This window comes from Odontesthes bonariensis, chromosome 1 (genome assembly GCF_027942865.1).
Source record: "Odontesthes bonariensis isolate fOdoBon6 chromosome 1, fOdoBon6.hap1, whole genome shotgun sequence".
NCBI lineage: Eukaryota > Metazoa > Chordata > Actinopteri > Atheriniformes > Atherinopsidae > Odontesthes > Odontesthes bonariensis.
In genome coordinates, this window is record NC_134506.1 from 23,145,180 (window position 1) to 23,433,537 (window position 288,358).

Genomic DNA, 288,358 nt, shown 5'->3' on the forward strand with positions numbered 1-288,358 from the left:
CTCGCTTCTTATCTTTACCCTGACAATTTTAGCTGAAGGCTTAACCATAACCCTCACCCTAAGCCTAACCATAACCCTAATTCTAACTTTAAGTATAAAAAAAAAGTTTTGACCCTCAAAAATCCCATTTAACGTGTGGGACCCACCATTTGGTTCCCACAAGTACAGCGGGTTCCTCGTTTTTGGCCCTTATGAATACAGAATAACAAGTACGCATGCACACACACACACACACACAATCTGAGTGTTGGTTATTTATCTCTTGTTGATGCAAAGTTCACTAAAATGCAGTCCAAAGATCATGGACATCTGAGGAAAGCATTGGTTCAAACTAATTTTAGCATACCAGGGCTCTATTCAATACATACTAGTAAGAAACTGATATTACCTAATTAGTTGATTGCCTTACGGACATCTGTAGACCAGTGGATTAGTGAAAAACTAGTGGTACAAATGTGTACCATGTCATTCGCATACATGTAAATGTGTAGATGTCTTCAAGACAAACAAATTGTACAGCGGCTAAGTTGGTATCTCTGTAAACAGCACAAACACAAATGTTTAGATTCTAAGAAATGCTGCTTTTTCTACAAGTACAATCAGACAATTTTTTGGTATGAGCAGGTAAGCGTGGAGACAGCCATGCAGAGAGCCATCAAGAGATAAGATATGGGGTCAGCTCACAAGAGTGTTGATTATTGTACTGAGTTTTCAGTGCAATTTGAAAAACATTAGATGTTCAACTCACTCAAAAAATAAAGTATCAAACCATCAAGTGATGCCAACAGGACTATAAGAAAAACTGAATTAGCATTCACAGCATTATGATTCAGCCCCAGGTGCCCCATAGTCCCATATAGTAAGAATATAGTAACCTGTTTGGGGTCATTGTGAAAGCAATATCTCCTTTTAAGGCCACTGAATAGAACGAACAAGGGTTAGTGTTCTACTCAACCTTGTAATTTTCATTATTACCGAAGGAAGATGATTATTAGCCTGGGAATTCCCATGCTGCTATGCGCTCGATTTCATTCTCACTGCAAAGTCAGCCTGGAAACCACCGCCCTTATTTTTGCCAGAGTTTGGGAACCAATCACAGAACGGGGGGGGGGGGGGGGCAGCAGCAGCAAGACGATGACGACGTCTATGCGCTACACCGAAGCTTGTAGAGTGTTAATCCAACATGACAGCGGACACAACGTTACCGTTCGATGCAGCCTTAGAAAGTGTTTCGGAGTAGATTCACCCTAGGGTCATTTGAACCGTGACATCCAGCCAAGTAGCCCACCCGAAGTTTTTCCGATATTGGCTGAACATCAGCGGAGTTACTGAGTTATCCCGAATAGCTTAGTACAAGCGCTGACGGACCCTGGCAGTATCTCCAAAATTACCACACTAAAATCACATGCCATAACACCAAACTTCTACAGTAGCACAAATATGGTCTGTACTCACAAAACGATGCATTTGGAAGTTTGTACATAGTCCAGGAGTTTATTATTATCAACACAAGCCTGATAGCTTTTCTGCTGCTAAAGCTTCGTTGACGTCACTTCTGGGAGCTGGGAGCTTCAAAGTAAGATGAGGGTTGATCTACTACTGTAGACAACAAAGCAAGGCTGCTTAATTTCTCCATCATTAAAATAAATTCACAACTCTACAACATAAAAATTCATGTAGAATATAGCATATAGGCCTACTTTGTTGTCAATTTAAGTAGCTTAGAGCGCAAGTTTACTTTTATTTTACTTTTTTTTCTTCTTCCTCGTCGAATTTCTGTCGTCATCTGGTATAAGTGATACAATTGGCTATGAATCGCGCGCAAAGCAGCATGGGAAGAACCTGACGTCATTTGATAGACATTCGTAGCGCCCAATAAACGGCTCTAGGCATTCGTAAACCACGCCTCAAATACGAGAAAATGCACACCTAGTTCCCAGACCACCATCTCATCGAGATTGTGGACGCGTCAGCCAGGCTAGATGATTATAAGAAAACATCATATTGTAAGAGACTGAAGAGAAAAAAATGAATAAGTAACAAAAGTACTGAGACTAAGAGCATTTATATTGCATGTTTCTACCTTTTATCAGATATGCGCTTGGTTGAATGGACATTTTCCTTACAGCTGAAAATATTTAATGAATCTCTCTCAATAGCAAAAAGCTTTTTGATGTAGCAGTGCTGATTAAGAAAAACCCAACACCGATAAACCTGTCATGCTTTTAAGACACACTATGTATTAGAAACTGTTGTGTTATATTTGTGAAAGATTCTGTGCTTCTTAGTCACAAAACACCAGAAACAGATTAAAAGCTAGCTCAGCAACACGGGGGGGGGGGGGTCTGCAACGAAACACTCACGGCACCATATCTTCCTTTTTGTTTAAGTTAGTCATTTTGACAAAAGAATGTTGTAACAATTTTATCATTTATTATAATTTTTATCAACACATCAGATTGTTTTTTCCACCCAAGTAAAAGGAATAAAGAAATCCTTCAAACCAAATAGAGCCACATGGATAGGTTTTATTCTTCAATTATTCTTTCATTATATTATTAACGTTCATTAGTTTTTTTTATAGTCTTTATAAGACAACAATTTCCCCACTAATCCGGTCAAATTTCTCCTCTCTAATCGACATAGGCAACGTAGACTCTGTGTTTAACAGTATTGTGTACTATGATCTCTGAGCTTACATAAAACTAACAATCACGAGTGATGTGGTGCGAAGATTATCTTCGAGGTATCCATGTGGTCCCTCAGGATATTCTGATAGCTTCTGGTCACCAGTTAATGGCAGGATATCACTGCAGTCCTATCTACAGAAAGACAAAAGTTTCCTCTAAAAACATGTCTGAACAACAACACATAAACAAATCATTAAGACGTCCTTATTCATGTCGATAGCAGCAATTCTATGAAACTCATACAGCAACACAATGCTTAAGAATCTCTCTGCTGAGCTCTTGACCATCTGGTGAGGCTGAATCTTCTGCAATAAATGGCTTTAATAACACACTTGAATCCTCCTCAGCCGTTGCTCAATACAATGGCTGATTGTTTCTATTATAAGTAGGGAAATACGAAAAACAGTGTTCTTTGAGTTGGCTTGGTTGTCTCCTTTTATTGGCAACAGATAATCAAATCAAATCAAACTTTATTTATAAAGCACTTTTCATACATTAAAATGTAGCACAAAGTGCTATACATGTTTAAAAGCAGTAGTGCTGAAAAGATGCCTCACCGTAAGTTTGTGCTCTAGCTTTAGGTATTATTAAAAGGCCAGTGCCAGAGGATCTCAGGGTGCGCGAGGGTTCATATGGTAAAAGCAGTTCTGATAGATAAGAAGGTCCAAGACCCCTAAGACATTTAAAAACCATTAAAAGAACCTTAAAATCAATCCTAAAACACACAGGGAGCCAATGCAGCGATTTTAAAACCGGTGTAATGTGTGCCCGCTTTCTGGTCTTCGTCAGCACACGTACTGCTGAGTTCTGTATAAGTTGTAAACCTAAAATGTTTCTTTTTGGAAGACCAGAAAGCAGGGCGTTACAGTAGTCAATACGACTGGAAATAAAAGCATGCATTAGTGTCTCTGTGTTAGCACGAGAGAGAAAGGGGCGGACTCTCAAAGGTATGACACATTTTTTCCTAAAATGGTCATTAGCCAAACCAATAAAACTACAAACTGAAATTCAGGCAGTTGATTTAGGTCTGCTCATGGACAATTCTGTCTGTGCTGGTCATAGACTGTCCACATACAGTAAGGTAGGCATTCTGATCTGAACTGGACAACAAGCAAATCTCAACATTGCTTCTTTTTTAAATATAAACCATAAATCTAGGCAGAAATGCATTCTTAATGAAAAGTAACTATGCTCTTAAAAGTCTGTGATGTAATAGGTCAAAGTTAAAGAAATTCAAACTTTTCGCAAGGCAAAAACAAACGCTGCCGCTGATTGTGACATATGTAGAAATCATCTTTCTTTACTGTGGATGGCAGATGATAATTCCGAGTGGGGCGTTATGGGCAGGCTATATGTACAAAAATCTGTTTGGCTACATCATATCTCCTTGTGGAGCAGCCTTGACCTGCGGGATGATCTTGATAGAGCTCCCGTCTATTTAATTCATGTGGATACACCAACATCCTCCAGCTTGCCTTATCTCAGTCAGGGCCCAGTAATAGATTTGGGATTGGATTAAGGTGATCAAACTGAGAGAGGGGCACACTGGCAGAAATGATGCTACCAACAAAACATCATCTCCTAACCTTGGAGACTTTAAAACCATTAGGAAGAAGCCTTTAACTTTAGGAAAGTAAAATACAATCAAATGAAATCAAATTAAAATGCAACTGAATGCAGCCTACGCAAAGAAGGCTGTAACACTGTGACACAAATGCACAAATAACACAGAGATATGCCTACACACTGGATGAACGAAATAAAACAGCAACATTCCCGCAATTTGATGTCCTGACTTGATCATCTTGATAAAAAGCTATTTTCAGAGGCAGAAAAAGCACAATTGAAAAATATCCTCACTAATTAATTCAATTTAGATGCCTTGCGTCATGGTCTTGGCAGTTGATACATGAATAAGGCCTGCATGCCGATGGTATGAAAATGTTTTTTTTTTTTTTTAAACACTTACTGAACGCAGAAAGTTTCAGAAGCACGAGAGGGGAGCTGCATCTTATGTTGAAACAAAAACACTATGAAAACTAATTCTCGACATCCAACTTACGCTTGGCACACACACACAGACAGACATTATTGATGAACTTGGCATTTGATATATCAAAGACAATCATTGTTGCGCTCGTTCTTGAAAAAAATAATCAGCGAACGTATAGCGTGGAGCAGCAGCTAGTCTTTCAGGGGAAATCTTTCGCCCCTACACATTTTTTTTCTTTCTTACAGCTAAAATCAAAGCACAAACCTTAACGTGGTCAAACGAGGCTTCCTTTTTCAGTTTGAGAACAACAATTTCCGCACTCACAAAATGGCAGCAGACTGTGACCCAGCACGCACTTGTTGGCCACATGACTGCAGCTGCAGATATGGGGCTCAGCTTCTCATGCAGGAAATGTATGATAGAAGTAAAATACAGGAAAATGCGAAAGTATGCTGGAGAACAGTAATGCCCAACCCAACCTTAATTCAGTTAAGTGTAATTCATAAGTTTTGTGTTGCTCATGTGGATGCGGTCATCGGTTCATTACAGGGTCATGAAATGTGAACTTTTTATCAGTATGTTGATAGTTTACTGTCAAGTAAGTCTGTAGCTCTGACATCAATGTGCATTACTGATTGAATGATAAGTCAGACGAACAATAATATTGTAAATATTATGACACAACTACAGTTTGATATGATTCTATGACTAAATATGTTTCCAAATTTGGCTTTGAGATGTTTTATAGGATTGTTCAGTTGACCATGACCATTGTTCCATCGTTCAATAATCTAAGTGTATGACCTAAGACAACCAGTTAGTGTTGTTCTTGAACGGCGACATTTAAGTCCAAAACAAACGCATCCAAAACACAAATTGAAAAAAAACTGTGAGCCCATCAGGCAGCTCAGATCTTTCTGACCAGGGAAAAACCAGGGCAATGTGGATCCTGGTTTTATATTCCATTTATATTCTTACTGGGAGGATTATTAGTGGAAGAATGTAGTGTATTCAGTCGAGGAACGAGAGAACATATGACACTGCAGCTCAGGTTTTAATTCATACAAATGGAAAGTAATGGCCTCTCAGCCTTTCAGACAGAATGCAATACGAACTGCTCTCAACGCTGGTCAGCAGGTTCATGGAGCATAAAAGAAAATAGACAGAGTGTTTTTTACAACTGCGAGCATGTCAGTTTGTCGTTGGCTAGCTGTTGTATGTATCGTATATGTTGCCAGCATCAAAGATGTATGGTTGTACATGTTGCTGACGGAAAAACGCCCCCTAAAATGCCACCTTGGACGAAAGCCTGTTACCAAGATGCCCTTTCAACGACTGGATACAACTGCCACATTGTGTTACGTGTATAAAGTTCAGGGATTTCAGACTCAATGTTGCATCTGACTGAATGGTGGTTCTCACACAAGCCTCCCGCTGTACCGGGCAGCCATCAGTCATCAGCAGGTAGGCTATCATTATCTGACTGAGATTAGAAGAAGTCCTGTACTCGTGCCTCTCTTAAAGCTCTGACAATTCTGCAATTTTATACTGAATTAAACATGGATTTGTCTGTGAGGGGAAGTCCTCAGACACTATTTGTCCCCCCTCTAGTAGTTATTAGTTCTTTAAAAAACTGTATAGAGGGCTGTACAGTGGTGTGGTGGCTAGCACCGTTGCCTCACACCAAGAGGGTTCCAGGTTCAATTCCCAGCTGGGGCCTCTCTGTGCAATTTGCATGTTCTCCCCATGTATGCGTGGGTTCTCTCCAGGTACTACAGCTTCCTCCCACCATCCAAAAACATGCAAGTTAGGTTAATTGGTGTCACTAAATTGTCCGTGTGTGTGAGACCCTGTGATGGACTGGAAACCTTCCCAGTGTGTACCCTGCCTCTCACCCAATGACTGCTGGGATAAGCTCCAGCACCCCCGCAACCCTAAAATTTAATTAAGTGGGTATAGAAAATGGATGGATATAATAAAAAAGTGACCTTATATTTGGCTTCAATTCACATTCTTGAATTCTTCGACATTTTCCTCCACGATGTCTTCTTTTTTAATCTTTTTTAGTCTTTTCAAAGGAAGAACATGCCACTTTTTCCACTTTATTTTTCTAATAGTAGACTAGATAGTATGTGTGTGTGTGTGTGCGTGCTTTAGCGCAGGACTACGGTCAAAGAGTGCAAATGTGTTTTTAAAAGCTTTTAGTGTTGTAAAATGAATGACCTGCAGGGTTGTTTAATTGCAATGTATACCCCCTCAAATTATAAACACGATTATGTTTACTCGAAACAAACTGTACAGCGCAATTTGTCTCCATCTCAATGTCTGAATGCCTTTCTTGTTTGGTATTTGCTAGAGTTTGTTGCTTCAACACAAGTGAGCAAATTCTGATAAAATATTTATTGCCGTAAAACATCTGATGAAATATTTAGCTTTTTAGGAATTAGATTAGATCTTTGAACTTGTGCTGTTCTTTAGTTCCTGGATGCAGAAATTCCATCCGGAAAATAGTTTTTTTTTTTTTTAAAGCAGCTTAAATTCTGAGCATTTCCCATCTGATCCACAAGATGCTTTACTGTAGCTGGAAGCTGTCCTTTTCTATGGTCAATATTTTAATTGAATGGATTAGACCAAAATGATTTTTTAAATAGTAAAATAATATATTAAACTATCACCTATTCAAGCCCATTAAAAAACGTTTGTAATGATTATGAGAGGAGAATTTCCTTGATTTATTCAATTTTATCTCAGTTTTTTATGTATTCATAACAATAATCTATCTTGTGCTTTTTCAAAATGGCATGATGTGCTCGTTTTTTTTCATCTACAACAGTCTATATGGCTGACATGTCTTATGTTAACCATCGTGTTTCATTTGGAGCCTGCAAGTTATTTCCACCAATTCAGCTCATTCTGTATTACAACACAAAGACATAAGTTGCTGAAGAACCAGTGTTTCTAGTTAAGCATTTGCTAACATTTAATTTACTCTCATAAATGGCTATGTGGAGCATTAAATTGTCATTTTAATGAGCTTTTGTTGCAGGGGGTAGAAAAGTCAAATATTAATGTTTTGTTGTAGAACTTTGGTTGAGCTGACAGTTGGTTTGGAGTAAAGATGGACTGTAATCAAGAGTAAGAGGACACTTTTTGAAACAGATGGCTTTTTGCTTGTGTTCATTTGGCAGCAATCCTTTTTGACCTTTTCTGTGACCTGGCACCACGTAGATTGTAGTAGAATGCAATGTATGTTAAGAGAGCTGGTACGTATCAGGTTTTAGAGGAGCAGATATCATAAAACCATGTTTTTTCAGCAAGATCTGATTTTCACACATTCAGTTTCAACATCACAATGTAAATATGGGAGAATCAGCAGTGAGTGTATAATATGATTTAATGCAGGATAATGTGGCCAGTAAGCTCACCTCCATGGACAATATGCTGCTTATAGCTGAGACAGGAGAAAGCAGCAACTAACTTTAAAGAATCAAATCAAATTGACCATTTCTTTGAACTGGGAGGGAAGAATCTGGTACCTAAATCCTCCTCGCAGTAATGCCACGATGAAAGGTCCTGAACATAAAAGTTTTACAACTGCAATCTGATTTGATGGCAGTCTTAAATAGAGGCTTTAATCTAGAAGAAAAGAAAAACGTGTGATATGAGATAACATTGATGAAAATTTGATCATAGATTTCTCATATTTGTTGATGTTAACTGATAATGATGGGCGAAATGAAATCATCTATTTAGTCAGAGAATTTTGCAGAGAGGAGTGTACTCCTTGGGGCCGGTGTGAATTATCCAGTAAAAGTGGCTACCCAAGGTTTATATTACAACTGTGACTTGGCAACATCTTTGTTACAAAGTAAGATTTTAAAAAGATGTCTCTCAGCAACTCATTATATTATCTGCTCGGGCCATTTTCTCCTCTACCCTTTAATTAAATTTGAATGATTAGAAAAGTACAGAACAGTCAACAGCTCCATGACTTCCAGCTAGAACAGCATTATGCCAGTGGACTGATGACTTATTATAGTTTTAAAGATTTTTTTTATACATGGTAACAGCTCCTTGGCATGCTTGTTGGTCTTTATGATGTTGACATTTATTACTGTCTATGTGTTCCTCTAGTCGTCTGTGTCTTTTAATAAGTCAAATCCCCCCAAAATGCTTTTTTGGTGATATTTATGAGTTAGAAGTCTTTTGAAAACCAAGGTTTGGTAATCCAGTACAGATTAATAAAAGACCATTCCTCACAATAAAGCCAGGCCTGGTTTCAGCTCGTTCATTGCACACGATTATAATGATTTATTAGCATGCAAACTTTTACTGAAAGTCTAATTAGAAGATAAATCATTATCAACTGAACTCTCCTAATAAGGCCAGAGATGTCACTATTTTGTTAATTTATCAGCATTCTTAAACAAATTCAGTAATTGTGGTAAAATTTAAGTAGAAAGTCATGCTTAAAGTAAGTAACATCAATGTGACTTTAATTATTTTTTTTGTTTCAGAGATGGAAATTAAGAATCTTATTAAAACAGTACTATATTCTATTATCTAAAATCTAATTACATAATGCCTTTTTAAGAGAAAAACTCTACAAAAAGTCAGATCAAAATAAACTTTTTGGGTCATGGCTTTCAAGTCAGATCATCAAAAATAATTAGACTATTTGACTTTTCTGGGCCATGGGAGCCTTAGGTCAAGTCGTAATTTATAAATCTGAGAAACAGGGCAACAGGGTCGCTTTTATCCATTCCTGTTTATTATAAGCAGCTGTTTAGCTATAACATATAAAAGTTACCTGTAAATCATATCGTAATATGCGGTATTTTCAGCAAGCATAAAGCAAGGCAAGGCATGCACTGAAGCCCGTAGGTAAAAATCACTCTGCTTTGTTTCCAACCACCAACTTTCTCTTAATGGAACGTTATTCTGGAAATGTATCTAATTGTGGTATTAAATAAGTGGGTAGGCATGCTGAATGCAAACATTGTAAAGGTGACATTTGAATGGTTGTTTTTGAATCCTTCTGTGCTTTGAAGAGTTAGAAAATATAACATAAAGGCATAAACAGCACGCAGTACAATGCAATTATGAAATGTCACTCGAAGGGTAGGAACACATAATTAAAATAGGAACACTAATGGGTAGAAAACAGACAACACAATGTTCATTAGCTTCATTTGAGATGGTACAGTGTACAAACAGACACAAGGTTGACTATCCCTCAAATGTAGCTTTCATATAATGTCAATTATAACAACAATAATACTGAACATGCTAGAAGATGTGGAGCTTAATGTGCAGGATAGAAAAGTGAGAAGCTAGAAGCTATGTTGCTCAAAACCCTCTTACTGTACTAACAACTGTTGGTTAATAAATAAATAGATAGATAGATAGATAGATAGATAGATAGATAGATAGATAGATAGATAGATAGATAGATAGATAGATAGATAGATAGATGAGCTTCACATATTTAAAAAAAAAACTGCCACAAAGGCATACATGGTTGTTGCAGTTAGTATTTCCTGTTTTGATTGCTACGAGGACATGGAAATCAAGTCTGACCATGTGGTCTCCAGGGTTGCAAACATTCATCACAGACCCTTCATTTTCTGCTCACAAATTAATTGTACCCTGTGGCAGGCGCTACAGACCAAAGCAAAATGAAGCAAGCGGTTTGATCTCTCATGTCATCAAAATCTCGAACAGTTACACAGGCAACAGTTTTGTTTCCATCCTTATGTGTCCATGCTGTTGCCATTATTTTGTGTTTTTAACGTGAATGCCCAAGCTACCAAAAGAGTTTCAGAGATAAGTTTAAGATTAGATATCAAGGGTTTGTGTCATGGTTATGAGAAGGAAAAAGGCTTTGGTTCTTCTTTTTTGTCTAGTTTACTCTCACAGCATCTGACAGCCAAAGTATGCATCTGCTCTCTGTTAGTGCACTCTGTTGATACACTTTTTCCACCACTTGTATATGTACACATGGTGACTTATTGTTTTGAGACTGACTTGACCATCTCACCTCTGTTCCAAAATACTTAAATGATTAAACTCAGTATTATAGGAAATACTTACAATATTAAAGCACAGCTGTCTCCCACCTACCTCACTAATCACAAAAGAGATGGATAGGGAAAAAACAGCAAGCACAAACAGGGGTGGCAATATTGTTGCAATAATATTGATCAAGCTTGTGATTTAGCTGTACATCACAAAAGAGTAATGACCATTCAGGATAGGCATTGAAAAAGGTTGAGGTTGTTTTACCTACAGCTTTAAATTTGGCAACATTTTTACTTCAATTCTGTAACAAGAAAATATGACACTACAGATATAGCCCCAGTTAGATACTGTATGCCATCCAAAGTCTGACGTGCCGTATAGATCTTCCTGTCTTGTCAGTTACAGTAACCATGGAAATGTCCCAATTTTGACAGAAAGTTGAAAGTTGACAGATCGTTAATAGAGCTGAGCTAAACTACAGCTGATGGATGTAATGGGGGTGAGAAACATCTGCAAACACAGCCCTAAACAGCGCTGTTAAGTCCCACACATTGCCACAATAACGCACTGACTCCCAGATTTCCAAGTGACACACACAACAAATGGAGTCAATTCAAGTTTCAAGAGTCTAACCCCTTGGAAAATCCAGATATTCTTGTTTAACAATGATGTTTGAAGTTTTTATAGTCACTGATTTTGGAGCCAGTTAGGCTGCCAATGGAGAAACTGTATCCTAAGGTACTTTAGCGCTGGCTTTAGTTCTCAGCTGTGGCGATCACAGCTTTGACTGAACATATAGCTATAACAAGCAGGATGATTGCTGCTCATATGAAAGCTCAAGCTGTGCTGAGTGGAGTTGGGCATGACAGAAGTCACAGCTGAAGTGTGCAACATGAGCGGCAGCTGTGGTGGATGTGGCTCCAGTTGTCACAAGTCTGAACCTGGATGCAGCTGTTGTTTCAATGGAGCTGTGTGTTTGGAATGGGGTGAACTGTGTACTTTGTATAGATTGATTTAGAAATGTGTAAAACTATAAAAATGACTAATTTGAGTATGCATTCTTAAATGCATTGTATACATAAGACTGGTCACTCCAAATATTGATTTGCTTTAGTTTTTTTTTTCTGTTTATCAGAGCTGGCATGAACTCCCAGCATAATCTTGTTCAGTGGATTTAGGTCAGGAGGAGTTTCAATGACAGTCAGTTTCCTTTGGTTTTCTTAGGTCTTCAGTTGTTAATGCCACATTGTTAATCTGTCAACCTTATTAATATCTACTTGCAGTCTGCACATTGCATCTACTGTTTATTGCGATAATCTCTCTTATTTGAATGTGGAGAATTATCTGACACAACCAAGAGACTCACAGAATGTGAAGAATGTGATCGAAACACTAATTTGTCGAGCAAGCCTTCTGTCAATAAGCATAACATTAAACAGCCTCATTACATGCCCCCCTAGTACCCCCTAGCCCCTGCCTAGTACCTAGAACAAAAGGAATAATATTTATCTATTCTTTTTTTAACTAAATAATTCATTTTTGTCTGTCTGTCTGTCTGTCTGTGTACTTATTTTGTTCCAGTTGACATTTTGACATAAAGCTCAGAGTTGATGGGCTTAATTCAGGCGATCTAAAAACGATGGATTTAGCTGAAGTACCTGAAAGTCCAATACCACAGTTCAAAGTTCAAAATCTGTATTTCTTTTTACAGGCTTTGAGTGAGTTGAGAGATAGTCTCAATGGGTCACAATTACTCACGGGTTTCGCTGTCTGACAAAAACAAAACAAAACAGAAACATTCGCATAGGTGCTGCTTTGCTGGGAATGTGGCTGTAGTAATATACAATAATGCTTTACTGTTTTTACAAAAATATGCAAAAAGAAGAGAATATGTAGTTTATACATGCAGGAGTGATTCGATGCATGTGCAATCCTGACTTTTAGAGCTTCAGTTTCCTTCAGACTAGCATGTTTACTTGTGATTTAAATGTCTGTTCTTGGTCTAACTAACTCAACAATTAGATTGAAGAGTTATTGTTTTATTGTCATGTAAACATGATTACATTATCACATGATTATGTGAAATACCTGCATGCAAATTAAATCAGAAGATATGCAAAGATGAGCATGAGTGTCCTGTATAGTTTGTGGTTTTCATTGTTTTGTGATACCCTGCATTTTGGTCCTGTTTTTTAAAATTCCTGTTTTATTCTGAGATTTTTTTGGGTATTTCACTTAGTTTCACTTCCAGTGTCCTATTGGTTCAATGCTCCTCACCTCTTTGTGGTTGGTCATTACCTTCTAACACATAAGCTTTCCAGACATTTCCCTTGTATTTTTGGTTTGTATCCCAACCTGTTCCTGGTTTCTGTCTTTTTACCCGCTATGAGATATTCCTGTTCGCTGAGTTACTTGAACATTTGAAATATTCAATTTGTATTAAATTGTGAACATAATTCGATTTAAAGATATTATGAATATTTTCCACCTTTTGGTCTAGCTGATCATGTTTTTGAATCAAGTGATCAAGCTCCCTCAAATCCATTTCTTCCTTACGTTACAATAAAATGTGACTTCAGATACTTGGATGCTATTTTTTCCTCTTTTCTAGTGCCACTTTGTGAATATGTCATACACATACATGTCAGCATTCCTTTTGAACTCTTTGAATTTCCTTAAGGGGCCATCCACACATTATGATATGAATGTCATATGCCAAATATATGGATCATGACTCGTGCAGACTTCCATCCCCATCTGCTTACAGTTAGTTCAAATGTACAAATTGTGGGACAGTGTATGCTTGAAATAAGGGTAGATTGGCAATCTGCATTATATTTAAAAGTAATTAGAATTATTTCCTTTTGAAGCCACGGAGAAAGGCAGTGCTAGGCAGGAACAACAGGTTAATTGAGGAATAATACCCCTCAGAATGATGGATTTTGGTGATTGGAGATGTCAGAATTCATTATAGGAAATTTAAATTTGCAATTAAAGTGGGAGGTTGGGTTCAGAATTCTTTCATTTAAATTCACCCTCGCCTCGTCCTCTGTTATTATTAATGTTCTGCATGTCCAGAATCTCTGTTCTCTCCTTTGGCAGTTGTCAACTCTGCAACACAGTTTGCTTAAATGAGGCTTAATTAATGAACTGATATATACAGTTGATCAAACAGTTTTCTGCAGAATAGAGGTAGTGGGCTACATATATGCATATTTCCTTGGATAATTGGAAATAACTACATTTCAGTAAGTCAAGAAAAAGAACTGAAGAAGTATATAAGCTCACGCCTATCTGACTTCATATTTATGTTTACTACTCCGAAGGTTGCTTCATCATTTCCTGTGCTGAAAATTTGAAATATGATGTTTAATCTTCAAGCCCAATCAAGTATTGTTTGGCTTCATGAACTCATTTCTAAAAGACTTGATTTACTGGTGAAGGACAGTCACTGCAATATAATACCAAGAAGCAGTTGACATGGAGGTGATATTTCTTCACCTGTTTTCATAGCACATATCCAAGGAATTTTGAGCTTTAGGTGGCACATGGCAACACTTGTGTCAATGTAATTATACAGTGAGAATTCTACCTGCCTCAGACTAAACGGTGTCTCGGCAGAGTTGTGATCTGAGACATCTAGCTATGCATGGTGTTATTTCCAGACATAGCTGAGAAATCAATGATGATTTAGCAATGCATTTGATTTATACCTCTTTTTTTTTTAAATTGACACAAGAGAGCAAAAGTAGTTTTTATCTTTATAACAAATTTTATAACATGTCATCCATAACCAACAAACTGAAATCAGATTCAAAAAGACATTTAGCTTTGAGCAAAAATGAATATCATGAGCAAATAAATGTACATAGATTTCAGCTTTAGCTGAATTCAAAAACATTTTTTTTTTGTTTTTTTGTTTTTTTTAGAATATTCAGCAAGAAAGAAAATTGAAAGGTTCAAAGTAGATGACGCAGATTTTTTTCCAACAGTGTTTACATGCTTTTTTCTCTGTTCTAAGAACAGAAATAGGTCTGATGAACAATATTTGGCATCTGTTGGCAAAATGGAAGTGCTGGGTGAATAAATTTGGCGTCTCTGTTCCTATGTGAGGAGTATCTTCAGCAGCAGCACATTAATGCCACTATCAGCTACTATATCAGCAGTCAAAGTGACAAATGGCAGACAAGCGCCTCTCAAATATTCAGGGAGGGTGGAGAAGTGCAGGAGCTGGTAATGGGAGACTGTGTTTTTCTCGATTTGGCAGAGAGACTTGCTGAGAAAGATGATTGGGGTAAAACTGAAAAAAAAATGTTTGTATTCTGTATGTTTGCAAGTGTACATGACAGTATTTTTGCGAGAACAAATATTAGTTTTGTGGGTTTTTTTATCCTCACCCTACCCCCATCCACACACACCCTCATTTGCCCCGTCATTCGGACAGCTGGAAACAGAATTCATCCCATTCGTTCTGCTGCTTTTCTCTCCCAACTGCCCCATTCCCCCCACCGCTCCCCAGTCCCCCTCACTGTCGTAATAGGATCTGCAGGAATCATTCAAAGGCTAGATATAATTTACTGCTTGCCGTGCACAATACCCCCTCCCACTCTCCCCCCACTTTCTCAATCGCACAAGGTGCCCTGCGGATGAACTAATCATACTTGAAATATTATTTCTGCTTCTTATTCCTCCATTTTATGAACCGCTCCTTTTTATGGTGCAATGGATTTAACCCCTGCCTGGTCACACTCACGCCACAGTAAAAGAGGGAGGGAAAGTGGTGTTGGTTGAAAGGGAGAGACAGGTACTCTCTTATTTCATTTCATTTCATTTTTTATTTTCACTTAAATTTGCTCAGATTTCAGCCTTGATTTTCATCGCTTTGACAAAAAGAAAAACAAAAAAACTGAAGAATAAAAGCATTCTTCTGTGCGCATGCGTGTAACTCAGCCAGAAGCACCAACCAACAAAACCTTAAAAAATAAATCCACAATGCTGTTTTAACGCATAATCCCCTTGCTCCCTTTATGCAATCCACATATTTAGACAAGTAACTCCTCTTCATTCATATTTTATACACCACATTAAATGCTTTCATGCATGTGAACTAGTATTTCCATATGGGCTGCTCTGTTCCTTAAAAAAGAGATGATAAAAAGGCAATTCAAACCTACTAAATATTTCTTCCTTGCGTGAAATGTGAAGATATACCTTACAGCAAAGTTGTTTTTTTTAACTCCCCACCATCAGCAGCCACGTGTTGAACGTAACAGTTTGTATTAGAGACTCTCGATGATATGAAATCATTAATTTGAAGTAAAATAGAAATCAGTTGCTGGTCCAGTTTGGTGGACTGTCAAAATCTGATTTCAAATATCGTGGCACACTCTTTATTAGTGGGTAGAAGGATACATTATTTGGGTCAGGATCAGTGTCCAATAAACCTGTTTAGGATTTGATATTATGCAAGAATAGGGCTCAAACTTGTCTTAACCCACAACACTGTTTAAAGGCCTAAAACCTGAAGAAATTTAAACTCATAAGCGATCCACTAAATCCTTTTATTTTTTTAGCCTCCAAATAATATAAATATTAAATAAAAACTTTGGATTTATTTTAAATCACCGATTTTGCCCCTTTTTTCATTACTTTATGTTCTAAGAGTTGCATCAGGCTTGAAAGGTAAAATCACATGTTTGGTGAAAACTTACGGACTTAGAAGTCATTGTGAAAACAAAACAGCAAAATGCCAGATATCAAGGTTACATGCATTTCAATTTTTACTTATATGGATTTAAGATGACTCATCCATCGATAAAACCTCAGACTTAGAAACAAGGATAGAAATTTCTATTACGGTATTTTTTTTGTCAGTTAAAAATCCTCCTGGTACATACAGTCCTCTTCATTTGTGTTTTCGTGACTTTTCAGTGACAACCTAAACCCTTAATAAAAAAAAAATTTAAAAATGTAAAAGAACATGAATTAAACTTAGTGCACCACCTGCGGAAATGTTTTCACTTTTTCTTTATTTCTTACAACACTGACCTACCATCTACTCTGAGATAAGAAGTAAAACCGATTCATCATCCACACATTTCCATTTTGATGAACAAACACTTTAAATCGTGAGTTTGAACATATTTGAACTTGAGGTGGAGAAAATGTGATTGAATGAAAGAAGAGCAAGAAGGTAGAAGGAAAACACAAAAAAAGGGAAAGAGAGAAATGCACATAGTGAGGCGGACTGAAAGCAGCAATCAGCTGTTCACTTGTACTTAGGGAGCGCATTTACTTCCAATTGATTTCCAATGCTTTAGTCAATTTCCAGTCACTTTTCATTGCAAGTACTTGTGATCTCAGTTAAGCTGCTTGCAGGAAAATGGAGAAAGTTCAAAACAGATGTTTTCGAAAGTGTGACAAAGCTGTTTCTTGGGTCCAAAATCAAATATTGCTCTTAGAAGTTAAAGAGCAATAAAAAAAACAGACTCAAGCAGCAAGTTAGTATCTCTCTTTAATGAAATCCTACATTGTTCAAAAGTGAGAGGAGTAAAAGAAAAGAGACTCCAAAAAGCCACTGATCTTACCAGATGAAACTCGTATTTCAGTAAGCTGACCAGTCAAAAGACAGCTCACTAACAGATGTGTAGTCCAGCAGTTCCCATTAATCATTGATCGTAGCATAACTTGAACAGAAATCATATTTTCAGTTTTCTTCTTCACCTTGGTTTCTGTCCTTTTTTCTGAGTTAGTATACAGCTTCTTTTGTGACTTTTTTTCTGTGCACACAGCCTACAGGTTTGGTCTTTATTAAACTTGTTTTTCTCAATCTCCTCTGTCTGTCAGCGTATTTCTTTAATGACAAAACTCTTTCATTTAGTTTGTATTTTAGTCTTTTTTGAAGATGTCTTCCATCTGCGATTACTGCCACTGACTATCCAGTTTGGTATAGCACAACTCCAAACAAAGCCCCCCCCCACCCCCCATCACATCTGCTTGCAAGGGAAACTGGACCTTAACACCTGGAAGTAATAAAAGACCAACACTGAGAGAGAAAATAAGGAAGGATTATTGTTCTGTATGAGGAAGAGATTATGTTCACAGAAAAGACAGGGAGGCATGCGGGTACACTTTCACCTCGAACAACGGGACTAGAAAGCGGCCACTGATTAGAACTGAAATAAGGGGAAAAAGGGGCATCTGAAAATGAAGCACACTTTCATGCCGAGACAACAAGCAGAAAGCTTTATCTTAACTGGAAATAAAATGGGATGCAATATACCAAAGTTGCTACAGTTTTATTACTCAGTCCCAATTCCATTATCATAGCACAGTTTAAAATTATGCTAACAGGGAGAGAGCTGCCTAACATCGGCTCAGTTGTAATGAAACTCATTTGTTTCCTTTCCTTTTTCTCAGTTTTCCTTTTTTCTTGTTTGCAAACCAAGATATAGATCAAGCAGGAGGAATATTGGAGACAGGTGATTACTCTTTGACATCCACACACCTATTTCCATTTGCTGGCCAACATCAAAGTACGTGGATCTGTGAAACACACAAAGACGACAGTGAATGAGCTTCTGCAGGTGTAGGACCGAACAATGATCCGGCGCAGAGTACTACTGGCCAAAAACATCCAGCCGAATCCAAATAATCCACATAAAAACTAATTCAAACTGAGGACAGGGACTAAGGGATCCAACACTCTCTCCCTTTCTCATCGCTCTCCCTCATGTTGACTGGAATGACATTAGATGCCTGCGCTTGTTTGTGCTCTAATGACAAGTGAGCGGGGACTGCTGTCTCCATGGCAACAGCTAAAGCTCAATACATCATACCTCATTACAGCAGTCAAGCGGGGACGTTTGGTCAAAAATTAATATATCAAGGGAAGGGGAGAAGGAAAGAGTGCGTTGTGGGAAGATTGCCCAGCATTTATTATATGAGTTTGATAAGTGTAACATTTAAATGGTGGCCTTATTACTTTCAGCAGTAGGCAGCAGTTTGAAATGGCTGTTCAGTGACCTTGGCTTGATACATTGAGAGTGTCATGTCTCTCTCAAGGAAGATGGTGAGATGGATAAAAAGGCAAACCAAAGGATAGGCTTGCGTTTGCGTTGAGTTTGTGTTGGGGGTAGGGATGGGCTTCAGGCAGTATTCTGCAGATTAATTGGCTATGATTCACAATTTTGAGTACTGTAGTGCAACAAGCTGCTCAGATAGTTTAACTGTCTCCTGTTACTGTGTAGGCGGTGTTATATGAACTAACCAGCATGAAACAGAGAAGGAGGAAGAGAGACATAGAAGAAAGTGTTGAATGTACTGCTCATCTTTAGCTAAGACTGGTCTCAGACAATCAATGCCTCTTCTGTCTAGTTATCTAGTCTAATTGCTTATCGAGACACGGTTTCCTTGTGTTCCTGGTGCTTCCTTAGTGGAGCAAAAGATGATACTAAAAACATTACAACCTAAATTTCTTCAATCTAACTATGAGATATTTTCTGTTTGGAACAGATGACAACAATATTCTTTTGTCTAATTCAAAATTGTTGAAATGTAGGCAGTGACACAGTATTCCAGATTTAGGTTGAACACAGTGTACAAAATTAAAATTACACACAGAATTAAACTATTTAAACAACAATTATATAATTGATTCACACCAAGAGATTTGGCCTTATTGTTCAAGCAAACAAATGCCTTTTGTGGTGTTCAAAACTCTTTGTGTTAGAGGTGATGTTAACTCATGGCTAAGCTAACCTTTCTAAACATTAAACATTGCCAAGCATGAAGAGAAAAATGGTGAAATAACTGTTGTACAAAACAAGTCACGAATCCAGTGCAAAACTCTCCTCTTCTCTTTGCAGCATGGCTGTGCACATGATCCAATTGTCCTCAAAATGCAATGCCATTCACAATCATTCAGTTCACTGTTTTCTTGAAAAACAACCAGCTTATTGTAAAATCAGGATGTGATGCATCTGCCCTTTTGTGCCATTTTCTGGATTCTTGAAAAACAAACACACAAACTTTAAACGCCTCTTTATATTGCATTTGAATTTTCCAAAACTATTTAGACCAGTGCCCCTACCCTAAAGGTCTAAGGTAAAAAAACCAAAACAACTGTTGATTTTACACTGTGAAAAGCTGAATTTCAAAACATTAAATCACATTTTAGCCCACAAGACAAGATAAGCCATCCTGAGTGACAGCCATTTTAATAGCCAAACAGGGTATCTAATAGAAATCTGCCTTTCTGCAATATCCTCAAGTTCTAATGGACTGACTTTGCATGCTTGTTCATATAGGAACAGCCGCTGCCCCTTAGTCATGTGTGAATAATGAGTGATTCACTCATTTGAAAATGAGTCTCTGTAGGGCCCTGTGAGATTTAATTATGGGGTAATCTCGGGAAGACAATGCACAGTGATGATAAAGAGAGTCATTCCGATTTGTATGTAATGTTGTAATGTGGAATGTTTAATATTTATCATTCAGCAAGCTCTTATGTGGAAGGCGTTAATAAGGACTTATCTTAACTTGAGTCCCTCTTCAGCATTTTCAGCTATCTTGCCAATTGACATTTACTGACCTCCTATAGAGGACAGATGTGCAGTGGACTGCTTCTCCCACAAGATCCACCATAATCTTTGAAATATGTTCTTAGGGGGCTCTTGTGAAGGGTTAAATTGTTTATGTTAAATGGGACGTTGGATTCTGCAAGCTGCCTGCTAATTAGATTGTAATTACATTAGAGCTTTGCAAGCCTGTCTGCTTCAATTAGAAACACTTTTGTGGCCAGTCCGCCTGACCTTTCGTTTAGAACTTCAATACTTTAAATTAACGACAGATACAAGGGGTTAAAGCTCAAAAGTAATTGCATTGAATAGTCAAATGATCGTGTTTATGGAAATAACACAGACAGATATATACATAAAAATTCACGCAAAAATATTGATATTCAACCAACTTTCTTGGTTTCTAAATAAAAGCCACTGTGTAGATATTTAAGAGATGCGGAAATGTATCAGAGCATGTACGTGGTGATTTCATTCCCACTAACTAAAGTATGCTGTTTCACATCTGTAATATCCTACACAATCAGTATATTTGTGTAGGAGGAGAGGTAAAGAGCTGGGTTGTGCTCGAATGACTTTTCCGCAGTGGTAGTGTGCCCTCCATCTCACTGAGAAGAGCTCTCAGACTGACTGAGGAGTGTCTCAGGCATCTACAGCACACCTGGTCTCCATTATCTCTCCATTTCACAGGCTTGCACCCCCTAACAGGGCAGCCTGGGAATGGGCCTGGCTCTTTCATCTTCCCATCATTATAGCAGCCGGCCCAGGGTCAGGGCCCAGTCTGTCAGGCATTCCAGCAGCAATGCACGACAACTGATTTTGGTTAACGTTTGAAAAAAACAAAACCAAAGGCAGAGAATTATTAAAAAAGAGCAACTCTCAAAGCAATTATTGTATTAAGAATCCTTCTCAGAGTCGACATTCTCCCCAGAGCTACGCGAAATATGAAGCTGCATCTCAAAGCTGTGCCCCACGCTTCCTCTGCAACGTCACCCTCCCTCAACCATGCCTTAAACACAAGCTTCCTTTGTGACACATCTCCCTTGTGTCTCACTGGAACATGCATAGATCCACAGTTGTTCCACTGTTTGCTGACAAACACACAAGAGAAACTACAAGATTTTTGCAGCTTTTTTTTCCTTTCTTTTTTTTTAACCAAACATTTTAAATGTGGAAATGGTGTTTACAAGTGTGTGGTGATATCATGCTGAGTGTTACGTTTATCCTGTCGGTTTATTACCCTTAAATCTTGTCCACGGAGAGCCATTTGAAGACAGATCAAGGAGGAGCCAAATTCTTTCCCTTCAGCTTTTTAACTGTTCAAGGGATTTTACAGACCCCCTCAGACAATCTGTGAAACACATTTATGGAGAGACGATACACCACCTGATGGTTCAGGACTGACATGGTCAACCCATTATCATTTTGCATACGAGAACAAAATGAGGTGTGATAATTGATCTCTCATGTACGCCAACTCACTCTCTCACGATACTATCAGCACAGCTTTGTTTCAAGGCAAAAACACTCTCAGACAGAGCTCTCTAGAAGCCTTTTTTATGCATCATCACTTTGAGGTTACAGAAATGACACTATGAGAAGCGCTTTGAAGTGAAGTAAAATTATCCCTTATATCTGCCCACCCAAATGATTTATTAAAGGGTAAAAAAAAAAAAGAAAGAAAGAAGGGGGGTGGGTGGGTGGGTGAGGAAAAGCAAAGGGCAGATGAAGGATAGAAAGGACAAACACATTCCCAGCACATATTCTCTTCATTACAAGTAAGGGGGGGAGCCGATCATTCAATTACTGACTGCCGTCACAGGCTGATATTCCTGCCTGTCAGGGCCCATTCTGGCTCAGTTTTGGTCAGAATTCTTCTGATGGACTTCATTTCCTATTAAACAAAACCAGAAGGTGCTGTGAAAATTGTGACACCTGATCCTGTGTTCAGGAGATGAGAAAACTTTGGCGAGCCCCACGGTGTGCCAGGACACCTTCGACACCTTCCTCAGCATGAATCCCATGTTGCTGGGAAGCTCAGAAAGAGGAGTTTATATGCTACTGACTTCACCATCACAGTTGCTGTGCACCAATTTGTATACTGTCTGTTTCCTTTTCTGAGTATATAGGGAAATGTGAAGGTGAGCTATATCAACGCCTTTAGAACTTTAGGCCACAATTCAAACCAAACTGATTTACTTTTTAATTTTTCAATTTCACTTTTTGAAATTTCTCTTTGATCCTCTCTCACCCAGCATTTTATCTGCTAGATTATATTCAATTAGTTTGACCTATCCTCAAGGCTGTATCATCATTTCCCTTTGACATTGATAGGGGAAGAAGACAATGTGGCATAAATTCCTGTTCTTCACGGTCAACTTTGTTATTTCACCAGACTGCCTGTCAGGGGTTAACCCTTGACAGTGGCAGTGCAAGCTGCTCATGTGCAAAGCATCTCAGCTTAGCTTGGTCTTTTACTGGCTTAGTTGCGAGTACAGCCAGTATAACCACAGTATCTGCTGTTGACACAGTGCAGTGTGCTGCCTCAATGCTTGCAGAGCATTTTGCACATAATTCAACATCGAAAAAAATTCATTTGAAAAAAAGACAAATGGAATTCTGCAGCAGTGGCCTATTAGTAACAACATTTTGCAGTTTCTCATTTTGTATGATGGCAATGAGCAATTCAACAGCACCAGCAGTGCATATTTTGGGTGTATTTTTTTGAGAACTTTAAATTTAACTGACAGCTGTGACTCCCTTCTCTTGGTTATGATGGATATAGGATGTTCTGCATAGCAGTTTGGATTTGGATGCTAAAATATGCATGGGGGTGTACCTCTGCTTCCCATTTTCCACCTTTGTTATGTCAAAGTGGTAAGACCAACCTTGGAAAGATTTTCTTTCTTTTTTGAAATTTAGGACAAGATCCAAACTGACAGAGCACAATCGTAGTTATTATAAAGCCCATTGTGATAAGAGTCCCCCAACATTTCAACCATTTATATACTGCATAGGCTGAAAGCTGATACCAAGGAGCTCTGGAAACCCCTACAAGCCTTTATTCCAACAAGCAATAACTTCATCATGGCAGCACAACCCAACAAGTCTGAGTATACAATTAGAGTCTGTGATATTCTATCCAATGGAATTGTGCTTGTCCCTTATGCTTCAAAAGAGAACATTCTGTGGTATATCAAAGGCTATCTGGGCTATTCGGAGAATAGTTTAACCCTATCACTGTTTCATCTTCTGTTATGTTGTAACCAAATGCTGAAACAATTAAAATTTATTTGAATCCCCTCATCAGTCTAGATTCACACTGACAGAACAGCTAAACAAAAGCAAATTTCCAGAAAATTTTGCAGGTGTGATACAAATGAAAAATTGAAGTATCACCATGACATAGGTAGTCAAACACCTTACTTGGCTGTTGATTAATACACCCCTGGCAAGGACTACAACCCTGAGTCTCCCTGGGAATGGTACAATAAGGTTGTCACCATTTCTTTAGACATTTCTGCCATTCTTCGATGCCGATCGAGACCAATGCTCGGCAGCCATTTTATGATCTCTCCAGAGATGCTCAATGTTATGTGTGGTTTGGTACGTTGTTCTGCTGGAGGGTGAAGTCTTAGCACAGTCTGGGGTCCAGGGAAAAGATGTTGCTGTAATTTGCAATGCCCTCAATCCTGACTGGTGTCTCTACACCTCAGCTTGATTTCCACAGGTCATAATAATTTGAATTGAGAATTGAGACCAAACATGTAAGATCACAATTTATAAGGTCCAGATTGGCGGACGGCCACTGAGGTAGGAGGCCAGCTCTATTAAAAGCAATAATTAAGTAATTGCATCTGTAATGTAGTTTGCTTTAGGATTTGTCTGTGGCATATCACAGTGACATGTATTGTAAGATATCAGAGAACATTTTGAGAGGCTGCAAACTTCCAAGACTTCATTGTGAAATTTGCAAAAACTGACCAAAACTTTTAAGGAGAAGAAGAAGAATAACTGATATCCATGTTAGTCTGAAACAGAACTGAGGTATCTAAATGAGGCATTATTTGTGAGGCAGAGATGGTAATGATAAGGTTACAACTTACATTTCAAATTCTGATGAATTACATAACACGGATGAACACACTGCTGTTGTAATGTTGTGTTTTTCCTGTTAGTCATGATACAGGGCACTACAGTACATGTCTGGAGTATATAAACATGTTTCATTAGTTTGATTACAGGAACCAACCACAGCTTCAATCTCCCCTAATTTACAGCCTAGTCAGAGGAAGAAATGATCGTGATCATATTATTTTTTCATGAATTTAAATGCGCACATCAGCAACTTCGTTGACAGAGCCAAGCCTATGAAAAGAAACAGAGCAAGAGAGCAAATCAGTTTTCAGTGTCTTTTTTCTTTCTTTTTTACTTGTGTATGTATCATGGTGAATGTGCATTGCTATCTAGTTACTGGTGTGTGACATGGCACTATAAAGCAAAACTTTGTCTTGCCAGGAAAGAGACCACAGATTTGAAATATGCTATTTCAGCTTCTGGGGCACTCCAGCACAATTCAAGGTCTGGGAAAGCACACAACAAAAGGATGGTGTACTTCAAAAGGAGTAGGAAGCACATTGTTTTAGGGTTGACAAACTACTCGTGCTATAAATTTGCTTTATTATTATGCAATACTGAGTATAGGTTGCTGAGTTGACTAAGTTTGTTTGATGAAGTTTACCATCAGCTTTCTATATATTAAAAAAATATATATAAATAAAAAATAAATGAAGAAGGAGTCAAAATAAAGTATTTTAAGAAAAAGCTGTAAAAGGATGAGTGGGTTAATGAGACATATGAGTATGAGAAGCTGTCAGCTGCATCTCTAACTGAAATGACTAAGTTAGTGATGTGCATTGAGAATGATAATTAAATATGGGGCCAAAGATTGGCAAGGTGGCCCCTGTACCTTTAGGCCAGGGGAAGAATGGGTTTCGGAGCTCACATAGCCCAGGGCCCATTTTAGACTCAGGCGCTAACCCAATTTCACACTATGTGACTGGGCCTGGCCTGTTTCAATGCAGCCTCTGAGTGTGAGTGCCATCTGGTCCAGGCCTGTAAAGGAAATGGCCTTGCTTTTCACACTGATCGGATTAGGGTGTTTTTAATTCATTCGGGATGTGTCCTTGCGTGTTAATTGGCTCAACATGGCCAGTGAATCTTTCCTGTTGCTTGTTACAGGCTGCTCTCTTCTTCAAACTCTCTTTGGAGGGTCGGTGTTCTTTAGACATTAGGTGTTTTAAAATGTTTGTTCTAAAGTTGAGAGATTTTGACAAAAATTTAGGGGATTCAATTTAATGTAAAAATGAGCAATTCTGTCATATTTTCTGAGCAATAAGGTCATTGCTTCTGCAAAAATTACAGAAATGTATGCTCATGTCAGTTTGTCAAGTTAAACTTTGGGGCTTTCATTTTAGGAGAGAGACACATTTATCCTCTGATAAACACTTTGATTTGCATTTGGAGTGATTTTCTCTTTGATATGACAGTTACAGTGTGTTATTCAAGACAACAACAAATCCGCGTGGTATTGTCAAGACAAGGAATAAAGCAATCCTCAGTACATAGTTTACACAGTTTAACTGTATTTGCAGATTTGTTGCAGAAAATGTGCAAAGATTCGGAAACAACACACCATAAGTTTTAATGATCAACATACTTAAATGACGTTTAAGTGTGGTGTCTTGAAGATTAAAATTTCACACGTGAAGTCATTTACAAAGCATCTCATTTTAGAATATTATTTAAAGCTCGGCTGTCAGTACCTCTGATCACATTATCCACACACAGCTTCCTCTAATTAAACAGAAGTTCACAGTTGTTCCTTAAGATGTACTAATTAGGCTGCGGCACTAACAATCCCCACTCACACATAGGCTGAAGGAATTTCAGGTGTAGAAAGGATCTGATAAGATCCTTCTCCATCATAATCAAAATAGCTTAAACATATAATAAGCTTAACAAAGCAGACAGTTTGAATGTACAGCATTGTTTTGTAGCTGTTGGTAGATGTCGATAACATATTAGTTGAGGCTCACAAGTGTTGCTGATCAGTACCAGTTTGTTCGATTCTGTACTTACATGTTTGCTGAGAATTCAGTTTTGCTAAACAGGCACAAGGGTTGTTTTTGTTTTTGTTTTCTTTTGGGAATGGTTAAAAGTCCCAGGCTCTTAAACTATACACTGAACTACACATAGCTTTCTGTGCATTTTGCATTATCTTTCAAGAGTAAACAATGTATAATTTGAATGATTGTGGGAAATCTGACTGTTTGAAATGAGATTGTCACTGTTTTTATTAGGTTTACAATTTATAGAGAACGTCAGCCACCTTGCAGAATTTTTTTTTCTTTTTGGGACATATGAAATGTCAGCTCATGCATTGCTAAGTACATGTAGTAGAAAATCCACCAGTACTCATTGAGCCCTAAATGCCATGGCTTATTAAAAAGCGACAGATCGGACAGCAGGATAAACAATTCGGTTGAGTGAATGTTAAAGTAACACTTGAGAATTTGGCAAATTATTTCCCCTTTGGTTCACCCACAGTTGCAGGATATAACACCAACGCCATAAAAACAAATCTCAGTGTGAGCCCTGCACATGTACAGCCATACATGCAAATTTGTTGTAATGTCAAAGAGGCCTCAAAGACAGCATCAAAACTCCACAAAAATTTCAAGTAACCATAAAAGCAAAATTTTTTGGTGTGAGGCAGGAAATCAAAGTCTTGAATTGCTGTATCCAAGATCCCAAGTGTTCTAGGGCAGTTTCAGGCCCAAAGATTATGATGCTATAGCATAACAAAGGTCAGTGAGTACTTCAAAATGACTATCACTAACTTTTCTAGTCTTGCTTTAAAGTTGACCAAAAGATATCAATACATCCTGCCTTCATCTAAGAGAGGAGGTAGATTAGGAGAAGCCCTGAGATCCCAGCATATACCGTAACAAGAGAAAAGACATACAAGCACAAACACACACACACACAAAGAGAAAAAAACACAGATGCAACATTTATAAGTGCAGTCACCACAATCTAATAAATAAAAGAACTGCAAAAAGAAATAGTTTGAAATGTAGTCACAAAAATACAACCAAATACAGAAATTAACTGCAAACAGCACAGACTACATTAGAATTGCTAGAGGAGAGACGCTCCCAATTCAAATAATCCAGGAAAGTACACATAATTGTGTGAGCACAAGGCAAATAGTCCACTTCTCCGGATAAGCAGAAAAAGCACAGTGAGCCATTATAATTCTTATAATAGGATTGGGGAATGTCAAGGTTTTTCAGGGAAGGGAGTAACCATCTAGATTTCCAATATTTGGCCAGTTCAACTAAATAATTCCTGTTTTAAAGTCTGCTCTGATATTTTTTTTAGGTTTATCCACTCAGGTGTCTCAGCAGCTCACTGTCTGGTTCTTAAGATGACTAGCTGACCAATGTCCTCTGGGAGGAGCTTTCAGAATTGTTCTTTGTTCTTCTTTCAGTGAAGAATTAGTTATAATACGATTAAAGAAAAAAAACAATATTGCAGTTATTCCTGTTTATTTGGTCCACAAGCCTGTTGTGTTCTGTACAAGATAGAAACATGATTTAAACACCAGAAACAACTGTCAAGTTTGTATAGCGCCTGCTACTTTTACAGAGGTTCTTCCATTTCCAAGGTTGTAAAACCTTATCAGAAAAAAAGCTCCCATTGAAAAGAATGGACAGAATGCTAAGAGATAGAAAGCAAATCAAACAGAGATGGGGAGGATTTTTATGCAGCTAGTTTTCATCATCTACACTATTTTTTCATCAAAATACAAGGTAGTTTTTTGTGCTTTAAGGGAATATACCCATCTCCCCCACAGATTTCAAAACAAAATAAGAGCAGAATTTTCCTAGAAAAATACAAGGGACTCTTTTTTTTTTTAATGACTTATATGTTCACGTTTTGTACAGCAGAAACACAAATGTGACACTGATGTGTGGGGGAAAGCCTGGCAGTGTCCAGTGAAACTGCAAACTGGGTGATTAAGCAAGCGGCAGTTTTAGACCAAAGACCAAAAATTTCAGTCTGACTAAGAATGTTGCACTTAACATCACCGTGGCAACTGAGGTTGCCACCTCGGACACAGCTGATGGACATTTGATAATCAACGGTTGGTCTCGTCTCTGTTCCACTTGCAAACATTTTGATTGATTTAGCATAAACTTTTAAGCAGTTAGCAAGACACGAGAGATGGGCAGTCTCAGTAATCCCACCACAATTTCTCCAGAAATGACATACTGTAGTCTACGTGTTCTTCAAGTGATGCCAAAAGCATCTACATTAACATCTATAGAATTCACCGTTGTTGACTGTCATAAAACCTAAAGTCCCACCTGTGGTGTCCAGTGTAAAACATTTACGACGATAACTTTTGATAACTTGTGACAGTCATAGAGATAGAGCCTGAAGTTTGACAGGTTAAAATCTCATGTCTTTCAAATATTGAATCAACTGCCTCAAAAGATAATTCAATGACAACGCTAATAAAAAAAAAAAGCAATTTACTATTATTGCTTTTATTATTATCATTATCAACATACATAACTGATTAAATAATTTGATTATTCTTTCCAACCAACGTTGTTCTGTGTTTCCGCTTGAGTGCTCATCAGACACATATCTTGGTTTCTTGGTAGTTAAACTGAACCTTAGCCTTGATGTGAAATCAAACCCATATCTACTCTTGGAGACTCAGAGAACTACCAATTTAACATATTCATTTAAAAAACAAAGAAACAACAACTTAACTTTTTTTTTTTGTCCTGTTTGTATACATTTGAATAATTGTTGATTTTTTTAATACTTCGTGTTGCCTTTGATGTTTGTTGCTCTCCTTGTTCGTGTGCTTACTTACTTGTGTTTTCACATTCTCTCCTGTATGTTCTTTGTCCTTTTGGATCACCCTATCTGCCTATCACAAGGGCTGTGTTTAAATATGTAGTCCATATGCGGTGAGTCAGCCATTTTCTAATGTTGTACTCCAATCCAACTGTGACTTTTCATCTTATATTTGATCCACTACAAACTTGTCGTGTTGCTTAGTAAGAGCAGAGTTTTTTTTTTTTTTAATTGAAAAACATAAAAAAGTTTAAGCGTAGACACTGTGGGAAATTTGCGCCAAGACATCCATCCATTTTCGATACCCGCTTACCCATTCAGGGTCAAAAGGGTACTGGAGCTTATCCCAGCTGCCATTAGGCAAGCGGCAGGGTACACCTTGGACAGGTCGCCAGTACATCACAGGGCCACCAAAAGTAACTTGTCAGTCTAAAATGATGTCCTACAGATGTCCTAGAGTGTGTCAACTGACAAAGGGACAAAAAAACTATTTTCGGTCAACAAGGGAAATGGGAGTTGTTGCAATGTATATAATTCTTCAAATCCCAGAGTTTTGCCAAATAATAGTCCACTCACAGCAAATGATCAAATCTTTTCACATTCAAAAATGAGTCCAAACCAGTGCAGTTTATGCTCATACTTTTTTAATGTATCACAATGAGCAAGAAACATACTTGATGAAATATTTTCAAAGGAGTATATTCAATTACCATCTACAATCAACTTAACTAGGACAACAAGGTTTTGTGACAAAAGTTTCTTTAAAAGTCTGAAGTTCCATGTGGTTGTATGTATGTTAGTTTCCATGTAATTTGGTACAGTTTGGAAATCTTCATATAATTACAGTAACAAAAAAGCTAACAAGACTACAGTATAGAAAAGACATCAAGAACAACATTTTTGGTTTAACTTGCTCTTTTTTGTACATTGCAAGGCTGTTTTTTTCTACCCTCAGATGGGCTGCCTGGAGCCACAGAGCCATGCTTATGAGGCTCAAAGGAGGAATAATTCAAGGAAACTAAAAGAAAAAAAAACAAAAACTAAAAGCATAAAAAAAACATTGTGGCACCAGAAGTCACAAAAGGAACAGAGCGCTCCAAGTAACAGTTCATCTTTGAAGTTGGAGCAAATGGTTGTTTGGTTGTTAGTTTGGTTGGTAATTTTGGTTAATATGCTTTTCTTAGTGTGACTGCCTCTTGAAGAATGACAGCTTTAAGAACCCATCCCCTCTCTATGTTATCAATTTCTCTATTTAGATTATGTAACAAACACAGAGAGGGGTGGGCCGCCATTTAACTGGAGAGCTTTACTTGTCAACCAGAGACAAGCACAAGGAAATGAAAAGGGTAGCAATGTGAAGAGGAAGAAATGAAGCAAGCATCTCTGTCCATCCAGTCCTGAAATTTGGAAAATGTCCATCAAAGAGCAGAAGCGGAGGCAGAGCTGGAGAAAGAAAGAACAGGCAGAAAGGAGAAAGAGGCAGCTGGAGCCACTTAAGTTCAGTTTCATCTAACAACTTTCCTCTGTGTGTCACACATGTCCATTGGTTCCAGAGTCCATTCCCATTACAGAGTTGTCAGTAATCAAATAAGGAGGTGGTTTTTAAAGCTGTTTTGAGCCTGCCTATGGCTCCCATATGCCCAGTTTTGGTGTGCCCACAGCCTCTCGCGTCCTCTTAATGAGATCCCCTAAGCTTCCCAGAGTCCTTTTTATTTATTTTCATTCCTTCTTCAAGACAAAAAAAAAAAAGTAAAAAGAAAGAAAAAAAGCTGATGTCTTGTTTTAAATATATCTATATCTGTTTACAGGTACACGTTAGTTTTCACAGTGGGCAAAAGATGACCTCTACAGCAAAACCTTGTCTGTATCTCTCTATTGTAGTTGTCCATTAAAATCAAGTATCCCAATGAAAGCCAGTGGATCCAAGTATCCACGCTAGCGTTTTGTGCCACAATAGAATATACACTTATTTGGGGCACAAATTATTGTTTATTTTTGTGTCAGCTGCATAAAGCTTTGGCCACATTTATATATTCAATCAAAGTAAAAACTGCTCAGTGCTTCGGTATCATCATTCTCATTTCTGATCATTAATGCTTTCTTTTAATTGGATTTTCTAATTTAAGTTAATCATAATCCAGCTTTGTGGTTCTGTTTATTTGGTGTGTAACATATAACAAAAAGAGAAAGCAAAAAAGAAAAAAAAATGAATTGATGCTGGCTCTTATGAAACACACACACACACGAACACAACATACAAACCCTCACACAGTCCATGCTGGCTTCTCCTAATGTGGAGACCTCAACTCTGTCATCCACAATAGAGCTCAAATGATTACACTTTGGAAATCAGGGAACAAACAATATCATTGAGACAATGAATATTAACAACATTATCACACCATCAAGTGGCCAGGTCATGCTTTTTTTGTTTGTTTCTTAATTTCAGCAATTCGAATTAAAGCTAGTGTTAATTTATGATCAAAAGTAATATACAGAAACTAAAATAAAATACAAGTACTTAAAAGAAAATAACAATAAATGTCTGACATTATCTGAAAATGAAAATAAAGCAAACATATTTGAGAACTGTACAACTTAAGAATTTTTCAAAACAAGAAAGTACACATGAACAGTATTCCAGAAAACTGGACTTGAAAATGATCAAGCTTGCAGACCAGATCTACTGACGTTCAACAGCATCTTGTGGTATTAACACCGAATCACATTTCTCAGCCAGAAGTGAAAACTTTTTAACACTTCTGAGATTGTTTGTGCCTTGAATAAAGATGTATACATTGGCTCTACAAAAGAGGCCAAAAAAGACGTCTTGGTTTTGGTTTAGAAAATAAACATTTTAGTTTATCACATCATCAATGAGAAGGTCGGGGTACCTATGCACATCCATTTCCATTGCGACAAAATGAAGTAGATGACTTCTTTGGATATGAAAGCATCCTAACTATTTGAAAGCAAGGGGACATCTTCAAAAAACCTCCTACTTTTTCCAGAAATAATGCTTTGGAATGAAGATGCCCCTTAAAAACCTGTAATCTACGTGTGGAAGTGGCACCCTGCAGACACATGCGACAAGTCACTGGCGGACCCCCCTTGACAGGGGGCAACAACACCTCAGCGAAACAGCCATTAAATCCCTCTGAGACTAGTTGTAGGTTGACTGGCATAAATATCACTAAACCTATGAGACGCATCAGTACCAGATGTATTATATACATTTTTTGGTAACCACTGTTACTTGCTTTAACAAGTGAGCAACAGCCTTGACTGAATGGAGGGATTCTCAGCAATGTTCCATGCCAGCACAAAATGACATAGAGAGGTCACTTTGTTCAGCAACCAATGATGCAAAAAATTTACACAACAGTTTACAGTCACTTTAAAAATGAGAAAAAAATAGATTGTGACAATTAAAAGCAATCAAATGAGATAGGATCAGTCCTTACTTAAGAAAAATCCATAGTGATATTTGGAATGCACTGTTCTTTACAAACGTTATAGATCATTGGCTTTAAACATTGGTCTGTTCAAAAAGAAAATCGGCAAAATGTCCTTTGGAACATATATTCACAGTCTTCAAAGTTCCGTTTTTGCAACAAGAAAAAAAAGAAAAAGGTGTTGCAGAGGCAAGAAATTGGTTTTATTGTTTGTTTTAGTTAAAGCTTAGCCAAAAGCAAAATGAGCATGCATCTAGGTATTCTTTTTCTTTTTTTTTTCTTTTTTTTCAAAATTCTACATTAGCAGCAAAACATATGTCCTTGAAGACCAGACCTTATACATTTTCTTAAAAAAAAAAATGGACATTTGAATGTGACAAAAGTCAAACAAAGATCAATAACCTCTATCTTACAAACTGCAATGGCTCTGTAACGGTGCTACTCCACAATGCAAGGACAAGGGCCCTTTTTTGGTTTTTGGTATTTACGTAAAAAAGCCACCTGTTTGCCTGCAAAGAAGCAGAAACGGCAACTCTGATGCGTACTCCTTTATCCTTTAAAACTTTGTTTCTTTCCTCTAAAAACAGCAACAAATTCTCAAGTATAAAGAAGCCTCTTTTCTCATCTTTATGCACCAATGGTGAAAGTGTTTAGTCTTTGGATTTTCTTTTTGTCTTAAAGCGTGAGAATTATTATTAGTATTCTTTTTTTCATTTTCATTTGTGACAACAAAAAAAAAAGTCAAAATGAAAAGAAAGACTGTAGCCACACTACATGAAGAACAAAAGACCTGCTTTGTAGTACACACATCTACAAAACACAGGGGAGCAGAGAAAAATAAGTGCGAAGAGAGGAACAAGAAGAGTGACAAATAGGAGTCAGACAGTGATAAGTGCACAAAGGTAACACAAAAATTAAATTAAATAAAAATCTCATTATTTCACCCAGGATCTTTTTGTTTTGGTTTGAGCAACACCAACCAAACCATAAAATTTAAATAATTCTGAAAGAGGATCCTGCCTTGTCAGGAGGGGCATTTGGGTGAATGTTTCCCAAGAGGTTGAGAATAAGACAGAAATAAGGTTTAGATAAATTACCTGTCCATAATCTAGACTATCGGAATGACCAAGACAACATCAAATGAAGTGTCATAAAATTGGACAATACAAAAGCTAAATGTACACAAAGTTTTTTTTTTTCAACCTACCATACTGTTTAAATTCATTTCCAATGCAACAATCTACTTAACACCAAAAATGTTCATATCTATCATAAATACAGAAGGTTGATTTTGTTTTCATATCAAAATTCTTTTTTTTTTTTATCGCCAGTTATTATGTCTGCAATGCTCTTCTTGCCAGGGTATGATGGGATTGTGATTTCCCCCACAATAAAAGGATTTCAAATAATAAAACCAACAAATCATTTACCCTTTCCAAATGCCCAGTAACAATGCCTTATTAAAATTTCATTCAACTTAAAACTTTCTGTCTAGAATCAAGTTCAGAAAGGAAAGGAAAAATAATGCTCATCTTCTGTTTGAAACAAAAGGTGTAAAACATGGACTTCTGTAACAGAAAAAAACATCTGTGAGCTGTTGACCTGAGAATAAAATAGATATTACATTATTCTTTTACTTTTGCAAGCCATTGGTATCTGAATGCTTAAATAGCACGACAACTGATAGACTATTCTCCCATACAGTACATACTGGCTTTTAGTGACTGTGCTATTATGTAAAAATTATTAAGAAACGAAGGGACAGCTTGTTGACTCACATTTCTTTAAAAGGGTTCTTGGGCCATTTGTCAACTTTGAGGCAGTCCATTGCCATACAGTACAGCATTCCTCCACCATTTCCCAAAACGTAAGTGCAGTGACCTTTGATCTTTTTTGTTCTCACATATTAGTATGCATGTATTTCAATTGAGTAGAAATGAAAACAAAACAAAACAAAATCAAAAGAACTCAAAATGAAAACCAGCATGTTGATATGGGAAAACAATCCACTAACATTTAAATTTTTGGTTACAAGCTTTGGAATTGCAGTTAGTCTTTACACATCTTTTTCTGAAATTGGTTTGTATACTTTTAATGTATTTTTAACATTGCTGCTTTTTATGTATTTTTTTTCATTTGTGATTTTTTTTGTCATTTTCTTAGTGTTTTTTACATATTGTCCATCACCGAAAGCTCTTTTACAATCTGATGGAGTCTGTTCCTACACTAGCAAGGTTACTACTACAACTATTACTGTCTTTAACAAAGCCAGGCTGCTGTGGCTCCTCTCCCGTCCTGCCCAGCCTGTCTGCTGACTTCTGACTGCTGTCAGAGTCAGACTCGTCGGTAAAGACGTCTGTTGGTATCGAGGTCTGAACTCCTGAGGTGCTCAATGAACTTGAGGTAACCGTTGAAGGTGAGGACACTGGGGGGAAAGAGGAGGAGGAGGGACTAGCATTGGGCTTCCCAGCTAAAGCTCTCGAGAAAGGGGCCTGGGGCCAGGGTTTGCCGGCAGCTGTGGTGTTGAGTGGAGCCACAGACGAGGAGCACAGGGAAGAGGAGACAGCAGAGGATGGCATGGTGGCAGATGTTGTTGGCAGGGGAGGGGGGCTGCTGATGGGATGAGTGGCAGACTGCGAGGTAGATGCGGTGTTAGGATTGGGGAAGCAGGCTGAAGAGTGAGGTAATAAACTAGTAGCGTGCTCTTTGGCATTTCTTACTGATCGCTTGATTGTTCTGTGTTTGTGCAATGCCGATTCCAGGTGTTGACTGAGTGCTTTCTCCCCATCCAACGTAGTGTCACAAGCCAGGCAGTCATAGAGACTTCCAGCACCTACACCTACGCCACCGGGGACACGCAGCAACATCTCTTGCAGGTTTGCCACAGACTGACCAAAAAAACAGTTAGATTTAAGGTGGGTAATAGCCGCTTCTTCCTTGGTGAAAACAGCCTGACACTTGCGGCATGCCAGTTTATACTGCACTTTGGGGACGATATACTGGTCTAGGTGGGGGTCCACAGCTTTTCCATCTGTCTCGTTCTGCTCTTGGGGTACTTTATTATGAGGGGAAGAGGAGGACGTGAAGGAGGAGGTGGAAGTGGGGGGGTCGTTATGGGAGTTGCCCTTTTGCTCCTCTGTTTTAACTGAATCTTTGGCAGAGTCTTTGCGAACCCCCAAAGTTTGAGTGGGAACTGGAGTTTGGCTCGCTTTGGGTTGCTGGATCTGCTGAAGCTGCCGCTGCTGCTGCTGTAGTGCCTCCTGCAAGCTCTGCTGATATTGCTGGTAATGCTGCAGTAGGGACCCTGGGGACAGGCCCATTAGTGCTTGTGACAATGCTGGGTTGTAAGGGAAGAGACTTTCCATACCATACATTGGTTGAAGGTAGCCCCCTTGGAGGGCCCCAGGGATCTGTGGGGTATAATAAGGTGAAAATCCAGGCATGAAGTAGGGTAAGAATTGGTTTGTGAGGAGAGCTGTGGGGTCTGATGCCAGAGCAGCCTGCAGTGCTTGAAGCTGAGCAGGATCTATCACATACTCCATGCCAGGTGTGGGCATAGAGGTGGCAGGGACAGCTGTGTCTGGCTTCTCCTTCTTGGCGCTGGCAGCCGAAGTGGAAGGGGCAGGAGTACCTCCAGTTGAAGATGGGGTTGAGGGCTTCTCTATCTTTTCCTTGGCTGTCTCCCTCTCCTTCTCTTTTACCCTCTCAGAATCACGTTCTTTTGGGGGTTCAGATCGTGAGCCAGACTGGGTAGTTGAGGAAGTGGAGGATGAAGTGGGGGTGGGACTTGAGTGGGAAGTAGACGTGTTGGTCTGGGCTGGGCTGGATGCGGCAAGAGATGATGAGGAGGGAGGCTTGTTGGGCAATCCAGACGTGGGCAGGCTTGGTGAGGGTACACTGGCACCAGGCATGTTCAGGAGGTTTGAAGGTTTTGGAGGAGTTAAAGCTGGAAATGTATCAAATAGAGACAGAAATAAGACTCATTTAGTATATTTCTTTGACAGATGTACAATTATGGTTTTTGAAAGATTTTTTAACGTAAATCTGGTATGCTATTACATGATAAACATAGACAAAATGATAAAATGATCATCACAAGAGGAATGATAAGAAGCACCAGTCATTTTCAAAAGTCAAAGTTAGTTAGAAAAAGCCAATTGTACATATCTCTTCTGCTATTTTTTTTCTGCTTCTGCTAAATTATCCTAGATTTTACTGTTTCGTTCAATGTATGATTCATATTTTTATCATGAATAGGTGCTGTTTTAATTTGTTCAGTTGAAAAACAAATCTGCAAATGCACATTTAAAATTTTAGCAACTTATCAGTGAATGAATGTCAAATGATGATGTACCTGAATTAGACGAGTTAAAGCTGGAAAGAGAAGGGCTTCCAACTCCTGGCAAAAGCACAGGTGGGATGCCTTGTAGATTTGGATAGGCTGACTGGAGATTCAGAGCCTGCATTGCAGGGTTATCAAACATTCCTTGCTGCTGCATGGCCTGCTGCTGTGCCAGTCCCAAAACTTCATTGGCCTTTTTAATGCGGTCCATCTCTTGCTGGGCCATGAGTTGGCGAACTGTAGCTGGGTCGAAGTATTCTTTTTCCTTATCGATCTGGCTACCAATGGTATCCTTCACCTTAGAGATGTGTTGCTGGGAGAAAATGTGATCGCGAACCGAGAGGCGAGCACTGTACTTGACCCCACACAATGTACATTCAGTCTTCGGCCCCTCGTAAGATGTCTGATTTATTCCGAAGTGCTTTGCCATGTTGAGCTTTGCCTTTTTCTCCTTGGCACGGGCATTTTGAAACCACACCTGAACCACTCTTTTTGGAAGTCCAATGTCATTGCCAAGTACCTCACATTCCAGCATAGTGGGCGTCCTGTAGTCATTAAAACAAGATTTCAACACTTTCAGCTGGAGGTTAGTCATTTGGGTTCGGAAGCGCTTTTGGCCAGGCCTGTCTCCACTGTCAATGCTTCTGGTACCTGAGGCTCCAGGGCTTGGTGAGCAGGGGTCAGCCATGCTAGATGTCTCACTGTGGTCAATTATATGTTCATTTTCATAGTCCTTAGCATAAAAGCTTGTTGCAGGGCTTACCAGCCCTGAGGACATCTGGTCATCATTTTCGAGGGGAGGAGCTGTGCCTCCAGACTTAGACAGGTAATCACCACTATGTTGGCCGTGCTTTGCATCAGCACTGTCATTATCAGCATTGGCCTCATCACCTGTTGTTGTATCTGTGATGGCTGTATTCACAGAGGAGCAGTCGTCATTATCCATCTTGTTCTGATCATAGCTGAGGTTCACAGAGGACATTGTTGCACCCTCAAAATCTTCCATTCCTTCAACTTTGATAGATGAAGGACTCAGTAGACCCCTGGGAGACAAATCCATGCTTTTGTTCACTGGTGACATGGATGAGCTTTGTCCATCACTGTTTGTACAGGGGGCAAGTTGGGAGTAAACTGATGTCTCTAGAACATCCATTTTCATGTGCATGGTCTCCTGCTCAGGTAACATACCAGTGAGAGCTAAATTATATCCAGCACGTTTGGCTTCATGCCAGTGACGAGATCTAATGTGAGCCTCAAGGGCAGTTTTTGCTTTAAAAAGAGCTCGACAAAAAGGGCACCTACGATGAGCTTGAGCTGGCCCTACTGCTCTAAACTGTCCTTTTCTCTCTCTCGCTCTAGTATTCTGAAACCACACTTGCACTACTCTCTTTTTTAATCCCACCTCATGAGCAATGTGGTCTAGCATTTTACGAGTGGGATTTGAATCTAACAAATACTTCTGATAAAGGATCTCTAGCTGCTCAGGTGTGATGGTGGTTCTGAGCCGCTTGTCTCTCTGTGGCTCCTCTCCGCTATTCGTGCTGTCATTCTCCCCTGGGCTAGTGCTAGCTTTTTCCTCAAGCTTCCTCTTCAGGGAGTTCATGGTGGAGGTTGGGGTGGATGGAGAGGTGGCAGAACTACTTGGAATCTGTGGCATTGCCCCAGAGAGAAGCTGGCTTGCCAAGAGAGGATTACTGGGATCAAACAGCATGAAAGGCATGTCAATTGGACGGTCAAGGAATTGTGGGTGGATGAACTGATTCTGCACGGAGAGGAAGTGTAATTGCTGGTGTTCCTGCCAGTGCTCAAAAGAGGGGAATGCAATCTTGCACTGCTCACACTGGTATGGGATCATTTGTTGTGCTAGTTGTTGTGTGGCAGAGGTCAGGTGTGGGTTTAGGCCCATGTGAGAGCTTTGTGATGAGGCTTGGCTTGTCTGAGAGGCTGAAGGACCACACTGCTGTTGTTGCTGAGAGAAGGAGGGAGATGAATGCTTGATGGTCTTCGAGACATTTTGGATCTTCTCTTCTCTCTGCGATCTATGATGTTGGGCCTCAGACTGGGGTTGATGCACAATTTCCTGCTTAATAGAAGTTTGGTTTTCTCGTGGGTCAGTAGACATCTCTGGTAACTGCTTTGGCTTCTCATCATAGAGGGTTGAGGTGCTTGCTGGTGAGGCTTCCTCTTTCTCACTTGATGAGAGATGTGCAAATGCTGAAGTTGAGGGCGGGAGTGGGCAGAGACTTGAAGAGGAGGGCATTGGTGTGTGACAGGAAGACCCAGAGGGAGTGTAACAATCATGAGAAAGATCCAACGAATCTTCATTTTGGCTGTCATACTGCCCATCCTCATCTTCATCTTTGTAACACAGCTTCTTTTGGTGTTTTATTAGATCAAATATCCGCTGAAATACCAGACTGCATTTCTTGCACTGGTAGTTCAGATTTGATGTGCGGATATATCGGTCATTTGATAGTTCTCGTCTTTCACCCTCTTTTCCTGCTTCACCTTGGTTTTCATAATTCTTCCTTGCCTTCTGGCGAGCATTTTGGAACCATACAACAATAACCCGCGTGGGGAGGTTCAAAAGGTTGGAGAGCTGTTCAAATTCATCATCTTTAGGATAAGCATTGGCATCAAAGAAGTCTTGTAGGACTCTTAGCTGGTAGTCCGTAAACCTCGTCCTCGAGGATCTCTTACTTCCATAATATTCTTGTTTCTGAGGTTCAGGTGAAGGAGGTTTGGAATCTATTTTTACGTCCTCTAGAGTTGTTGTTGGGGGATTATTGAAATTGTAAGGCGAGTCTTTGTTGCGCTGCCGTTCTTTAAAGAGGGTGTTTCTGAACCAGTGCTTTATCACTTTTTGTGGCAGCCCAGACTTGTCGGCCATTTCTTTGATCTGTTCCTCATTTGGTGAATTGTTGATATCAAAGTACTGTCGCAGGACCCTAAGCTGGTCATCTGTGATGCGTGTCCGTGGCCTCTTGTTCTGCTGCTGCTGTAGCATGGCTGGTGTAAGCTGTTGTTGATAGAGCTGGGCCAGGTCCGATGCTAGACTTGGCTCGACAGATGGTAACTGGGAAGTCAACTGAGAGGGTAAGGACTGTAGAGACATTGACTGCATCATAAGTGGAGAGAAGAGTGGCAAATCCATTTGCATGGGTATTTGTGTCATAGTAACTGGTGTCTGTGAGGGAGGTACAGTTGGGGGTGTAAGTGAGGCAGCAGAGACTGGAATATTTGGTGTTGGAGCTCTTTGGGGTGGTGGAGGAGGTGGAGGTGGGGGAGGAGGTGGGGGAGGAGCTGGTGCAGCCTCTGGTGTCGGAGGTCTCAGTGGATAGAGTTTATCATAATGCTCTCTGTATTCCTTTGCAAATCTCTCAAGGGATCGAAATGGAAAGAAGGCCTGGTGGATATGCTCCTGGTGACTCTTTAGAATCAGTATGTTTGAAAACAGCTTGCCACAGGCTTCACATTCCAGTTTCTCTAATCCCTCAATGGGGTCCACCACCCTTGTTATTCCACCTGGACCACTTGATCCAGTACTTCCAGCTGTCTTTTTCTGAGCTTTCTGTTTATTTTCATTGTACTGAATTACTAACTCAAATCCGAAATTTTCCAGCAAGGCTTTAGTTGCATTTCCTCGAGCATCCGAAGCAATCCTAGGTGGAGGCAAGCCAGTGTCTTGGTTAATGTTTATAGAAATATGCTGAATATCCTTCTTTTCTTTTGGCTTGCTGTCAGTAGAATCTTTGTTTACATAATCCTCATTTTTTTCATTTGCATCCTTCTCCTTTTGTATTTCTCTATCCTTCTCATTCTGAGAGGAGGAAAGTCTCTGCTTTTTTTCAGCTTGCTGAAGGAGAGATGCACTCTGCTGAAGCAGTGCCATTTGGCCTTGAGCATGTGCGTGAGACTGTTGCTGCTGCTGCTGCTGCTGCTGCTGCTGCTGTTGTTGTTGCTGCTGCTGTTGTTGGTGCTGCTGCTGAAAATGGTGGTGCATCAACTGCTGTTGCAAGCAACTCTGCTGGGCTGAGTTTTTTAGGTCTTCCAGCAGGGAGGAGGTTGAGGATCCAACTAGGCCAAGTGCTGAGTTGCTGATGTTGATCTCTGGGTTCAGTTGAAATTCTGCTCCGGGGATGTAGAAAGGGAACAGCAACTGCTGCTGTTGCAGAGGTAAAAGTGCATCAGTTGTCATTGGGAAGTGCTGCAGAAGTGCTGGATTGAATAGCTGTGATTGTAAAAGAGCAGCCTGCTGCTGAAGCTCTTGCTGAAGTTGGGCTTGAGCTTGGGCTTGAGCCTGAGCCAATTGCTGTTGTTGCTGGAGCTGCTGTTGTTGTCCCCTGGCAGTGAGAATCTCTGCAAATTTAGACTTTTTCGCTTCATGGTTCTCAGATGGTGAGGAATGGCAGCTCGCTGAAGAATTCACCAGACTTTCAATGCTAGGAGTCTGATTCATGTGGTTTCCTCCAAGAATATTCTGAGCTGACTGAGAGCCAGAAGAACTGTGGTTGGCAGAGCTAGTAGCTGAGTTGCTGGCTGGGCTTGGACTAGATGTTGAAGTGCTCATGCTTGACCCTACACCACTCACACCAGTAGCACTTGCGGAGCTCGTGATTCCTCCTGCTGCTTCAAGTTTGGCTGCCCTAGCTTTGGTCTGGTGTAGAACAGAGCGCATGTGGATTTCCAGAGTTGAACTCTGGCTATATGCCACATTACAAGTGCTGCACTTGAATGGCTTGTTGTCAGGGCTGCTGGTAGGCTCAGGTTGTCCAGTCGTAGACTCCTGTAGGGCCCTCTTCACCTTGTGCAGGTGGGAGACAGAGTTATAGTGAACCAGAAGAATATTCTTTTGCGTAAAAGACTCTTTGCATACAGTACACTTGAAAGGTCGAGATGGATCCAAGAACTTCTCCATCGTAAAGTTGGGGCCCTTTCTGAATGGCAAAGCACGTTTAGGCTCAGCTCCAGAATCTTCCTGCAGTGAGCCAGAATCGCTGCCTGTTGGACTTTGTTTTTCCTCTGGATCACTGTCATCTCCTTCTTTGTCATCTTCTCCCAGACTGCCATGCTCCTCACCAAGAGTGGGATCACCCATTACCATAATGTCACCATTCATCAATAATCCCCCATATAGTTGCTGGATATCAGCTTCACTCAGCTCCAAGTGGCTCGTTTCTAGATGCTTCTTCAAGGCCTGTAGTGTTCTGAAGCTCCGCTGGCAAAGGCAGCACATGGTGGCTGCCCTAATCACATGGTACTGTGAATGGAGCTGTAATTTTTCCACAGTCTTGAAGGCCAGGCTGCACTGGTTACACCGATACTTGTACACATGACGATCTGAAACAGGCAATTGGGGCCTTTTGTTGTGAACTTCATTGAAGTGCATTTGGAGAGAGTTGGAGGATTTGAACACTTGATTACAGCCTTTCTTCCAGCACAGGAAACCGGTGGCATCATCTTTTTCTGGCTGCTGATCTTCCAGAGGTGACTTGCGAGTTTCAGCTATGTCTGTGGGGAGGGACACCCCCTTCTCTGGATCAGCGTCTGATGCATCTGTGAAAAAAATCAGTAAAAAAGAGAGCTATTCATCAGGTTCACAACATTTTGCTGAGCTAATTTTTTTATTATTTTATTACAGTATCGTCAATGATGGTCATTAAGACACTCATTGTAAGTGCAGTTAGGGACATGTAAGAAACCATCAAGCAATTACTAATTACAAAGTCTGGAAATATTATTCATAGGGCCTTGTTTAGAGTGAGGGCCAAAGCATTTAAAAGCTACCCTCTTTAATAACACTATGTGCAGAAAAGACAAAAAAACAGTCCAGTGCGACCATTAAAGACCACACAAGTGAAACTATTGTGAACACTGTAATGTGGAATAAAACTGAAATTTCTGACACTCAAATACCAACCATCTTGCTTCTTTGTATCTTCAGAGCTAGAGTTTGCCGTAGCATGCAGGGTTTGGGACTCTCTGTCTGGACTAGGCACAGGTATGAACATGCTAGCTGGTAATACCTCAGTAGCTGTCACCTGTGGAAAAAATAGGACAAAGACATCCAAGTGTTAATAACCTCACTGAGTAGCAAGGTATGTTTATAACTAAAATAATTAATTGAAAATTTGTGACAGAAACAAGAGGTTGCATATCATAACCTTAGCAGGGGTTTAGACCACTGAGTACCACTGAGTAATGTACATCACAAGAATAACATTTTTATTTAGTGCCGTCAAGTCAAACTCAGCTTGCAACTTTTCTGATGATGCAGCTGTAAATGCCAGTTAAATGTGAAAAGATTCAGTTTAAGATGAATTGGTAAATTAGTTTTATACTCCCTAATAAAATTAGTTAAACAAGACCATGTAACTGCTTGTGACAGCATTTAGATTTCTAATTTGTGAGGAAATCCCTTAATTTCCTTAATGTCCTTATTGGGATAGTTGCAAGAACAACAGCAACCTTAGCGACATCTGTTTATTCCAGTTGCTCCTTGCCATCTTTCTCATTTCTCTCCCCGGTTTCCTCTTTTCAGACCCAAAACATGACAATGAATCAAAATTGCTCATTACACAGTTAAAAATTTTTGTTTAAAGAACATACCAAAAGTAAGAAATTCAAATCTGTATGTTTCATACTTTGGTTAACTACCATGTTCCATATGCTTTCTAACTGCTCCTTCAATGAACATTGGGCACAGTCGCTGAGAGTATTGAAGTATGTCATGTAGCCTATAAACCGGATCCAAATTGAGAAGAATCACCCTAAAGCAAGAAGCACTTCAAGGTTAACTAGAACAGGTGACAAAGTTGCACACTACGTGGTGAGTCTGTTTATATCAGGCAATTTCTCTCTTTGTTTTTCAAATGAAAATAAATGCAGCCAGTATGGAAACTACATATAACAATAGCCCAAAACAAGAAAAGAATTTACATTCCAAATTGGACTGTTTCTGACCAATTGCTTCATTAGGCGATTAGAGGAACGAGCAGAGTATCCCAAGGTCACTTTTAATTCAAACTGCCTAATTGGCAAACATGGTTAAAAATGGCTATCATCCAGGCAGACTCAGAATTAATGAAGCACAATTATTTTCATTACCCCTATCTTACTCAGACAGAAAATGAGACATGGAATGAGGGAAGGAGAGCAGTGAGAGTTTATATATAATATATTTACACCCTCTGCTACACAGTACACTGCATGCACTGTATGTGAGACGGACATGAGGTGGAAAGGAAAAGAAAGATGGGAGTGCAGAGATGACAGGTGGATGAAGGGATAGATGGTGGAAGAGTGAATGCATCATTATGCACATTTGGCATAAAATAAAAGTCACCTATTTCAGAATTAATTAGGATTGTCTCTGTGGACATGCGAAAAGGATAAAATACCTTTCCATCTGCATTCAGTTGTAAAAAGGTGCCGGCTTTAATGTGTGTTATATTACCTCTGTTCTATCTCCTCTTGGAGTGGTTCAGTACATTACTACCTCTATAAAAGAAATAAATATTGCCATCTCCCATACTAATGTGCTTGCCATTTACTTTCTAGATGGGGGATGAAGATGGTTAGGCAGGAGGAAGAGCAATGTTTTATTCTGTGATTGTCCAGCAAGCTATTTAGCCCCACAGGATAGAACAGAACAAAGATTTGCTCAATGATTTACAAGAAAGAGGGGAAAATAAAATTTTATTTGTCCTTGATGGGCATTAAAGGAAGCAAAAGGAGTTTCTCTCTTGGTAGAAGAAGTTGCACCAGTGCACTGCAGCAGATATAAATCTAACTCAAGAGTCATTGATGACTCTAGCTACAAACAACACAAATGTAGCATCTTATTTCCTTTATTAGCTCTGCTGCACATGTCAATATTAAAAAATTTAAAAAGATTTTATTGAGTGGCACTAGATACAAACATCTTAATTTCTTTTAAAGGAAATTCAATTCAATTAATTTAATTAAGTGTTGTAACTTTCCATTAACTTCTGGTTAATGTGTCACAATTATCATTGTAACAATCATCATAAAAGGCTTTGTTTTGACTGGCATACAGGTGATTATAGACACAATATTTATGCCTACGCATCTTCAAATCCCCCCTCCCAAAAAATAAATTATAAAAAAACAAATTATGAGTTCACTTCCCAAAATCAGTCTAATTAAAAGAGATATTTAAAGCGCACTCTGCTGATGAGCGCATGAAGACAATGAAAAATACGAAGGAAATGTTGATCTAAGGTCTAATCATTTCCATAAAGCCTGCAGCTATTTCACAATTAACATCGTTCTTTGTGTTTTATACAAGGGATGAATGTTGGCAATTTAGAGCGGTGAATGCAGGAGGTGACAATTGCCAGGCAGCTACTGCAGACAGAGGGATTCATTAGGAGTAAGGTACTCATCCTCTTGACATTGCTGAATGCTCACACTGGTCCTTGACCTGACCCAAAACCTGCAATATGATTGGCCATAATGTGCTTGAGTAGCAATGCAGGGCTGATACCACAGAGTTCTGGTTAGCTGGGGTTTCCTTGCCTCCAATACAAAACATAAATAATTATGGAGGTATCTTTATAGGACAGAGGACTATGAGAAACTGGAATCAAAACTTGGATTGATGCTATTTATTATATTGATTATATCTGTGTCTAAATTACTTTTCCACTTCTGCATTTGCTGGCTTATCAATGCATCCTATACTGTTGCTCTATTCAATCAGAAATAAAATAAAATAGAATAAACAACAATAATTACATAAAGAAATAACAATGCAGTACTCTGCAAAGCCAACCACCACCCACCCCCCCTTTCACCACAACCGCAATGTGTGATGAATGATAAAACAGCAAATGTGCACAGAAAGAAAACTGTTGCTTAAGACCACTTAAAAGTATAGCTTTTTGGAAGCAAAATATATTAAAAGGTAGCTTTGGCTCAATACTTCCATAGCACTGTATCCAATTAAAATTTCTAAATAACAGACAATAATAAAGGACTTACGGTGGCAATGAGCTTGTCAACACAGTCAGGTGCCACACTGTGAAGGTGCGTGAGGTGGAACTGCAGGTGGATCTTGTTGTTGAGCATGTCCTGGCACAGAGGGCAGCGTAGCATGGGCTGAACAGAGTGCTGCGTCATCACGTGCATTCTCAAGCGATTCAGGTCCGTGTTAGTGAACTTGCAGTAGGGGCACTGGTACATCTGAGGGTTGGCAGACACAGGACCAGAGAAAGAGAGGGATGGGGGAGAATTCGGGGTCAGCTGGCTGAAATAGGTGCATTGAGCATGGTGGGCTTGCTTAAAGAGAACATGTACATCATGCAGAATAAGTGGGGCCCCCCTCTCAAGAAGCAGATCCCTCTGATCACAGACATGTGTAATACTGAGTACCACTGAGTCCTGGCAGCCACTTCAAAGTGGTCTCATCTGTCAAATGCTATATTGATTTTCCACCTTATACACAATTAGTACTGCTACCAGAGCAGAAAAGCTGAAATAATTTTAAGTAGATTTGAAAAGAAAATATGCATAATGTAAAAAATATTCAGTGAGATAACTAACTAAATTACTGAATATTTATATTGAACTGATGAGAAAGTTTAAGACGTATAACGAGAGCTGGGTAATTGAGGATGGGCAAACTTTTAGTAAGAACCCCCTAATTCAAAGAAAAGCAAGGTTCTCTGAACATCAGAGGGCATCGATGTTCACAAAATTCTGTGGCGTGTAAAACTCACCTGCTCCCCAGCCCTCTTTTCAGCTGGCCTGGGACGCTTCGAGGAGAGCGGGCTCTCTGAGGTCTCTGTGCGCGAAGAGGGCCTTTTGGAAGGAATAGGTGAATCCGACTGGTGCCGTTCCGAGTGGCTGGACAAGGCTGAATACATTCACACAGACACACACACACATGGAAGGATGGAGAAAAGAGTGCAGACATGTTAAGACAAGGTTGGGGCTTGACGGGCTGGTAGCAGGTCAATCAATAACACTGTGGATAAAGGGCTTTGGAATGTCTTTCTTAAATGTGATATAAGTGCATTTAATGAGAATTACGCAGTGAAAGTGTTGTTATCCACCCTGTGCCTCTACATAAAAAAAAAAACATACACAGACTTTTCACTCGTCCTTCCATGGTGCTGAGGGACATGTAACCACAGCACTCTGATGGGTAGTTTTACTGCCGTGTTTGCTTGTCTCAATGTCAGACAACACCATAAACAGCTTACAGAAATACTGGTCTGCCACAAGGTGCAAATTTAGATTTCTCGTCATCACATATTTTCAGTTCAAATGAGTTTCTTTCACTCATATTCAGGGTATACAAACAAGTGACTTTAAATGCAGTTAAAGGAGATCCACAACAATCTCAATCTACTTCAACATTACTTTCCGTGATTAGATTTGAGTTTATATATGTTAATCTGTCACACTCTAAAGTCAGTTCTTGCAAAACATTTTCAAATGCATGTACATTCTACAGGGTCTTCTTCAAATGAACCTGGTATACAAATACTAGCACTGTAAAGGTTTTCAACAGAAAGTTATCGACAATGTTTTTGCAGTGAACCACAGGAAGATCCCAAGAGTTGACGGAGAGGGTAAAAAAAGATGTTTTTGACACTTAACCAGCACTCAGAGTTCTGCTTCAGAAAAATGGAATTAAGAGGCCATCGCGCAGTATCTTTTTTCTTTAAAAGGAGTACCAAAATGCCTTTGTCAAGATGTAGCTAAAACTTGGAAACATTTTTAATTCGTTGTTTTAGTCAGAAAGTGAATGCCATGTAATGCATTAAAAGAAATAGAGCTACAAGCTTACAGCTTTAAAACTACTCCACTTCATGAAGGAAACCACAAGCTATAGGTGGCACACAGAGAGGCATAACAGTAGTCAAGCAGATTAGTATGTTGTCACAGAGGAGCTAAATCCACATAGAGCATGTATGGGGGAGCTGCAGCAAGACCACTCTTTGTCACCAGTGAATAGAACTCGCTGTGAAACTTAAGGAGGTGTCTCGCAAAACCCTAACAAGCCCATAAAGAGTTAAATTTGGCCTGATTTGTACAGTACTGGTGGGGCAAATTGAGAACAGAGGGCACTGGTAGAGGAGGCATGGTATGGCAGGGGGTCAGGTTAAACAGGGTTGACCACGTTCCTGCTCCAGACATTAAAATGTCAGCTTCAATCAGGGCGAGGGCAGTTGAGCCGATTACCCAGTGGGGGACCTGGCTTTGGACAGAGTAGCCTGCAAGATCTCCCAGAGACACCGGGATCAGCCTGGGAGACCCTATTAGGGTCCAGTCACAGTCAATCCTATTAAACACATCCACCAATAAACAAAGGGAATGTTAAACAAAAGGAACCTCCCATTCCATGAAATTAACCTCTCAGTCATGGCACTGTCCTCGCCAATTCAACCTCCTACTCCACTTCAATCCTCTCTTACTTCCCCATGAACTCTGAACTCATCTTTTGGGGAAAACAAGACCAATCATCTGTGGTCACTTCAACACTTAAAAAATTAGGCCTTGCTTCTTAGTTTCTGAGTCTGAATTCCCTTTCCCACGACATGGCTTATCATAGTTAGGAAACATCATCTCAGCACCTGGCCTTTTCCTCTCTCCTTCAGCAGCTCATTATTTCAATAGGCAGCTTCTTGACTATAATTAACATCAACACCCACAAGGTATAGAAGGATAACTTCTCTCTTGGCAATGGTAAAAGGATTGAAAAAGAAACAAATATGCCCTGTATTAAATCATTAATATGTGTAAATGCATTTTTACTAGGGATTACTTCTGTAACCGAGGAAGACGTAAACTGTGGAAAAAGAGCAGTAACCTCTGAGGTATAAAGCATGCAAACACAGCACGGAAAGTAAGCATGGATTACTGTAAGTATCAAGCATTCTCTCAGCCTCATGATTAAGAGAATAAACGAAACGATTATACTTCCACAGCTGCTCAATTAGTGCCAGAGAGGTGGAACAAGTGCCTGTTTATGCTAAAGCGCCGGAAAGCCTCTGTAAACGGGCCCCAAACCTGCTTTCTAGTTCAGGTGCTTTATGTTTCAGTGTGGGTGAGAGAGAAAGTGTGTGAGGTGAGGACAGATGGAGGGCTGTGGAAGCTTACTCTGGCGCAGTCTATCTAGTCACGGCCAATTAGAACTCCATAAATCTGATCAATCGCGTTCTGTTAAGAAAAGTATACCCCAACACCATCACCGACACCATGACTAACATCTAACTGCTATATCCAATGTTTTTTCCTATCAAGGGGGATGAAAAAAATGACAGAAACACTGAAAAGATAGGAATGAAATAGAGATAAAAGGAGTTTTAGTTTTTTTTTTTTCAAAGTTCTTTATGTACAAGCATGTGCACATGTGAACAAACAGTAGGAAGCGATGTTCAGAACCAATGACCGAAGCATTGCGCTCTGATGGAACAGGCTATAAGACTATCACAGAAACCATGTACTGTCAAAAATGAACAGAAAAAAAAAAACTGTCCCTAGTGGGATACGTTTTAAATGTCAACAGCTGACAACATTAGAGATTAAATGTACTTTTTTTTACTTAGATACAGAGATAAAATACATCTATACTTACATTTTGGTCATTTAGCAGACTCTTTTATTCAAAGTGACTTACAATCGAGGAATACCATTCAAACTCCAATGCAGTAAGGGACCCTGGCATAAGCTTTATGTAGCAGAATAGAATCATGTAGAAAGAAATCTCTAAAAGTAGCAACAATTTTTTTAATTCTTTTTTAAAGAATAGGAAGAAATTCTGCAGTTTTTTGGGGGGTGGGGGATATATAATACTGCAGTCACTGCAGAGACTTACTGAAGTTGCAGTTTCATCAAATTGCACTGAATGATTTAGTGCGACTTTTAAGAGCTTTAAAAAGCTTCACAATTACATAAAACTTCAATATGTTTGTGCATTAAACCTTAGTGGCTGGCTGAATCACGGTGGCCTCAACAAAGACGACTGTGGGGTCCACCCTCTGGCAGGGACCTCAATGTCTTTTCAGGAGCCTGTCCATTACCTTAACCCCTTTTGCTGGTCATTAGGCACAGAGCCCCATCCTCACCAAACATCTTCTGACAGATACACAGGGCTGGGTTTTGTGTGAAAGCACAAAAGCCCGAGCAAGAGTGCAGAAAAAAAAACCTACGAGTCAATTAGGTGATTATTTATTCATGCCCCTTTTCCGTAAACCATAGGCTTTTCTGCCGCCGAGTCCCGTAAGTGAATTGGACTTTGGCACCTTGTCTCTGTCTCATAGCTGCACTGTATTATTCAAGCAGCAAAGGGACTGTGAGTGTACTGCTCTGGTCTCTGGAGCAATCCTTGCAGCCTTGCTGTGCTTTCAAGGGGAAAAAAGATGGCTGCTGGACAGAGTGATTGACACAGCACAGGCTGGATTAACCACAAGAGGTCATCTGCCATTGAAATCTTCCAGGAGTGCAAAATCACATCTGCCCTTAATCTATGTCCTTCGGAGAGGTGATCCGTATTCCAGAATTGAGAGTTAACAGTATGCAAGGATATGAAAAATGGAGAGGGATTGGTGGTGTTTTGAAGGGGAATTCCCCTCCTTTTTACTAAGATGAGGTGTTCATCATCGCCAGAGACTCTACCGCCTCATTACAACAGTTTCTGGCGTGCCATGGCAGCTTCAGGCCTCAGTTGCAAAAATCCTAACTTAGTATTCATCCTGTCCATGTCAGTAAGGCTGAAAAACTTTACTGTCACCTTACCCAGAAGTTATGCTGTCTGACAGTCATGTTAAACTTCAGCTCTGCAAGCAATCCCTTTGTGTCGTAAAAAAATCTCCCGTGTTACTTTCTCTAAAAAGTGTGCTCACTGATCCCAAATTCCCCAAAACCTTTCACCTTCACACTGCTGGGACCTTCCACCCTTCTTCTTTTTGCACTGTAGAAAAGCCTTACTTCTACTCCCTTGGCAAACTGGCCATTAATATGGAGATGATTCATCTCCCCCAGCGGTACAAGTCATTTTCTTTCGGTGCTATGCTAACAATACCTGAATATTGTCTTTTCTTTATTCCATTTCTATCCAGGGTTTTTAATCTACAGCCTGTGTCAGAGCCCAGAGCAATAGCGGCGAGTACTCCATTTTATCTTACATTTCTGAGGTAATTATTCTGCATTCATAAAAAGAAAGAACACAGAGATTTTAAACTGAGAACCTGAGACAGATAATACAAATATAACAAAACCAAATCTTCTTTTATAGAACAAAACAGCAAACTCTATGATGCATTAGGGATTGAAAATGGTGAGTTAAGCAGCCTAAATGAAGCAAAGATATTTGTTAGCACAGTTGTTATTAATCAACAGGCTGCAGTGAACAACAGGATGACAAGTTATTCACCTTTGCAGGACACAGCTCCAGCGCTTGGCTGTTAAAAACCCTGTGGTAAAACTCATAAACACCGGGCTTTCAGGGAGGTGCCTCACAAACAAGGACAATTTATGGCCTATTATCTTCAAAGACAAAAGGAATTATAATTTGAGAAATGACAAACCCTCTGAGGACGTGACATGAATATGTAAACATTTTCACTGCTTAAAAGCAACAACAAATCACAGCTGCACTGAATGGCACGCAGTTTAAAGAAACAATAACATAAACTTGAAAAATCTAATTACAGCATGGGCATGCAATTTCAACTTTCAAACGGAACAAAAATTAAATCTGCATATGTGCATCATTGTTTAGAGAACAATTCACAATAATTTGAATGTGTGTTTCTGAAAGGGCAACTGCAAAACATTAACAGTATAAAAAAAGCACAATATAAAAACATGAGCAGGCTGCAATGCCACAATCCTGCGTCTAGGGGATGCTAATCATCTGGTTCATTATACAGATTGCATTCAGCAGCCACAGTGTAAAACACATCTGCTTCTTTTACCCACAGAACAGTGGAATGTGCACATGTGCTCACGAAACCAGCTCAACAAAAAAAACATACGTCTTTATAGCAGGCATATCTACTGAGGTCGCTAAGTCTTTATTAAGACTGTTTCTTAGGTTTAGTTTTAACAGAATTTTTATTCTTTGTGAAAAACCTGCTGTAAACTCAATATAGGAAAAAAACAGGAAGTCCAAGTCTTATATGTGTGTTCAGGTAAAGTCAAGTAAAAAAGCCAATGTGACAAACATCTCTTTGGAAGAGTGAAGTTTGAACCATCTCACTATCTGCTATCAAAACAACAAACACTTTACAGTCTACAATGTGTTTTTAGAATGTTTTGAAAGTAACAGTTATGCTCCTGTAAATACTGTGTGCCACAGCTAATTGAATGCTAAATTTGAACCTGCATGTCACTTTTAATTGGTGCTCAACAAAACTATGTCAAAACACACCTACACACTCAGCCTAACAATGGTAACAGGCAGACTCTGAATTGGGAAGGTAGAAAAAAATAATTAGCGTAGCTATTAAGTACAGATGTGCTAAACTACAATGAACACACGCATGTATATATCATAGAAATATTTCATATATACTAATTCTGTGTTTCCTGTTCACCTTTACTTTACCTGCTTATAAGTCTGTCTGGTCTCTGTGGTACTATGGGTCTCATGATGTGGACGGCCCAGACTGAAACATTGCTTCCAGCATCTCGCTCCAGCTCGCGAAATAATTATTTATCAATTTCCAGCAAACCCCAGAACAGAGACAATACATTTTTTTCTTCCTCTTCTCAATGCCACCCTGCAAACTTACTCTAACCTTCAGTACAACCTTTGCCATTCATTTATGTTAAACACATAAAACCACACTCTGTCCAAGTCTGCAGGTATATCTATATTTCCCATTTTTATTTCCTCCATCTCTTTTTGCTCCCTTCACCTTCTTCTCTAACCTACACTCCCTTCATGCCCATGTCACTCCCTGCTATATTCCCATGCATTCAACTACTGCATAAAAACACCACCTGATTTTATGAAGGTAAGGATCCTGTATACTGAACCTATATATACTGCAACTCTTCCCTTTAACCAGCTGGGTCTCTGCTGGGTAAGGAAAGTGCACGGAAAGAGGAAAGAGGCTTGTGGCTATCCATTTATACATATTTCATACCTAGTATTAAAAATGACCCTTTAAATCACTAATCGTGACGGATGATTTAGTTCACACACGAACATCAATGTCCAAATACACTGAAAGTCTAGAATTCCAATTATAATTACTTACATTTAATTTCCGTTCCTCAGTTTGAGCACAGAATATACTTCATGATAATACAATGTATAATCAAAAAAGTTGCACCTCTTATTGTGGGCAGTGTTTTCTAGCGCATGACATTGACATACGTTTGTATGCGTTTACATGCACATCTATGTATTATCGCTGAAGTAAATAAAAATGACAAGACAATAATAAAGGCGTCTTTCAAGAGATGACAAGCCAAATACATATGCATTTTATAACAGCCTCTGATGTAGCTCTAAATGATTTTAATGAATACTGAGGAGCTGTAAAACAAGAAAGAGAAAACAAGATTGACAGTGCCTTTAAAAAGAAAGGAAGCCTTTTTTTTCTGTTCACTAATGCTGTCTGTCTGACAGTGACTGTCATTTGTAAAGGAACAATGTTGCACTCTGTTCCAACAGCTAAATGACAACGATGAGAAGAAGTACTTCAGTAGTTCTAATGATGGACTTTGGAAACTGCTAAGCCTCAGAGAGTGGGAGGCTGAGCACCTTTCTTAGAAATAACAGGTTGGCCAAGACTCTCATGCGCCATATTTCAACAAACACACAGCATCTGTGTACCTACTGTGCTAAATTTCCAGACTATCACCAACTAAAACAAATGCTCCTCTGTTTACTAGATGCATTGTGAGGTCTTCCTAACATTTATCCAACAAGACAGGCTTTCTACACTAGGACTGAATGGGCATTGCATTCATTAGTCACAGAAAGTTTGAAGCACACAAAGAGACCATTCCATTAAACTACAGCTGTCTACCTTTTGCTGAAAACAGAGCCTTGAACCCCCCCCCCCCCACACACACACACATACACACCATCCTACCCACCCACCTTTGCTCTGACATCAAACAGAACCTCAGACTTGGTTCCCTAATGCAATGCTATTTTTAACTAAGCGTTTCTAATAAGCTGCTGGGAAGCTGTAAATTTTTCATATGCAAGCACATATTTCCATTGTGAAAACACAGAAACACACTTATTTGGTGATTAGCGACTGACAGAGGGGAGGAAAGGAACTGAATATGCTTGTATCAAATTGCATGCCTTTCAAAAAGGAGGAATCCTAATGCGAGGAATCGTCTTCCTGTGCACCACAGGTATGAGTGAATTATTAATCGGCCAGCTCATTTTAATGCTTTTTAAAGTGCTTTATTTTGATGTGCTAAAACATACTTTTAGCCATACTCAGTCAGGCATGCATATCATTATTTCTTCCATCAAAGAGAAGTGTCGCCCTTTCAAAGAGCACAAACAACTCAGCCTCATTTAAAATAGAAGTTCGAATATCAAAGACATCTCACAAAAGCTGGGCTTCAAACACTGTGATGAAGTTTTTTTTTAAATATTTTTTCTGCTGTACTTTATAAAAACTTAGGTGTGCCAAAGGTCTGAATTGTTTTCCAGCTTTTAACCTGACTAGTGTAAATCAAAACATCCTGCAGTAACACAAGAAGTTAGACAAGTGAAAAGCATATATCCAGGCCTGTAACTGTTCACTGTCATCATTATCAAAAATCTTTTCCATTCAATAACAGATGTCTTAACTGCCAGCATTCTTTTTGTTTTTCTTCAAACACTGGCATACAGAGTAAATTGTGCATGAAAAAGAGAAATGCAACTAAGTTTCATTTACACTGCTCAGAAAATCTGAACACAATCAGCAAACAATGCATTACAAATATGATCAGATGCAGTGATGCACACACAGTTTATGGGCCAACATCCAGTTTTAAACTAAACTTGTTTCTCATTCAAAGTTTTATTTGTTTTCAAACCTTGTCGTGTTTTTACAACTTGCTCCATATATTTCATCAATGCACTTATAAATGCACTTTCAGAACATGAAGACCTGATCCATTTTGTGGGTGTAGCAGTTCCTATTTTTAGAAGGCGCCTCAGGTCTTAATGGTTTAATACAATTACAAAAACTACTCTTACTTAATTAGTTCCTCTAGTTAAAGCACTATCAACAATGGAATCACAATTACTCGAGGAGCCCCAACTGGCTGTGTACTTCAGCTATCAGTGTTATCATCTTTATCTGTTATAGAGCCTTCCAGACAGCCCCCATCTGCACCCAAGCTCAGACATCCACAGAAGGTTCAAACCGTCAAACATGCTCACAATGTGATGTAATCATTAACATTATTAGTCCAACAGATCAAAAAAAAAAGAACATGTTTTCACTAAAATATATGTAAAATAAAGGTATAACCTCACTAAAACAAAAAAGGAAAAAAATCAAATGTAAATAAATTGGAGCATTAAAACCTAAACAGTTTCTTAAAATGTTCCAAATCCAATTAAAGAAAAAAAAAAACAGAAAAGAAAAGCAGCCTGCTTGATCAGAGATTAAGGCCTAAAGCTCCTCCCCAACACTGAGCCCAACCCTCTGCTCAGGAGTCACCACCTATACCTTTCATTAGAGAGGAACACAGAGACACCCATCCTGATCTGATCAAATTCAACACAAGAGAGTGTTGTCTGTGTCCCTCTGTGTGTGCACCGTTGCAAAGTTGAGAAGGAGGTGATGCAAACAGATGTGTGTGCACCGGGCAAATTTGAAATTGCACACAGAGGCCCGGCTCACCTTCTGAGTAAAAACAAAACACGGGTCACATGTCACCTGAACATATTACATAAATTGACAGCTTATCCTGAGTGCATTGTACTTGGTAAGGTTTAATACCTGGAAACATGCAGGATGAAAGTGTAGTATTTAAAAACTAGATCAGGGAGTTTTAATAGAGTGTCTTCAATACTTCAAATTTATTTTGTTCGAATATGTTTAATTTAATCGGACAAAAGGCCTGTTGCTCGGCACCATTCAGCTGCATGGCCATAGAAGTCCTGGGAACAGCATCCCCTAAATATGTGTGTAAATATTGGCCTTACCTGTCCCTTTGGTGAGCTCCTTCTCCCCCCCACTTTCTCTGTCTTTGGTTTGGTCCTCCTGGTCTGTGGTGGTCTCACTGGCAGCCTCCACATCCTCGCTCAGCTCTCCTGAAGGGGGAGGGAGAACGGGATATGTAAATCACCATGCCATCAGAATTGGTTGAAGCACTTAAAGGGACGGTAGCATTTTTTTTCTATAGGAGCTTGCAACAATTACATTTGCTGACACACAGTTGCAAGGCTAGCAGACAAAGAGGGCAGAATCTGCTTTCTGTCCTGTGCTGTCTGATCATCGCTGTAAAATCAATTCTGACTTAAATGATAAAAATCAGAGTTGAAATATGAGGGAATAGGGGAGAAATATTATCTTTTTCCTATTATTGCTATTATTTCTCTGCTTAATATGGACATAAACCTGCGGGGGAAGAAAAGCGCAGATGTGGCCTGAAGTGGGCAGATGGAAAAATAATTGTGTGAGCAGCATCCTTCAAGAGAAAGACCTTATATCAGACCCTATTCTCTCACTCACACAACACATGGACACACACACTTTACTGTCCCTTGATACAAACTGCTAGATTACTTACCAATACAAACCCTATTTCACTTCTTCTATCCTACGATGGCAAAAAAAAAAAAAATCATGAATATTTAAAACTTTCAGAGCCACAATTCATTTTATTTTTATGCCAAGTCACAGGCAGAAATCCCCTGTAACCACCTTAAAAGCCTCAGCTCGATATATCAGGCCATTTAGGAGCATCGAAGTCCAAACAATGGATATCCAATAACGCCATTTGTAAGTAACACACAGAGGAAAAGATAGCAAAAACAGATAATAAAAAGAGCATCAATCTTGTTTATATCCCTCTAGTGCCCCCTGAACATCCCCTTTGCCAGTTAAGTTTGTTTAAAAGTAGAGGGACTTGCATGCAATAGCATTGATTTGACAACAGTAAACTAGGCCGCAGTCAATAGGCTCTATCAGTTATTACACAAGTCAGCTAATTCTCAGCAAATGTACTTAAATGCTCTTTTGAAAATGCTTTTATGCTTTGGTCTCTACTCTATGAGCTATTGATATATTGACAAAACTACAACAGCTACTGAAATATCCTGTTCAAGTATTCAGCCCTGCAGTCATCACACATCCAATCTTAGCTTGCCACATGACTAGCCCGAGCCAAAACCACTTTTATGATGTTACATTATCCCTCATCACAAACTGTTTATCCCTTCAGTTGTGAAATGCTGGATACGTTAACATCTATCATCTCAAACTCAACATAAGCGTAATTTACATAGAGATATATACGGTAAAAATCCTACATCGGAGGTATTTGGACATTGTCATGTTGTGATTAAAAATCTTACAAATAAAAAAAAAAATCAGTAGCACCTTTATTCTATAATGAATGTGTTGATGAAAACCTTAGTCATACAAGTTTTCATTTCTATTTTTTATAAATGAAAATTACATTCAAAGTACATATTGTTTAATTATTTAATATAATTTGCTGGAAAGAAAAACAAAAACACGTTTTAGCTATTTTCATCGCATGTTTAAAATGACCCTTTTTTAGGTTACAGTTGACTGAAGTTTAGGATGATGTTGTACATACAACTACATGCCTATGGACAAAAAGGCTATTTTTGTTATAACCAGGCAATACCCTCCATTTCCTGCTCCCAGATACAGCTGCAGTAGGAAACAGCTGTCTGAGCTGAGTGATAGTTTCATGGATTTTTGTTGTTACACATTTTTGCTTAAAGCCACTCAGATTATCCCGTGTTCAAATAAAGATATTTAAAGGAGATGACTGACTGTTTGAGAAAAGTGTATTTTAGTGTTCCTTAGATCCTGCGTGTGAACATATTTTATTCTTTTATTTCTAACCATGTTTCTATTATGTTTCCAAGGCAACCTATGAATTTCATCCAGCGCAGCCCATCCCAGGCTAGTGAGGCGGATCCTAAACATTCCCAGAAAAAAACAGAGAGCTGCTGCAGAGTCTCAAAATCCATCTAACTCCTGCTTGCATAAATCTCCGCAACTGTGTGAGGATTAAGATTCTGTACAGCTGTATAGGTGCTCAGATTACAAAATAATCCGCAGGTAAATTTTTTTTCACCTTTAAAATCAGGCCAAGGTGTCAATTCTTCGCCATGTGACACATGCAGTGAGACTAATTCCCCACGTACACATTAACACACACTTTGCGCTTAAAAAACTGTGATAGGCAGCCAACATTCTAAAGCTATTCAGCTTCCTTGTTCCCACCCCCAAGATCCGGCAAACACACACTTCACATGCACACGTGTGCACTAATATCTTTTTCCTTGTGTTGTGTATACATCTTTATTGAGATGTATAGAAAACATTACTATTCAACATGTATGACACTTTTAGCACACACAACACAGAGCTCCATGCATAATTTATGGAGAAAAGCAGACATATAATTCCAGGAGCACTGTTACATCTTTAAGTGGCAAATTTGCCCATTTCTCCTCTCATCTACAACTGCATTACAGAATGATTAAAGCTAGGCTGACTATAATTAATGAAAGGTCATGAGTGGCCTAAGAGTAGGATGCAAATGGAAGAGACACTAAAACTCTAGCCGTAGATTAACTCAGAAAATAGATTAGGAGAAACACTCAAAGCTATGGCAGCAGGCCATTTCTAACCTAAATCCGAAAGATGTAAAGGACAATAGCCTGAAGGTTGTCTTCTAATTAATTGTCTTCATTAACCATCCTAATACAATGATATGAAACAGTTCCATTAATCTAATCATGCAAGCTGAATAAGCCCATTGCCGACACAGAGATTAAACTCATCTGTTCTGAGCGTATAAATATCAGCTCTCCTCTGCCAGTCACTCAGTGGGGACAGTTCACAGGCTCCCTGTTTCAGATCATCCAGACAGACACGCACACACTCATACACCATCGAGGCGCTGAGCGGTCTTCCCCTTGTGAGTTTTGCCAGTGAGTGCAAAGGCTTAATCAGACCCATAGGTGTCACTCTATACAAGCTAGGAGAGACCAACTTGCTCACAGACATTAATGAAGTGCGGGGGGAAGGGGCTGAGCAGCATCAGACAGAAACACACGGGGAAGGGGAAAAGGAAAGAAATATGTGGAGATGACAAAAGCAGATGCTATGCAAGAGCCGTCCGGTGAAGATGAGATACTGAAAATGGCAAGATTACCTTCAGATGAGAGAGAGCAGTCTTCCTTTCCCCTGAAGAGCAGTGATTACACTAATGCTAATCAGACTGACAAGCACAAACGGCCTAATAAATAATTGATGGTAACCACTGCACTTTCCAGTATTCCTTCCCAGACTGTAGAGATGAGCAGGAGCAAGTAATAATAGTCACTCTAAGATATCTTTCACTGGGTCAGGCTCCTCCTCCGTCCTCAGCCTCAGCTGAATATACTGCTATGATGGTAACTGCCTTTCTTAAAATGCAGTATTCCAGTGGTACCTGAGAATGGCTCCTGTATTCCTCTAACAGTCTGCTCTTTTTTGTTGCATACACACTGTCTGAGTCAAATACACTGCTCTCAAGCTTGCCTTTCGTGCGTCCTGGTGAACCATTGCGGGGGCTGAGCTGGGTTTTTCCCTCTCCATGGCTCTTCAGTTCTGGGAGCAAAGGTTGAGCCCTGCTTCTCTTTGGGCTCTTGTGAAGAGCTCTGTGTCTAAGCTCTCATTACTCTCATTATCATTATTGAGGCTGTTGTTATCATTTTTAACCAGGTGTCATAGGACCGCACTGTAAATCAGAGAGGTGTGCTCCCCCTGCTTTATCCTGCATCGGACAGCTTCCTTTTCTTTAGCGCTGCGCTGTCGGATAAAAAGCAATCTTATTTCACACTTCACAGACTCCATCTTTCTCCCCTACTTCTTCTTTTAAACACCCCCCTATTCCTCCCCCATCATCCTTTGCACCCCTTCCTTATATCAAAGTTGGCCTGACTCTGGACCAGAGGGCGCAAAATGAAAGTGACAGGAGGGTACCATGGGACAATGAGACACAGGACCCATGCTGAGGGCTTTCATGCATTGTCCGCTCCTCATATCAGCACCTCTGCACCCCATACACAAGACCCCCCCCCCTTTAAAAGCACAACACACAGGAAAACACTCCCAGTCCTTGTCAACCCCCCCTTTCCGACACACATGCTCACAGTAGCTCTCTCCTTACGTCCTGACAAGCTACACCTCATAAAACCACAACTGAGCAAAACATGCCCACAACCTGGCCAGAGACAAAATAGCCGATTGCTTATGAACATCCAATAAACCACAGCAGGGTGTTAGCAGAAACAATTACGGCCAATGCTCTACAGTAGAGAATGCTGAATTAAAATCGAACCAGTTTTGTTTAAAAAAAAAAAGGCTAAATGCAAAAACATTAATATTGAAGTACATGAAGATGAAAATCCATTCACTCACACACACTTTATTTAGAAAATATATTTAAAAATCCAAGCAATCAAATTTCAAACAAATTAAATAGTAAAAAAACAGAAACAACGTGCTAAGAAGTCAGAAAATGCAACAAACACCAGACCTAACGTGCACACAAAAGAAAGTCTATTTGTCTCTGTACTCTTCCTTCTCACTCATGCCCTCACTCCTTCCCTCCCACACACTTTCACATTTTGAAAGGAAAGAAGAGTAAGCTACCTCAGCGTTGCTGGTCGGAGTTACATGTTAGATTCCTGACCTGTCTACGGGGGAACTCTCTGGCCTCTCCCTGCTGGCCCTGCTGTGACCTCGGTATCTAAATCTGAATGAATACTTTGTGTCTTCATTGGGGCTGAGGGCAAGAGGAACAGGGGTAGCGGAGGAGGAGGTGCAATGAGCAAAGGAGGGGTACTGGGGTAGGACAGCTAATAACTGAAAAAAAAGAGAAAGAAAAGAAAAAAAAAACCTTTAAACAGCAAGTTAATCAAAAACAGCAGTGATAGCTCATACTGCCTTATAACCAGCAACCCCTCCTCCACGACTCTCCCGGAGGTGACTGCGACATCACACCAGCCCATGGGTCCTGTGCAACACTTAATTTGATCCTCCTTGCATTTCAAAGTCAATGTGGCCATTTTAAAGGATGCTCATTGAAAAAGTGCACTTACAGCGGCTAATTTCACAACTTTTCATGCTCTCGAAACTTGTTAAATTAGAAACCACTATTGAGTACCATGTAATGTATTAAATATTTTCCCTAATGTGTTACCTCGTGGGAAATCATACTAATTAGAAATACTTTTCATGATAATGGCATGTTTAGATACATTACAAATAAAGTGGAATAAAGTGAGTGCTGCTCCAGTTCTTTTCTCTTTGTGTTTTCCTTGAGTGATGAAGGAGAGGAGGATCTAGGTTAATGTGGCTACACAGGGACTGAGCATTCAGGGACTGCTCACTCTTCTGCCCCATCAGACAAACACACACACACAAAACACTGACTTCCTTGAATGCCCAAGACGATGGCTGCTAACTAACACATATTAGGTCCACAATGGAAGATGCAGGCTGTACTTTTCCCTGCTAGGACGGTGGGCTAAAAGCCTGGATAGGGGGCAAAAGCATCACTGGGCAGTGCTCTCCCATCTACCCTGCCTGGGGGATATTGTCCAGGACAAAGAGCCTCTCTGCTTCTCTGCCACTGTCCCCACCCCCCGACCTGCATTTATGCTTATCGTCCTCCACTGCTGCCTCCTCTTAAATAAACCTCTTTTTATTTATGCATCTTTTTCTGTTTCCTCAAGCTCAAACCACAATGCCTTCACCTATTTGCGGCCATTCAGAGGAACCAAACAGAGTTGGGGTGGGAGTGAGGGGACGGCTGAAGGGGTTTATGAAAAAAAAAGCAAAAAAGCATCACTGCTGTCATGAAGGGCAATCACATCAACTCTGAAATATTCACCAGTGGGTTGGAAAATACGATGGTACAGTTATGACAGGCGAACAGGCGACTCTCCACCCTCCACCCCCATCCTCCCTCTCAGCCAACAGTCCCCTGCCCGTCTCCATCAGGGCAGAAGCATGGTGGACACTCTGAATATGTATAACCCGGAAAATGTATTGATTTTTCATTTGGCAAAAAGGGACACAAAAATCACATAACCTGAAACTGTCACAGCTCTTTTGTTCACAGCTCATCTCTCCTGATGTTTGGCTTTTGCGACAAACTCTCTTTAATTACCAGGTACAGCGAGATTCAGAGCCTTTCTCCACAGAGACACAGTCACATACAGCCTGCTGGGCTTAACAAGACAGCCCACATCTATTATATATGACATACACCCAGCAGCTTTTGTTTCATATCTAACTAATAAGTTCACTGAATATGACTATACCCACAGTTTGTTCCTTTTTTTATCATACACAGGATAGAGTGCAAAAAGCTTTCTTGAGGAAAACCTTGAAAATTGAAAATACAGTGTTGCACATTAAAATAGTATTTTCATATTAAAAGCTAATGCTGGATGGTCCCGGCGCTTATTTGATGTTCGTATTTTGAAGTACTTCTGCTTAACTTGAAATTCTCCTATTGATCCGAGTTTTCCCAGGTAACAGGCAGGTGCTTGTGTGTTTGTCTTAGAGCGCACGCTTGTGTATGTCTGTGTCCATTAACAGGTACTTATCTGTTTATCTCTCCTTTTAGGCACTGCAGACCAGTACAGTGAACTGTCTGAAAAAGATCTCTGTCTGTCGATTTATCGAATGTACCATTTGCATATCTTTGTAGTGCTTCCATCTGCCTGTGGACTGTTCTGTGGAGGTATTAGCTTGAAAAATCAATGTTGCCATGGTTGGATGTATGTAGCCTCTACCTCTGCGCGTGCTAGGAGTCCGCTCATAGCTCCCACATGAGTCCTATTTACATGAGTCCTGCCGGCAGAGGCTTTGCACCCAGTTTCTTCAATCTTTGTAAACTTAAAGTACACAAACACATTTCTCAGCATGCCCCTCCGGAGAAGTCTGGTTTGCCATCCTCCTCTATGGTCATACTGCCTCCCTGTTTCCATCCAAAGCCTTGAGCTTGACCGTCTGTTTGTTTATGAAAGCGTACGCAGAGATAAAACAGAATTCAACAAGGTTATGAATACCAATTTTCGCTAATCAATTTTATGAAAAATATAGGGTTGAATTTATGTGTGTTTGCTCTCAAAGGTCGAACGGCCTGCAAAGTTCAGATGTTTTAGTTTAGTTGAGTGGAAAGGTGGAGGATGGTGTGGTAGTGTATCACCTTATTTATGTATTACACTTATTTCTATTTATTACATCATAGAGCTATACATTTATGGATGGAGACTGTGCCTCACCATGGATATATATTTTTACATAAACCTTAGTGAATACGTGGGGCAACTTTTCTTCTAACTACCACCTGGCTGGTCGCTGATAGCTAATTGGTAAAGAAATCCAATGATTATACTGCACAGGCACTTTAAAACATCCATGAGAGTACAAGCACTTATTGGAAAAAAAGATCTCCCTACCTCCATCCATTCGGTTTCTAATACAAATCAAACATAGCGAGCTTTCTTTCACCATTTGTCTTTCTTTCTGTTCCTCTTTGCATAGCCCATCCATTACTTTCACATGAAATATGAAAAGGCAATATCCTCTCTGTGTTTGTACCGAAGCGTAATGCGATTGTGTTGTCATTTATAGGAAATAATCACAAACCTCTCTTTCATTTTCCAGTTCAAATAACCATGAAAAATTAGCCTTCAATGTCAGGGAGGACAACAAAGGGATGCACACAGACTATTGCTTCACCACTGCGCTTGACATTTCTCCTTAATAGGAAAACGGCTGGTTGTTTCTATCTTTCTTTTTCTTTTTCTAACCTCGTTTTTTTCTACCTAATTAAAAAGTTCTGCACTCAGATCTTTGTAAATCTTTGCTGCGTCTTTATTCAGCGTGGCGGGTCTGCGTGTTAGAAAGAGCTGGAAGGTTACAAAAATCTGGACCCATGCACACACTGCACCCCGCTCATTAGCACCCCTACCCCTGTTTGTTAATGGCTGCTGTTGAAGGGAGATGTCGCCAGACAACCACTACGGGGCCTAGGTCGCCGTGACTACCGTCCAGCAGCCTGATAGATAAATAATTCAAGAGCTATCAGACTCCCTGGCAGCAGAGCAGTCCCAAAAACACACACTCAGGACACAGCTTGGAAAGGCCTCCCTAACTGATCAGGATTTAGCCTTTACAAATGACGTACAACTAGATGTCTGTACAAGACCCCAAACAATTAGCCTAAACTGTAGTCTGAGGATCCTTTTAATTCAGGAAATCTTTATTTTCTCTGTGAGCAGCAAAGTAATGGTGATTTCTTTCTGTATTACTTCCATTAAATGCTTAATAAACAGGTTGTTTACCACTGTAACTATGTACAAAATAATCAACTAACTTCATAGTGTGGTTATGGAAGATGCATTTAAACAAGTTTACATTTTGCTTGCAACACTAAATGTATCAGTACTGTCAGATATATTTTTTAAGTATGCCACAAAAATAGTAACAATAATAAGTACTGTATTTTGTGAGCAAAAGTATGATCATAAATTACCTCGATTGCTAGTTTGTAAACCTTTCATGTATTCATATGCACTTTTCAGATATCATGTGTGAATATTCTAATGAGGTTAAGTCCAAACCTAAACTACTTAGAAAGCCATTATTTCTCCATCTTCTAAAAAATACTGATACTAAATGCCACTGAAAAGGCTCAAAGCCATAGAAACTACTGGCAGGCCTTTTTGTTCAAATAAAAACAGATTAAATAAAGAGTATCAACACTCCGTAACAAAAGCAAAACTAGATGTCAATTCAGATTTAGAATTAAGACTCTAATGGTTTTCTAACTCAGTACTTTAGCCTTATTTGCATACTTTTTAAACTAGATTTCATCTGGCAGTATGGCTTGTGATGCATATAATGAAATTTGCTTTCAAAAGTTAATGAAAAGACTCATCTCATGCAATTAGCTGCTTCTTTATTCACTTGTAATGTATTAATTTATTATCACATAATTCTGCCAGCACTATATATTTATTTGATTATGCAAACACCTCACATCCTTAATTACAAAACAGACTCTGGGCCAGATGATGGTTTGGGTGCACTGACACAAGCATCATATTCATCCTGTAATCTTGTGGTGCATTTATGTCCATACATTTATCAAGTATGCTGTTTTACTACAATTTTCAAAAATGTCAAAAATAAATACGTTTATGAAACAACTGGTCCTTCCACTTCTTCAGTTTAGTGCACCCTCTTCAAGGGGTTTGGATAGTTTTCTCTCTGTACCTACATCTTGACTATTTGTAGTTTCATCAATCTAAATAATATCAGCCTATTCAATTTAAATGGGTGTTCTTGTGCATTACATCCATGAAAGCAAACTTTGCTTTGTCTGATTGTTCAGGAACACGCCACAAAACTGAGAAAGTGGGCTGAAAGCTGCTAGAGGGGTGGAACTGTGCTGCCCGCTGTGTTGCTCTCCAGAGAAGGAGACTTGGAGTGATTACAGTCAAACACTGCTACTCAGTTATCTTTGGCTCAGCCACAGGAGAGGGAGAAGACGAGACAGGAAAGAAGAAAAAAAGGGAACTGATGATGTGGCTAAAACACAGGCCAGCTGTTCAAAAATGACCAAAATGACTAGTAGTGTCTGATATGGTTCTTGTAACATGTACCCTGTGCTAAAAAGAGAAAACCCGCATTGCTTCGGTGGTAATCTCTGAGGTCAAAGGATCTTTATGATGTGCACCGGGACTGTCTCATGTCCACATGCTACAAGACATCCTTTTACTAAAAAGTACATTCCTTCTCATACACAGTCAAGAACATCTGGAGGGGAATAGATATTAAAGAAACATTTCACATGTCCTTGGATTCTGAGGTGGAGGCCAATTAAATAGCTTTGCAGCATCCATTTTGTGCTGAGTGAACAGGTATGAATGGTGCGGGGACTTGATGGCAGGGATAAAGAGGAGAGAGCAGAGCACACTGGTAAGAAGGTGTGTTACAGTACCTGATAGGCACATCATCCAACCCTACACTCAATGGGTATTTGATTTATGCACATTTAAGGGACATTATGATGATGCGACACCACATAATTTGAGGTGACTTTAACTTTTAAAGGGAACTATTAATGCTCTATGAATCACAGCTGCAACATTTGTAAAACACTAGTTTTTCCTACCCTCCTCCTCCTCTGTTTAATGCTGACTGTGCATAGAGTTATGGAAATTAGTGGGTCCGAGTTGTGGAGTACCAACCCTCTCTAAGGCATGGTCAGGGATTAACAACCTCTACCCTACAGAGACCTACCCTGCTGCTAAATTGGTACTGTGTGAAACAACATCTTGCATTTCTATCATGCATGTTTGGTTGTTAGTGTTGCTGTTGTTTTTTAATTTTTTTTATATGACGGATGCTGTTATTGTCTTCGCTGCCGAAGACTCTTCTCACTCATTAGCCAGAGGTTGGAGAGTTGAGGATGAGAACCCAATAAGGTACAAAATTAATTATTCATCTTAGTGGTTGGTGTTTGGGTGCAACTATGAGGCCTAAAGCAGGGACTCTAACTAGCAGAGGTCTGCCTCTGGAGGACTGCTGGAATAAACAATTGAAAAAATGTTATGCCAAGGGTGTCAGTTACCAGGAGAAAGCAAACACTAATCACCAAACTAATCATTAAAACACGTTGCCTGCAATAATATGGCTCTCTATGGATTTGCGGTTCTTCCCCTGTGTACTGATCCAACATCCTAAAGCTCCATCATGTCCTCAGTCTTGATTCTGTCTCTGGCTCATGATGCCCGGATGCAGACCCCTCCTCTTCATTCAACCAATGCTTCTGTTGGCTCAAGCAAGAACCGGTGGCCTCCTGAGAAGGATGTGATAGGAATTCATTTCTTCCCATTATGTGCTCTTGTCCACTGCCTCAGTTCATCAGTTCAGTGCAACCAAGTCAATGAAAGGGCCTGTAATGAAGCAATCAGATGCAGTCTGGTTTTTCTGGTCCCCAGCACTCCATTCTTGGCTCCCAGACCCTAGCTCCCGGTGCAGGGTGTGGGGCTGTGGTGGGGGGCTATGACAAGGCGGGAGTGGACATAAACTGCAAAGACCCATTAATTCAAGACCTTGTCTTTTACAGACTGGAGAATAAGCTGCTAACACATGTGCTTCACACCAGGTCTGCCGTCTCCCGCCAGTTCAGAGAATCGGACAGTTTGGGAAAGCTCTATTCATCTAAACAGGCTTCAATATTGCCTCTAAACCAGTCAGTCAGATATAGCTGTAATTAATTTCTTAAGTAACCAGTGAGGTTAGCTTGATAGAGATCACTTTCTTCATCTCCCTTCACTTTTATCTATCTTATACCAGTGCCATCCCTTCTCCTCTACCTCCTCCTTTCAACATCTCTTCAACATGTGGAAATTATTATGAAGAGTTTGGGGGAGGAATGTACGTGTTGAACCTTAATCGGTGCCTGAATATAGGGGATCCTGGGTCTCTTTGTCTTGTAATGTTGTAAAAGTTTCATTTCAAATTAAAAAAACAGCCTTTTTGATCTACGTAATATTGTTTTTAACTTCCCTCAGAGGATGGAAATACTTGGCGTTATCTCTGTTCAGCCTCCTTTTCTTAACCCCTACTGACACACACATACACACAAGCACATAGTGCAAACACATGCATATTTTATGGTCCATTTTATGGAGTGGTCAGGGTTCAGTGATAGGGTGGCAGGGCTAAAAAATACACACAATAGTATACAAAAAAGAGGCCATAAACTTTGGTAGCAACAATGATGCTTCAAAACAACTAACACATTGAATAAAGAGTTAGAGTTGGGTTCTATGTTACTTCATACTTAAGGGGTTGCCCAAATTCCTGACTTCCCTGTCACATGTACCTCCTCCTCCGCAGTTCAACTGCCACCAGCTTTGGCAAAAAAAGACTCTGCAGCTGGATTCTAACTGACAAGAGCTCCTTAACAAGCAGCAGTCATTAACCTCAGGAGCAGGCTTCTGCCATGTGATGTAGTGCACTCGGCCTGCTGCAGAAGGGCCCTATTGATCCCAGACATACTTGGTGCCTTCCTGGATGTTTATAATCAATATGCAAATGGACCACATCATTGATTCAATATTAATTTTCAATTAGGGAATTCTCGGGGGGTCCTGAGGGGTCAATACAGAACCATTCAGAGGAAAGGCTTGAGCAAGTTGCAGGCATTGACGTTCCTCTACCCAAGGCAACTTACTTACTGTTTATTTAGCCTGGTGTGCTGTAAGTCCCGATTAAGGATTTGGATAATAGGCAGAGAGACAGATGGACCTTTCTGCACTTCTGCAACACCCATTAGATAAACTGGATTTTGGTCTAAAGGGCTTGTCCAAACTAATAAGTCATCATCTCACACTTTGTTCTGCTTCTTATACTGTTAGATCTGTTGGGTAACAATGCCTCAGTATTAGAATCATTTTTACATTGTTTATTTCAATATATTCCAAACAGAATTCCTCTGACATTCCTCAATGTCAGAATTAAATCATAAGTACACGAGTGTAGGCATCATTCATATCTATGAGTTGGCACAGTACAGCTCCGCCATCACAACAAGAAACAAAAACACAGATTAGTTTGACACTTGTAAAGATGGTTTTAAAGACTGTAAGTGGGTAATGGAAGAAATGAAAGGGTGAGCTCAAAACAGCATAATCTTCAAAAGTCAGACTTTTAGCGAAGCATATACTGCCATATATGCTTTTCTTTTGTTCCTTAACCACAATCACGCGGTAAAATCTAGAATTTTCTGTTTACTTACATCATATGAATATGAGATTATCAGAGACGTTGATGATAAATTAAGTACTGTATTACAGGTGATAACACAAAAAAACATTGATCAGCTTGCTATCATTCATGAAAAGTTGTGCTTTGTTATTTGATAATCTTTCTTGCTCTTTGTAGTTACTGTCAGATCAGTCAGACTTTTTCAACTATTTACACACACATTTGTATCACACAAACCAACAGGTTTAAAAAGCCCAAATAAATCTTGTCGATCATGTCGAAATCGGGACTGTTGACTAATTTTTTTGCTGCTTGAACAGTGGGGTACATTTGAACCCTTGCGCTAAGTCTGAACATGAACAGAGTTTTAGAGAAGATGAAGGAGAACCTGGAGATTTAGGGAACTGTTAAGTTCCTGGATCTTGAATTCCCATATTTGAAAAAAAACACAAGATGAATTTGATTAGGAGGAAAAATGACATAGATTACTTTATCTGAATCCATAATCTAAACACTCAGCCAACACATAATGTACTATCATTTAAATACATTATCAAATATAAACATTGCTTTAGAATCACATAAAATTTAGTTTCTGTGGGCTGTGAGATAGATAACAGCTTCATAGCCATGTTCACTCAGAGTGCACTAAAGAGGCTGAATGAGAAAATAGAGTGTAACAGAGATAACCTGGTTGGACTATTTACTGTGTTTTCCCTAAGATACATTGCCTGAGGTAATTGGTTTAGGGATAACATTAATTACCACATTGCTCATTAATGGATGAAGCCTTTATTGGTTCCATTGATCAGCTGGACCTGTTAGCCATCGTCCCAAGCAATGGTGGATGTAACAAGCTTACATATCGGCATATCAATTAATGTAATCAATTCAAGTCCAGGAGCTGCCAATCCCCCCTCTATCCTGCCCCCTTATAATTGCCCCTCTTTTTCTTCTATCATGTATCTAGGTGGGTGGGACAAAAAGCCCATTTCAAACTAACTTTAAGAAGAAATTTTTCTTTGCTGCAGTCAGGGCACAGTAGATTGACAGCAAATGTTTTGGTAAAGGGCAAAAATTTCTATGACTGGCCTCTAATCATGAGAGTCATCAGGGGCCCCGTAATTCAAAAGGCACCTGCAAGAACGACTATAAGCGACACACAATTGAGAGGACTTAGGTTTGATTCAAAAGTAGAAAAAAAAAAGCTTTATCAACACATACATGATTGAAAAAAGAAAGAAGTCTTTAGGGCACCTCATGTGATTATAATTGAAAATAAAAGCATCTATGCATTGCAAATTTCAACCTACTTGTCTTGTATGTGCTTGTATTAAAAGGCAATCTAAAAGTGATAGCAAATCAGATCCTGCTTTTTAAAGTGGGCCTACTCTTTACTTTATCTCTCTCAGGAGAAAAAGCTTACTTCCTTTTTTTTTTAATAGATCAATGCGCCTTTTAAGGAGTCATTGATTACAACTTGGAATCCTTGTGTCATACATGACAAAAACAGGGGTGGGGAGCGCTGACTTCAAATACAAGGCAGCTATAACATGTTGAAATGGGTAGAGCATCAGGAAAGAATGAGGGAGTAGGGTGTGATAAGTGAGAGCACACCATGACAAAGTGGAGGGATTTAACGTTGGGCCTACAGCACTTCATTTGCTTAATAACAGATCATTCTATAAGAAAGTGGCTGCTCGGAGGGGGATATCACCCAACAAGGATGTCTCACTTGCAGAAATCCTATTTGAAGACAACACCTTTTGAGCGCTCATCCTCCTCCACGCCTAAGACGATCAGCGCGCATGACAGGCCCCATTAATATGACGCCCCGTGTAACCTTGCTCTTTCTCCGTCTCATCCAACGGGAACAAAACTGATAGCCAAAGAGGAGGGGCATTATGTTCTGACTGAACATGTAACAGGAGGGGTGTTGTTCATTTTGAAAAGAGGTCTTACATATCTTCCTCATAGCCACCTGGAGCCCCCTCTTCGAAGGTAAGAGAGGTGCATGGAATTAGGGTAAGAAGGACATGTGCTATGTTCATCTCTATCACAAAATATTCTCTTTTTTTTCCACAGTGTCTGTCCCCCAAACAGTCGTACATCACACATTACATAGACAACAATAATCAGATGTAGGCCAAAGACAGTGCACCTGAATCCACTGGAAAAATACTGCAGATGGATCCCAAAAGATTTTTTTTGAGTCAACAAGATGAGTGAACATAAATAAAGATAAGATTATGTCACAGAATTACCACAAATTTAAGCTTTATGTAGGCCAAATCCACTGTATTAAACAAATCTTTGGATAGCTTCCTAAATAGATGGCGTTATGGGAGTGACATCAAGGAAACATGTTTGTCGGACAGTGCCATGTGTTGGATGGGACCAGCTGTGCAGGCAGTTAATCGGGCAGCCCTTACTCGCATAGTGTGGGACCTCCTGAAGGCCCCTGTCCCCTGAGCAGCACACAAGTGGGCTGAGCAATTAACAATTTCATGCTGATTGCCTGAAGCATGTTTTGGTATGGCATAAAGATAATAGCATGAAGGGTGCAGCAGCAGCCCCCACTCCCCCTCCTCTGGTGTTACTCTACAGCTTCCATCTCGCAATTCTCTCCTGTGCTATTCACATGTTGGAATGGTGTGCTGCCTGCTTGCTTTATTAAAGACTCTCCCTGCTTAGAGAGCACATTTAAGAAAAAAAAAATATATATATAAAAAGATGACTCCCTGAAGAGTAAGCAGGGATGATTATTAAAGGGAAAGAGAAAACTAGAGTCTTGGTCTCCCACTGGCTTCTTGATTTGAAAGTCTAATTTGGCAACTGCTCACAACAGGCGTGCAGGTAGACAAAACAAACAGGTTTCATTTTGGAGCATGCTCAGAGTGGCTGCTGGTGACAGCCCTCATCTTCCTCATTCTCTTGCCCAACATGGCATGACAGAAATCCACTCTGTCCATGGAGCTCACCGCTGTGCAACAGGAAAATCTGGGAGCCATTCGTGTTCAGACCAGAGCATATCAAAGAATGTCGGAACAGGGAAAAGAACATGAAACACTACATGAGGTTTGTAAAAGTAAATTGGTGGTGTGGACTATGAACCAAAAGATCTAAATTATGAGAATTTCGTGCCACTATTTTAAAAAAATAACAAAAGTACACTATAAATTTCTCTAAAATAATTTGGGGTATTTCATTTGATAAAATGATGTGTTTTTTATTGTCAGTAAAAGTGCCCTGGGCATGAAGGCAAATGGACTGACTTCAACCTGAACACCATAAATATGTTGGACTGTAGTACACATTATCCAAGTATACTACAAAGAAATCACAATAACTCTTCTAGAAGTGATACTTCTAATAATGTTCTTATCTCTAAGAATACAGGATATGTGGATCTAGTACCTTTGGGGATCATACTGGCTATGTAACAATGTGGACAATGTAAGGACTGATATAATCTAGAAAAAGAAAAAATGTATGGAAGTGTCTTGAAATCATTATCGGTTTTAGTTAGCTGTTGAACACGTAGAAGCTTTTTATTGCGCAGTATTTCTTAAGTTCACAGTGTTCAGAGTATTTCAGTAGTTCAGAGAGGCCACTACACACAGTGTGCATTTTCCTTCGTGATAGTGCCATTGAATAAGGATTTTTTTTCCCCCCTTCTTTTTTAATTGAAATATGCTTGTAAGTGACTGCATTAAGTACGGGGGTCTCAGTATTCTCAGGGCCACATTATTGACAATCTACCCCCAGGGTCATTGTTTTTACTATGTGAAAACAAACCATAAAGACATAAGGAGTAGCTGCGGACAATGGGTTGGAGTATAAGCCCCCCTCTGCCCCTCTGTTCCGCCCTCTTTGACCCCACCCCCCCCTTCTCCTCCCAGGCTTCTGGTTGCCATGTCCGAGTGTGAAAGTCCAGCTGGCGCCCTGACAGTCACGATTGAGAAGACGAGAGCCAAATTAAAGGCCTTATATCCCCATATTGTTTGTGATATGGAGCCCCTAATTCTGAAGGAGACAACACAAAATACACATACTGTCTAACCATGCAATAAGGAAAAACATGTTTTCGTGTTAATTCTTAAGATATGATGCCCCCCCCCCCCACCCGAGACACACAACAACACACTTATAAATTGCAGTCACATCCCCCTGCTAGAAGGGGGATGATAATTGCGGACGGCCAATAAATTACTACTGCCTCCACATCAATTATAAGCATCACGTCTGGCAATGAGGAAAATGAGATCTTGTGACAAATTTCATGAGGCTTGGCTGCCCAGCAGCCTTTCTTAACATGCTACAGATAGCAATCCCTTATCTAGCCTCTGTAATGGGGAGCTACGGATAGAGAGATGGAGCTGCAGCCATTTAATTAAAAACCGGGGGGTAGGGGGTGGAGAGGTGTAATTCATTGAAAAGGCACAGGAAGGAGACAAAGCCTTTGTCTCTAATACATATTTTGCTCAGTATTGTCACTCATCAGAAACAAAGTTTGTATCTCCTCTGACAACAACTCTGGAGGTTTTTCCCCATCTTTGTGGCCATTTTTTTTAATATTCACTCCCCTGTTTCAGTCCTTCTGCCTTCCTTGTCTTATTTTCATTTCCCAGGAGTCCGCTGTTTTCCCCATTGGGACAGCTACAGTGTTTTTTTACGAATGACTGCAGTGGACAGACAGTGGCACTGAATGAAATGGCCCCTGAACTTAATTGTATTCCCACCTGGGGAAGGCAGGCAAGGGCGGAGGCTTCAAGAGCACAGCAATGAGGATTTATGGCAGTTGGGGGAGATGGAAAAATAAAACACCAAAAGGGATGGCCCTTAAATCTCATTCCCAGTGCAATATTCATTGTAGTAGCAATTGGGTGTGCTGATAGAGCACTGAAAAAAACGACCGCTGTGTTCAAATTATGGCTGTACTCTCTACTAATATTTAACATCATTAGAAAATCATTAGAAAACCATCATAAAACCTGGGATTATGACCAGAGCATTAAACACAATGATTATTCAGCGTGTTCTTTCCCCGCTTTGCCTTGGAAATGAGATTTGCATCGCTGCGGCTATGTAGGGGAAAAGTGCGAATATATTTCATAATTACTGTTACATTTGAAAAACATTGGCTTGCATGAATTACTATACCATTATGAAGCCATGTTTGTCTGCCCAAAAGCAAAGTTTTCGATGAGGCTTTGCATGGGATATCATTAATGCACTTTCATGGGGTGCCTCAGTGGAATAATGCCAATATTTCACCAAACCTTAACCTTACATGGCTTTCAAGTTACACAGTAGCAAAAACTCAATATTTCTAACCATGTAAAAATTTTTTTTTAGCATATTCTTGTTTATATCACCATCATCACAATAATCGGACTACAATTTCTAAGTATTCAGAAGATGAGAGAGAAGAACGTGTGAAGTTGAGTTTCAAAGTTTCACAGCATTAAACAAACTTCAGTAATGGATGTCATCTTTTAACATCTAAAAGAAAGGTAGTAATCTTGCAAATCTGCTTTTAAGACCAGAAGTAAAGGGCATATACATCTTACACTATACGCTGAAGTACTCCTCCACTTGAAGAAAAGGAGGGCCGATAGTGTCAGAGTTGAGTCTTTACTTTTTGGGATTTCTCGGCAGCCCCATTATCAACAGCAGCCATCAGCACAAAGATAAAAGATCCTAATGGAGCTGGCCCTAGTGGAGATGAAAGGTGCAGAGATGGCACACTGTTATGAATCCCTAATGCAGCCCATGTTTCTAAGGTAATGACTGACTCTCAAGACTCTGACAAGCATCCCTGCTCAGGGCAGAGGCGATAAAGGTCTCCTACAATTCCTTGTCACTACAGTAAACAGCGAGGGATAAACCACATGGCCTCTACCCTCATGGATACTGGGAACTGTGCCGAGCGGGTACACAAAGTTTTTGTGGAGACAGAAATTTCTGTGTCTGCTCTGTCTGCTCTGACTTAGACAATAAATTGACATATTCAGTTGAAAATAATATTCCTTTTCGTCACCAAATTTGACTTAAGGTCTGTTGCTACTCCTCACAATATGATGAAAATACGTCATGTCTCTTTCTTTGAATTCCAGAGCCTTTTTTCAGATGCTAAACCATGCTTACTTTACTGTAGGTGAAAACTACAAACAACATATTCTTTTCTGGGTCAGGGAAGAGCAGGAGGTAATGTAAGAGCAATTCCTTGTCAAGCTTTTCAGAGTAATTGAACTGACACTTATGAGAACCAATGTTCTTTTAAATGCATTACTTCGCAGATATTCTGGCTTTTGTCCCTTAAACTTTGCCAGCAAAAAATCATGCCCTTTGAACAACAAGGAGAGGTGAAAATACATAAAGAAGTCTTTTTTTCCCAGTCCCTTTCACAGAACCTAATGGATTGTGAGCACTTAATGCATTAATCAATCAATATCTCTCACTGTACATCAGCAGTGTGACCAAGTTATGAATGACCTTTGCAACAAAAAAGAACACTTAAATGCACACAAGATTGCTCCTAGGTTAGTAACTTGGGCTCGGCTTTTACCACGCATGATTACACCTTTATGGGTAGAGGGCTGTTAAGAGCGTACTAAATATTCCCAGGTTAGTTCTCAGACAATTTACACACGGATTTGCTGGAGATAGACAATAACTTAGGTTCTTCTATGATAACGTCATATTTATAATTTTTTTTTAAACCAGATTTTGACTGTAGTCTACCCTTCACCACACAATGTCATTAGGGCTTCTATCCACTTTCTACATCATACAGGACCGCAAAAGTATTTTTTGCTTTTGCATTATAATCCACTACAAGTAGCAGGTTTGGTCACCAAGCAACATAAGAATTGCTTTGACTGCCTCTGAGAAGATATGATGAAAGTTAATTGTTCGTCTTTGTAATATGGCTCAAACACTAATTTAAAGATGGTCCCTATCTCTAGAGAAAAGAATTTGAGAAAACATTCTGAGTTGAGAGGAATTGTTGTAAGTAGTGGCTTAGAGTCCACGAGATGCCCATTGAAAGTCGTTTTCAATATCAAAGAAATTTGAAGGTTGACTGAATTATCAGAGTCAGTCAAACTTGCAGCTATTTCATATTGGCTGAAGAGTCATCCATGAAAAAAGAAAAAAGAAAAGCATGAAGAACTAAAGATCTTTGAGCAGTTGATCTTAAGTATTTCTCCGCAATGATCTACATTTGTAAAAATGATGGAAAATATAAAGAAATTCTCTTTCCTGGAAAAAAAAACTTGTTAAAAAGTTGCTTTCTCTTCACAACTTATAAATCTTTTATTAGTGTGGATAAGAAATCAAGACCGGATCAATTGAGGATGCCACATAATTTTGGAATCGAAGACTGAGGTTGGGGTATTCATGATGGGGGCATCTTTCTGAGAATGGAAAAGCAGAGAGAAGACGTTCAAATCTGGCATTCCACTGGACGGAGTGCTGGATCACATCAAAATCAACATGGTAAAAGAACGAATAGAATTTCACACCAAAGAGGTCTCCTATAGCATTTATTTGCTGTTGTAACCTTTTGAGCACCAGAATTGGTGCCTGTACAGAAGCCTACTCAATTTGAAGAAGGGCCTGGTTCTCAAAACGCCACAAATAAAATCCTACGTGGGAGCTCTTTGGTGATTGGGCATGTTTCCGTTCCTTGTTCTGAATACTGGTGAAGCGTGGAGACGGAGTGGAACGGACAGGAGCTGACTGCAGAGTCAGAGAAAAGAAGAGCCCAGAACAAGAGTACAAACTAATACTATTGTGATCAATGAACAATGGTCTTGAAAAGTGACTGCATAGGGCCCTTAAACAAAGAAGCCATTGCCATTCAGTTTCCCTCATCTAATTAGATTCTTTTGCCCAGTTTAACATGAGAAAAAACAGCCCATTTTTCCTAATTCTGGCTGCCATGCTGGCCCCTGTACACCTCAAATCGAGTAAGCCTCAGAGTACAAGCCTGTCCGTTAGACTGACAACGACTTGTGACATGGATTCAGACACATCCACAGTGTTCTATGCCCCACATCTCACACACAAATATGTGCCCCGTCTCAGCTTTCCCAAGTGCTTGAAATATTTGCCATGTACATGAGAGGGGCTCATTTCCCAAGAAACCCCCACTCGCCAGACACTGCTTTAAAGATTTGATTAAAAAGTACCTGTACCTCTTTTTAGACGGACCTTCAAATAGATTTTATTACCCCACTCGACCAAAAAGTTGATATGTTGCACGCAGCATTGTTCTCATCTGATTATAGTAAACATGGTCCTTTAGAGGCACACATCTCAGCATATGCTTTTGGTAATAAAAAGTGAAAAGAAAAAATGAGGTAAAACACAAATGAGCTGCTAATCATGTAACCCTCAAAGCAATTTCATAACCAGTTACAATGAAGTGCTATTACAGCAGATGGTATTTTAATTCTATTTTATAGAAGTGTTTGTGTTATTGATTTACGCATCTATCTCATGTTTTTCTTGCATCCTAAAAAACATTCATAAACTATCAATAGTGAGCCCTCACATACAACATACTTACGCTTTACAAATGATCTTTTGTGACAAAGGGTTAAACCGAGCTCAGCTAAATAAGATTTATGGGGTCATTATTCATTGACAAGAAACAACAGATGCCACACTATTATCGATCTGTAATTTTGCATCCACATCGCTGCCTTAAACTAATGGATGTTTGAAATTGTAAAGGTTTAGAACAATGGAGTTTGCAATCGTGCCTCTGTTACATAAAATGAATACATATCTAAGCTCTTAAACTCATCCAACTTAAATGAGAGATCATTTTAGTAACATCTAACATGATTCCATAACAGCCAACTATCCCCATGGTTTGTGTTCTTTTGAAATAATTTTCAGAATACAAAGCTGAATATTGCTGGACAAACATCAATGATTCCTTTTAAACTGAATTTTAAGGTGCACATCATATGAATATTGTAACTACAAAAAAAACTAACCACCTGCCTCTTTAGTAGAAGTTGGAAATGCCCTTATAAAAGCAACAATATTTCATTGCCAAAAAAAAAAGACATCCTCCTTTCCTCGGTCAATTCCGCTTTGCTGCCAAATTGACTTGATGTGTGCTCATGTGTGCTTACTGACCAAGCAGCAAAACCTAGCTGGCTTTCTGAATTATGGATCATTCATCTTAATGCTTTAAATGACCAAATATGCAGAGGATACTTGACAATAATGTGTGAAAGGCAAGATGAAATCCACAAAGCAAATACCTTTTTTCTAAAACTGTTACTGTCTGTTTGCGATGCAGAAATTTGTTTTGCAGTCACCATAAATGAGAATGGGGGGGGGGTGGCTTTCAACCAAAGATACAAGCGTGCAAACCTTTTCCTTTCTTTTCCTTTTTTTTGTTCTTTTTCATGCATCTCTGTATATAAAGGTTAATGTCTTGCTAAACACTGTCATTTCAACAGGGAGAATGCAGTTAAATGACATTTCTCATGTGGAAAAATAAATAAATTTGCAATATTTTTGGGATTTTATTAAGCGTACATGATCAAAATCTTGCTGTTACACTAAAACTCATTTTCCAGCATATCGGTTTACATTAACAGTGTAAAAAGCTTTCTTCTGGCACACTTTCCGTGACTTAAATATTATCCATCTGTTTGCTCATCCAGACTCCTTTGCTCCAAACGGACAGCAGGAAGAACATATCTACAGCCAACTAATAAACTACAGCCGCAGAGCAGCATTTCCAGCCAGACAAAGAGAGACAGTGAGAGAAGGGATATTTTCTGGAGCAGGAGGAACACCATAAATTTGACCGCGTCAAAGAAAAACTATTTGGTTTTGGACTGACACCGGGAAGGTGATCACATCTGCCTAATTATACAGATTACAACACCCCATCTTCAACAAACATTGCTTCACTAAATAATAACACTGTAGTGGGTTATCACCACCCAACAAAAATATATATTTTTCCAGACAATTTTACTGTTCATAACAAGACGTCTCCGGTGTCTTACTTTGTGTCAGATCAGCGGGAATATTACCTGAAAAAAGGCAGACAAAGACCCTCGACCTGAAGGTGCTTTTGTAATCAATAGCATCCTACTGTGGCATCACAAGTGGTATCACACTTGAAGTCGTGTGAGGATTTCTGTTTGCTGCCAATTCCACGCCACGGGAGAAAAAGGGAAATATTTGTGGAAACTTGACAAATCCAGAATAATTTCCATCTGTGGAAAGTTACCTCTAATATCACACACACCATAGAGTAGAACCGTCCTCCCACTCATATTATCCTTTTGTGTTTTCACCAAACTCATCCATTTCTCCTCACACAACCTCCTCTCACCCTCCTCAGGTGGTGTGTAGTGTACTGTCAAGCACAGCATGAATCAATGACAGGTGCTCACGCCCACAGGTAAAGGTTAGAGAGGTTCACTATTGAATTATTTCTGCACTTCTCTCATTGCTGCCATCTGCCTGGCTGCTTTTAGTGGATGTGGTTGAGGCACTGGAGGGGACTCTTTTTGCTAATGCACTGAAACACGAATGCATGTGCAGGTTTAGTGTGTATTCTGTCAGAATATTTTTTGGGTCTCTAATGATGTTTTCTGCACGTGTAACTAGCATAACACAAATTTTCCCATTAAGTAACATACACACATACGCGTACTTGCACACAAACACTCTGTTCACCATTTGTGCCTGTCTATCAGACAGTGGATAATGATTCACAACTTGTGTGTGTGTGTGTGTTCAGGCCGTCTTTGTTTCATCTGCCTTTATTCTAATGGAGCCTTCGGAGCTTGAGGGCAACATGCTTCTGGATAGGGTATCCTTCACTCTCTGGTTTTGTTTTACTATCAGGGAGGCTGGCTGTCTCTGCTGGACCCAGGCTGAACTCATCCATAGCACAGATCATGGCCTTTGATCCACCAGCTCTCTCCAGGGGGCTCAAACAGCCTTATTAAAAATAGCTAAATAAAACTCTCCTGCCTTGACTCAATAGTTCCCAAACTTTACCCTCGTTTCTCCTCTGATGCTGCCTATGGTCAAATTGAGCTGCCTAATCCTGACAGCGAGCAATACTATTCGCCCGATACCAAAACACAGAAACAAATGAAGCAATCCAAGTGTTCAACAATTTATCGGTTCTGTTTCCTAGATTACCTGGCATACACTTGCACTACAATCAATATCACAGACAAGATCATGCTGGATGTAGGATGATTATGTGAGCCTTAGGGGAAAGTTTAAGAAAGGATCAGGCGGAGAACTGACAAAAAAATAAATAAATACATATAACAACTAATACACATAACCAGAAAATAAAATAAAAAGCCAAACAAGGAAAAATGTATTTGTACTCCATTGTAACTACAGGCAACTTCTTTTAAAAAGTGTATACAGTATTGTAGAATACGTGCTGTATAGTTAGTGTTTGACAAAGATGTTTAACCCAACCAAAGTGGGCTTAACAATGAGGGACAGAATCAATTGCCATTTTGTAAATGTTATCACATCAAAAGAGTTATACTAGCAGATATATTTTTGTCCAAGTGAATATTAACAACCTGCATCATATTCTCTAATGGCAAATGCAAGCTATTTATGTTATTTCACATTCATCTCTTGCTACACCATAAATAATATTTATATGAACAGCGGGCAATATATTATTCTCTAATAACCAGATTTCATACGAATCAGTCATAGAAGAGCAGAAACATGTTTCTCCTTCATTTCATCTACCTGTGGCAGTGACATGACTGCTGCTATAATTAAACCCATCACAACCATTATGTCTCTGGCACCTAATCTATTCCCTCCTCTTCTGTCTGTCTGTAACCACAGACTTCCCGCCTCAGCCCTGACTGACAGACCCTGTGGAGGCTGTGGTCACTCTGTGTGAGTGACATGAGGGGCAGCAGGGCTACTGCATTACCTCCTTTCCCTCCCTGTTAGCTCCTCCTGATCATGCAATCCAGAACCTCACACCACCGATCGCCACCTCTGCTCCAATATCCAGCAGCAAAGCCTTCTGGGCCTGAAAATAGAACTCATTAACACGTTCAGTAAGTACAAATGAGATGACTGTCTCTTGATGGACTGTCTATCTTTTGGATCAGTTTTCAAGGAGAGTGTGTGGTAATGACAAGAGAGGGGGAAACCAATATTATAATGTGCTGCCAGCCTTCTCTGAAAATGGGCTTGATGACAGGGAGAGCCTCTTGCACCCACACACGGCCCGATTTTCAGTGCAGACACCTATGTGTGTGCGAGTTTATGGGTGTGCGAGTTTGCAAAATAAAATCTGCTGCATATTTACACCCACATGACATAACTGACAGTGAAATCACACACGGGGCATAAAACATACAGAGCACAGACAAGGTGAACTATAGATACAACATTAATGGGGTTGTGCTGCAGTTTTAAGTAGCTACTGCTTTGTTTTGTTTTTCAATGTGACTTCAACTTGTAATCATTCAGTTAATAACTTTTCATATAATCTTCTTTTTTATTAGTGTCATTCATCTTTGACATGAATGCTGTGTGTTTTCCTCCGAGCCACTTGTTTTAGACAGGGTGGCACATGGGGAGTCAGACTTTCCCCACCTTCAAGTTTGAGGGCAAAGCTAGACAGCATTTATGGAATGAAGGTTCACTGAGGAGTGGTTGTAAAAAAATCTGGACACCAGACATTCTTATTCACAGCCTATCCCAGAATAGAGTGTTGGCTTTTCGGTCAATTTGCTGGAACAGGATGAGCAAGAAGAGGAATTCATACCATGCCTGTGAAAGAGGAGACACACAGAAAGAAAAGACTTGCTTGTGTTACAGTAGTTTGAGCAGCAGGGTCAAATGAATGCCGAAATATGACTGGAAAATCTATAAAGCCATCATTTTGGCTTTTTAATAAATGTCTAGTCTTTTGTAATATTTTCAAAATGAAAAGTAATGTATTTATGAATTTCCTGGCACGTTCTACAGACAGCAAACAATTTCCTTTGCTGACTAGATGCCCTTCGGACAGGGATTAGAAGGCAGGCGACTGACAGAGGCCTGACTGAGCTGCAGGCCCTCTGGGGCCCTGCTCATCCAGGCCTGCACAGCCCTCATCCTCATATCCACTCTGCATCACCAGGGCAATAACAGCCTTTATTAAAAGCGCATTGCAGCAGTGTCTGCCTATACAACTTACTTTCAGATTGCCCATAATGTGGCATGTAGAAAGGGTCTGGTGGTTAGGGGCTACAATATCCTGTATCTGGAAAGGTTTACTTTGCATTTTAACAAGCATGAATAAAGAAGGACATTCCAGAAATGGTCACCGTCTGTTTTGCTCTTGCCTGTGGGAAGCAAAAGCTCAGTCTATGGCCCTTGCATGCCATCAGAGCGTGGCCTGGATCACCTCTGATTTCACCTGGCTTTCACTGCTGTAGCGTAGCCACAGGTCATGCAGATAATATGATAACAGAGGTGAAGAAAGTCATGTTAATGTACTGCATAAAAGACTAGAAGCAGAGAGTCAAACAAAAGTATCATTACTTTGCCTATTAGACATAGTATAAAAATTTGGACAGGCAAGATGTTAGCACATCTCATCCACCGTCACTAAATCTTAATGATCGCTGCAAGGTCTTGTACATCCCTATAATGTGAGCCACTTTGTTTTCTACGGTTTATAAGAGCATTTTTCCATGTCACTGTTTATTCTCCAGCTTTTTTTGTTGTGTCTTAAGAATTATGCATGAGGCACAGAGGGAGGGGAGGGAAGAGAAATGTCTCTGTTGTCAGAACGGGCCTTGCTATTAGGTGTGTGACCCTGAAAGTGCACCCCTTTTAGTGAAACAAGCAATGGATCTCATATTGGATACCACTATTATGCAGTAATTTGTATGCATCCTTTCGTCTCATTTCCATTTAATAATGCACACAGCTCCCCTGCCCAGTTTCTCAAACTGGTCATTAAAAGTAATGCTGATCTAAACTGGAGGTCTAAGTTCCACTTACAAGCAGTAACACAGTGGTAGATGAAACAATGGCAAATGTAGAGAAAGATAACCCCTCCAAAAACAAGTCTTTGCCCTTGAATACACAGGCTTATATGTCCACACAGACAGGAGACAATGACTGGTGGCCGCCCAGGTGGCCCCAGTCTTCTCCTTCCCAGCTTCCTAGGCTCACAGACAGGGATTTCCTTCTGCGATGAGAGCCAAGTCGTCACAGCCCAGCGATCAAGGGTCTGCCATCTGTGACTGAGGCAGATTTACAGCAGGAGCTAATCCACACTGTCAGCCACATTTGTTCTCCATCTCTGCCTGCTTCATACACATAAATAAACTCACACACATACCAGAAAACACTGAAAAATATCCATATTTTCCCCTCCTAAAATGCTTTAAATGCTTCTTGTGTGTAATACAAAAAAACATTTCTCGTAGAAGTGCAGGCACTCTTGAGTGCAATTTCACTTTGCCCTTTTAAAAGTCATGATCTCATTCTGTTCTGTACGCAAAAAAAAAAAAAAACTTTCGTCGATTAGATGCTTAGAAATGAGAAACCTCAATGTGTCACTGAGTTATATGCCCTGGTGAACATCATTCAAATAAAACAGGGTCATCATATGCTCAAGTATCATACTAGCTCTTATACGCCAAACTTTTTCCCAATTGTCGTGCATAGATTTCTGTCTGTGTTCCCCATACATTGTTCTCTATAGTGCAAATACAACCTATAGCTTAACGTATCTGTCAGCAGTCACCAGTAACCCCTGTAACATGACACGTTTTTTTTTAGCTTATCTTCATCAAATCTGAACCCAAAATATATTTTCTCAAGCTCTCAAACCAACTGTCCTCAATAGCGAAGGTTTTCCTTGTGCCATCTCTGTCACATGCATGTCTCTACCTTTCGTGAATACCTGCTAACTAGTAATGAGTAATGCTATTTTTAAAACTAGAAGCTAACACTGGAGCATTGGTTCAAGTCATAGCTGAGCTTTATTCAGTGATCTCTGCACACGGGGCAGATGTGTGGGGCTGGGGTCCCTCTGAGATTTCCTTTGTTTGCCCATAGATAGAAAGGGTTAAAGAAGACAAATGGAGGTGGGGCCACAGAGCAACATGCCTAAGCAGCACATTTATAGTGTGAGTAAGAATTAAAACAATGCAGGCCTTTTGTCCCTGCGTTAGTCTAATTAAAAAGAAACCTAATTTTTGCTGCCTTTGCTCTCCTCGGACCTCGAGCCCAGAGGAGATTCCCGGCTCCAAATCCCAGCAGTCTATATCTGCTGCATCCTCATAAGGAACAGCAATATGCAAAATTGTTAAACATACCAGATCCTGTGTGAGCTAGCTCAGATTTCCTCTCTTGCTCTCATAGTAACACATTGGTCATCTGCATCTAAAGATCATGAGGCAAAAATAATATTGTTTAAAGTTCAAGGGGATTTCAAACCACCTGTCTGTGAAATGCAACATGTGTTTGATCATATTTGTGAGTTTTTCAGGGGGAAAGCAAATTCCATGTGCTTTTGGGAAAACCCATAGCAGAATATAAACCAAGCACCTAAAGCAGCAGAGAAACATTGGCAAGATCACAGGAGCAGGCGAGGGAAATTACTGTCTAGGTGACCCAGAAATCCAGGGGCAACTTTGTTTAACAAACCAGGGAATGTTCCACCACTTTAGCAACTATGCCTCAACCACAAAAGAGCCCTGTGCCACAGAAGAGCAAGGGAGGAGGAAATTAAATATTACACTGAGAGGGGACTGGTTCAGCCCAAGCTGAGGGGGTAGGGCTCTGAGGTGGACAAGAGCTTCTGATGTTTTTGGGGTGTGAAATGGTATGATGTGTTGAGAAAGCAATTCTGGAGACTATAGATTACAATCATGATTGTGGCAATTTGATTATGATGCTTATTCAACTTTTATAAACTTTTTTCATAAATGAATGGAGGCACTGTTTAACAACAAATCACTGGTGTTTTAAGGGATTGGAATACATTTTTATTTTATTAATAAAACTAATTAGTGAAACAATTATTTCCTACTTCAGTAAAGAGGTCCCTAAATTATAAAAATACCAAGAAAAGATGTCAATAGTTAAATAGCATCATTAAAGACACTGAAATCTAAAAAGACTGTTAGATACCAGCGGTCTGTTCAAGTAAGTGAGGGTGAGTGCAATTTGATGAAGCTCTGCACAGCACTAACTGTTGATGTAAACGTGTGTCTCTGTGTAATGATACTACCCACACACACAGCCCCACTGTGAGGGCACATTGCCTAACTCAATTCTCAGATCCCCCATTCTGGCACAAACAAGGGCATCTAACACATGAAAGGTTAAAAGAGAAAAAGAAAAACTCATAAACATGACATTTGCTGAAAATGAGAAAAACTCATTTATGTGCCAACAACGCAACTCTTCCTTTCCTTCCTGATAAAAATAAATTCCCAAACCCCATTCCTTTTAACCTAAATGGCCCTTCCTCTTGCCTTTGCATGTTCAGTTGTCCAATGTACTGTAGTCATTAACATATTTGGAGTGCAGTGAGCAGAAAGCTTAATTGTCCCTAATTGCTCAGCTAAATATGTTCTCTAATGATTTGCTTCAGATCTGTGACTGCCTTTTGCGCAATTTCCCGGCTGCTGGCTTCATTATCCCTGCCTCCTTGGAACAAAGCGTCTTCACAGGCTGGCCTTTTTTTTTCTCCCTCCTACATAACACAGACAGCGAGTGTGTGTGCGAGGGAAGTAATGGTTCCCTCTTGGAGGGACACACAATAGAGGCCCTTTGTCAGGGCACAAGAGTTAAAGTGATTAGAAAACCAAATCTCTACTAGGAAAGAGTGTTAATTGACCACAGCTCAGTCTTCCTAATCAGTCCATAATAAATGGGCAGTAGAGGCACTTTGTTTCAGCTATGCTACTGTTGTGGCTGTGTCTGTTTTGTTGTGTTCTTGTTGTCGCAGCTACTGCTGCTGTTCAGCTCTTCTTTCTCCACCCTTAATGCTTGGTCTCAATAGTGCCTTTAATGGCTAAAAAGGACAACTTCCATTAACGGGGACTTTTGGCTTTGCAGGACAATTTTATATAAATCATATTTGCACTTAGAATTTGATCAAAAATACATTTGGATTTTGTTTATTTTGTCACTGTGTTCAATCAATGTAAAAAGCATACTTAATGTTGTCTAAGAGTAGTAATCTCGGAACAAGAAAGCAAGTAAAGCATCAATGATTGGAGCAACAAAAGCACAAAACACCATTATAAAAATCCTGTGTTTTTGGAGCTAGATGTAAGCCATTAATGCTTGTTCTAATTCTATGGGAAAGTAAATGAAAGTCATGAACGCTAACAGCTCAACTGAGCCACAAAATGTATGTTTATGGAGCTGCATATGTAACAAAAGATCAAGCATGAAAAGGTATGAAAATAGTGTCATACACATATAAAGAGCCAAAGGAACGTGGTCTGACCTGTATCTGATGAAGGGCATTTGCGGATGGTGAAGATGGAGCTAAGGTCCTCATCCTCCTCTGGCAGGCCCTTCTGTAGGCGCTGGAGCTTCCTGAGACTCTCACTGCGTTGGTGCTTCATGGAGCGCACATGCTGGATCAGGTTGAGCTTGGCCTTAGTCGAATAGTTACACAGCACGCAATGGTAGTAGCAGGCATCACCCTCCACCGCGTTTTCGTGCTGCTGCAGGTGCTGTGGGAGGAGGTAGGGAGTGAGATGGGAACAGAGAAAGAGAGAAAAAAAGAAGTTATCGTAGATGGCAGATAGCTGGCTAGGCACCACCGACTCACTTTCACTCACACAGTTGGCAAATGAACAAATCAATTCCCAATCACGGCCCTGTTGTTTAACATCCAGACCTCTTCCACTTCAGGACAACTGTTTGGACTGCACACTTGTCTGCGTGAGTGTCTGTATCAGTGGGCTAACAGGACAGGAGAGGCCAGGGAGGCACGCAAACCTCAGGGGCCCAAGGGTGGGCAGGAATCGCATCAGCCATCCTTCAGAAGCCGTGGGTCTGCTGCCTCACAGACGGAAGGAAGCATTGATCCCCTTCACTCAACAGAAGCTTCCCGTCTCTGAAAAGGAAACTCCAAACATCTGCCTGTTTCACGCATGGGATACTAAATATTGATCATGGTGAGTTAAATCCTTGCTCTCATAGAGAAAAAGAGGCAAAGCCAGCCTGTGGTGAGGCAGGAGGGGGACTGAGTGCATTCTGAGAGAAAATAGAACATTCCACAACAGGAGGACAACCTTCAGAGGACAGAAAATCAGCATTAGTATTGACCCGTCAACTCCGGCGCTTCCTCCAAGACTCAACAGCATGCCTAGTCCAGCCTTTAGCCCACCCTCTGTAGTGTCACAGCATGCGTAACACCCTGTAGTGACACCATGCCACCACAACCTCTACTCACACCACCAACCTCCAGTCTAATTACCTCCTGCATGGCTCAATCAATCAAGCAAGGCAAACACAATATGGCTGGGCCTGGTGTGAGCAACAGTTATTGACCATTATCCTAAAGCATCACACTGATACATGCATACGATAAAATCTCCACACTCGGCATGGCCACTTGCGTCCCGCCTGTCCTTTGCTGCCCTTCTATCAAACTAAGGAGTCTCACTGTGTATTTATGTGGCTACAATCAATGTCAATCACCAAAAGTTTTCCCCTTTTCCCTCTAATCTTCTTGACCCCTTCATCTCATGTGGAGCATGTTGAGCGAGAAAAAAAATAGCTGCAAACTTTAGCATGTCATTAATACATATATATCGGATGAATGTGGATAATTGTAAGAATACTAATTCAAACAAATAAATGCATTATTTATTTACAAAACAAAGAAAAACACTGGAAACATTTAACTGTGAACTGACACTTCAAAAGTGATTTGACCTGGTAGAAATTCACCTTGAGTAAGAATCATCAGCAGTGATGAAAGCTCTGCAATTATTTTACAAAAGACTGCTCAGTGTCTTTATGCAATTTTAAAATTTTAAAGTACAATCCTCTGAGTTCATGCACCTTGGACGTCAGGCTTTCACTTATCAGATCAGAAAACTCTACCATCTATTAAAAGAAACTGAACTATCTTCTCCAGCAGTAGATGGCCCGTTTGGCTGGCTGAAGATATAAAAGCAATGGAAACATTACACGTTTAACCGCATTACATCTAAATCAGGTGTTGACAGCCTGGTGAAAAAAAAGTCATAACAATATTATGCCTCCCTAAAATGCTCTTGTCCCTTTCTCCTAATGTTTAATTTTCTGGCAATATTCTAATATTGCCATGGGCTTTTCTGAGCTATTGTGTTACATTCTCTTTGGTTTCACATTTCTCACTTCTACACCTAAAATGTGCATTAAGACACTGCTTCCAGGAAAAGGAATAGGAAATTTTTTTTTTCCTCTTTGTGAGCCCCACAGCTCAGTGTAATAGAGTTATTAGGTGATTGTAAAAAGCTCTGTGTGCTCTCCTTTCTCGCCTCGTTTTAAGCCATCCATGATGTCATGAATAGGTGTTGCTGGATATTGTGGGGGCCCTCCTCCTTCCCCTCCTTTTCCGCCGTGCACGAATATTGCATCAGAACTAAGGTAGCGAGAAATCTGAGAGACAGATTCAGTTATAGATGACAGCAAATCAATCAAGTAGCTTTTAGTCACGGCAGATGTCTTGAATTAAAAAAAAGAGTTGCCGCAAATGACTCAAGGCTCCAAAAATCTACAAGAAGACAAGTTTAAAAAAAAATGACAGCACCTGACTGAAACTTCAAAGCCAGTCTCACGAGGTCGAAAAAAATCCTGAGAGTTTTATAGTTTCCCATAAAAAGCACTGGGTTTATATAGGAGTGAACTTGAGACTGCCTGCCCCAGAATCGACCATAATTTACTATAAACCTGACTGGCCAGGGAGATGTCCTCAGCAGGGCCAAGACCGGCCTGCCCCAGTGCTTGCAGTTCTGTCTGCTATGTCAAAATGGTTACTCCTGTAAACCAACACTTTCACCATCTCTGAAGTGGCCATGACCCAAAGCAGTCAGGGGTATTTTGGAGTCAGTCAAAGAGGAAAGAGATCAAACTAATGAAGAGCGAGGTGGTCCCTGCTCACTTGGTATTACAGAGGAGAGACTAGGTAGTGGTGCACAAGAGAGCAGCATTGACAACAACAACCCTCTGATCATCCATCACACAAACTTTCTCTAACGCTGATTCTCACTGGATTGCTTGAATTATCCATGTGAGAGATCCCTCAGATCCCATCTAAAAGCACAAACATAGATTGGACACAGTATTCTTGCAGGCCAGCTCCTTCTCTGGTTCTCACACAAGACACACAGACACACGCACTTTGAAAGTGAAACATAATAATGCATGAGACAGGGTTTGTGTCTGTTTCCTATGAACCTGCAATGAAGCCCCAAGTTGATAAATCACCTCCAACTGGAGTGCAGGAATTTGGCGGCTTAATGAAAAAGTCATGTTGGGCTAGGAGGAGTTGGTCCGCCTGGCTTTGGGGTCTCTAACCGCCCTATCAAGGCCCCAACAGGAGGGGAGCTGTAAAGCATAAAGGGGGAGAGCTGACTGGGTCAGTGGCATGGTTTCAATACCACTAAATTATCTGGGAATGCATCTGTGCATTTGAAAACACTGTATGTGTGGTATGATTTAACAGGTAGGTTCAAGTATATGGATTGTGGAAATCCAAGGGTTATGTCAGATAGAGGATATTTCTTAAGAATGCAAAGACACAGAAACATAAAAAACACTCCAGTAAGGTGATATCAAATGGTCAAACAATTCTTATAATCTTCACACTCATTTTTTTATAAATATCATAAATAAAGACATGCTGACAAAAAGCTACAATTCTGAGCTTTATTTTACACTTTGGTGGTTTTCAAAATTTAAAACTGCAGTCACGGTTTGTCAAGCCTCTCTCTTTAATGAAGGACCTCCTCACTTGCTGTGGAGGCTGAAGCGGTGCTCTGTGCTTTTTCAGGTAAAGAGGGGCAGGGGTGGTGTGGGCACCTCCCCATCTTCTCTCTCACAACACTGTACTGCACCTTGCCCTCTGAGTGGGCAAAACATGCCTGTATCAGTTTCACCACCCACCCAGAGCACCGCATACATCTGCATTTCCATCCACTTAAATGTAAAGTAAAAGCGCACCTTTAACACAAAACAGTGTGGCTGCTGTAAGAGTCCAGCTCACACAAGATGGAGGTGGGTATTACTGGAAGGGTAGAATGGAGAAAGAAAGCCGGTAATATCAAAGAATGGCTCCCAAAGGAGCTGTACAACACACTGCGTGCCTGCCACAAAACAGAGAAGTATAGACAAAAAGAGCATCAGAAATGTACACACACAAACACACATTCAGACACACACACAGCCACATGCCATTATGATCATACCCTAATTTTCACCATTAAATTTGGCAGTGCTGTTAATACAAAATTAATGCATTAAAACAGATGACTATCTGTGAGCTAAATAGCTATCAATTCCAAGAGAGCTGCCAAATTCCCTCTGTGAGAGCTAGTGAGTATCTGCTTGGATATTGCTTTGTAATTGTCTCCCTGATTCTCAGCACTAAAAGCTCTTTCCTGTGTGTGCGCACACACTTGCGTGTACTTCATGGGAGGTGAACATGGTTTAGAAAACTGCAATTCACACCTGAAGCCATGCAATGCGCAGCAACAGGGCCGATCGAGGAGAATATCATATCTTCTAAATCACAGAGGAAGGAGTCAGGTTTTGGCTTCCTGGCTTGTGAAGTGTTACAATCAGTCACACAGTACCTTTGTTACTCAACCATAGTGAGGTCATGGCAGCAATTATAACCAATGAGGTAACTGTATTTCACTTTGGAGGGAGACAATGTAGTGTGCCTGTAGGGTTGAAAAACCCACTGTGGCCGGAGGCAGAAGAAATTACCCCTGTTTGGCTTACTGTGTGACAGCTGTGGCCATAATACTTGTATAGTGCTGAGTATCTTGTCCCAAAAAGAATATTCTAGAGGGTGGTTGCCCAATGACTATCCAATTCTAAAGGTTATAAATAAAACGTTAAAGTTTAATTTAAATGTAGATTATCATTATAATAAAGTTTAGGATTGGGGTTAGGGTCTACATAGAATTAAAATATTTCAAGACAATGACCCAAGTCTTCCCAGAAGCAGTATATTTGTCCATGTGGAGAGATTTGTTGGGAACTTGATTCTCATAAATCTGCACTCTGGGATTCCCCTGGAACATAAGCAGGTTATTTAGCAAAGCAAAGCAGAGTGGCTGAACTCAGTGCGTGCTTGCAGTTTTGACCTGTGATGCTCTGTCTGCCAGCAGCACGAACAACAGCTCCAACCGCAGAGGCCCCACTGGGTGCCAAGTGTGGTGGCTGCTTTGAATTACGCACTGCAAGTTACAACATGCCTAAAAGTTAGGTTGTGGCTTAAGGGGACTGTGTATTCCAGGCACAAACAGCGTACCTACCGCTTCCTGAACCTCATCCCCACCCGTGTCCTTTCTTTCACTTTGCTCTTTAATCCTCTCAACCCCTCCACTGTATCCTCTCCCTCCGTCGCAAAGCCTAAAATGTGTTATGTTGCTTCCTTTATTGCCTTGCTGCATAAATGATCCATCACTACCGGTGAATAAAAACAGGTTGCATATTTGTCTCTGGGAGGGAAAGGAGAAACAAAATGGGCCTCTGTGTCTTAAGGAGAGGTAGAGAGGTAAAGATGGATTGCTGTAGGTGTCCTTGGAGAGGATGACTTAACATTGGCCTAAGAAACAAAGTAGCTTGGGAGGGGTTATGGAGACACTTAAAGACAATGCAGCCACTGGTGCTCCACACCCACCACTCTTACTTACTTTTACATTAAAAAAAAGCAATAATTATTGAATTTCGTTTGAATGAGTAAGATGCTAGAAAGTAAACAATAGGAACATAATTGCAGATGGAAGGCAATCAATGCAGGCAGTCATTTGGACCATGTTGATTGTGTAGGTTGCTGTGTGTGCTCTGTGTGCACAAATGTGTGCGCTTTTGTGCAGGCATTGCAAGTCTAAGGTGAGCCAAAGAGAGTGTGTGCTGTGACAAGGAGCTGAGTAATACACTCTCCCACGTGCATGCTCAAAACAAGAGTTGGGTAATCCCTCCTTCAATAATGACCCAGGGCTCTAAACAATAGCTCTCAATCAGCTGATCAATGTGTCCACATAATTCATGTGCGACTCACTGTCTTTGAAAGGGGGAGGAGAAGAAGGATAAGCAAGCAGGCGGTTGAGAGATCAATGCCCTGTGTGGTGATAACGAGCCTGGGCCTATGCCCACAGGAGCCCCACACTGGCGTCCAGGGTCTCTCTCATTAAGAACATTTGGATAAGCATGGCTATACATGCATAATGTGCACTTCTAATCATAGCCAGATAAACACATTTCTGCCCTTTTTAATGAGCTGGGCCCTGCTTTTGTGACACACAGTGATGACTCCAAAACATAGGAAATGATGTCAGTCCCCAAACAAGAAAAGGAGAGAAAAGGAAAAAAGGAAAGCAAATCAACAGCAAGCTGTTGGCCTCCTCTTTCAGTAGCTAATTAACAGCTTAACCTCCTGGAGCTTTTATGAAAGCCATGCTGGGAGGAGCTTGCCAAAACTGCAGTACAATGAGTTTACCTGCAGGAGGCGAGAGCAGGGTGGAGCCATGGGGTACCCAAACAACTGTTACAGCCACTTGATGACATGTGTACTGGCAAGGTACCATCTGGAAAATGAATAGGGCAAATCAGGACCTGCCCTGGCCCTCCTCACTGTTACCCACAGTATAGTGTCAACATAACAACTCTCCATTTTGGACAGCAGTGACAATAACTACTTATCAAGGACTGTGCAGAAATGTTTTTTTTTACATTTTTCTTTTTTTTATTTCAGCAAATCTGGAGGCACACAGGACCTTGTGATGTTCTGAGCATCAACAATAGTTAATTCACCAATTTTATTTTACTGCCACAATTATAAAAATAACAACTTCCTGCCATTCGTGTGAAAAAGCATCTAGTTTTTTGGTTACAACAAGCCATCGACTGTGATACTGCTGCAAGAAACAGATGATATGAAACCAGAATATGTCTATCAATACAAGTAAAGTAAAGCCCAGAAAACAACCAGGTCTCCTGGAAGAACCACATCGGTTCTGCACCAGAAGCACGGTCCGAACTCAACAAAGCTCTGGCACAGTCTTTCTGTATTCTTCACGAACAAAGATGGCATCAACCAGAGGCCCCCAATCTGTAACTAAAAACCCCTCCCTGACTGTGATGTCTGTGAAATGTTCTATTTCTGTGTGCCTAAAGCTTTTTTCACTGTTTCCTGTAAGGAATAATTATTTGCAATACAAACTACAAAAGTAGCTGGTGAGGTTTGGCTATGAACAATTAAAAATATGAATCAGACCAGAATTGTCATTAGAATCTGCACATATGAGTTTCAATCTCGGGAATGTATGAACAGCACAGCATAGATCATCTGAATTCAGAGCTACAGCATATAGATATGGTAATGGTGGCGAGTGTGCATACTACATAACACCAACATGACTGACTTGGCAGTAGTGTTGGTCAGTGATGTGTTAGTGGGATGAAGAGTGAGGCAGTGCTGCATCCACGCCACTTACAGGAGTCTCCTACACCTCACTGTCTCTCATTTGTCACTTGCCAGAAAGACAATGGCAGCAGGGCCTTGTGGATGTGAGAAGCAGAAAGCTTGTTAGATGCAGACGAAGGATGAAAAAGAGTTTGGAGACGGAGGGGAATGAGCCCTGTAAGTATGAGTAAGTGAGATGGTGAGTCGTGGGATGGGAGGGTGTTGGATTAAGATACAAGCAAACACCACTTGTAATGATTAATGCAGTCAGTGAGAATTAAATTCAGAGCAGGAACATTACCCAAACACAATTAGTCCTCGAGAACAAACATCACGCTCTGCAGTGAATGCAGATCCACAGTCGTATCATTCTGAGGGAGTAGCCAACTGAAATCACGAACTACAGTGGTAGACTTGGCCACTTCTGACACTTCATCCAGTGTCACAATTATAGTTTAATGTCCAACCTTGCTGGCTACTGTGACCCAAAAAAAAAGTCTTAGATCATCCAACAGCAGTAGGCGTGAACACAAGCCACGTTTGCTGAACTACAGGTGTTTCATATGTTTCCTCTCATGTCTTTTGTCATTAGCTGATCTCCTGTTCCACCTTTACACTGACATAAGAGCACAGAGGAGACACAGAATCCAGCCTCCTCAGGCTTGTATTATCTCGCTCTCACCCCTGGCGTTCTCAGTTTGGTAGTGTAAATATTTCATTAACACATAATTGGTTGCAGCTTCAGGCTATGCAATAAGGCCGTGATAGCTATTACACTGTATTTTTTTTCTGACTATCATGTATCCTTTTTTATGTAAAATTTATAGAAATGTGTTTTGGGGAGAGGGTGTTTGAGATTTCATAAGGGGAAATGTTTAGTTTTTCATGTACTGCCCTCACACAGCCTCGCTAGAGACACCAGCTAATTAAGAACAGTGATGATGTGCTCAGCCAGTGTCAATATTTAACCCAGTCTTATGCAGCTATCTTTATTAGCAGCACTGTGCTGACAAAAGGAGCAATGTGGCCTTTGAGAGGTCCTCTTCTTAAAATGAAAATTAATGAGTGGGGTTGAGTGCAGGTGAATACACAGAACAGGGCTATATGTGGGCTTATTTGGATGGAACGTGGAGTGCCTTGCTGAAGTGAAACTGCTGTTGTGGGTTCTTCAAGCAATTTATACACCAAACACCCACAAGTTTCACCTATCAACTCTTTTATAACTAGCATCTGAAAGGCTGCAACTTAAATGAGTGAAACACTGATATTTAACTTAAGGTATAAGCTATAAACTCGACACAAAAAAAAGCAATACCAAGCGATACCATTACTTTCATAATTTGGACAACAGAAAAACAGTTAATACACATATTCTAAACTTTCCTTTCCATACTTTAGTGAGAAGTATCTCAGCTATTTCATCTCTGAATTCGAAGCATAGAGTTCGAACACAGACACAGTTTTTTTTGGTAGTTTTTTTACCTATGCCTACAGGGAGGTTTTGCACTCTGTGCTGAAAAATGGTGCTCTGTGCAGTGCCCACCCCCTTCCTACGAGCAAACCAGCACTATCAGTAAAACATATGGCCTTGCTAACACAGATTTCTATACAGGGTCACCCTTGTGCCTGCTCATTAGCCAAAAAAAAAAAAAAAAAAAAGACATAACTGCACTTTACATAAAAACATACAAAAGTGCTCATTGATCAGGTCGATCAATTAAGGATCAATAACCTAAACCGTCATCATTCCCAGCGCAGCCTAATTGCTGCAGAGATATAGCTATCATAACTAAAAATCAAACAAAGAGCAGACTAATTGGAAGAGGCCTATTGCTTTGGTCATGTTGGCAAAGAGCTTTATAAGCCCCAGAAAGACTCAATGATGAACGGTCACTGGAGCTTCCCAAAATAACTTCTCATGCCATTAGCTAGTGTCATCGTGGAGGTCATTCCGCGGGCTTTGGAGACATGAAATACAGGACATAACAAGCTACCAAAAGAGCTATGCATCCCCTCCTGTGAAACTTATTAAATTTAAATTACATCCTCAAATTTAGGGCTAAACTTGATTTAAATGTGTTTTGGAGAAATATCTGATTGAACCTTTCATTCCGACCTATTCGTAAAGCAATGGTCAGCCAGTTATTTTCCACTTCAACAGCAGGGACACATAAAGATGTTTAGAAAGTGGGTAAAGCAAGGGCGCATGGCTGATAAAACAGGCATTTAACAGGCTGGCATCACAGCCAAGCTGCCCTCACTTACTACACCATATACACTCAATCGTGCAAAAAATTTAAAACTATACTTCAAAGAGTACCACTTTTCCCCTTCCTGTTTATTGATTAGGGAGGGCTCTTGTTCAGTAATTGTGCAGTAAATCAAGCATGGTGAGCACTAATCTCAACCCTGGGAGGAAAGTGTTAAAGGTAAAATCTGCTGCAAACTGCATAATTACGGCGCTGCGTTCAACCAGGAGAGCGAATATACTCCTCCCTTTCACATGTCTCGCTTACTGCCTGCCTGCACAACCAGAGGCAGCCGGGAGAGGGGTTGGCAGAGGAGCAACGGGAAGTGTATACAGTTTCTAACCACCTCTCTCTCCCTCGCTTACTCTTTCAATCCTTCTCCCTTTCAATGCATTCCCAACCAAAGCGCCGGGGGCGCCATGCTTGTAAAGAAACCACAGCCTTTTGAGTGCCTCTTGTATTTACAAACGGAGGCATGTTGGAATCAAAGGCATTACCACATGACATAACACATTAAACAGCTGGCAGATTGAGAATTTATATACTGACTAGATAGTGAGTGGGGTAAACAGCAGCAGTGCCCTTGTTGGATATGTTTAGCTAGCTATACGTGGTATGAGAGCCAAACTTACCTAAACCAGAGCACAATAAAGGAGTCAACTGCAGCAGCTCCCTCCTTTCCCTTGCTTTGTCTCCCCTCTTAACACAGAGCTCAGGCTATACTCCAGGTGGAGAAAGCTATCACTTTCCCATCAACTTCCTGTTCCTCTGGTCTCTCCGCCCCTCTTTTCTCTTCGCTCTCTCACTCCCAGCTGCTTAACTTTTCTTTCTGTGCCATTTTTGAAGTAATACAAAGCAGTGTCTCTTCCCCCATCTTCAGAAATACTTAACTCTGGGGTTAGAAGTTTTTTTTTTTCCACTCCTCATGCCTCTGTCTCTTATCCTCCTCCCCGAACAGTTTCCCCTAGTTGCTGTTCTGCTTAATCTCACCTCAGTTTTTATTTCACCGTCATCAGCAGGGATCTAAAAATAAGTGATAAATGGAATATGATATTTTAAAGTCTTATCTCTTATCTGCTCTTACAGGGGAATAATAAGGTAGTTAATCCTGCAGATCCTACTAAAATTGATTAATCATCACATGCGGACAATCAAATAAATGATTAATATTCCCCAGTGCTGTGGTCGGACAGTTGCCCCTGAAACCATCAGTAATAATTCAGTAACCCTTCCCAGACCACAGGCTGCAGCTAGTCAGCCTCACTCAGCATCAGCCCTCTGATGTTCAGCAGGACTTTGAACTCCCCGCATAGAAGCTCAGACACACTAGGGGTAAAACTATCTGCAGTCTACTCTCTCAAAAGCCCTCCTACAATGCCTCCCTACCTGATCAGAATCTTCCACTACATACAGTGTGTATATATAAGAAGATAGCCTGCATTTAGGACAGAATGTACTTTATCTAACAGCTGTTAAAACAGACGCTCACCCTCATATTACAGTGTGATGCAACAGAAACTAATACAGTTTATCTGGTTTCTCAACAAGCTATACGCAGAAAAAGCAATATGAAACCCTGTAGGAGTATTTAAAAAAAGAAAATCATTGAAGAAAAATGCCTACCTGAGATGGTGTGTTATGTAAGCAATAGCAGAAGTCCCTAAAAACTAATGCCGCTGAGTTCCCATTGCAGCAGAACCAGATATTTTCAGGAGCAGACAGACTAACGTACTGAGAGACAGGCTGTTTAGCAGCAATTCTCCCAGGCTTCTCCACACTGAGCAGCTCCCATACTGCTGGTGGACAAAGAAGGGAATCTCCATTGAAAAAGGCCTTCTTTTCTATCTCATTACCCACACTATTCTCCCTCCCACAGAGGTCAGAGGACCACCATCTTCATGACAGTCTTCTGCATCTGCCAGCCATGAGAGTTTTTAATCATAGAGAGGGCTGGAGGCCAGAACTTCTGCTATCTTACATTTGCACAAGTCCAAAACTGAAAGGTGGGGGTTCCGGGCTAAGATGGGGTGCATATGAATATATATGATTGAGGGGTTGGAAGATGGGTTGCATGTCTCTGCTTGTGCTTGTATACATGAAGTTATGGAAAGTCTGTTCTTTACCATAGCAAAGACTCACACTATGTTTATACCATACGTGCACATACTGCCTCAGCCCCACCCTAATCCCTCCTTTCTGTCTTACAAGACACTTGGCTGTTGTGCTGCATCTGACCAGCTGGTTGCCTGAATCACCACATGCAGCTGTCTACTGTGACGAAGGCTACTTTAGCATGTCCAGGACACTGTGACTCTTCACCACATTGCTATGTTTTAATATGGCTGCCTAGCATTACTACAGCCATTTAAAATCCATCTAAGAGGCCTGGGACCTGGGGGGTTATACATGGGTAGGATCAGGTTGACTTTTAGCTATAACAGTTACTGATGGCCTTTCACTTGTATTTGAGATCTTGGCGGGTAAACTAGTCTCTCAAGTAGGTGAGGGTTGAGCCCTTAAGAGTGAGTGGCCATTCAGTTCTTGCCAATATACCTTGTGATATATAGTTTTATCTTTAACAGCTACGACCACGGTGTGTTGGGTAGTGTGTGAAAAAAACCCGGTTTTATATGTAAGCGTTACAGTTCGCTTTGATGTCTTCTCTTGCTCTAATGTTTATAAATCAACCAGACAAATATTTATGAGCAGAAGGAGGAAAATGGCCGGTCTGGTTTGTATCTCTGCCCTCTTTCTCTCCCTCCCCCTGTGGCTGATGTGTGGATGAGGCCACCGCAGACGCAGAGCGACCATATAGGCCTCAGGCCACATCCATCATATCTGTTCTGTCTCTGACTGCTGTGTGGCCTCAGAGAGGGCTGACCTAACAAAAACCAAGTGGCAGAAAAGATTGGACATTCACAACACATAAAAGAGAAAGTAATAGAGAACAACAAATATTATATTCCGATGGCACAAAAAGCTTTGGTTCAACCTGTGAAAAATGATGAATAAGAGTTGAACTGGTACATGATAAGTGATCGGTGTGTATGCAATCGACAACAAAGATGGGTATGTGAAAGTGTGTGGCGTGTGAGCGCACACATTTGTGCCCCCGACTAATGCATTACTAGTTCATCAGTAACAAAGCTCAATAAATTAATACAGCCATGTTCAATACATACACCCTCTGCCTATCTTTTAGCTCACCTATCTGTTTCTGCCAACAACACACACAATGGAACAGGCCCCAAGCTTCTGGATCTATACACTTTAATTGCTCCCCCCTGCCCTGACCTCTGATCCAGATCACTCTGATATACAGCATCTCTATTAAATTGGGAAGTAGGAAAATATTCTTCTAATGACCCTCAGTTCTGGCGACAGGAGTGAAAATAGAAGGGAAAGGAAAAAAAAAAAAATCAATCTTCTTCTTTCCTTTTTGCCCTTCGCCGACTCTATTAGTTCCCTTTTTATCTAAAGGTTGACTCCAAACATGTGGAAGGAGATCGAGCAGAATGAAGTGTCTGCTCTCAATCTGACAGGGAAATGGACTTTCCTGAAATGCATTTCAGTAATGATGAGAGTACAAACCTATGGTCAGAAAAAAATATCTTTTGCACTGCATCTTGACTGTCCTTCAAAGTACGCATTGGGTTTACCGATCCAATATTAGAAAAAGGGACAGGCAGCCTTTATCTAAACTGTGCAGAATGTTGATCCTGAAACCTAGACTTCAGATGATTAAGGAGATAGCATGTTTAAGCAGAAAAGGGACAAATATGACCAAATGTTACCACTACATTGTGCAAGAAAAGGAAGGCTGTGTGCATTGCATCTGTCTGTGCATGTGTCCACTGTACAGTAAAGGCTGATGAACTGTGTGTGTGTGTCTGTGGGCAGGGGTGGGTGGGGGTAGAGAGAGGGTGGTAGTGGTGCACTGGCTTGTCGATCGATGCAGTGATTGGCAGTTAATGGCTTTTCCTGTTCTGCCTTGGTAACCCTGGCCTGATGGCTGTTGCGTCTGATCAGAGATGGCAGATGGTGTTTGATTTTTGTATATAAACCTCTGACTTTGTGGAGATGGCTTCATCATGTTTAATGATTTAAAAGTTAAGTTGAATACTGGGAATACTCCAATGCTGGATCTCTCATTTAAAAAGCCCTAACCTCCCTTCCAGATGGAAGGGCTGATCGCTCTTAACTGCACGCACCACTCGTGGTTAGTATTCTGCTTTAAGCCACTCTGCCCTTCGATGGTAAATTATTACAATAGAATTCACAACACATATGCTTTTCTCCATTCTCTGTTATCCAGACATTTCAGTCACAGGCCTCATTTATGACATACATCCCCACAGGCTGCTCAGTTGCAAACTCCTGACCTGATGTGATGACTCAAAGAGTCAAAAATCCCCAAAGATCAAAGATAATCCTAAATACCAAAAGCTCTATTACCAAATTATTCCAGACCTTTTCACCAAACCAGTAAGTAATGACAGCACAGACTAGAAACTGAGCCTACAAAAAAGGTTGTAAATGGAGGAAAATTGAATGATAAGCTCCATTTGATGTGTAAGAGAAGATGGGAAGAGAGTACAAACAGCAGGTCCTCAAATCTTTGATTCTTCACAGTAATTTCATGTTCTGATAGGTTTGCCTTTATGGAGCTACTCTCTTAACCAGTTTCACCTGTTAAGGAATAAGTCTGCAGCGTAAGTCCATTTAATATCCCATAACTCCAGGCATCTTGATATTTCATCTCCCTACAAGTTTTAAGAAATGAAAAATGAAACTTTCTGGATTATCTATCAAGAATACAAAGACTGTGGGTCTGATCAATGAAATAAATGATTGATGCATTTAAAAACGGTTTGGCTCTGTGTGACAAAGTCCTCACAAGTCACACTGGGACTTAGAAGTGCAAAATTAATACACCCTCACCCCTGAAACATCAACAAGTAATAAAATACTTTGCTTTACAGAACTCATTAAGATGCTCTGTCCCCCACACCTCTCAGTATGCAAATTAAAATCCTGATCATTTGAATAATCATTTGCATTCCAGATCTCACAATTTCATGTCCAAACTTTAACGGCTCCCAGAGTCCTCATTTCAACTGTAGCTGCATTGGCAGTGCTTACGGTTCCAATTATTTTAACATGACTATTCCAACCTAACAAGCATAAATTAAGGAAATTCCTATCTTGTGACAGAGATAGGCCTTCTCAAGGAAGGATCCAAGTTTAAATTATTCAGCAGGTTTTAATTTTAGGGATACTTTTGATTGAATGTGGTGACATTATGAAATAAAGAGTGTGTGGGGCTGGCAGTGAAGGATGATAGTATGTGATCTGGGAGTGAGTCTGAGGGTTCAGTGGCTATGGAGACTTCCTCTACTGTCTGCAGCTCCGAGATCTCGTTGGAAAGAGGCCTCCCTAAATCAACATGAGAACGAGAAGGACTTCATGAAACACAAATGTGTGAGACTGCTTACTTTGAACAAAAGCCTCTACTTCAGTCCCCTGCTTTCACTAGCTTTAGCTAGAAAAAGGACATCTTCAGAGTGAATTACCACGTAAATTAAACAGTGTAAGGTGAAGGTGGGTAAGGAAGAGAGGTGATATGTTGAGGCGGGGCCTACAGGCACTATGTCTATTCTGGGCATCAGTGTGTCAAGAAGGAATGTTAGGGTCATAAAATATTGGTGTCCTTGAGAAGCTGAAGAGCATTCTCGTCCCGTACTTTTAAAGCTGCCTTTCACTCACTATCACTTTCCCTGTCACACAGCCCTCTTATTGCAGCAGTAGGTTTTAAGTACAAAACAAGAGTACGAAATGGAATCTGTAAGATAGATCACATTTGGGGATATTCCTTGACTCAAAATGGAATGTTCTTCTTATGTTCTTCTTCGGTGGAGCTCAGCAGTAGTCTTGGTTCCAAGATAATGCCTTTGTCTCCACCGCACACTCTTCCCTTCCCACTCTTCCCCTTACATCACTACATTGTAATTTCCATATAATAATTCTATTCTGTTCTCTACCCCTTCTTCTGTTTTCATCCTTCCATCTCATCCATTTTTTGCATTCAAGTATAAAAGGCGTAATGAGAAAACAAGGTGCAAAAACGATCTTTCCAGAGCTCCTAATAAAAACCGCATGACACCCTGGGTTGCACCGCTTAATTACAAAAGGATGAAATCTTTTCTTCTACATCTGGAGAAAACATTGTCTGCATAACACAGGGAGATTTACAGCTCCCAGTTCTGGACTCCAGCACACAGCAATTAGGCAAAACATGGATGGACAACCAGAGCCATGAAATTCAGGAAGAGATGGCTATTCTATCTTGACACAAGAGGACCCACACTTTCAAATAAAAATTCTTGACTCGGACAACTGGTGGATGGTTAACTTTTTTCTTTTTTTTTCACTCAAGCTTTGTCAGTGGTCAAAGAGAGGTGAAGAGGACTCTCCGCTGCATGAGGTAACTTTTTATGCTCCATAATTTATTTAAATGAGCCTATTTTAAAGTGCTTATGGACATCAGCACATCCCTGACCCATAATTTATGACAAACTGCCAGTGAAATTCAGGAAGGAATTAGAGAAACGTCTGCAATCCAACAGTCATCAATTCATCAAAAACTGGAAAGAACACAGCTGCAGATCTGTTAAGATGAGGGAAAATCAAGTTGAAAACATAATCAGAACGTGGCTGTGTTCAGGAGTCATAGAGTAATGTACCGCAGTACTCTAAACCAAACAATACACATCTATCACATCACATCCCAGTTTCACATTCAGTTTAAATAAATGTATATCAAAATACATAGTACATCTTTTAATATTGCATCTACTTACTGAAACATCTTTTTTTTTTTACATGCAGGTGGAACATTACAAGGACAGGGAAATGTTACAACAACCAGGGGAACATATCCATCCTTGTTTAAAATTTATCTGTCCCATAACTCTTCCCTACAGGCCAAATCCAAAGAGAATGGGTCCCCGTGTGCTCATCCTGGCAGCCAAAACCCCGGACCTCATCTGTATCCCCAAACTACCTCACTTTCATGTAAAGCTCCAATGAACACAGACCTCAGAAGTGAGTAGTTTTGCGGCCTTGACCACTCAGAGGCCATTAATCTGGTGGCTAAGCCACTGATGTATTGATGGCACAAAGCCTGTAAGCTTGCCTGCCTCCCTTTCTCCATCCCTGCAGCTTAGGAGCTGTATAGATTCACAGAAGCCTCAACCTGGCCTCATCAGGGCAGCATTTACCTGCCAATGGCAACAGTTACCCTCTCAGGTGTGGTGGACACAGCCTGTCAGATGAGAGGCGCCTCACACAAGCTATGATAACAACATAATGTGTTTGCATGCTATCAACATACATCCATTACATGCATATGAACAAGCAGGCATCTGAAGTTTCTGCTGCAAAGTTACCTCACTACAAGTTTATATTAAGGTGCACTGTGGACCAGGAAATAACAGGACCAAGAACTAACAGTAACAAGAACAACAAAAAACAGTATGCAAACATGAGCATTGCTGAAGACTGACTTTTGAATAATAAAAATATCTTTAACGGTCCCGTTAATCTGGGGATTCACAGCAATTTACTTATTTTGAAATGATAGTCAGGTTACATGGCAACTGCTATGTAATCAGGTTACTGAGAAGAAGCTCAGGGATAATTAAGAGTCTGTTGATTGCATGGAGTTCTACAGAGGTCTTATTAAAGACATAATGGACAGCATCTTCCTGGCATCGTTGCAGTGGTGGTTTTAGGGTAGTGGAAAAATAAATGACTGATACTGCATGTACACAATATCATCTTTACAAGACCCAGAAAGGCAAAGTCTGCGTAACACATTCGAAAGAGAAGCCCTCCGGTTGGTGTAAAAGAAGTTTCTCCAAGATGCAATTGACCCCTCAGTAATGTCAAAAACTCCTAAAGGAAAGAACTTAATTTTACTGTTTGTCATTATGACAAAACTGAAGCCTGGGAAAAATTATGGGCTTTCTTTTTTGGGAGGCAGACCTGCTGTTTCAATAAGAGTATCAACATGATGAAAATAATGTTGTGCTGTTCAGTGAGGAGCAAGAAATTTCTGACAAGACCAAACGTAGGTATTTAGAGGCTGTGGCATGAGTACACAACATTTAGCTGAGAAAAATGTTACCTTTCCAGCATGGTGGAGTTAAAGAGATTTGCTCTGTTGATGGCTTCTTTTTTTTTCTTTAAGGCAAAAAGGGGTAAGAGAAGGGAAAACTGGCTAGGTATCACTGAGATATGGATATGTGAAATAATAATAATAATAAAAAAGAAACCTGGTGTGAGGTACAAACTGCATATCTGCATCATACATCATTGCCTATAGTGATAAAGCTGCCCACACAAAGTGGAGCTTATCTCCGCCTTGAACTCTGATAAACCCAGTCACAAAAACTGATATAACCTTGCTTACCATTCTTTTCCTTCCTTAAACACCAATCTGACTTTTTGTGCCGATCAGGCTAGAGATAACAGGATCACCAGCTTTCTTGCACATTAGGAGGAATGTGCTCTGTTGCACTTGTCCAAAAACAATCAAACAGACACAAAAAAAATCTTCAACACAACACAATGGCTGAGGGTTTCAAAGTCCCAGTTCACAATGCAACACATCAAAACATCTCTTTCCTTTCTCTGATCATCTCATGAAACACAGAGAATGAATCTTTATCTCTACCCTACACCCTTAAGCCGAGGAAAGACAACCTAGTATGTAATGCAAGGAGTTCTTTAAACCCTCGCCATTAAAAAAGAATGGCAACTGGGTAAATATCAGACTCCCCTGTCTAAAGAGCTTTTTGCTTCTCCTCTTTCGCTTTCATTTGCTGTCACTTCGTTAGTCCCAGCAACACTCACAGTTAGGCCTTTGCATGTACAATCAACACTAGCAGCAGCAACAGCTGTGCCACGGGTCAAAGCCCGACCCCTTCGCTGGCTTTCTTGAGGGGTGGGAGCTCGAAGCTGTGAAATTCTTGCACACTGCCAAACACTAGTAGCCCTCCTTTACTTGCCTGACAGCTGCTCTCTCCAATCCACCTGTATCTTAAGGTGTACGCCACTCTTTCAGAGGTAGGATGCAAAAGTTCCAAATCCTGCAGATGACCACTGACACCTGACACGAAGAGTTCAGCAACAAAACCGTGATGACTGAGGAGGTGTTACAGGGATATACATTAGAATCCAAATAGATTTCTCTTCAATTCTTTAAGACAGCAAAATGATTCATTTCATGAGCCCTGTGGCATTTTGAATTAGATGACTGCTGTGAGTGTATGCACGTCAGTCTGCTTGCGTGCATTCACACACTTGTGCATGTGAAAGGAGAGAATGGGCTGTATCCCAGGATGTACAGCTCGCGCTTTATTAGAGCGGTACTACCAGTAAATCAGAGCTCAGCTCTTCCTGGAACTGCTGCAACCTTTCCCACTGAGCACTATTACTGAACAATCATAGGCTAGCCATGATAATTAGCAGAGTATCTATCCCCCCCCCCAACAACCCCTTCTCTTGTCTGTCTCTATCCTCTTTCCACCCCTCCTCCTCTTGAAAATGTCTGATGCGTGAGTGGTTAGCCCGTACTAGATATCACTTTGAAGACATCTCACATTACCTGCTGTAATTTTTACTTCGATGGTGGACTGAGTGACAACTTTGCCGTGTTCGTGTCCACACTGTAAGACCACAAAGACAATATCAAGCAGAAAAGTTTAGTTGCTTGGGAAAGGAGTTAACAACGGACATACCAAACAAGTCAAAGTAGCAATAATGCTCCCAAATCGTGTTGATAATGAGCCATACTGTCAACTAGTGAGCGTCAGCACCTCCTGCATGAGCCCAAAATACACCTCTGCTTTATTTGATTGCAAGCAAGCTGGAATATAACCATAACCTATTTGTGGTTGCTTTCCAACCATTTCAACTTTACAGTCCAAAAGAATTGGAGACAATCCTGGTATTTTTTTTTATCATTTATGGAGAGAGGAATTCATTACCTGCATTCCAGAGTCTGAGAAGCCAGCACTTCTGCTGAAAAAGATCATAAGTTAAACACCTTAATGCCTTTTCATGTAACCACTAATCCTTTAATTTTCATTACAGCCTCTTTTATGTTTCAGTGTGATTATTTGGTCTTTGCATAGGATAGACATTTCTTTAAGACTGCACTGAGGGGTAAAATAAGAGTAGTCGCTCTTTCCAAGCCATACATGTTTGGTAATGCGCAGAACATATAATCAAAAGCCCTGTTCTTTAAGGGTAAAGAACAGACAGTGGATGTGTCTGGATGTGTATGACAGAAAAAGGAAGGTGACATTTTTAAAAGTTGTCTGTGCTCAATACAACAGGACCAGGACAGAGGAAAGGATGTCAGGAGTTTCTCGTTTAAAGATTACCCATTTGATAGTGACGGCACTTTCTCCCCGTCTTTCCATGGCCAAGCGGCATCTGGAGTGGATTTTGTGCTAGCAGACACCGAGGAACATGATTACATTCGGCTAACTGCGCTCTAAACTGATTATGCATGTGCCAAGCTAATGGACTACATTTGCAAGAGGAAAAATAACATCCAATCAATCTCAATTACCGCCGATTGCACCGGCCCTCGAGACAAGGAAGGTAGCCAGCTAACCCCCCACCCCAACACTACCACCACCAATGCTCCTCCCCCTTCCTCCCAACCCTTGCCTGGAAGCTGAGGCCTGTGGCTTGGCTTGGTTAGGCCCCACCCATTCCATCTAGTAAGAGCAACTCAGGGCCCAGACCTGGATTAGCCTCCCACGTCCACACCCTGATACTTGCTGCTAGAGGTATTAACAATGACTTCATAGAATTGCAGTATTATGTAAGTGGCAAGTTGTAAATTGTTTTTTTATTCTAGATCAATCTCAGTTCAGAACTCAATATTTAAAAAAAAATATTACACAAACCAAACGGGTTAACTGCACTACAACAGAATCCATCTGATTGTGTTTGGGCCCGACCCTTCGAGGAGCAGGTGGACACCCATCATGCTGTCATCAGAGTCACAAAAAATCCCCATGGACAACAGGAAAACGAGAAGGTAAAAAGTTAGCTTCAGAGCACAAGGGGCAGTTGGCAGAACACACAGTGCTCATAATGGATGTCTCTCAATTGAGAACACAACACACAGGAGCAGGACAGCATCACCCCCCACTGTTTGGTGGTCCAGTGGTCAGGATGACTTGCTGGATCCTTCTGTGGTCTTTTGGAACATTCCAATACATGGGGTGGTGGGGATGATATTTTTAGAAAGCCCTAATATGGGCCGCATACCACAGACTCTCAAATTATCCCATCCAGCTTAGCCCTCAGTTTAAACCTTCCTTTTTAATTCCAGTAATTACAGGCTCCAATTTATATGGAGCTGTGCACACAAAGGGCCTGTTTAATGCAAACCAGTTTGATTTGGGTGAAGTGTCCCGAGCATCTACCACATCTTACAGCCTGTTTATGCTGACTTGATGATTTATTTTCTCCCCAAAAAGGTTAAAAACGGTGCTATTTGCATCAGATTTCTTTGGGGAGGAATAAATGAATGGTGATTTTCCTTTTTTCGTCCGTGCATAATATGCCAAGTGGGGTTTACCGGCTTGTGGGGCACTGTGGGTTTTTGCCTGTCAGTATCTTTAACAGGACCATAAATCCAACATAGTAAGAAAACTGTGACATTGTCAAGAGGGGAATCAGCGCTGCCAAAAAGCCTCACAACCTTGTACTTGTTGTCACATTGGTGAGTCATAAACTACTCTAATGTCTCTTGTCAACTTGAGGATATCTTTGTTTTTGAGTAGTGTCAGGAGTGGATAGAAGCTTAAAAGGACTACAGTCTTCTGTGGTTGAGAAAGCAGGTCATTTCTGGACAAATGCACACACTCTAGTTGGAAGATCAATTGGTTTTAAGAAATATGGAACCATCTTAAGAGGCTTAAGCTATAAAAAATGATCATGCCTGGATGTGTTGTACATATTTAATCCCCCACAGCCTGCACAGCAGTGTGACATATGTCTCCACTCTCTTAAAAATTTGCACAGAAAAAGAGACAGGGAAGAAAAAAATAACAGTTTCTTTTGGCTTTTGGATTCACACTATAAGCAGAGACCACAAAGACAATTCAATATGAATTGTACCCTATCCTGCAAGACAAAACAAGTTAATCTCTCCAAAGAGTATTTCTGAGTTTTTGTCAGATGTGAGGCGCTCATTGGAATTTGACCCATTATGTCCAGCAGCTAAAGACCACAGACCGGGAAAAAAAATGACCCAAAAGATTTACATATCCTGTAGCAATATTGTCATTTGTACATATCTATAAATGACTCATGAAAAACTGAGAAGCCAAGCAACTCCCTGCTCCCCTGGTTCTCTTTAACAGCTGCAGCAGGAGCCCTGCATCACACCTGCCCCTTAAACAATACGCAGAAAATTGATTTTTCTATCTTACTGTAATTTCAATACAAAGACCCTGTGGGCAGGAAACATGCCTGTCATGCCAGAGGCTCCGAGGAACCATTCATGTTGCTGCATAGTTTTCAAATAGATGGGAGTTTTGAGTGGGTATGAAATGACCATTTCACATTAGTTTTTAATTAAAACACTGAATGAAGTAGCATTTTTCAAATGTCTTTTCCGTTGTGTAAGATACCAACACTGCCAGGTTCAAGCATTACAAGTGTTTAAAGACATTTCCTGAAGAAAGAGTCCAACACTGTGTTATGAAGATGACTTATTGATTATAAAAACAAAACAAAACACAAAAATGTTGTTGCATGTGTTACATAAGCTTACAGCAAGTAGGTGCTGTCTGTGTTTGTTTGCGTTTTGCTGTGTGTGTGCATGTGCAACTATGCCAGTTTGGGTTAAGCGCAGACTGGCCAAAGCCGCAGACACACAGGATAGGTACCTAAGTGGAATCAGGCCTGTTAGATTTATGGCCATTTGTTCAGAGAGTGTTCATCCACTGGCTATTATGGAATGATTAGAGGAGAAGGTGAAGCTCCAAGTCCAGCAAAAATCAATACAGCTGTCGAGAACAATTCAGCCTTTCCCGCTCCGAGGAGTATTAGCACCAAACCTCTGTCTCCTAACACTTCTTCATTCGTCTCCAAGTGATTCCGCCCTAAGCTTCCACGCCAGCTTCTCCTGCCATGTTCTTCTCATGGCAGCAGTGTGGCCCTGCTTCTACATGACTACTGGAAAGGCAACAGTTACACAGCAAAGCTATTATTCATGCTTTGGGAGAGCAGCTATTTGTGGTGTGGGCAGCACTAGAACATTTACTGTGACTTGTAAAGGGGTTTTAAGTTAGCCGGCAGATGGTTGAAGATGTGTTTTGTCATTTTCTAAAACTCATTTAAATAAGATTTCTCATCAGGGACGATAAATAATTCCAAATGTGAAACAAGCACATTCATTTTCTTGGTCATTTTACAGTGCCCCCAACCGTGAACTTGACTTGGCGCTCAGAAATTGCAGATTTGTTCTTGGGTTTCACGAAAAAATATAAAATTTTCATTACAAATATCTCTGCTACTCACATCCTATTGATGTATACACATTTTCCTCCAAGTAATGGATATATGGTATTCTGAAATGCCAGGCTGAGTGCTGGGTGTGATAAAGATACTAACCTTGTACAGTTTGAGGCTTGCCTCATGGCGGGAATTGACAGTATGCATCCTCAGCTTCTCCAGGCTGTTGGTGTAGTAGTCGCAGGCATTACACTTCAGGTGCACTGGATTGCCTATGGCCACACATTTCAGGCGCCATTCGTTCCCTTTGCCCCCTTCTTTGATGTGGGCTACAAGCTGGTATTTCTGCACATGCTTGTCTGTTTTGCAGTGAAGCTGGAAGTTAGCCTTAAGCTGGGTGGTGTAGTGGCACAACTTGCATTGATGAGAGTCTCCCACCACAGCACGCCACTCCTCCTCCGGCAGGCTCCGTTCGGCTCCCATATGCATGCCAAGCACATCCAGGTTGTCAGTGGTGAAGCGGTTACACACAGCACACTGAAAGAGCTTGAGGGAGGGATCTGTGGTTTGTGATAGACTTTCTCCAAGGGTCATCAGTTCCTCAGACACCAACTGCCCACCACCGAGGCGCACGTCCATTGGGATATCGCCACCTACTAGAGTACGGACAAAAAGAAGAGGAAATGGGTAGACAAAGATATTTAGAAAAAAGCAAAAATATATGTGAAGAAGTCTGCTTGTGTGTTATTGCATAGATGACAATGTTCATGCTTTGAGCTGGAAAGAGCTGAACTATTCCACAGGGGAAAAAACCTTCACACTACCGTTGAATGTACACATCTTAGTGTTTGGGCTATTGCACATATACATAAATGTGTTTGGTATTGATGGTATTGATGGTATTGATGAATATACTAGCTACCTTAAAAAAATAAATGCTAACAAGATTAGGAAAGAGGCAACGTTTTTGCCTTTCCTTGCTGATCTTTAATCTTTCACTGCCCAGACTCAGCATGCAGGCTTGACCCGGCCTGGCTTTACACTAAATTAATTCCAGCAGTTCCTTTTTATTTATTGCTGCAGTATGCAGCCTGTTCTTGGAATTTTCTCCATTACCTGGGCTTTTATAGCCAGGAGAGGGAGACCTTTGAGGAGTCCTCTGAAATCACTCACAGACCAAGTCTGTGTCATGGCTCCTAAAGCTCACACAAATACACAGATACAACCATGTGCTCGATCGCTCACTATCCTATTCCTGTACTGTTCATCACCTTCCTGCTCACATTCCTCCATGGCTTTTGCACTTCATAGCTATACAGATTCAAGGATTTAACATGGATCTTTGTAAACCATTAGGATAAGGCTCTGATTTGCAGCTTTGCACTTGTTTTAACATAAGTTCTTCAATACTGAAACCAGGACACTGAAAAGTTCTGTATCTATGAAAAAGAGTCCACATTTGTATGATAACAAATTACTTATATTCCACAAACTGACATTTAGTTTTTTATTCTCTTTTCAAAATGAATATTTTTGATAAATAACTGCCTCATTGTACAGATGTACAATTCCACAGTGTACGCTAGGCACAAAACTTCAGTAACTGAACATCACCTCCCCCCTCCCCTTTCTTTAAATCTCATTATCTCATATTGTCATTTTCACTACACTAGCTGAGTCTTGGGAATGAGGATTACTAAGACACTGAAAGCATGTGGGTTCAACATTGGTTATTTGTCTGCAGCAACACACGGAGAAAACAAACATGCATCTTGAACGTTTAGCTGTTTGGTCTGAGACTTCCTTGTGATGATCGATTCTCTCACAAGGTTTCAAGATTCTTATATACCATACTGAACACACAACACTAAAGTGTATGCGTGCGACAGCTTTAAGAGTCCCTTAAAATGTGACCATGATTAACACAACTGCAGTTTACGGGCCCAGCCTGTGTAATTGTTGCCTCCCTTGTAATAAGCTTATTACAACTCACCTCACAAAATGACCCAGATGGAAGAAGAGAGAGAAAGAAATAGTCACAGCAATCAATTCTTGTTTTCGTCTTCCAACTGGTGACAGTTGGAAGACAAGTCTGAGCAAACTGTGTGGTTGTAACTGGTCTTCAAGACATTAGGGTATGCTTCTGAATTACCCTTTCTGAGCCTTTAACCTCCCTTCTTTGACCAAAATAAAATTTATAGCTGCAATTACTATGTTTGAAAAAAATAAAATGCAGATGCTCAGGAGCAGAATGGGAAAAATTACATTAAAAAGTTGAGGGTGACTGCTTGTGGGAAGGGAGAAGGATGGGGAACAAGATCAAGATTTGGCCCTCAAACCCTAGAAATGAATCATTTCTTGGGTTCTGCACACCACTTGAAACACTTCTTGTTGTAAATGAGTGAATTACATCATTTGGCAGACTGGCCATGTGTACTAGAACGTTTCACGACTAGTGGTAGTATAAAAATTGAAGGGATGGAGAAAAAAACAGGAAACTAAAATACGGTGATAAATCTAGTTTGCCTGGCAGTGAACACGGTAAATTTGGACATTGCTACTCAACATTTTGTGAGGTAATAATTGATAAAAAAAAAAGTTGCATAGATACCATGTTTTATTGTTAATTGATAAATAAGGATTCAAGATCTAATCCAACTGATACTACTTCCACATGTTATAAATTGCTCTGAGCTTCATGTGTTGGTTTTGTGGGTAATGAGGGAGATTTCTTTTATATCAAGAAAGGCAAAATGGAGCTCACCAAGTGCAGGGCCCAAGGCAGCTATGCTGGGATCCAGGTGAAAGCTCCCCATCAAGAACTGGGCCTCAGCTCCAGCTGGGTCTATCTTGAGGCCTGGTGGAAGGCTCATATTCTGGGTCAAGTAATACTGGTAGAGCTCAGCCTCAGAGGGTGAAGGCATGGCTCCCAAGCCAAGTCGTCCATGCTGCATCTGAGTCACATTCTGCTGGAGGAGCATCATGTTGTGCATGTGCTTCTCGCTGGTCATGTGGATGCGCAGGTTCCTTGCCACGTTGGTCTCGTAGTCACATACCTCACACCGCCAAGTAGGTTTGCTCTTCGGCTTGGTTGGCGAGGGGGCTCCACACGGTACAGACATATGTGTGGAGGACTGTATAGGATGGTGGTGGGGAGGGTGATGGCTACTGGCCTGGGTCACTGAGGGGACAGTCGCCACTCCTCCTGGGTTATGTCCAAACACTTGTTCCTGTGCAGAACAAATGGAGCCTCCATTCTGCAGTGTCTGCATGTTATTCAGGTGCTTATCCGATTGCATGTGGATGCTTAGGTTGCCCTTTGTGGTGGTGGAGTAGTTACACACCTAGGGAAAATAGCACATTTTCCCTTGAAATACAGTTACATCTATTTTGACCTTATATTCACCTTAATTAACCATACAAAATAAAATTATTTGCAAACCTTAACATTTCTGGTCAACATACCTCACACCGAAAGGGCTTGTATCCGCAGGTATAGCTTTCTCCACGAGCCAGACGAGGGTGACTCTGACCACTGCTGCAATAGACACAGGAGCCTCCAGAGTCTGGATGCTTCTCTTTCATGTGGGCTTCCAACGTCTGCTGGTACTTATAATGCCAGTTGCATTTGGGACACTTAAGCGTCTTGCATGAGTTCCGTGAATGCATCATGGTCATATGACCACCCAAGGAGCGCGAGGAACCTAGAACAGTGTCACACTTAGGGCATTCTACCCCACTTCCTCCGCTCCCACTCGGGCCATGGTTCTGCAAACACTCACTCATTCCTATCATGTCACAGGAGCCGCCTGGGATAGATAGGGAGTGACCATGAGATGAAGGGTGGAGGTGATGATGATGGTGGTGCATGTGGTGATGAAGCAGAAGGGCTCCGTTTTCCTCTTCTCCTTCTGCTGGGAAATCATTTGGTTCTGGAGCTGTGGCACTATCTCGATTGGCACTTTCATCAACAGCAGCGTTGGAGGACAGAGGAGAGGAGGAAGTGCCAGTAGTGTCATCCTCACTCCTTCTGACGGCAGCTGCCGCCATTGCCATGGGAACAGTGGATCCCTGGCAGTTAAAGCTCAGAGGGAGCTCTGAGGTCCTCCCTCCTCCGTCTGCAGCTGAACCCTCTTCCTTGACAGAGGAGGAAATGGAAGCAAGGGCTTTGCTGTTGAGTGTGGAACTAACTGCAGAGGTGCAGGCAGAAGGCTGGAGAGTGCTACTAGGCATTAATAAAGGAGATTTGGAAATGCTTTGGTTTGAGACAGCTGGTTCCCCCACCTCACCCCCACCACTGCTACTGTTACCACTACAGGCCACTGCAGTGCTTTCTGCCTCCACGTCATCTTCCTCCTCACCTAATAACAGTTCCTCCTCTTCTTCTGAGCTCCCCATCTGGTTGGATAGGTGTGCCTTGCTTTCATGTCCCTCAGTGTTGCCATCTTCTCCCTTACATGCCAACTCTTTCCCCGCAGTCTCCTCTGTTCTCCCTCCCTGTTTGGGCAGGGAACTGGAGTCTTTGGCAGAGCCTGGGGATGAGGTAAGAGTGGATGCTTTGGGAAGGCTCAGCCCACCAAGGGAAAAGACTGAGTCAAGTGGGTTTTGTTGCTGCTGCTGTTGTTGGAGGCCAGAGTCAGAGTCTTTGTTCTGGAGGGTCTCATTGCCCCCAGTGCTGCTTCCAGGCTCCAGATGGACACCACTAAATGTGCCATAGAAGCTCTGTCCAGAGTTCATAGGGGGCAGGGTTGGTGGCAGAGGAGTGCTCTTATTTTTTGGTTCCAGGAAACTAATGAGGGGCTCTTTGTCCTTCCCAATGCCCTGGATGATGGCAGAAGCATGCTTGTCCCCTAACAGCCGCCGTTCTTCCTCACACAGTGTCATGCGGTGATCATGGACAGCATGAGTCGCAAAGGAACGGGCATACCCAAAGGACAGCTTGCAAAGAAAACACATGAAAATGGGTTTACCCTTGCCATAAAGGGCTAGCCCATCAAATTTGGAGAAATCCACGTTGTTGGGAACATCTTTGGATACACAGGACTTCTTGGCAGACCCATCGCTGTTCAGGTAATCCTTGTTGCTTTTGTGCCGCACATCAAAGACACGGTAACTGTGCAGGACAGGGCTGAGGCCTGCCATTGTTGAGGTATTGGGAAAACCTTGGTCTGAATTGCTAAACCACTTCCCAAAAGACGAGGCTATGTGGAAAGTGTTGATGATCTGTGGGTAGACTGAGGATGAAGTTCCAGCAGGTTCCCCTGGTTTTCCCCCACTCGTGAGGGAGTTTGTGGGAAGGAGGCCTGGTGCCATGCCTCCACTACTTTGGATCAACTGACTGAGGCTCTCCACAATGTAGGCCGAGCCATCTGGCTGGTATACTATCTCTCCAGCTAGGTTTTCCACATCGCTGCTCTCCTCTTCTTCCTCCTCTTCTCCTTCTTCACTCTCACTCTCAGGTGGTCCCTGCAGTTGTGTAGGCTGATGTCGCAAAAGAGTGGGCATGCCCCCTCCCCCTGATGCTATTGGCACCCCAGGGAAGGGTTGAAGACTTGGGAAACAGCTATCAATCTCCATTTCATCTAAGTCCTCAGATTCTTCCTCTTCTCCACAGCTTACACCCTCCTGTTCCACTTCCTCGAGACCCTCTCTCCTGGAATGCAGCTGGCCTATGGCAGAGCTATCCCGGTGGGCCTGCGGTGATGTCCGTTTTGGCTGCTGCTGTTGGGACTGCAGTTCTCTCACCCCGTCATGAGGTGTGATCGAGTTTTGGGGTTGAGAAGGGTAAGGAGCAGAGAGAGATAGGGCGTCCAGGGAAGGGGCCTGGTTGGCGCAAGTGACCTGTGAGCTTGACTGATCGTTCCAGGGCTGTGGTGGTTGCTGCTGCTGGGAGGAGCCGAGCCCATCGTCTGTCCCAGAAACCACGGGAGACTCACAGCTGTCCATGCTGATGCCTACATGAGGCGTTCATCGCATCCAGGCCTGCAGAGACACAGATAAGTTCTTTTTTATTGAAAACTCTATGGATGCACACACAACTCATCATTTATCATGCCAAAGTTAGAAACGAGTCCCTATATCTTCAAAAATAATTCTATACCCATTATGGAAAGATCAGACACAGAAAATATGAAAGAAAACCTAGAGGAACCTTGAAAGAAGAAAATCAAATGTATGGCACCCTGGAAGAGGGACCAAAGTCTGAGATATAATTGGAAAACTGACACCATGCTCATTACACTAGATTAGGCACTTAAACACAATACCAGAGACAAGCACTAATAAGCCGTCCATGATTCATCTTCCTGCCATATCGCAAAGGTACCATCTTTTATCTTCACCTTCCAAACAACACCCCTAATCTTACATTCTGCAAATCCTACATCCGTTTTTAATTAACTTGCAGTCAGACTAACTTAATGGATCAAATAGATTCCTTGTGAGATAATTAGACACTGAGAAGCCACCCATCAGCACATTTCACATTTACATAACTGGAGGAAAAAGTGAAAATGTGTTGGTAAAAATTTTTTTCACAGTATCAGTGTTATTATTTCAACTTAAGCTGTGCACATATGAGAATATGACACATTCATTACTGATATAGAACTGTATTAACTCTAATGTGTGCAACGAAAGGCAGTATTTTCTATGAGCTCAAAATATATTAGCTGAGTTGGAACTTCATTGCAGCTGTGTTTAGATCTTGCATTCAATAACCTGCACGCTTAGCCTTGTTTCAAACACTACAGCCATCATCCGCCTCTGAAATAATAAATGGGAGCTGAGCTTTCGGGAGCTGGCCATGCCCCGAGCATCTGAGAGGCCCAACACAGGCTGCAATTTAGAGCACAGAAGAGATAAAATGATAGCGCAAGATACTGCTGAGCTAATAATTTTATTAAAGGGATGCAGCCAACATTGATTAAAGGGGGCAATCGGGCTGAAACCAATAACTCTGGGCTGCCCTTTAACCCACCAGTACTGAATATTACATGAGCAAAGTTTCCCGGCACCAAGCTCACTGCCATGTCCCGGTTGATTAGCACATTCACTGCTCGCACTTGATTTATTTACTTATTTACTTAGGGATGCAAATTTTCAGAATGGAGTCTACCCCCACAGCCCAACATATTAACCAGTGAGAGAGAGGAAAGATTGATAATGTCTGTCTGACTCTTCATGAATGTCTGATGAAGCTTACTTCCAATACAACATACCTAACCTCTCCGGCCTTTATGCTCTCCAACTGGAAAAAAAATAATGTACAGCTTTTTTTTATATACTTTTATAGGTCAGACGAACAAACTGAGAGAAAAGCAAAAATTTAAAAAAGAAATATGATGACAGTAAAATATATTAAATCCAAAAGAAAAAAGAAATATGACAAAGACATTGTAGTTCTCATTGTTATAAATGCACACACATTTCTAGTAGTACAGCCCCTGACCTGATTGTTTTGTTTAGCAAAAACCTTGATGACCTTTGAGGTACTTTGCATGTAAAATGATGAGATACTCGACTGTCTGGCTTATTAACAAGATTGCTTTATACAACCAGACATGATTTAAAGATGGCTGCCATATTGAGTGAGGGGATACAAGTCCTACTGGTCTGTATTTATTATCTGCTCCATTAATAAGAGGCTATGAGCTCAACAGTCATTTCACAAAAATGGACTGAGGGCAGTGAGAGAGGAGCGAGAAAAAAAAAGCCACATGTCAAACACAATGTATCTTTAGACTAACAGCAAGTGGATAAACTATACAAAATGAAGAGGGAAAAAAAGGCAGAAAATTACACTTCTCATAGGAAAACATGTCCAAGTCTGAACATGGAGTGTTTCACACTTTGTTCCTATAATCTATCAGCCCCTCCTCCAGATTCCGCTACTTCTCTCGACCAGGCCTGGGTACACAGGGCCCACATGCATGACTAGCAGCTAAGACTGCTAGTTAACAATGACCTCTTCTTTGCCTAAATGAGTGTGAACAAGCTGAGTACAGTGTGTTGTACTGAGGGTATGCAGCCATCAATTCCCATTACAGCTCTAAAATACCACAAGCAATTAGCAGTAGACTGGATAACACGATGACTCTTGATCAGACCTGGAGTACTGAGCCAGCCCGGTGTGTCCACTGCTTACAGAAAACAGGATTGCCCTTTAAAATCAAGATGGTGTAATTCAATAACCTGCAATGGCTACTGATGAGCAATGGGATTGTCTGGAGTCGGAGAGTCGCAGATGGGCCAACTGATATAACGCTGTTTGTCTCTTGGAGGTTTGCCTGGCTCAGTGACACCTGTTTAAAGCAGGAAAAGCTTTAATCTCTGGGAGGCACTAAACAAGTATGGGAGACAGACAAAGAGACGCGGTCCAAGTAGAGGGGAAGTGGAGGAGGCCGGTGCCTCTGAGTGCTGACTGTGTTAATAACCACAAATCAAAATGAAGGATCAGCCTGCTAAAGGTGACTACCACTGAGTAACAATATGAGCAGTTACATATTGCAATATGCAGAAAAGAAAATATTCTGTTTCATACTAGTTCCACAAAAAGGGATTGTGCCATGGCCCATGCCCCTGTGTTGCATTGTAATTCTGAATGTGGGCCCACTGAGTTGACAATAAGCAGGCTGTGTGCAGCCAAAACAAGCCTTAGCTAACAATATGAGATAATCACAGGGAAGAAAAGGCTGGATTCCTGAGCTGATCTAAGGGAGAGCATGCCTATGCACAGATCCTGAATGTGGGACTCACCCTCTGCTGCCACCTGCGTTCGATAACTCTATGACAGGGTTACTTTGCTCTTTCTTTTTCTAGACTCTGACAAAAGAAAAAAAAAAGTCATATTCTACTCCCTCCCTCCACAGTTAGGTTAAACCTTGTGCAAAGGCCTTGGTTCTAATGAACAATTTCAGAGCGTGGGTCTGTTTGTCATTTAGAAGGGATGCAAAATGAGTTTTAAGTTATGGGTCTTTTCATTAGGTGGGATTTACTTGTCAAGCGAGGGAGGAATTAAAGGCTAAGGAACCATCTGATTATAAGCATGCCTGATCACCTGCCTTGAAGGCTTGGCCTTGCCTCCAGAGGACCCTGCTCTCCAGGGTGTCCTGAGGGAATAAGCTCTGACTCAATTTGTGAAAACTATATGCAAGATAATGCCCTGACTCTTATTCCTATACACTTCCACGTCAGCAGCAAGGGACTTCCTCTTTAAAATGGAAAAACTGTTTCTAAACATGCCTTGAGGACCACTAACAACACACCAGATCTGATTTTCAATTGTTCCTCAGTAATGTTGCTGGTCTGTGTCTTGTCTCTGAGCCATCACAGAGCCTGGCTAGCCATCGCGGGGTAAGGGGCGCTTATTGGAAAATCAATGGCGTGAACGCTAAGCAAGTTACAGGAAGATGTGGGAAGGAAGGATTCTTATTGATAAAGCAGGGGAAGGCTTTTGATGTTGCACTAGGGACATGCTCATTGACGGGGGAACTATTGTAGTCCTCAGGCACAGTGAAGCCTGGGTTTATCTCCTAGGTTTGTTCTATTTAATCACCAATAAAGACATACATGCATTGAACTCTTTAACATAAGCACACTTTAATGCTTAACATGGCTTTGTGAATTGTGCTTTCACAGTGCACTCACAGTGAATGATATTACAGTATATCTGTAACACTACACTGCATGCGCCCTTTTCTGTCTTTTTTTCCCATTTTTTGTTCCCTTCCTAAATTATCTTTTTTCTACAGTTAATATAAAGATGGGATACTGAACTGAGGAATAGGAACTTGGGTACAGGTGAGTCCCAGACAGTCAGACAGATAACACAGGATGACTTACAATAAAAAAATAAATGCTTGCATGACATCCTAAATTGTATAGTTTTACATTCATAAAAACATACTAAGAAGCTGTTTTTTTAATCTATCAACACTCTGAAAATTTGAGTAATCTGAAAGGGTAAATTCCATAGATTTTGGTATTTTACAGTCACAAGTGTCAATCAAAGCCGTGAGCCAATGAATAGATAAATAAATACAATCTGTTATAAACAGTTACCATAACTATGGTAATTATATTCATTACATGGAGTTCTTGTTCTCTTTTATCCCCTATGCTGTATCTCTGTCAATTAACCATCTACAACATAGTTGTTTATTGTGTGCTGTAAATATTCAGTCTTCTATTCTACTAATGCAGACATAAGGATGCTCCAACTGCAGGAGGCAAAAAGTCACCTCAGGTCGATGGCACTCAGCCTGTAAACAGGGCTTCCCGTAAAATCAATGATCTTCAGTGGGAGCTATCAGTCTGTGGAACAGAAATAGCCATGGCTGTGTTGAGTCTAAGGGATGGAGGAACAGTGCTGCATGTTTACAAGAGTGTGTGCGAGCACAGAAGGCTGGTCACTGGCGTGTCTGGGAGTATTTCTCAAACACAGCAAAACGGAGGCATGTAGCCTCTGTCATGCATGTAGCCTCTGTCATGCATGTAGGTAGGTGCTGTAGAGACATACCGCTTTAACACATACAGCAAAAACAATCCTTGCTGATAAAAATATGAGCATGTTAAAATACCACGGAGGCAACATGTCGATTGTTTTAGTTTCACAGCACTCAATTTCAGTAAGCATTTTGCACTAGTAACACTGGCTAGAGAAGGCAAAATTGATTTGTTTGTAGTATCAATTGCCTCCTTTGTTAATACATCTGAAATAGAACCTTGAAAATGATTTTACCCTTTACACAACAGCATCACATTGTACTAATCCATTCTATGTTACAGAGGGGAACTAAAGTTACATAAGAAGACAAAGAAGCAGTGAAGTCACAGCACAGAACAGCATGTTACTCATACACACAGGTTAGTCTGATTAAATGATCAAGACTGGAGGACATTTAACCTCCAAAACCCTGCAGAAAGGATTGATACTGCACTAAGGTGTTCCCCCAATATTGGAAGGTGTGATAGAAACTGTATGCTGGTGTAATTAGAAGTAGTTAATTAGCTGAGGGTTAATTACTGGGTTCTGCAGAGCGATGTGGTGAAAGACCTGGTGGGGTGGCAAAGCAGAGGGAAGCGGCGAACACACAGCAGGAAGCTCCCAGTCTCCCACCAATTAGCAAACAGCGTGGGAGGTGGGAAGGGGGGCTCTCTGCTGCACTCCAAGAACAAATGTGAGAAGCCTCATGTAATATCATTTAAACTTCAGTGCAGGATAAGAGATACACTGAGAGCACGCAAAATACACATGCTGGAAGAGACTTTTTATGACTTTTGTAAACAAAACAACCAAAAAGTCAAAGTGAGATTTTGTATTTTAAAAGCAATAGCACCCAGGCATCTGAATAATTAAGAACACAAAAAGTGGGCAGGAAATATTAGAACTGCTATAAAAACATCTTATTACAGCGCTTCTTTCTGAAAGAGTGCACTGTGTTATTTTCTCCTATGTCCCTTGTGGTTAGTTTAGAGAGCTTTGTAATTTATAAGCGCATAAATTATCGTTGGAATTAAGGTATTGATGTATAATCAGAGAAAGGCTATTGGGCACAAACTAACATTCACCCCCAGGCAACTCAGTGCACAGAGCATGGTATACATTCACACACCGTAGGGTGTCCGTAAAATTGCAAGACAGAGCGAGAGAGACTTTCAAATACTTATCAGATTGGTTAGATACACATCCTCCATTTCTGCTCCATTTTAGACCAACAGACATGGATGTTGAATGATTTGGAACGGTTTGACAAGGAGCCTCACATCCTTTAGCATGCAGTGCTGACTTTCTCACAGTGTGGAATGCAGAAAGGCTGAGAGGATAGTCGATACTTTGTACATTCATCTGTCAGGGACTAATCTTGATTCTTGAGAAGACTTCTGAAATTAAAAAGTAGAAATCCCAAAAAGATTTTTGTAAATATGTTATGTGTACAACTGTGCTTTTGTGGCGTTTTCAAATTAGAAGAAAAAAGAGATGGAGAATTGAGAGATAGAGAATGGGAGATTGAGATATGGGGCAATACACAATGCCAGAGAGCCAAAGACACGTGTCCGATGAAAGGTCAGGGACAAGGGGGAAATGTGCTGATCAAAGTCTTTGAGCCCAAGGTCCTTCATTTCTACTAATTATCAAATCTGCCACTATTTATATCTGCAGGAAGCAGACATTCTCTCTGGAGAGGATGGAAGTGGAATCTGCCAACGACAGTGCTTTCAGAGCTGCTGTTTGCACTCAGTCCATTTCATTTATTCTATTGGAACAGGATGAGGGTTGTAGAGAGAGGGGTGGGGTGGGGGGGTTAAGATAACCAGTGACCACAACTTATTTGGGAATGTTGCTATGAAAGTAAAGGACAGAGCACTGACTTCAGAGGACTGCAAGACTGAGCGAAATGTCAAAATATTGCATCACCTTATTTTCAGAAGTGGGAACTCATTTGAGTTTTTTAAAAAACTAGAGTCAGACTATAAAGATATACAGTATACTACACACAAATGCACACACACATACGTGCATGTGTAAACGTTCCTGCAGCATTTCAACTAAGGCAAGGCAACCACAAACACAGTTGTTAAGATGATCGATACCATTGAAATATTAAACCTTAAGAAGCCGCATTATTGATTGGGAGCCCAATGATAAAACGGTTTATTATCACAATTGTGGGGCTTTATGTAAATGTTTTGAAGAGACTATCAGCTCCCCATCCAGCATGGGTTGTGACTACATTTGAATCCCAAACCACACACACACACTCCACACAGCTTTGCTCCATTACCCTACCACGCAAACACCTGAGGAATTGGGCTGGACAGGGACATGTCACTACCACTACTTCTACATCCATAATGAATAGCTAACACTGATTAGCATACTGAGCCCCTGTTGACCATGAGAAGAGAACAGGAACCCCTCCAAGCTCTGGGATATGTTCTGAAGGATCTCAAGCTGGCATTACATCAAATTGTAGTATACAAGTATGCATGCAAGGATCATGCCCTGACAGACAGATTGGGGACATGGATGACATGTCTATAATGCTGCTGAGCCTTCTGGAAAACAAATACCTAAGTAATGACCCAGTCATGCACCTGGTAAAACACAGGCTTTACAGCCACCTGGAAACAGACAAATGCTGAGGATTCTTAAAGGGACAGACTCAAAAAATGCAACAAATAATTTAGGAGGAGAAACGTGTGGTAATTATGCATTTTCTGTGAGAAAACAGTAAAGAACGAGAAAGCTAATCTACGGTATAATGTATAGAAACTGCATAAAAACTGTAACTAAGAGGCACAGCTGGGACAAAAAAACTATACACTATGAGAAGTGAGTTAGGTCACACAGAGACTCAGACAGTTCGGGGCAGTGTTCAGTTAAGTGTCTAAACCTGAGCAGGGTGATAAGATCCCTTTTAGAAGGCATGTGAAGGCCAAATGACCAAGAAACTCGAGTAATGTGGGTGAAAGCATCTCGGGTGAGAGCGGAGAGAAGGGAAGTCATGCACTGTTATGTGTGGAAAATGGAAAGTCACTATCTCTTTTACGCACCTCAAACTGAGGAGTAGTGAAGTCCCATCCACATAAGCTTGTGTGGGCATGAGTGTGAGCACATATCCAGCCACACACACACACACACACACACACACATGCACATAAAGCAGGGATTAGAGAGTGTCCCAGTGAAACCATTCTGTGGAAATTATTTCTTTGCAAAAAAAAAAAAGCATGAAAGCCAATGGTGACCTGGCCTCTAATTCTAGAGTAGGATATCCTGGATAAATAATTAGAGGGTTGCTTTGAAGACCTTGCACAGCTGAACCATTCACTCCCCACTTCACATTTGCTAAAGTCATTAATGACAAAGATTTAAAAAGGAGAAGCGAAAATCTTGCGGGTACACAAATACTTTTTTTATGAGGCCTGGCCCAAATTCCCTTCTGCTAAGCTGAAGCCCTTATCCTGGGAAAGAACTGCACCCGTTTCAAACGATAAACATCAGGGGGGAAAAGTGTTTTTTCGAATGCCTTTTTCTTGCTGAATTAAGTTAATCGAGTTTTTAGTTTAGTTCCTTGTCTTAGAAAAAAAGTAGAAAAAGAAATATCTCAACCCAAAATGTAAAAACAGAGAGGAAAAACTAAAGGCATAAAGAGACAATGCTATCAAACTCTTCAAGCCAAGGATCTTATATATGTAAGAATAAAAAAGCGAGGTGAACAAGGCACCTCTCCTTAATGGACATCACCAACAATTATACATGGCTATTTCTGTGTCGCAGTGACATACATCTCCAGTTAGTGCTTACATGAAGTCACTGCCTCTTCTTCAATTAGCTGTGTAGCTATGTTGATAACTTACAAGCAGGAATATCACAAGTGAAATTCCCAACAAAGGAAAATAAACCCAACAATGTGTACCTCTGATCAGACAAAACATCTTTAAATATTTCAGAGGCAAAAAAAAAAGAAAGAAATTCAAGCAAGAAAAGACCACTAAGTGTTAGTCTGCATGTCAATGAGGTGCCTAATCTTTACACTAGCAGTTTACAAACACAGCACTCATAAATCCGGTCTTGATGCAATCGTCATCTTAAAAGGAGCGCAGAGCTTGCCCCACAGTTTACAAGGACAGATTCCAAGGCAAACCTTGGAAGGTGATGCGCATTCCTTCTGAGTAAAGCTGTGATGAGGAACTGTCAACAGAGGAAAGGGGTAAGGAAAACAAAAGAAAAACAACTTGTTAAGTGTATAACAAGGTGGCCTGGAGGGCAATGCTGAAAGACACCTCAACACTTGACTCTGAAGTGTTCGAGGAACATCAAACAACATTTCTGTAGCTACGCTGAGCACTGACAAGAGCCGACCACGGTGCACAGAGACCCATGTGTGGAGAGAACCGCTACTGTTTGGCAGGAAATAAACAGGAAAAATGTGACTAAAAGACTAAAGCCCTCACTGCATTACTCATAATAAGTGTTCATTTGCACTAAATCTGAGCCACAGACCTCCAAGGAGATCTGACAATGAGGGAAAACTGCTGCCATCAGAATAGTATTCCTAAAATGGGTTGCATTTAAGCAATTCCCAGCAGATTATCTCTGAGTTGTATAGCTAGAAGATGTGTGACTGTGAGGTACAAACAGACATTAGGCATGTGTGGTGAGGATGACCCAGCGACAAGCTGTGCAGACCAAAGCAAATTCACTGCACAGGAGCTGAAAGAAAATTAACATATATCTGACCATTAGGACTCTTGGCAGCTCAATGGTTGAAGCGCAACTTGGCACAAGAGCATCTACAAGTGCCTTTGAGCTGGGTAGGCACGTAAGTGGGGGGGAAAAGACATGAGACAGACAAATGAGAGCTATAGGGAGAAGCAAAAACTGGAGTGATATTTTGAGAAATGTGGAGTGTGTTAATAAGTTTTTCTTCTTCTTCCCCTCTCCTGGCAGAGTCTCAGTGTTATGACAGCTACAGTGTGGTGTAGCTATATTTGAGAAAGACCAGCCCTCTGCCCCTCATCTCCAAACACACACACTGCAGCCCTTGTTCATCTGCCTTAATGAAATGGCCACATGCCTCCTCTCATCCCAGAGTTGCTTACACGCTGTAGCACCTGGTAGATATAAATCAGCCCTACTGAGCTGTATTTGGGAAGTGAGGCATTAAGCATGACACGGGCTGTCAAAGTTCACATCGCACCGACCGCAACATCTAGTTGAACCGCTGTGGAACAGACCCGAAACCAAGAAGCAGGCTTACCATCGGCCTCTTATCTTCTGCCTCCCAGCTCTGCATGACATGGCTGCCACATCTGGGCCCCAGCTGGGCAGCCTGCTGAGCACAGCACAGTCCAACTAAGGCTAGGTAGTAGAACTCTGGAGCACCCATGCTCAGGGGTTTCTTGGTAAGATCCTGTTTTATAAGAGTTTACCAGCCTCAAAAACAGTCATTATTCAAATGGGTGTTGTTTGCTGGTATCTATCGCTAAGCTTTCTTATCAGTGAGCAGTTAGGGGGCTTGTGGGTATTATTACAGTTTTTAAGTGGTGTGGGCTCTATTTCTGAGCAAGGAGATAAAAGCAGCTGAGCGCCTGTGTGTTGTGCCAATGTAGTCAGTGTGTGTGTGTGGAATTTCAGTCACGTGAGCCCGGGGTCTGAGGGTCAATCGCTGCAAGAGAACCCACACATTCCTCAGAGGACAGGCACACATCTCTTACTACAATCGGTATTTGTAGGTTTGCATCAGCTTGAATGCACACAATGTTTAAGCATGTCAAAGTTGCCAAAGCTCCAGTTTTCTACCACAACACAGATTTTTACACTCGAATATTAAACAGATTCTCCGGAATATGCATTAGATTTATGGAATTACTCCTCACAGAGAAAGAAACAAAGGCAGGTGGAGGACTGCAAGTGGCTTGGTCTACTGTGTCATTACGCTGACATTACAACGAACAACATTATAATTTACACTGCTGAGGAATTAGCTTAAGGTACACCCAGCTCAAGCCAATGACAGATGCTTCCAGTAGTAGAAAAAACAAGCATTGAGAAGAGCAGCAACAACACTAGTGTGTTCATACACAGGGATAAGACCTGATTACTACACAGGTCAAACAGTTTAGTAGAGGTGAGTTGAAAAATCTGAAGATATTATTCAAAATGCGGGACGTACAGTCCTATACCTGACATCTTCAAGGTTGTTATATTAAGTGTACTTCATATGGCAAATGTCCACATTCCCTCCGTGCACACATGTACACACGTGTATATGCGTGCACATATATTACATCATGGGTTAGGACTTTCATCGGAGACAGATGAAAGGAGTGATCACAGAACGCAAAACAGGACTGGCCACACAGAAACACGGGTAAAACTCATGAGATTTACTTTTAACGTGGCAGCAAATATTGAAATCAATTAGATTAGAATTAGGAAAATAACCCAGGTTCACCAGGGAAGATTCTGTGTTGCCTTATGGTCCTTGAGAACTTCAAAAATAAAACGTATCTAATTAATAATGACATTGTTTAGACTTTGAAAGAGCATGCCGGCAGACAAGATAAAAAAAAAGTGGGATGAGAGCTACAAGAATACCAAAGTATAGAGAAAGAGATCACATCCTGAGCATTTTCAATCTTAACCCTGGCTCCTTACACTGCTTCAGTGAATACAAAGATACTCGTGTATATGATTATATGTGTGTGTTACACTAAACAGAAGTCATTTATAGCACTTTATTGTCAATGGAATCTTGCTATGAAGCAGTGAGTTTCCACTCAAGCAGTTATGCCAGCGTACCGAACATAGCTGAGCGTATTCACACATGCCAACTAGAACTGGGAATGTAGCCATGAGGCTAAAAGAGGGGGACATGTGCTTGTATGAGCAAAATACACAAAAACACAAAACACACCATGCACCACTATAGAAACAAAAAATTTAAAAGACGGGACGACAATAAGAAAATACCCATTCATTCATGTGTGCATGAAAAAACTTGCTCATCCGGATTTGTGCTCACCTCCTTCTACACACACACACACACACACACACACACACACGGGGGGGGGGGGGGGGGGTGTCAGCAAGGAGGTGAGAATTAGAGCAGGGCCAAGTGGCTCACCCTGAAAGTTCAAGTTGAGTGCTACTACAAATTACAAGTTGACAGCTTTAACTGTCCCTGGAATGTGTTTCTTACAATGTATGTACATGTTGGAGTTTGCTAAGTCAACTGCTTCCAGACAGCTGTTCTGGAGGACTTTTTTACATGTCACAATTATATCTTATACACTCGCACACAAAATAAAGAGCAGTATTTGACAAAACTATGTATTTCCCTTGAACTGCACTGAACATAAGAGTGCTCCAGATCAACAACACCCCCCATGATAGCATTCCCTGCCCCATGTCTAACAGATGCCCCCATATTTGAGCTGTGAGTATAGAGAGTGATGGGGACAGTGTAAAACGATAGGGTGACTAATTGGTTCATAACCTGTAATTGGGGAAAAGTAATTGGAGTGGACTCGTAGATGCCAGGTGCGTCTTTGTGAGGTGGGGCAGTGGTTTGCCCTTTGGCTGGCAATAAGGGAGTGTGTTTGTGTTTGTACATTCATGCAAGGGTGGCACACAAGGACTGGCTGTTAGTGGAAGACAACAATTTTACAGCAAGTGTCCCCACAGGATAGAGTTTTGGTCTGACGTGTGCCAATTAGCTCCTTAAAACCACATGAAAGCCCATGAACTGAAACCAGAACACAGCAACACCACACCCAATGTAAATAGACAGACATGTACACACGTACACGATGTACACAAGAACCTCATGTCCAGTAGCAATGCTTGCAGTCTGCTGTTGGTTGTAAGAAATCTGCAGCTCAACATTTTCTCATGGTTCACATGATGGGTCAATAGGATCAATGTGCTCACGGTCCACCTAGCCAATACCACACCTCTTCCAATCAATGTAATGGGGGCTGAGTGTTAATTGGGACGGAGTAAAAGGAGGGTGGGTGATGGAGCACGATGCGCTTTTTGCAGAAGCATCAGAAATGCTGTATGGGGTCGTGATAAAAGCTGCTTAATGTTGACAGCATGACCGCTTGTTTAATTGATTGGTTAAGATGGTTTTACACAACAAACAGAAACAGCGAAACAGAGGTGTGATACACAGTGCGGAGAAGAAGGTATTTGAAGGAACATCTGTTTGTCCTCCCCATCACCATATTATTAGTATCAGTAATTATCCTGCAGTTGTGTCAGTGCGGTCATGCATTCCACTCTTCAGGCAGGTAGACTCATAAAACACACAACCTCCTCTGTAAAATCACAACGTTTGAAAACACACACTATCAAAGAGTCATTACGGAGTCTATTTTAAAGTTGTTTTTTAGGCTGCATTAATTGTAGAACATGTTAAAATAATGAAAAGCAGCACTCAGGGCAAATGTTTACCCTCCACAAAGTACTGCAAGTGATGCAACAAGAGGCTTCCCTTGACTCTGAGATCAGTCTTGAGGAGATACTTGCGCTACAGAAAAGTGGCCTTGACATTATACTTTAGAAAGAACTTTAGCTCCCCCTCCCCTCCTCTCAATAGCCAAGCCTTCAATTTATGTGAAGAAAACCAGCTAACAATGCCAATGAAAGATATATCAATTTTAATGAAGAAAGCTGTTCTTAAGGTAGAGTCTCTCAGATCCGATGGATCATACTTTGCATGATGCAACAAACAAGCCTACCATATTCAAACATTTAAACATCCCTTTTTGCACCGTGCATCATTTGATGGTAATCTTGGGAAACTTCAGCTGAAAAAGTGAACAAATTCAACAAGAGCAATGCAAGAGGATAGGCAAGGAGGTAGACAGAAAGGCTTACAGAGTCAACTGTTTACCCAATGTGTTTAGTGCATGGTTGTTTATTTCAGATTAGAAGCTGCAGCTGACAACTAAAAAGTATGTAGAGCACAGGAAAAACCTGCCTGATAGATATTCTGCCTGTCAGCTAAATGGAAGTAGGAAGTGATGGTAGGGGAAACAGCCTCCACCAGAGTAAAAGCTGCTTCCCCTGTGTTGCCTGTTGTCTAACTCAGGGCACAAGAATAGTCAACATGGCATCCAGCCCAGAGAACTGCTGCACCGCACAAGACACCCTGACGTCCTGTGGCTATGTGAAAGTTCTCTACGCTGATAATCAAAAATAGAGTTCAGTATACTCATTAACTTTCTGATTATTATTAATAATATACAGAAAACAAATCATCCCCTTAACCATGAGGCATTCATCTGAGCCATGAGGTGAAAGTGAGAACATCTAATAGAGAAATATTGATTTTCCACCATTTTGGTGTGATTTGGTGAAGATTAATTAACATTTTTCGCCCGATTTGCCCAGCTCGCTGACACAATTAACACAGTTGGGTCAGAGGAAGGTCTAGAGTCAAGATACGATCAGTCCAAAAACAAGGTGGCCCCCTGTAAGACCCTGGCCTACTCCCAGCCTCTAAATTACCTACGCTGACATCAGGACAGAGAGGAATAGGTGCACTTCAGCTCTGTACTCTGTCTAGTCCCTGAACAGGTCAAGACCTCACCATTAGGGAGCAGGTCAAAGCCACATAACTCTTTAGCTAAGGTGAGGGTCACTGCGATGCTCTGTCCAGCCAGGGTCAACCAGAGGTCTCTGGCCACTGGGGTTCATGGCAATACAATAAAGTAATCAATCTGGCCGCTGGACCCTGGTCAATAATATACTCCCAGGCTGTACAGGGTCACCACCTGTTCCCCGGCCTCTCCTTGGACTGTCCTGGCCTCCTGAACTGCCTAGGTCTTGAATTTCACTGCTCTGAAGAGAAAGTAGAAGTCCACCTTTTTCTTTTCCACGAAAATGAGGTTATCTATAAAATCTAATCAGAGACCTGGCTGGGTTGTGAAAGTGATGCTGTTCACCAACTTCAGCTGTATCCTTTTTTTTTTTAGAAGATGCAGACATACTTTTTTATTTCAAAGACTAAAGACTAAAGTCTTCATAGTGCCCACAGACTACCCTTCTTTCTAATTGCTCTCAGTTATATTTTGTGACAAACACTATCAACTCTGTCTTTCCACCTCCTTTCTGTTCTTCCCTCTTTGCCCTCTCACGCTCACCATGAATGGAGTCAGACAGCATCCTTGGCGGCTGCCAGGATGAGGCAGCATTTAATTCTTGGCTGCCCTCCCTCTCTGCTTAAAGGCAGGTATAGAGTTTCCAACAGCTCCAGCTGGTTTGATACAATGGCGATCTCAGTGCAGGTGAACTAACCTCTCCTCCTTCCCTTATAGCCCTTATCAGTCTCCCAACAGTGCCACTAACACCCCTACATCGTCACCTAAGTTTACCCTATCTTGCTTGATATCCCCTCAACCCTACCCTCAGCGCTCACACTGTTTCCTGGCTCACAGACACTGCACTTTCTTTCACAACGAAACAAAAAACTATCGTGATAAGATCTGAAATTGAATCTAACAAGCTAAAGAGTGCAGGATTGTAGCCAAATCCCAGTCTACTGCTGTAAAAAGAAGTAAAATAGTTCACAATTTTTTATGTCTGAACACATGCATGTTTTTAACATGAGATGTGACTGGCACTTTGACTCATTCTGATTTCCATCTCCTTCCTTCCTTCGTTTTTTCCCCTCGACTCAACAACATGACATGTCATTAGGCAGTATAATCAGCATCCTATTTGCATACATCTGTTTTATTTTATTGATTGCTACTCATTCGTTAAGATTCAAAGTATATAATTAATGACCACCCCCTGGTGCCACACCCTGGGGACTACTAATTCCACTGCATGCCAAGGGGATTTCAGCAGAGGGCACAAGTGGGCTTGTCACAACGGGCACTGGGCCAGTATCAGTCCCAGTCCCCTCCCTGCCTCCGGCTGTCCTTGGTCCCAGCCAACTCCTCTAACAAGGAGAGCCTTCCTGGGTAGCGTTAACTAAAAGGACAATTATCTTGAGAACAATGATGCTTTTCACAGGGGCTGTTGTCATTAATGCAGTGGATCTGGTTATAGCAGTCAGCTTTAGTTAATTAATATATGCTGTCTGTGGACTCTCATTGCTTCTTAATTAAGTAAGATTGATTTCAAAATGGGACAACGAGTCATTATTTTGGAAGGAGAGTTTACCATGTATTTTCTTTGAACTTTGTTTTTTTTTTCCATGTGACCAAACAGCAACCACTTGCATGAATTCCTGTAACGATACACCTCACTTTTCCTGTCTGGCTGTAGTCATCAAAGGAAAATATATATTTCATTCTGTAAAGCTGCAGTTATTACAACCACAGAGCTTCTCCTGTCACAAAGACTATTCAGACCCCATTGTCTTGCCATCCTTCTCCACCATTAAGAACATATGATGATTAGAAATCGCTGACTGACTAACTGAGTGAATTACTGATGCGCTGAATACTTTGAGAACAGTTGCTTTCCAAAAAGACAGCTGACTGTTTCTTTCCAAGGAGCCTGCTGACCTTTTACAAGGGAGAGGGGCTGTTAGTCACCAGTCACTCAGCACTGACAACTTGGGGAAAACTGAATGAGAAAGATGTGTGTGTGTGTGTGTGTGTGTGTGTGTGTGTGTGTGTGTGTGTGTGTGTGTGTGTGTGTGTGTGTGTGGCAGAAAGAGAGGTCATAAAGATCTGGCTGTGTGAGATCCCCCTGAATTCTCGACATCCTTAGCTGCTCCCTAAAGACAGACAAACATGTGCAGAAGTTTAGGTGGAACGTAAACCCATTCAAATATACTTAAAATGACACATAATTACTGCTGTCTTAAGACTCCAAGACGATCACCCTGGCTAACAGATGATAGGCAGTTTGTAACCCAGTCATTTGCAAACTAATATTATAAAGCACTAGTTTCTAAGACTGTGCACTTCTGTATCTAAAGGGTGTGCAGTGGCTCTGCGGGAGAGAGCAAATGTGTAAACAAAGACACACATGAGTGCATGGATCTGGTTTGGCAACTATATATGCCCATACTTGCTGGGTATTGTGAAGGTGGTTACAGCTGATGATTGTGATTTAAATGTAAACAAAGACAGAGTTCACAAAAAGGGTGAATATATAAGTTTGAAGGTTGATCAACTCCCACAGTTCCCCACACCCTCTGAAAAGCTCTTGTTCTCCACACTGCACTCGTAGCTGGACAACATCAGAAACATACTGTAAACATCAAAGTCATAGCGGTGCACAAAATCATTTCATCACCTTCCAGACTTTAATGAAAAAATAACTTCTCCCCAAACAAAATCTAAAAATGTTGATTAAAAAAAAGGTTTTATCTGCTTCATGCGTTGCCCATGTCTAGGTCTGAACACTTTACATCAACAGCAGCACGGCCTCTACCATTTACCCTGCTTTTAGCCTCTCAACATGAAAAATGTACTGTTTTAAGTAATCCTTGTTTATACTGACCATAATTGATTGGGTAATCCTGGTTTAACATGCACTAAAGCCAGTGCTTAAGAAACTATTAGAAGGGCTAGCAGCTCAAAGAGGCAGGATCTATCTAATGTTGACTGCTAGCTCTGCATTTATGTACCTAGAGGTTAGAGGCATTTGATGACCCTTGTATTGTGACCCACTTTAAGCCCCACCTTCTGCTGTTTCAGTATTGGATCCAACAGTCATCTGCCAAGATATAGCCACCTTCATTCATGACCTTCATTGTCAAATCTCTTGGCTTTCTTCCAACTCAGTTTTGGAGGTGCAAGCTTCACCAAGAGCCACAACCCATCTTCAAAGACGCAATGCCAAAAGTCCCTGTCAACTCGACGTGACACACGCCATGCCGCACACTCATCAGTGTGACAACCCTGTCATAATCAACACAAATCTCTCTGCGTCAGCATGGGGAGCAAAGATATTATGGAGCTGGAGAAAGCAAGAGAGAGGAGGGAGATGGAGAGGCACACACACTAAGTACAGGTCATAACACAATCACAGTGGCTCTGGGATCAAGAAGCAAGTGTAAATGTTAGTGTGCACACAGGACACTCAGACAAGGGGAAGGCTAATTCCTGCTCCTCCTCCTGCCCTGGCTGTGCGGTTTGTGCATGACGCATTAGGAGGTGGGGAGATCTCACATACACACACACATGCACACCCACGCACACACACAAACATAGACACACATACAGTGGAAAGAGGAGAAGAAGAATAATCCCCACCAAGACCTCTGCCCTAATGGGGCCCACTACTGTAATTACAAGGCACAGATTTCAGATCAGGCACTTAAGTAGCCAGCGAAGAGTGCCCAGAAAACAAAAAGCTCTGTAATTATCGTCTGCCTCGTCTCTCCCCAGCGTAACTTCAGTTACCTGTCATGCTGCTGTTTTGTCAGGAGTTCGTTGTTTCCTGGATTCTCCCTAATCCATGGCTGGAAGCAGCCCTGGCAGTGCGCCTGTCTGTGCAAGATGCACATTTCAGCTCGCGGGGGTGAGTGACGACATGGCACACAAAGATAGCAGAAACCTGAGTCCTCACAGCCCCACAAGCACATGAATGCATTTTTTTTTTTTTTTACAAGAGAAGAGAGTAAAAGAAGGAGGGGGAGTGTTCAGTTTGCTTGAGACAAAAGATCCATTGTGCAATGAAACTTTATATACATATTAGAAACTCGAAACCCATAGCCTCTGCAAGCAGGATTCTTGTAACTGTGAACAAGATAACATTACCTACCATTCTTCCCTTGTGTCCACAAAAAAAAAGAAGAAAAAAAAAAGAGAAAGCCTTCAATCCTACTTTTCTGCCAGGATCTTATTCTTCATGATGGATTCCTGTTTTTGCAGGGTCATCTAATATCTGAGATAAGAGACCTGTAGTCTCCAGGCAGTTTTGTGGCCCATTAAGTAACACATTCCCCAGGTGGAGCAGAGCAGGAGGCACAAGTTGTTGACAGAGATTTGGACTCTGCATTCTCTCAGCTTGCAGCCACCATCTGCGTAACCTCTCAGGTGTTCCAGAAGGAATGTTATGCCCATTCCTGTACTTAGTCATTCACCTGCTTCAGGCTGAAATTCATTGTATCTGTATCTCTTCTGCTTTAACAATACAACCCAAACAGTTTCCAAACAAAAGAAACTTATATCTTCAAATTTCCCCATCATCTAATGAAACTATCTGTTCCATTTCATCTGTGGGCATTCACAAAAAGTCATGTGGAAGATTTCTGGTTATCATTGGTCCCGTAACACAATAACAGCTATTTCTGCTGACATATTTTGCACAGTTACAAAACTCCTTGTCATTTTTAAGCAGGAGAATCAACCAACAATTTGCGCAAGACAAATTAATTAAATCTGTGGCTTAACATTGGGAGAACAAGGACAGTACATGACAAGAACACTCAGAAAATAAAAGCCTTTCTTTAACGCATTTCTGTGAAATGAGCATGACGCAGAAGAAAAGGGAATAAAAACCTGCATCACATCTTTCGGAGCACCAAGACCCAGTCGTGCTCAGCTCAGTTTAAGAGAGTCTGTGTCCACAAGTCTCGGAAAAGTTGCCCACATGGTGACATCATCAACATCAGACATGTAATTAACCTATCACAGCCACGCAGTCAGGGGGAAGGCCGGACAGCAAGCATCATAATGACAACCCCTATAACGTGTAATTATTTTTCTCAAAGGACAAACATGTACGCACAAAACTAGCACGCACAAAAAGAAGTGCCTACAAACACTAATACCTGTAAACACATGTACCACCACACAGAGTGAGGAGTAACTAATATGCAACGAGGGTGATATACAAATGTCATAACAACTAGCTTACAACATCTAATTTAGGCTGAAGAGCAATGAGTGTGACTCACTGCAGAGAAAAATTACTGCATAATTAAATCAAGCATTGCTCAGTATTTTAAACATAAGATTAATGTTTACTCCGATAGCATGGTCATTTCATTACTTTAACTTCAAGCAGTGTTTTACACAAACTATATGTGTAAGCGCACATCACACAAATTAACTGAACATCCCTGATGGTGATGTTTAATTGCTTATTTTATATTCTGTTTGTGCTTTAAGTAAATAACAGGCTTCCGTAGGCACATTAACCCAGCAAATGGGTAGCAAGCTCAATAGGAAAACTTGGCATTTTACAGAAGAAGGATGAGGTTAGGGAAGCTAAATTTCAAATTACATAGCTTAGCTTAGAGGTTTAGGTCAAATGATGAAAGCCATCCGTGCAGATAGCAAATCACAAAATCCCTTCTGTGATAGCCATGAGACAACAATCGTAGCTATTACAGTGCTGGCTCAGTTTTTATATCATATACACATTAACAGTGTTTGGATAAATGTCAACTTCCATTTTTACAAGTTCTATTAATACAGGCTTGACGTGGATGATTCACTGTAAACCAGACCTGGGTTTTGTCAGACAAACATGTTCCAGTAACTTTTTCCATCAAGAAAGATGTATTGAACAACTATGATGAACACACATTTATTTGTTTAAAAGTGAACCCTGGGGAGCTTGCCTGTTACTTACGCCTTTTCAGTGTTTAGTTGTTGTTTAGTCGCGGTCTAGCCAGGAAAAAAAAGTACTGTAGATGCACTGTGGAAGTGTTGAACAGAGAACTAGTCTACCATTTGGGAGCCTCCTGGTTTTGCATGAGGTTAGATTAGATGATGTTCAGTCAAATTATGTAACTGGCACCAAATGCAAGGAAGTGTTAGGTGACCCTTTGTTTTTTCCTTCCACCACAGAAAGATTGCATCAAAGTGTGGAAACCACAGTTACTGGGAGCTCAAATTGAACACCCCCTCTGCCATATTTCAGTCTCTACGAGACTTGGGCAGAGCTGGCTACGAAAAGACTGAACTGAAGCAAGTGGCAAGCCTGGTTTGGTGTGGTTATCTTATAGACCCAGGGAGCCTTATAAGTAAAGAGGGCTCTAAGTTAGTTTTAATAGGTACATTATTTCTACCCCTAACACCCGCACAGGCTCCACTCCGAGCCACTGGCTGTTTGAAGTTGGTAACAGCTGTAGTGTTCCAGCCTTTATTTAGAGGTCAGCACACTAACTTCACTTAAAAGAAGAGTGGGACTAAAGGAGAGACAGAGAAAGAAAGGAAGAAAGAAAAGAAGGCAGTGGGAGGAGAAATAAAGAACAGAGAGCAAGTGAGAGGTGAAAGAAGGAGTTAAAAAAAGAAAGAGTTACTAGTGTGGCGAGGGATTAGCTGAGGGAGAGGTTAAAAGTTTGTGGAGTTGCATCTGGCCCTCTGCCTGCTCTGTTGTTTATTGCCGTCGGCGTGAAGATCTGGTGCCAACATTAACCGCACCTGAACCACTCTAAAGCACACGCAGACACACACGCACACATACACACACAGAGGGACAAAACAGTAAGAGGCATGTGCACAGCAAGCACTTTACTCCAATGCCTTGGCAAGATAGTACAGTGTACCAGCCTTTTCTCCTCTGTATATCAATGTGTGTTCATGCATTTGAGCATGCATATTTGTGTGTACTACACAAGCAGATGCCAAGTCATGACTTCTCATTTGTTAATCCACCGTTGCTCCTATTACCTTCATCTTTCCCTTTCCATTTTTGTGCTCTGTCATTTTGGATGGCTGCCTGGCTGTAAAGCCTTATCCTGCTTTAGCCAAATATTTTTAACTTAGTTGCCCAAAGCCTGGCTAGACAACAGTTTGAAATCTGCTCGAACCTCCACAATATGTTTAGTGAGTACAAGACAGATGAGACTTTTCATGTTCCTGTGCCATCAGCCAGTAATATAACACTGACTGGCCACAGACATACACAGGGTCACTGTGGGCAGAAATCACACACAAAGAAGAATGCTAGGATGCCACCCACGACAAAACCATGGGACAGTCTTTCCTCTGTTCAACTTCTCTCTTTCACTGGAATTCCCCATAATAATGTGCTAGCTTGCACAGTGTAGCATGTGCACACAGAAGCACGTACACATACTAACTTTTGGGGGAAAATATGAAGAAAAAGTTTGGAAGAGGATGAGTTGGGAGACTTTAGGGATTGATGACAGGGTATTCTTTTACCCCAGGCAGTAAATACAAGCCTGGCAGCCAATTAGTGCAAGACACCACCACCATCCAAACTCCCCTCATCATCTCCCGTATGCTCAGCCCAGCCATGGTCTTCTGAACTTGGTATGGTCAAGGCAGGAATGTTGAAGCAGTTCATGTTCACATGCACATCAAAAGCGATTAAGTACAAGCCTCTTGGATTAAAATGAGTCTGCAGACCTTCACATCTTAGACTAACCTCTAGAAAGTACTTGGCTTCCTCTTGCCACAACAGTATCCAAGTTCATTTTGGCCTGACACAGGCCCCTCCTTTGCTTGTGGAAGTAATACCAGATTACAGAGCAACTGTTGTTAAATGTTGATATAATGTGTTTTTCTTGTTCTTTTTCCTCCTCGCTCTGTTTGTACAGCTGTTCTTTAGCAGCAGGTCATCTCACTGTTCTGCTCTCATATGGCTCACTTTGTGCAGAACTGATGTATCATTTCAGTTTAATACGGATGAAAAACATTATCGCAATGACCGTGGGGGAACTTATCTGAAAAAATTTGTTTAATTGAATTTATATATGAATCCGGCACACAATAGCTTAAAAGGCTAACTTCTTTACTAATTTTCCCTAAATAGTGCTGTGAGAGTTAGCATATCCCTCTGTGACTCATTCATACACGACAAGTCCAGACAGGTGACCAAGAACTCAAACATGCCATACAGGGATCTGCAAGGCCCACAAAAATGGTGATTCTCACTAAAGCAAGAAGGTCTAAGAAAACAAAATGAGAAGAGGAAAGATGAACACCTCTTTGACAACATTCTTTTTTTAGCTGCATCAAAGCGGGAACGAATAAAAGAAACACCTATCAAAACACCATTCATAAAGCATACCACCTTTAGGTGCTTGTGGTGAAGGGGGAGGGGGACAGACTGAGAAATGGGCGCATCGGTTGGTCAATGAGCACAGGAAAACTTTTTTCGTTTTTTTAGAGGGTATTAATTGAAAACCGTGCTCTACCTCTCTTACTCCCCTTCCCTCCCTCTGTATGTGTACATGTGAGGACCCAGCAGGCTGGAAGCTCTCCCAGGACCCAGATGCTCTCTGTCAACACCAAGATTCCAGAGAGGAAGCAGGGCTTTACAGCAGCAAGCTGCACACACAGCCAGGACCTGCAAAGACCAGGAGCCAGGAGAGAACAACCTGCTTCATATAAACACAGACCTCCCTGTCTCCTGTCTGAGCCACTGGTTCTGCTTCCTCCCGCAGCATGGCCATTTCTCAGAGTAAGCTAGTGGCAATGAAGTCCTGGGAGTAGGGAATGAGCCATAGAGTTCCTCTTGCCTGGCTGGGGCCCCTCTCTGCCTGCCACCATCAAGAGGTAAATAGCTATTGGCTGCTCAATAAGTGGCTTCAGTGCGTTGGAGTGAGGGGCCTTTTTTTCTCCACACTCTCCCAGCCTTGACAAGCATGTATTGACAGAGCAGTTACACACTAACCCATTGGGGGAAATCCTCCACATTGTGCCCCAGGCAGCTGATAAATGGAACTCATAGAGTACCTGTAAGCATGATCTCCTCGGCATGGACACAGAAAGGTGCATTTCTGTGTACACACAGCTCAATCCTACCATAGAAATGCAGCAATCAATGAGGAGATTAGGGGTTTTCTGAAATATTATGTGATAGACCAATAAAGGGAAGTTGAAAGCTAAAAGAATAAGAACATAGGGCTACAAGGCAGTATGCAGTTAATCGTCTCTGTGTTTCTGTCTCAGTGCTAACACTGTGTCTTTCTGAACTAACATAACAGTAAAAATCTACAAGCCTGCTGTGCCTCAAGTGGCTGCCGATTACAGACAAAAAATAGGAATAGGGAGCAATGTCCAATATCCGCTATATCGAAATGTAATGTCTCTATTAACGTTAAAACACTGAATTTGAATCAACTGATTATAAAGGATTTATAGTTGTATTGTATGCAACTAAATACAGACCTTGAAAGTAAATAGGTCAGAGACAAACACAAGATAGCTGATATTTCAGGATGAACAACAGTCAGTTGTTCGACCGAGATATCCGCCAAAGCCACTGTTAGGTGTAAGAAGTCCACCACTTTTATAAACTGTTCAAGCCATATGCAGCACACGCCATATGAGAGCCACCACTGCCCAGGAAACGAGTCAGTGTTGGGGTAAGAAAAGAGGAGTCAGTGCTTCAGCCTACAACATTGGGGGGGGGTTGTCCGGTTCTCTGCTTCCCCTCCACCTCTTTCATGTCCAACCCATTGCTGATAAATAGCTAGAGGTGCAGCACTTGCTTTCACTTTGTGATATGATGTCAGTAACCTTCATTGATCTGTTGGCGGGTAGGCAGGCCTTATCACTGCCTCTCCCTTGTGATATACTGTGATCCAGGGCCCTGACTGCTTTTTAATACACTGCACTTTAGGTAACGGTGTCGTAGGCTAACCACCCCAGCTACTAACACCTGAGGCCGTATTTTACAGCAGTGCTGTGATGGCCAGACAGATTACAGAGAAACCAACTCTGAGAGAGCCTGCCAGCAAAATGATAACACTGGCTAAAGTGGAACAGTAGAGTTGTGATGTGTGATGAATTCAGCATTCTGATCAGGTATTATGGCACAAGTTCACATGCCGGCAAGGTGCATGGAGAAGAGAGGCAATCTTGAAAATTGAAGCTCTGAGAACTATTCTTTTTAGAAACTTGTCTGTTATCTCTTATCTGGACCGTCAACTCATTGCAATTCCCATCCTAAACTTTGACAGTCCTCTCTTGCGACTTGTTGAAACCTTTCAATCCTTTGGGCTTGTCAGAGGCGCTACCTGTGCTGTATTTTTAAGTCTAATCAAGCACCTCTGTCAGACCGTAGAGCTTTTGTTGATAGAGCACAAAGCTCCCTGCAGGGTTGACTTAGAGCTGACAGTCACTTCCTCCCATCAGATTTATCCATACACTTACTCTGAGACAATACCTAAGCTGATTGGTGGGAGCTGGGTCCATATGATGTAAATCCCTACACTAATATAATGACAAAACAAGGTGGAATGTATGAAACTGGCAGTTGGATGGTGAACAACAAAGAAAACAATCTCTAAGGTGCACATTCAGCAGCAGTGCCCAAACCTTTGGACCACAACAAAATGGTGGCATAGAATATTCTAGTAATAACATAAGTAAAAATTCAACCAACTCTCATCAAAAGCAAAGTTATATTTAAGTTTAACTACTATACTTAACTAATACAAACAGAGGAGCACTCCAGCTAACCACCAACCCTTTGTACAGGGATTGAAGAAGGCTGCAGATAAAGCAGACTGGACGACTAGCAGGAGAATTATCCCAACTATTGATTTTAGCTGTTGGGTATTACAGAAGGAAACAGCCAGTTTATCAGGCCAGGATCCCTCTGCACTTTTGCTAACTAAACGAGTATTTTCTGGGCTTATCAGGCAAAAAGCCTATTACTGATGTTCTCAGCCTCCCCCACAACTAAACAAAGAGAGAGCTTGGCCACTATTACGCAGCCACTGGACAGGTTGGTTTGAATCATACTTTTGAGGATCTCTCACAGTAATCCAGTTTTTTACAAACCCAAAGCAACGTCCATATATTCCCCACCGGCATGATAGTCCTCAGGGGTATTTGCACATTTTATTATATTTATGTGTATTAACAGTTATCTGCTAATGGACTTGTGATCTCAACTATCTGCTTTCCATCTTCCTCTTTCACTATCTGCCCGTCTCTCCGGGTCAATGTCATTTCTATAGCTTCTGTATATGAGGACTATAACCAGAGATAATGAGAAGTGCTATAATCCCTGAGAGGAGCCTAATTCCAGCCTTAATCACAAAGACAAACGTATATGTTTTAATTACACACTAAAAGATCCACACAGATACCTGTGAAGGGATCTATCCCATGATCCTCCATCAGAATGTCCTCTTAGAAAGCTGTGTTCTTGCTGCTCTGGATCAGCTGGCATGAATTAAAAGTGCTCTCGTTATCATATCTCGATGAAATTATACTCAGAGACATTTGGAATGTACTGTATACCCATTTCCCAATACTAATAATGAACAAGAGCAGAGACAGAGAAAATTTCCCTCAGCAATTACTGTGGAAATCCATAAACTGATCAATGTGCAATCCCAAGGATTGTCTTAATACATATAAAATATAGACAACATCACATGCGCGTATGAATGTGCATGAATTTATTGCGGCGTAAAATGACCTCAACTAGATGAGAATATTATTGAAGAAATAAAAGCTGGGTGTAATGATTTACATATTTCATCACAGGCCGCAATGAAAGGAAGTGATTAACATCCAGTAAGAAAGAGAAAGACAAAGAGTGGGAAGAAAAAGAATATTGACACGACTGAACAAGACAAACTGCTAAACAGAACAAAGGAAATAAAATGACTTCCCACTTGGGTCAACCATACTAAAAGTAGATCATGGAATAATAAGACATTTTGGATAAATATGTCCACCAGATGCTTTCGATCATGTTGGCCAAGGCCAATCTTTTTCTAGCAACAAGAAAAGCCTTTATCCACTTTGTCAAGACAAAGACTGCTTGGTCTATTCTACAAGGCCTCTAATGAAGGAAACCACCAAGCCAAGTGGTGAGGAATGGCACCAGCAGCGACAGAGCAAGAGGACAGAGCTGTGGCCAAAGTTGGCACCCATGAAGGGGCAGTGCTCATCTGCCCACCAACGTGCCTTTATGTCTCCAAGTCAGCCCTGTAATTTGCTTGGAGCGGAGATAAATCTTATCTCAGAGACCTGATTAAGTTTTTAATTTACACTCCAATCAATAGCCCAGGTCTATTGGCAATGTGTCTAAAACTCTATTTACCAAAGGATTCCCTGCTATCAATTGATCAAGGACCCGGCAGCCATAAATTATGGGAACACGTGTGTTAGAGAGAGAGAGAGAGAGAGAGAAAGAGGGAGGGAGACACAGGGAAATAGTGCGAAAGTGAGAAATTGGAAGAACTGCTATTTATTTGCATGATTTTAGCTAAGCGCAAAGAAATAAGTTGCAACATATACAGACAGTCACGAGAGGCTGGCGTACATGCCCTGAGAGCCACATAAGCACATGTGGAGCTCTGCTTTATGTGCACTGGAAACACTGGACTCAAGATACACTCTGTCTGAGGCCGGTGCCAGAGAGAAGTGGAATGCGAATGATGCCGAGCTCACCAACTCCCACATGACTTTCCAAAGATTTGCACCCAGAGTGACCATGCTAAATGTCTGGACAAGTGAGACCCCCTCCCACTTCCGGCCCTTTCTGCATGAGTGCCATTATCTGTTTACAGTACCTACTTTCCCAACAGAATTGTTAAAAAGGAATCTGCTGGGGTTTGGATTCCCCAAACAGAATGACTACATATAGCTCCTAAGCTGTACTCTAAAGTGTACTGCCTGGGAAACTGAGTGGGATTTTTTCAATTTCCCGTTTACACAGCTATGACATCCAGGAAACAACAATTTTTATGTTGGTTATCTTCAACTGTTCAGATGTTTGTGTAGGATTAGAAGAGACGGAGAGCTGCGGCTCTGAATGATCAGAGTATAAAGGTGCAATTCTGTAAAAAGACACAGGCAGCATTATTCTAGTCCAGAGGGGAAGATACTTTTCAGAATCTTCTCAGCTGTTCCGATGCAGAGGAAATCAAGGGAAGGGAAAGGAGGGCAGCATTATCACTGTGGAGAAAGTGTCGTCATGGCGGTTCTGCCCTGACCCTGCTGACTCGCCGATTCCTTAACATGAGATCATTTTGGACAGTTGACCTCAATATCACTGTGCTCTGAGGATGAAACAGATCCAGTGGAGCTTCTTATGCCCTACACCCTGCCTGCAAAACATAAGCAGGATGTAAAATGAAAAGCCATATACAAAAACCGTAGCTTTGTCTCGAGCCACCTTCAACAGGAATTAAAAGAATTCACAGAAAGAAAGAGGACAAATCAGCTTCCTCCCTTCAAACTATTCCCAGCCAGATATAAATAAACAGGGGAATAGACAAATTGGGCTTCCCAGGACTACAACATTCTTCATTTGGCTATTTATCTCACACTTTAACACTCTTGATAGCTTGAGAGAGCAGATAATAAAGCACTTTTTATGTAACAAGTAAAAACCTATTTTCTCAATTTGTCAACAGGTCAGCCAAACTGGCACTGTATGTTTTCCAGCTTGTACTCAAAATTACAACATGCAATAATAAGGTAGAAAAATATTGTTGTAACAAATGTTTGGGCGGATGTTATGCGCTACTTTGTCATTAGTGGAGAAGCTGTCTGGTAAAATCAGGCATAAACATGTGTCAGAATTACATGTAATTATAGTTAGAAAAACTTCCGCATGAGAGTATGAATCACCTCTGCAGCTGGCTGGCGTGGCAGGAGAGAAAACAGTACCCTGCTATCCTCACCTTCATAACTGCAGTGGGGGAGGGGCGCAAACCACAGGAGACATGCAGTCTAAAGAAGACAGACAGGCTCGTACTGAGTCAGAGAGCCCGACTTGCTGGTCCTCTGCTGGATTATCTAAAGAGCCACCGACGGATATGTGTAATCAGCCCCATCCCCATGTTTCTCTCTCACTCTCTGCCTCTCTGGCTAATGTCTCCGCCTGATTCGATTGAGGCAATTAGGCAGTAATCTATAGAGCTAGGGAGTGATGGAAACATTTCCCACTGTCCTCCTCATGTTTCTCAGAGCTGCTATAATTAGCTAACTTTGTTTCTCATTAAACATCAGAGGAGTATTTACATACCCAGATCCAATTTGGCTCAGTAGAGCCCATTCCTTTTAAACCATCATGAAACCCCTGAAACATGTGTCTAAACAAAGGAATGAAGGAGCTGTAATCTGCAATTGTTCGAACCAAACATTTATATTCTATATTGGTGGGACACAGTGGATCTAGAATGTACAGGGTCCAAAAAAATGAGTGTGTGAACAAAACAGAATGACTGATCAATCTAAAACAGTGTGTTGTTGTAGATGTAAATGAAGCTTAGACTTCTGTCAAGTTAGGTTTCCCAAACAGAGGACATCATTCAGCCAATTTGTTTCAATGAGCCATCAAGGGAAGTAGAATGATAGGCACTCTTATATTCCACCCAAGGCTCATATTTAGTCAAAGTCATTTTTGCAGGGATCAAAACAGTGAAGAATATTGACCTAAAATGACTCACAATTTCTTATTGAAGTATAGTGTCTTATGTGAAGTAAAGTTAAACATTCAACATCCCCAGTTTGAGCACCCTCATAATATTAATAAATTCAATGTAAATCTGAAAAACAAAAAGATTGTGTTCTTCTTTTTGTGGGTGGCCTTTCCAAACCAAGACAGGCGCACTGTTAAGTAAGAACAAACAGAATATTCAGGAGCATTCAGACAGTTATGGTTTGACGAAGAGTCAGTTACGCCAGTCAGAAACCAGGAACTTTTCATACCTTTATAAAAACAGTGGGAGAAATCTATAATGACATTCAAAACCAAAGTAATGCAGAAAAATCGTGAGAGCCTTCATTCAAGCAGAATCGCTCAATAATCTGTTTCATTGCCATGCAAATACCCTGTTGAGCTGATCTATAGAGTTTAGAGGAGGAGACACGGGATCTCAACAGATTGCCTTTCTTCAAAGCTACAAGCAGCTCTACACACCATCCAGGGTTGTACAGCAAATGTAAACTTTTTAGCTGATATGCAAAGCAGCATGCATCAGTTTATGTCTCCATGGTAACATGGGTCCTGCTTTGTAAAAAAATTTAACCACGGTTAATCCTGGTTTAAATAGTGATGGACAAAATCGTCTCGACATAAACCAAATGTGTGTTTCTATGTGTGTGTGTGGGGGTGTGTTTTCCACAGAATGCGAATATGGCCACTAAATATGAATTCCTAGTAGTTACCACGGAAATTAAAGAAAGGTAAAAAGCTGATTAAGTTATTTTACGTGCATTTATTTTACCTATGTTAAAGTTTAATCGTAACTGCATGTCTACATCTGACATAGACATACGCAACTTTCTGGACATTCAACATGCATTCAGTGCAGCTGTCGGCCTGTTTATTTCGGCTCCATAAAGCTTAATATTCAGAAGTTCCGCCAACAAAATAAATTGCCTTAAAATCGCTGCAACTTTAAACCTTTGCCTTGTTTAATATGTGCAGATATATCATGTGCCACCTCAAACATTCGCAACACATTACTTAATAATGTTCTAGTAATGTTGTATACAGCTCTGACATGTCCCAAGACTCCCACCCAGCAAGTCGATTCAGGTTCTTTAGATCTGATATGTATGAAATCCTGACTGTGTGACCCTGTGTGTTTGAGACACAGTCCCTGCAGTTTCAAGGTGGTGTGCTCATCCAAGACATCGACTGTTCATTTTGCTGATAATATATCCTCTAGCATAAAAAAAAACTATGCAAACATGTTTACAAGTTTGAAACTTGATTTCCTATTAGTTTTATCAATTAACTTTCAGTTAAAAGAAAAGTGTTTCCACTAAAATTTCAGTGTTTTCATATTTAAACCACCTACTGCCAAAGAGAAATTCCTGGTATCAACAAGAGATTTCAGCAGTGAATGCACTGAAACTGAAAACTCCTATTTCTTTAATATCTTTACGTTTGGATGTGAATGAAGCACACAGGAATCCCATCTAGTCCTTTACTTGTCTATAGTATGGGGTAGTTTGAATACATATGCAGAAGTACAGAAGAAAGGTAATTCAATCAGCAGCATTCCAGCGTGACACAGATTCACTTTGTCAGTTGTGCTTTACCAGTAATTCATCTTTCTGAAAACAGACACTATCTCAACAATAATTTCTTTCAACTCTGATACCAGCAAAGAGGTTCATGAAAATTTAATAAAAGGTTTTTATTGGCTAACACCACAGTCCCTTCTGATCTAACCTGAACAAGAACATGTTTCCTTTTTCTGATGCCCTTGAGAAAGCTAAAGCTACTCATGTCATGCCTAGTGGGACACAAATGGTAATTTGCAATTATTGCTCAACTCACAAGTGACTACACATTAAAACAGACTATATGAACACACACTTGCACATTGATTATTAGTTGAAGGCATAAGTAAACAATGTGAGGGGTAGGGCTCTATGTGGAAGTCCAGATGGGCTGGCTGGGAGGCTTGTCTGGGAAAAAGCTGTCCCAAGCCCATGCACCCCTCCTCTGATCCCCTCTGGCCCTGTGTGCAGGACTGCAGTTAGCCCGGACTGAGCAGCAGAGGGTTAACTGCACTGCCCAGTCACAGGCGTGAAGTGAAACAATGAAATAATGGCAGAGAGTGAATGCTCAAAGGCAGGGGGCACAGTGGGTGTGGGAGGGCGGGGGCTCGCCATAGTCTCCTGCAGATGTTGCTGGGCTTCTGCGGGTCACACAATCACACGTATTAGCATTCCTGATAGAGGGAGCCTGGATTAGGGAGCTGAATGCCTTTCTCAACTCTGACAGAGTTTGAACACACGAGAGAAGTAAAGCAGAAAGAAAGAAATCCAGGAAATGTGGGGGGAAAGGTGGGGAAAAAAAAGGTCGTAGTAGAAAGGAACCTACAAACAGTTTCGGAAGTGCCAGCTCACAGAGAGAACGGGCATACCGCTCAAGTTAGAAGGAAAAAGGGAGAGAAAAAAAATAAATGCAAAGTAAGATTGACAGACAAATTGTGCCAAATTGGCTAAAATAGCCGATGAAGCTGTTTAACAAACAGACAACAAGAAATGAAGCGTGTGATAATTAAATGGCTTTGTGAGTATGGTTGAGGGGGTACATATATGAAACGTAGATTTCTATTTGCAGTTGAATCAGTGAATGAGCAAAGACAAACGGCTTTCTTTCTTCTTTGTATGTCTGTGTGAGTCAGGGAGAGTGAGAGAGAGCAGAAACAAAAGCTTTTCAGAGTGTATGTGTGCTGTCCTGTCCTTTTTTCCCAGGACAGAGGTCTAGAGAGGCCTCATATTTCTAGCTGCTGTCAAGTCAGGGTGAGAGGCAGAGACATCGAGGGGCAGCTGTTTTCTATGAGGAAACCCGGCTCCCTCACACATGGCCTTTGATCCAGTTTAGCTTCATTGGCCAACCAATCTGCCATCCCCCCACCCCCTATGTATGCATGGGTATGTGTTTGGGTAAGTGTATATCAGACTAAAGTGGGGGTGTACTTGTGTGCTGTAATTAGCGTAGTAAGGGGCACAAGTGGTGGCAAAACATGGAACCAACTCTGAAACTTAAGTACTAAAACGAAGTGAGAAGCAACATAAAACCAGGGCTTTTGCTCTCTTCCTCTGTCTTTGTTTTTGTACAAGACAAATAATTTCACAGGAATGCAGCAGGTCTGGTCTGATACTGTTGTGTATTCAGCAAAGATATAAAGGAGGCACTGAACAATAAACCACTGTGACACATCATTTTTGAAAAACACTAGTTGTTCTACAAGAAGACTTTTTATATATAGTAAAGTGTGTAACACTGCAGCTGATTTTTGGTGGATGAGGGGTCGAAGCAGAATTCTATAAAATCATCTGCAGAGGCAAAAAGGAGGATAGTAACTGCAGCTAATGTGTGTGCCTGGACAGGCAAATCATTTAAAACCTGGCATGTCTTTGTCCAAACAGCTTGACCAACTTTTTATTTGTGACTTTTGAAACTCATCCTTACTTAGAATATGGAGTGTATGTACTCCAACAGACTTCGAAAGAGATCTCTTCATTCGGAGAATTACTGCAATGAGATCCACAAGTTCTCTGCAGTTGATATAAGGATGTAAGGTTATGAAGGGTGCAAACCGAACAAAACAGTTTTTGCTGAACATAGTCATTTGTGGGCTTCTTCTTTTTCCTGGCTAAAAGTCCAGTGAGTTAATCCTCTAATACCCCTCAAACCACTAATTGTGAACTCTGTTGGTCTTAAAGGTCGACACCTGGCGAGAAGCGTATGTGCATTGACAAAATAAATCTTAAGGCTACATGTTGAATCAAAATGTGATATGCAGAGGCTCCGGACTAAGCATTAGGGTGTGGTGGGTTGAGAGTATGCATGTTTTTTTTTCCCATTTGTAACACAAAAAATATCATCCTTTGATGATAAAACACTGTGTGTACAACTCAAGAATTTTTAGTTTCCTTACAACTTACTCACTGGCTCAATATAAAAAAATATATAGGTACCCTTGTAAGTGGGCTCCACTGCACCAAGATGTTGTATGCAGAAATATCATTAGTTCACACTAGTTCTAGCAAGAGACTGTACAGCTGGAAAATGATCAGTGCTTCCTGCTGTCATTATCCTCAGATCCTTGACAACAAAGGGGGGGGGGGGGGGGGGGGCAGGGGGGGCAGGGGGGGCAGTGACAATGAGAGCACACAAACCTTTACATTTGGCAGTTAAGGGAGGTGTACCTTTGTCCCCAACCAATGACTATCAGTCATTCTACAAGTTTAATATTTGCTTCTGCCTGCTCATAAATTTGCATTGCATTAGAACCTGACCTAAATGCATTTTTATCACCCAAAGTAATTAGCTGAGCATTAGTTGTACGAGAGAGCGAGAGTACTATGAGACTGAATCCTTCCTGAATGGGTGGTGGCTGAACGAAAGCTACAGGCGGGATGGCTGAAGAGTAAAGCAGAGCTGGGCCACCAGATGAAAGAGGAAGTAAACATGACCAGAGTGCTGCCTCTTTAATCTGCTACATTAACTCTAGCACCACAAGGGGAGGAGCATGCAAGCAGGCAAACAGGCAAACGGCACAGCCTAACAAAAGGGGAGTGTCAATGAGGGGGTAATAAGGAAAGACAATGAGTAAACAAGCAGGGGAAGTCCAGGCCTGGTGTGCCAGAAACTCCCTGCTTCTCACTGCCTGGCACACACAAAGACCCTGCTGTAATTAGCCACCCCAATAGGTTGTTTAGCATTTGCATATAAATGCCCTCACAGGCAAATGCTAAACACACTGACACAAGCCATGCCCAAAACAGACGTTCGCCACACCTCTACCCCTCCAGGAGGTCTCAGGGGTCCACTTATGCTGGGGTGCCCCCTCCCTCCGCCTTGTGCTTGTACCTACTACAGGCAGGCTGGCATCCATTACAAAAAAAAGGCGGACAGCACACCATAGTGCGGGTGCTCAGTTCTTGTTTCTAGAGGGATTGTGAAACACTGTAGCCAGGCTTCCTGTTGAAGGCCTACATACCCATCTGTCATGAGAAAATACACTGTGCCCTGACCACAGGACTCAACGAGACAGCAGGTGTAGGTCTGTTGTTTGGCTATATAAAAACCTAACATGTAGGGTAGAAAAGAACTCACACAGAAATAGGCATATAGAATTAAACATCCATGTGCCCGACACATGTGCAAGAGCACACTGTGAGACACAAATGTTTGGTCAGGGTTAAAACATACAAACCTGGTTGATTTACCCTGTCTTGCAGAAAAAGAGAAGTGTCGTAGCTGTGGACAGGAAGAGCAAGAGGAAGATTACAAACCAAACCAGACAACATTTACCCGAGGTTTATCTGATTTTCCATGTTTTCTGTAGTTTTGAGTTTTATGTATTGATGTTGCAATCTCATAATCCAAGCTGCACTTCAGTTCTATAATTCTTTCTTTGTCTACTGTTGTTTTGACAAAGGCAATTCATGAGAAAAACTGAAAACCATAGAAAGGAAGGAAGTGATGAGACTGGTGTCTGCACTCCGCCTGCCCTGACCACCTCCTCTCTCTTTTTTTTCCTCTTTCCTCCAAACCTATACTCAACAGTGTAAACAAAGGCTGTGTCATCCACACACTTGTCCTGCTCCTGGTACCGCTCGGAGGGAGAGAGTTCAGAGCTCCTGCACCACACAAGGGATACTTCCTGTTTTAAGACTCAGCACAGAGTGCAGTTTTACCAGGCTACTCTGCTTATTAGCAATAGGTTTCTGAGCTCTGCTCGTGGCACAGGAAGACCATTGAACGAAAAGCTATCTGCTGAACACTTGGTTCTCGCTTGCCATGTGGCCTGTTGTTCCCCATCAGGGCATGATCTGACATGAGGAAACACCTGGCTGTAACAAAAAGCAGACAGTAAGAGGAGCTTATTTCGCAGTGCTCCTCTTACCAAAACCTTGCCTGACTTACAGGAACAAGTGGCTGTAAAGAAGAGGCACAGTCTAAATTACACAAATTATTATTTTTTTTTTTCATCTCTAACGAATGTGCGTGATCTAGAGAGAATCTGGGTGAAAATGCCCTTTGGAGTTGCTCTAGGCAGGGAGAGAATATTGGTAGCAGAGGAGAGGGAAAAAGCAGGATATCTTGTCAAAGGACTGGCACAGCATGTGAAGAGATGAAAAACTGTTGTAACAGTCAGTATCTGTTTTGGGCCCAGCTCTTACCTCAGGCTGACTTCCTATATGTGGTCAGGGTGTGTATTGTTTTACTGTTTCACACGGCAATGCATACACAATATTTGTTACCACCTGGGTAAAGCCAAAATGTCAAACGCTCAGCTCTGCTAGGAAAAGAGTAGAAAATGTCACTTTTAATTTTGCTTAAACTGATGCGTAACAGACTTGCAAACATACAGCAGATGACGAGGTGATAGAGGAGACGTTTTAAACTCAAACCGCGTTAATAAATGTGCATAATTCTTTCTTAGGCTTGCATGAGCCTCCACATTCAGCAGAACAACTAATAGCTGCATAAACCAGCCCCGGGACCCAATCTTCATTCATTAAACAGGAGGGGAAAATGAACGCCATGGTCACCAGACGAGGACAGATGACGTCACAAAGCCGGGGTCACCAGCCTGTTACGGCCGTCTACCCCTGTGTCAGCCCCATGGGACCTCCCCCACCTCATTCAGCCTATTGGCCAAATGTAAGCTCTGCGGTGCTGAACATTAGAATGAAAACAGTCTAGGAGGGTTTCGTGTCAAATATATAAATGCCAAGGTGCTTTCATTGTGATGAGACATCAGCCACTGGCTACAATACAGCAGCTAAAGCAAAACCTAAATGAGAGAAGGAAGTGTGAGGACTAAAAGGCAAGAAGTGCCATTTAATTGGATAAATATGTATTAAATTTTTATTCACTGTATTTGTGGTAAGGAGAGGAACAGTATGTCTCATCCTCCTCAGGCAACACACACACACACACACACACACACACACACACACGACTCCAGTTTTCGGTGTTTCTGTGTGGGTGTCTGCCTCTCTCTAATCAATTTATTATGAGGCACCGAAGTCCTCATGTTTGTTCATTTAACACGGGGAAAATGAGAAACAGCATTTATTTTTGGTACGGTGAGACCCGGACTAAAAACCACATGTGTGTCGCGAGGGATAGGAGAAGTGAGAGGCAAAGGCACATAGGACAGACACTCCTCAGAATAATATGAAGGTGTAATAATGTGACTTTGAAGAAATGTTGCTTTAACTGCAGTTTTGTGCAGCATTTATTGCGGTCTGTATGACACCTGGCATAAATGGTTTACTCTCAGGACAGTGCCAATTATAATTCAGCCAATCAGAAATCTTTCATAAATCCACCGACATGCTCACTGCAATAGCTAGATGCTTATTTGACGAGATAGGATGGGGTGGGATGGCGACATACGCACATGCAGTATATCTTCTTTTTAATTACAATGTCTGCAGCGGTGGGACTCTGCTATAAACAATCATCTGTGCAATCAAACACAATAACACCAACACTATGCCTTATAACAGTACGTTCTCAAATTGAAAAACAGAATTATTGTGCAGACTCCTTGTATCATTGTTCCTGGTAATGTAGTGGAAAAATGTAACAAAAAAAAAAACAGAGTCGTGAGTAGCTTACGAGCTGAGGGGTCAAATTCTGCAGGCTATCATTCATCGGGCAGCTATAACAGCAGTTCTTCCTCATCTGATTTTAAAACACCAGTCCGGTGGTGGTTTCAGTAAGATCAGCACAGACATTTACTGATTTTAGAAAATAAACAAATAAATTAAACACAGAATTCTATTACCATTCTGCTGAATGCAAAGCTCCAACATCTCACCATTTCAATAGATTATACATTTGTTTTTACATAAAAATAGAAAATGCGTGCATTTTTGCATGTGCTTTTTTTAGAAGTCAACACTTTCTCTCTGATTTCTTAAAGAGCTGCTGCTAAATACTTGTCCGGAGCTCGTGATTTCCCATAAAAAGAATTTGTACGTGAGCTCGTTCTCACAAAGACTAGCATGAGTTGCTACAACAAATAAAAATGTACAGTATATGTGGGAACACAGTACACTGCATGTTGCATGCTGACACAAAGGGGGAAAAAAAGGAAAATATAGCGACAGAAGCTGAAAGAGAGCTCACATCAGAAAACTACAGCACTTAGAGGCCATTTTATTGCTTTGCTGTGGTCAAGTGAGGTGCACCGAGCTCAATTCCACCACAACAATGGCAAAGAGGGCCACAGAGACAAAAGAGGGCTATCCTTGCTTCTTAACCCCTTCACTACTGGCGGATCAGTCGCCTGGGGCAGCGAGCGAAAAGCATCAGGCCACCTCAGGAGAAGCGAGGAGAGTGACAGTCCCAACTTACAACATAAACCTACATCATGAAGACGGTTCAGAATGGACACGCGCACCATTTGTTAATTTTACACAGCGAAAACTATGTTTACACAACCCCCAAAAGAATCAGGGGTCGGATGGAGTCAGAGTCTCTTTTTCTCTGATCAGGAAGAAACAGTCGGTTGCCTCACCTCAGCCCTGCCTCACACTGAAACATACTGCAGCTTTCTCTCTACGTCTTTCCATCTCTGCCCCTCCCTCTGCTCTTCTCTCTCCTCAACTGGGAACACGGACAGGCTACTACGCATTTGCAAGTGAATTACTCTTTTTTGTTAAGATTTGTGTGTCCGTGTGTAAAAATGGGAAAGAGGGTGTGAGAGGGAAAGGGTGCTCCTGCCATCGCTCTTTTCTTTTCTGTATAATCCTGAGGAGGATAAGCTGTGAGATACACAGAGAGGAAGTGCCATAGACCTGCTGGGGTCCAGAGCATTCCAGCAGTGCATTCCTGCAGGCTGGCTATCAGACACACATATAGATAGAGACTGACTAAACCTATCTCAAGCACACGGGTCTACCGTTTGTCACAACCAAAGAAATGATTGGGCCGAGTGCTTACAAAGAAAGCGGATCAAAATTAGACAGGCCTAAATGTAAAAATCAAGCTAGCCTGTAGCTACGATTTCAAAACAGAAATTAAAGATCAATGGAGGCAACAACAAAAAAAAATTATTCTATAAAACCTCCTCCCACACCTTAAGAAAAACAAACAACCAAGCATCTAGATATCTGCCTCTTTGGAGGCAAATTTATCGAGTAGTGGAGGAGTCTGATTAATGCAGCAAACACAATATTAATACCACATTCGCAAAGCTTTGTATTACTCTTTCAAACAAGTACCGACCTACTGACCAACAGATAGAAACTGACAGACTGACTGTACACATGCGCGCGCACACACACGCACACAGAATTGCACTAATGCAAGCCATGATGTTGCGTCACTGGGTGACCCAGCTGTAAATTAGAGACAAAAATATCATACTAATGCTTTGAAACACAAATCATATGACTGCATTAAGGCACGTCTTCTTTTGAACAAAATCAAATTTCTTTGTAGGAACAAAATTGTTTATTTTTAGCCTCGGTGTAACTGAGCAGGCACGCCGTGTTTTAAATGTTAATGGTATGAAATTGCATTTTCAAAATACACAATGCCATAGATAATATGGAATATGAAAGCAGGAGCTGTGCAGCTGATGCACTGTCAATATGTTAAACCTGTCACTCTCACTCCCTAAAACACCCACTTGCATACACACACACACACACACACACACACGCACACACTTACATTTTGGTTACACAATGTAGATTTCACAGACACAGATAAACAATGCGAGGGCAGTTATCACTCCACAGAGCACAGTAACATAGAGGAAGAGGAAGAGCATGACAAAGAAATAGGGGAGGACAAAAAAGACGGCGTGTGTGTCGTCAGAGTCACAGGCCAGAGGGGCCCATGTATTGTTCCAGGGCTCAGCGTAGGGAGAAAAAGGCGACCTGGGCTGCCTCTGTCTAAGCGTCCTCCATGTTTTATGCATTCTGTCCTTTGTGATGATAAGCGCCAGAGCGGAGGGTGGAATGCTGGCCTCCAGGGTCCAAGAGAAGGGTGGGCTTATGAGGAGTACGGGGGGGCTGGGGTGCAGCTCAGTTCAATTTTGCAGCACTTGAAGTGCTCCCTGTCATCCCCGCCTTGCCCGCATGTAGGGGCATATGTAGCTTATAGAGACACAAAACCGTGGTTTCAACCATCCCCGAAAACAAGAGCTAACTGACTCTCCTGCTGCCTCAAATAGGATCAAGTCAGTCATAGCCCCCCCCCCCCCCCCCCCCCCAAACGCACACATACAGACGCACTTTTACAATACTGTCAGTCCTGGACAAGCATACATCACACAGGTCTTCTTACTCACATTTGAAACAACCCAGAAATAAAACAGCGTTTATCACTGTTGTAACACTGTTATCTAACAAACAGCCTTGTTTGCTGCAGAAGTGATATTGTAAATTTATTCCAAAAGCAACATAGAGATTGTAGTCAAGGATGCAGAAGCACATTATAACCTTTTTCCACAACAACAACTTTAATTCATCGTTGGAAAATCAGATACAAATTTGTGTAACTAAGTCTCACACGTTATGGAGCTCAATTCTATAACAACTTGACAATATCCATCACTGATGGAGAGAAAATCAAAACAGAACCCATCTTTTTCCTTTCAAACAAATTACTGAAGAGAAAGGACCCCCCCTTCCCAACCCTCCTGATCTTTCTACTATCTGTGCGACTTGTTTTTTTGGGAACAGTTCAAACTGCATAATGCCAAGACCTTGACGTGACACATTAAAAAGAAATTTGATTGTGCCGGTAATCTGAATGCTTCTGCGCGCACACACATGCAGCGACACATGCGCATCTCTCGTAGTCATAAATCTCGTCTACCACAATGATTTAACCAAGATTGTTAACACGATAACATATTGTGAAAGAGCAAACCGCAAAATACCCCGCCAACTTCACTTCAAAAAGATTAAAGGATGACAGTGAGGAGGAAAAAGAAGCAAAATCAAAAGAAGACAGGGAAGGGAATTTCAAAAAAAGGGGGTGCTCTCTGTGGATAAAGAGGAGCCCTTTTAGACACTCAGGTACAGGATTCATGCACAGAGTAAGCATACCTACATACACACACACACACACACCAGGGCACCACATCGCTTCCACCCTCCCTTCCTACTTTCTTGTGAGTTGAACCAGGACTCCCCTGCTCCCCCACCTGCCTTTACACCGGCCTGCTCATCTGTGATAGCATGACACGAGTACTGGCCTCTGCTGTGGGACAACTGGAAGAATTAGGCTTCGCTGTAGAATCATATTGAGGAGCAAACATCAGATTCAAAGCCGCCTGACGACTGCACTCGTCTAAACGTCCATACAACTAACCGCAGAGACAAACTTCTTAGTATTAAATCCTGATTTCACAGAATACACATCGACACAATGGTAGACCTATTTATAATGCGTTCCCTCTCATATGCACAGAAAAAGGAATTGGTTCAGAATGAGCAGTGGTAATTCACAAATACAGAAAATAAAAATAAAGAAACAAAAAAATATTCATGATTTGAAAAATGACTTTATCGTTTGTGATTTTCCAAAAAGCCCTCTACATTTTACTCTTAAGAGCATGAAGAGGCGGATGCATGTTCTCTGTGTGCATAAATGCGTACTTTTTGTCTAGCACGCCACTGAACCTGTGCTGAGTCTCGCACATGTGGTCCTAGTCAATTGTTCACCCAAAGAGGGCTCCCTCCGACCGAGGACATGGCAGCGAGCTCCCCCGCTATGCCAGTGCCCAAGCATGGAGAGGTGGGAGTTAAGAGGAGAGATATGCGTAGACGCAGAGAATGAGACAGAAAGAAGGAGAGGCACAGCGAGAGGAGGAGAAGGGGTTATGACAGCCAGAGGCGCTGTCTCCTTTTTCTCTGCGTTGCCCCCCAAACCATAAAACAAGCCTAACCGTGACGACTGCGACTCCCTTTATCTCGCTTCCCAGACTGGACACGCTATTCCCACTCATACAGTCGAATGGCATCTGAATTTCTCTAAACGTACCTGTCATCAAATGTTGTGACAGATGAGGATGAAGTGAAAACAGTGGACAGGCACTCTCGTTACCGTCCAGGATCAATGGCAACTGCACATAACCGCAGTAAAAACAGCAAACATATAACAGTATTACAAGACCAAATATTGCCTTTGTGTCATAAATAACAATCACAAGGGCAACGCAGCCACAGCACTTCCAGCATGCACAATTCTACCACAGATGTGTCACTAAATTCACAGCACTGCAGTCACAAACAAAGCACTTCGAATCACTCTCTTCACACAAAGAATTGTGTTACATGCCCAACATAATCATATAAAACGTTTACAATTTTGTCGATTTTCAATAACCATGTGGGTGATGTCTGAAAACAGCTGTTTAGGGTCATAAACACAAGCCCAATCGAGTCCAAATAATCAAAGAAATTGTGATAAAAAAAAAAAAATTGTTTAAAAAAAAAAAAAAGACATGCTGGGGATGCTTTCATTCATTTTTTTTTTGTCAACACAATTTACCTTTTTTACTCAAGCTACTAAATAACCTGCCTGCACCCAAATGTTTCTTATTCACGGAAATTTAGAAATGTCGTGCATAAACAATCTGAAAAAAAAAAAATAAGGAAAATCTAGTCTTTGTATGACAATTTTAAAAAAGTGACCATATGAAACTGAAAATTGCCTATTTTAAACTAATCTCCAAAAATGCTGTCTGTGGTAGAGGAAAAAAAAAACATCACCTTGGTAGCCTTTCAGTAGGATGGAATGAGTCAGAGATGAGCTGGAGATAGTGCAGCGAGCGACACTAAACACAACACCTGACAATATTTTGAAATGGAATTCGTAGAAATAAAGCCAGTGACACTCATATACCTTTTCCTGGGACTGTTATAATTAAACATAAATATGACAATGAGGCAAGACAAGAAAACCAGACAGGTGAGATGACAGAGAACATTTCTGCTGTCTTTGTTTTGTAACAGAAGAGGAGAGGGAGGAGGACAAGGAGGAGGAGGAGAAGAAGAGGAGTGTTGCTGTCAGACAGGGGAGGAAGGGAGCTCACTGGTGTTTCGGCACAGCAGCCAACCTGTCCTACAGAACATCTATAAGTTTCTAATCACTGGAATGTGAACACACTTCAGTTACTTCTGAGTTACTTTTAAAGCTTTGGAATAAAAACGACAGCACAAAATTAAACAAAATAGGAAGAAAAAAAATAACTATAAATGATCAGTGATTAAATCCGAAGTATAAAATCATTTTAAAGATTTCAGTGCCAGTTTCTCCCTCCTCTCAAACCGCTGATCTCTCTGTGTCTGCTCCTCTCCAGTAAGAAAAGTAGGGATCTGTTTACCTGACCTCTCCCTCAATGGCCCATGGCTATCTGACCTCTCTGCACTCCCTCCCCACCCTCCCCCCTTTTGGAGGGGGTTCTCTCCCTGCTTGGCAGTCTAAATGTTTAATTTCATCAAAAGCCGTTACCGGTCTATATTTGTGTCTCCCGTCTTTAAATAAAGCCATAATATTAATCCTGCAGATGCTGACAGCGTAGGAGCTTTGTGTAGCTCCCAAAACAAACCAACAACTGCCTTCACCCTTTTCTCCCATGCAGCCAGACCCACTCTCTCCCCATTATCCCTCGGCTGTTTGCGAGGGGGTTTCCTCTCTTTCTTTTTTATCTCTGCACTCACTCCATGACCCTTGTTCCCCCTGTTTCTTGCTGTCTGACCCCCCCCCCCCCACCCCCCCTCCCACCCAACCCACACCCTCACAGCCTCTCACCCCCCTCTCTGTTTTCCCCCAACGGTGCACATATCCTATCACTGCCTCTGCTCGCTCGCAAAGCCTTTTTTCCTCTTTCTTTTCCCGTCTATGTCGCAAAAAAAAAAATGATCCAACACAATATCCGACTCAAAATTCTAGCCGCTTTTCTGTCCCCCCCCCCCGACTGTGCTGAGATCCAGCCCATCCGAAAACACCATTTTTGATCAAATCTGTGGAGATCTGAAATACATCTAAACGCCGAGGTACCAGCTGCGTTTACTTCTTTTTCTGACATTTTTGTTGAGATTAGTGCTCGTGGTGTCACAGGGAGTAATAACGGATTTTTTTCTCTTTTTTTTTTTTTTTTTTAAAAGGGGCCCTTTCAGTTCAGACTGGCTCCCTCACTACGAACCCTTTTGCATTTTAGCGCAAACTATTCCAAAATTGCGTCTGTGAATGATTTCTTGCGTAGTTCGACTTTAAAGAGGAATAAAAATCCTAAATGTTCATGGTCGACTCACTGCACGTAGTGACCCGCAGACCATACTTAAAGTTTCCAGTCGTAACTTTGGAATGATTATATCAGCTTAGGGTCAGACTTTTAGGACAGTGTTTTGTTTTCTTTCCGGTCAGCATTTCTCCGGGCAAAAAACTGTTCTCTTGAAAGTCTGATACGGTAGCCAAGTAGTTCGAGGCAAGAGATCCAGCCTCCCTGTCTTCCCTAAACCACATGTCTGATCTCTGTTACGCAGCTCACATTCTCAGGCTGTCCGTCTGCAAGGTCCTGCCGATCCGCTTCTGACACGAAGGAGAACCGGGGCTCCGTTTTTTCCCTCAACACACACGCTCGCAAACACTTACCCCCTCAAGCACGCACGCACGCACGCATACACACACACACTTGTCGATCGATTTGCATGTGACTTCGTCAGTGAATGAGCGAGAATCGACTCAAAAACAACGCTCGAAAGAGGCAAAGAGCTATGAAAAATAAAAAAGAAAACATGGACAAAGTGGGGGGAAAGAGGGAAAGTGTAGCTGGAGGAACTAAGACAGGGCGGAGGGATCGCACGTTTCAGACAGAGACGTGTCGGAGAACAACAAAAATGTCCCTATCCAGAAGAGGATTTTAGAAGCATACGACGGTGCTGAAGCCCTTTGGATGTGGCAAGTGTCAAATCTGTCAAAAAAAAAAAATAGAAAGCGAGAGATGTCCCCCTTTTCCCGGACGCACACGGACCCATAGGCTGGACTTGGAGCTCTTTTTCTGGGCTGCGCTCATGTGGAGCTGCCGCTACCCGTCGTCCGCTCAACACAGCCCTTTTTCTTGTTGCATTTGTGCCTCAAAACACGTTTCTCGACATCCACAAGCCCTCTATACCTTTCCCCGATCCCACCGACAAGCACATATCTGTTTTAAAACCGTGCTTTTCCACGTTCAACTGCTTGGAGTGGATCGCTGTCTTGCCCGTTTCTTATCTTCCATTCATGAGGAGAGGAGAGGACGAACGCTCATGTAAACACAGGTAACGATATGAATAAAAATCGAGAATAAAACCAAACTATCTTGCATGAAATGAACTTGTGATCGCCGGTCATCTCTCGCGGGGTGAGAAAAGCCAGCTCCGCTACACGTAAAGCACGAACAGATAGAGGAGATTCAGATAAGTCACACAGCGAAAAGAATAGGATCGTGGAAACAGAGAGGAAAAGAGACAAACGCAAAGTTGAAACTTACAATTTCTCGCTGCCGCTTTGTGATCCTCGCTTTTTAATCCAGTATTGAGATGATTTAGCTAAAGATCCCATCAAGGCAGTCTCCTTTTGGTCAGTTTGCGCTTAGGGTGGCAAAAGAAAGATCATTGTTGTTGCGGAGTGTAAAAAACCGAAGTAGGTACTATTAGTTGTTAAAGGCAATATAAAAATAATTTGGATGCAAAGCAGGCGATGAGTCTTGTGTTAGAGGGAGCGAGGAAGAGGTGAAAGTGAGATCTGATGATTGAAAAGAAAAAACTCTTTGGATCTTTATTCCTGCTAATTAGTTTCCTGCAAAAAATGGCTGTGATTAATTCAGTGCGCATGTGCTTCATTACACAGGCACGAAGGGAAGGGCTAATTAGCCGCCTTCTGGATCAATAAGATTCAGCAAAGGAGAGAGCTCGGGAGAGAGAGGGAGGGAGGGAGGGAGAAAGAGGAGGGAGGGAGGAATGGATGGATAGATAGATAGATACAAGTAGAAAAAAGAGGAAAGTAATGATCAGGAATTGAAAATATGGAATTAAGAACAGCGGAAAGTAAGAGTTTGATTAGACGGAAGACTGTGAAAGTTAATACCGGAGCAGGCAGCCGCAGCAGGCAAAGCCCGACGGTACAGCCGAAGCTTTGCCTCCGCTCTTTTTTTTTCACTTTCTAAAACCTTTTTTCGTCCCGGTTTTTTGTGCTTTTTTTGAAAAAAAAATTAAAACGTATGCAAATTCCGTAGCCCCTGAAAGCACACAAGCGATCACGCTTTATTCGACTCGCTCTTTTCCAGTTTCTGTCTGATGTTTTCCTCGCGTCGAAGCCACACACCGGGCTGCGTTTTCTGACGAGTTTACGGTCCACGTTTTTAACAACTTATTGAAAATCATAACCGAGTTTCGGCGGGCGGATGAAATGGCTGAAAGTGAGAAAGAAAAAAAAGAAAGGAAAAAATAAGTGCTACTTCTCGGCAGTCTGGACTGCAACCATGCGAGCGACTGTGTGTGTGTGTGTGTGTGTGTGTGTGTGTGTGTTTTATATATATAAAAAAGCCAATAAAGCAAACAATCCCCGAAATTCAATGCACTTTTAGAAGGATTTCTGCACGCAAAATTGCACAGTACACCAGCAGCATATGAGCTGCTACGGTGCAGGATACTGTTGTAATCTGCAAAGTCCAGAGCTTGTCGTAAGTACAGTGGCACCTGCATATTATCAAACTTACCTGTATTTGTTCCGGTAAATATATGTACTTTCAGCATTAAGAGTAATGCCACTTGCCCAGATCCAAAAGTTGACATAAAATAGCCCCGATGCGTGGCTTCAGCGTTTTAACTTTGTTATACTTCAACGTTGTTCGACCTGTGCGTCACAAGAAATTCCCGAATATTTCTATGTTCAGATTCTTTAAAAATGTAAATCTAACGATGACAGGTGAGGGAAGGTGAAAGTCTAACACAACTTAAGAGGACTGTAAAGCAATAGGTGTCCCCTTAATTCTTTACACATGGCGTGCACTCCTTGTTCCATTCTGAATAAAATGTGAAAATCCAAACTCTTCATTACATTGAAAATAGTGAAATTCAGCTTGATAAAATATCACAAATATGGATAAACGTGTCAGTTTCACAGTTACTGTCAGAACTGAATATCAGTTTGAATTCAATCCGGCATGTTGCTCTGTAACACCTAACGTGAAAGAAAGGAATTGTTTCACAGAAGTGAAGGAAGACACAGCTCTCAGGTTTACATATTTTTCCAGTGAATTTGGGGAAACTCCCAGAGAGTTGCTCTGTTTTACTTCAATTTGCAAAGCGAGGTCAGCATCTCTCAGCATGAGGTTTTATTCAAATCTACGTCTGTAATAATATTCCTATAGCTACACAGGTATTTAGAAAATATGAATAAGTTTGTTCTTACCAAGCACACCAGTGAAAGACTTGTGAGTGTAGGTGTAACACTGAGGGGTGATGAACAAGCAGGCTATCGTGACATCTATTACCAAACTGGTGGGAACACGTTGTCAATACTTGTAGGTTCACTGAAATAATAACAGCACTATAAATGTTTGACACAGTTGTATCAAGGCGTGTTTTCCCCAGCTCTTGCTTTTATTTAAAAAAAAAAAAAAAGGGGGGGAGAAAAAACGCTATATGATAGTTATTATAGCCTACATATGGCCAGATGGTCAATGTGGCATTTTTTTCTCAGTTGCTTCGTGATTAGTAATTTCTAAATGCCTCGTCTTTATATAGCCTACCAACAGATATTTGCAGATGTTGCGCGTTTGTTTTTGTTTTTTTGGTCATCTTTACATAGTGCACTTTTCGCCCTTTCTAACTGGTGTTTCATCATTTTCTTCCGAGAGAAAAGACTGTATTACAAAAATCAACCTTTGAGTCTCTCAGTGCTCTTTGTTATGATAATTTTATTGCTGATTCTCCCGAGGAAATGGACAATCCCGTACCCTCAGTACGCACACTTTCTGTGCAAACAGCCCCATATAGACTGCTGGTCCGGTGAATACAAGCAGCAGCTTTCACTGATCACATAACGTGCCATGCTGATTGAAACAATACGGATTTGTTAGACTGCGTCTACGTGGTGAATTCCGATGCAGGGTTAATAGTTAAATGCCATATATGCTGGAATACAAACATTTCCTGAGTATTGAACAGAACTTGAAGTGGTCATTATACCATGCGGCTATTTAAGAAATAAGCCATAACTGGGTTAATAAAACTGCCTGGTATTTATTTCTCCAGACGTGTGGTGAATAGAAATGCATAGCGCAGAGAAATCCAATGTGTTTTTATTTTAAGATTGCACATAGCCCCCTCGTGATGTCGTGGTCGAGAATATGGCTGATGAAATAAATAGAATATATTTTATATTTTCCAGGGGCCTTTGACTTAAAGGTTAGGGAGGTTATGAAACCCCCATGGGACGCGGCGTTTCTACAGATCCAATAGCACATATTCCTTTGAAGAGCCTATGAAAATCAAACTTCTTACATTGTAGCCTATATGGCCAGGACCCAACTCCCCCCTTCCATCCCACTCTCCCTCCTTCTCTCCCCCTCCCTCGGTGCTACTCTCCCTCTCCCTGCTGGTAAAATATATGGTGTGCTGTAACACGGCATTTCCTCAGCGCTCGCCTTCCACAAGCCGCGACAGGCACTGATACCTGTTTTTAAGCGTCGCAGCATCTGCTGTGTGCCCCTCTCCGACAAAAAAAAAAATCAAAATCAAAAGACAAGAAAACTGCATCGTCCCGTAGAACAGCTCGCATTTTTGTAGTGCGAGAGGCAGACTGCAGGAATCTCGAGGATTTGCTACGTGTCTGCTCTCTCGGGAAGGGGAGATTGTAAAAATGAATAGGTTGAAAATAGCGTGCGAGAGGAGTTAAAGGGGCTACGAGATAATAAAAGAGTCTGGTGTAATTTGAGGCTTGTAGGAGACAGCTTTCAGCCAGTCAGTCGCCCAAAGCCTGTGACAATGCAAACTTCACTTGACAAATTTATGCAAAGGCCTGATTGACATTGCTCCATCAGTGACCATATTGAGTGTGGTGTGGGCTAAAGCAAAAGAGGACCTGCCAGACGGAGGCCTTGATGTTTTTAGGGCCTATGCATCAGTGAAAAGAGAAAAGGGGGGGACTGACAGGGTCTGAGGCTTTTGTGTTACCAGCATTCAATTGCGCCTCTCAGTGGGAAGGATAACTGTCCACGTGCCAGCTTCAATAGGCATACATCGATGACTGGCATTGCAAATTCAACACAACCTGTGGCTATGACAGCCCGTGGGTGTGACAAAGAAAGGGAGATCAGCTTAAAATGCAAAATGCTCCATGGATGTGGGGTGCATGGAAGTGCTTGACCATCACCAGAGCTGGAAGGAAGAAAACGTTGCATTCAGACGGAGGGCCAAGCGCCAAAAATCGTCTCTGACGTGCTCTGACCGCAGCTATGTGACGGCGTTGTCTTTGAACCACGTGCACTTCTTAACTCTTAGAGACATTTACTTCAATGCATTCAGATTAAATTACATGTTATTTTATTTAGCGGGTACTGCTCGTTTCCGCGCACGCGCAATCCCAGTCAAAGCACAATGGGAAACAAGAAGAGAAGAGCATATAAAAGCTGCTATCGGAAAATATAAAAAGTCCTATAACTTTATAAAGAGATAACAACCTTTATATTCCACGGGATTCAGATTTGAGACGTTCATAGGCTGCCATATTAACTAGGGTGTCAGTCATGCGTTCAGGCTGTGGTAAACAGACTTTCTTTGAAAAACAATCTGACTGATATGAAAATATTTAAATTAGGTGGAGTCGAAGCTCAAGGTGGAACACACAACAATACAATACAATAACATCTGACTGTGATTTTATAAAATGAAAATCAAATTAGTAGCCTATTTTTCTTTCATTAAATGATGTTCAAGAAAATATTTCTTCAACACATGTCACTTGCAGGGACTGTTAGGTCCCCCACTCAGTGGCCACATGGGCTGATAATGGAGGATAGGAAAACTGCAGCCAAACAAGCCTTTTTAATTCACTTTATTATTATTACTATTATTATTATTTTGCGCTTCTTTCTTTTTCTATGAGAATCCGAGGCGCTGAAAAACTTACTGTCGTCATTGATGTTAATTTTTCAAAAATCTACCCTTTATGTGGGAGGAAGTTAAATTCTAACTAAAACAACACAAGCTATACTAGCATGTTCTTTGTATTCCTTTTTTTCTTCTTTTTTTTTATAACAATTTATTCCACGAAGCAGTTGAGGCTGCGCTGTTTACTACTACAGCACACACGAGGGGCTGGTATCCGGCTCTCCCTGTGTGTAGGGTGGATAGGGCAGCACAGCCAGGTGCAATGGGAGCGCCCTCTTATGTTCAGCCTGACCACTGAGTTCAAGCAGCGCATCAAGTCGTGCGCCTGCGAACCAGCTGGTCTTTGCATGAGCGAACCTTTGCCTTTCCAGCTATCATAAAGCTATATTTTAAACTACCTCGCAGGCAAAGGATGCCGACCAACTGTCGGGTTATTCGGTGGACGGAACAGATTGGGTGTGGAGGGTGTCCACAGCGGAAATCACTTCAGATACACAGTGCATCAAAATAGTTTACCAGTTAATTATGGTGCGTACACTGTCCGAGATTTGGGGATGATCTGTGGAAGTCTCAGGACGCCAACGCCCAGAACATGACAAACCAAAACTTGGCCTTGTTAGCAGAACGTCCTGCAGAAATCAGTGCAGCTGCAAATTCCTGCCATAAAGACGGCATTTTTACTGGAAATGCAGCTTATATATGTTTTCCTAAAACAACTTTTTAGAGTAGTGATATTTTTTCCTCTGTAGGTGCAACGTGTTCACGCACACTATGATGTACCATCATCGTGGCTTAAGCACGTCCCTTGTTGACAGGGGGTATCGCTTTGAAATCCTTTTTAATAATCTCTTTTCTCAGCTTTATTTTTTCTAAGGCAGAATGGGCAAATATTTCAATACACGTGGCCACGTATTTTCCTTTTTTTTCTCTCCCAAAAACCCTAATTTAGTTAATAGCAAATGGGAAATATTCTTGAATGTACACAACTCAGAGTGGTGAATGTATATTTTGTCTGGCGAAGTGAGATGCAACGATTGCAGTTGATATTGCCGCTGTTTAACTGATTGACATGTCATGTTTTATACTGCAGGTTATACCGACCTTTTATCTATCATTCAACTGGTTTAGAGTTTATTAGAGATATGCATACTGTTTTACACGATTTACTGTTTATATTACTGGACCTTTTGTTGAAATGCTTTAAACGTATGTTGATGGCGTGTGCACCCCCCCCCCCCCCCTCTCTTTTGAGTTACAGATTTTCTTTTGTTATCTTGGAAATGCCCTCTGTTTTCTCCTGTTTGTTTTTTCGTCTACATTTATTTGTGTTTTGTTTATCTGTTGTGATCAGTTCTGCTATTAAAATTTTCATGGAAAAAATGGGAAAGCATATTCTGAGCATATTCTTTTTTTTCATCTGTTTTGACATCAAATGAACATATTATAAAGCAATACATTGTTTTATAAATGTTAATGACAGATCGTGTGCAAACAAGCAACTCAGGGGAAAACCTGACACCATCTTTGTAAATAGGCAGCTTGAGGTGAGATTTTTATTTTTTTTTCAAAAAGCCCCCCCCCCCCCCCCCAACAAAAGAAGAAAAAAAAAGCAGGATCTTCTCTCTGTGGCTGGTGTTGTGATTTTTAAGTTTGGATAAGAATAAGTGACGAGCGGCCGTCTGGTCAGTCTGCCTCATTTACATGAGAAACAAGAAGGCATATCAATTCCCCTCTCTCATCCATTTACTCGCCCTGCCAGTACTACCTTATTAATGATCCTATGCATTATTCAGAAACAGTTTTGACGTATGAATTTTAGAAGAACAGTCGTGTTAGCCCCTAATTATTTTGTCAATATTTGAAAAAAAATGTCGTAAAACATTCGGAAATCCCCGATGTTTTGCAGCCTTTACTTGATTGTGCAGATGATTTCACCCTGACCACTGAGAGTAAGAATCAAAGAACACACACGTAAAGATTCCCCAAAATCAGCGAGCGTGACTTTCTCACTGTCTGACTGTCTCTGTCTGTATCCCTCTCTTATATATATGTGTGTGTGTGTGTGTGTGTGTGTGTGTGTGTGTGTGTGGTGGGATGGTGAGTGCAGTCCAGATATTATTCATGTGTGAGTGTATGATGAGGGGATATATAACGGTGTCACATTTCCATTCTTCTTACTATTATTATTATTATTTAATGTTGTTGTTGTTATTATTACTATTACCATTATTATATTGTTGTTGTTGAAGTGCACAGATACAAGTATTTACCACAATCAAATGTAAAACCAGGCAAACAACAACACCAAACTGTATGTCAACTCTGCTGATCCTCAGCATCCAGCCTCATCACACCTCCCCTCCCAGAACACACATTTTGCTCGAAAATCATTTGGAAATACGTTTTCTTTTCTAAAACAGCTAATCAATATGACAGTTAACTACATGCCATAAGAAACTACAGAGAATGTTATTAAAAGGTCATGTTAGTTGTGTCGGGTTTTTTTTTTTTTTTTTTTTGCCTAGTAGGCCTATGTTTCAAAAGAAGAGGCTTTAACAACCTTTCTATGCCTGCTGGTAACCGTCAGATCTCAAAATCTCACAAGTGTACCCGAGAATAAAATCCAAACTCACAGGCAGCAAAGACACTAAGACCCCCCCCCCCCCCCCCCCCCCCCCAAAAAAAAAAAAAATAAAATAAATAAATAAATAAAAAGAGATAAATCAAAAAGATAAACGCAAGAGTTCTGTGTCATCTCGAATTTAACAGTATAGCATTAAAATGACATAAAAGCAAACACTGGGTGTATCGGCTGAAGGAAAGAAAAAAAAAGGAGCGGAGATCAGGCCTTCAAATAACATGCACATTTCAGGTCGGAGACATGGTGAATAATGGAGAAATCTTGAAAGCTGCTGTCACAGTCTCCGGGTGAGAGACAGGAGGGAGTCGTGGGGTTTTACTCTTCAGAGAGCCTCACTGAAACAGAGGGATCCCAAAATCAGAGCCGTATGACCACTCCAGGCAAAAGCCACACGAACTGCTGGTAAACCTATCCAAACAGTACGAGGAGGGGAGAATCGCAGATCTCTCCAACGCCAAGGCTATTTAAATGCCACCGCGTGCTCGCTGCAGATGCACTTAAAACTTCAACTTACAGAGAGACATGTTCCTTGATGTCACGAAGAGTCGCCAAGCGACTCGACGGGATTAAAGATGACAGGTGGAAGCGACACAAAAGGCAAGTAGCCTACAGACCTAGCATTTTGCCCAGAGGTCAAATTCAAGCCCTGCGTCACTCGTAGCCTCGGGATGACGTCATCTGTTTCGTTTGGGTCAAATAGGACGGCAAATGTTTCAAATTTGTCCTCTGATAATTCCCTTTAATAAAATCCCTCATTGTGCAGACGGGACATGCTATTTTTGGAGAGGACTTTCATTAATTTGGTACACAGAGTATCAAATGACTTATTATCCAAGTTTATAAGACTGTAAATGTGCCCAATGGAAGAACACCCATTTGCTGACCACTAAAGAAATAACTATAAACAGTGAGTTTTTACAGTTCAAATCAAAGTCATTAGATTGATGAAAATTGATTAATAATGATGCTCATAATGACATAAAATGAACAAGTGAAGCATGTCAATATTAAATAAAAGAAGAGCCTTTTTCTGTTATTCAGTGTAGCAGTCACATGGACCCTGTGCACATTCATGTACTAACTACAGCTCACTGAGTCGGCTTCTATTCCGGCAAGAGAGAGAGAGGAGAATACACAACCCTGGTGGGAACCAGCTCCTCATATGCACCACACAGCAGCATCTCTACAAGTAGTCAAGAAACAAACCCAACAAGCTAATCTGAAGCGTTCTGTGATCAAACCTCCAAAACCGAGGAGTTCTCCGACTCCAAATTTTGTTTGGGTGCCCCACAACCTCACCCATATTTACTGTGTGTGGTGACCTCCACATCCCCCTTTATGGCCCTGAGTGTTCCCGGAGCCAATAAAACCAAGTGATTCTATTTTAAAGTGTTAGCTTGTTAAGGAAGTTAATAGCAAAGGTGTTTACTTTTGAAAGGCAAGTTCGCTACTGAAGGTTTAGCTAAAAGGTCCATAAAGGACCCTTTTTGTGGTAGCTACTGGACAAAAAAAAAAAATCACAAATGAACAGAAATTGAAGTCAAAGATGCCTTTTAAAACCAGCCCTTAAGTAGAAACAAACCATAATGAGTTGAGCTTTTCAAGCCACGTCAGAGGCCTTGTATATGAAGCATGTGGAAGGTGCTTATTAATAGCATTAGTATAGGTGCAACCAGCTCGTACAGCTCACATCACCTGCTTTACTGCCGAATATGTTCATGCGATGCATTTCAACACACACAACAGACAGCTGACCTTGCTTCTGGGTCAGTAAAAACTACCCTAATTCACTTCTTTGTGTCTATTTTGCATGACAAACAGGATTTTTGGTGCAACAGAGTGGTGGCGAAGGAAGCAAAGGAAGGGTTTTCTCTTTGCTATGTTAAAATGGACATGATAAACTCAGTATGAATGACACTAACGTAAAAGAAATCAAGCAAAATGTAATTCTCCTACCTCAACAATTTGGCGTATCAACTAAATCTCAACCAGCATTTTGCTGCTTAATAGGATAAAAAGAAATCAACATGAAAAACTTTCTTTCAATTCCAAAAGGTCGCACCTTCCCCGTGGTCAAATGACCAGCAGTGATGTGATATTTCCTTTCATAGCGGACAGGACAAAATGTGTGCATCGAATCACAGGTGCACATTAATTCACTTCACGCCAGCTTGATTCCTGCACATCTTGAACTTTTCGTTCAGTAAAAATTCCAATGATTTCATGCATCATTCTGAAAGCCTTAATATTTTCTACTCTTTTGCCGATACAAAACTCTTTGTGTCCATCTTAAGTCAGAAGTAATTTCTTCCAACAGGTAGCTTAGCAGACTCAGGCTCCTCAAACTCCTAACAAGGACTCACAACTGATTTCTGTGCAGTGTGACAGAGCTTTGCAAAGATGATAGTTAGGGGCGTTATAGCTAACTTTTTAGCGACATGTTAAAAATGAAAACACAATGCATTATTATTTTCATTTGTTGAGTGTCTCAAGAGTCTAGTTTCAGTTAAAAATACACAACTGACAACACTACCAGCATTATCCTAGCCTTGAAACTACAGTGCACATTCTTAAAACTTTGTTTTGTATTTTTGTGCATTCATTGATTTCTTTGGCTTGCATTTAAAGGTCAAAACTGAATATGATGACTGTTTTTGTGCCTTTTTTTTTCTCGGCTGAATTTTACTTGAAGGGGTGTAAAATAAGGACTAAAAAAGCTATTCACTGTAAATGAATCTATCATATTCTGATATGAGTACTATATTAAGCTCGAAGTTTTTATTGTCAGTGAAACATTAAAGTATCTTCGGATTTATTATTCCAAGTGCCTCAGTACACATTCATTTACAAGTGCACCATGCAATACACATTCAAATCCACTGCCTGAGACAAATGCCGATAATGTGGAGTTATGAGATATAAGTTGGCAGTACTGAAGTATTTTGTATGGTATGCAACAACAATGCTAACCTGTGTTTCATCTACCTTTTGATCTTATGTTTCTGAATTTGTGCAAATACATCTCCTTGGGAAAAAAGAGCGAGAGAAACTGGAAACTGGTTTTAATGTGTTCTGTTTAGAATTGTAAATGCATTGCATGGGCCCTGCTGTCCAATTACATATATTTTTTCATGTATGAAATCATGCATGTCTTTTCCTCAAAACGGGGAGGGCTGGGACAAAGGGAGCAGCCCTGACTGTAGAAGAACAGTGTGCAGCCCACATGAAAAATAAGGTCTAGTGTCGGAGCCCCGGAGCCCTGGGCAAGGAGCACATCTCCATCAGCACACAGTCCAGGGAGGGGAGCTGCTTTCCCCCAGACTGGAGCCCTTTTTCACCCCTGACTCTTGCCGTATTATTGTTGCCCTATTTGTGAATGCAGCTGACCCTTTGGGTCTTAAATCATACTTCATAGAAAATACTTTCCAGATCACGTCCTTAATTAGCTCCACTATGATAAATATTGTTTCTTGGGCTTTCAAGTGGTTTATTCTAACTCACACTAAAACTAATCTTTAGAGATGAAGGAGAAAGAAAAAAAGGTGTTCTTAATTTATTTATCTTCTGGTGCTCATTCTCATTATCAAAACAATGGCTTCTCAAACAAATCTCTTTAGATCCTTAAAGCCGTAACTATCTCATTTAGGGCGTCCCGCTGCTTTCGCCTTCATTTTTTTTCTACTTTTGTCAGTGTATATTCTCTTGATTTCATAAACTAATTGTATCATGAATCAGACCTATTTTCAGGGTAAAAAAAAATAATGCATTCCTTTGTAGTTCACAAACAAATTTACCTCCCTCTCAAAAGCTAAAACCACAAATATCAGATCCTCCAGGAGTCTAAGTCACTCCAAGAAAAATGAAAACTTGCATATTCATTTGCCTTTTCTTTTCCATTAAACAAGCAAAATGATTTAATAATAGTCCAGATAACATGGGTTCAAGTGTTGATCATTTACTGGAGTGTCATCAGTCTTCTGCAAAACAACTGGCAAACTGAGCCTGAACTTGCACACTACATGTCTGGTATGTCTATCTGTGGCACAAGATTCACTTACACTGCATAGCTTATATATCTGTGTGTTTTCTATAAACGTCTATTGTTTTACACACACACAAAATACACACTATACAATATACACTCATCAATTAACACAAATAAACTGCTGACATTTTACCAGCAAAAAAAAAATGATTTTCATCCCTCTAAACTTAAAACCATACACGTTAGAACATTCACACATACCATTAATGACAGCAATATGGATCGAGGTAAAGAAAACACAAATGAGAGTGCTCGTGTCAATGTGTTATTGAGTTAAACTGTAAATAAAATCTATTTCATCTGCACGTGTTGTTGCACAATTACATTTGTGCATGTACTGTTTCTGCCTGAATGTCCGCATAATGCGTCACATGAAGCTTCTTTGGATATGTTCTCCTTTTACATTAATCACACAGAAACTGAATGGGCACCTTGAACGCTTTTCAGTAACAGTGGTGATGGTAATTTGGCTAGGTTTGACTGAGTGATTTTTACGAGTCACTTGCAACACGGCACGAAGCTCAACGGCACATAGTCATGTCGATGGGAGAAGCACACACAAGTGTCAGAGTTCTAATTTGGAATAGGATCTCCTTTACAGAGGAAGATACAGATTGAAGGCCTATAAGTAAACAAGGGCACTTAGAGAGGCAATCCTCCGCCAAGACCTACGTTGAATTTTGCACTTTTAACAAAAGTGATCCTGATCGGCAACAAAATTTAGCGGATTCCTCCTTCCCCATTCACAAACTCTCCACTAAGTTCCATCAAATTTGGCTTTGTGTGATTTTTCTTGCAAACAGACGCGCGAAAAACAACAATCACACACTTCCACACTGGCCTTAATGAAGGGATAAAAGCACTGTCCACAACAATTAATTCACAGTTAACCTTCTGCCAAAGCATTTTTCACAGCACATGAGCCAAATAAACGTGAATAAAGAAAGAAACCTATTCTTAAAGTTCTGTAGCGTGTTTGCAGCTCTCCTCTCTTGCCTGACACACACAGGGCAGACAACAGAAAGGTTGCCGCAGAGACAGTGAATGCAGGCGAAAGTAAATTTAACGATTTTACCCCAATTTTGCTCATCATTTACTCATCATGATAGTCCCGTATCACACCAGCTGTTCAATAAGAAGGTGGGTTCAATGTGTCAAAGTGAGACTTAATTTCAGACAACAACAGCATGCTTGTGAGGCGAATATGATTGCAACAAGACATGCAGTAGTTGACCAGACCCAAGTCTGTCGTGGTTCTCTCCTAACAGCCATAGGATATGTGTGAATGAAGGTGTGTGGACCCTCAGGCTTGGGCTGGTGACAAGGCGAATCCGAAATCTGAAGAACCCAGGACGAGCATCTAACGACCTTGAAGCACTAACATATTAAGAGCATCTGATCTGTGAGGAACAAACAGGAGAGCAGAGCATATAAGCGATGCATTTGTCAGCCAGGCTTTCCTCTACACCACCTCTGAAGGTAAGCTAACCATGTGGGGGACAAGTTAGCTTCAAAGCCCTGAAAAAGTTAAAGAGCTTAGGGCTTGGACAGCAGGAGCAAGAAGGACTTCACAGCCTTACCTGATGGGGGTTTTTGGTCTGAGTTTCCAACACACGGAAGCCTCTCTGACTGTGTTTCCTTTTCAAGTGTCTGTTTGAAGTCAGCAGGCAGAAAGGTCACACCCTTCTGGTCACAGCAGGTCTGTTGAAGCAATGGCGGATGGCCAGCGGCTATTGCTAATAGTCAGTCTTTCTTTTTTGTGCACACAAAAACAATAAAGAATAATGTAAAGCTATCGATCCAGTGCCTGGGCACCTGAAGACGTTTTGGTGATGTACTCCTAGAATTCCAGGTATTTCCAGGGTTTTCCAAAGCTATATGTTTTGGGATTTAGGGACTCCCGGGTCACAAGAAGAACAAGTCAGGATGACACCATCGCCTGGAACAAGAAAAAAAAAAACAAAGAGAGAAAAAAAAACACATTCAGAAACATGTTTTGAACACAGTTGGAAATCCTGACAACAAAGACAGAGTTCCATAGCTGTCCTCTACTAGCACCCCTACAATTTCTGTACCTCATCCCGGATATATGAGCACATAATAAATGTCTTTCAGGAGAGGCAAACCAGAGCAGTATGACTTCCATCAAGACTTCAAAATTAATCATCTGCTTTTAGAGTCAACAAAATGAATCTATAATTATTTGTATGCTACTACTGCTGGACAGCCTGGCATGATTTCAAGATTACATTTAATAGCAAATGAACTGCCGCGAGTAATTTCTCTCCTCATACCACTGAAGACTTTTCAGATGAAAAATGAAAAAGATTTGCAGAAAAACTTAATTTTCCTGGAACTGGAACAAGACATGCTCCTGTAATAGCATATATAATTGCCTGTTCTGTGGAGGATCTTCAGAATATGACAACAAAGTCTCATAGACAATACTCATTTATTCAACTGTCAATTCAAGCTATGAAAAAAATGTACGTGTTAAAAAGAAAAAGGCTTTGAATTCCACATGGCCCTGATTTGTGTAAATATGCTTGTTATGTGTTCCAATAGTTTCCCAAAGATTTAGTTTGGGAATAGAGGAGGAAGAGGCAGACAGTTTGTGATAACCGAATAGCTCTTTTGAAGCCACATCCATTTTGGAAACACTGCGATTATTTTTACCTCTGTGGTTAGACTGGACTTAAAGCCCATGTTTAATTGTTCCCGAGAGTTCTTAGTGTGGTGCTGATAAGGTGCTCTGGGAGCAACATTTGAAATTGCAACAAAAATAACTAGACTCCTGCACGTTGTCCGCAGGTCCGATAAAGTGACAACAGAGGATTGGTGAAGCAAAGGGAAAGATTGTTAAAAAGAGAAGGTCCTAGGTGGTTGGAAGGGGACTTCCAAGTGGAACGTTTAGTTCAGTTACTTCTTGCTTCACTGTGCACTCAACCTTTCAGAATCCAATCACTACCATTTGATATATCAATATGAATAATGATCCTTTTAAGCTTTCTTGAATGAACACAACGCAGTGCATCACTTGCTAATCAATAACTAAATTATTTCTATGACAAGTTTTGTCACCCTTACAGCGGACAGAAAACAGTGTCGTTAATTTGTCATCTCTCTCTTCCCCTCTCTTACACTTCGTTCAAGGCCACGACTTCCCGGTTTTTCAGGGCGACCTGTGGGAGTGTGTATGTCGGATCAATAGCCCACCCACAGCAGAGCCGTAGGCGATCCCTGACCTGGGCTATTGATTAGGCCTGGCTCAGCTGCCAATAGCAATGTGCGGGATGTGACACCAAGCTAAAATGGGAGCTGAGGAAGGGGGGTTCTGAATTGCCAGTGGCAGGCCCACAGCACACCGCAGATAAAAGTCAATTCCACTTAACCAAATCACTGACGACTAAATAGTTAGCAGATACAAGAATGCACCAAGTGTGTGATGGAAGCAGCTACAATGCTTTGGGGATTTCTTAGCCTATGACCTGTGTCAAAGAGCGCAAAAGGCCAGGGGAGACACACCATTACACGTGTTTGTTTGTCTTTTAATGCGATCGCCCCACATTGTCCAAGTTACACCTGTCTCGTTAGTATATTCGGCATATGTTCATCCAAGACTGAAACACTCACCGCGTCTTAAGTAATGACTGATGTTCACTGGCATATATGTAAATACGTTTCAAAAATAAAAAATTAGATGATTACAAACACAATTCTACTTATTAATTTAAACATACTACAATAATAATAAAAAAAAATGCTTCTAATAAAGGAGGCTCAGAATAGTGTTTATTCTACAAAACAGTTCAGTTCGTAACTTCTACTTGCGGCAAATCATCAGACTTTTAAAAGCAGCCATTAACCATGAGCTTTACAGTTGTGTTTTCCGTGCCTGCACACAAACGTGTAATGCGGTTCCGCTGCAACTGTCAGACTCCTTTCGATCCATATTGCTCCCAGTCATTACCAGCCAATATTAGAGTAGTTTACATGTCACTTTACTAGTACTTTGCCTCATGAATGTAATTCTGAGGCTACTGCCTCAGCGTGCATTCAGCACCTATCTATGACTCCATATCTCTCCCAGTAATTGCTGAGTGACAGAAAGGCAATACTGACCACTTCATTATAGGACAGCCAAACTAACTGGACAGTGGCCTCTTGGCTCTAGGTCAGTCTGGCCAGACTGACCTTATGTGCCCTGGTCGTCAGGGGTCAGTCCCTCAGAATCTATGAGAACTTTACTACAGTTGTCTTGGGTGCCATACAACAAGGTCACCTGACCCAGGCAGACTGCTCCTATCAGGTATTGATTGCAGTTTGTCTACTTCAGCTGAGGCTGGAATAATCTCTGAACACCAGGGTCTCAGGAGCAGAGGAATCGCTTTAAAGTTAAGTATCGGAAGTAACAGGAAAAATGGTGCAGCTAGTGGAGACAAGTGATCATTGTTGTGGGGATTTGGACTTTAGAGAAAATATGTATAAGAGCAATGAGATGAAGTTCTTTACATGACCATTTTATTGCGTCATGAAATTGAACAACTGCAGTAGTATGATCTGAATGCACTACAAGTTGAGAATCTGTTGCTTGCCTCTGAAGAAAATTGTTAAAAACAATTCTCAGAACCTCAAGATTTAGCATGTACTATTATTCATATAGCTTTAAAGTGTTTAGGTTTGTGTTATTGTTGCTGTTTGCTCCCGAGATGTTTAATTTAAATGGAGAAGGTTCTTTGTTCGAGTAACACTCAAAAGAAAGTGAATTAATCCAGCTGCAAAAGTTGGCAACAAATCCCTCAGTCAGCTATCTCTTTAGCTCCTACATTTGGATAAATATATATGAGATTGTTAGTCAGTATCTATATGTGTATTTGTGTGTGTCTGTATCAGCTGGTGTCTGTGTGAGACCCTTTATGTACATACTAAAGCATCCCAGATGCTCATTAGATCTCGTCTCTCGGCAGCTGCTTGCCACCATTCATTTTAAATCACAATAATGGCAGATGAGCTCTTGCACTGGAGACAGGCAAGTATTTGGAACTGCATTTTATTACACTTTGTTCCATTTAATCAAAAAAAAAAAAAAAAGAAAGACAGACAGATAGAAAAAACTATGCGAAAAGATAACCCGGTTTTAAAAAAATCGCAGATAAACAGCAACGATTGCATCTTTAAATAATAAATGATCCTCTGCCTCTTACAGACGGGAATATGACTGAAAATAATTGAAGACAACAATGTCCTATAAGAGCACTGCTTCAGCTGCGCTGATTCACAATCCCTCATATCTTCAAACATTCAGTCATAAAGTATAGATAATCTGTAAAAGACAGGCACGTATGTCTGCTTACAATTTCTTTCTAATTAAGGCTACAGCACGGGGCCTTTTACTTTTTTAAAGTTGATGTATGTTTGTTAGGCTTCCCCAAAAAATGGTACCACCGGCAAATTAGGGGTGGGATACAAAACGAAACAAACAATAACGCTTTAATATGATCTGCAGTCATGGAATAAATATTTCACCATCTGTCTATATTTGACACACTTTCAGTTGAGAACAAAGGATTCCTGAACAACAAATTGCTCAAAGTTGGTCTTGAGACAATAACCTGTTTGACCTGCATTAATTCACTGTGTGGCTGTGTGCCTCATCTGCTGTGAATGTTTGAATTTCAAGGACACATCGTCACTTCTCTTTTAAGTTCAACATAAGATCTGATCAAGACGTTAACAAACAGAACTCCAGAGTACGTTAAATCAAGATCGGGAGCCGGGTTTTAAAGATGTCCACAAAAATGATGAGTTGGACAAAACATAATGAAGTGCCACTTTCTTACTTTTGCTTTCCAACACTCATTAGACTCTACATGGAGCCTGAGTGAGCAATGGCTCTTAAAACCGTAATCGTATCCCTGAGACGATACACAGAATTTTAGCGCATAAGGCCAATGGTGAGGGGGAACCGAAGAGTATGGAAAATCAAGTAAGCACCGTGCTGATGAAAGTGATGTTTTCTCATTTTCCCTCTGTGAACAGGCCAGCAGTGGGCTGTGTGTCTAAGAGGGATAAGGTAGTGCTTGATGATTAATCACTGGACATAATAAAGCTTCACACCATGAGTGCACAGTCCAGCTGATTCTATGATATGATTGGGGCCGATTAGAAAAGAGAAATAATCATTCCTTACAGTGCATTCATAGTTCACTCTAATGACATCTTCTGATTGGACCTTGTGGAGAAGATAATAAGGGCCGTCTTCAGAGTGCTCTCTAAGATTATTTCTTTAACTTCATGAAATGGGGGCCACGGGCCTGGACACTGCTGATTTGAGGATTAAGATAAGATGACCTTTCACATTATGTTACAATGTATAAAAGATGAAGTTTACAGTCCTTCATTACATTAGACCTTATCAATGGTTAGAGCCTCTGTGAAGCCCCTTTGAACATCACAATGGTTTTTGTAGGCGGGTATACAACAGGCCTCTACCCCCTAGAGTGGGATTACTGTGCCTGTGTGTGTGTGTGTGTGCTGAAAGGGGTGTGGTGTGGACACTGATGGTTACTTTTTCAGATAAAAATGAAGTACAAATCTGGCGTAAAGAGCTAATTCTGCCTCCTCATTATGATCATGAGGGACAAATTCTTAACAAAAAAAAAGAAAAGAAAAAAAGGTTTGAGAGATGACCGGACAGACATGGACTACAGAATTTATACAATACAGTCAGTGCATATGAAACAATTTATTGTATCAACACATGACACACAGTAGCTGAATGTCCATGTTAACCCTTCAAGTGGTCAGAACCTCCAAAGACATCCTTCACGAGGAGACAGAAGACTCACACTTCTCCACATTGTTCTCATGAAGCCGGTACTGAATCTCAGCATCTAAGTGTTCTAGCTAAAAACTGCAAGACAAAATTTCACTTGTTTCAAATGCAAACCGGTGTGTTTTAAAACATTTACTTGGATCAAGTGATATTTCGTTGAAACTAGAGGCGTAACCTACCTGTCAGTTCCAAACATCCTCCCTTATTTCAATCTCAAAACAAGAACAACTATGTTTGAAACGAGTCAAATGATCTCACCCTGGAGGCAGGTTTGTTTTCTCTTGGTTTTTTGAGGCAGCCAAAACTAAACTGTTTTAAATAACTTAAATTCTGAAAAATGTTGCACGCTTGTGAGCACTCTGATCGTGACACTTTTGAATCATTCATCTTCAGCAGAACCACACTCTGCTGGGCTGGGGTGGAGAGCTACAGGCTTTAACAGCCATCAGACTATACTGGCCAACACCCCCAGGCTTCTTTGATGTGGGAGGCACTGCTTACCCCTATAACTTACAGCCCAGCTCTGCAGGGACTTATTTTTATAACCTCCATTATTTTCTATCATAAATATTCAAATCCAGATCTTAAATCCAGAGCTTAGTGAGGAGAATAGCCAAAAACAACATGCAGCTCTTCAGCTTCCCCCAGCACTCACTCTTCTATAGAAAATCATTATGAAGATTAATACAGAAATCAAACAGAACGCTGAGACAAGACTGTAGGACCCAGCAAAAATAATGCACTCATGTGACAGACTCAGGATGGGATTTTTGGTCAAGCGTCTCTGGCTTTTTGTTCTTTATTTGTTTGAGCATTTTGACAGATTCTGCATTTCCTCCTTTTGGCTGTGAATTAATATTTGCAGCTTGAATATTAATCCTGATTCAGTTGTGGATTAGTTTGCTATTGTCCCCTCTGTGCTGAGCCTTAAATAAAGGCGCTGACATGGAGAGGAAATCTATACCTCCCTGCCCTGCAAACAAAGACCCCTGCACCAAGAGATAACACATGTCCCTGCAACACAGACCCCCCTGTTCTACCCACATGCTGGATCCTCCATCACCATCTCCCTTTCACTTCTCCTTTTTACCTCAACCCTCAGTTCCACATTTCTCCTTCTTCACACCACTCTCTTCCTCCCTGTCTCTCCCTCTCCCTCAGAAAAACTTTGCCATGGTAGATTTGCAAGGCAATTGTGCCCTTAAACAGTGTCTCTTCCTCAGCTTATACCATGCATTTTTCCAGAGTTTATCAAAGAATACAATAGGGTTATGCTTTCACCATTATTCTTCAGGCAAGAACAGTAATTTAAATGCACCAGTACCACTGAGGCAGGGCACAGCCCCGCTGTCTCAGTACGGAACAGAGAGAGATGGAAAATGCGTTACAAAAAAAACGCACTGCATTACTTTGTTGACCTTTCCTGTTCTCATAGTTTACAAACAGCTGTGAAGCTCCTTCCTCTGGGCTCTTTGTACATCAGAGGCGAGGACTGATGGAGGCACGCCATGCTTAAATGAAGGGCTTTTTCTAACTTGCCTCCGTTGTGGCTCACAACAACACAACCCAAGAAGCGCAGTTTCTTTATTCCTGCCGCCAAAGCAGTTGCCAAAGAGAAGAAGGAAATAGATACTGAAACAGATATAGCATCCCTTATGGTAATTACATACTATAACACATAGTCTGTTGAACAAAAGAAAAACACCTAAAAACATCCCATCCACACATGCAGGACTTTAATTTTTCTCATTAGCTGCAAGAGCATCAGTGAGTATTATTCTTACAGTGACTGAAGCCGAAGCTTTTGGAGCTCTGTCTCAAAAACAAACCGCTGTCCTAAATGTCCCCAACCAGCACCCAACTGACAGCTCATACAGGGTAATATATGTGCACAAACATAACACACACATTCATGTTTTATCATGGCATTGTGAAAGCAAATAAGAACATAGAGTACTGTGTTTTTAATATGGGTTCAACATATGTGTTCCGAGGTTGAATGCCAGGTAAATATTAACAGCAAACTGAGAAGAGGAAGATACAGACGACAAGAGGATGATGAGGACAGGAAGTTAGAGAGTCGAATAAAGAGAAGGTTAAGGCAAGAAAAGTTAAAGTAGGAGAAGCAGATGGAAGGAAGGAAAAATAAACAAACAAACAAACAAACAAAGCAGGGAGGAGGTAAGTCTAGGAAGGAAGGAAGACTTCAAATATATTGAAAGAGCTGAAAGACAAGAGGAAATGAAATATGCAGGAGTGCAGCACACTGCTGGACATGGACAAGATCAGTCCGTAGACCTGGTCAGACTGATGAGAACGGGCAGCCATAGTGATGCCATTATGCTGTTAATCAATCCACTGATGTCGGTGTGTCTGGGTGAGCAGATACTCACAGTCTAGAAGGGGTTAATGGGAAATCAATGAGAGGGATGTGCTTATGAGCAGGACATGGTGGAACAGGGACAAGTGGGGACGGGAGAGGGGGGTGCTTTAGGGAGGCGGGGAGGGTTAGATAGGAACATTGTTTCCTGTGATAGCAGCAGTCCTCCCAGATGTTATCTGTCATTCAGTGGAACACTCTGGTGACCAGATGTTTAGGCTCAGCATGGCGGAGTGGGTATACATGTTAGAGGAAGATCAATATAGGTCAAGTGCATGATAATATTCATCACTGCGCTCCAAACACAATGATGTCTTCACAACATTCCGACTTTGCTGAGAAGAAAATTATGCCTATATGTGAAAAAAAACACACCTTTTTTGGATATCCTTATTTGTTTCGAGAAGGTTTATATGATGGTGTTTTCTCATTAATATGGATGTTATGTTTGACCTGCATCAGCAAGATCTCCATACGTCCATTACAGGAAACAAAGGGAAGCGCTGATTTGGAAGGAAAGGTAAAATAAATACAGCAGAAATCAGCCAGGGTAGGTTTTTTTAAGGGCCTGAGGGCATTTAGAGCGGGGGGTGTGGGGTTTGAAAAGGGGGAACCAAGAGCAGGTCCCAGTGGAGTAAGGCTCTTTGTAGTTTGAGCATTCTGAACTAGCCAGAGGCTCACTGCTCTAACCCCTACCACTCAGAAAGCCTGTTTGGGGAAATTACACCACAGCGTAATAATTAATCAAGTAAACACTGAACTGCTTTGATTTGGATTACATTAACATATTATCAATAATGTATTAATCACATACAAATAAACACCTCTACATAATACCATACTCAACTCACTACGTTTTCACACAAAACTAAAAAAAAGTTACTCTTCTTTGAGCGACGAGGAAAGCCACAGCAGAGTACAGTGGAAGTAGCAGAGTTTTTGTGGATTTGGAAGCAGCATCTCTTGGCACTTAAACTGCCTGTGTTCATCATATTCCTTTTTCATCGCTGCATCACTCATTTCAAGTTTTGCTACCAGGAGGCAAAAAAATTATGAAGTCATTTATTTATTCTCAACAATGGCAGAATGCATCATGCAGAATAAATAAACACTGATGAGGCACTGAAAACACAATGCACGTAATTTGTGCAAAGCTACTCCAGGTTTGATTCCGAAAGCAGCAAAGTGGATTGAGGAAAGGAGTTAGTCACTTTTATCATTTGCAGAGGAGTTGAATCAGCTCTGCTTTTGTATTTCCACTTAAATGCATGTTCTGTTTTTCTCAGATAAGTTGTGTTGTTTAAAAGCATCCATTCTCGCCTAACGCTTTGTTCATTGGGGGAACTTCATGCCCAGGGATTTTCTAAACACAATTCATCAAAGTGGAACGGCGGTCTTTTCTTTTTTTTTTTCTGCATTCCTAATCCTTTTTGCTGCAGATGAGAGATTTGCTGTTCAGACTCATTAAGATTAAAGCATTTTGCCAGAGTTATTTAAGAATGCAAAGTTCCATGTGAGACCTCTCAGAGTTCAGAACAGAAGAAAATCCTATTGACACGCTCGGTGCACTGGGGGCTGATCTTAGCCTATATTTCTATATTTGGTGTCAGTGATTGAGTGATAGCATGTGAAATGGTTTTTCCTGCTGCATTATGGTTTGGAGTTATGATCACTTTTTCATTCGTACTATCAGAAGGTAATGGGTGCGATTGCACTTTTTGCCCTCACTAGTAAAACTAATGTGTTTACCTTGAAACATTTAAAAGCTGTGACTGTTACTTTTATTATGACATCTGGTTTTATTCAAAATATTTTGTTTATAGGGTTTGATAACTAAGTACAAACTAGCAGACAAATTAGCTGTTGTTTTGAGAGGGAAATAATACATTAAGGTCATAGACTGTAAATGTGTAGTTAACTGGGAAGTATTTTTGCTTTGTAGTATGTTTTTGGCAGCACAGTTTGGCAGCACAAGTGTATCAGTCAACCGGCTGGACAGACAGCAGTTAATGTGTAGCTCGAGGAGATGGTATTCTTTTAGCAAGAAAAAGAAATTATCATTGGATCGGACTGCATGTTAGTTTTCTGCCTAAGGATTTTTAATATTAGCGTTTTTGGCCAGAGACTCAGTATTCTCTTGGCTGTGCTCTAAAGCTCCTTTTCCAAACTTTCCAACTCCAAGTGTCGCAATCTGGTTCCATTTTACAGCTGGCCTTGAGATTGTAACAGAGCTCCTTTCTCTCCCTCCTCAACCGCATATTTAATCCCTGTGCTTATGTCAAACTTAATTACAGGACCTTGTACAAAAAAATAACAAGCGAGCCTTGTCGGGGTGAGAGAGAGAAAAGAGGAGTATTACGGGGAGGACAGAAAAAGAGACATAGGGAGAATGCTAAGAGGTGTGACGGGGGGAAGGAGCAACAAAGATATTTAATCTGTTGACTCAGCATGTTAAATCGCCAAATAAAAAGCATGGTCAACACTGGAACATGCACAATGTATACACATATATATATAGTGTGTGTGTGTGTGTAAAAACCTAGAAAATACCAAAAACTTATAAATACTTGAAACTACAGAGTTTCAGTGGCTTAAAAAAATGACTGTTGCTGAGAAGTAAAACACCTGGATTACCTGTCTTGCATTTACAGCACCAAAGTAAAGTAGCAACATTTCCAATTGGAAAAAATGACCAAAGAGGGCCTCCGTATATATCTTTTAATGTACAACTTCAAAGAAAAAAAAAAGGGAATAGATAAAAAAAAAAGTGTGTGTGTTCGTGAGCATAAAACTATTTACTCTGTAGAAACTGAAGCAGCCGGAGAGAGAGATGTTTAGTCTGTCAGTTTAAAACTATTACCTCAAACTCTGAAAATATGAGCTGAGCCTGTCGTGCATCGACACAGGGAGACAGCGCTGTGAAGAACAAACCTTTGAAAAGTCTAAATCAATTTTTGGAAGAGTAACATAACAAACGCCTCACTGCAGCGAAGAAAAGGGGATCTCTTTTTTTTAACACTTTGAAAAGCACATATTCATGCAATCTTCATAAGGGAAAACAGAATAAATGCAGTATACATGAAGTCTTTTGAAAAAGGGAGATGACAGGAGGGGAGAAAGGGAGAAGACACTGGGATGCTCCGAAGAGGAGCAGACAAAACAAACATGAGGACCATCAATGCTTTACATAGCCCTCTTATAGTTTTTTTCCCTACACTGTGCACATTGCACACAGCTACTCATCCACCCACCCTTTAGGCCAGCCCCCCGGCTAAAGCCTTCCCAGACTAGACTTGAGTGGTCAAGCAATGGACAAGAGGAGGGAGTGAGGTTCCCATGCCACTAGTGCTGGAACTGGCGCGCCACCCGGAGGTATTTATAGCAGACCAGCACTAAAAGGGCCGAGAGAGAGGGCATGCTTGTTATGCTTGTTTTCCTTTCCATTCCCCAGGCACCTCTACCAGGCCTCACATGTGGGTGTTAAATATATATCCAAATACTGGGAGAAAAGTTGTGGGGGCAAAGAATGGGAGGCAGTGGACTATATTGAAAAAGAAGCATGCTGGTGGTGGAAGGGTTCAGGAAAAAGAAAGAAAGAAAGTAAGAAAGAAAATGCATAAGTGATGGACTTTTGTAGCTCAAAAGGTCAATGATAAAGAGGCTCTGTACCAGCCCCAAGAGCCAGTCGAACCGACGCTGAACTCAGTTCATCTGCAGAGTCGATGGTACTTAGGGTGGGGGGGCCCAGACAAAACAAGTGGTCATTGGCTCAGATGTGGTGGGGTAGGCCTTCTGCTGCAGTGTTCTTAACATTAAATGATGTCTCGCTGCTTCCTGTACATACTCTGGGATGTATGTCTTGCGCTCTGTCTCTCTGCATGGGAATTCCAGAGTGACATTATTACTATGATGAAAACAGACCCTATAAATACGCAGCACTATGATGAATATAACAGCGATTATGGGGGAAGGGATAATTAGATCAGCAAAGAAAGAAGGACTCATTGAAGTTTGCGCTGTTTTTGTGTTGGAGAATTCCTTTCAACTTTTTGTCTAATGTATAAAGAATTGCAGAGCCAACAGTAGTGTGGTAATCATTTGGGTTTCAAGGAAGAACTCTTGGGGCCTCTACAGTGAGGCTCTCTCCTGTTTTAGCTTTCTGCTCCCACTCATGGCTCTCTGAAAGGCACATTGGCTTCTGCGTTTTTGAAGACCATTTGACCAACAAACAATTAATAGGCTGCCCCTCAGATGACTGTTAAAAATCAAATAAGCAGGGACTATGGAGTGTGACCACATGGGGCCGTCCAGCAGCTTCTGCTAGCTTTTCATCTGGTATTGATCGTCAGATTTTACCTTCCTCAGCAGCTCTCTCATCTATCCAGGTCCAACTTCTGTCTGGACCCTGACCTGAGCCCATGTCCAAATCCTAAATGTAGAAAAGCCATCCCACTAACTGATTGCGTCAGAAAGATTCCACAGCTATAGCCTCTGTTTTTTCATACTTGTGGGAAAATAGCTGTTCATGTTTCCTTGGATGCTTCACACATTCCTCACCCTGTCTTCACATTGCAGGGCCCCCAGAACATGGGTATTGGCCAAAGCAACTCCAGAGGAGGTGCTTGGCAAATGAGAGGTGTGGTTAAATGAAAATGGAAGGAAATTTTCTCCTTTTCTTTCTGTGTGTGTATGTGTGTTTATTTAGGAGTGAGTTGCTAGGTGACGTGAACTCAAAAAGGCACTAATTACATTTCCCTGAGCTTGATGAGTATAACAGAAGTTGGACAGGAACTTTCCAGCTCATTTAACCTCTCAGAACACAGCTGGGAATTATAGATAACAGAACATCTGGAAGTCACAAAAATACTTTTCAAGCAACTGATCCAAACTAATTCAAAAGTTGCCACATCCTGCAATGAACGACATCCCAGAGCTAACTCTCTGACAGTTCCAATATTTCAAAGTTTGTCATAAAAATCGTTGGCATCCCTGAATGGCATTCTAGTAATTGGGCCACAAGCACATGCATTCCAGATCAAGCAGCATCCTTAGACTGAAAGGTAATAGAAAAGTACCTCAGAGCCTCTTGAAATCCTGTCCAGACTCACACATGCACTTTTCAGCTGTAAAGCACTACTTTGTGCTACACATGATCACTTGCTTGATTACTGCAGAATATAAATGACAGATGGGACAACATGGGAGCAACACAAACATTCCAAAACAAAACTGCTTAATTCCTGTAATCCAGCTGCAAGATTCATCCACTCACAGATACACAAACAGAGTGTCTTGGCCACTTTCAAGTTTGGTCTCATCCCAAATTCCTGACCTCAAAATTTCAAGACAATGGTAGTTAGTCTTGATTTATGCACGTTTCAACTTGGGATGAAGAGAGCAGGACACAGTAGCAAAGCAATTAATTCTGATGCTGAAAACATTATTAATGGTAATGTTTAAAACATCAAAGCCCTGGCGGATACAGACACAGCATCTTTGCTCTGACAAGATGGAACAGATGAGCACACTTGAGTCAGTCAAGGTGAGGCACAGGAGGAAGTGTAATTTGTCTCTCCACTGATTTTCATAGAGATATCCGGGAGGATCTGTGGCTCAGAATAGGTCAGATTCATGTATGTTGCATCTGGCTGCTGTATGAGGAGTAGTGCCTGTTCTCTGTCACTGGCCTGTATATTAGATTTTATTTTCTTCCAAGTGGTAGTTTAAAAGGCCTGCATTTTCTAATTAGACTACACAACTAAATCCAACCAATGGACAATACTTTCAGTTGGAGTGTATGAATCTTAAGTTCATTATGACAGAGTGAGCCCGTCAAGAGCCCCTCCTCTATTTGTGTGGACTCTACACTGTAGCTTTGGGCAAGGGGATAAAGCTTCGCTCACTCCCACATATTCATTTACCCCCCACCATCGCATCAATTGAACCAGAGAGTCTGGGGGGAGCACATTGATATTCACCATACATCTCCATCCCCCAGCCACAACCATCCCCACTGGAAACATTATTTTATTACATATATTATGCATTCAGCATAAGGGAGTTGGTGAATGTGCGGCGTGCAGATGCGTGCGTGTGGGTGTGGGCAAGCGCAGATGTTTCCTTCTATGTATACATGGCTGTGAAATGCCTGTTGTAAAAATAGTTGTAAAGGGGGTGTAAAAAGATATAATGCCTCAGGGGTCCAGTGTTAATGGTACTTGGTTTACTTTGTGAGAACCAAGACAAAATATTTATTTCATACAGTTTTGTGTCAACAAAAGACAAGTGATTTTGCAAGTTTTATCGTACTGATGGGGAAAAAAAAAGTTTCCTGCAGAGTTTGAAGGAATTTCCTAAGTTCATCTGAGTATGTGCATCCACATGCGAATGTACATACTGCGCCTCATGCAGAGCATGATAAAGAGATACAACAGAGGAAATTGAGGAAAGGAGACCAGAAAGAGATGAAGACGAACAGACAGATCTTTCATATGGCCTCCTTCTTCTTGGGCCCTGATCCAGATGTCACCAGAGGAGTTTTTGTTTGTTAATGTCTTGTTCTAAAACCTCCTTGAAAAGCCACCGCCGCCTTTCCCTTAAGTCTTTAAGTGGCTCAGCACAATACGGTCTTGTCTGATCAGTACTGGAATCAATTTGGAAAAGAAACCATTTCACCTCTGATTAAGCACTGCTCTGTCTCTGCTTTGGCATGCTGACCTTTCCAGAGGTCTGTCTTGTGCTGCTAGGCGGGGCCAACCGGAGGATATGCTGGACTAATTAGACTGATTGACGTCAGCAGGCAGGGTGGCTTGTATTTGAACCATTTGTCAGGACCCACAACTGCATCTCTGTTAGGGACTCTCAGGCTCACAAGTCAGCCTAATTTCATTTTTACATGCTGTGCTGCCAATCTTTCATTGTAAATATCTCACTGTGTGTTTCTTTTTCATTTTCTCACATTAATGATCTTTTTTTCTGACTTAAAACAAAACAAATTAAGCACTTACTTGCACGTACTCTTTTGTACTATGCTGTGCTTTTATCAAAACTCGGTTCAGTGTGCAGTGCCATACTGCTACTACTTCATACTCGTAACATGACAGTGGGTGTCAGGATGATCTCTCTGCATGCTTTTCATTATGCTAACATGTCTCTTTGATTCCTAGCACCTTATCTCCTCCCAGTGAGGACTTGAGAGAAAACTGTGAGGAACAGCACTACACCATGTGTACGTCTGTCTACATGCCCAAAACAAAGTAGTTGTTTTTAAAAGCACAGAAATTGTTCGATGGTAAACTCTCACTTTAACTGTTGCTTGAACAGGGCAGTGTTCAGGTGAGTTGATGCCAATCTTACTCGAATCTCAACCATATTGTCTTATATCTAACTATGAGAAGTCATTGGACAATGTTGGGTCAAAGGGGGACTCAAACTCAATCTTCCGCTCCCTCCTACCTCCTTTTCAACTGTTTTCTGTTATAAATGTGCAGTATCACTCTTGTGACAGTGTCACATATGCAAAATGTAGGATTGTTGCAATTTGCAAAAGAAAACATAGATATGCAACATTTTTGGAACCAAGAAAATGCAGAAATTTTACAATTTTCATCATGTGGGATAGTTTCACGTAATGACAAATGTTGGCATGCAATGATTTCGGAACCCAGAAGTAGTAATTTAAGCATTTTTGAGCCTTTCTTGTAAAACTGCTCTGTTTTGAGTGGTGAACCAAGAGGATGGAGACTAAAAACTGCCAAATAAGAAATCCTTGGTTGCTTTGTGCCAGTCTAAAGGGTCAAATTAATGTGCTGCATGTGAAGGCACAGGATTTACACGTCACGCCATTTGACAATAGTTTTGCATAGGAAACACCAGTGTTTTCACTCCGAGCTCCTCCTGAAGCCAATTCTCTTCTCTCTCCTTGTGATCTGAGGGATAGGAAAATCCTTATAGATAGCAGAGGAGGAACAACTTCTAGGTCACAAGAGAAGAAAGGACATAATGAAGCGTAAGTTAGCGTAACAAAAATCTCCCTCTGTGTTAGTGCAACTTGTTTTTTCGAAGTTTTTTCTTCTTCTTTCATCCTCTTTCATGCGGCCTGACTACGAAGCTGCAGTGCATGTTTGACAACTATGCGCATCAGGGGCTTGTGTAACATATCAAACATGTAAATCCCAAGAGCTATAAGATATAGCAAACCTAGAATGCTTTGAGAAGAGAGTTCAGAGAGAGTAAGTCCACTAGAGATCAGCCCTCCGTCCACATTCTAAGCTCTCTGCCTTGCGCATCCAGAGAAATGTTGCCCAAAGAGAGGCCCGGTAGAGAGGAGCCTCACCTCCAGTTCAAGCAGATTCCTCTGCCCTTTTATTTGCTCTTGTTTGGCTGCAGGGGGAACGTGCTCCACTCTGACCTGGGGGCACTCATCCAATCAGCTCGCTATCTACTGCAAGGACCTCCATAATAGTGACATTTTTCCACCTCGTCAATAAGGTGGTGAAAGCCACCCTCCACCCGCTACTTGACCATTTAACTTCTTCCTGAAAAGGCCTTTTCTTTCTGTCCGTCTCTGTGTCTGGCTGAAATCAATAAAAGCAGAGCAAAGGAAGGAGGCCGATCCAGCAGCTGCATTAACTGGTGGTCTCAACTGCTGTAAAAAAGAGGATGCCTGGCAGAAGAGTGCGGGCAGCTCGAGTCTTTCTCACTCAGTCAATAGTGGGAGAATTCTGCTTATTGTTTGCGCTATATGTTGTCATCTTACTGAGGAGAGTCCAAAAACACTGAAGGAAAAAAATGGTCTGTGTGAGATACACAGACACAAAAGGCTGTGTACAGACTTGTGTATCTTTACAGCCATTAAAAAAAGAGTATAAACTAAAAACACTTGAAATTATTCACACAGAGCAAAAGGTGACAATCATACGCAAAAAGGAAAAAAAAAACTGACATTAACACACAAACTCTATAGTCTCTAACAATCATTTGCTTGCTATGACTCATTTAGCAGCTGCATTCACACATCACCACATGTCTGCGGTGATTGACATAATGGCATCAGAGTGAGAACAAAATGTCTTCCAATAAAGGAGCAGGAGGGAGAAAATGAGAGAGATGAGTTACATCTCTGCCCATGTTGAAATGAGTGCAGTGCTTTGTTTGGTTATGCTGTCTGAGCTGAAATTGATTTCTGTGAGAAGCATGCACCAAAGAGCCCCTGTATTCAGATAAAATAAATAACACACTCTTGTAGAGATGGGAGGGTATGTGGAAGAAGGAACAGAAGGTGGAAAATGGGATCGGGGAGGAAGGCAGGAAACAAAGATGGATGAGGTCAAAATGAATTCATAAGGGGAAAACATAGCTGAGATTAAAAAAGAGGGAAATGTCTGAATGTGCGATACGGAATAACACGACTTCAGTCTAGTGCAACACTGAAGAGACACAGCCGGGAAGACATCTGGAGTAGTGGAAGAGCCACACAGCCACACACCACTCTCCAACCACAGACAACATGATGAGGGATTAAACTTCATTGCAGCATGTTATGGTAATGAATGGGTTGTGGCTAGTTTTGAATGTGTTAGAGTAATCACCACTCTCCAGCATGTCTGTGACTGACACTTTTTAGAAGTGTCTGCAAAGTATCTGTCTAAGCAAGTGTGCAAATAATATTCTTGGAAATCCAGGTGTGATGTGCTGAATGGAGTCTGTGAGCATCCAGGAGGTCCCCTCCGCTCTGACTGAAGCAGAAGCAGAGTAAATCAAAACATGCAAGACAGTTACTGAGATATGGCAAATCTCCCGCAATTAGTTTAACACTGTTCTTTGGAAGAAGATGGGCAGGCCCAGACATTGCGGTCTGAGCCAGTGTCTGGGCATCTGGGTCTAGGGTTGGTGCCAGAGAGGGAGGAAAGGAGGGGAGATATAGCGACACAAACCAGAGGGGTGAGGTTGACTCTCGGTCAGATCGGCTGCTTATGGCTGACAGATGTTAGTCTGGTTCAACGAGAGTTGTGATTCTGGAAAAAGCTACACCACACTGCTTCACGCTGTAATTATCTTTTCTGTGTAATGAAACATTTCATATATCATCACTCAACAAGACACAAGCAAAAGCCCCTCCCCAGATTACTAAGCCTTTGATAAACCATGAATCTGCTATGTCGTTCTATGGCACTGAAGTGTTCTGGTGTTTGAGCTGACTGGCCTGTCAGTAGTGTTCCCAAGTGAAGCCAGAGCATGTTGTTGCTGTAAGACAGAACACAGCAGCCAGCTGTGGTTGGTTTGCTGCTGCTAATGATGCAAATGATCCCCACAATGGAATAGCAGATAAGACTGCAATGAAGTCATTTTATTTACAGTCATCTTCAAAGCGCGGGAGTCTGCATGAGAGCCAGGGGGAAGTCCTGTCCCCAGATTGCTCTGTCTTGTGCTCATGACAGCACAACAGGGACCCTGAATAGGTGTTCTACTGTACATTGATGCCCGTAAGCTTATTCATATTTGCTCTTGTTTTAATAAAAAGTGATGTTCAAGATTTTGAGGTGGCACATAATGGAGCGGACATGTGCGCAAGTGCCAGGGTGGCACTGCAGAGTCTGTTCCCGGGGGGAAACAGTAAAAGGGGGAGGTGAAATGACAGTGGATCATTAGAATGAAGTCCCCCTGCTGCTTGCTAATTTATGCACATTAATTTCTTGCCTGATGGATAAAGAGAGAGGGGGGGGGGCCATTACTGCACGCTACTTTGGTGGCCTGGGAAGTTTAGCCGCAAAAAGCTAAGGAGAGCTGTGGTATACCAAGAAACGATGACAAAGATATGCAGACTGTGCCAGCCCTCTTCCTGGCACGGTGTCAGACAGCCTATCAGGTCCATGCAGGCTCTCTCGCAGGCGAATGGCATGACATGCTGGCCCTTCTCGCGGCCCGCCCACCCTCCCCATTGCACCGCGATTGCCCAGAACGATTTTCTAAACATTTTGCCAGCAGATCAATACCTGTATTGATCAAGCATTGTGAGAGTGATCCGTCTAAAACCCAGAGCAGCCTCGAGCTCAGAGATGGGAGGAGCGAAAGAGAGAGGCTGCAGAGAGGATGGAGAAAGAGAGAGAGTCTGCAGCCACAGTGAAAGGGAGAAGAGGTACAAGGGAAGGGAAGGGAATCTGAGAGAGAGACAGACGCAGGAATGAAAGCAGGTGAGGAGGCAGATTTCGGAAAATGCTTCCAGGCCACTGGAAATGAGGGAGAAAAAAAACAATGGTAATCGCTTTCTCATTAACGGAGGGGAGGGGGCGAGGGCGACTAATGACTACTGCGGGTAAGTGACAGACGATAGAAACAGTGTGAAGAACTGTGTATATGCGCACAACAGGGGGGACTCCAACACCTGAGCTAATTCCTGCACAAGTTTGGCCTGCTGCAGCATGTAGCACAAACAGGTATGTTGCTCCATGTGTGTGTGCATGACTGCATGAAGTTCAAGGGGATTGAGTTTTGTAAGGATGGTTGTGGGATGCTCCTTATCTGAAAAGAAAAAAACAAACCTTTCCCTACTTCTTTTACTACTAACTGCATTTTGAATTCTTTATGTTTTGTCTAGGAAAGAACTCTGACAGAGGAGGTTGGAATGATCTGCAACAACGTGGGACAGAGATTTCCTGGCACATATGTTGTCACTGAAACATCAGAACTGAAAATTCTTGGAATAATCTGCGTCCTGGACACAAACATCAACAGAGATGGAAAAAGGGCCATTTCTGTTAAAGGGAAAATTGATTGTGTAATCTAAAAGTGATGTCAAAACATAAAAGGCGCTTAACGAAGACAGTCTAAACTGGGGGCCGATCATTACTGTTTTTTAACCTGTGTGGAAATATATGGCTTTTGGGATGGTTTTTGACACCCTGGAATTCATTGGATTGGATTTTATTCTTATTACAGTTCAGATTTTACTGGGATTTACTGAACACACGACTGGAACACTCAACAACACTCATTCAAGGCCACAACCTACTCTGCACCGAAGGAGGAGCCAAAAGGCTTTTGGGATCATTACTAATGCTACAGGGAAATCAAGTTTTCATTGATTGATTTTTCAATGTGACTTTCTTTCGCATAATTGAGGATTTGAAGGAAGATAAATCCATTAAACAAACTGTGAGGGAAGGCCTTGATGCTCATGAACACACATTGCACTGGAGACATGATGTGGGAACACTCAAACAAAAAGGCCTACAGGTTCAATCCTGTGCTTAGAGCGAGTTGTTGAACCAAAAATATTAATGTGCTTTATCAAGGAGCTGCATGGATACATTGTTCTTAATAAACTACAAAAGAAATTTTTAAAAAAGTGCACAATGCAGACCCCTAACGCTAGTCGTCCATTGTTCCGTCACGTCAACTTAACTCGCCGGATTGGATGCCTAGTGTCGCCGTGTTGCTACTACAGTGGGCGTGTATACAAAGTTGTAGATAGAACATACGGTAGAATGGCTCCGGGGGAAAGTAAATAACTTGTGATTTTAACCAACCGAAGTTTCGGAGTTTTGGAGGGAAATTAATGTGTATAAATCGTCAGCAATGGAACATTATTTCATATTGCACCATGGATGTGGATCTGCGAGCGAGGAGAGCTGCTATTGTGCTGCTGCTGCGACACAGGAGATCTCCTTCTCGCTGCATCACCTGTCCCTGCACCTTTTCTTTGATTTGAAAATTAAACATGAACGACATCTTGTGAAAACATGGCCATGGGTGTGATTTGGTTCTTTTGTTGAAATGAATGCCTATCACAATTATTGATAACGTTTAATCCACTACTCCACCTCTGCCCATGAAAGAATTTGATGCACTGAATTGAACCTCTATTCCTTGATGGTCATTACTTTACTGCAAAAGTGGAGATGCTCACAATTGCCTGATGTTTTAGGTGTGTTTATTCGCCTACAATCGTTTTAGCACAGCCATTCTGGCCACTGCTGCTGTTCATTTTGTCCGCAATAGCAATGACATGAGCAATACCCGAAACGTTCAGGGGTGACTAAGCAAAGGGAAAAAAAACTACATGGTCTACTGTCATTGGGTAACGCACTACGTCTGCCGTGGCAAATTTGCATAAACTTCGAGCGAGCCCAACTTTTTGACGTGCCGCAGGTCCCCCGCTCGCCGTGCCGGAATCCCAGCATGCTTTGCGAGCAAGGCGACAACGATCGGCCGGATTTCATTGAAAATGAACTGAATGTGTTGGATACGGCTTGCGTTGACGGAACAATGGACGACTAGCGTAAGAGTGTGACAGCACTTAGCCCTGGCTTAGCATTAGTTCAACATTTAATACTAACATAATGGCACTGCACTTTGTTTAATAGAAACCCATTTTTAAAAATCAATAATTTATTGACAGTAGATTATATGGTATGGTTGCCAATAGAGGTTAATTAAACAATACTATTTTATTTTCAAGAAATAAGAAGAAAACCAAAAGGTTTTAAAAAAAGATACAAATACTTTGATTACGTGTTTGGTGTATATTAATCAATGTTCTGAATTTAATCAGTTTTCTTATGGATTAAAGACTACATTCATTTATACCTCACTGTGAATGAATATAATTTATTGTGGAATTGGGTCAAAACTCTTGATAAAGAGTCAGTACTTGTGCCCCATTTGAACTATATTTGTAAGACAAATGCAGCACAAATGAGACACCGGGATCAGGAACCGCAAACCTGTTGCTGTTTAAGTGGAGAGTAACACATTAGAAGGCTGCGTGCAGAAGAGTTGCTCAGCGTGTGCAATGTACAGATTCTGTATTCATTGTAGTGATAAACAATTTTATTCATTAATCTCAGCTGGAAATTCCACTGAGCGAATCAGATGAACCAAACTCCTTTTTTTCTAGTTTGGTGAACAAAGTTGGAAAGTTGGAAAGACAAGAAAAACATGAGGGAAGCCAGTGATCTCTGAGCTGAGATGACGATTAATATAAACAAATGTGTCACTAAATTTCACTGTCATCACAGGACTTAAATACAGATCAAATGAAAAGTTAATACACAAAAACAAACTGCTGCATTTATCAAAGATAATCCTTTATGCACTTTGTAGCATGCAATCAGTAAACATGAAAATGAATAATGAAACAATGAAATACAATCCAGGAAGTCAAGTTGGTGTCTCAGAATGTGTTTTTAAATGCTTGTCCAATGACCTAAGGCTCCACAACACAGACAGAATCGTCCAGTTCAGGCAACGTACCACTGTGATAACCATTGTCCTGTTCACACCTGGCATTATCAGGTAGCTTAAGGGATCCAATTACAAGTGAGCAAATATTAATTTGTTAGTTGTGAAAGCTTTGTAAGCAGGCTTTGGCCATGTGGTCTGAAAACTGGGGACACGCATACATATTACAAGTGGGTCAGACAAATCTTGGCTCATTATATTTGACTGGAACTTGCCAAGGAATTAATCAAAGATTGACTATTTTGATTTATTCTTATAATTACAAATCATTTCCAGAAGAGAAAGCACAAAAATGCATTGCTGCCTCCTACCAGGTAAAAAAATGAATAAATATTTCAGAACATGATGATCTCACTCCAAACGTGGTCACTTCAAATACAAGAGAAGAAACGTAATGCAATGTCTGAACTGTCTACTTGTCATGGGAATTCACAATGTGAATGATTTTGCATTCCTTATTACAGAGTAATACAGCAAAAAAAAGTGAGCTTGCCTGTATTTTACTGGCCAAACCAGCATCTTATGGGATGAAACAGCTGAATTTCCAATAAAGCCGCTCTGTTTCAGATGCTTTTATATTTCTGTTATCAGATGCTGTGTGGAACTGTGATTGAAAATCAACCCGTTAAGACTTTGTCACTCTCCTCAAATAAAATCCTGATTCTTATAACTGTATTTGACAAAATCACTGTTCAAGACAATATCTGTGCAGTGAATGCCACTATAATTACATGTGCCATAGTCTCCCACAGAGAAAGTTAAAAGTGGCAGAATGTCTTGAATGTTTACTTAGACAGTCCAAAGTGTTGGTATTGGACATACTTTCCTTAATAACTTGATTGTGCTCCCCTGCATGTACACTGGTACCAGGACTCAGGGACTGCGGCCCAGTTAAATGATTAAGTTTAGCTGCAATCGTAGCTCGACTTGGCTTTGTATGTGACCATGCTAAGTCTGTTTTGAGTTTAGAATAGTGCTCCCGTCACAGTCAAAATTTAGCAAAGTTCTCTAACCGCTAAGGTTAAAGGATCACAGTGTCTGCAGATATATGATGTCATAGTTGTTTGCTGTTAGCACTGTAGGCATTAATAGCCTTCTTTCCTTGCAGGTCAACATCCACACATACAATATGTCTCTACTGAATGTGGTTCCCTTCTTGAGAGGTTAGAGGGCAATTTATTCTAACACAGCCAACGTACAGCCTTGATTTGTTTTCCAGACAAAAATAAACAGCCGAATGGTGCTGGTTTCATAAAATTGCATCTTCCTCAATTGTCTGATTCACAACATAGGAACATGAGCACAAAGAGACAGGGCATTTTGTCCACAGGGGTTGCAACTGCAGCTAGTGGCAGGTGACAGCGTGACATCTTAGACTTAGATTAACCAGCATTTTGAATGAATGAAATACCGATTAGTTCAAATGACTCACATTTCTGGTGTTTACGAGCAGTACATGATTCTTTTAGCTGACTAATTAAGCCGATCCCTTCTTAAAGCATCTTCAACGGAGAAGACTTTCACTTACTGAACAATATTTTCATCGTCACTGTTACAGTCAGCCAATGTGGTAATTACAGAAAAATATAGATAGAAATAGGCTTATTATTTTGCGCACAGAAATGAATAACTAAAGAGCTTACTGTTTGTGATCATCAAGAGCTGTTTACTCAAACTGTTGTCATGATATTGTCTTAAACGGCTAAATTTCAGGAAGACAAACTCTTAATTGTCACCTTCCCCAAATATTTGATTCATGTGCTATCAAAGCAAAACTAGCAAGCTGAATCATCTTTGTGTTTCCTTTCATCCCTTTTGTTTGAATCCTTCAGTCAAAAAACAAATCTTTGGATGAGTGCCAAACAATAAATTAGGGTATTCATTAGACACATCAAATCTAAATTACTATTCAATTAACAAGCCAGTCAAGCTGAACTAATCAACCAATTAGGCCATGTGTGTACACAGAAAAGCTAACAAAAGCACATGAGTCCCCAGGGAAAGCAGTAAAACCCTGCAGAAAAATGACAGCGCAAATGAGAAGCTGCTGGTTTAGACAGAGAAGAGAGGAAGAAAAAGTGGTAGATCATCATTCTCTGCAGCCATTTTCGGGGAAATGTAATTATTAAAAACTGAAAAAGGGATAAATGAAAAGGAAAGAAAAGAAAAAAACAATCAAAGAAAATAATATGATATAACTGTGATCAAAAGGTATTGTTTGATGAGCAAGTTAACATTTCTGACCAATATACTTATATTATCAGTCTTGCTCTTCTAATTATACCCTATTTTGTGCTAAAGTATCAACTGTCATGCTTGCAAACCAAATAAACAGAGGGTACATGCTACTTCAAATTTTCATCTTAAAATGAAAGGTTTTAAATGCTGAGGGTACTCCCAAAGCATTACTCTTGGACGTGCACGTTTCCCATTGCCGGTAGCATAATGATCGCGGCAGGTGTCGCAAAAGCAATGTGGACAATGTCAAGAAAGCTGTTTGGAATAACATGTATTTCATTGTGTATTTCAGTGCCAATTAATGATGTTTTCCTAACCTTTACAAAGTAATTTGATTTTTTTTAACATTAAACAAGTACTTGTTGTTGTTGTTGTGATCAATTTACAACACTGATCGAGCTTCTTTGTGGGAACAGAATTTCACATCTACCAACTCTGAATCACGACTAGCTGAAAACTTACTCGTATCTAATAAATAATGTTCAAAAAGTAGAGAGTGTCTGATGTGTTCCCACTGTCACTTATGCCACTCATATTTGATGAGTATTGTGAGCAAAAGACTGTCATGCCCCAGTCTATGTGGTGTGTCAGCGTGTCTGTGCAGAACAAACCTTTGGGCTACATGAGATCTGGTTGGCAGCACAGGCTGTTCAAACTGTTTCTTCATCCAAACAGCAGACTGGAATCTGAAGGAGAAACAAACACACACAATTTATACACACGCTTACATATATACAGAATACAGACACTGTATTTCGAAGTATTTAACTGTTATTTCAGAATATATGTGGAATAGAAAAACACAGTGTTGGTATCTATCCTTTATACATAAAAAGTGATTAAGAAACATTCTGACTTTCACCCTTTCTATCCAAATGTTTGAAGTCTAATGGTGCTCCACTGCAGGCCAAAGGGGGTTGTAGAGAGGAGAAAACCATAACTGTACATGTAAATGTCAGAACAACCCCACGTAATTGTGCCATTACTAATTCATGTTTAGTAATGTAGTGATGTATGATGGCGCTACAGACAGACTGAATTTGTCCATGCCTGTCATGTATGGCTTAGTCTTTGCTGATGAAGGCTGCAGGGAATCTGTTGGTGTAGACTGGGTGGTGTGTGTGAGGCAGATGGTCCATGTAGCGACTGTGCCAAGTGGTGTGTGACTTAAGCATGAAGACAGAGTGTGTGAGGCAGTTGACTGATAGTGCTGTTGTCTTCTGCTGGCCTAGTGCCAGGGCTCCCGGTCCCTCGTGCCCCAGCCCTACACTACCCCAGAGCCTCTGGGCAAGTACCACTGTTATTGTTTTCACTGCCAAGCAATTAGCAGCACTTAGGATTTATTTAGTCACGCTCTAATGTGTGGTAATTAGCTCGGGGCCCAAGCAACCCTCTACATCCCATCACCTTGTCCCTCACACCAGCGCAATGCATCAGCAGGAGACAGTGAGGGAATGTGGGGGAAGAAGCAGGAGGTACACAGGGTGGGAACCTGAGGGGAGGTGGAGCAGAGCTGGAAGGATTACCAACCCAGCTCTGTGGATCAGCACTTTTTAAGAGATCTTCAGGGGCCTGTTGGCTGAACATGTAGCAGGAGGAAAGGGCAAATACAGCCCAGTTACACTTTTATAGAATGCTTTGTGGAAAAACACCCCTGACACACACCTCGGTCTGGCAGCTCGGTTTGTCATATGGCCCAGGGGGCTCCGCTAGCCCATCACATGACCATTATTATGACCTTAAAGGGCAGCTTCCTCGACAAGTTCAGGCCACTCCCATTGGCTGAGCAGTAGTTTGAAAAAAGCAGCTTGGGTCACTGCACGATGTGTGACGCATCTGGACTGTACGGTTGAGTTAAAGAAAAATAATAAAAACATCAACATAATTCCTCATGCAAATGCTCACAAGCAAGGTGAAAAAAAAAAGAAAATACATGTTTCTCTACTCATCTTAATCCTTAATACTGTTGGTCATTTATATTGCATACATGTAATAGAATGTGTTGTAAAACAGCCAGTGGAGCAGCCTATTGCTTGTGAACTGAGAGGAAAAAAAGGGTCTAACTTCTATTATCAAGTTGAAAGACTATTGCTTTTGAAAAACACTACAATTCAGAGTGTTACAGCATTGGCTCAGTGCATGTGTGTCAGCAGATGAAGGCAAGAGGCGGGTCTAACTGCATACAGCATCTTATACATATGTATAAAAACCCATCAATCTTTTCTGGTTGGAGGAGCAAGATGAAAATTTGAATCTCTAAATATTAAAAACAGCATGAGGAAAAAATACGTCTTTGATCATAAAAAAAAAAACAGTAAAGAAAAAAACTGCTGATGCAAGACATCACAGACGCCATTTTTGTGTTTAGCGTTAGACAGCAAGATGCACTCTAATGATTGCAGAGCTGGGCCTTCTCATCACCTAAAATTGCTATGCAGTTTGGAAGGTGGGGGGGGGCTATAAATGAAATATCACTTTCCATTTTATCTCCAGGGGCGATGTGATGCTCCGAACCAATCAGAACCTCATGAGTCAACCCTTGACCTTTTTTCATCTCAATATGACTACCATTATCTTGCGGAAAATTAGAAACATCTCACTATTGTTCAGGAGCAACGGGAGGTGGAGGTTATTTAAAGATAAATGCTTCAGTGTTCATGATCCATTCAGCAATCACAAACCAGCATCATGGGAGCGAAGTAGAAACATATATGCGACAGACCGGTGGCTGCTTGACAGCACCGTACACATACCAGGCTACGTGTCGATGTATTCGTGTTGATTGTTTAGCACTGATGTAGCTCTACATATGCCTGGTAAACTGGCCTGTCAGTGATAGGCAGGCAAGATTCAGTGGATGCTTTTGTATCATCATGCGTATTGTTACAAAAACAGCTGAAATGTACAATTTAGACGCACTTTTATAAGGAAACTGGTGTAAGTATATAGCTTTGATTTCAGTGGTCTCCATAGCCATTAGGTGACAAATGTGAATAGAACTGATGTAAGGCTGAAATGACATGATAACTGGATGTGTGGGTGTGAAGAGTAGTTGAGCATGCGTTAGCCACTTTGTACACTTTGCCACAGAGACAGACAAAAATGATATAATCACACTTTCTTGTGGCACTCAATGAAACACATTTGATAATAACGCCATATATGTGTGGATGAGTAGAATATGTATTCAATTATATACATCCACAATTACTCCATTTCCAAAGTTTCCCTGTATCATGTTCATTTCACTGTAGCTGTATTTAGTGATAAACTTTGTTTCTGAGCTTTATAGCTGGATCTGAAATACACTCAACAAGCATGCTTTTAGCAAATCACTGAATTCGCTGAACTCATCAGGACCCAAATTGAGAGCTGGTATTACCTATTTGTAACTGTTATTGGAAAGTCTAGTGACCTAAGGGGAAGCCTACACTTTCCATTTCATAATCCACGAAACATTCCTGTCAGAAAGCAAATTCTCTGAATACAGGCATGTGAATTATTCTCTTTTCTTCCATAAGAAAACATTAAACAATTTTGAAACAGGGCCTTCAGATATTGGTTGTGTATTTACAGACGTCAAAGGACATTTATCATTCAGTTATTGAACAAAAAGTTAAGATAGATAAAGTACTGGTATCACCCTCATCGCTAATAGACTTTCTGACAACTTTGACCACTTCTCTGTGTGAAATGCCCTCAGCTGCAGGATGTTTGATGGTTTTCCTGCATATACAAATAGTTCTAAATCTCCCAACATTTCAAATTCAAATCTGAAGCTCCTCAACTTCCATATGTTTAACCAAATTGGACTTCGACTTTCAGAAAGATGACATTGTGTTGTCTTCAAGTACTCTCTTACATAGTGCAGAATTTAAAGGCACCCGTAAAGGCTGCAGGCTACACAGACCTCGAGGCAGCAAAACAGCTCAAAACCATAGTACTGCCCCCACCATGTCATACCAGATTGTGTGAAGTTCTACTCCTGAAATGATGTTCCTGGCTGCATCTAACAGGTCTAGTCAAGTCTGATTCCAAAAAGCCTCGGGCCAGTTGCACACAGCACTTTAAGATTTGAATTTTCTTAGAAAAGTCTTTCAGGTTTTCATCTTTCGTTGTTGACCTTACAATTAAGGAATTCCTTAAATTGAGGACAAAAGATCTTAGCAACCATCATAAAGGAAAAATCTTTAAAGTCCACTCTATTTAAACCAGAAACACACCCAGAGAAGCAGACTAAGTCCAGGAAAACACACTGGATACACTTAATGATGAGGGATTAATTTATACTTTTTAGCAATGAATGGCACACTATCTATCAGACCATTACAATCAGATCTTCTTTCTGTAGCTGTGCTCTTTCAGCGAATTCACAGTTACTGATACCGAGTCAACTGTGTGCCAGATTATTCACCAAGATGCTCTGATTGCAGATCACCACAGTGAAGTTCAATCTAAAAAAGACAAGGAGGAGATAGCAGAACACTTGGCATCCTGAAAGTGTGCAGGGTGATTGGCAACACACGCATCAGGATTTTAGAGCTCGTACAACATGAAGATTGAGTCATGAACAGAAAGAGTCTACATTCAATAAACATCCAGTTAGTTTGTAATCATGAAAATAAAATAACCAATTTTGTTTTCTTGTTTTGATTTTCTGCCGTTTCTTTAAAATTATCTGTGCGCTGCTGGGGTGAGAAGATAACAGTTAAAGAAATAATGGTTATACGAAGTGTGAGAGCGAGGAAATAAGCGGTCTCCATGGAGACTGCAGACTTTTATTGCTGTAAAACTCATAGATTGCAGTAAATGCCAACAACTTTCTTCAATGAGGGACACCTTGAAAGAGATTCCATCCAATATCATCAAAGATGTTGATCAGGTAAAGACACTTAATGCTAAGTGTCACTTAGATTTGTGAAATATCTATCCTTGATCATTTACATGCGCACCTTCTGATTAACAGTTGCAGAATTACCTGCAGATTCTGCAATAAAACAGTTCTCCGATGTTACTTTCGCACAGATCAGCCTGCTCTTTTTTTCAGAATTCTAAATTCCTTGATAGACACAAAGAGACCCACAACTATTTTTGAGGGCCTTAGAGACCTTTTTAGATCTTGCTGGTTGTGGTCAGCTTGAATCCTCATCCTGCTTTCAACATAATTGCTCATCTGCTTTTGAATGTCCTTTAGTAGTTCAGTATGAGGGGAGAAATCTTAATTCCATTTGAAAATAATGAATGAACAAAGCTTAGTTATCTCATTTGAAATAACACTGGAGTATTTTCATTTTACTGATAATTCTGGGTAAAAAGCAACACTGAAAACTTTTCTCACACACTGAAAACAAAGTTTCAAAAAGGCTCCCGTTTTTATTGTACAGATCATTACCATCACTTCTAATACCAGTTCCTTCCAGTTTTGTACGGCTCAGTTTATTACAGGTTGAACTGTGTGATCATGAGAAGTTGGTTATCTCTATTTATACCCAGAAAGAAAGCAATATTATTAGTTTATAAGGCTGTGTCTGAAACCACATGATACCAACATTTAAAGTTTTTGTAGTTTAAAAGGATCACTCCCGTTTATCCACATTTAACCTGGTTACTACACAGTTAAGTGTGTGCCTCACTTTTTTTTTTTTTTGTAACTCTTTATTGCTTTTAATCATGTATGTTTGCTTTGTTGATCAGTGTCATTTGACTGGACAACAGGCAAGCTTTGGTTCAACTCATGCTGTTTTAAAATGTGCTATATAAATCAAATTAACTTGACTTAAAAATAACAGAATGCCTAATTCTTGAACTTGCACCGTGAGGGGTGAGAATAAAACTGACCATGAATTTGCAGTAGTTCTGTTGAAGGAATTGCAAATGCCTTCCTGAATGTCATAAAACAGCAGGAAAGCGACTGTTCTATCCAACATATGCCAATTGAAGGATATGCTTCTCAAATAAATGAATATATTGTAATTTTTGTTCTTTTCTCACTTCCAACATCAGTTATTATCTATTATGATGCATGCATAATGTTAGAGCGGGTCACAGGATAGTCTTGCTTTAAATGTTATATTTCCATGATTGGTTCATTCTCTCCATTTCCTGTTCATTGTGCACGAGCAAACTCTATTGTCTGGGTGTAGATTCTGCTTGGCCCTCAGAGGGGCCATCCCCAGGGAGCACTGCATCTTTTATTAATCAGGGGCGCTGCACCAACGCCCCGCTTATCTAATTTAGCAGCCTGCCTCGATACAACTATGTTGGGCTTGTGTGGAAAGAAGGGACAAGGATGTGGGGGTGCAGTTGGGTGTTGATAGAATGGGGGTTGGGGCGGTTCCCTCAATTTTTCCATATTGTGGGTGATGCGGGGCTGAGGAGGGAGATGGGGGGGGGGGGGGGGGGGGGTAGGGACTTACCAGACACCTCGTCACCAAGTTTTAGGACCGAATCACAATACAGCAAATTACCTTCTGCTGACAAGAAAAAATGAGCATGGCCCTTATATGAAAAAATAGGATTGTCAGGAAGAGGTGACACGTTGATTGCTTAGTATGCGCATCCAGAAGGCTGGGGTTCAGAGGCGTCCTCCCTATATATATGTAGAAGAGGCGCGGCAGTGCACAGCACAGCCATGAGGGGGAATGAGAAATTGAAATGCCATGTTAGATTGGAGTCCCTTCCTCAAACCAATCTTTCTAGTCTAGCCCATACTGGTCTGCCATATCATAGTGCAACCCTTTGTTTTACAGCGAACAACCTTAAGCCAACTACCAATAAAAGATAAAACAATTTGGTGCTCACTGACACTTTAATCTACTTCAATATGCAAAGATATAAGCATTGGACTCATTTATATCCAGGACATGCTAACATAACCTGGTCTCTCTATGTTTTATACTTCCTTTCTGGTTCACCCTCCTCCCCTCATCCCTCTCATCTGTGTCATGGCTGAGATGAATCAGTGTCACCGGTGTTGAGAGCACTTACTGTCAACCCTGGCGCCCTGGGCTACAACTCTGATGGACACAAACTATAAAATATCAGCCCCCTGGGGAGACATCACTCAAGCACTGCCCCATAGCCCTGAGGGGGTGTGATCTGGTCAGTGTGTATGTATTTCTGTCAGTGTTTTGAAGAGAGCAATAGGGCAATGTATATGTCTGTAATTCTGCTGTGATCTTCCAAATATGGCGTATATGTGTGTAATCATTTTGATCATTTCTATGAAAGAGAGGTACAAGCTAAACCAGTGAGGAGAAAGTTATTTCTATGCTTTGTTTAGTAAATGTTGAATTTATCAGACTTCATAGAAAGAAGAACATCGTTTTTAAAATAAGCTCCTCAACATTTCTATTAGTGTACCACACCAGTGACACAGCCTCTGCCCCAGTCTCAAGAAGCACCTCGACCATAACTCAGCACATGCTCAGACACCGACAAAAACTATGTGCAGGCAGCTGTATGGGGAAACCGCAAATGAATCAATCAATAAAATCAATGGCTCTGTCTCAGGACATGACCAGTATCAGCTGATAAGTGATAAAACAAAAACCTCCCCCTCCTTGTAAATTGGAGGTACAAAAAGTAAAACTGGAAGAGGGAGAATACATCAGGAGGAGAGGGAATAGAACCATTCCAGCTCTCTGAATGAAAACCCCGATCCTCCAAAGGTCACTGGGCTTCTGTTCCCTTCTTTCAGATTTGCATGGTCAAGCTTCCTGCCTGCCTGTATGTAATTCATGCAGTATACAACTGCATTTATGTAAAATATTAGGAACAATCCATCGTTGCTCCATTCGGCTGTTTTAGGAGATGAAACATTCTAAGATAAAAAACACCTGTTTGTGCATTTAAATGTGTCTTTTAACATGCATTTACCATATCTCCCAGTACTGACTATTCATTTACAGTGTCTGAAGTCTGTGGCCGCTTGATTCATCTAACAACATCAAAAAGGCTCCTTTGAGATTCAAGGACAAAGGCATTAAGAAGAAAAGGAAAAAAAGGAACATGCAGTGGACCGTAGGTTTATGTTGTGTTCTTCTGTTAGAGTATTCAGGACTTCTTGAGTGGCTTGGAAAGACATACAAATGCAAACGGACAAACTAAAAGATAAGTTGTAGCTTGTTTTTCTTTTTATAGTAGAAAAGTCTCAGCTCAGTGCCATAATGGAGGAGTCAGGTGGCCTAACATAAGAATTGTATGATCAAAAACAGATATTCTATGCTTGACAGGTAAATGAAAGGAGGAAAAACAAAGTGTTTTTTGTGTGATTAAAGACAGATAGGTAAGCATCAACCAATCAGCTATAGCTTTCATCAGGGCTTTCCATAGCTCGTGCTTGGCCAATACTGCATTTCACTTTCTTTTAACTTTGGTTTTTACGATGAAATATCCCCATTAATGAGCAGAACATGCCAAACTCGTGATCAGTTTTGATAAAATACCTCTTCGTCAAAACAGAGCACTACTTTTGTGATTTGATCTTGGAAAGCCACCGCAGGGCAAAGCAAAAGAAGAAAAAAAGAAAACATTCAGTATCGTGTGATATAATACACAAATTCCAGTTGTTTCTACTGACAGTCTCATTAAATGTTAGTTTCAGCAGAAAGGGATGGAAGTGTTTCAGAGAGGAGGTGAGATAAGTGTTGCAGACACCATGTAACAGTCACTTAAGCTGAGCAGTAGTCTGCCAGGCTGCCACACAGTAAAACTCATCTATAATTTGTGATGAGTGTAATGCCATCTCCACTTCATGATTATGTGATATTCTTCACCTCTGCCATAGCCAATGAGGCCAAGAACTGGCAGTCTGAATGAGGTGCCTCGAAGTTCAACTTAGGGAAGAGGAGGGGTGGGAAGATGAGTGCTTGGAAAGAAAGGGAAATGAAGCTGTATGCAAGTTGGATATACAAATAGCTAACACTGATGTTAGCAATATAAAAAAAAATGAAATGATGATGATATTGTGAAGCTGATTAAACTTGAGTGATTGTTGCCTGAATAAATAACTTGACTGAGAGTGATGATTAAAACTGGTTAAAACTTTAAGCTCACTTTGCCAGATTCCCCTGCTCATTCTAATGAGGCACAGTCACAATAAAATCAGTGAAAAAAAGCCATTAATTCTTTGCGCTGTGATACAGACCCCAAAAACAATTGTTAAGGGAAGCGTGGCATCCTGGTTTTGTTAAGGATTATGTCTACCAGAGATCTCATGAGAGAACCCCTTTGACTCATTTTCAGTAAAGTGCGTTGCTATGCTCTCATGACTGATCTCAATGTTATGAATAAGTAAATAACAACATTTTTCCACTTCTTTAATCTCTGAGCACTGCAATTAGTAAGTCTGTAGTTTGTGCTGGCTTTTTTTTCTGCCCTTATTATTGTTATTGAAATGTCATGCTCTCATTTAGCTCAAAGATGAATAATAAATAAGCTATAATTACTGTCTTGAATGAGATGACGCCTTGGCTGGGTCAATGGTAAAGAGAACCCCCCCCCAATCTTCACTCTCCTCTTTTTCTCTCTTCCCCTTCTTCTCCTTTTCTCTCTCTAATTGGATCTTGTAATTAGTTTCTCTGATGGATCTGGGAGGTCTGAGGCATCCTTTACAGCGTTCATTAGTGTTCTCAGAGGAGGGTGCAGCTTTTTAAAAGCTCTCTTTGCTCCATCCCTCACATGTCATAACACCAGGTATGATTCCGCCCAAATACAACCGGTGCACCATTTCCAATTTGGTTCAGTCCTATCTATACGCCAACAAAACAAAGTTGATTGATACTTATTTTTTGGGGTATATGTGTGTGAGGGGGGTGTATTAAGATAGTTTTGCCATAATCGGTATCTAAAATTCTGTTTTTCAGTAGGTGCTCCTTTTATGAATGAAAAAAACTACACTTTAAGAGTGCATGCAAGTATGTGATGATGGTTAGCATAGTATGTGGTTATGACGGTGTCCTCATTCATTGTAAGGAAAGCAAAAATCATCAGACCGCAGTCTGATCTGAAATCTGAGATATAATGTCCTTTGGCTTGCTACTAGTAAACTGACCTGCCTCTACAAATGTTCCTTTTTTTTTTTTTTTTTCTTTTGAGATGACATGTACAACAAACACATTCACACAAACGTACACAATGCTCAGACCTATAAAATACACCCCTCCACCCTCTAGCCACCCCAACACCATTCCCCCCCTTTTCTTACCCACCCTCCACTGGCCAGGCTACACTAGACATCTCTCCCTAATCAGCAGCCTCGTCTCGCTCAGAGTGGTTGCCATAGTAATATGCCGGCTGGTCGACATGGCAACCACTCCGAGGTCCACTATTAAAGGAAGACGAGTGGAGGGAGGGATAGGGAGAATAGAGTTAGGATGACACACACACACACACACACAGAGGAGAAAGAACAGGAAAGACAGCACAAGATGGGGAGAGATTGTCCAAGATGGAGGAAGGAGTATCTGAGTAGGTTAGTGAGGGAGCATGAAAAAAAAAAGTGTGTGTATTGTTGGGGGGGGGAGACATAGAAAATGAGTATAAGGAGAGGTAGAAGGAAAGGGAGGGGCAGCTACCTATGGCATGGTGTGGTCTTAAAAGCTTCTTGTATGTGTTGCAACAATGCCATTAACCTAATGCATGACGTAATTTACTTAATGCCAAACACTTAGATATTTAGACACACAGTCTCAATCTAGATAAAGGATCGTAAACTAATATCATGTTTTAAGAGCCACTTACCATATTATTGTCAGTCCACATACTTAAAAATAATTAGATAAAGTAGTAATATTTGCAATGTAACAGTTTTATGAATGTAACGACTGATGAAGGCATGTGCAAAGTTGATGTTGGAATAACACACAGGGGTCAATCATTTGAATTTCCTGTTCAACAAAAGCAGGCACTGATTGCATAATCCAACAGCAGAATACTTTCCTCCAAAATAATGTCATTTTTTGGCAACATCATAAATGTCTTACCTTCTTCTAGCTTCAAAAACATTTGGTATTTCTGTCAGAAAAAAATGGGATATATGTAAAATGTGTGGGTAATTTCAAGCCACACTGTGGGCCCAACAGTTTCTGAAGTCTGTCTGTCATTATACCATCAGTGCAAAGATAAATTTCACAAGGGCACACATTTATCAGTGTCTAGTTCATTCTACTCAGATCATTCTTTTCTCCCTTGTCCACCTGTCTCCCAAACTCCTCGTGTCTTTTTTTCTCATCTATATTTGCTCCTCATCTACTGTATATCTTTGTTCCCCCTACTTCCACTGTGCATTTTTTCCTCCTGCCAGCTTTTAGCCTCTTCTTCCTCTATGAATGGATATCTCTGTCTTGCTTCCTCTCAAAAGTCGGATTTTTTTAATGAATGAAATGCCATTCCATCAATATGCCACCACAGCAGTGACACAAAATAGCATTTGTTGCCTTGTGTGTGAAATTCCTCTATGAATTGGAGCCCTCTCTTTTTCCCTGGAGCATCTTATGAAAGCTAGCTAATTGCATGTCCACATTGTACCATCAGTCCCTGCTTCCCCAGTGCACCATTCAGAGGCAATTAAAGTGAGCTTAAACAGAGTAAGAAAGTGCGTCATCCTCTTAATGCAATTAAGGAAGTGTGCACACCAACATGCAGTAAAGTCTGAAACACAAAAACAGGAACACATAGAGAGAAAAAAAAAAAAAAAGCTGACGGAAAAGGTTAATTTATCAGGCAATGCATCCCCTTGACTTGGTTGCATCACACATGGCTTTCATAATCAAGATTCTGGTGCTCAAGAGTTTAAAATAATAACATCCAACATACTTTGCGTCTTGAGAAACTTCAATTTTACTTACATAAAGAAAAACTTAGTTACAGATAAATATCAGTAGATAGGGGATTTCTGTATTTGAAACATATCTAAGTTTTGAGTTATCTGGCTTAGTAATAAAAACCTAAAAGGTGAACAACTGGGAATGTCTTTATGCTTGGATTGGGAAATGCCTCCCTGTTCTATGAATGCATCACAGTGCACAGCAGGGAGAATGAAAGCTGCACAGCCATGCACTGTAGTTATAAAACAGAATCACATTTTCTAAATAAGCCTGCTTTTTGCAGGTGGTAAGAACATGTTTAATGTAATAAACAACACACCTTGAAGCATCCATGCAAACAGACACATAGTGCCCTTGGATGTACCGGGTGAAGTGACAGGCCTCTAGTCAGGCAAACTGGATATTTTCACTGTAACAGTCATGCTCTGACACTTAAGCCCAAGCCTCTGACATACAGTGTGTGATTACAAGCTGTAGATGATCAGATAAGAATCAAACAAGGCTTTATTATAACAGTGTCAACTTAAACCAATTTTAGAACTGAATAGCTTCTATTTATAGTATAATTTTACACGTGCCGTTGCCTTGTTATTTGTGAGCAAATTCCACTTACCCCCACTTATTTTGGTGGTAGAAAAATTTGAGCTACAACGGCAGTCATATTTCAGTGTTTATTAAGACAAGCTTGGAAATATAACCACTTGCTTCTCTCACTTTAGCAATATGTGTGGTGGCTTCATCTCCTCAGTAGCATCATTAATGTTTTGTGGTAAAGCCAACCACAGCCAGTCCAGGTCAGAGCAGGATGGAAGCTCAATGAGCTCATACTAAAGGAATACAAAAAAAAATTAAAAATCATAAGAATACGGACAACTGAAAAGGACAACACTAAAGTATTGTGCTCCGTATGCTTGACACCACATGAACCACTACATTACCCTTTTTTTGCTCATTCTAATTATAAAACACTGACATGAATGCAAATGTACATTCATAATTGCGATTGCACAGGTCACAAGCAGCAGTATATGCACACAGTGCTGTCTTTTGTCAGACATGAAGGCTACACAATTACTATTGATCTGTCATTATGGTGTTTAACTCACAAATTGAATTTCTCTAAGTTTCTAGTCAAGTTTAGTGCCTTACAAGTGACAAGATGTCTAGCTACAAATCTATCTCATCTGACCATGGCTCACAGTACACACATGACAAAGCAAGCATTCACACTGTACTTGTACTCTAACATATATACAGTGTTAACTGTGTGGAAACACAGTGTCAGTCCCTCTTAATGTTTTAGCTTTTTTTTCTCATTTTGCATTTTGCAGTGTCCAACATTTGACTTGATTTTCTCTTTTGTGTTTTTTCTACTGTAATTTGTCTATTTTCACTAAAACACCATGGTTTTAGCTCACATGCTTGTTAGGTTCCAACAATGACAAGTGGAAATAACCAACCAGACCTCCAGTCTAAACGATCACATAGGCTTTTTGTCTGTACTCAGAAATAAAACTCTAAATTAGATACAGACGGCAAAGAGAGAAACATCCATCGTGACATGTTTGTTTTTTGAATAACCCACAAACTCCTTAAAAGGAAAAAGGAGAGGAAATGATGCAACAAACGTGCCGAATATTCAAAAGTTGGACTTAAGTTTGAGACCACAATACAACAACAGTTTTATTGCTTTCTTATTTCAGTCATTGATTATTTTCTGTCACTTTTTCTCATTCTTAAACATCACAGCTACTGAGTTAGGGTTAGACAACACAGTTGTCCGCTTCATTTTGGGCAATAAAACAACTTGTTTAAACGTTTGGAAGGAAGGCTCAGAGAAGATCCCAAAATATTTCCACATTCTTTTGCAAAGAGAACATCACATTACAACACAGCGTTGTGTCAGTTGTTTTTGTAAAGCGTCAGCAGAAAATTTTACACAACCTCTAAAGGAAAACTATTTTCGTGATAATTACTCGTGTTGCTATTTAACTAGGACAGCAGTCTAAGTTGCACATAAACAGTATAACTGTATAAGAATACAGATGAGGCGGAGCTGCTCTCTGTGGCAGAGGTGAGATGTTTTTACTATATGCATAAGCTATGCATGCAAGGACCCAAAGGCATAAACTGAGACCAAGGGTGATTACAGCTGTCTTCAGTTAGTATGCAGCGGCCTCCCCAAACACACAATTCTCCTCTTGCAATTAAAAATCAGACCAGTTTATTAGACCCCAGAGTTTGTTTCACCCCCCGATTTAAGTTGACTTTGTCCTCCAAATCCCCCATGAACTCTCTGACCTTCTCTGAGCACAAGGACATTTTTCATTTGAATAATGGCAGCGAATGCCAAAGGGAAATTTCTGATTATTTTTATTACATCTTTACAACAGGGATATATCTGCAGACGGAGGGTGGCATATCAATACTGATTTCATATTTCATTGATCTGAGAGAAAATAAGAAATAAGGGGGAAAAATGAGGAGGCTTTCCCATGGAAAATATGTCAACTATATGATGATATGAAACTAAAAAGCAAGCAACCGCATCATTTTTTTTGTGTACATGGTTAAGTGGTTGATTACAGCTGAGAATAGGACATACCAGACCATAAGAATCCCAAAATCCCAAGGTGATCTGTTTATAAGAGACTGGCATCCTGCCAAAAAGGTGCCAAAGTAGTGTTTATTCGTGCATGAAGGTAAGGCCAATAATTACACGAAAAAATATCTCTAGTGCTTTTGAGAGCAACTGCAAGTGCAGGGTAAAAATGGCATTGATGATGTTGTGTTAAAAAAATGTTTCTTTAGCCGTGACCATGATTGCTTTCTAACACAATTGTAGTTTAATTTCTAACCCTAACGAAGTGGTGTTGCTAAAGCCTAACCATCAAGTTACAAAATTGTTTTAGTAAAGTGTTGTCAGTTATTGAAATGGAGGTTGGACAGCGCAGCGCTTAGCTACTCCATCCAACCCCTCACCATCTTCCTTATGCAGAGATTGTGGTGCTCATATGAGTCGTTTTTCCCCCTCTGTTTCAATAGGGTGGTACTTTACTGGATGTCATCATTAGCCATATTGAGGGCTATGAACAATTACTGTTTTAGATGGAGGACTCATTGGGTTATGACTACAATTCTTTGTACAGCAGTTTGCTTAGCCATGATGCAGTCCCAAATATCTCAGAGAGAGTTGGATCTGAATTCAGTCTTCAGCTAGCTAACTTCAATTTTACAGATCATTTTGAAATTTAGCCGCAACACACAGTTCAAGAGACACCATGCAACAATTTGGCAAACAACACTGATAATGTTTAGTGAGGTCCAGATAAAACTTATTGTATGAGCCAAGTTTTGGCTCCTATAATGTCCTGCATATGGATACACTATAGTTGTTAGATATTATTGAGAATTAGGAGCTGATTTGAGAATGTTCTAAATCCATTCATTAAAAAAGATATTGACATGCAAAGAATAATAAAATATACAAACATTTGTTTCACATCAAACCTGCATTATATATTCTCTGTATTACTAGAGTTGCTTAAAAACATCAAACAATATTCTACAATAAGTAAGACTGAGAATGAAATATTAACATGCACCCTGCATACAGGAGTATCACTCAAGCTCTGGTGCAAAATTCTGTAAAAGTTTATCTCAAAAGTGTGGAGGATGGATTGTTTCAGCTTATTGACAAAAATATGCCACAGCAGCCCCGTAGCAAATGGACAGTAACAGAGCTGATACACAGTCCATGCAGACTATTCCTGGCTGCCTCTCAATGGACTACTTGACTGCAGAGGGGGCTTCGGTACCCCTGTTATTCAGCCAGTACAGTCACCATCACAACCTATTCTGTCACCAAATGTAAAGTCCAACTGCCCTCCAAATCCCCCCAATTATAAAAGGTCCTTGAGTTGCTGTTTTGCCCCCTTTCCAGCTCCTGTCTGATTACTGAGTGTGGGGTGAGCTGCGCAGGCAATCAGCCGCAAAGCGCAGAGCACCAAGAGGACTGGGTGTGGGGATGCGGGTGGGGGGGGGACTATAATCCAAAACACTGCAAAAAATAAACTAAAGGGAGACTACTGGGCCGCAATTACAGGCCATCCAGCCAGGCCTCTGCTCCAGCACTCAAGAGCTGCCGTGATTTCCGACAGAAAAGGTTATTAGTTTTTATTGGAGGAAATAGATGCTGGGTGGCTTTAAATGGCACGGTAATGCGGGGGTGGGGTGTATGTGAAGGCGGGGGGGGGGGGGGGGGGGGGGCTATGCCTCCTGACCCAAGTCTCCCTAGAGTCCCATTGCACCGCCACAGAGACATATAGAAGCCATCACCCAGCCATCACACAGCTCCCCTTTTCTCAGTCCTCATGCCCTACAGCTCCTGCTTGAACTCTAAGTCAGCACATTGGTCTTTGGCCCTGAACTCAACCTGGACACCCACTTCTATTTTCTTAGAAAGCATGAGCATCATTGCCTATCTTTCTATAGTCCTAAAATCTTTGCCATCTCCTCTGATTTATAATTTTATCAAAATAAGGATTGTAGCTGTTTAAAATATATTTCCTTGGCAGTTTTTAAATATCACTCACTCAAAATGAAAAAAAATATTACCCAAAATGAAATTGCTTTAAAATGTTCATGCTGTGTTTGTGTATCTGTACACTCATACATGCATGCTTCGAACAGGAGAGGTACACAAAACACTGTCTGCAAGCGTGGTGGCTGCGTGTTTGCTCGGCTTTGTGTAATGACTGCCAGCAGATTTCCTGTCACAAGCACGTGAGTCTGCAACTCCAGAAGAGGAACAGAAGTATAACACCATATTTGCCTTTGTGCAGGGCTGCCAGTGTGTGTGCTCTGCTGTGTGTGACGTTATTTCAGAATGTGTAAGCTATGATCTGCCTGCACCAGGATGAAGTGAACTCCGCAAATGTTGGTGGTGTCAATGTCCGACTATAGGCACCAATCACACGTTTGCTTTTATCAGCCAGAGGAAATATACTGGAACATCTTTTATTCTGCACATATGATGCAACATTTCAGTCACTTAGATGTGTAAAATGTAATGACTTTGATTACGAGCGTGTGTGTCAAAAATATGTCACAGTACATCCCGGTCGATAATATGTTAATGTTATCTTTTCTGATCGCTTGTGTGCATGTTTGTCTTCATTGTGCTTGCTGCCCATGCTCCTATCCTCATCTGTATTCAGTGCAGGTAGGCTCCAGCACAGACCCGCAGCTCAGTAACTAATGGAGGGGCTGATGGGGGCCTGATGACGACCACAGGGCCATTTGTGCGCACACACACACACACACACACACACACACACACAGAGTGCACATATACAAACACAAACACTATGGCTATTTCCAGCCACAGCTGCACCCACCACGCAGCTAGCAGCCAAGCAAGTTAATTACATTGACCATTTAATACTGGTGATTTTTTTTCTTTAGCACACTGGGGATGCAATTTGATAAATTTGATCATCTTTCTGAGTAACAATCACAGTGCTTTCCTGCGTTGATTTCACTGCTGCTGTTGTTGCTGCTACCGTAGATTTCAGATTTTCTCTTATCTGCCTCCACTGCAAACTTTTCCAGCCAACCACTGTACTTCTAAGTTGATTGCCATGAAGTGCAGGGAATTGGAAAATTAATGTCATATTGGAGTCAATGCATTAGAGTGCCACACACATAAACTAGCATCGTGTTTCAAGACTGTCCCCCTCCCCAAAACGTGCCCATGTGCCATTTGTTCATGCAGGCGTATATGAGGAATAATTATGTTCAGAGAAGATGTGACCTCTAGAGGTCCTGAGAGTAACTGCATGTGAAAGGGGAAAAATGGCGTCCATAACGGTACGATTGAGTTATACAAAGAATGTTTTTTAGCTCCAGCCATGATTATTTCCTAACCCTCAGCAAGTAATGTTATTTTCCAAAGGCAACCAGACAGTGACGAGATTTTTGTTGTAATCTGTTGTATCTACAATTAATGAAGCAAAATGGCATCCATGAGGGTGATGGCTGCACTGTATCATAAGAATGTATTATAGACCTAACCATGATCGTTTTCTAACTCTAAGCAAGTAATGTTATTGCCTAAATCCAACAAGGAAGTGTTTTAATGAAGAGTTGTGTTATTGATGGAATGCATGTTGGTCACAGTCTCAAGGAATCTTAAAAGTAGTTATTATGAGCCATATTGTGGGGTATAAACAACTGACTTGTACTGTACAGGTATTTGATTACATTTTGCTTTGCAGATTTTTGGGAATATTTAATTATTAAATTTAATTATTCTGTTCAGAAATAAAATGGGCCATTTGAGTAATTTGCAGTATCTCTGTCTGATGATTTTTACACATGACCTGAAATTTCAGAAAACAAGAAGCAGATCCTTCCCTTTATTTGCTTCATTGTGAGAAATTAATGTAAGCACAGATTATTTTGCCCTATATGTCCTATAAATAATAGATTTAGATAAAATAGAATTATATAAAAAATTGTCCATGCAAAATTAATTGTATAGAATGTAAAATATTTGTGTTTTCTGCATTAATTCTCAAATGCATTCATTCAAGCTTGTATTAATGCCACAATCTATTTACTTTTTATTTATTAGGGACCGAGCAGTGAAACTGCAAAGACCCTATTGTATCTGTAAGGTTTATTATTATTATTATTATTATTATTATTATTCTTCCATCTTATTCTTTGCAAAAGGTATGCGAAAACTCATGAAATTTTGCGAGCGCCACCTGCCAGTCGACGACATGAAAGAATCTAAACTTTATATTTTTGGGAGTCGCTCATTGACTCTGTAGCGCCCCCTACGATGCTTAAAAATGGTCCCCGCAATAGGATTAGTTTCGCGTAGGACGACGAAATCCGGTACACTCATTCATCATGCCCAGACGCACAAAAAAGTCTCATGCCGCTAATGTCCCACATTCACAGGAAGGTGGCCATTTTGGATGGAAAGTGCGTTTTGGTGCCATTTTTTTTCGATTTCTGCATATGATCGAACTTGTCCTACAGATTTAAGGGTAACAGCTCCAAACTTGGCCAGGTTACTCTTAAGCTAGGGGGGAAGTAAAATCTTGAGAAACTTTTCCAAACTCTGAACTGTGTGGGCGTGGCCAGGCGGTGAAAATCGTGTGATGGCGTTTGTGATTTGAAAGCCTCATCATCTCAAGGTCATGAAACTTGGCACACACGTCCACCCTGACGACCTCGTACCTATGTAAAGGGTATCGTGTGTGGGCGGAGCAAAATGGCTCAGTGGCGTCCCCTAGAAATTTTCAAAAACCCCTCCGCATTGGTGTTATTATGTGCTTGTACGTACGCAGAGGGAATCGTGCGTGTGGGCAGAGCTGCAGCTCCAGGGTCCAGCACATGCCCCAACGTACGCACATCCCAACGTACACACACCTCGGTCCCGCATACAGCTGCTTGCAGCTTTCTAGTTATCTTTGCCACCTGACCAGCAGGTGAGAAGCTGAGCTCTGAAAGGCAGTCAAAACCAATAACATTGATTTTCCTTTTTAAAATGTGACACTCTGCGAAAAGAGAAAAAAAAAACTCTGGCCCTGGAAGTCGTGTGCCATTTTGACGCTTTTGATGAAAACAGATTTATCTTTAAATGATCACATTCAGGGTTACAGCATAACGGCGGACCGAGCCAAACCCCCAAAACAGAAGGGTGTGACCAGGACTCCCAGCAAGGTAAGGTAAGGTAAGGTAAGGTCATTTTATTTGGTCATTATAATACATAACAAAATATAAACATCAATCGATTTCTTTGATTATGTAATGACCAAAAGGGTCTAGGCTGAAGTAAAAAGAAACTTATTGTGCCTCGCCCTATTACACACGTTATATATGATTCCAAGAAAACAAGACTAGCAAACACAACTGCAGCCGATATTTTACAACTTTACAGAAAACATCTGAACATGACAGAAGATTTAAAGCTAAACAATGACCATCAATCACTGTTTTAGAACTTTTTATGTTCTCATTTAGCTTACACACACTAACACCTTGAATAGAAATACAAACCTTTTTTTATTCGTTCTAGTTTTAATCTTTTTGAATATACCTGTTCCTCTAAGTTTATACTGACTCTCTCGCTCCTCAAAGAGCTCCTGGACTGGTGATGGGAGCATGTGATTATACGCCTTGTACATCACTACGGCAGTGTTCAATTTAACAAGATCAGGAAATTTTAGTGCGTTTTGGTTAATAAAAAGAGGATTTGTTGGTGTTAAATAATTAACTTTATTAACAATTCGGATGGCCTTCTTTTGAAGTAAGTAGATATTATTTATATTTGTTTTATAAGTGTTTCCCCATATTTCCCCACAGTAGTTTAAGTATGGAAGGAATAAAGTGTTATAAAGAAGATAAAGTGATTTTTGATTTAATAAAGTTTTCATCTTGTTCATTTTGGCTATAGTTTTAGCTAATTTTGTTTGAAACACACTAATTTGTTTTTTCCAATTTAATTTTTCATCAATATAAATACCCAGAAATTTGTAATCAGTCACTCTTTCAAGTTCTAAATTGTTTATTTTAATTTCAATTCGATTCTGAACTTTCCAGTTACCAAAGATAATATATTTTGTTTTGTTCAAATTAAGTGAAAGTTTGTTGCTCTCAAACCATGACTCTATTTTTGTTAGCCCTTTTTCTACTCTTGTTTGTAGCTGTTGTGGGTCTTTACCTGAACAATAGAGACTGGTATCATTAGCGAATAGAACACAGCCGAGTTCTTTCACTGTCTCACCAACATCATTAATGTACATAATAAATAATTTGGGCCCCAAGACAGAGCCTTGTGGAACACCATATGTGGAGACCTTACTCTCAGAGTTTACATTGTGCACCTGCACATACTGCTGTCTGTCCTCCAGGTAACTTTTCAGCCACGCTAACGCTGTTCCTCTGACACCATATTTTTCCATTTTCTGCAGAAGCAGCCCATGGTCAATGGTGTCGAAGGCTTTACTGAGATCTAAAAACACACCAGCTGTACATTGTTTCTTATCTATTGCTGTAGATATGTTTTCTACAAATTCCATGATAGCCATCGAGGTAGACCTTTTTGACCTGAAGCTATATTGAAGCAACTGCATAATTTGCTGGAACAGGCAAGCTTCACAAACAGAGGACTACAAAAAACCTACGGGACCAAAAGAATAAACTGCAAACACCAGACACCACAGGACATCTCCACCCAGACTGTGTTCATTCCCATGTATCAGAGTTGTGGAGAAGGACCAATAGCCAGTTGTTAAAATAAAAAAAAAGAAATTAAATCACTGTATTTGGTTATACTGGCGACCTGCCCCCAGCGTGCCTTGCCTATGGAGATTCTTTTAGGATGAATGAATGAATAAATAAAGAATTAGATTATTAATTAAATAAATAGTTGTACCTCAAGTCATTACGTAAAGTCTCAGCACCTTCTCTTTGAGGTACCTGTGCTCGGTTTTCACCTGTTTTTTCTCTTTTTATCTCCTGATTTGTTCTCCTCTCTCATACCATGCAGTATCTGTGTATCTCCTCTAGTTGACTTTTTCTTTTTTTCCTCCCCTCCCCTCCTGTTTCTCCTCCTCGGCTGAGGTTGGGCCAAAGGGCTGACAGCCAGTGACCTAGGAGCCTCTGAGGTTCCCAGGGAGAAAGGTAATGGGCCCAACCCCGGAACGCACTCTCACTCTCTGCACACACGGGGCTGCCGGCAGCTTTGATCCAGTAGCCCCCGCTTTGGTCTCCTGACGCCTGGTGAGGAAATTCATAGGAACAACTGGAAGAGGCCTGTGTTTATTCAGCTCCTTTAATGAGGAGGGAGACGGATTATCGGGGGCCTAAATCTCCCCAAAAAAACACAGGGAAAGAAAACTGCTGCTCATTCCAGATGTTGCTCTACCACCAGTCACTCCAAAAGAATCTGAGAGAGTGAGAGGGAGAGGGATGGTTTCATTATGCAAGATGGGGGGACTAGTGGTCAGCAGGAGAGTTTCCTTATGTTTTCTCTGTTCTTCTGTCTGGCCAGATGTGGGAGCTGGCCAATCATCTGGTTGAGCCCATAGGAGAGTAGCCGCCCCAGCGCAGTGGGGAAAGCTGCGGGACTCTGAGAGGGAGTTTGCACACATGTGTTATTTTGATAAAACGGGGGTGTTTGATGGTGAAGGTAACCAAAGCTTTCTGGCATAAGCTTTACTTTAAACAATTTGTGCTGTCTTAAAGGGGAAAAGAAGCCATTTCCTGAGCTTGTCATATGACTTCTAATGTGTTATTTTTTCCTATTTTTACACACTGCTTCTTTGTAATCATAATTAACATTGCGAAACAAGTCACGTGGGATCAGACGTATGAAGCCCCTCTGTCCCAAGAAATGAAACAGATGCCTGTTTTAAACATAGAGCTGCCTACGACTACAGGCTGTGGAAATACAAAGGCAATTCAGTACTGGTGACACAACTACAGACACCACAGACACAAAGAAGTCTCGGGCTGTGTGTTGGGCTCTTGACCCTTTTGCTCGAGGACTCCCAAGATCAATATGTCTCTCTATTGTCAAATCATTTAGGAGAGGATTACAGGTCAGCCACTGGTCACAGATCCCCACACACAGAGGGTAAAGGTCAGTGTGTGCTGCACATTTACATGTCATTTTCTGACATCAGCTCTTTAGAGTATCACCTGTGGTACAAATAGCATTGTAGTGCAGTCTGGTCATAGTTCATACTTCCATTCTCTTTCTTAAGATATTGCTTTAAAACCAGCCTATGCTCAAATTTACACAACCAGACCACCTTCAACTTTGTCCAGTGAACTGTACTTCCAACACCTCCAGCAGCTTCAAGGCCATTGACTGAGACAGGCTGAAGAGGCAGTGTCCACCGTGGGTGTGTTTGTGAGTGAAAAACCGTTTGATTGCTCAAGTTTACAAGGGAAGTGAGATATATGGTTATCCACACTGATCTGCGTATACAGAAAACATCAATACAGAAACAATGCAACATTTAGTGCATTACTGCATTAAACTAATAAAGCACAATTTCAGTGCTGTTGATGAGTCCATCTGCTCAGTACAGAAGATAATTACACTGAATTGCTGTGTCAGTTTAATTAAACTGCCAGAAAATGAGGGCGTTATTGATGCATTTTGATTAAATGTTCGTACATTTCCTGGCAAAATGTCTTGGTCAGATGTTCTGGATTATTTCTTAAATCTATTTTCAAAATGACATTTTTTTCTGTTAGATTTACTTCTTAAAATTCTAAAACACAGTTTTGTTAAGGTTTTAAATCCTAAACAGTGTTTGTTTCATGTTATAACATTTGAAGTCAAGGGCAATATCCCTTTGGATTAGTTTTTTTCTTCTTTTTGCTTTATTCTCTCCTTTATTTAAATAACCTTGGAGAAAAATCTTCCAAAACTATATGTTTTTTTTGTTTTTTTTACTTTGCTTAATGAAAGTTTTATACAAAGGCTCGGGTACCTTGATTTGACTGTTTGAGTGGCTAAAGTAAAAACCCTGTGTTGCAAGCATTTTATTGTGAGCAACAAAGGTTTTTTTTTTCTTTTATACATCTGTGCCTTTTCATGCAGGGGCACTGAGGTGCAAAGCACAATAACTAATTCAAAACATGATAATGTTTGAAAAAAAACACAACCAAAAAAGAAACCAACTAACTGAAAAAAACAGAGATCTACTAAATAAACTACAATTTAGAGGACAAAACAACACACAATGGAATATTCTGAAAATATTCTGACAATACTTTTGTAGTCTGAACAGTTTCACCACTCAGTTTAACTTTTACGATTGACAAAATTACATCTGCATCCAGAATTTAATTAAATCAGACGAAATTCATCATTTCCCTTCTCAAGCATCCAAACAACACCAGTAAAGGATCTTTAAACTCCCAGTGGTTAGTGAGGTGAACTTTTCAACAACAAAGACATGAGTTTTAACGGCATCTGTCCACTCCATTTGTTTTCAGAATTAATTTGGTCATCCAGATGTTGCTTTGCACATTTTACATTCTGACTCGGGGTGTCAGGCAACCTTTTTCTTCCACAGTTCCATGTGGAACCGGTTTTTACATCATCACTGCAACATTTAACTGTGAACTTCCACTCTTGAGTCAGCAGCTACACCTTCCAGCAGCTCAAGTGCAGCCCCATGGAGGTTTTGCTCTGCCCCTAAGCCCAGCGGGCGTTTTATCTGAAAGTTTTCTTCCAGATCCTGTCTTGATTTAGACTTTTGTTGCTATTTCCTAATGACATTTAAGACAGTGAAAACTGCACGATGGAAGGGCTTTGATATGTTTTTACAGCGCTTTTCTGCTTTGTAAGCCTCAAATAAGATACATGTTTATATCTTCAATCAATTACTCAGAGAGCTTAAAGTTGCTGACTGTTACCACGCACAAGGTTTGAAGAGTCTGAAAATTTATCACATTCTGAACTGACCAAATGGCAATTCTTCAGCTGCCTTACAGGCCATAACCATATGCTAACTTAACAAAGTTCCCCACAAGCTTGTGCCCATGTATTGAAAGCACTGCATTAGCTCTTTAATTTATGTTTTTGTGAGTGCATTTATATATGGAAAAATATATATTGGAAATGCTTCAATATGTTTTTTTATAGCCCTCCTCTTAACTCTTAACATCTGTTTATATATTTTTCAATATCCATTGATTCCACTGATTTTATAATGAACATATTTCATGATTTTATAAACCAACAAAATATGTAACTTGCCCAATTATTTAAATACAATTTTCCTTTAAGTGCAGCATGAAAAATAATTCTTTAAAAAATTAAGCTAATCATGAAAATATATATTCTGTAGTGTAGCATTTTCTGTTTGTAACATTTTATGATTCACCAACATCTCACTTTGTGAGCAAATAACATTATCAAGTGGAGAAAACTGAACAATGCTCAGTTTCCTCTCAGTTATCATAATCCTACATTGTAGATTTAGTTTGAAACATCAAAATAAACCAAAGACATGTTTCAGGCTGTGAATTAAGCAGAGTGAGGACGGTGTGTGTTCTTTTTTTTCTTTTGAACAAAAGTAGGTTTTGGTTAAGAAAGAATCTGGTATGTGGATTTAATGATTAAAAACATTCACCAAACCATTTCTCATAGTTTCGACTTCACCCTCAGCTCAGTCAAACCTTTAAGACCTTTTCCGCAGATGGAATCTAAAAAAAAAGCTAACTTTCCTCAGAGAAAATTTTCCAAATGTAAAAAAAAAAACAAGTTTGAAGAAATAACACTTACCAACTGGGAAGCAGGGACAAGCCTCTCTCAGTCCTGCAAAACAAAAGATATGGTATATATCACTGCCCACAGTCTTTAGTTGTATACGAGTAAAAATTATCTCAGAAAAAACTCACTGAGCCACAGGTCTCTCTGTTCCCATTAGTTTATTACAGTTACTATTCACAACCTTTTGCCAACATCATTCTGCCCCTGGGCTGTACTAAGCTTGCAACAAAATCTTATAAATAAATGGATAAAACCTGAATAATCTGGAAAATCGTAGGCAGCCATTATATTGTTATTTTGCACTCATCTTTGTCTGCAGGCTCTGTACTGTTTGTTATGAAGTTATTACAACCTGAGGGTGACAAAAGGACACTCCACAAATACATTGTGCATAAAATACATAAAATACATAAAAAGCCACCTTAAAAATAAAGTCTCTTTCTTAGAAAAAATGGAAATGTAAGTCAAAATCTACTCCTCTTATGCATTGATGGCATTCTCACTATTTTGAACTCTTTATACAGCAGCATAGGCAACAAATCAGACCGCGGCACATTGTCCCTTACTCATCCAGAATGTGGCTCTCTTTTTCAGATCCCCTGTTGGCAGGGAATAGAAAATGATATCTGACTCATCTCACCAGGCTACTACAATGTGTACTGCACACTGTCAGATGCTACAAAACACTGCAGACTCGAACAGTTTTATCAACAGCTTTCCCCTTCTCTCGCTGCTCTACGGACATTGAATTCGTAATATGCAGTGACACGCTTTTCTTTTTCTGTTTGTGTTGTGCATTATTGGAAGAATGACACATGTCGTCTTATCACAAACACGTCACACACACAATGGTAAACTAATCACCACACTGTATCCAAAGCACACCCCACCAGTCGTTGTTGTGTGGCCATAAAATTCAAATTTGAAGTTGAAAGGACAATTTTGTAGCCTGGGAAGCCAACCAGTGCGGGAGCTCATGTTTCATTTGCTCTGCCAGAATGTGTCTGGTCTTACCCTTCCCTTTCAAAAAGGCTTCAACCCAGCCAGTCACACCCTTCATCTGACTGGAGGCACTCTCGTAAACAACCAAGATGGCTGTCAATCATGTGGAACGGTATTTTTTTAATATAATGCACCATAGTCCTGGTCTGTGGAAAATTATTTACATATTATGCTTTAGTTTTAGTCCTGTTTTGATGCTCTGGATGCTTGTGGGTGCATCAAACTGTGTCTAACAGCATTTTTGATCAATCCCCTTTGATAACATCCTTTGGAAATTGGAAACAAAAGACTAACTAAGACTAATTAACATTTATCAATTTGTCTGGAAATGATAGAACAATATTGCAGTTTTTACACCAAAAGTAGCATATTAAACTAAAAAACTAAATCAAGCAGATTAAGCATCTTCACCCTCAGAGTGTTACAGCCGACTGGTCCAGTAAACCACTACCTCTCAGGAGAGGACCCTGTAACTAACACAACATGAAGGGATGGGATTACACTGTACATTACACTGTATCCTATAGGCGGTTTTAGATAATGTCAGGCAGTTTCTAATAATCAAGACTTTCTGAGATAATTACACTAGTTAATTACTCGTGAATAGACCAAGCACTTCAGTGAGCTTGCAGCTTGTCTTAGAGACACCAAAATCAGTCATTTTTTTGTCTCTTTTTGAATTTGTGAGTTTATTGCCGTCAATTTTAAAGCCTTCACGGAGGCCGTTGCAGTTAGTGAACGTGTTCTTCTGTGAAGTAAATGTGAGCTGCGTTCATTTTTATAGCACCCGCATTCACATCGACAATTGGCATGTGGATGCAGGTGTTGTGCTTCCAACGATGCAAAGCCAGGCTGGAGCCAATAAAAACCCAGCAACTTCAACAAAGTCATTTGACCCGGGACTAGCTGTTGATTTAATACTTTTACATTCCACTCAAAGGTCAGGTGTTAATCAGTTTTAACAGGTCTTTTTGACCAACGTAAAAAAAAGGGCTTTGATGATCAACTCCTGGTGATAAGCTTCATCACTGATTGAACAGTATCAGCAGATAATTTTGCGATGATGACATCAAAACTTTGTTTTAATTGCATTAGTGTTGTTAATGCTCTCCTAACACCTCCGTGTCTCCCTCTACACCATGTGATGATGCCAGTCATCCTTTAACCTCTGCCCTTAGACAAGGTAAAGGCATCTATTCCCCTGACTCCAGGTCACTAAGTAAGCTTGTATTTTTGGATGGCTGCTGCTGATTGTGTGTGTGTACTTTAATAAGCGGGCTGCAGGTCAGGCAGATTTATAAGTCCATGGTGGGGTGGAGCGACCACACTCCCTTGGCCTCCAGCTTCCCTCTGCGCCATTACGCCAGAGTGAGATATAGTGGGATATTGATCCCAATGCCACTTCATTTCGCAATAACTATTACACGATATTCTCCCAGGCTGCGTGTGTCTCCTGATTTATGCTGCCCTGCTATTTACATTAACAGTAAGTGTTTTTCTATACCAACTAAGGAGGGTCTTACAGCCACACAAATGGACATGTGAACATTCATATTGTACCATACTTGTCTTTTTGCTGCCTTTGATGTCTTTTAACAGTAGGAGGGTCATTCAATACAACACTGCCAGCAACGTGAGTAATGGATGATACAGACATAAACATATTGAGGAATATACTGTATCCCAGCCTTTATTACAGCAGCATAATTGACCTTGAGGCAATGTTATTTTCTGCATTATATCTTATTTAAAATACCTGCTTCATCACATCAACTCTTTAGGATGCTATTACAGTCAGAGATATATTTTCAAATGATTTCTTATTATTCATTTCCACTCGCTGGTCAGTTGTGTTCAGTCAGCATAAAGAAAGCAATCCAAATGGAATTGATTGCTGCATCTGTACCAGAAAACAAAATCATAATTTGTGTTAAATTGTCTATTTATGAAATACTAGATTTAACACACCAAAAATCTTTATAGTACATTAACTCCCATACTGGATATAGCTTTTAAACCTAAAACAGCAGAAATTCCAGTGGAAAAATTTACACAGTGTTTTCTCCTGGTACAAATTGAATTGAATGCAGCAAATTTGCAGATTGTATCAAATTAAAGAAATTGTTATCATCATTAGAACAATTAGGATAAGCAGCCCGTGTCTCCTGAGCTTGAACCGTCACCAGCTGCACACTCCAGAGCTGGGTCTTTGCCAAATTCCCTTCCATTGCAATGCCAGGCTGGTGTTGAGCATTTGTTTACACACAGAGCAAAGCTGTGTCAGTGGCAGAGAAGCAGGCATGAATGGGAGGAAGGGTAGCTGATAGACCTTGTATGGTGCTGACATTCCCACATGCAGCCCCCCACAGGGAGCGCCGTGCCTCAGATGCTTCCCCTGCAACATCGTGCCACTACAAAAAACAAAAGGACTAATGACCCATAATTGCTTCGGAGCTGTTTAAAATCAGATGAGTGTCATATAAGCTGGAGTATGTAAATCAAATCCTCCCCTCCTTGTCCCTCCTCCCAGTCAGCCCCCTTAGCTCTCTCCCCTGGCACAATCAAGTCCTTTTTTCCTCATAAGGGGGCAGGGCAGCTTAGTAGGCTCGCTGCCAAGTCAGGGGAGCTGGCAAGCGTGGTAATGTGAAGACACTTGTTGCTATAATACTTGCCTGTTACACCAGCACATGGTGGAAATAAGTTGGTTGAGGGGCGTGTGTGCAGAGCAGATGGGCACACTATAGCCTCCATGTGCTTCCATATTAAACATCGCTGTAGAGGACACGTGCTCTGCTCTCAGCTTTCAAAGCTGGCAGACACCATGTGCATGTCCCATTCATTAGGAGGTCCATTCATATGTAACGCGAAGTTTGATTGCACACAAATACCCTATCAAAGGGGAAGGGGAGTCGTTTGTGCTTCTTTGAATACGTGTTTACATACTTTTGAATGTGACAGTTTGTATTGTGCATGCTCAGAGGAACTGATTTTTTATATTGAATGGTAGAAGACATTTTAATAGTACAATTCCCAACAGATTGCTTTAAAGAAATGAGCAACCATTAAGCTTAGAGGATTGCAAGTGTTTACCCTATGTATTCATAGAATACTTTCTGACAGTAAAATGAAGCATGAAGAAAACTATTTGAACCAGAAACAACAAAAACCTTCACAAAAATGCAGCTTTGTGACGCAGCCTGGATGTAACAATCTTAAAAAATTATTCAAACTGCTGAGTTTAAGTATGGTATTGTCTCTGGGATGAAGCTCCGAACCAGGTGTCTGAAGCAGATGTCTGACCCGCTGAGAAGTAAGCAATGTCCTCCTGGGTCCCTGGTGTCCCGCAGCTCCCACCACACCCCATCAAGCCTTAATGCATTTCTTGTACCTGAATGCTCCTCTGCTATATGGAGTTTCTGGTGATTTAAAGACAGCAACAAACCTGTCCCATTTTCAGAGTGACATTATTGATGGACTGTCACTTCACATTGTAGGTAATGGCTAATGGTTATTTTATGGCGCATGTGTCAAATCTAATGTGTAAATTTTTTTTTTTACTTGTCCGGTGCCTATCTGTATCATTCTGTTTTATTTGAATTTAATGATTGCCTCAAGATTACCATTACAGTTTTATTATAACAAACTCCCTCGCTCCACAGCAACATTAAAGAACATTGACCTTTCAGCAAAACTACCTGAAAGGAACCACTTCAAAAACTCTTTCTTTGTGTTTTTTTGGGTATGCTATTGATTGTAAACTTTGTGTTGTGGCTCATTTTGTTTGTATTGCTGAATCAATACTGGTATAAAAGTCACTACACTCTGCATTGCAGAGCAGAAATGGTAGATTCCTGTCCAAGGCAAAGCTGTACACGAAGATTAATTGACAGGTACAGACACTGAGATGTACTGCAGCTGATCGAGCCCATCAGACATGCATAAAACGTGCACTATGTGTGAATTTTATTTCTATGTCCAACGTGATGTGGTGAAAAGTCAGTTTGCCAAACAGACCACCACCTCCTCTTCACCCCTCCACCTTTTATCCACTCCAGAATTTTCTCCCTGTCGACCTCTCGTCATGGACGCGCCCCCATACTTGCATGAACAAAGACTCAGTCCGTGCATGTTTATGTGTTGCTCAATGCACTGTGTGAAGAGAGAACGTGTCTCCCACTTATGTCCACATCTTAGAGGACCCCAATTTGTTAGGCATTAATCAGAACACCTGCTCTAAGAGCAACTTGTGTCAGCGGCCCACTTTGTGTCCCCAACGGTTTCCTGGTTGCCTGGCTCTTTGTTTCCCCACTTCAGTCATCAGTGTCATTTGAAATCAATTTAACGATTGTGCCTGAGACTGATTTGAGTATGCAAATGCTCGCATGGGGTGAAAAGGAGTAAGCAACATACGAAGAGAGAAGATAAGAGTGGGGTGAAAAAATGCCAAAGAAAGAGGACATGCTGTGCATTACTAAACTAAAACTTACTCTGATTAAAAGCAATGAATCATCAAGTGTTGTTCCAGCATGTGGCTGAAAACAAAAGGAAAAAACAAGCATCAACAACAAAAAAGTTTAATTTGGCTCTACACTTCAACATGATGGTTGGAACCACGTTTGAGAAGGGGAAAAAAAAGTCCCTATGACTGCGCAAGAAAGACTAGGTCAGACAGAGGCCAGAAAAGAAAACGGAGTACAAGAAAGAGCTAGAGAAGGGAAAAAAATGAATAAATTCATGGGCCCCAACATGAAAAGAAAGATGGAGGGGAGTGGGGAAGAAGAAGGGGCTTGGAGTCATCAGCAGAAGATTTTTATTGTCCGGACAGTGAGGCACACACAAAAGCACTGGGAAGATTCAATTAAGTATCATATGCAGTGACCTTATTGCCATGGTTACGGAACAGTGGAAAATATTAATCAGGCCTGCACTTGCAACAAGGAGAAATGGTATGGCGGAAGGGAAAGGAAAAGGAAGACAGCAGTGAGGGAGACAGAGGGTGGTAACAGAGGGAGAGGGGATAATGGTGCCGCCTTTATATGTGTTTGATTTTATGTGTTTTAATGAGAAGAGTTGCACAGGTTCATGACAGAGCCCCGCAAGCTTTGAACATCTGAATACTGACATCGAAGAGGCCCTTTTAAATAAAGTTGTTTATTTGTTTTTTTTTAATTCTGGTGTGCTCCCACCAAAACTTCACCTTGCTCATATTTATACAAACACATTTATACAAAGAAAACTCAATTCTGAACTAATTTCATACTGGGGTTAACTCACTTTTCAGCTCCCAAAGATTTATTTTAGCTTCAACTCTGTATTGCAGGTTGAATTTCATGTGCCCCAATGTCTGTTGATGTTTCCTTACAGAGGAAATAAAACAATCCCTCCGCATCCACAATCCATCACACGCACATGAATCCATTAATAACCCAAGTTGCAAATGTTTGCCACATGAAAACGAAATGTTTTCATCCATCAGTGCGCCTTTTTTTTTTTTCCTGAATAAGGGTACACTTACACATGGTTCTAAATAAATCCTCTAAAAAACAGTGCCAGTGTACTGTTACAGACACAGAAAAATTATGATGATCCTTTTCAATCATATTCCATTATGATGTTCCTCTCAGTCACATCTCCCTGCACACTGCAGAAGGGGAAAGTTGAAGATTGTTCTGTTTGATGAAGCTGTAGTGTGTTTGCTCGCTGTCTGCAGGGACTGTCTTGAAAACAATCTATCTGAAACTCCCCCGCTGAGCAAAATGTTAAATAAACAAAGATGGGGATAAACAAAATCCCTCCATTTCAATGTCACTGAGAAGAAAGACAACATTTTTATGCTGTGGTTGTGAGCAGAGGGTGGCAACGATAATGAGAGCATCGTTTAAACTTTGGACACAAACAAAAATTACTGTTTTCCTCAAAAGAGTTCATTAATATGGTCGATAGCAAACTAAAAGTTTTGACTCTAGTTACTTTCTGTGTGTCTCACCGTCATGATGAATGATTGCCTCCTGATACCAAAAAAATGTAAATGTCATCATCTGCTAAAAGTATCCTATTCTCGCCTAATTTCCAGTTGAGTTTTTGAACTGGAGGAAAATCAAAACGTTTATAAGTGGCAAATATAAAATGGGCCTATTTTTTGAAGAGATAAAACACATTGCAAATTAAATAAATATTGGTTAGATATAGACACTGACGTACAGAAGAAGCGACACAGCCATTCAATTTGTACAAGTTTTTCTCTTTGTTGGTCGTGTGAAGCATATGCAGAAGGACCAACGCCTTTTACCCACACATTTTGAACTCAACTGTATGATTACTTGAGCCGTGGGTAAAATGTTCCTAAATACTCATTTTCCCTGACACTGAGCATTCACACTTATGCGGGCAACACCTAGTTTCCACGATCCATCTCCCACAACTGTATTTTGTCAGAAAAATTACGTGAATGCTTTGATAAAAACTTGTTATCATAACATCATCGAGCTGCAGTCTTAAACTGCAACGGCCAAGTGTTTTCTCTGAATGCAAACTGAACACGTTTACTCCTGTTCTTTTACTACAGTACATATTGGTTTGCTGCTCTGACTTGCAATCGAAAGCATTTTTTTTAACAAAGACACTATCATTCAAGTTTTTATAAGAATGGTGGCTTGATTACTTCAGCTCACTTCATATTTATTTACACCCAAATTATGATTTAGACTGTGGTTAACACAGAAAAAGCATCTGCCAGGATCACAAGGCAGAGAAGTTGTTATTCCTGCCCTTGCAGCTCCAACATCCAGATGGCTATGATGCCTGTGCTTTCTTCAGAATGGCTCCTTTCCTGCCAGAGGAAATTAAGCAAGCCACCTGAGCTGCATCTTTTAGGTCTCAAGTAAACCTGGGTGTCAGACCTTTATACGGCTTTTATTTAAAGATAGTTTGAAATAGTTCAACAGTACTTTTTTATTTTTCTCAAGGCAAAACTTGATCTAGTAATGACTAAAATTGATAATTGTAGGCTGATTTAATTATTCTACTCATCAGTCAATTGAGTGATCATCCCAATTCTAAATTATAGCCGCATGTGACGTCGTGTCATGTGATGTAATACAGAATCTACTGTTTATGGCTATTTTGTACGGAAATTACAACACATTTAGCAAGAAATATGCATGCCTTCAGGGGTATGTGATTTCTATGCATCATATCAAAACTATGAAAGTTATTCTCTTAGACTGTGAGTTTACATTAAAATATGATCTATAAAAGTTTTTGAATTGTAACAGAATGACAGTCAGTGGTCAAGCAGGAAATTGCCCCATAAACTTAAAACTGAGTGATTTCACTTTAGCTACTGTGTGTCTGAAATTCTCCTGCCCGTCCCAGTGACAGAGCCTGCAAAGACTTATGGGTGCGACACAGGCTGATTTGTAAGAGAAGAGGGCCTGAGCAGAGAGGATGGTAAAGCACCTGATGTGACCATGACCGCTTCCAGAAACAATTTAATTCCACAGCTTCAGCCATCTCCAGCTGATCTACTCCTCCAAGGTCATTAACTGTGCCACAGAGGGTCACATGATTAATGAGTGACAGACCCTCTGGTGCAATAACGTGTATGAACGAGGCCCATTAATTAGACAGGGGGGCCGGAGAGAATGAATGGTCAGGGACAGCTTGGCCCCCACACAACCCTGTCCTTCCCAGACCCCATTTTTCATTTTCATCCGCACAAACAGACACATACAACCACTCGTAATAGTCCCAAAATACCGTGTGTGTCCCAAACTTGCCACATAAAAGAAAATTAAACAACAACGAAAAAAAAAATAACATTAACTGAATAACCATTTTCTAACACAACTTATTAACTAAACAATGCTTTGCACATGATATTATTCAAACCAAACACAGTGCAGTGCAGATTAAAAGAGCAAGAGGTCATTTGAGTCTAAATGCATCTTTGCAACTAAAAAGATCCAAGTGATACATCGAGGTGCTGTCAGCACTGGCCCCAGGTTGATCTGGGTATCAAGCATCTGAATGTTTTGTTGTTGCAGTCCTTTTCTAGGACTATGATAAGCACTCAGCATTACTGAGGGCAATCTCCTAGAGGAAATGAAACATTCTGCTGCCACAGACTGGCTTTATTAGAAGACAACAAGTCCCGCCTCTCAGGATATACAGATCAGGAGACTTAATTGATGCTGACCGACTGTCGATGTACTCCTATAGCTGGGAGAAACAAGAGTGTTTAACACTGCTGCACTGTAAATAGTATTCATTTCTCAGTATAATCAACTTAATGCAATTCCAATAACTCTATTTCTTAAAGTGGCCTTGTTGATTTGAAACCTCATAGCCTTCTGTTTTATTTTCACCAGAGCCAACAAATGTAATGGCTGCTAAGTATATTGGGCAATAATATACGAATGCTCTACATCCAGTCAGTGGATGCATTTCAATTTTACCTTGAGGTCATAGTATTATGGATATAGCCCAGCGGGGTCATTAATCATAAATACATACACTGTATGTAATAACAAACAGTGGGGGGAAATAGACCACAGAGAAGGTTTAAGATGAGGACTGATAGAAGACGAAGAGACACAATGGCTTTCTGTATAAACAGATCTCATCAGTTCATCCACAGCACCTGGGTCAGTGTTTCCACAAAGCTGCCACACAGTCAAGCGCATGTACACAAAAGTACATATTTGCAATTGTCATTGTCCCAGAAACATAACAAGCAGTGGCAGGGTGAATCACAATCGCTCAAAGGAAAACCAGAAAAACAACATTCATTTTTAGAAACAGGGAAAAACAAGGAAATGCTGAAATCTGTGAGTTTGTGTAATGAAGTTTTATTGTGAGAAGATTTCTAGGTCATAGGATACTTATCTGGGCTTATGAATATGGAGGGAAAATAATTCAGAAGGCACGCTGATAGTAAACATAATTTGAAAGGTACTGCTGACACTTTTACACTAGTTTCTTTTTTATAAATGAGGTACAAAAAAAATAATAATCAGAAATTCTTGCATCTTTTCAAGCACTCAGAGAACCCCTTGACCCTTCTGAATAAAGTATCTCTCTGGAGATTTGACACACGTCTCTCAGCACAGATCTGAAGACAGCCATGAATGTTGTTTGCCCTCTGATATATTTTTAATATTCAAATCGTCTCAAAAATGTGCTCTTTCAAATATTGATCTATCCATCTACAAGCAACATATCACATGCTGAGCTCTGGCATGTGATTTCAATGCTCCAGTCACTATGTCTTCTTCCTTTTATTCGGTGATATAAGTGGGCCCTGGCTGCTTCCTAGATGTGATGCACTTGGCCGAGGGATCCTCCCTCAACTTGTGCCAAAAAGTCCTGTGACCGCAAACTGTCAGTTTATGACATCGTGAAACTGCATTTGTCGTCTATGGGAACATAATCGAAAATGAAAAAGCCTATGCTTTTCTATTTTTTCAAATCAGAATGGATCTATCTAAATCCTAAAAATCCAACAAACAACTAAGCTTTTTAAGTGAAATATGCGGCCAAGATATATATTTCTTATCATTGTTATTATTTTCTTTAAGTGTATTGCACTACATGCCGATATGATGCTTGATGAAATCAGATTCATCGGTAAAGGTCATACATAAAAACATTTTGCAAGGAAAACTTGTAAAACTGTAAAATATCTTTTTTCTAAGGTGTGTACTAATTTGATTTATTCATTTTCTTTATTATTTATTTATTACATTTATTTATTGTGAGTCCTGAGAAACACTGTGCATTGTAAACATTTCAGAAACTAATGGAGTGAGTGTTTTTCATACTGTCGTTTGACCAGCAGCATCTCCTGTGGTGGCTCATTTCCTTAGTGCAAGGGGTTCCCACCCTCCACGACAGCCAAGCTTCAGGGGGCATGTTGGAGAGAATACGAGATGGAGAGAAGGAGCAAAGTAGAGAAGGGAAGCCATGCTGGGAGAAAGGAAATCTTCCATGTGCAGGAGCAGAGTGGCTAGAGGACATTTCACGCTAATGGCGGCCGGGCCAATTGAAACGACTGCAGCACTGCATGATTTGAAGGTCAGGAGACAGCGGATTATATTCCAGTGGTGGCGGAGAAGGATTGGAGGAATAAAATGGTGCCTCCCCCCACCACCCTGCCCCTCCTCCTCTCCTGAATTATTGCAGAACAGCCAAGATGGAATCAACATAGCACCAAACCCCACCATCATTACTCTTACATACAGCTCCGCATGAAACACACAGCACTGTGCCTGCACATTATCATGAGCAATTCCGCTCAGAAGCTCAGTTTCTGGAGCTAAACAATGCCACACACCATCCCTCATCCTCTTCAACAGAATGTTTAAACAGTTTTCGCCTTGCATCCAACTGTTTTTTTTTCTCCCTTTTTTAGAATTATGTAACCAAAACAAATTACATTTTATGCAACAAAGAAGGTCAAGAGTAAATGAGGAAAAAATGACATACAAAATACAACAATTAAGCCTGGGAAGGCCATTTTACGTAACCTCCAAATACTTTTATTATCATTCTCCTTGAAAGGGCATTATAATAATGATAAGAAAATAAGAAAAACAAAAGATTAAAGTCTTCTCTTGGGTGATACACTAGATAAAACACTGCGGTTGAAGAAGCACAGTCTTTGGTCAGGCTTACAGATGAGGGTGCAAAAGTTACTCATACGTGAGAAAAGCATGAAGTGATTATGCACATGACTGCAGTGATAAGCTGCAATGAGATGTAAATAAGATGTAGAGTGACTATACAGTTCTGACACTGTGCAATTAAGGCCAGTGTGAATACACTGTATTCTAAGGCATTGGATGTTACAGATTAAAAGCAGAAAGAACCCCCAGATTGACATGCAAGCAAACATGGAGACAAGAGACGAGGCAACAAGAAGTCAAGCAGAATTTTGTAAATCAGGGATAGTAATGGAATTAAATTACTCCCTTAAAAGCATCAGCTTCTCTATCTGCTAGATGCAAATAAAAACTTCTTGAGGCTGTGCAGTTTTCCACAATCCTCACTAGACAGTGCACGCTGCGTCTCAGGAATTCTGACCATAGAGGCAAGTCAGACTTATAGATATGACTGTTTTAGTCAAACTGAAAAGCTGTGTCTAAGGCAGCAGTGACTTTTTTCTCTTTTTTCAATCCATCTGTTTCCAGTGTCCGTAAACACTTAATACTTGAGGGCAGCATCCAATCCCAGCTGCTCCACCATACTGACAACAGAAAGGTGAATATCTTATAGGAGGAGAACAGATGCCAGTCAGGGTGAGAAGCCAATGGAGGAGCTTGTATCACCGAAGGAATAAAGCAAAGACACTAGCTGCCAAAACAGTATTCATATGCTAACAAAAGCCTCACACAAAAATCTGTGAATTTAAACAGCTCATCTCTGATACAGTGTTTTGCATAGCTCCATGGTGATGTGTTATGCTGCACACTATGATTCACACAAAAGCACAGGGAAAATGATGGATTCTTTCAGTATATATTGTTTGAAAAGGCAGAGGAAAGTGTCAGAAAGACAGAAAGACAGAGAAAAGGCATATATAATATAAATAAATATACAAATATCTATTTTATACCACTGCATCTGCTATAACAGAGGTTTTGCTGGCTTATTTTTATTGTATTTGTTTGTATTATATGTAAAAACACTCATACAAATGTGTAATTTGAAAAATGTCCTAATCTTTGCATTATTGACTCATATGAATAATATTAAAAACTGACAAATTCAAAAAGTTGTAAGAAATAACTGTAATGTCTGCTTGCATTTGTAACACTAATTTTATACATTTGATTAAATAAAAGGGTATAATAAAAGATAAAAATAAAAGATCATTTAAATAAAAAGGATTCCATAAGGAAACATCACGACCAAGCTTGTGAAACTCCAGATGAGCAATCAGGGTAGCCCAGTCAATCTATTGCATGGTTGAATGGCTGGCCGTGTTAAGCTCTTGAAGCAGACATTAATCCAGGATTTTAGGGCAGAGCTAAGTTTGGCAAATCTTCATGGCAAGGCCCAGACCTTAGACCGAGTTCAATCACTATTCAGATGCAGCGACAGTCTGAGTTACACAGGCCTCACATGACTGGTGCTGCAATCGGACTATGGGAATTACACGTCGGCTAATGACAATGACATGAAAATCCCTCAATGATCTTCATTTACAAAAAAAAAAAAAAAAAATAGACCATTTTTTAATCTATCGGTTATGTACAGTATTGTTGTTGGCATTCAGGATGCAAATTTTACTCAACCAGAAAAAGGAATGATTCATCTATAATGTTTGCTGCATTCTAATGCTCAAAATACTCAGAGACCGAATGACCTTTCTGGTCAGCCTCAGTCCCAGAACTAGCTTTAACCCTCCAGATGTATGCGGGGCGGGCCAGGCCAGGCCATGCCAGAGCAGAGCAGGATACACAACCCAGCACTCTCTGCAGACCGGCTCAGATCAACACTGAAGATAACTGTGCAGACAGACAGACAAACATATTAAGAGCTGACAGCTCCTGAACATGCTTCCCAGAAAGTAGCATCATCGTGTCACAGCAAATCAAAAAGTCACATGACTGCAAAAACATGCACACGCCAATCTTAAGGTGAAGTCATAGGGCTTGGACCAAGGCTTTAGGGGTAGAGCATTGGCTTTAGAAGTGCGTGTGCTTGTTGGCTGAGGAGGGATATTAGGGGCAGTGTGTTGACTTATAAATCTTCCAGCACAGACGAGGACCTGAGTTATCATCTGACATATGAAAAAATACCAGAGAAGCTGTGGATGAAAGAAAGGAAATGAAAAGAGAGTGATATAAGAGAAAGAGAGGGTCAAACTAGTATTGTTGCAGGCATCTGTTTTGCTCTCTGTCTTCACCCACAAAACACACTCCGTAAGTGGAAGCATACCCAGCACATATCAGATTTAATTCATGATTCCACATTCATTCTGTTTGTCAGAAGCACAACAGTAGCTAACTGTATGCCAGAAATAATCTTGTATACTTGTAACACCTGCAACTTCCTGTGTAGGATTTATGTTTAGAATTAGAATTTGGGTCATCATAGTGTGACAGTCTTCATTTCGGTATACTGTCAGTACAGTATACAGAAAGACACATAATGATAGGAAAAACAGAACATTTCTGTTCAAACAATCATAATTGTCAAGGCAGAAAAATAGGAATTGAGCACTTCTGTGTCACTTGTTTTCCTTTTTCCTCAGATTGGATAGAATAACACATTTCTACTACAGTGATTACAAACGCTGATTATTTATCATATAACCCAGAATTGAGAAATGAAAACAACCGTCCTCTCTCGTGGTGCTATTGAATTATATTGTGTTATGATTAAAGGTGTTTTTTTTCCCATTTCATCTACAGTATATTAAAGAGCGAACAAAAGTGTGGTTGTTATGAATATACCTCCATAAAAGAGAAATTTTAAATGCCTGTCAGTATGTACTGTGATTCCTCTGATTAAGTGTCCTTCCATTCTGTCAAAACTATCAGGGCGGATATTTCTTTGAAAGTACAACAAAAAAAATAAACACTGTGAAAGCCAAGACTCACCCGAATAAAACATAGCTGATATTTTGAACACCTGCCCCTGAGCCATAGCAGCTCAGTAAGTGGACAGATAATTCTCCAGTCAATGCTCGTCAACTCCAAATAGTTGCAACTGGAAAAAAAATCTACACTTATTAACACTGGAAGAGCTGCTGTGCATGGTATACAGGAGTGTGTGCGTGTGTGTGTGTGTGTGTGTGCGTGTGTGTGTGTGTGTGTGTGTGTGTGTGTGTGTGTGTGTGTGCGTGTGTGTGTGTGTGTCAGTGAATGTGAGTAAGCCAGTGAGTTAGTGTGAGAGAGAGAGACTCCAAATGATTTCGGCCCTGGAATAAATCACTGTCGCCACAGAAACAGGCCGACAGCTGTGATGGATGGCTGAAATTTTTGTGTTGATGTCTTTAGTATTGCTGACAATTTGGTAGTCCACACTTTTTCACTTTTCCTTTGCTAGTGTGTGGCTAAACACATCTACATGCTGACACATACCTGCACATCCAGTATTTCACACCTGCTCACAATGTGCTTTTAGACAGAAACATCCCCTGCCAGACTCTTTTTTCAACTGTGCCACGTCGAGAGTCAAACACCATCGTTTCACAAACTTCTGCTCCACAGATCCTGACATGAAATCTCACAACTTCTTAAAAATTCTCAACACTTTTTGTCAATTGTGAGACTAACTCTTTAAATGTTTATATAGTGTATGAAAAAAAACTTTAAAAACTGCATCATGGTATTGAAAGCAGAACTTTCTGTCATGAAGCTGTGGACACCATCTTGTGTGTGCACCACGGTCACATGATCTTTTTTTGCACCTGTACACACTGACTGTGATTGGGTAACACGTCACCACATGACACAGTGACTGTTCGCCGTGCTCGGAGCTTACGCTCTCTGTTTCTGAATGGCATCTTCTCTTTATGCCATCCACACAAACTGTAGCTGAAAAGTCATTTACTTTCTTTTCTTTTTATCTTATAACAACCCCTTTCATTCATTATGGTCTGATCTAGTCCACTCCTGGAGCACTGAACAGAACTTCTAGCCCTATCAGCACACACATGCACACACTGGAGTTTTCTGTTACAAAACAAACAAAGCTCATTTGCTTTTAAGACATACTGTAGGCTGTACATATTGTACAGTTAACTAAATCTTGACACCGAGAGATAAAGTTATGTAAACAAAAGGGGACTGCACACCCTGAAACACATAAATACCAAGTATGGAGTTGGGCCACTCTATGCCAGCCCCCCCCCCCCAGTGTTTCTATCTGCTCTCACCTGGCAAGATCAAAAAGAGTACGCTGCCCACAAACTTACAAAAGAATCAATACTTTCTGCAGCAAATCAGAACAGTCACAGGCTCAGTCTCAGCTGCACACTATAACTGTACTCAGAGTCCTGAAGGCTAAAAGTAAAAATAGACAGAGCAGAAATGAAAACATTTTACTAACCTTAATGTCTTTCTTTTTCCTTTTTGTCTTTCACCTCCAATCCCCTGTTTTCTTCTGCTGGTTCTTGTCCTCTAAACCTATAGTCTAAGTAAGTCATGCAGGAGCTTCCTCCTGCTCCTGCTCAGCCCAACGCCACTGTATTAGTCTGATTTCACACTCTGCAGCTTTGCCTCCCGTCCTGAAGGGGACGGTGAATGTGCTGCTTATTTAGAAGCCGGCGCACACTACCTGGGCTTGTAGGCAGCTGTTTAAAGCACAAGGCAACATCCAGGGTGCATAACATGCACACACACACACGCACATATCTTTCTCTCCCTCTCACTCAAACATGCACAGACTCACTAGCTGGCTGGTTGACAAGATAGGCTACACACACACACGCACACACACACACAGGAGAAAAGTGAAATATACACACACATGCAGGCAGTCAGTCAGAGGTCTCTCTACCTTGGCTGGGATAGCAGGCAGTGTGAGAGTACACACACAGGCACACTGAGATGGGCTGGTCGCTCCGTTCTGTCTCCTTCTCTCTAAGTGTTTAGAAGACAATTTCAACAAGGGATTGCTCCCAATCTACTAGGGTGATCCACATGGATGAGTTATAATATGCTTGCCACTCTCTCCCTCTCTCTTCCTCCCCCTCTTTTCTTTCTCTGTTCCCCCTCTCTCATCACTCTCTCCCTCTCTCACTCTTTCGCGCTCATACTCGTTGTTTTAGCCTATTATCGAGCCGTCACTGATTCCAGTTCAGGAGTACAGCCTTCCCCTTCTTGGATTCTATATTTCTCTTCTCTGTGGATGTGCATGAGACGGGGCCAAAGACCGACTCCACCTGAATGCGTATTAGTAAAATGCATTATTTATTACAAAGCTGCATTCGCCCCCCCCACCCAGCCCCTAACACACACGCACCCAATATGCCGGTGGACACACGGGGGGAGGGAGCAGTGGTTGCGACTGCCTCAGCAGCGAAGGGGTGCATTTGCGATACTTGTGTTTATGGGAGGCTGGGATGGTGGGCAGAAGGGGGCAGGGATGAGGGGTCAGGATTTGGGATAGCGGGGGTCTGAAGGGAGGTGAAAAGAATTCATAAGATATGATTCTAATATATTTATTTATTCAGTGGCTGGGATTGCCTTATCATCCAAGGTGCTGCTTAATGACATCACTGCTGGCTGCAAGCTGTCCCAAATCACACTGCCCCTCATTTTTTCATCAAAATGGCTTATAGTACTGTGTATTTGTGTTCATGTGTACGTGTGTGTGTGTGTGTGTGTGTGTGTGTGTGTGTGTGTGTGTTTCTGTGTGTATGTTTGTGACTGACTGACTGACTGACAGAGAAAAACAAGGTAAAGGGAAAGACTAAAGTAGACAATATTAGAAAATTCAAATAACTATTTCATGATGTATTATTTGTTTGTTTTTTTCAGTTTACTTGTGAGGACAGCACTTTCATTAATGCTGAAACAATAAAAGCAGTCTGGATTGGGTAGGAATTACATAAAAATTAATAAATTCAAACACAGCTCACAGAGACTCTAATCTCACCATTGTTAATTATTTACAAACTTTGACAAGATGAATAAAATCTTTGTTTATGAAAACGATAATTAAAAACTAAAATCTTTTTTTTCCATTTGAGCTTCTCAAAATGTAAAGAATATTTTTATTTAACTGAAACCCTAACAAAAATTCTAAATATTCAAATGATTTCTTTTTTAAAACCACACTACCCTTATTTTCTTGGATGTGATGTAATTACATTATTCAGGTTGACTGACACACCCCCAGTCTAGAGGCTGAAATGCCTGGCAGGCTGATATAGAAAATATTATGATCTACATGATCAATTAGTTAAAGATTAATCAGGGTCATGAGCCAAGTGTTAGTCAATAAGATAAACTAAAAGAACATACTCACAACCAGTTTTTTAAAAAATATATATATACATATATATATAAAAAAGTACAAATCTACAATGTTTCTATTTTAGCAACGATTTATAAATATTCAGGAAGATTAAAGCAAAGCCCTAATACAACTTTTGACCTTTTGGAAAGCTTTTGAATTTTTCTCTGATGAAAAACAGTTTAAAATAGCCCTCTAATAAGATTACATCTAACCAAACAGGAATTCAAGCAGTTTCCCAAGTTTGCACGGATTGAAAAATGCACGTTTGGGTCTCATACTGAAACAATACTGGAAAAATTTAAAATAAATAAAACACTCACTCAACTCGTTATATTGGTGCATGTTTTAGACGATAAAAATGTTGAGGAAAAAAATAAAAACAAAAAAAAGTGTTTTTGTTTGTGTTTCTTTCCTTTTTTTTTTTTTTACTGAAAAATAATCTGAATAATAATTAATACATAATGAGTGTGCTCCAGTTATTAGATACTCAGCTCAAGACAGAATAAGAATTGACAAGAGTTGAGGCGTTTGAGGCCTGGAATCACACACAGAAAGGGGATGGGGGCTGGAAATGGCTGCGTAAGCTGGAGTTGCCCTACTGGTCAACAGGCTCGTGCAATATGCACCCATGGGGGCAAACAGCCAGGCAGGAGTCATGACTGCAGAGTGGACCCTCAAGACTCTGTCAGCACTATCGGCCTTGCTTTTCTCCCACAGCAGGAGAAACAGAACAACAGAAACACAACCATCTAGGAACATCACTCATATGTGGGCTGCTGTAGCCTCTGCTGGGGAAATAATGGTCAATATCCCAGTCATGAACACATTTAAAGATTCCTTTAAAGATTTAAACGGAGGCACATTTAGGGAATAATAAATGCATAATTACTCAATTTTAAGACATGCAAAGATGACTGCTTGCACAACTTTTGACAATCCAAGTGGCACTCACTGTGCTGCACTTTATTTGACAGAAGTTTAATTCTATCTCCAGCTGTCTGTGCCCATAGATGCCAGTTAACAGCTTGATCCCCAGCCACAGGATGCCTATCTGCTGCACCTGCAAAAGAAAATGATGTGACCCAAGGCCCAGTCAGACCATTTTATCACTTCCATTAGGGCTTAAGTAGAACTGGAAAATGACTCCATTGGCATTAACAGTCCATCTCAATCATTTTAATACTATCATAATCACGAGAACTTCTAATATTATTTTTAAACGCTTCCCTAAGAAAAAAGAAATTTCATTTCCTTTGCTCAACCATCTCAAATTGAGAGAGACGAAGTGAACGGAGAAGAAAGTCATAACTTATGAGCAAGAGAAAGAATGAATGAAAGAAAAAGAAACCTGTGATCCTCCCACTCCTGTGATCCTTCCTGCTGCACACCTCGGCCTGTCTGCCTCACCTCTGAACGCTGCCTGCCTCGCCATGTTACAAGTCACAAAAGAAAAGGAGATTATATAAACAAGATAATGCGCATTAATGAGAGGTTTGGTTAAACTAAATAGCCTCATTCACCCAACAAGTCGTGTGCTTTCCTTGACCTCATCACACTGTCCCACCAATGAGACATAAACCTGCCCTCCAGTGCTCCGCTAGTCACTCTGTGTACATTATATTCCAGACACGCAACCATAAAACATCACTAAACACTCTAAGAGTTAATGTTTCCCTCTCCTCTCCTCTCCTCTGTTTTTCAACTTTCAATTTTCTTGAATAGCATTATTATGTTTTATTAATATCTTTGAATTATTACTCATTTTCCTCTTAAAAATGGAATGCTTTAATTCACATTTGAAGTGCTCATCAAGGCTGAGCAGAGAAATGAATGTGGAAGGATACATTATATTTGCAAAAATGCAAAGGGTGAATTAAAAATATATAACAATACTGAAATATTAACTATTAATTTAAAAAAGATAATTTGCCAAGAAAAAAAAGCCTTTTCGTTTCTTCTATGACTACTTTCCTTTTAAAGTGTACCTTCCTTATTGTGTCTCTTTGAATAATATGTAATTATATTGTACGGAATTTTCACTTATCAAATCAAATCATAGAAAGGATATTTTACGAATATTAGATTTTCAACTATGAAAAAGACCTTGGTATGTTTATTTTCATGAAATCGGAGCATAAAATGGACATGGGTGCAGCAGGGTAAGGGGGACTCAGTATGAAATTCATGTCCAACAGAGTATCAGATAGAGTTTAGTCAGAGGCAGCAAAAAAAATCAAAAATCAAAAGCTTGTCCTGACATGATTTTTAAAACCATTCCTCCTTCAGGTTCCCTCTTGGTAATTTTTTTTTTTTACAATAGTAAACTCTAATTCCCATGATCACCCTTGAAAGCGTGACCTTGTGCTGTGTGACAGGAGATAGCCACAGCATGAAGACAGGACGCTACTTATCATCAAGGGACGAGGTGGCTGTTTAATTTCACACCACCAGTGGCTAAAACCCATGTTAGTGTGGAGTGCCACAATGGCAGCTACGCTGAGGGAGCAGATGTCCTCGTGAAGGGGTGTAAAGAGGGAGGAGGTTGTGTTGGAAGAAGGGCAGGAGGGAGGAGGAAAGATGATGTTCATAGCATGTGTGGGTGTGTTGTACTGTCGCTGTGTATTGTACTCAGAGCAAAGTCTGACCCCATGCGCATGCCCCATACAACAGCGCCTCTGTCTTTCATAGACGAAAAAACAGCACCAGAAAACATACATGTGGTCAGTGTTTGGTCAAGCTTACAGACTACAAGTAAAAGTAGCGGGATGATTGTGCGCAGCATGGACAGGGATAAGACGCCCGGGAGCAAAAGGCATAGAAGGAACGGTGATGTTGGTGACGAGAGGAGACGTGTCGCAGAGGCCAAAATCACAGACCCCAATTGCTTTCTGAAGAGCTTTTCAACGTCTGCAGTGATGAACTTGAGCTCTGGCCTCCAACCCAGGGGTCTGTCTGTCTAATCTGAGTGCCCCTGGTTCCCCTTCACAGCCCCTCCCTCAAACCTGACACACACATGCACAAACAGGCATAATGCACAGCCTTCATCTGATGCCTGACATGACTGCAGGGTTGAACAATGACCAGCGAATCCCAACCCCGCTGAATATAAAACACCGTAATGAGCAAGGTAAGAAAATGGCGTCCCTCTCAAACATGGCTGCTTACTGATGACCAGAGCAAGTCAGGGAGAAAAAGGTCACCTCTCTCATCTTTTAGTATACATCCTCCCTCCCCCCACAGATTTCTGTAGCAGTGTTGTTTTTTTTCTGTATCACACAAAGACACACACACACACTTTTTCATCTCGTTCCTCCCTCACTTACACCTTATATTCTTCCTCTCTGGTCATTTTCCTTACCCCATTCCATATGAGGATGCAGGCTTATTATTCAAGAGACAAAGGAAGGAGATGTTGGGAGGAGACAGGTGGCTGCAACAGAGTGATGAGAAAATTACGACAGTGAAATTCAGCTTCTAGGAAAAACTCTCCTTCATGGTAGGTAATGAAAAAAGGCAGATAAAAATAACTGTGCCCCTTCTTTTCTTTTGGTACAACTCAGCAGGAAAAGGAGCAGATCTCACTCCCATCCCTCCCTAGCATGATTTCAAATCTCCTCTGAGCACTGCAGTCCAGTCAGATATATTCATTTTTCCTCACTTACTCCCCCAGTGTCATTTTTCTCTATTTTCTCCATCGGTTGGTTATGCACGGAATGCTCCAAATGCATTTTGACTGCTTGATTTCTATTTTCATAATATCAGAACATCAAGTTAAAGAATATAAATGTTTATTCAGCAGAGTGGGGAATGCTGCTGTATGGGTGCAGTCACTCTTTGGGGAGAGAGCCCATGCTAAATCAGTAAATCACTCCATCTGGAAGATGAACGGCATGTTTTGGAGTTCATTGCCTTTCGTCTCGGGCGAGTGGTCGGTGCAAGGCAGGCCCAACAGACTGCGGCGGAGGTGTCTGTGGATGTGGATGGTTACAGAGGGATAATGAAGCGATGACCGACTGGGGGCTCGGTCATGTTCTGCTCACCCTGTCCACCAGCTGTGAGAGGGCCTGCTGCTGACTGTGGCCGTTTGCCCACACTCATCCTGAGCCACCGTTAGTCTTTAAGTTCTGCGTAACTTACATCTTCTCATTCACCAGTTGGCACCACGATGGACTATTTCACCTGCTCACTCTGCACACTGACGGGAAACCTTTCTGAACTAATCTAACCAGGCATTACCTATCTTTAATCGTACCCCTCCTTCAGATAGACTTCCTGCCAATCTACACTTAGCTGGCGCACAGCGGGTATAAATTATTAACAACCTGGCCACCACATTCAGCAACATACCAAGAACTTTGGTGAAAACAAATGGCAGCATTTGGACCAAAGATGGCCTGTGTCAGTCAAAATATGAGCATATCATATGGCCAATAGGTTCAAACAACCCCAATGTACAAAATAAAAATGTCTTCCTCAACATAAGATGAAATTTAACATAACTTTCCTCATCAAAATTGATTAAATGTATGTTTATCCAGAATACTTCTAAACATGCAGTAGTTTATACTATATTTGAATAGTAACGACCAGACTGTAAAAATATTGGTTCATGATAATAATGCTTTGAGATATTTGCAGAATTTTAAGGTTTCTGTTACTCTCCAGCATAAATGTGCTTTACTCTGGTTATGCGATATGCTACTGAAGGGTGCTTAGGCAAGACATTATAAACCAAAAGCATATGTGGTGAAACACGTATCCGACCAAGTTATCAATCTACAACAACAAAAATACTCCGTTGCCAAGCCTACTACTCTTCTCACCTCAATATTTAAATAAGTTGACAGACTTTATCAAAATGACAGGCAATTAGACGGGCTCTGACCACGGGTTTGCATGCTAAATGGAAGTCATTTGAGTGGCCAGGGCCATACATGTTATATAAAAGAGAGGGAGAGTTCTGGAGCTACATTTCTGCTCCTGGACAGCCCTAAATTAAATATCCCCAAAGTCCATTAGGCTAAACAGCCTGAGGAAAGACTTTGTCTCACCACAGAAAAATGACAGTAAACTCAGGCAATCATGCCGCCAATCAATTATGCATGAATTATATTTTTCTATGACTGCGTAAAATGTCTTACGTTAATTCCCCTAAGTATACAATGTCCATTATTTGTAAGGCATGTATTTGTATGCGTATGGTCTAAAATGAGTGTTTTCCTAAAGATTTATCAGCCCCACCGCAACCAGCTGAAATGAACATTGAGGATGAGTTGTGATTCCTCTGTGTCAACTGGTAACTGCAGAAGCCACAGGCAAAGCTTGGAGGCGCTCGCTGCTGATAACCTACATGGCTGTAAATCTAGTGATAGAAAAGATCCCCAGAAACTAAGAAAACATCAAGGTGTGCCTGTAAACTCTTTTATACCAGCAGCAGTACATTTTAAGAGAAAAAACAAGATGATGAAACAGAATAGATAGAGAGGAAGAAATACACAGGGAAGAGTGGAGGTGGGAAGGTGGGGGCTTGCCATGACCTGACCTGTCGAGCCGCTGAATAGTGGAGTCCCTGAGGTCCCCATCGTGGCCCAGATTTCTGATAATGACCTCTGTCTGACCATGATAATCTGAGGCGGGTATTGGCAGGCCTGCCGGCCAGTGTCAGATGGGTGTCAATATTTGGTCAGCATGTTAATAACAAGTGACCTAGTGGCCTTTGTAACACAGACGAGGGCCGGTGTCACTCAGTGTTCAGGTGAGTGTGTTAAACTTTGAATTCTAAAAAATGAAGGCATTAAGAATTAGAATGCTTGATTTGTAAAATTGTATGTGACATGTCAGAATGTACACAACTCCATCCACACTTTCCTACTGTGTGAAAATCCAATTAAACCTGCATTAATTATCATCAGCAAGAAGCTATTCAGATACAGTATTTACACATACACAAACACTGCCTCCCGCTCTCTCCTTTCCAACTTTGTGGCAGTTCCTGATGATCCCCCTTGGTCCCCTCTTATATTACATGCAACACAATCCACCCTTACACACTAATTTGTTTTGTTTGGCTCTTTTTCTGTTTCAATGCGTAACTGAGCCCTTGACTATATACAGATTTAATAGAGCTAATAGAATCATTATCAAATTCAGATCAATATAAATTTAGCCCCTGCACCCATAAAATGCAGCAATATTGAAATACAACACTGTCTGTGCTCTTTCATTCTTCCGCCTACAACTGACGCTTGCTGCCACCAGACATGAATTACCAGACAGGCACATTACAGCTAATAAGACTCTCACAAAACACCCTTTATTAATGCATGAGAGAGTCTTTGATCTTGGAAAAACTTTCATAGGGAAAGCAGTCATCACTGTTCCTCAGACAACACAATAAGATGCTTCCCATTACCTCAAAAAAGTCAACAATGTGGCTGAGGTCAAATCAACCTGAGCCTGTGCAGAATGTCTTTGAAGGGACGGGCAGTATAAAGCTATCACTTTTAAAGCATAAATCAGCTGGTATTTAATCCTTTCAGCAAGAGAAACTGACTCACACAAGGCTATGGTTAATGTAAAATAGAGATTATTAAACGTAACTGATCAGAATAATGTTAGCAAATGGGAGACATTTAATTTTTTTGGATGGCACTGATATGAAGACTCGTTTAAATTTCAGTCTTGTTAAATGACTTATTAGGTGTGCTTTTTAAATGTGTAATTTCACCACATCATTGATAATTTCACAGCTTTGAACATTCTTCGTGATTAAGATTTGATATTGTGTTATGTGGACAAATCGGTTTTTTTTTTCTAAAAGGGTGTCATAGACATAAATATACACAAAACTATAAATAAGTACTTATTCACGTGCATCCAGAGTAATGCCTGCACCTTAGCGTCACCTCTTTGTGTACTTTTCCCCATTAAGTTTGTTAAACTCCAGGAAAGTTAACTTTCTTGGTTAAAAAAAAAAATCAAAATTCCGAAAGTCTTCCCATCCTTTCAGAACACCTTTTAGTAACAGTATTAGACCCTCTAACAAATTATCCATTGGAGAAAAAAATTCTGGTTTAACTTCTATTCCAATGATCCAGATTTTGACAGAGCCTGTCACATTATAAAGTCTGAACATGGTTACAAGAATTGCGAATGATACCTGTGATGGAATTTCATTGAAGTGGTCTGCAAGTAGCTCATTCCCCACAGAAAGCTCGGGGGCCTGAAGATGGTCAGTGGGGAACAGTCTCACAACCTCTCACTATGCCACAATACATTGTTAACAGAAGGAGAAGCAGGAGAAAAGATCTTTATTCAAGACATTGTGATGCCACGGCAAATTCATCATTGGACTGTTTATGACAAGTGTAATATATTGTCAGTTCAGATCCACTAGATCTACTCCCTGATGGCGTGTGTAAGTTCTCACAGTAAAAGTGGTGTCATGTCAAAAGAATCTCACTGAAGCCCTACTCCCACAGTAGCAATTTAAAAACAAGTTATATAACAAAATAACGAGTTTTATCAAATGGACAAACGATGTCAGCTTACTGAATCTGAAAACCACCAAAACCTATTCGGTTTTCACACTGAAAAACAACCACGGAGAACAAGTTTCTCTCCATCTTAAAAGCGAAAGTGTACGGAGCATAAGAGATGAGATTTTCTCACCCCTGCTGCAACAGCATGCTAATCAACCTAAAAGGTCAGGGGGGTCAGGTCTGGTCAGAGACGGCATCCCAAAGTGGCCACAACAAATGCGGAGGAACATCTGCTCTCTGTGCGTCACACAAAGCTGTCCCTTCGGAGCCTCTCACAGCCCTCTGGAGCCTGGGAACGGCTCAAAGTCAAGGGCAGCCTCCACAGCTCAAATGCAGACTGGACAAGGCAACGGTTTTTCACTATGGTGGGGATACTACCAAAATGGTGTGCGAAATATATGAATTTACAGCTTACAGTCCTAAAGATAGTTGTCCTGCCACAGCCATATTTCATTTGGTACCTTGAATCAGTTTCATCTAAGAACTGAAAAAAGGTTGAGACCATGCCTTTCTCTTTCTTCAAGAGCAGGAGTAACCTTTGACTATGCAAGTATTACCATGTACACGTTTCACTCTGATGACAGGGAGATCAGCCCAAGACACTTTAATTCTACTCTTGTCAGCTTAACAATATGCTTGAAAGAAACCATCAAATAATGCCAATAGCTGGATCAATATTCTGGGATGTCTCAGTTTTCCCTGCAGCAAATGAAGAGCATTATATGGATCCTCCTGGGCAGAACTCCTACAACACTTCCAGTCCATACTGTAATGCCGCGGCTGAGGGACGACTGATGTCTGTCTCTTCTCCCAGACGTCACCACATGTGCGCCACATTTCCTCTGCCTGTCTAATGTGCTGCTGATCTACACCTGCTGGGCCCAGGGTTGCTTAGGTATACGCTCTTTGCTGACAACATCAATCACTCAGCAGGCCTCATTACTGCCATTTAAAATACATTTAAAACGATTCGCTGGAGCTAGTGTCCAACCCGGCATGGACGCGGTGATAGTGATGCGTTTCTGTGGGGAATGTCTCACAGTTGTGGCTTGGTGGGGAACAGATGGAAGTATTTTAGTCAAAGCAAAAGCCTCATCATCAATCATCATCATCAAAATTAGTTGTAGTTTGTTGTCGTCTTTCAGAAACATTGAATTCACTCCAAAGACACAAGCCCATCTTAACAGCCTTTATATGTCAGCGAGCCCGACCAACTGAGGTAATCTTTGAAAAGGGACTGAGCCTCAGAGAACTGATACATGCTCCTTGACTCTGAGGTGAGCTTGGTAATAGACACAGTCACTCTAATTCCCCTTCAATTCTCACCTAAAATTGAAAGCTGCCAAATGCAACCTTAATTATATACTACCCAATCAGAGTGTGACCTAGTGCTTGTTCCCCTCACATCCATCCTTTCAGGAACGAAAGCAAAGCATCCCTACTAAGGTCCAGACATATTTCAGTGGGGGTGTAAACAGGTCTGGAGGATATGAGATGGATATATTATGTATATAAGACGCAAGTGTAAGAGCTAAGGAGCAACCTGCTTGGTCAGCACAGAGTGTGCAGGAAATGCAAGCAGATCAAGGAACAAGCAGGATTATGGATCTCCCCTTGTATGTAACTCGGCAAGGTCTATTGACCCAAATTTAATTATTTTAGACTCTTCCTACTGCCTTTCCCCTTCCTGTCCCCTTTGCAGAGACGAATCTCTCCCTCTAGAAGATGCTTTTCTTACTACCCTGTGTTAGTATGTTTATACTCAAAGATTTATTAGCTGGCGTATCTCTTTTAATATACAGTGCTTAAAGACATCTCATGCTGGCATATACTTAAAATATATACATAAAACATTTTTATCAAGGGTGTATTGCATGTCTTATCTAAAGTCTTTAGTGTCTTACTCATCAGCCTGTTTGTTTACCTCGAAACAATGCTTGTCAACTGCATCTTAAAGGCATCGCCTCAGCGTAGATGAATAAACCAGGGGAGTCTGACTGCAACCACAGTAGACACACAGCTATTTTCCATCCTCTCAAGTCATGTGATGAGGGTGTCGGCACCACATCCACAGAGCAGGGAGGGGCTAAGCAGCACCACGCTCACCACCATTTTGTGTGGGTACCTGGCTCCTTTTGTGTGAGTACCTGGCTCATATATTTACCTGCATTAAGTGATAAGAAATTGCCAATCAGCCTGGTGCCATTTGTGACAGGCTTCATTTAGGTTTTTTTTTTTTTTTTTCGGTAATAGTGAATGCATGATGGGCATGTTGCTAAAGGGAGCACGAGAGGATGCGGCTGACAACATCACAGGGTATCAGCGCGCCCCGACTGCTGCCCATTCTGGATTTCATGTCGTGTATTTTCTTCATCTCTCCTTTCTCCTGGCTATGCTCCCGACAGACCCCTCTCCTCCCTGCCATTCGATGTGTGAGGCGCATATGGTGAAGTGAAATTGCTGTCTGTGAGAGCATGCCTCTGCCTGTCCAGACTTCATCAGAGGGATTAAAGAATGGGATGGGGGGGGGAAAAAATCAAAATAAAATGATGATGGTGGGGCTGTGGCTTTTCTCTTCTTTTCCTGCACCCCTCACTCCAAACCCACCCCCACCCTTGCTCTGTTTTAAGTAGAATGGAACATATGATGACAGAGAAGGATCTCTTGCTGGGGTATAGCGGTTTGCAGCAAGGGGTTGAACGGTCGGTGAGCTGCACTGGGTTCATTTGGCTCTGACACAGGCTCACTACAAAGGAAAACCAAATTACAGACAGAACTGTTCCTCCCTCGATCCAGCCAATGAAGTTCACTGAAAAGCGGCATCCAATTAAAAGAAAAGTGACTCAGCAGTGCAGCAGCAGCTTTCTTTTATGATTACTTAGCTAACCCTCTCTGATGTGTTCACATAAACAAACAAAAGGCAAAATGTGCAGCTTTAAGACTGGAGAGGTTGAATTGTACATGCCGAGGTGGGGTGTTATATTCAGTGAAGGAGAATTTAGGGTGGAGGAGAGAGAAGAATGGAAAGATTGCAAAATATTAAGGAGTAATGGATGTCACACCAGGCCCCTAAAACGAATTCCCACATGCTTTCATCATGTCTTGATGAGACTGATCAAAGGAACACAACATTACTTGGTTCCCTAGTACTGTTATAACCAAGGAAAAGTAAATAGTAACTGCAATGTTTATCATTCTCAAAGATAGCTATTACAAAGCATGCGAGCACATCACCTTTCTGAATATATTTAATCACCAAATAAATCACGTCTCATATGAAGTGAAAACTGGAGAAAATGAAGTTGTTCTATACCAAAACCTAAAAGATGTCATTAAAATGTAAAAAGTTGTAGCAGTCTATTGAGCACAAGAAAAAATATCAAATGCAGATTAGAAGGAGTTTGGACTGACACGTGGCTTTAGGTTGCAAAGCATCAGTTTTCAAATGGCTGAAATTCCAAATATAAAAAAGGCATGCCTCAAACTTATGCAGATAGTTTCATGGAGATCCGACTAAATTCAAGTAAATAGGGGTATATACTGAGGTTTATTCTGGGATTTGCAGGACATTGGAACCGGCCGTGTGTTTGAGACAACAAAAAGGCAATCTTGACATTTTGCCCGAGCAGCAAATAATATTTGCTGTTCAGAGACTAGCTTTCTTTTGTTCCAGGTTTTTATAAACCCAGGACACTTGAAATTTAAACCCAGTTCAAGAAATATTATTTGCCACAGGTCAAGGTAAATCTCTTGGCAGAGCTTTTCAAAGGGCTGCCCTGGGTTTGTTTACAATTGATCCTATTTAAAAGTGGATTTTTTTTGTTTTACCTTTCAAAGACGTACTTTTCTGCGTGATCATGTAGGTCAAAGGAATGATGAGTGCATTTTATCCAACTGGAGCAAAAAGACTGAATCAGAATCAAATAGTGCAGAAAGCCCCGTCATACCCTCAGTTCTTCCTAGATCTCCAACTTACCAGAATGTAAAATAGAAAACACATGCAAAACAACATCTCTGACTGAAGCAAGGAAAAGAAAAGCACCCCCGGAGAGAGAGCAAATAAATAAAATTCTAACTGCCAGAGAAATTTTCCTTTACGTGATCTACTGAAATATGAGTTGCATTATGGAATAAGGTAGAAGAAAATTTCAATCATACCATGTGTGTGTGCAAGCGTTGCGTGTATGAGTCTGTGCAGCACCTCAAAAAAAAAAAAAGAAAAAAGAGAGGCCCATAAGCTCGGTAAAACAGCTGCTTCTCTCATTGTTTAGGGAAGCAGCACTCTATTTTTATTCCACCTTCTTCATCAGTGTGAATGACTGACCTGACAATTGACCTATCCATGTAAAGCACAGGGGGTGGAGCAGCGACAGAGGCAGAGAGCAGAGGATGAGCACCTCTCTATCGGGCCAAGTGAGACAAACTCCATCTTTCAGACAGTTATTGTATTTTAACAAAATCAATGGTGTAAGTGGCGCCAATAAATCATTATTTAGCCATATTCTGTACATGAACCTGAACTTGTTCCAATTCTGTTAAACTTCAGCAGGGACTCCCACCTGCAAGGAGGGCAAAGAAGGAGGTGGAGAGAAATATGGACCGTGGTAATAGCCGGGGACTATCCTCTAGGGCTGGGAGGGTCCCCGTTCCAGCTCAGACAGACCATGCCGGAGGAGGAGGTCACAGGCCGTGCAGGTTTAAAGCTTACTGCTCTCAGGGAGCGAGACGGACGAGCAGAGGGCACTGCAGCAGGGACACTCCGGTAAAGACCCCTTCATCTGGACTACACCTGGGGGAGTCCACGGGCCACCCTGCTCAACTGCAGAGCAGCCACTTTTTTAACCCACACACACTAATGCACTCGTACACAGGAGGAGTGGTGTGTATCACATCAGTGCAGAGACAAAATGTTGCACCATTTTCATTGAAAGAAAAAAGAGAAGAAGAAGAAATCAATGCACCAGCAAACAATCTTCAGGACAACAGAAAAGATGTTATGCATAATATAAATAAAGTGTGCAGAATATATGTGACAGTTTTATGGAGATCCACTGCATATACTTATCAGGACTGAATTATGCTTCTTCTTTTAATGACCAAAAACACTGATTCTCAGGGTGGTGCAGCTGTTTTTGATTAAAATCCTACAAAGAAAACATTTGCTTATGGTACTCCCTCTTGCATTGTACAGTATTGTATATTGTGGTGGCTTTTGTATTTTAAGATCAATAATTTTGTTACAAACCCCAGTTACAAAAACTGCCATGGCCAAACATTTACTAATACATCCAGGAAGCCCTGGTAGGAGTGCAAAACTATACTGACTTCCAGTACGGCTCAGGCCACATCTTCCATTTCAAATTCCCTCTCTGTCTACCGTGACGTTGAGCTTATGAGCACCTCCCTAGGGCACCTCCATTTTCCCAGAGACACCCTCAAAGGCTCCTCAGGTTAAAATGCCCAGTTAAACTGTTAGATCGATGGCTGTGAATGACTTCATCACCCCAAAGAGACAAGTTTGTGAACAAGAAATGGTTCCATGGTGGCCAGCTCGTGCAGAACGGAAGTCTAGCTGGAAAACTGATGTAAAGTTGCAAATCGGGTTTTTGTCTAAAAAATTTTCTGCCATATTTTAGAAAATTAATAAATAAACAAAGAATTTAACTGAAAAAAATCATACTTCACATCATTTGCACAACCAAAATTATTATTCAAAGATAAGGACCACTTATGGAAAAAAGGGAGAAATCTTGATCCAAGTTTACTTGCAGAGAAGGAGTGCTCAGCTACAGTAGCTGTGGTGAGAGGTGGAAAATCCCCACTGATATCTCTCTGTACCTCTTTTGTTCTTATGGGATAAGGGGTGATGTCAGTTCACACTCAAGCCTCCCTAAAATGCCCCAAAGCCTGCCTGGCTCCTGAGTGGGAGTGTGTAATCGGTCCTGGCAGAGTGCTGGTTAATGGGGGGCACAGGGCCATGGGTTGGAGATGTATTCATGTGCGTGGCGTGACGCCTGGACCCAGGGTGACACTTCTTCATTCCTGTTGCCTCAGGCCAGGATTAGGATTGCGCCCAGCCTCACAAAGCCAGCCGTAATGCAAAATCATTTTCATATTAACCTCGTCCCTCCTCTCTGGGCCTGACAGTGGACAGGCCTGCTCTCTTTGGTACTCAAATTATCCTCAATTACTGGGGAAAGGCCAGGCGAGGGGACGTCACCTAACCTTCACCATCTGTTAGGTTCAAAGCTTTAGCAGTCGGCCAGCCCGCCTGTCTCCTGCCTCTGCTGACCTTTCCGCCTCGGCCAGTTCCTGCTCCATACGCCTTTCACTCACCCCCCCACCAACCCCCACCCCCATGATAGCCCTGCCCTCTCTGGACACAGATGGGAAGTGCATGGGCACACATCTCATTAAAGGGGAAAAGGTTATGTCACGCTTTTTCAACAAAGATTTGAATATTCAAAACCTTGCAGAGGCCAACACAAAAGCCGTGTCAAGACATAAGGTTGGGTCAGTGTGCTCAGGATAAGCCAATACCTTTGAGACGAGCTCTGTTAATATTAGTGGTGAAGTTCAAATCTTATTCAAAAGGGTTGAGGAATAGCCTGAAATTCTCTCCTGTGAGATTTTGTGTCCAAATCTTGGATTTGTTTTCATACTCACAAATAGGAGGATGTTGTCGCGATAAACACAAAAGAAGACTTTGAATTCAAATTGTCACAATGCTTTAAACACATTTACGGTAAATCGCTGTTGCTCATATTTCTCGCTTATTTTTGGTAAAATCCTGACAAAAAAATAAAACAGCGCTTAACTTCATGGCATACACAACTTATCTACTTGTTTACCTAACATGTTTGAAAATACTTATTTTGGTACTCTTTTTTTTTATTAGATTTTTTTTTTTTACCCACAAAATTTGACTCACCGTTTTGTACTTTTTAGTGTTTCTACTTCCTATCCTGCAAAAGTTTGCTTTAATTAAATATTACTCCATTTCTGAGATTGTGCTTGTAAAATATTGAAACGCTTTTATTTCTCCTTTAGTGAAAGCGCCTCTTAATAATGCAAGCTGTGTTTTCTGTTTGTTTAGAGCCTGTGTGTCTTTTAGCTGTGTCCATTTGAATTTTCCAGTCTGTCAGGCCACTCAGGAGGCCTCCTTTCTCAGGTCATCTGGCAGGACCTGATGGCTCTGAAATAACTTTTAATAAGACAGTTAAATAATAGATGGAGCATTGGCTAAAATCAAGGCGGGGGGGGCTGAGGACAGCACGCTACAGAGAGACAACAATCAGGTCCAAGGCATCCCCTCGCCATCATCATCATCATCAACCTCAGCAGCAGCAGCCGCTGTGCAAGTCTCCTGTCTCACTTCTTCTCCAGATCCAGACTCTCTGAGGTTAGAGGTCCTGGACTTGACCTTGTGGCCCCCAGGAGAATGTAACTGGGTTTGGGGAGTAATTTAGGATTTATGCAGCAGGAGGCCCTGTCTCGGGCAGCATTATGCCTCATTATCCTCAGGTCCTCTCTGTTCAGGAGGCAGACGCATCAGCACTCACATTTTATTTACACCTTTGCAATCAATCAGTACTCCCAACTGACAACTTTATTCTTTTTAATACATCTCAACTGATGTGAGCAAAGCAAACCTAGGCTTTGAACAAAGAAACATTCCTATTCTTCATTATTTTCAGCACAACCGTACTAATATTCACAACCGCTTATGTAAATAGAAGCTGTTTCGATTATCAAAAGAAATTGCAGGTAAATTTGAATGGAATTCATTCTGATAAAAGAGATCAAAGTGCAATTTTCTGTGGTTTTATATTATTCTCATTTAAAAATTGTGTGGCATTTATTGGACTTACTTAACATTACTCTTAACCGCTCACTCCAAATATCTTCCTTCCTTTCTGTGAATTAAAATGGGGGAAATGAATAGATTTATTCTGATGATCCACATTAATTTTTCCAACACAGAAACTACAGTTGGTAAATAAATTTGACGGTAAAAAAAAAAAGTTTTAAAAAAAAATGCAAAGGGCCTCAACAATTTAGGCTTTTTCAAATTCTTGCCACTTATTGCAAAAGTAGAGGGATGTCTTTCAGACAGGCTAAAAATGAGAGTGATCATTCCCATTATGTGTGCTTCACTCTGAGTGGGTCCATGCAGAGGACCATTTTGGAAAGATCTTTCCTGATAAGAAACAAGCTCTGCATGCATTAATATTAGAGCCAGTATATCACAGAGCCTTCTGCTCAGTTAGGTAGAGAGCTTTTCATTGACATCTCCTTATCATGTTAATATTACGCTCATCAAAGAAGACTATACTGGGGAGGGAGGGGGCGACGCAACAAAACGTGCAATGTTACAGATTATTCCTATGAGAAGCCTAAAAGGGGGAACAGACATAAAATGGTTATTTAGGTCACATATTCACTGTAATGCACAAGAAAGAGACAAGTGCCGCAGGAAAGGCGTTGTTTGAGTCTCGGTCAAAAATATGACACGCATGGCTAGACACATACGCACGCGGGCACACACACACACACACACACACACACACACACACACACACACACAGAGACACACACACACACACAAACGAGTGTTCAATGCAGGCGGCGGCAGGAGGGGTGCAAATCTCCAGCGAGAGGGAGACAGGTGCAAGGCTCTGCTCTCTGCACCGCGGCTCAAACGCATTTAAAGTCCATTCTTAACACGCACTCGCCCTCTTTATTTCAGATTATTCTGAGATTATTCTTTTGTGGCTCGTGTGTGCGTTTGGCTGTGCGCGCGTGTCTTTTGAGATCAGATTTTTTTTTTAAATGAGATGTAAAAAAATAATAAAAAGAAAGCTACATTTTTTTTTTTTTTTGAAATGGGGTAAATAATAGGCTATTTTTTTTAATAACCTCTGGGTGTGTTTGAGATTTTTTGGCCCCCCAATATTTTCTTCTTTTTTTTGTATATGTTTGTTTTCCCAGGCAGTCGGGCACGGTGCCACCCTCCTACAGAATTAACCATGTAACGCTCTTCTAAACACGTGTCAGGTTAACAAAAGGCGGAGCGCTTTTTTTTTTTTTTTTTAAGGCTGGCTGGGAGGCCGGCAGGCGGGCGTGTGCCTGTTTCTGTGCCAAAGTTTTGTGGCTCTCATTTGAATGTGAATGGTTTTACCACCGAGAGCTGCCCATAAGGAGCCCGTGTCTACATTACACAACCTGCTTTGATTTTTTTTTTTTCAATTAGCGCCCCCACCCCTCCCTTTTTTTGTCAACAAATCGAGGCTAATTAGGCTTTATCGCGGGGTAATAGCTTGTATTAATTGCCTCGCGGGCCAACTGTTGAGGAATTTGGCTCGTGATCCAATTGAAACTGACGTGTTCATTCTGTCTGTTTAATATTCATTGTATTCTAATAGGACACTTGTTAGCACGTGTACACCAATTAGGGGGGACATTGTAAGCAACACGGTGGAACCACATGTTGTTTTGTAATTATTCTCCCTGAAATCAAGATAAAAACAATTTTTTTTTTATTTATTTTTTTTAATGACTTTTGTCAAAGCAAAAGGCAACAAAGCACTGCATTTTCATTTTACAAAACCACACACATAATTTCTACACGTGCGCCTGAAAAGTCATTTAAGGAAGCGTCGTGGCCCTCTGTTTATGCTTTGCTGAACTTTCCTGTCACCAAAAGAGAAAAAAAGGAAGTTTCTCAGACGTATACATGTTTATAAGACTAAATATCTACAGCAAATATGGTTAATAAACTTCACTTGACTATCACATTATTCAGAATTCCTTTTCCCTTTCCGCACACCTGCCACAATCAAGCGTTTTATGCATCAGAGTTTGCTTTCAAGTTTCTCCTCTAAACATCATTTATTTATCCCTCACCTTAGTCTAAACTCCCTCTCCTCCCCCCTCAGAGGAGAGAGATAACAATGTTTATTTAGTCCTTGTTATTAAGAGTTCCTTTCAGTCCTTCAAAGACCAAAGGGGTTTCAAACATGACATCATGCGGCAAGAGCTGACATCCCTGCACAGAGGATAGGGCCTGTAGTCTCACGTAGCCGAAATTGATGTGCAGCAAAAAATAGCAACCTGAAACATCAATGCAGGATGGAAATGTATCTACTTGCGAGAATGTTTGATCATTAATCAATTAGCATTTATGAAACAAAATAGTCCATGTTGGGAAATAGCAACGGGAAGCAGCACAGCCATCATCAGGATGTGGAGAACCAGCAAAATAAATAATAAGGGGCCTGTAGACTATTTAGGGAAGCCATTATGCTATCGCATCCATGAAGGGGCAAATGCGGGCCAAAAAGGTGAAACAGGCCAGCACAGGAGCAGTCAGGGTGAAGGTGGCTGGGTTAACACATTACATATCACTTACACACATATCACTTCAATCTTATGGACCCCAACGACAGCGAGCATCGGTTTGCTGAACATCGTAAATATGAGGGGCCGTGTGTTGAATTTTGAAAAATAAATATCTTCCTGCAGGATCAGATCTTTGAATTGATTTAAAGTTGGATTTGTTCGTGAAATGGTAAGCAGTCAGCTGCTCGTTGAGCAGTTTCATAGTCACGACATATTTATTTATTCACAAAGAAGGCAAATGTGTAGAATTGTTTTTTTTTTTTTTAATATCCAGGGGCCAGAGAAGCAGTGTGTAGCTGTCCTCAATAAAGGAGCCGGTGAGCATTATTCACCCTGCACTGGGTAACAGCAGTCACTTGGAGGCATATGGCTCTCAGCTGCCCCCCACGCTTGAACCCCCAGCAAGCTCCGGTGAAGTTCAAGGTCTCTGAAGCCAGTGACCATTAACAGCACCGGGAGGACACATGGAAGCCCCCCAGTCTGTCCCACGCGTTTCAGGGCAAAATAAAAACCATTACTTTACTATTATAATTATCATTATTATTATTATTATCATTAATAATATTATTATTAGCCAGGGCTTCAGACAGCGCAAACACAAATAAAGATTTTATGCATCTCGAATTCAGTTTAAAGAAACATCGAAATAAATCTACTTTTCAATCTGACGTTGTTGTTGCGATTGATTGCCTTGTCACGCAATAAATAAATACACTCTTGGTCATAAGTCGCCGTTTGAATTGTTCAGGCGGCGATAGAAAAGAATTAAAAAACAATCACTTTTAATTTGTTTCATAAGTTCAAGCCTATGTCCTGTTCAGGGCCGGAAGCAGACTTTTTTCTTTTCTCTTTTTTTTTTTCGTTGCACGACGCCATCAGAAACTTTAATCACCCTCTGCTTTTATTATTATTTTTTTTTCTACAAACGCTGATGATCTCTGAAATAAATAAAGAAAGAAAGAAACCTGCACATGCAGCAACGTTACTGTGGTGGCTCACTCTTCAGCTGAAAAGCACACCGACTCTGGTAACACCTTCTAAACCGAAAAAATAACATGTTTAGTAAAGGAAACGGCACTTAGGCCTATCTGACGGCGATAAGCGACTAACAGAAAAGGGCACTCGGTAAAAGACACAATACAAAATTGACTTCTTTTTTTAGTATTTTTCTTTCGTTAATTAGCCTATGTAATTAGTGTGTGATGCATAAAGCTGTAACACGGCCTGCTGAGGAAATGAAGGAGCTGAAATGAATTGCCTCCACTAAGAAGTCCAAATAAATATGTTTTTCTTCCTGGAATTGTCACAGAGGCTCAGGTGGTTTCACTGTCTCACGACGTGAGAGGCCAAGTTCATGGCTGGTCCAGAGAATTTTAAAAAGCATCCACACACATTCATGTAGATTCTCTGACTTTTTTTTAATTTATTTATTTTTTTTATTCATTCAAGCAATTTGTTAACTTACTGAATATGTTAAAAAAACAAATAGCTTTTCAACCGTCTGAATTATATACAGACAAATATCAACTTAACAACTAAAACACTGAAGGGCTGAGGTTCCCAAATCCATTCCTACCAAGTGATTAAATGATACTCCAGAGATAAATCATCTTATCATGTGAAAATGTATGTGGTTAAAGATTTTCATATTCCAAAGGGCACCAAAACTTCTTTTTCTTTTTTTCTTTTTACCAAGAACCGAACACAGACCAGACAGCCTTATTATATGAAAGAAGACTGAAAGAACAAGAGGAACTCTTAAGATGAGAGTGAGGGAGACTAAGCAGATGACACAAAGATGAAGATGAAGATGCAGGGTAGAGGGTTCCCGAAAAAAAAACACAATCAGATGAATAAATGCAGTCAGAGGATGATAGGTGGTCCCAGGTGTCTCTAATGACATCAGCATGGAAGATATCCTGCATCTGCATAGTGGAGGAGATCCTGTTTCCTCAGAAAGTCTCTTCATGAGAGACAGGTCACGGCCAACAGCCTCGGCCTGACACATAATTGGTGATATTGATTATAGGTTATCATATGCTGCGGGCCATTTGTAAGATAATGCTGCAGGGGTTAATTTGTCAGCCATTAACCTTTTGGACTGCTGGATGTACGTGTAAATTTGGTTTAAAACAACTTCTAAATGGGTTACCAAGCTTCATCTTATAAACCGAATGCTAATGCATTTAAGATATATTACAGCACGGCGCCACAGAGGATGTCAGTTTTTCAGCAGATTTCTGAAAGATATGTCACGTCCTCTCCATAGTAGCCCCCTCTCAAAGCGCCCAGAGAAGCAGCTTGCATAAATTCTTGAGCTGACCCTTTGGAAAAATATCTCTTCATCTAAAACTCAGAGTGACATTTAGAGGAAACACCTCTTCCTCTTCCCTCAAATCTGTGAAGTTGTTGCTTGCCTACTTGCCTAAAGGATACTGAAAGTTGATCCAGCCTGTCAGTCAAAACTAATTAGGAAGAATAACTTAAAAGACTTTGTCGTAACCTAATAACGAAAACTAAAGCTCCCTTGTGATAAAAGTTATTTTCAATTCTTTGATGAAGCAAACTCATAGATTAAATATATAATTAAATACAAATATCTGTGAAGTGGATTTTAAATATGATTATCCAAACACACTTTAAAACTTTGATATAATTAATTATGTTGATGCTCTGCCCTTAAATAGATCTTAAAAATGCAAAAACGAAAACCATTTGCCACCTTTAAGCAAATATAAATGAACATCCTCTTCTTTTTAGTTTTACTTTTATTCAAAGAAAGTGCAACATTTCAGTAACCACTTCAGGCTACAAAGTAACAATGCTGCAAAGCAGTCAAACCGATTTAACTCCGTCAGAATCATCACAGTTTGCCACGTACTTTGGTTTTTATCTCAGCGAGGAATAACACATCAAATGCGCAAAATCACAGAAAAGAGAGAAGCTGTAACCTTTGTGAAAGTCGATCAGAGGCGATCAGAGGTGCAGAAGCACCTGGTACAGCCCAGAGCAGTAAAGACAACCCACTTCAACTTCAAAAACATGACATTTGCCACCTAAGAGCATAAAATGTGCCTCTCTGACTCTACACCTGTAAACTTGTAAACCCACACAGTGTAGAGGGAAACCAAGCTATGTATTCTCATTCCAGCAAACACTATTAAAAGTTACTCAGTGATGGGAACGTGCACGGTTGAGTTTTGCTACGTGTACAGTATCTGTGTGTGTGTGTGTGTGTGTGTGAGAGAGAGAGCGAGAGAGAGAGGAGTGAGTTAGAGAAAGAGGGAGGGAGGGAGACAGTGTGAAAAAGTGAAAGCATGAGCAAGTAGTAGTCAGCAAGTCAGTCAGTCAGCAAAGCTCAGTTGACAAAGTGAAACAGAGCAGGCCAGCTCCACAGAACAGAAAGGCACAGGTACCTGTTTGGTGTAGTGTGGTGGCAGGATCAGCCCTCCAGCTTGGCATGCATTAATTATCCTCGAGAAAGATGGGCGCTCTATCGGCTCGCTTCTGACCCGGCATTCCCACTGTCCCACAGTCAAAGGAAAGGATGGATAGGAGCAGGCGAGAAAGAGGAATAGAAATGGGAGACGAGGAGAGACGAGAGGCAGAGAGGGAGGGAGAGTCAGATCCACTGCTGCCCTGACACCATGACTGGTCCACGTGAGATGGATCACACACTCACACTCACACACGCTGAGGCCTCTGCGGTGACAGGGGGGAACTGCCAAGGAGTAACACGCTTTGTCTAGCTCGCGGGACACACGGATGGGCGCATGCACACACTTGCAGGAGAGTGACGCACGCAGACGCACGCAGACGCACGCAGACACATGCACACACGTGGCCTGAGATTCATATGGTGATGTTTGGGTATGAGCAATTATTAAAGTGTTTTCTTCACAAAAACTGGACTCAACATGCCTGGTACGACTTTTTCCTCACTCCATCGTCCTTCCTAAAGATTTGATGTTTCAGAAGCTTTCATTAGCATTCAGCGGCTGCCCCCTGCACATCTGTTCAGCAGCCTAACGCCTGTTATGTTGCAGAGCAGCTGAAAATGGACAGCAAAATAAAAGGGGTCAAAAGTCTGGCACTGAGAAGCGAGAGGACTGTGATTACACACAATAGACTATAAAAGAGATGCATATGAGCGGCGGCAGTGTGCCTGGCCTTTGCACCTTCAGGGGGGACGAGGTTCACACTAATCTCATGAATGCCTTATATACGCACATGCTCACTCAGAAATGCATGATAACTACTAGCAAACAGACCAATTGCCAGGAACCATACATGGTGCAAAAAACTTTGTTATTGGCATTCAAATGAAAGCATGCTTTCTAAAAATAAAAAAGGAAAAAATAAGGAAAAAAAGCATTTACTTATCTTTCCAAGTTCAAGGTTGGAAGTTACTTTATTTGAATGTAATTTTCTAAATAGAATAATTATTGACCGCATCCTGTCATGACAAACACACTGTAAGTGAAATAAAAATGAACTACCAAGATATAAGCAGTGATGGTGATGTTGAAAATCAATTTGCATTGCATTAACCAAATATAAAGGCTAGCGGTTCAGTCCTCTACTGCTTAGAAAAATCACATTTGCCAAATCAACCATCCCCTTTAGCCATTTCCAACCAGAAGGGGCTGTCTCAATCAGATGGCCTCTGTATGCAGATTGATCCAGATGGACATGGCGTCCAGACCTCCGTCCCCCATAGACCCTCTGGCTGAACTTGACTCTCATGACTACAGATGGAAAGGAGGGCCCCTCACCTTTAGTGAACCCTAGATCTAACACCCTCACCCCCAACATGGAAGACCACAGGCTCAGCCACCTATCCAGTATTCAGCATTAGCAATCGCTGCAGATTAAATTCAGGTTGCTCTCGCAGCAGCTATCATCAAAGATAGCTGATCAATACTGGGACATTATCACAGAACGCTTCCTCAAACACAGTGTCAACATGCGAATCTGGATCGGGGAATGCGTGTGATCACTGAGGTGGAAAGGAGCTGTGGCCTGGCGGTAATGCAAAGGAGCCTCACAGAGGAGATCTCCATGAGCAGAGCTTGAACCTGGGGGAGCAGCAGGTTTGACCGGCTCTGCTGCTGAACATGCTTGGCCACAACTTAAAAAGAGATCAGAGAGCTGCACCTCTGAGCAGCAAAGCCCTCTTCCTTCCTCCTCATCTCTGCCTCTCTCTCTCCATTTCCCCACTCAGTCTGTGTATTCTTTCATACTGACAGAGCACCGGAAATGTCATTGGAAATTCCGGACTTTATTCATAAAATGTGTGCTGAAGGAACACAAAATGTATCTTATCTTTCCTGAGATATGCCGTCGTATTAGGGGGACAGCAAAAAAAACTTTTCAGACTCTTAAACTTTTTTTTTTTTTTTTTTTTTTTTTTTTAGTCAAATGTAACGTTTCATCCGCAAAAGTGGTGCACTTTTGGTTTCCAAAACATTTGATATCAATAAGAAAACAAGCAAACATAGGTTTCTTGGAGCTTTAAGTGTGCATGTCCCACCCTTTCAGTGACCCCGTGGCCTCTGATGCTGTCTGAGTTACTGGCTTCCCTTAGGGCCTCTCCTGCCATACTAATCTTGTTTCTGATCCAGTCCTGCTCTATGTTCTGTCGGAGTAATTCCACTTTCCCACTCCCCCTTGTAAGTATCTCATATATTGGCCTTATCAGAGGCCTATATCTTCACTGCTCAACATTTGCCTTGCTGCTAGCCCAGCAGAGGGAAAGCTTGTATCTTCATCAAACACCAGTCAGCAGAGGAAAAAAAAGGATTTTGAAGAACTGCTCTATGAATTATTAAGATTAAAATCTTTCTCATATTACCTATCCTTTCCTCCCTCCATTCCATTTTCTTCCCTTTTCTTTTCCTTTTTTGGTTAAATTTTAAAACATTTATATCCCTCTGTTCCTGAGTAAACGAGCTCAGGGACGGTTTTCCATTAAAAATAAAAGTTCCACAGAGGAGGAAGGAGAGGATGTTCCTTGCTGGGTCCATTTTTAGTCATCTCTAATCAGCCAGGTGTTTCTGTGGAGGGAAGAAAAGAGCCAGACGAAACAACCAAGTAATGATTTCTTTCTTCCTTTTTTAAACAGTTTTCTTCAGTCTTGGATGTTGAAAACTTAAAAGGGATGTAAAAGAAAGACTTTCTTACCTTTTATAATTACTGTCTGTAAGCCCTTTCTCATTCTGCCTTTGTTCAGTGGTCTAGGCAATTTTCCAACTTATTAAAAAAATGATGCATTAACAATGTACTTGCCATTATCCTGGGTCAGATGTTTCTGAATGGTGGATTCGTTGCTAAAAGCCCGAGCATTTCTTTAATGATAGTCTGTCTGTATCAAAGAGATTGGCCCTAACCTGTGATATGATCTCTTTCTATTTCTCATTTTGCCTTCAAATGCCTTACCCACTAGTTTAAATTGTAATAATTCATTAAGGGAAAAAAAAAGAGCAGAAGCACACAGACTCTTTCTCAAGAAGTACAACAGTAGAGGCTTCACTCACAAGAAAAGCCACAATCCTGTCAATCAGAACAGTGTTTCATTTGAAAAAGCCATAGAAGAAGATTTCAAAATGGAGATCAAAACAAAGTATTTCTACTGTACAACTGTAGATGTGATTTGGACATGTGATAAGTTTGAGTTTAGCAGTCAAAGCATTTGACTTCATCTATCAATTCAACCACAGATATGGAGAAGACATAGCTGCTTGATTGGAATAAAATATAGTCCAAAAGAATAATGAAATTGGTGGATTCAGTGTCTCATTTAAAAAAGAAAAAATGTTCACACTCATTATCATATCTTGGTTGAGGTTGTCCTCGCATGTATGCAGCCTTTTTTTATTATATAATCCTGCTTTTTTTAGTTTGACAAATAAAACAAACAATGAACCAAGAAAAAGTGAATGTCAATAATCAGAGCGATGACTTAAGTCTGACTTGTGAGTCAGTTCTCCAGTCTGATGGGCCAACACAACCAGAGCATCAGGGCAAAGGTCATAAGGCCCCCATAAGAGCCATTTGGGCATAGGAAATAGCTCTCTATGTAAAGCAGTCAGTCTAACAACAAGTCTAACATGAGGACAGCTATATCGCAGTGGGCATCTCTTCAGACAGTCTGTAGTCTCAGGCCTGTTATTTATGATGCAGATGCTGTGCAGGGAGCTCACCGTTGTGGCCATACACCCTGAATGGTGTGTGTTTAAATGAGCTCTTAATAAAATATTTCTGGGCCTGTGTGGAGGCGTAGTCCCTGCGCTCATTAGAGGTCTCTGACCAGCTTGATAAGAGCAGCTCTGCTCCATAATGATTTATTAAGACTGGGGGTGGGGAAGGCTGGTGGGTCCAAACTGCCTCAGGACACTCCAACCACAGAGACATTTAGGGGTAAAGGCTTGGAATGGAAGGTGCCTCTGAACAGATTTACATCATCCAAGATGTATTTCTTAATGAATTATGTAAGCTGAAATGAAACACATCAGTTTCACTATTTTACCCCCCCCCCCCATCACTCTTCTTTTTCCTACTCTTTTCTTCTGAATCTCGCCTGCATCGCCTTGAGATAAATTCATGGTCATTTGCTTTATACAGTAAAGCACTAATGGACAGAGAGACATAAGGACACAAGTGTTTAAAAATGAATGAAAGTGTGATGGCCAGATGTGAGCAAACAAACAAGTCTGGCTATTTCACAGGTCTACGTGGGGCCACGCTGGGCCATCCCAGGATTGACTGCATATGTAGGACACAAGAGTTAAACCAACTGTTTTCGGTTTGCCGTTAAGGGGGCTATTATGGATATCCATGAAGAAGTTTTTGGTTGGAAGAAAAAAACTTAAGATAAGTAAGAAATCTTATGAAATTAGCCTGATTTTTGAGAGATTTGCAAGTTCACAATCGAGGCAGAATACAGTCTTTTAGCAATTTGAAGCCCAAACACACACACACAAAAAAAATGTTTTGACCTGTATACTTGGCAGCTTTGGAGGTGGGTGAATACAGATACAGATAACAATGTTGATTCCCATTCAATGTTTGATTCCAAACATTGAGCAAAATAACCTGATTTAATAACGACAAGTATAATGACAGACAGATGCTTCATCAAATCTCCTGCTGTTTCTTCTTTTGGTCCAAACCTGCCTGCCAAACAGTTCTCCAAACAGTTTTAAAAGAGGACTTCTGAGAAGGTTGTGCACAATGAACTTTGTACCACATTCCCTTTTTTTTGTCACAAGATTTGATGCCAAAATAATTGAATATTGAAACATTGCGTGTTTACTGACAGAGCCACACAAGGAAAAAAAGAAAAGCAACAATAAACGATGCAGACCTTTAGAGAAAGGTGTGAACAGGTGTAGGCTACATCTGGTCAGCAGACATTATGAGAGCAGTGAGACAGGAGAGCTTCAGAGACTAGTGAGTCATGAAGGCATCCCTACAGAGAAAAGCTTGGTATTCTCCAACAGAGGAAACAGGTTTAGTGGTTGGAGGATAGATCTTTTTCTCCCTTGCCACAGTTAATTTTCAAATCTCCAACATCCTATGGCTGTCTGTTTTTCTTCTTCTTTCTGGTTTTTTTTCTGCTTTCATTCTTTTCTTTTAAAATGAAACTGGAGCTGGGGCGGTGATAGTGATAGATGGCTCAGCGCTCTAACACTTTATCCAATCCGGCGCAGATTTCATCCAATAAAGAATCACTTGTGCACTCTCAAACTAAATGGAAGTCAGGCAGCGGAGAGAAAGGGGCTGCCGTGTGTTTCTGAGCTGCGAAAATCAAATTTTCTTAAAGCTGCCGCAGCAGTGGATGAGGAAAAAGGCAGCAACAGCCATGACTGGCCAGGGCCACAACGTCTGCACACACAATTTAATCCATCACAGAGCGCCCGACACCATATCAATCAACCTTTCATCAGTATGCCCCCCACCCCACTAAAAAGAAAAAAAAACAATATTTCCATTCAATCACCTCTGACTGAACCAGGCCTGCAACCCAATGACCAGTAGGGAGGACCAAAAAACTCCTGCTGGTTCAGAAATCTTTTCACATGAGTGCAGCCGTAAAGTAGAACACATGCACTCAGCATGGGGTTTAAGTGCTGATTACTTGAAATGTTAATACTGTTACGGCAGAAACATTACTCACATTAGACAAAGAAGCACTATGAAATCATCTGTCCTTCTTTAACTTTTACTGTATGTCACCAACCCTCCACCTTACCCCCTCCCTCTGTTGTCCTTTGTTCCGGGAATATGGTCCCTCTTACCCCCTCTGTATCCCACAGGCTGTGGCTTCAGTGGCCTATGATTTATAATTCATAGAGGCCGCTTTTATATGGGACCTCAGTCTACCTGATACTCTGCCACTGGGCCTGTCCTGGGACAGTGGGAGGGGGGCTCGTCATTACGCCTGGCACCGGAGCACTAACATGACACCCGTGTCTTTGAAGCTCCAGCATGTAGTATGTAAATTGGACATCATAATCTATTTTTCCCAGTCTATGTACAGAGTCCTATTCCCGATACAGATGCTGTTTATTTTTTCCCATCAGCCATTTTGGTTTTCTCCACCTTCTTGTCGGTAACTTGTAACCCCCCCCCAACCAACACACACGCACACACACACACACACACACACACACACACATCTGTTTTTTCTTTCTTTTACTCCTATTCAAAAGGCAAAGGCAAACACTAACACAGTACTTTTCTCACTTTGAATTGAACTTTCATTTACCATGTAAGCATCCGCTTTTTCATGGACGTATGTGACGGCGCTCTTTCTTCCTCCAGGACCTACAAAGCTTAGGTCTCAGAGTACCAGCTTTACTTCCTCTCTGTTTTGCTCTCTGCTCTGACCTCGCTATGTACCAGAAAGGTCTCCAAACCAAGATATGCTCTGTACTCACTGCTCTTGGCCTTGGGCTCTGCTTGGCCTCCATGCTCCACTGGCTCCCTAAACCCTGTTGAGGCTCCAAAAGGCCAAACACTGTAGTTTTTGTGGATGCCCCACCACCCACCAGTGTCTCTAGTGCTGCAACTAGGGTGGGGGTGGGGGGTGTTTGTCAGATTGCCAGGAGCAGCTCAAATGACAAAGAGAAGGCAGCTCAGCCTGGATCAGACGTGTGTATTATTGTTGTTGTTACTAAGTGCTCCTGATTAATTATTCCTCCCTCATTTGCAAACGGGGCTGCTGTGTATTTACATATCAATGGGGCGTGCTGAGGGTACGATGTCAAGGAGTGAGGGTTAAGCGTGTGGCTAAGCTTGGGGAGTGCAGAGGCCATCAACCCTACCACAAACAGAATACCACCACCTCTCCACTATCCCTGCGCCTCTAGAACCCCCCAACACTCGCATGACACCCCCTGCCGTGATCGTATAATAAACAGACGAAACAGAATGGAAGATAGGCTGTTGTTTGGTTGAAGGGAGGGGGGGATACCGAAGAGCTCTCTGTCAAATCAGCGGGTTGCCCCTGGATTAGTTCAGTTGTAACACAACCCCACGCTCCATGGAGATCATTTAGGCAATTATCAAGAACAAGGCCGGCTGCAGTGTTGAACAGCTCACTTCAAAGGCCTACACCAGACGAACAGTTACAGCACACTGGTCAATTTCCATACAAGCCACCCCCTCCCTCTCCACTCGCCTTCACTCACTCCTCTTCTGCTTATGCCTCCAGGCATTTTGACTGTGCTAATGAACATAACACTCCCCTACCCACCCCAAACACACTCGTAGTTACTGGATGATGAGAAGTTCTTGATGCGCTCTCGCCGCTGTCCCTCTGAAACACAAAGAGAAGTGAGCCACAGTGAAGGACAAAAGTGCCTGCCAGACGCTTGCTTTATGTTTGCCTCTATTAAGTGGGTGAAACTGAAAGTTTTCAGATTCTGAAGCTGCAGAATATTTCTCCATAAAAAATTTTTTTTTAAATCAAGGATGCGAGCCTGGAACAAATGCATCACTTTAAAAGTTTAGTACTTTTCAGATTTTGATGTTAAATACTGATAAAAATAACCACAGAAAATAACCACAAACTGTCCGTACAGATACATATTTCCAGTAAAGGTACTGCTTTAATGTTTTTATTTGCCGTGTCAATATAGTTTAAATTGTTTTTACTGGTGGCCCAAAGCGTGCTACCTTAAGATCAATATCACAAAGTTATTGAAATGAAACGTTTGATATAAACTACTGAAGTCAATTGAACTATATATATGAGACTGTGTAGAAAATACATATTTAGCAGTAACTGGTACTTAATTAAGATTATCACGGACTCAGTCACATATTTATCTTATGATTAGAAAGTTCCATACAAAGATATTTCAAAAGAAAATATAAGTATGACTGTCTCTTTCTACACTCTGAGAATGAATCAATTTAAGCAAAAATGTCTCAGTAAAACTATTACATTGACAGTTTTCCCTCTTTTATGAAAACAAAGAAAGTGTCTATGAAGATGAGTCTTAATAAGAGTTTCTTCAAATTCTATCAGCTTATCCAGCTCTACATTAGAACAAAGCTTAACATAATCAATTTTGTTCTCTCTCTTGCACACACACATACACCAACACAATATGTTTTGCAGCACCAGACTTTTTAATCAGACTGGGTCATGTTTTATTGTAAAGATCCAAGACAAACATACAAGCAACCAGATCCTTTAGTGAGGATAGAGTTTCTAATCATGCACTATAAATTATTCAGTCTCGAAAAATCTGCCCTCCCCAAATGTTTATTGATGGAGGACGGACTGTGTCAGACTGGTGACATGGATATGAACGCTGCCATTGAAGTTCGGAAGGAGCCACAGGATGAGGCGGGGGTTGGCCCAGGTCAGAATGCCAAGGATAGATAGCCAGCTCATCAGATGAGAGCAAGAACTTTAACCATGGAGATAATCGATTGACTTTGAGAATGCAGAGGAGTCGAGACGCAAGAGCAAACAAAACAGAGAAATTTCACGTAGTAAATGCAGAACATTAAACAACGGTAAGAGAAGCTGATTGGCAATCACGAGGGATATAAAACATTGAGGGAATGCTTCAAAATGTTTGCCATTTATCCAGTGTAGTGTAGCTAGGACAGATGGCAAATTTACATAGAAACAACATGATGCTTTGCTTACATGGACACATTAAATTGGTAGAAATTATGCCTACCGTATATTCATCTTCTCAATAAGAAAGACAGGAAGTTACTTTTTGAATTTTAAGAGCTGGCTGAATTCTCATATCCTCTAATTTCGACATGTCGTTTTCAACCAAATGTAACATTGCCCCTTTGACACTGATACCTTGAAATGTTTTCATAGATTCAATTGCCATCAGGAAATATAGTATTCTATAACAATCTCACTTTCTCCTGCCATCTCTCTTTCCTTTCTTCATAACATCTTCCCCATTACATCAGAGTATATGTCAGAGAAGAAAAGGCTAATTTATATTTGTTGGGGATGCGAACTTGTTTAAATCTTTAATAAAACAAAGATGAAATATCAGACATCAGCTACAGAGCATGAAGGACAATGCTTTTATATCATGTCATTTCAAACCCTGGGAGATTGCATGTGAATGTCTGTGTGTGAGCGTGTGTGTGTGTGTCCTTTAAGTTTGCAAATGGCTTTGTGCTATTATTATTTTTTATTTGAAATATTTACCTCCCTTTTCTTAATCTTCAATGCTGCCATCGGAGACTGCATTAATCCAAAACCCCCTGGCAGCAATTTCTCAAACATTTCACAAATGTGTTTCATATATCTTAACGGGTTATTGGCTTCATTTCCAAATAATGTTATATTTTGAATGGAGCTGTTGCTGCACATTGGCAGATCACTTAGCAGGGAGAAGGAAAAATGGTCAGCCGAGCTCGGGAATGAGATTGCTCTTTTGTTTAAAGTTATTATGTAAGTATCATCACTGTGTATCTGTGGGTGGATGACTGATTTAATAAGATGGAGATTCTATCCCCTGTGGGAGCTTATTGGAATTATTTCAAAACATGCCTGCTTAGCAGCTTGCTGAAGCATAGCTTCAATCAAGCCTGGAAAAAGTTAGGTCTATAGCATCTGTGCCTTAAAAAGAGGTAAGTCAGGATGAGTCTTGAACACAAATTAAATAAATAAATGAATAAATAATCCTCCAAGTATGCATGCAATCCAATTCCATTTCAAGTATGTTTGTAAATATAAACTAATAAATGCATGCATTTTTAATTGTATGAAAGGGGTGGCAAGAGAGGTATGTGTCTTCACAGACGAATCCTTGTCTTCCTCTCTTTTATTATTATCATACCTTTATTCAACCAAGATGTTAGACTCTTTAAAATAAAAATCTCTTTCAAGTGTGTCCTGGTCAAGACAAACAGCTACTCAGGCCAGTAACTGTTACAACAAAATAGACAAATATACAGGAAGAATTATATGTACACATCCATATATTGCCAAAAGTATTCGCTCATCTGTCTTTCCACACATATGAATTTAAGTAACATCCCATTCTTAATCCAGAGGGTTTAATATGATGTCGGCCCACCCTTTGCAGCTATAACAGCTTCAACTCTTCTGGGCAAGCTTTCCACAAGGTTTAGGATTGTGTTTATAGGAATTTTTGACCATTCTTCAAGAAGTGCATTTGTGAGGTCAGACACTGATGTTGGACAGAGGGCCTGGCTCACAGTCTCCACTCTAATTCTTCCCAAAGGTGTTCTATCAGGTTGAGGTTAGGCCAGTCAAGTTCTTCCACACCAAACTTGCTCATCCTTGTCTTTATGGACCTTGCTTTGTGCACTGGTGCAGCAGTCATGTTGGAACAGGAAGGGGCCATCCCCAAACTGTTTGCACAAAGTTGGGAGCATGAAATTGTCCAACATCTCTTGGTATGCTGAAGCATTCAGAGTTCCTTTCATTGGAACTAAGGGGCAAAGCCCAGCTCCTGAAAAACAACCCCACACCATAATCCCCCCTCCACCAAACTTTACACTTGGCACAATGCAGTCAGACACGTACCGTTCCCCTGGCAACCACCAAACCCAGACTCGTCCATCAGATTGCCAGATGGAGAAGCGAGATTCGTCCCTCCAGAGAACGCGTCTCCACTGCTCTAGAGTCCAGTGGCGGCATGCTTTACACCACTACATCCGACGCATTGCATTGCACTTGGTGATGTATGGCTTGGATGCAGCTGCTCGGCCATGGAAACCCATTCCATGAAGCTCTCTACGCACTGTTCTTGAGCTAATCTGAAGGCCACGTGAAGTTTGGAGCTCTGTAGGGATTGACTCTGCAGAAAGTTGGCGATCTCTGCGCACAATGCGCCTCAGCATCCCCTGACCCCGCTCTGTCATTTTACGTGGCCTCCTACTTTGTCACTGAGTTCCTGTCGTTCCCAATCGCTTCCACTTTGTTATAATACCACTGACAGTTGACTGTGGAATATTTAGTAGCGAGGAAATTTCTCAACCAGACTTGTTGCACAGGTGGCATCCTATCACGGTACCACGCTGGAGTTCACTGAGCTCCTGAGAGCGACCCATTCTTTCACAAATGTTTGTAGAAGCAGTCTGCATGCCTAGGTGCTTGAATTTATACAACTGTGGCTACGGAAGTGATTGGAACACCTGAATTTAATTATTTGGGTGGGTAAGTGAATACTTTTGGCAATATAGTGTATATGAAACAAATAATAAGGCCATTACAACTATAAACAACCCAAAGATAGTGCTTCTGTTGGTTCTTGATTTGAGCAATGATAAGAGCAGCATTACACCATTACGACAAGAGAAGTCTGTTGCCAAGAAAATACTTGGTGAACACTAGATGGGTGTTTATTATGGTGGAAGAGGAGACAGTTCAGCAGCCTGATGAAAAAAGAAAAAAAGGCTGCTCTGTACTCCCTGGCAAATGCTGCACATGTAACTGGAAAGCAGTAATATCAAAAAATGATCCCAAATCCCAGGGTAAGAATTTAAAATGTGCAGTTTTTCGTTTTTTTCTTTTATTTCTATTTTTGCATGTTGTACATGTGTTTCGGTTGTATTTTTTAGTCACAGTTCTATTATTTATAGATATCAGTCCTCCTGGTACAAGATGGGAAAGCAGTTCAAGCAGAACCCAAACGTTTACATCAAAACATTCGGACTTGCATAAACTAGGAAACAGTATCTGTTATACATAATCAACCCTCATTTACAATAGTACTTTTCATTTCAATTTATGGGAACAGCTAAAGAAATCTATAGCAGGTATCAAAGTTGGTAACCTCAAAAGAACTTCATAAACTACAAAATTGTTCAACCATTTAATTAAGATAACGGTCAGTAAATGTCAGTTCTTTAAACTTTGTTGATCTTTATCTCAACATCAGCAATTGCATTCCAAATCTAGCTTTCAAACTCTAATATGCAGTTGTGTTAAGGCATTGTCTGTCAAAGGAGCATCAACAGCAGGTGGGGGAGTTTTAAAGCATGACATTCCTGTGTGATGTCTCGTCCTGTAAAGTGATCAGAGCTGCCATCTCTTTCCACAGACGAGGCCCAGGCCGATCATGTAGTCAGCGCGGTGGTGACTGGCTCCATCCCCACAGGAGCACTCTGACCCTCTCATCTAAATATTGCATGAATTACATATGCTGGTTTTCCTGTACTGAGTGAAGCACCACTGAAAAAGACAGATGTTCCTACTCTGCACAGGGACCTGCTAAATTTAGCCCTCAGATGATTATAGTATTTTCTCACTCTATATGCCAGGCAAGGCAATATATTGGTTTAGTATGTTGGAGGACATGATGCTATGTTTTGACTGTAGAAGCTATGCTCTTAGCTGTTTGGTTTTGGAAGGAAATGCACTTATGATTTCTTGTGACCTGAAGTTCTTTTGCCTACCGATGTGGAACATACTTATTGTAAGTCGCTTTGGATAAAAGCGTCTGCAAAATGGCCGTAATGTAATGTAGAAGCATGTTATAGCGCAACAGACTTTGGTCCAAAAGATGCGGGATCATGACACTGAAAGTGGATGACAAACAATAACTGTACAACAACAACACATTATTCCATCATTCCTGTCATTCCAAATAAACAGCTCAATAAAGATAAAATACAGTAGCAAATTAAGTATTTTAAAGTTGTAAAAACTATGGCATCACTTTAACTTGAAGTCAGCACCCATCATGATACAAAACTAATTCAATCACTTGTACAATGTCTGTCAGGCTTAAAGGAAGGTTGAGAGTCAATAATTACCATCCACTATAAGTCTTGTAGAAATAGCAGAGGAGTATTTAAAAAATATTGGTAGGCTGATATCAACAAAGTCCATATGATCAAAACGCATTAGATTTATTGCCTGGAAGCAAACTCAGGATTATGAAGTTTAATCCCCTGATCCATATCAGTAATTGTGGTGCATTACTTCTAATTATGGCAGCAGCATTGATAATCCTTTTAATACCAATCAGATAGGCAGTGGAATCAGTGTCAAGGAGGGCAAACAGGAGGAGAAGAAAGATACACTATCAAATTCAACTTTCAACTTGATCAAATACATTGAAGGGGAAAAAAGATAAATATTTGCACAAAATCAGTTCAATGTAAAGGCTTTGCTGTTGCTATTTATGGTTTGGTTTAATACGTCGTAAATTTCATTTACTACTTTACTAACGTTGGCAATGTCACTTAGTGAGTCAAATCAAAAATATCAATATGGTATTTTCTACAGACATTCATGATCTCAAAAGGATGGATCCTCTGAATTTTCCCACTTTTGCAACTGTACAATGACATTTGAGGCTGTAAGTTCTAACCTTGATATAGGAATGATTGGCATCAAATTAGGTGCAGAGAGACATGGTTTTCAAACACTGAATTTTATTTGATTGACTTCAATGATTTCCCTGACAACTCCCTCTAGCATTAGCGAAAGGTTGATAGTGTTTAAAACTGAAAAAAAATTCTATGTAGATTGTAAATATTGATCTAAAACTATCTAATTTCCAAATTTTCCGTCTTGGCTAGGATTCTTAAAACTCAGAAAAAATTACAGATAACATCTTTACTTGATGACACCTTGAGGTGATTTTCTGCTTTTGAACCAGCCACAGTATACCATTACTGCCGCTATAGTTGTTGGTTAGGGTTAGGACTCCTTATTAATTAATTTAATACAATGTATAATAAAGTAATACAACTGTCAAATGATTCAGAAATTATTTTGTAAATGGTAAATGGTCCACACTTAAATATCACCTTGAAACCTTGTTCAGGTTCAATGGAGCACTTTACATGTGCTCCCCATTCATCTAGACATTCATAGAACGCTTCATTTAAAAAATATGCACTCTACATATAGTATGGGGCGCTTCACCTCTAAAATCACCCATCAATAAACAAATCAGGAGCAAAGGGGGGTTCAGTGTCTTGACCAAGGATACAGCAATATGCTGAGGGTCGTTGCAAGACAGCTCAAGTGTACCAGCTGAGAAACGGCCACCCAGACCCAACACACCGAATCATTTATCCCGAGATTACTCCTGAACTTCCATTTCGGGAACTTTTTTGTTCTCTTCCTGTTTTTTGTTTTTTTTAAATGACTTGGCTAATATATCTCAGAACATGAAAGCCAAAATACTCCTCTACACTGATGACACTGGAATTTATACACATTCTAGCTCCATAGCAAATGTGGTGCAAGAGTTTCAGACTGAATAACTGTCATTACAAACCACTGTGAACAGTTCTAAACACTTGAAAAGCAAAGTTCACTCAGTCATTATAACAAGTTATGGCTGATGCCAAATCCACTGAATGGGTAGTTTCAAATACATATTTCTGTATATGAATAAATGACAAGCTTTCCTCTAACTTGTGTATTGCTTATCTGGCCAGTAATGTGGTTCAGCATTGCCTTGCTGAAATATGCAAGGCTTATCCTGAAACAGATGTCTGAATGGGAGCATGTGTTGCTCCAAAACCTGTCAGCATTGATTATGCTTTTCTAGATGTACAAGTTTATAATTCCACAGCTAGACATCATTGCACCCCTATACCATCAGAGTGGCAGGCTTTTAAACTGAGTGCTGAAAACAAGCCAAATGATCACTTTCTTCTTCAGTCCAGAGGTGACGGCGAGTACGATTTCCAAAAAGATTTTAAAATTTTGATTAATCTGATACAGAACACAGAAGATGTTTCTGGATCATTTTTACAATTGCTTCTTCGTTCTATGATAGAAAAAGCTTGATTAATGGATGCACCTGAATGTTACCACAGTTTATTATTCATCATAGCTATTTTAATACCTTTATTTGTATTTTTTAAACAATTTGTTGAAAACCGAGGTTAAAAAAATGGATTAAATAGGGTTTGTTGAAAAAAAAGCTAAATAAACCCTGAAGCAGAATGAGAAAATAATGCCACTAAAACTAATAAACACTTTAGTCAAAAGAATAAGTCTGAAGTTAAATAAAAAACTATTTTATATAAAACTATAAAACTATGCTGAAAAAAGGTGGAAAAAAAAAACATTCCAAGCAAAACCAGTCCTTTTTCACTTTAGGTCTTGCAAAAGAACCAAAAGCTGCAGCTTGAAGACCTTTGCAAATGACTATTCAATTTTCTTTTCATCCAAGATAGCAGCAAAATATTAATCATCACTCCCGTCTTTTAGTTTCTCCAACCTCAAACCTGGCTCAGTTTAACCCAGAATATTCAGATCACTTTACCCAATAGCTGGTATTTTGGAAATGTCTTACCAATTCAGGCAAATATTTAGCAAAATTATTTGCATGATTTAATGCATTGGTAAACTACCAACAGAAAACATGTGTTCTTAGACCTGGAAAATTGGCGTTGATGGAGCAGCCATTACATCTGATTTGTCAAAATGTTACTTTGACAAGCTAAAAAAGACATTTTTCAAGGTGCTTTATCACTCCTCCCATGTGCTCCTTTTACAGTCTGGCAGATATGATGGGTGCTTCGGAAATGAATGGTCACATGACAATAAAAGTGCAGAGGGTGGGTCAAGTTACCCACTGGCTCATTCTACCCCACTCTCCCCTTCCCAATGCGAGAATTTAAGCACAGTTGAACCATTTTGATAACTTAGGCCGGCTTTACACGACAACGCTCCCGGGTGAAACCGACAAAATATTTCATCAGATGTGCCTTTCGTTTAGACGGCGACAGCGTTTTTGGGGCTTAAAAACGCAAAAAAATGAACCCACCCTCAAGAGTGGAAATCTTAAAGACGCTCCAACGTCGCGTTCCCGTCTAAAGGGTTGAACATGCAAATGTGTGCTCTGAGCTGCTCACGCTGGGTATCCTAGCATACGCGTTGACGTCATAACCATGTGCAGTACAGCCAAACAATAACAAACATGTCGGATTATTTCCATCAGTCAGACATTCAAGTTGTCTTAGCTGCTTTAATAGCTATTCGCTTCTTCGCCATGTTTTGGTTTTCGACTGTGGGCTATTTCCTGTTTCGCGCTACTACGGAGAGAAGTAGAAGGAAGTTTCAATGCATGCGCGCGCTCTTGGTGTTGTTGTATGGCAGTGCTTCACAGTACCACCTAGCCACCTGGCATGTATACTACATCAAATTTTACACACTTTTGCGTCACTGTGTGCATGCAGATTTCCACCCAAAGACGCTCGTCTAAAGGCGAAATAAAAAGTGGGAACGCAACGCCACTTTTGCGGATTGTGTTCAGAGCGTTGTTGTGTAAAGCTAGCCTTAGTCAAGAGCTGGAAGGTGCAAAAATATTTAATATCTGCAGTGTGGGTTTGTGATTTAACATCTAAGCAGTTTGGACTGGGTAAAATAGACTCAGATCTGTTTTCTCCTTTAATGTGTTTCGTTTGAGTTGGTCTGAGATCTGTCAATCCAACCCAGTCTCACAGAAGGGAAAACGTGGTATTGTCACAATTTGGCCCCCAAAATTGTGACAATACCACGTTTTATTTGGCCTATTCATTTACATTGCTTCGCAACCAGGTCACGTGACTATCAAGTTTCCCTCAGCTAAAAAAGGAAAATGGCCGACTGTCAACCTTTTTTCTGTGAAACACATAACATTTTAAGAAAGCATCTGCATTTTTATGCATTTCGATCGCATTTCTAGCGAGAACTATGCATAATATTTTCAGAATCTTCGTTCAGAGAATGTAGACGATCTTTTGTTTAGTACTTTCGCCGAAGATTTTGGTATCTCCTTGAAAAAACATAAGAATATCACGTTTTGTACCATTGTTAAGGTGGTTGCTATGGACGCTGCTATCTCAACGTCAACGACATTCCCCGTAATTTCAGCTCCTCAGCCTCCGAGCAGAGGACGTTATTTACCGCCACATGTCGGGGACGGTGAAAGATAGACCTCTGCTGGAAGGGCTGGCAAGAAAGATGGGAGAGCGCGGTTTCCCATGCAGCAAGATGCAGGTGACCAACAAATTAAAGGCCATGAGGAAAAAGTTCCATGCTGTTAATGACCACAACGGCAGGAGTGGCAGAGGGCGATTGGACTGGCCATATTTTGACATGTAAGGTAAGGTGACTTTATTTATACCCGAAGGTAGATTTGTCCTCCGCTTTTAACCCATCCAGGTTGGCACCTGCTGACACACACATACACACACGCACATGGTCACACACTCAGAGAAAGATGCCAACCTGGAGCGGTGGGCAGCCATGAGGCTGCCCGGGGAGTATGGGGGGTACGGTGCCTTGATCAAGGGCAACTCATCAGCCGTGACAAGGAGGTGGACTGACACCCCTCCAGCTATCAGTTCCACCAATCTTCCTTGAGTGGCGAGAGTGGGAATCGAACCGCCTACCTTCCGGTTATTGGACGACCGACTCTAACCACTGAGCCACGTGCCACACCATCTGGGGAGGAAGCCACTCTGTATTTAACCCTACCTCCGACGCATGGCTTGTGCCTACGTCATTGTACACGCCCAGCATTTTATGTGTTTCGTCTGACGCTCTGCCACTAGGCAACGCCCCCTGAACTCGGCTTCAATTTCTTTCTTCTTTTTTTTAATAGAAATTACGGGGAATGTCGGCGCTGGTCGTTGACGTTGAGATAGCAGCGTCCATAGCAACCACCTTAACAATGGTACAAAACGTGATATTCTTACGTTTTTTCAAGGAGATACCAAAATCTTCGGCGAAACTACTAAACAAAAGATCGTCTACATTCTCTGAACGAAGATTCTGAAAATATTATGCATAGTTCTCGCTAGAAATGCGATCGAAATGCATAAAAATGCAGATGCTTTCTTAAAATGTTATGTGTTTCACAGAAAAAAGGTTGACAGTCGGCCATTTTCCTTTTTTAGCTGAGGGAAACTTGATAGTCACGTGACCTGGTTGCGAAGCAATGTAAATGAATAGGCCAAATAAAACGTGGTATTGTCACAATTTTGGGGGCCAAATTGTGACAATACCACGTTTTCCCTTGTAGACCAACGTAGCCATTATATGTTTTTCTGTAAGACTGGGTTGGTCAATCAGAATCCTAAGCAGAAAAGGTGTCAGAGGACAGAGCAATGCTCATTTTGTTAGCTTTTCTCTCTCAGACTTTCTTTCTCTACATTTTTTACTATTTATTTTGGTTGTTCAGACAAATAATATCAGTTTAAAGGATAATGTTAAACAACAGTCATTGTCTTTCCCTGTTGTCGAACAACAGACCCATCGCGTCACTTTAACTGGGTATTTATTACACATATCCAGTCCATCAACTGCTCAGCCCCCTATTTCCACCTGCCCAGCATGAAAATGCTGCAAAACGCACAACAACTGATTATTTTAAAATGAGGCTGGACAGAATCTGATGGAACAATGGAAATAGAAAAAAAAAAAAGGGGGCTACATTGAAAATGGATGAAAGGCACAGAAAATAGATGCAGATCAGCAGTGGGGGCAAATCCCTCCCGTGTCCATCTCCATGACTCAAAAGGCAACCAAACAAAATGGCCTCCCCTTTCCTATTTAGAATTCAAGTAGCCCTGTCACACAGTATGCTATTCAAAAAATTTTATTCCTGAAGTATCCTGCATTATATCAATCATGCTTGATTAGTGCCCTTCCTGCAAGACAAGACAATCATGAGAGAGATAAGTGAATGAAGACAGGTCCAAAAGAAAAAGTTAACTTTCTGTTATTTTTCCTTTGTTTGCCTGGGGAAGGATGTTAGTAGAAGAGATAGGAAAACTCAGGCAATGCTTGAGCTCCTTCATCCTGCTTATTACAGTGCCGCCCCAGCTCTCTGTCCTCAAGCCTTTCTGCGCCTCACTATTTTAACTACACCTGTCATTTGCGGTCCAGTCATTTTACCTCTATGCTCGGCTTTCTCTTCCCGCTTACAGGGACTGTTAACTGGGCCTGTCTGTCATGCTGGCTGGGGCTACATCTCGGGCTGAGGCTAGGGGCAGATTTAGGCTCGGGTGAACGGTGGGAGTGATTTTGGAGGGGAGGGTTGTAATGAGCTTGCGGCATTGCGGGGCGGTAGGAACACTGCATGTTTTTTCTTCCACTGAGAGGCATCTATCTTAGAAGCTGCAGAGATGGTGGAAGAAGAGAGAAGGGAATGAGAGGTGAAAAGAAAACAGATGTGGCGCACAACGACGGTCAGCTGACAAAAACTGTTTTCAATGCAAAGTATTGCGTTTTGCATTTCTTATGCTTGAGAATCAGCTTCTTTTTTTTTCAGGATATTCTAAGAGCTTTAATCACATGCAATTAAGGGCCCCCACAGAGAGACTTCAATTAATCTAGAGGGAATTACAACGCATGAAAACAAAATACAGCCGTAGCAAAATGTAGCAGTATAAATATAGATATTGAACAAATATATTGCAAACATCTTACCTGTACATATAACTCAACATATTTCTTTTTTCACCAATCATTTATTGAACTTGTTAAGAAGCTGGCATTGGCAATCCAAGCAAAACAAATCAACAGGCCCACAAACACACATGTACAGTAAACACATACAAGTAAAAATAAACTATGAAAGGATTTTATTGACTGAAATGCAGTGCTACCCACTCAACAAACTTGTACTAAACAAAAGACGAGCAATAGAAAAGGAAAAGGAGATGGAAAAGCAGTGAGAGAGCCACTCGTTAGCTTTGAACCTTCCCCCAAAGGTGAAGAGTGGACAAACAGAAGGCAAAGTGGCAACTTGTCTGTTTCTCCACTGCCAGCTACCTTACTGGTGTTGCTTTATTATTTCATTAAGAGTAAATCCTGTAAGTGCCATTCCACCCTTATGGTCCAGTTCTGCCACTCCACCCTCAGCAGGTTAAATTATAATTTAATTACCCAGCTATAGCTGCATAAGCTGCTTGGGAGCACGGCTCCCCTCGAAATAATTTGAAATGATGGCGTCTCCCCTCATCTTTTTGTGCCTGATCCACCAGACCTGAGGCCCCTGGAGGCCCTCTTCAATATCCCATCTAATTATCTCCCTCAAATCAGGCACCTATTAAAGAGAAATATCAGTAATTAAGTTGGATGGGAAGGAAAAAAAGATTTTATTGTTCAAGAGTTCTCTATAGAAGATTTTTTTTCCCAAAGAGATTGGTTAGTCTTTGTGCCCTAAGGAGATGTTACTTCAAGCTGTTTCTCTCACAGGCTTTACTGTATGTGCAGCACAGCAGTGTTACTCCATCAGTAACCACACTTTAACATCCTTTGACACTGGAGCTTATTTCTGCTGAGCTGTGCCCCCATGTGACAGTACAGGAAATTGTAATCAATCAAATTTGCTGTGCACATGTTTGGCCAGGGAGATTACAAGTATATTTATTATTCACAGGCAATCTGTGATTAATTCCAACTCAACAAACAGCTCAATCTTGAGTTTAGAGAAAATTTAAGATTTAATTATTTACAGGACAATCCAAAGATTGTTTCATGAAACTACCACACTTTTGGTTTATGAGTTGAAAAATAGCCATAATAGTCTCTTATAATATTACCAACTTCTACAAAACAGCATTTTTTTTTTTTACTGTCTGATTAAGTCATTATTAAAGATCTACCCTCACTGCATCATTTGGCAAGATATTCAAAGTTGGTGAGCTCTGTAATTAGCACTGAATATCTGGACTTTGCCCTTCAGCAGCAGTGCAAAAAGATTTTTTTTTCTCATCCAATTATCAAAGAAAAACATGATTCCTACATGTATCCTAACATGGTATGTTGGGGAATAAACCTATTGTTTGAATGTGCAATGGTGATGTTATGTCAAATTCTTAAGATTCGAGAAAAATTATTAATCAGCTTTGACAGTCATTGAGAAGGACAGTGACAACTTTTTTTTATTGTGAAACAAACACAGGAGAAATTTCCTTTGTCTGCATTTATTTGAATGTAAATACGACTCAGCTAGTACTGGTTTATTATTCCTTGTCAGATGATCTCTCACCAGGAATTAATCATTTATGAGGAGATTAAGTTTCAAGGAGAAATAAAATCATAAACTCCTTAACTCCTAGGTTATAAGAAACAGCATATATTTTTGCTCTCTCCCAGAATAATAGTGTAATTTTCTTTGCACTAATTTGACACCACAAAATTGGTCATTTTATCCAAAAGAAAGCATTACAAGAGACTGCGGGGAAATGCAATTTGAAGAAATCAGTGATCTAATTCAGTTTCTAATGCCACTGAAAAGCAGAAACTACTAATTTGCTATTCATACTGGTTTCATAACATAGCTACAGTTTAGTTAAACTCAGCCATGTCAAAGCACGAAGCTCTGTAAAAAAAAAAAAAAAACCTCTTCACATAAAAGCGACCCTTTTAACACCGTTTTTTTCCCCCCCTTTTTTGCTTGTGAGACAAAGATAAGTTAATACAGAGGAGATAATGAATAGCCTAGAAAATGAGCACAACCGCTCTGCACTGTACAATCTTGGGGACAATTGCAGCGTTTTGGATAAAATTGCTTGCAACCCCATCACCGCCACCACACCCATCACACGCAGATGTACACAACTCTAACACACACACACACACACACACACATTCTCTGTCATCTCACCCCCTCTCATCCTATAATCCTCTAGTAAAACCCTCTCTGTCCATGTGGACCCCCCACCCAGTGGGACCCCGCTAAGGCAAATTAGGATGGGGTGGGGGCTTTTGTTTTGCAGCACACTCTCAAAAGAAAAAAATCCAAATTATTTCTTGAGCTGGAGCAATTTGACATGCTGTGATAACTGCTCTGTCAGAAACTTCTTTGACATCTCTGAAAGAGAAGATTTTCACAAAACCAGAGCTCCATTTAGAAACAGTCTCGGAAAAAGAGGCTCCAACTCATTAGGCTGTTTAATTATGCCCTGTTCACATCTCTCTCAGTTTATCTCGCATCTCTGTCAGATAGAGGTAAAAACAAACTGGCCCCTTCAGCGCTAGTTCTGACTCTCATCACAGTTCTCTAGTTTACGCCTTTATTTCACACATCCTCATCTTGGAACAATCTGCCTTTTACTTGTTCCCTTCCCTTTTGTACCTGGTCTTATTTTGTGCCTCAAAGAGCAATCTCTTCTCCTCTTCTGCTCAATCTATCATCCTTGCCTTTGTATTTTCCTCCAAGCCAATAAGCTGGGTTGTTGTTTTGCTGTTATCGTCAGCCCTTTGTATAGATAACCCTCTTGTGTTCTTAGAGAAGTGATGTTGTTTGACCAGGGCTCACTTGCTACCTTTCCTTCTCTTGCTAGCAGTTACATTTTGAGCCAGATCCAGCCAATATCAGATATACCATCACAGAGCAAAAGCACATTAGCAATCAGATCTTGCTCAGAATTTTTTTTTTTTACTTTTTCATAAGTGTTGCCAATTAAAAATCAATTTTAGATACATGTATGATGTTTTCACATGTATAGTGTAGATAGGTAAATATAGAGGGGTATTGCTGGTTTAAAGTGTTTATTTTTCATGAACCATGGGATACACATATTACATATTCATATCAACAAAATGTCTTCTAATAATTATGCCAGAATTTCTGTCCCTCTTGTCTACAGCCTCCTTGTTTTAGTTTCTGATCCTAGAGGTTGGGGCATCATAAAGGACAGCAAAGTGTACAGGGTAAATAAGAGACATTGATATATACCAATGAGTCATAACATCATGACTATCCACCTAATACTGAGTAGGTGCCACCAAAGCAGCTCTGTTCAGTCAGGTCGTGGAAACGGAAAATCTCTGCGTGTCTTGGAGTGTCTGGTTCTGGGACATTAGCAACACATCGTTTGGGCCATGCGGATTTTGGGGTGGGGTTTTTTCGGATTGACCTTGCTTCTCACAGATGCCAGCAGACTTGTGTCTGCAGAGTTTTGAGGCCATGTGAACACCTCAGGCTCTTTTGTTGTGTTCTCTGAGTCCTTCCTAAGTACTTTTTTGTGAAGCCCACTGCTGTCCTGCCGAGGGAGGCTGCTACAGTATGAGCATGCTGTCGCCATGTTGGATTTGTGACTGATCTGCAGAAATGTTTAAGGAGGTGGCTAGTGTTGAAAATCATCCATGTGAATGTAAGGAAGCATAATATCGCATTGTAACAAGTTGAACAGTGTTACTTTCTGTACCTCTCAGAGGTTTCAGCAATGTGGCTGATCAGTGCGGAGCATATTTCACAAAAACAATTTTATAATTTCCAGATCTGCCGGTGCAAAAATATCCTAGGACATAGAACTGCTGAATTCTCTCAACAAAGGCTACACTTACCAAGAATTAATCATCTTAATGTGCAGAGTTGTCCATTTCCTTTTTTTTCCATCAAAACCCAGAAACTTCCATGCTAAAGTTTATCTAATTTGTACATACAGTTTAAGCTACACCGTGGTTACAGAATTCTCAACATTATTATGCTGAACTAAGTATTTGCTAAATACTTAAAGGACAAGACCGTTTTTTTGACATTGGGCCCTTGATTTGACATTATAACATGATGTTCTACTCACCCCTGCTTGTTGTTGGTAATTTGGAGCTGTTCCGAAGATATTCGAGAGGCGTCTGGCTGCTCTCTTGAGATATTCGGCCATGAAACGGTTTCCTATGGGCAATGTTATACAGGCACAAACTATGCTGTTTATAATTTATTAATTACTGTACACTAGCACTGATAACGTGGAGGTGCGTCGCTTACTTAAAAAAATCCGGGTTACTGTAATTTTGAATTTTTGTCGTAAAGTGGGTGTTACTGACGTCATCATCGTGCTACTACCACAGACAGCCCACAGACAAACACACACAGACTTTACGACAAAAATTCAAAATTACAGTAACCCGGATTTTTTTAAGTAAGCGACGCACCTCCACGTTGTCAGTGCTAGTGTACAGTAATTAATAAATTATAAACAGCATAGTTTGTGCCTGTATAACATTGCCCATAGGAAACCGTTTCATGGCCGAATATCTCAAGAGAGCAGCCAGACGCCTCTCGAATATCTTCGGAACAGCTCCAAATTACCGACAACAAGCAGGGGTGAGTAGAACATCATGTTATAATGTCAAATCAAGGGCCCAATGTCAAAAAAACGGTCTTGTCCTTTAAAGCATTAGGCTGCCAGGGAAAGTAAAACTGTTTACAGAGGCGTGCATTGTTTTCTGTAAAATATAGAAGTTGATCATGAGAAGAAAGCCTCCATCTTGCAGTGTTTGAGATGGTTTGTTGTGGATTTGTTTAAGATAATTTCTCTGTTCTCGCATCAATGCTTTTTTCATCTTTCTGGGTTTTTTTGTTTTTTTTTACAAGCAGTGTGATGTTTACTTCCCATTTGCAGTTATTTAATCAAATCTGATGCCACTGAATGAAACACAAGTCGAAAGCATGATTGCACTTTACAGTTTGACAGGTTGTTTTTCTTTTTCATGAAACTCTACAACTTTTTCAAATATGTAACTATATAGTTCAACTTATTGCACTGTAATTCATTCATGATTAATTGTTTTTCTGTGGGGGGACCTAAAGAGGTGTACTTTAACTTCATCAGTCCACATGACTTTTTTCCAAAATGCATCAGGCTTGTTTAGATGGTCATAAGCAAACTTCCGGCTCGGAATTTTGCCGTGACGGCACAGTAAAGGTTTTCCAATAATAACTCAAACAGTTACAGTTCTGGGCACACAAACTCATTTTAAAAGAAAGGGTTGGTATGTCTAAAAGCAAATGTTAAACCAACATATCTAAACCTAAGCAAATACCGGCAAAAAACAATAGCCTAAATCTAGAACATTCTTAAAAAAAAAAGTAATTTCTCTCTTGTGTCTTGAGTCCATCACAACCTGAGAATTTGTGTCTGCCACAACAAAGTTGGTAATTGACTACTGGCACTGTTTCCATGGGGCCAGCGTGTAATTTTCAACACTTCCTGTGAGATTGTGCTTATTCTATGTATTTCAGTATAGGGAATGTCAGTCACTGACATCTGGTGAGTCAGACTGCTTTACTATCAATCCAACAAGCAGATCTCTCAGAGACATTTCTTGGTCCTCCAGATCTCAATTGGATTTGGCAGCTGCTTTAAAGCGTGAATGGCTGCTGGTTGATGGGAAAAAGTGTTTTTACAAATCTTTGAAATTTGAGTGACCTGTTCATTGCCAGCAATGACTGTCAAGAAGCCATAAATGTGGTCTAACACGCTGATTAATCACTGAGAACTTGGTTGAAGCCAACTGAAAGCTCTAAGATCTCAGAGAGCCCAAACTTTTAGACAGTGCTTCTCTAATTCTTTTCCCACTCTAAAATTGTACCATACAAAGATAATACACAAATCTTGATTTGAATGTTGAATGTATTGTTTTAATTTCATACCTTTTGGACCAAACTTTTGTATAATACTTCATACACCTATTGTCAATCGTTTTCTTTGTACATTCTGGTTATATTGAAAGTTGTTTCTAATATTCCACCCCCATGACGTTTGTAAATGGGATAATATATAAGAATCTAATCTAAATATAAAGTAGTCTAGAACATTACCATCTGTTACAAACCAGTGGAAAGCGGAAGCACCTTTCAACTGTTCTCCATTATTTTTGAGTGTAATAGTAAAGTGAATTGAGTGCTAACAGAAGACTTAATTTTACCTAATGTGCTCCTAAGAATAAGCATTTCATAGGATCTTGATTTTGCAGAACACAATCCTTTTGGCCAAACTCTCCATCCTCTGTCTCTGTGCCATGACGGAAAGGAAATTTGACTTTTGCAGATCCAATTATGGCACTTCTGTCTAACCTCCTCCTGTTCTGACACGAGGCAAACCATGCAAACAGAGCTCCCGACCTCACACGGCCCTGCTCAAATAAGGATATCCATATCTAAAGGACATTAACTTATTCAAAAAAAGAAAAGCTTGAACTTATTTGTTACAGTTTTCTCAATAACTTCCTCATCATCTCTTGTATTTCTGAAAACACTCGATGCTTAAAACAAATCCTGTCACACAATACGTTTTTCCCACCCTTTGAGATCAATGTATTTTACATTCTTCATCCTTTTCTGCCAATATCAATGATGGAAGAACATCAATAACAACAGCTACATTTGTATTTGTATCATTTGAGCTGTAGGATCTATTCCTCCTGCCTTATTCTCTCTTTTCACCCGGCAGCAGCTCCACAGCTCATGTTCAGCCAGGCGCGCACAGGATATTAGCTTCTCTACCAGCAAATTTGCTTTTCACATCTATTTCTTTCTTCTTTTAACCAGTTCTTGGATGGCTTGTTATTGAGCTTAGTTTCCACAAATGTCATTGATCCAAGCCACAACTGAGATCCATACTCGGGCACTTTAACACTCTCTCAGCGTGTTAGTAATACTAATCCTGCTCCACTGGCAGGCACATTGATTTTATAGATTTCCCCGAAAGTTGTGATAATGATATATCATTGTTAAATTTGCAAGAACAAACTGCTTTGCCAATCTGTCAATGTGTACATAGGCTCTCATTCAAACATAACCTATAAGCCCAGTGTCAAACATTTTATAACTAAGATTTCACTGTCAAGACCTAATAACATGCGCACAGACTTTCGGAGAAAACCACAGAAACATGCATGAATGCTGTGGTTTATTGTTGGGATTCCTAAGTATTTAACTAATCTGAATCCAGCATCCAGTATCAAATTCAGTCAATCAACACCAATCAACTCCAGCAAATCTCATTAAGTTTTGGCTATGTCTGTTTGGGGAAAAAAAAAAAAACTCTGATCAGGAACTGCTGGGTAATGAGCAGAGTAATTGCCAAAACCTTTAAAGATTATGAAATGTTGACTGATACTGACTGTTCTGACACACTGAAATAACAGCTGGAACGTACTGACTTTTACACCAG

The 288,358-nt window shown here is 40.8% G+C and overlaps 1 protein-coding gene and 1 long non-coding RNA gene across 4 annotated transcripts; one reads left to right on the top strand and one right to left on the bottom strand.

Annotated features, from left to right (window-relative positions):
- Positions 1-29,849: 29,849 nt before the first annotated feature.
- Positions 29,850-238,319, bottom strand: zfhx3b (zinc finger homeobox 3b). 3 transcript variants are annotated; one of them, XM_075460829.1, is made up of 14 exons: positions 238,110-238,319; positions 222,060-222,092; positions 197,516-197,590; positions 172,791-173,149; positions 112,997-115,513; positions 112,296-112,875; positions 109,691-110,187; positions 86,544-86,775; positions 56,176-56,283; positions 46,763-46,899; positions 46,026-46,226; positions 42,940-43,060; positions 37,032-42,575; positions 29,850-36,623 (listed from the first exon to the last, which is right to left on the bottom strand). In XM_075460829.1, exons 5-14 carry the CDS (start codon positions 115,475-115,477, stop codon positions 34,876-34,878), a joined length of 11,649 nt encoding a protein of 3,882 aa, XP_075316944.1. In that variant the 5' UTR covers positions 115,478-115,513; positions 172,791-173,149; positions 197,516-197,590; positions 222,060-222,092; positions 238,110-238,319; the 3' UTR covers positions 29,850-34,875. The 3 variants fall into 3 exon arrangements, with proteins under 3 accessions (XP_075316944.1, XP_075316955.1, XP_075316934.1); XM_075460840.1 differs by lacking the exons at positions 172,791-173,149; positions 197,516-197,590; positions 222,060-222,092; positions 238,110-238,319 and adding an exon at positions 159,901-160,289 and having other exon boundaries at positions 109,691-110,184; XM_075460819.1 differs by lacking the exons at positions 172,791-173,149; positions 197,516-197,590; positions 222,060-222,092; positions 238,110-238,319 and adding an exon at positions 159,901-160,289.
- Positions 191,418-195,232, top strand: LOC142377069 (uncharacterized). The gene is made up of 2 exons (XR_012769489.1): positions 191,418-191,860; positions 192,022-195,232. It is a non-coding gene; the product is annotated as an uncharacterized LOC142377069 (long non-coding RNA).
- Positions 238,320-288,358: the final 50,039 nt, after the last annotated feature.

Excerpts from the sequence above, each read along its gene's own strand:
- zfhx3b (XM_075460829.1), bottom strand. The coding sequence starts at position 115,477 with ATGGACAGCTGTGAGTCTCCCGTGGTTTCTGGGACAGACGATGGGCTC. Across the intron at positions 110,188-112,295 it reads TGCCTTGGGCCCTGCACTTG|TAGGTGGCGATATCCCAATG; the intron begins GTGAGCTCCATT and ends TCCGTACTCTAG. Across the intron at positions 43,061-46,025 it reads TTGACAAGCTCATTGCCACC|GTGACAGCTACTGAGGTATT; the intron begins GTAAGTCCTTTA and ends TTTTTTCCACAG.